The sequence below is a fragment of the Eurosta solidaginis genome, chromosome 2 (assembly GCF_040869045.1).
Source record: "Eurosta solidaginis isolate ZX-2024a chromosome 2, ASM4086904v1, whole genome shotgun sequence".
Lineage (NCBI taxonomy): Eukaryota > Metazoa > Arthropoda > Insecta > Diptera > Tephritidae > Eurosta > Eurosta solidaginis.
The window spans coordinates 58,287,652-58,534,789 of record NC_090320.1 but is presented as its reverse complement, the minus strand read 5'-3'; the positions used below and the strand labels follow the sequence as shown (position 1 = coordinate 58,534,789).

The 247,138-nt window shown below is 38.3% G+C and overlaps 5 protein-coding genes and 1 non-coding gene across 10 annotated transcripts; 1 reads left to right on the top strand and 5 right to left on the bottom strand.

The window, feature by feature from the left end:
• Positions 1–44,762: 44,762 nt before the first annotated feature.
• Positions 44,763–120,141, bottom strand: Schip1 (Schwannomin interacting protein 1). 2 transcript variants are annotated; one of them, XM_067765493.1, is made up of 10 exons: positions 119,852–120,141; positions 100,548–101,030; positions 100,167–100,482; positions 94,759–95,849; positions 93,775–94,522; positions 92,681–92,769; positions 54,403–54,517; positions 53,959–54,329; positions 50,733–51,007; positions 44,763–48,065 (listed from the first exon to the last, which is right to left on the bottom strand). In XM_067765493.1, exons 2-10 carry the CDS (start codon positions 101,016–101,018, stop codon positions 48,008–48,010), a joined length of 3,534 nt encoding a protein of 1,177 aa, XP_067621594.1. In that variant the 5' UTR covers positions 101,019–101,030; positions 119,852–120,141; the 3' UTR covers positions 44,763–48,007. The 2 variants fall into 2 exon arrangements, with proteins under 2 accessions (XP_067621594.1, XP_067621593.1); XM_067765492.1 differs by having other exon boundaries at positions 119,915–120,141.
• LOC137242948 (U6 spliceosomal RNA) lies at positions 60,730–60,836 on the bottom strand. Its single transcript, XR_010950418.1, has one exon. It is a non-coding gene; the product is annotated as a U6 spliceosomal RNA (small nuclear RNA).
• A 4,647-nt stretch (positions 120,142–124,788) lies between the features above and the next one.
• On the bottom strand, positions 124,789–125,768 carry LOC137242145 (active regulator of SIRT1-like). 2 transcript variants are annotated; one of them, XR_010950097.1, is made up of 4 exons: positions 125,561–125,768; positions 125,272–125,497; positions 125,080–125,213; positions 124,789–124,878 (listed from the first exon to the last, which is right to left on the bottom strand). XR_010950097.1 is itself a non-coding variant. In XM_067769510.1 (4 exons), exons 1-3 carry the CDS (start codon positions 125,622–125,624, stop codon positions 125,094–125,096), a joined length of 405 nt encoding a protein of 134 aa, XP_067625611.1. In that variant the 5' UTR covers positions 125,625–125,765; the 3' UTR covers positions 124,789–124,878; positions 125,080–125,093. The 2 variants fall into 2 exon arrangements, 1 of the variants encoding a protein (XP_067625611.1); XM_067769510.1 differs by having other exon boundaries at positions 125,277–125,497; positions 125,561–125,765.
• Positions 125,769–135,250: 9,482 nt separating this feature from the next.
• da (daughterless) lies at positions 135,251–142,805 on the top strand. Of its 2 annotated transcripts, XR_010949481.1 has the most exons (3): positions 135,251–135,955; positions 137,094–139,685; positions 142,233–142,805. XR_010949481.1 is itself a non-coding variant. In XM_067765479.1 (2 exons), the coding sequence occupies exon 2, from the start codon at positions 137,118–137,120 to the stop codon at positions 139,239–139,241; it is 2,124 nt and encodes a 707-aa protein (XP_067621580.1). In that variant the 5' UTR covers positions 135,251–135,955; positions 137,094–137,117; the 3' UTR covers positions 139,242–140,168. The 2 variants fall into 2 exon arrangements, 1 of the variants encoding a protein (XP_067621580.1); XM_067765479.1 differs by lacking the exon at positions 142,233–142,805 and having other exon boundaries at positions 137,094–140,168.
• Positions 142,806–159,765: 16,960 nt separating this feature from the next.
• l(2)41Ab (lethal (2) 41Ab) lies at positions 159,766–197,655 on the bottom strand. Its single transcript, XM_067765471.1, has 6 exons — positions 197,061–197,655; positions 194,243–194,385; positions 193,618–194,177; positions 163,550–163,694; positions 160,896–161,104; positions 159,766–160,836 (listed from the first exon to the last, which is right to left on the bottom strand). The coding sequence occupies exons 1-6, from the start codon at positions 197,537–197,539 to the stop codon at positions 160,036–160,038; spliced, it is 2,337 nt and encodes a 778-aa protein (XP_067621572.1). The 5' UTR covers positions 197,540–197,655; the 3' UTR covers positions 159,766–160,035.
• A 4,789-nt stretch (positions 197,656–202,444) lies between these two features.
• LOC137239797 (mitochondrial basic amino acids transporter) lies at positions 202,445–237,056 on the bottom strand. Of its 2 annotated transcripts, XM_067765473.1 has the most exons (4): positions 236,526–237,056; positions 215,390–215,486; positions 206,142–206,603; positions 202,445–204,792 (listed from the first exon to the last, which is right to left on the bottom strand). In XM_067765473.1, exons 2-4 carry the CDS (start codon positions 215,421–215,423, stop codon positions 204,167–204,169), a joined length of 1,122 nt encoding a protein of 373 aa, XP_067621574.1. In that variant the 5' UTR covers positions 215,424–215,486; positions 236,526–237,056; the 3' UTR covers positions 202,445–204,166. The 2 variants fall into 2 exon arrangements, with proteins under 2 accessions (XP_067621574.1, XP_067621573.1); XM_067765472.1 differs by lacking the exons at positions 215,390–215,486; positions 236,526–237,056 and adding an exon at positions 210,019–212,842.
• Positions 237,057–247,138: the final 10,082 nt, after the last annotated feature.

Genomic DNA, 247,138 nt, shown 5'->3' with positions numbered 1-247,138 from the left:
TCCATATCGCAAGAAATGAAAAGTGGCACACAAAAAAACGCCCAAGAAAAATTTCGTTTGCCAAGTAATATGCACCTCTCAAGAAAACTCGAAACACTTTCTGCTACTATTTTCTAAAGATTTTTTTTTTGCAAAACTCGTACGCGCGAGATGGTGCGACAAATTTTGTATTTCAGCAAAAGTTACTCATACGCCACGTACGTAGTTAAGTGCAGAATAAAAAGTTAAAGCGATTGCATTGAGTGATTTAAAAGTTTTTATTAAATTTAAGCATTCCTTTGTAAAATTGAATTGTGTGTGACAAAATAAAATTTGAAAAATAAAGCAAAGAATGATAAATAAGACGACTGAGGGATCAAGAAAAGGAGGGAGAGAGGTAGAGGGTGTAAAAAAAGAAGAGGGAGAGATAAGGAAATTATAAAGGGTAAGAATGGGAAAAACTGGGAGACACATTTTGAAGAAGATCAATAAAATCTTATATACTGATTGCTTGACTTTGAGTAACGGGAAGGAATGCGTTAAAGTACACCTTCTTATTTAGATTAGTATCGGGCCAACCCGAGCAACGCCGGGTACCCTGCTAGTTATTATTATTATTTGAAGTTAAATTTTAGATTATTTTTAAGAAAATGGAATTTGAGTTTCTGGCGTATTGTTTGCTTAGAACATAACTGGAAATAATGCAATAGTGTTGAACCCCCAGCGGGTTAGGGGGTTAGAATATACCCGCGGTCGGTATGCCTGTTGTAAGAGGCAACTAAAATACCAAATAGATTCAAGGGGTTGTATAGCGCAACCCTTTCAGGTTGCCAGCGCAATATATAGCTTCTCCAAACACAATTGCCAACCTCACCTATCCAATGGCGAATCCTGTTTCATTAACAGGCGAGACTCTGCTGACCCCCAACTCCTCATGGATCTAGGGGAGCGGAGGGCGGGATGGCCTAGAAGGTCGCATGTGGTCATAACAAATCGTTCCCGAGATGGTCGGGCTTGGTACCGGAACGTACCGGCAAAGGACCATCAACATCGATAACACTCCCCAAAGCCTTGGGGGAGTCTCCTTATCGCTACAACAACAAGCAAATAACCTTGCTGGTGGACGCCATTCTGAAAAACGTGACTTCCCCCTCTCCCTATTATTACTTTACATTTCCTTTAAGTTATCAATTTAAGTACTTAGTTTGCTCAAGAGTCGTGGTAGTACCTAAACGTACTTGTGCTCCAACATACTGGGTTCATATCCGATAAAGGTCGCTCAAAAGCCCTCGGGAAGTGTTTTGTCGCCTATCACACAAACAATAAACAATAATGGTAATAGTACAAACCTTTTTCAGCCTAGTGTGGCTCATCGACCCTGCTACCCCTTTTCTACATACGCCCGGGATCACTGAACTAAAAATGTACCATCCGCACATAAATATGTTTGTGCACATAAGATTGCATTGTCTTTTTGTAAGACCCTACGCATACACGTAGATATGTATGTACATCTGTGCAAATATTTAATTCCTATAGACCGACCCGCTTAAATAAAAGCCTACGAAACAATCAATTGATTTGTGTTGATTATTTTCTCAAATGACCGAGAGTAGCCAATGGAAGTGATAAGCGCACAAATAAGTCTTTGACATCGCCAAAGAAGCAGTAGCAAAACCCAAGGAAAGTCAGTGAAAACCATACAAAATAAAGTATAACATTTTTGATAATTCAGTGCAATGGAATTTGCAAATTTCAAGACAAAACATTATTTTTATGTAGGCAGGTAGTTGATCCAGTTGTCTATTTCATTACTTTGGCGTACAATTCTGGTGTGACAGTCTTTTGATATAGGAAGGAATCCAATACCCTTATGATTCTTATGTACCTTTCTTCTTCTTCTTATTCTTTTACCATTGCTTTGGCCGATTCAATAGGAACAGTTTCAATAAGTCTGGACCAAAGACACAAGGGTGTTAGACGCGTTGGTTCCACATTGCAGTAAGAGTTTAACTTTTACAGTATCCAGATCGAAGTTCAGCCAGAGTGACATGCGTCTTCCTGGAAAGTAAGCTTTCCTCAATTGCGACTTTCAGTTATTGGACTCTGAGAACGAAGTTCGCCAGGGATTTATCGGCTTGGGGCTTTGCCGACTTATCATGGATATAGCTGAGAGCTTATCAGGTTCAAACGCCGAGTTCTGTATGCGGCCACTTTTGTTCTTCGTTTTCTTTAGTAATATACCCTTCATGTCCTATGTGTTCGCATTGCCCAGCAAATCATGCTAGTTAAGTGAAGTAGGGTCTGTGGTATACTGTGTTGATCCGGAAATAAATAGATCCTGCAGGTTGCCGGATTACTGTAGCATTTTCCAAGCGGAAATATTAGCCCTAACCAAAGCAGTAGAAACCCTGGAAGAGAATAGCTTAAGCTGCAACCGTGTTAACTTTTATATTGACAGTCAAGCAGCAATTAAGGCAATAATCTCGCATAGCACAGCATCTAATTATGTGTTAGAGTGTAAGCAGTCCCTGGAGAGAATCGGGACAGGGAAAAGCATACATCTATATTGGGTACGAGGGCATATGGGAATAGATGTGATTGAAAAAGCGGATGAAATAGCTAACAAGGGCGCATCCCTTGAAGCTTGCTCCGTAGACGTCCCAATTAGATTGGGCGAGATTAAGCGAAGGCGGAGGTGCACATGATCGACCAAGCAGGAAAAGCATGGGTTCAAGCGTGGGGCTGTAAAGTGTCGAAGATTATATGTAGGTCTTACAACCTTAGACTAACAAAGTTGCTTCTATCATTAAAAAGAGAGGACTGTAGACACATTACGTGGATTCTGGCTGGACATTGCCTTCTGGCGTCACATGCCTTTAAATTAGGCCTGGTCAGTTATAGTAGATGTAGGAAGTGCGGGTTGGAGGAGGAAACGATCTAGCACGTTCTGTGCTCGTGCCCTGCGCTTGCCAGGCTAAGACTCCAACTATAAGGAGTGATAAAGCTGTCAGATCTAGAAGCAGCAAGTTGCTTAAGTCCTAGGCAGCTTCTAGTATTTGCCAAGAGGACGGAGTTATTTTATAACATAGGTCCTGATTTTTGATAGGGTTTTTCAGTATGGTGGCTAAAACAAACTTCTGACAACACTACGGACTCATTCTGTCTATGTGAGGTCCTCATGGACCGGCCAGTTCAACCTAACCTATCTTAGTTGTGTACATCCATCTAATAACTTTAAGTACGTGGTGCAGCACTTTTAATGCTGCCTGGATGTTAGTAAATCTTCCAGTTTTGTTACAGCCACAAGCCGTTTTCCAGCTCCTGAAATCAAAGATTCATAGATAATCTAACCACACCCACCCGTGGCGAATTTAGCAGGCGCTTCGCTGGCGACCCTTAGTTCCCCATGGAAGGAGAAGTTTGGCTGACCCAAAATGCTCAACGTGGTCATATCAAATCGTACCCTAGATGGTGGGACTAGTGCCTTATTGGTGCTATTTTCCGAACCTACTGGATCAGTATACGGCAAAGGACCACCAACATTGATAAAACTCCCCAAAATAATCGGGGAGTGTCCATATCGCTACAAGAAAGAGAAGAAGATACGGTGGTAGATTAACTGACGTAACAATTGTTTACTCTTCTTGAATTCATCTAGCAGCTGCAGATAGACACTGCTACCCAAATTGCTTCGGTCTTAATGCTATGTGTGCCGTCGCACTATGGCGCCTTCTGAGTTTTTTCTTTTCAAAAATCATAACTTTGGAACTAATGAAGATATTTTAAAGATTTATACTGCGCCCGAAAGCTAATTATTTAAACTTTGGACAGTTTAAAACACAGAGTGCCAGAGTAACAGGGTGCTTCACAATAATTCGTCAAAATTGAAAAATTGTAGAAAAATAAAAAAATACAAAAATTGTTAAAAACTGAAGGAAAAACTTTGAAATTTTTTTTATGAGAATGTATTTGAATATGAAATCAGATAAACTTATGATTTGTATGAAGGAACGTGGCTCTACCCACTTATTATTAAAAGTTTTGTCTTAGTAGCAAGGTTATCAATCTCCACCAAACTTGATGGACGCATTACTTCTTTTAAGATGTTATACTCTTATAAAAGTGAAATGTGTACGCTAGGGGATAACTATATAAACATTGCTTGAAAATTCATTGTATAAATTTACTTACATATTTTTAAAAAATTCAAAAACCAAATATTTTATTAATACTTAACTAAATTATTAAAAGTGGTCCAATAAATCTAATCTAAATCTAAATATTATTGAATTTGAGCCAAAGATGAACAACTAATAAATATTTGAGCACTGCCCACTTATGACAAACAGTTTTATCTTAATAACCGCTTTATCAATTTTATTGATTTCTTTAAAAATGTATTACTCTTCTGATAGCCAAAGCCTAAGCTTTAAAATTAATATACATAAAAGGTACTTCAAAACTCATCTTAAAATTTGATAAATTTTAAAAAGATGTAAAAACGAAAATTATATGATTATAATTACTAAATGAAATAACTGTATTATTTATAATAAATAATAAACTTGTATTTATTGATTTCTTTTTTTTTCAATAAAATAACAAAACTAAGTACTAAATAATTTTTTGTTGTAATAGAAAAAGGTGGATCATTTATTTTATCTTAACGTAGTCTTCGCCACTTGAAAATATATCTAACAAGTAAACCATTTCTGAGCTATAGGTGTATGTAAGATCCCTTTGAGATCTTACATGCCTCATGGATGATATGACTGGATCAGAAGAGATGGCCAACGTGTTGAAAAGATCTTCGTTTTGTCAAACTCGTGAGATTTTGCAAGCGTTAGGACTTCTATATCTTTTGTTGCCCTTGTTTTTATATTCTTAAGCTTCTTCAAACAATTTTCATAATGGTAAACACTGGTATTCTATTAAATTGAAGCAGCAGCTCTGCAGTTTTCGATGCATATTCTCCAAATTTAGGTCCATCAACTTTTTCATGGCAATTTAAAAGATTTAAAATTACTCCCAATCGTTTGACAATATCTCTATCGACTCCAGTAATGCGAGCAGTCATTTCATCGTGTTCATAAAATCTTCTTGAGGAGTTTCCATCATTTGTGTTTCCGTATCCATACTTTGGGCAGTCAACTCTCAGGCCAAGCTTTTTATAGAATGCATCTTGAATTATTATACTCAGTTGAGCTGAGCTCACAGAGTATATTAACTTTGATTGCATAACGGTTGGTTATACAGGTATAAAGGAATCGAGATAGATATAGACTTCCATATATCAAAATCATCAGTATCGAAAAAAAATTCGATTGAGCCATGTCCGTCCGTTCGTCTGTCCGTTAACACGATAACTTGATTAAATTTTGAGGTATCTTGATGAAATTTGGTATGTAGGTTCCTGGGTACTCATCTCAGATCGCTATTTAAAATGAACGATATCGGACTATAACCACGCCCACTTTTTCGATATCGAAAATTTCGAAAAATCGAAAAAGTGCGATAATTCATTACCAAATACGCATTAAGCGATGAAACTTGGTAGGTGAGTTGAGCTTATGACGCAGAATAGAAAACTAGTAAACTTTTGGACAATGGGCGTGGCACCGCCCACTTTTAAATGAAGGTAATTTAGAAGTTTTGCAAGCTGTAATTTGGCAGTCGTTGAAGATATCATGATGAAATTTGGCAGGAACGTTACTCTTATTACTTTATGTCTGCTTAATAAAAATTAGCAAAATCGGAGAACGACCACGCCCACTTTTTAAAAAAATTTTTTTTTTAATTCAAATTTTAAAAGAAAAGTTAATATCTTTACAGTAAATTATGCCAACATTCAACTCAAGTAATGATATGGTGCAAAAAAATACAAAAATAAAAGAAAATTTCAAAATGGGCGTGGCTTCGCCCTTTTTCATTTAATTTGTCTAGGATGCTTTTAATGCCATAAGTCGAACAAAAATTAACCAATCTTTGTGAAATTTGGTAGAGGCTTAGCTCCTAGGACGATAACTGTTTTCTGTGAAAAAGGGCGAAATTGGTTGAAGCCACGCCCAGTTTTTATACACAGTCGGCCGTCTGTCCTTCCGCTCGGCCGTTAATACGATAACTTGAGCAAAAATCGATATATCTTTACTAAACTCAGTTCACGTACTTATCTGAATTCACTTTATATTGGTGTAAAAAATGGCCGAAATCCGACTATGACCACGCCCACTTTTTCGATATCGAAAATTACGAAAAATGAAAAAAATGCCATAATTATATACCAAATACGAAAAAAGGAATCAAACATGGTAATTGTATTGGTCTATTGACGCAAAATATAACTTTAGAAAAAAACTTTGTAAAATGGGTGTGACACTTACCATATTGAGTAGAAGAAAATGAAAAAGTTTTGCAGGGCGAAATCAAAAGCCCTTGGAATCTTGGAAGGAATACTGTACGTGGTATTACATATATAAATAAATTAGCGGTACTCGACAGATGATGTTCTGGATCACCCTGGTCCACATTTTCGTAGATATCTCGAAAACACCTTCACATATACAACTAAGGGCCACTCCTTTTTAAAACCCTCATTAATACCTTTAATTTGATACCCATATCGTACAAACACATTCTAGAGTCACCCCTGGTCCACGTTTATGGCGATATCTCGAAAAGGTGTCCACATATAGAACTAAGGCCCACTCCTTTTTAAAATACTCATTAACACCTTTCATTTGATACCCATATCGTACATTCTAGAGTCAACCCTGGTCCACCTTCATGTCGATATCTCGAAAAGGCGTCCACCTATAGAACTAAGGCCCACGCCTTTTTAAAATACTCATTAACACCTTTCGTTTGATACCCATATCGTACAAAAAAAATCTAGAGTCACCCCTGGCCCACCTTTATGGCGATATCTCGAAAAGGCATCCACCTTTAGAACTAAGGCCCACTCCATTTTAAAATACTCATTAACACCTTTTATTTGATACCCATATCGTATAAACAAATTCTAGAGTCACCCCTGGTCCACCTTTATGTCGATATCTCGAAAAGGCGTCCACCTATAGGACTAAGGCCCACACCCTTTTAAAATACTCATTAACACCTTTCATTTGATACCCATATCGTACAAAAAAAATCTAGAGTCACCCCTGGCCCACCTTTATGGCGATATCTCGAAAAGGCATCCACCTTTAGAACTAAGGCCCACTCCCTTTTAAAATACTCATTAACACCTTTCATTTGATACCCATATCGTATAAACAAATTCTAGAGTCACCCCTGGTCCACCTTTATGTCGATATCTCGAAAAGGCGTCCACCTATAGAACTAAGGCCCACGCCCTTTTAAAATACTCATTAACACCTTTTATTTGATACCCATATCGTATAAACAAATTCTAGAGTCACCCCTGGTGCATCTTTATGTCGATATCTCGAAAAGGCGTCCACCTATAGAACTAAGGCCCACGCCCTTTTAAAACACTCATTAACACCTTTCATTTGATACCCATATCGTACAAACGAATTCTAGAGTCACCCCTGGTCCACCTTTATGGCGATATCTCGAAAAGGCATCCACCTATAGAACTAAGACCCACGCCCTTTTAAAATACTCATTAACACCTTTCATTTGATACCCATATCGTACAAATAAATTCTAGTGGCACCCCTGGTCCACCTTTATGGCGATATCTCGAAAAGGCGTCCACCTATAGAACTAAGGCCCACACCCTTTTAAAATACTCATTAGCACCTTTCATTTGATACCCATATTGTACAAACGCATTCTAGAGTCAACCCAGGTCCACTTTTATAACGATATTCCGAAATGCGTCCACCTATAGAACTTAGGCCCACTCCCTTTTAAAACACTTATTACACTTTTCGTTTGACACCCATATTGTACAATTGCTTTCTAGAGTCAACCCAGGTCCACTTTTATAACGATATTCCGAAATGCGTCCACCTATAGAACTTAGGCCCACTCCCTTTTAAAATACTCATTAACACCTTTCATTTGATACCCATATAGTACAAAAAAATTCTAGAGTCACCCCTGGTCCATCTTTATGGCGATATCTCGAAAAGGCGTACATCTATAGAACTTAGGCCCACACCCTTTTAAAATACTCATTAGCACCTTTCATTTGATACCCATATCATAGAAACAAATTCTCGAGTCAGGCCTGGTCCACCTTTATGGCGATATCCCTAAATGGTGTCCATCTATAGATCTATGGCCCACTTCCTCTTAATATACTCTTTATTACCTTCCATTTGATACACATATCATACAAACAAATTCCAGGGTTGCCCTAGGTCCTTTTTACAACATGGTGATTTCCCTTACTTTGTCTCCAGAGCTCTCAACTGAGTATGTAATGTTCGGTTACACCCGAACTTAGCCTTCCTTACTTGTTTTTTTTTTTCTAATGTTTTGTTTTTCCTTAGATGTTGCATTGTCGTCGAAAACTTCTCCTTGCTGTGGTAGTGTATAAGCCAGTTTCAAAACGAATTCCATGCACCTTATCCTCGCATGCAAAGGAGATATTCCATGCTCATAATTTAGTTCGTCAATAATTGAATAATCAAGGTTTTCAAAGCCTTTTTGACTCTTCTTACAGATTGGATATTTCAATGCAGATGATGTGTTTGTTAGTAAGTTTAAAATGTTTCCATCGACTATTGTTAGAAGAAAATCATGCTTTATGGTAATAACATGTCCGTCTTCGATTTAATTAATGTTGGTTCTAATTTGGCAATTTGATTTTTTATATCACTCACTGTAGCTTTTATGAGTTCCGAAGACTCCTTCTAATATTTAAATAATATCGGCCGGCACAATTTAACTGATGACGGCCGTGGATTTTGCCAATATTCTGAAGCTTCATCTTTTAAACGGAGGGGAACAATAGAAGCCATAAACATATTACCATCTGTAATTGTTCCACGTCTACATTTATTCTTTCTCCTGATGATCCAGGTGCAGTGTTATAAAGCCATAGGCAATAAAGCCATATGGCCTTATATCTCAATGAAACGAGAAATTAAACCATATGGCTTTATTGCATACACCCAACTGCAATATCACCATAACCGTAGAGGGACCAAAGTGGAAATAACGCTATAACGAGCTGATGTTACCTTATAACTCTTATGTTTATTGTTATGTTAGCCGATCCAACACCGGCTGCGCCATGCACAGTAATTCTGCGTAGAACACCTTTCTGCATAGGCGGCCTTCGGCCGCGCTTATAAAAAATAACCCTGGGCTACTCCATGCCAATTCCGGGTGTGTGGTATAACCGTGGCTACCGCCACGGTGATGTTTTTCTGCGTAGTACACCCTTCTGCGTAGAAGGACATCACCGTGGCGGTAGCCACTGTTATACCACACACCCGGACTTGGCATGGCGTAGCCCAGGGTTATTTTTTATAAGCGCGGCCGAAGGCCGCCTATGCAGAAAGGGAAAGGCAAATACTGTTTGATCTGGTGCAGTGTTATAAAGCCATAGGCAATAAAGTCATATGGCCTTATCTCTCAATGGAGTGTGAAATAAGGCCATATGATTTTATTTCCTTGTAAGGAGTGAAATAAAACCATTATGGTGTTATTTCACATTAAATTTTTTTTAAATAAATCATATTTATTTGATTTCTTTTATTTGCAATTTATAAAGTTTAGTTCAGTTTTAATAATTAACAATATATAAATGTGGCATTCTTGATAATGGCACGACAAATTGGGCACAATATTTGTGTTCATTTTTTCTCAGCACTTTCTTTTAGTTGGTAACTTGCCCTACAAGAAAAGCTGATAGCTTTACTAATACACTCACACTTGTAATTGACAATGCTGATCCTGCGATATCGTAAACATTGATACTCAAATTTATGTATGTTCCTTTGATCGCTCACGCATGTCCGCATGTTCCCAACGACAGCCTATAATCATGAAAAAGGACTCAAACTGGGAAAGCTTCGGACACCTGATACAGAACAAAAGAACATACAGCAGATACCATTATGCATGTGGGACAGATATATAATTCTCAACGGAATTTTATGTATGCGAGAACAGTTTATCCGATTTAATCATGGTTAAATTCCGCCATTTTCAACCGACGAAAACCATATAAAAAATAAGTTTAAAAAATGAAAAAGAGAGCATTTCAAAGCTTCATGCTAAAAGAAAATAATATTAAAAAATACCAAAAGCTGTCTGAATGTATGGGGCGCACTAAAAAAATTGATACGCGAAAAATAATAGTGGTTAGTGGTGATTCATTTTTAAATGTGTTTCCGCATGAGGAAAGCGCTTCTCTGTTGTTTTGTTATTTTCTGAATTTAAATTGAACATTCTGAACTCGAATTCTTATAAAACTATTTATTTTAAACAAATAAGAAACACGTATGCTTTTATCATGTACAAAATTAAAAACGTAATGAAATAAAGAAAATAAAAAGCAAAAAGCATTGTTTCATTTTTGGCGGAATATAACAATGGTCATTTATGATAGTATAATAGTCAAACCTGATATCTACAGTAAACTATCATTTATGACACTTTTTGATAGTTAGAGTGTCAGCACTGATCCAGGAAACGGAATGAGAGTGAGCAGTACAGCTATATACTTAATCAGTAGGCGATGTTGGTGTATAAGAAGGAGACAAAAACTCACACGTACACAGTTGTTTACATCACATTTGCGCAAGTCCCCTTAAGTTTGTGATAGAAAGTTTGTATGAGGCGCTGATAGTTAGGTTGGCATTGCTGACAATCAGATGATAGTCATATGATAGTCAGTATTCTTGTAGGGTGGTTGACAAAGTTTGAAATGTTTGCATGGATTTCTTCAGAAAAACTTTTCAAGAGTCGCATAGACGTATGATCCACTAGGTTTTGGAGCTCAACTTCAGCTGATACTTCGATTATTTTGGCTCTTGGAGGAACTGCTTCTTTCTTGGTTTGAGTGATTTGTTTGTATCCAGGGAAAATATCGGCATTATGTTGCAATAATTACTCACGCAATATATCATATTTATCCTTCGATAACCCGAAATCTATAAACAAAGACTCTGTACCGTAGTACTTAGCCGCAAATATAATTTCATTTTTTTTTTCCACTTTAATTTATAGCTGCTTTTATTTTTTTTGTTATTGTTTCCCCTTTTTTTTTGCTTGGCCACCACTGTTCCAACTTCAATATTCTACATCTGTTAATGTCAAAAAAAAAAAACATATGTTTTTGAACTGAGTTCTCGACACATATGGGAAACTCGAGGGTCTAATATAACTTCCTGAAGCAACCATCATTCCTTTCCTGTGGATATCTGATAGAATCAACATCGTGGTCGTGGTAAAGTTTATTTAGTAAATCGGAGTGAATTTATGAATAGACTTATAAAAGTCTAAATATTTAATAAAAGTGAAGTTGTGTAATATATATAAATACCCACTAAGTTTTATTAGATATAAAAGCTGACATTTTTGTGTTCGATTGAATCGATAAATTCGGCAAGCACGTACGACTTAATACACATTTTTTAATTATACTAACGTTCCTGTCGTCAGCATATCAAAGCTACCTTGAGCAGGAGTACATACATATCTGTGGTAAGTCTTTATGCTTTTTCTTTAAAGAATTAAACCCTTTTATCCCTTGTTTGATATTAAATTGTGTGGTGTTGAAAGTGAAAGTAAAATTTCTAATAGAGCGGTATCGGTTTCTTCCGCAGATTCTTTCTACACGAAAACAAACACCACATTTTTCCGAAAATCTACTTGCCAGCATATTTTTGCATCATATGCATGTGGGTTGCTTGTGCGAATCGCAAGCAACCCTCCTCTTTACTTCACCCGCATTCCGCTTCCACGGTGATAAGCATCAAGTCATCACCAGTTCCTGAAAATCTACATGCCCCTGACTTTCACCTAGGCCGTACATAAAATCTTGTTTTAACATACGTTCCATCATCGTCGGAGTCTTCAAAACCCCAAATCATATAAGGAAATGTAAATTATTCAACGACAATGTAAAAATTAGATTTTTAATATACATACACATAACATATATATAATGTAAATTTGTTTAAGAGTTCCAACTCAAACTCGAAGAAACGAGTTCTTCTTCTTCGTTAGTTTAGGTTTAGAAACATAAAATTTGGATAGATAAAATGTTGCAGAGAAATTGGAATTAATTTTATAAAATTTAATGAAATAACTAGTATTGTTATACTAGCAGCTGTACTTAAAGAAAGCCTTAAGAAGATTTGGGCCCTTTATTTTTACGATCCACTATAGCTTAAGTTAGCCAACTTCGAAAAGTTGGTCAAAATGCATTACTTACCAAAGTGTAGTTAGCTAAACGCAAAATATAATATTTTTTTTGTTTTTGTTGCACAGCAGACTCTCCAGCATTTTACGATCAAACACATGTTAGTGAAGTGGACATGTTTGAGAGAGCTGTATGATGCAATATTAACAAAGGTTATATGACATAATTCGAAGCAAACATTTATTATAAATATTTTTCCTAACTGAGCTCTCTTCATAATACTTTAATATTTAACATGACTGCCAACATTTGCGGTTGGCTAATATTATTAAGTCATTTTCTTTTAACCATTTAAACAATTATATTTTGCAATTGGCGTAGGAAATGTTTTAATTCTTATTTAAGGAATGGAAACACATCTCTCCAAGCAAGAAGATCTTCCACGCTAGGTAGAAATGCTATATATATATGTGAAGATGAAATTATTTGTGATTACCTAATGCCCCATATACCTAATGTAAATTTACCAATTTATTAATATTGTATTTTTGATTATATATGCATATATACATTTACGCACACGCCTGTACATACATATGCATGTACATTTGTACATGAATAGATATTAATATATCAAATGAAGTTTCCTTTTCTTCAAACATACAAGCTTAGTATGAAATACATCTTTTTATTTTTTTTCTTGCATATGCGTAATGATATGCGCGCATACATTTTTACATACATATGTATATTCATTTTTGATGGTAAGATACAATTCAGTGTTCAGATTATTGTTCTACCATTTAATTTTTTTTATACTTTCTTTCATATTACTTTCTACTGTTTAAAATCAAAACCTATTTTGTGAATTAAATTCAGGTCAGCTAGGCTAAAACTAAACCAACTTGTATAATGCATTGATTTTGTGAATAATAACTAATAATGTGTACATAAGTTTGTTTTCCTTTGGTTTGTGACATGGGAGGTTAGTGGTAAATAACGGGGCCTCAATAACATCCATGAGGCTAATGGTAGGGCGGGTACAGGGGCAGCCACCCATCGTTGCAACAATGAGCTGCCATGCATAAAGGTGAGTATACGGTGTGTCATATGGATGAAGTGTGGCATGCAAGTGCGTTTGTCGTTTTCTTATTCTTCTTGTGGTAGGGTATCCCAGTGTGCAAAACAATTTATTCTGTTGGACCATTGACTGGGGAGAGTAGTGCTGTGCCGTGATCACGTTTAAAGAATCCACGAAGCTGAAGCTCCGGGCCTACACGCCAGTGCACACGCCGTGGTCATTGCACTTTGCCACAAGCACTGCTGCTCTTTTGTCGCTGAATGTGCCTATCGCACACTCAGTCGATGGATATCATAACAGATAAAATGGCGCCCAACATGTAGCCCGATAGAGGAAAGCAACTTTTGTGTGCTTTTGGTAAATATTGGCTCCACATACATGATTCACTCCCTGAATCAAATAGTCTGTCTGCTTTTGGAATATTTTTTTTATTAGATTAACATTTTATAAATTTTTGAATTTTTTTTCGATTATTGCTGTGTTCAAACGGTTTTGTATGGATGCGAAGAATTTTTGCTGGAATTGACCATCTTATAGGCTAGATGCCTTGAGATGCGTACCGCGTTAAGACTTCGTATTTAGGGAACTGTTTAAGCATGACACTTCTTTTAGTTTTGTGCAAAAATACGCGATGCACTTTCTGGAATTTTCGTCATTAAGGCTAAATGCCAATTGATTTACCAGGTGTTCACGTTTGCTACAATGCAGAAGAAAATATATGCAAGTTTTAAAATAGTAAGTACATCTCAAACTCATTGTCGAGATGCCACCTCAATTTAATAAATTTTTTTTAATTTTCGTTTAGCATCTGAGAAAGAATATATATATTTATATTGAATATTTCGGAAATTGTGATTGTATATCAAATAAATCACAACCGATATTTCTTTCTCAAAACGTTGCATGCCACAACATACTATGATATTATGCCCTTGCTTACACCTTTGTGCCACATTACCACTACAGAGACTACCATGATATCAAACAAAGTTTCTTTTGATGATTTTTGTTCTTTGATAAATAACCTTTTCGCGTTTAATTACAAGCGGAAAAGATATAATTATGTTGATTTTTGTTGGGTTTTATTTAAACGAAAGTTTTTTTTGCGTTTAAAGACATAACAAGCGGATAAGTTTCTAATATTTTTGGTGATTTTTTTTTATTGGTTTTCTTAAAAAAAAATCTGTTTGAGGTAAAATATTTTTTTTAACACTGCGTTAAAAGGTCATATCTTTTTTTTGCGAGTGCAAATACACATATACTTTTTTTCTTTTTTTTGGGAACATGCCATTGCGTCAAGCGACGAACACGCTCCTTTGCAGGCTGGATGTTTCCTATGTAGGAAAGCTTTTACGAATGGGGATAATATACTAACTACCGCGTGTGACCACCGCTTCCACCGAAACTGCCTATTGCCGTGGCTTAAGAACAATTCTTCTTTTCGACTCTGTAGAGCTCTTTGCCGCAGTAGGGAATTTAATCAGAATATATATAACACTAGATTGTTGAAGACGATGTCTCAGGGCACCGCAGGTAATACCAGTGGCCGTGGGAATCTGCATAAGTCCCATAGGGAAGAGCAACAAGAGCTGCAACAAGGAGCAGCAAATGGTAGTAGTTTGTCAGCTGAAGGAGCGTATGGCGGGGACATACCACCAGTAAATGACGATGAAGCGCGCATCAGAAACATGGTCTCAGCAATTGTGTCTGCGAGGTCAGCAACGGTTTTTGAGGGTTTGGAAAATCGCGTAGCCCAAATACCCTAGATGAGGAAGCAATAGCGCAAAGCGAATTTGCGCAAGTAGAAGCTGTTTCTCAGCCAGCTACCAAATTAAAACCTGGTTGCTGGAACTGCAACAAAGAGGGGCATAGATACTACGATTACCTTGAGGAGCATACGGTGTTTTGCTATGGCTGTGGTGCACCAAACACGTATCGTCCAAAATGCCCAAAGTGTAGTCCGGGAAACTGCAAAGCGAGCGAGGAATCTCGACAGCGGAGCGCAAGTCTCTTGCTTAGGAGGTTTGTTAGCAAAAGATATCTCTAAAAAACAATTGCGAAAACACCAAGTTCCAATTTGTACAGCTGATGACAAAAGCCAAGTAGTTTTCGGTACAATAGATCTTAGTGTCCAATATAAAGGCAAAACCGAAACGATAACGTTCTTTGTTGTTCCCAGTATGTCCCAGGATAAAATTTTAGGAATTGACTTTTGGCATAAGTTCCGAATTGCGCCGGATATTATTTCGGAAATTTCACTTGATGGAAATTATAAAGACGAAAACTCGCTTTCGTTGAATGTTGAGCAATAGCATTAGTTAAGTTTAGTTAAAAATCGATTTCCAAGCTTCGAAAAAGAAGGCTTAGGAAAGACTTCTTTATTGGAGTACGATATCCAGCTCGAGCCCAATGTCCGTCCGATAAAGCAGCGTTATTTCCCAATTTCACCAGCTGTCGAGAAACTCGTACATGCCGAAATTGATGAAATGATAAAGTTAGGTGTAATCGAGGAAGCTCCAAATAGTCCATGGTCCAGTCCGGTTGTGTTAGTGAAAAAGCCAGGTAAAGTCCGTCTGTGTCTTGATTCAAGAAAAGTAAATAGCGTTACCGTGAAGGACGCTTACCCCCTTCCTCATATTGATGGGATTCTTAGCAGAATACTTAAGGCAAAATTTATAAGTTCACTAGACTTAAGGCGTGCCTTTTGCAAATTCCCCTAGCCGAACAATCCCGAGATTACACCTGTTTTACCGCCCCTAATCGTCCGCTTTACCGATACCGTGTCATGCCCTTCGGTCTTTGCAATGCCCAACAAGCACTTTGTCGCTTGATGGATCGCGTTATTCCACCCTACTTAAGAGATCAAGTTTTCGTCTATTTAGACGGTTTATTAATTGTGTCAGAAGATTTTGACACACATATGTCCGGCCTTGCTGAAGTTGCTCTACATTTAAGGAAAGCGGGGTTGACCATAAACGTCAACAAAACTAAATTTTGCATAAAGGATGTGAAATATCTGGGGTATATCGTGGGCAACGGAACTATTCGTACCGACCCCGAAAAGATTTCGGCTGTTACGCAATATCCAGTTCCAACAAACGTCAAGCAAGTTAGACGGTTTTTGGGAATGGCGGGCTCGTATCGCCGATTCGTTGACAATTTCGCTGCATTGACAAGTCCTCTTACTAACTTACTAAAGAAGTCCAAAAGTTTTGAATGGAACGACGACGCCCAACTAGCTTTCGAAACACTGAAAGAAAAACTCTGTACAGCACCAGTACTGGCTAGTCCAGACTACACAAAACCTTTCGTCATACAATGTGATGCGAGCAAGTTAGGAGTTGGTGCGGTGTTGGCCCAAAAGAATGCCGACGATGTTGAGGTTCCTATAGCCTATTTTTCGCAAAAGCTGAACAAAGCGCAAAGTAACTATAGCGTGACAGAGCTCGAGTGCTTAGCAGCTCTGTTAAGTTTAAAGAAATTTAGAGCTTATGTCGAGGGGCAGGAGTTCACAATAGTTACTGACCACGCTAGCTTGCAGTGGCTTATGCGACAAACTGACTTATCCAGCCGACTAGCGCGTTGGTCTCTCAAACTGCAAGGTATTAAATTTAATATTGAGCATAGAAAAGGTTCACTCAATTTGGTACCTGATTGTCTGTCGCGACAAAATTTCGAGGAAGTAGGTGAAGTCCGTGAAATTGAGATCCGTCCGTTAGTTGATTTACAGTCGTCCGAGTTTTTGTCCGAAGATTATCAAAAATTGATGTCATGTCCGTGAGAATGAAAGCAGATTGCCTGACCTACAGGTAATCGACAACCTCCTTTATAAAAGGACCGAACATGCTGATGGCAATCCGGAAAGGGAATCGTTTAATTGGAAGCTTTGGATTCCCAAATCTCTAGTTCCGAGTGTCATAGAAAACGCCCAATGTCCGCCAAATAAATGCCATGGTGGTATCGCAAAAACATTGGAGCGATTGCGAAATAATTTGTATTGGCCAAATATGACAGTTGATGTCAAGAATTTCGTCAGCCGATGTGAAACTTGCAAACAAAGCAAATCGCCCAATGTAACGCTAAGACCACCAATGTCCGCCCAATACACGGTACAAAGACACTTTCAGAAATTGTGTGTAGACTTTCTTGGACCTTACCCTACATCCAAGCAAGGTAACATAGGAATATTCATTGTATTAGACCATTTGACAAAGTTTCCCCTTTTAAAATCTGTTAAAAAGTTCAATACTTCCTCTATTTGCGACTATTTGCGTGACAATGTTTTCAATATTTTCGGAACTCCCGAAATTATAATTAGTGACAATGGATAACAGTTCAGATCCTCGCAATTTAACACGTTGTTGTCGGCCCGTGGAATTAGACATGTTTATACCGCTTTGTACAGTCCGCAAGCCAATGCAAGCGAACGTGTCAACCGTTCAATAACCGCTGGTATCAGAACTTACCTGAAGAAGGATCAGTTACACTGGGACAGGAATATCTCCGAAATCGCTGAAGCCCTAAGGAGTTCGTATTAGAGGTTTACGCCGATCACTTTATCGGCGGCGGCGTAGGCGGCGCGCCGGCGTACGCCGGTGTTCTTACTTTAAAATCTTGATTTTTCTATTTAGATAAATAATATTTAGGAAGGGTTTTATTTATATGTATTTAAGGACATCAACGTGTTGGCCATTTCGGAAAGATCCGGCGTTTTTGCATCAAAAGACCGTTCAAAATTTTTCAGGAGTAGCTCCTTGCGAAGGGATTGTCCCTCGTTCGATTGCTCTAGAGAGGCTTTGAACCTAACCCCGGTCTATGGAATTGGTACTGCTGCGTCTGCTGAAAAGAAATAGAGATACATAAAATAGTCACACTTTTGCCTGTATATCTCGTGCAAAGCGTAGTAGTTTCACCTAGGGTTAACTCCTAATAATCGTTGCGAACACAATTTCTTTAAATCATTTGTCGCTCCTTGGCGGTCACGCATAAAGGCGACTTAGGGTTGCTACTAATGGTCTATTAATACTCATGACTCTCGTGGCACAGGGTGCCTCCATTTTTTTCGGCTGTTTTTAAGAGCTATAATTCCCGATGTGCGAACAGTAGGGATCCCTACCACCAGTCGCTACCACGGCTCCTGAGCCTCACACCATATGCCAGCACAGAAGCTATAGCACTGCGGGTTCGAACTCATACCTTCGTCGACGTCACTTTCCTAGAATCCCAAGGCGTAGCTCCGAAGACTTTCCAACGGATGCTTTTGTCGAGCTATGCTTCCGAGCTACACTACAGAAGGACCTTGAAACGTTGGGGAGTGACTATTCAGCCAAGGATGCCGCCCTCGTCTAAGTGTATGTCATTGCGGAATGGGTGAAAATCGTATAATCGTATTACAAGGACCCTGGATAAAATTTTTAAAATGTAGACCAAAGATTGCAGACGTTTGTGTTCACAACATTGACTTCAATAGTCTTCGTTAAATCAAATTTAGAATGAAAGTCGACGGATTTTAAGTTGAAAGTTGTTAACTACTGTTTTCCGGCCTTACGATATAGGAGCTTATTATAGATGACCACGTAGCTTCAGTTTTCAGACAAGTTCGACTGTCCACTACGTTAGGGTCATTAGTTCCTCTGTCTTGGGAAAGCTTTTGCTTCACCACTTTGAGTGTTCTTGCGAAGGACAAAGCCTCACCTGGTAGATATATGTGCCTACGTATTGACATTTGTAAAAGGAACCGTAACGTGTAGGTGATATTTAAACTTGGTTGATATGCTATAATCAATGCGATTCACTCCAAGGGACTAGTTTTGGATAGGGCCTCCAACTTTAGGAAATGTCAAACCGGGAGGCTTGGGTGTTGAAGGATGAAGTGTGAAAATCAAAATTAACATTTCAGACGCTATTGTATAGTTTCGCAAATAAACAAGAGATGTTTGAATGCAAGACTAATGACTTTTCAAACCCTTCTCATAAGTACATATATCCTCAACTTAAGTATGAGGTAAGAATAATTTCAAAGGAGTGTTTATGCCCCTAGAACCTGCTAAAGGATTTTGCATCACTGATTTCGCTTATTCTTGAGGACAACCCTTCTCATAAGTACATATATCCTCAACTTAAGTATGAGGTAAGAATAATTTCAAAGGAGTGTTTATGCCCCTAGAACCCGCTAAAGGATTTTGCATCACTGATTTCGCTTATTCTTGAGGACAATTTAAAAACATGTTCGCCTTGGGTCATTTTATTTGAATTAATTCTTCATTATTAATTTTTTCAAAAATGTAAAGTGAGCATATAAATTTATTATATAACTTTCCTTGTAGTATTTTGTTTTAATAACTTGCTGAATTGGGTGATGCAAAGTCCGTGTTAAGCTGACATCGAAAGCGCCTGTTATTTTAAATAACTTTTGAATAGTTATAAAGAGTTAAGTTTCGCAATTAGTATCTTATAACTGGCAGTGATGCGCATCCGTTTATACCACTTTCGACCATATCAGACCAATTTTCGACATGAACAATAAATGGCCTAAACAGTGTTAAACGAGTAGAAAATATAGTAACGCGCCGGACGACGCGCCGACGCGCCGATATTTTTGACATTCGGCGGCGGCGTGCGAAAAACGACCAAAATCGGCGGCGGCGGCGGCGTTTATCGGCGGCGTATATCTCTAGTTCGTATCATCAGACGATCGGAGCATCTCCGTACTTTGCATTATTTGGACAGCAAATGATTTCTCATGCTGGTGACTATGAACTCCTAAGGAAGCTCAAAACATTGGATGATACCGTACTCGACAGAAGCGACACTCTGAAACTAATAAGACGAAATATTACCGAAAATATCACCAAAGCTTTTGAAAACTCGTCAAAGCGTTACAATCTTCGTAGCACTGATAAACGCTTTGAAATTGGTGATTTTGTTTTTCGTCGTAACTTTGTCTTAAGCGATGCCTCAAAGAAATTTTCCGCAAAACTAGCGCCAAAGTTCGTTAAATGTAGGGTGGTTTCCATAAAAGGCAAATGCATGTACGAGTTGGAAGACGTGGATACAGGCAAAAAAGAAGTTTATCACAGAAAAGACATCCAACATATCACTTAGATCACACCGTACCAACTCTCTAGGTTGGGGGATGTGTACCGTAGTACTTAGCCGCAAATATAATTTCATTTTTTTTTTTCCACTTTAATTTATAGCTGCTTTTAGTTTTTATTGATATTGTTTCCCCCTTTTTTTTTTTGCTTGGCCACCACTGTTCCAACTTCAATATTCTACCTCTGTTAATGTCAAAAAAAAAACATATGTATTTGAACTGAGTTATCGACACATATGGGAAACTCGAGGGTCTAATATAACTTCCTGAAGCAACCATCGTTCCTTTCCTGTGGATATCTGATAGAATCAACATCGTGGTCGTGGTAAAGTTTATTTAGTAAATCGGAGTGAATTTATGAATAGACTTAGAAAAGTCTAAATATTTAATAAAAGTGAAGTTGTGTGATATATATAAATATCCACTAAGTTTTATTAGATATAAAAGCTGACATTTTTGTGTTCGATTGAATCGATAAATTCGGCAAGTCCGTACGACTTAATACACATTTTTTAATTATACTAACGTTCCTGTCGTCAGCATACCAAAGCCACCTTGAGCAGGAGTACATACATATCTGTGGTAAGACTTTATGCTTTTTCTTTAAAGAATTAAACCCTTTTATCCCTTGTTTGATATTAAATTCTGTGGTGTTGAAAGTGAAAGTAAAATTTCTAATAGAGCGGTATCGGTTTCTTCCGCAGATTCTTTCTACACGAAAACAAACACCACATTTTTCCGAAAATCTACTTGCCAGCATATTTTTGCATCATATGCATGTGGGTTGCTTCTGCGAGTCGCAAGCAACCCTCCCCTTTAATTCACCCGCATTCCGCTTCCACGGTGATAAGCATCAAGTCATCACCAGTTCCTGAAAATCTACACGCCCCTGACCTTCACCTAGGCCGTACATAAAATCTTGTTTTGACATGCGTTTCATCATCGTTGGAGTCTTCAAACCCCCAAATCATATAAGGAAATGTAAATTATTCAACGACAATGTAAAAATTAGATTTTTAATATACATACACATAACATATATATACTGTAAATTTGTTTAAGAGTTCCAACTCAAACTCCAAGAAACGAGTTCTTCTTCTTCGTTAGTTTAGGTTTAGAAACATAAAATTTGGATACATAAAATTTTGCAGAGAAATTGGAATTAATTTTATAAAATTTAATGAAATAACTAGTATTGTTATACTAGCAGCTATACTTAAAGAAAGCCTTAAGAAGATTTGGGCCCTTTATTTTTACGATCCACTATAGCTTAAGTTAGCCAACTTCGAAAAGTTGGTCAAAATGCATTACTTACCAAAGTGTAGTTAACTCAGGCATGCTTAACGAACGAAACGATATCATTTCGTTACGATAATCAACGTTAATAAACGAAACGAAGTCATTTCGTTTCGTTTATTAACGTTAAGAACGACAAATTAACGTTAATTTGACGATCTTAACGTTAATAAACGAAACGAAGTGACTTCGCTTCGTTTATTAGCGTTGATTATCGTAACGAAATGATATCGTTTCGTTTGTTAAGCATGCCTGAGTTAGCTAAACGCAAAATATAATATTTTTTTTGTTTTTGTTGCACAGCAGACTCTCCTGCATTTTACGATCAAACACATGTTAGTGAAGTGGACATGTTTGAGAGAGCTGTATGATGCCATATTAACAAAGCTTATATGACATCATTCGAAGCAAACATTTATTAGGGGGACTCATGATAGCATATAAACTTATAAGGTGTAAAATTATATCCATTTACACACGCGGTTATATGAACGCACCTAGTAATACTCTTGATAAACTTGATTGTTTTTCAGCTGTATTATTTCCAAAAAAATGTTTTTGATTGTTATACAAATTAAAAAATACCAAGATTAAGTGAAAAATCAAAACTAAAACGCCTTTACTTGCTGATGTTGGAGATTTTTGATGAAAATGCCGTCTGTAATGTCTGCAAGGTTGCATTCCTTTGAGTTTACCGCGTTTACACAATGAAATGTGCGCGTAAATTTATACAAATTGTGTAAATGATTTTTCATACAAAATTTGACAGCTCGTGCGTAAACTAGATAAATTTATACGTTTACACACTTTATAAGGCATTTATACGGTTACATGAGTCCCCCTATTATAAATATTTTTCCTAACTGAGCTCTCTTCATAATCTAATATATATTATAAATGGGAAAGTTTGGATGTTAAGATGTTTGGATGTTTGGATGTTTAGATGTTTGGATGTTTGGATGTTTGGATGTTTGTCCAGACGTTTGTCTTTGTGACTCAATAACGCAAGAACGGCTGGACCGATTTGGATGAAATTTTGCACACATATAGACAATAGTCTAGAAGGATCTACTAGCTATATATTTTTCAAAAGGGGCGTGGTCCCCGCCCCCTAGGAACAGTTATAATTTAATTATTATATTTTTTCGTCTTTGCGACTGAATCACGCCAGAATGGCTACACGGATTTTGATGAAATTTGGGACACAGACAGTAGTCTACTAGCGAAATTTTTTTCGAACATGGAAAGAGGGGTGGGGGTCCCACGACCCTTCGAGAAATTATTTTTCATAATTTTTACACATTATAACTTTACGTATACTGGCCTTCACCAATATCACAGACTCAAGGGGTCAAATAAGTCGAGGGCTTACAAAGTAAGCAGTGACACCCTCCGCCCACCCCCTTTATCTCCCCCTCTGGTGTAAAATCCATAAATTGTTATAACTCAATCTAAATTTTCTCCTAAATCAATAGTTTTTGGTATCTGGTACATACAGAACGAGATCTAGACAATTTTGGAGGAACGATCAGTGGTCCTCTCCTCTACTCCCGCCATCCGCCCTCAATCAATTGTTTTTATTAGCACGCTTTTATTAGCTTTACCTGTATGTTTCTATCTAACTTTTTATTCGCTCCAATGCGCCTGCTGCCTTATTAACATGGTTTTATAATTAGCTTCACCTTATTTGTAATCCCGTAAGGGTCATATCGAGACCCTTCCGGGATCATTTCTGGATGGTTTTCGAGATCGGTCCGGGATTACGCCGGGGTAATTTCGGGACTTTTTCGGGACTATTTCGGGATCATTTTGGGACCCTTCCGGGATAATTTCTGTATAGTTTACGGGATCCGTCCGGGATCCCGTCGGGGTTATTTTGGAACATTTGCGGGACTATTCCGGAATCATTTCGGGACTATTTCGCGATCATTTGTGGACCCTTCCGGCATCATTTCTGGATGGTTTTCGGGATCCGTGCGGGATCTCGTCGGGGTCATATGGGGACTTTTTCGGGATCATTTAAGGGCTCTTCTGGCATCATTTCTGGATGGTTTTCGGGATCCGTCCGGGATATCGTCGGGGTCATTTGGGGCTTTTTCTAGATCATTTGGGGGCTCCTCCGGCATCATTTCTGGATGGTTTTCGGGATCCGTTCGGGATTTCGTCGGGGTCATTTGGGGACTTTTTCGGGATCATTTTGGGGCTCATCCGGCATCATTTCTGGATGGTTTTCGGGATCCGTCCGGGATCCCGTCGGGGTCATTTCGGGACTTTTTCGCGACTAATACGGGATCATTTGGGAACCCTTTCGGCATCATTTCTGGATGGTTTTTGGGATTCGACCGGGATCCCGTCGTGGTCCTTTCGGGACTTTTTTTCGACTAATACGGGATCATTTGCGGACCCTTTCGGCATCATTTCTGGATAGTTGTCGGGATCCCGTCACGGTCATTTCGGGACTATTAGGGGATCATTTGAGGACCTTTCCGGCATCATTTCTGTATTATTTTCGGAATCCTTTCGGGATCCCGTCAGGGTCATTTTGGGACTTTTTTGGGGCTAATACGGGATCATTTGGGGATCCTCTAGGGGTCGTTTCGTGACTTTTTCTGTTTTATTTCGGGATCATTTGGGGACCCTTCCGGCATAATTTCTTGATGGTTTGCCGGATCCATCAGGGTCATTTCGGGACCATTTTGGGATCATTTGGGGACCCTTCCGAGATCATTTCTGGATCCGTCCGGGATGCCGTAGGAGCCATTTCGGGATTTTTTGTTACTTTTCCGGGATAGTTTTTGGACCCTTCCGGGATCATTTCTGGATCTGTGCGGGATCCCATCTGGGTCATTTCCGGACTATTTCGGGATCATTTTGGGATCCTTCCGGAATCATTTCTGTATGGTTTTCGCGATCCGTCGTTGATTCCCTCGGAGCCATTTCGGAACCTTTTCTGGAGTATGTCGGGGTAATTTGGGGACTTTTTCGGGATCATTTGGGGCTCTTCCAGCATCATCTCTGGATGGTTTTCGGGATCCGTGCGGGATCTCGTCGGGGTCATTTGGGGACTTTTTCGGGATCGTTTGGGGGCTCTTCCGGCATCATTTCTGGATAGTTTTCGGGATCCGTCCGGGATATCGTCGGGGTCATTTGGGGACTTTTTCGGGATCATTTGGGAGATCTTCCGGCATCATTTCTGGATGGTTTTCGGGATCCGTCCGGGATCCCATCAGGGTAATTTCGGGACTATTAGGGGATCATTTGTGGACCTTTCCGGCATCATTTCTGGATAATTTTCGGTATCCGTCCGGGATGCCGACGAGGTCATTTCGGGATTATTTCGGGATCATTTGGGATACCTACCGGCATCATTTCTGGATGGTTTTTGGGATTCGTCCGGGATCCCGTCGGGGTAATTTCGGGACTTTTTCTCGACTAATACGGGATCATTTGCGGACCCTTTCGGCATAATTTCTGGATAGTTGTCGGGATCCGTTCGGGATCCCGTCACGGTCATTTCGGAACTATTAGGGGATCATTTGAGGACCTTTCCGGCATCATTTCTGGATAGTTTTTGGAATCCTTTCGGGATCCCGTCAGGGTCATTTCGGGGCTTTTTCGGGATCATTTAAGGATGGCTTTTAGGATTCGTCCGGGAACCCGTCAGGGTAATTTCTGGACTTTTCCGAGACTATTTCGGGATCATTTTGGGACCTTCCCAAGATCATTTCTGGATGGATTTCGGGATTTGTCCGGGATGCCCTCAGGGTCATTTTGGGACTATTAGGTGAGCATTTGAGGACCGTTCCGGCATCACTTCTGGATGGTTTTCGGTATCCGTTCAGATTCCCGTCGGAATAATTGCGGGACATTTTCGGGATCATTGGGGTCCCTTCCAAAATCATTTCTGGATGGTTTTTGGGATTCGTCCGGCATCCCGTCGGGGTCATTTCGGGACTTTTTCTCGACTAATACGGGATCATTTGCGGACCCTTTCGGTATCATTTCTGGATAGTTGTCGGGATCCGTTCGGGATCCCGTCAGGGTCTTTTCGGAACTATTAGGTGTTCATTTGAGGATATTTCCGGCATCATTTCTGAATAGTTTTCGGGATCCTTTCGGGGTCCAGTCAGGGTAATTTCGGGACTTTTTCGGGATCATTTAGAGATGGCTTTCAGGATTCGTCCGGGAACCCGTCAGGGTAATTTCTGAACTTTTCCGAGACTATTTCGGGATAATTTTGGGACCTTCCCAAGATCATTTCTGGATGGATTTCGGGATTTGTCCGGGATGCCCTCAGGGTCATTTTGGGACTATTAGGTGAGCATTTGAGGACCGTTCCGGCATCACTTCTGGATGGTTTTCGGTATCCGTTCAGATTCCCGTCGGAATAATTGCGGGACATTTTCGGGATCATTGGGGTCCCTTCCAAAATCATTTCTGGATGGTTTTTGGGATTCGTCCGGGATCCCGTCGGGGTAATTTCGGGACTTTTTCTCGACTAATACGGGATCATTTGCGGGCCCTTTCGGCATCATTTCTAGATAGTTGTCGGGATCCGTTCGGGATGCCGTCAGGGTCTTTTCGGAACTATTAGGTGTTCATTTGAGGACATTTCCGGCATCATTTCTGAATAGTTTTCGGGATCCTTTCGGGGTCCAGTCAGGGTAATTTCGGGACTTTTTCGGGATCATTTAGAGATGGCTTTCAGGATTCGTCCGGGAACCCGTCAGGGTAATTTCTGAACTTTTCCGAGACTATTTCGGGATAATTTTGGGACCTTCCCAAGATCATTTCTGGATGGATTTTGGGATCAGTCCGGGATGCCGTCAGGGTCATTTTGGTATTAGGTGATCATTTGAGGACCTTTCCGGCATCACTTCTGGATGGTTATCGGTATCCGATCAGGATCCCATCGGAATCATTGCGGGACTTTTTCGGGATCATTTGGGGTCCCTCCCAAGATCATTTCTGGATGGATTTCGGGATCTGTCCGGGATCCCGTCAGGGTCATTTAGGGGTGCGTTCGAGATCCCGTCAGGGTCATTTCGGGACTTCTTCGGGAATATATCGGGATCATTTCTGGATGGTTTATGGGATCCGTCCATGACCCCTTAAGGGTCATTTCGGGACTATTAGGTGATCATTTGAGGACCTTTCCGGCATCACTTCTGGATGATTTTCGGTATCCGTTCGGGATCCCGTCGGAATCAATGCGGGACTTTTACGGAATCATTTGGGATTCCTTCCGGCATCATTTCTGGATGGTTTTCGGGATTTGTCCGGGATCCCGTCGGGGTTATTTCGGGACCTTTTCGGGGCTAATACGGGATCATTTGGGGATCCTCCAGGGGTCGTTTCGTGACTTTTTCTGTATTATTTCGGGATCATTTTGGGACCCTTTCGGCATAATTTCTTGATGGTTTGCCGGATCCATCAGGGTCATTTCGGGACCATTTTGGGATCATTTGGGGACCCTTCCGAGATCATTTCTGGATTCGTCCGGGATGCCGTAGGAGCCATTTCGGGATTTTTTGTTACTTTTCCGGGATAGTTTTTGCACCCTTCCGGGATCATTTCTGGATCTGTGCGGGATCCCATCTGGGTCAATTCCGGACTATTTCGGAATCATTTAGGAATCCTTCCGGAATCATTTCTGTATAGTTTTCGCAATCCATCGTGGATCCCCTCGGAGCCATTTCGGAACTTTTTCTGGAGTTAGTCGGGATAATTTAGGGACCCTTCCTGGATATTTTCTGGATGGTTTCTGAGATCCGTCGGGGAGCCCGTCATGGTAATTTCGGAACTTTTCGGGACTATTTCGGGATCAATTTGGTACCCTTCAGGCATCATTTCTGTGTGGTTATCTGGATAAGTCTAGAATCGTGTCGTTGTCATTTCGGGTTTTTTTGGGACTACTTCGGGAACTTTTGGAAACACTTCCGGGGCGTTTCTGGATGGTTTTCGGGATCCGTCCGCGATAGCGTCGGTGTCATTTCGTGGCTTTTTCTGGATAACTTCGGGATCATTTGGGGATCATATCAGGTTATCAGCTCATAAAGTTCTTTTTTTTACTCAATTACAAAAATAAAATGCATTAGACAGAAAAACAATTTTAAACAGATAACTTTATAAGCAGGCTAACGTGAATAGCCCACATATTTCATTTTCTCCTTGCGGACGGGGCCGCGGGTAAAGGCTAGTACTTTAATATTTAACATGATTGCCAACATTTGCGGTTGGCTAATATTATTAAGTCATTTTCTTTTAACCATTTAAACAATTATATTTTGTAATTGGCGTAGGAAATGTTTTAATTCTTATTTAAGGAATGGAAACACATCTCTCCAAGCAAGAAGATCTTCCACGCTAGGTAGAAATGATATATATATATATGAAGATGAAATTATTTGTGATTACCTAATGCCCCATATACCTAATGTAAATTTATCAATTTATTAATATTGTATTTTTGATTATATATGCATATATACATTTACGCACACGCCTGTACATACATATGCATGTACATTTGTACATGAACAGATATTAATATATCAAATGAAGTTTCCTTTTCTTCAAACATACAAGCTTAGTATGAAATACATCTTTTTATTTTTTTTCTTGCATATGCGTAATGATATGCGCGCATACATTTTTACATACATATGTATGTATATTCATTTTTGATGGTAAGATACAATTCAGTGTTCAGATTATTGTTCTACCATTTAATTTTTTTTATACTTTCTTTCATATTACTTTCTACTGTTTAAAATCAAAACCTATTTTGTTAATTAAATTCAGGTCAGTTAGGATAAAACTAAACCAGCTTGTATAATGCATTGATTTTGTGAATAATAACTAATAATGTGAACATAAGTTTGTTTTCCTTTGGTTTGTGACATTGGAGGTTAGTGGTAAAATAACGGGGCCTCAATAACATCCATGAGGCCAATGGTAGGGCGGGTACAGGGGCAGCCACCCATCGTTGCAACAATGAGCTGCCATGCATAAAGGTGAGTATACGGTGTGTCATATGGCTGAAGTGTGGCATGCAAGTGCGCTTGTCGTTTTCTTATTCTTCTTATGGTAGGGTATCCCAGTGTGCAAAACAATTTATTCTGTTGGACCATTGACTGGGGAGAGTAGTGCTGTGCCGTGATCACGTTTAAAGAATCCACGAAGCTGAAGCTCCGGGCCTACACGCCAGTGCACACGCCGTGGTCATTGCACTTTGCCACAAGCACTGCTGCTCTTTTGTCCCTGAATGTGCCTATCGCACACTCAGGCGATGGATATCATAACAACTCTTCAGGAGTATATCTCCTAGGTAGTACATTTGGGAGTGTGGGAATGCTGTTTCTGATCCTTCTCAATAGCACTGGACATGCTAACGCAAGTGCTCCTATGATATGAGACCTGGTGTTTTCTTCGTCCTTTTTATATTTAATAACCAATGCTTCTGAAAGATGAGTCGTGGCGATATTTCTAGTATAATCTGACAGCTTTCTTTTCCTTGTGTAGGTCGAACAGTCTTCTATGGGTTTTGTTGGTCTTCCTCTAGTTCGATTTGGTCAATGTGCTAGGCATTTCTTCGTCCAAATAACTTTTACTAGCTAACCAGCTTTCATGCTTACTTACAAACCTTGAAGTAGAACGACCGACTACTCGCCATTTTCTTTGTATTGGAATGTAGAGGAAGCCAATTTTTTCTTTCAAGTCTTCGTCTTGTTTGTTGCATGCTTTATTTGGTAATTCTGTCATAATAGCCTCAACGAACTCCGCTTTTGTCTTTGAAGCCTTGAACACCTCAAATAGTTTGGAGTTTTCTAGAACCATATTAAAATTTGCCATCGAGTATATCTTACTAAACAAATATGTGAGCTATATTTATGTTTATTTTAATAAACAGAATACTTTAATCTATAGACTCCAAAAAACGACTAATTTTGGGCGTTATATTAAACATTGATTTATATACTCAAATTATGGAAATGAGTTCCAGGTATATTATGCAGCATGTAACCGAAAAATTTGGTTTTATTAAAAAATTGCAACAACAAAAGTGACCGTACTAAATTCGCCTTCTTCTTACCTATACCTGCTCAGGCGCGTATTTATACCCAAGGTTTCTTCACTTTATTTGATGTAAAAAGTAAATTGGTGGCTGGACGCAGGTAGACCTTATGAATTCGGGTAACTGAATATTTAGTAAATCTCCATTGTATATTTCACGGAGACCTTTTTTTTATTTTCCATCAAAGTTCGAAAACGTTCCTAAAAATAGGATTTTCGAAAAACAGGTAGATCTGACAACTTTTATAAAAAAGACAAATTTTATGTTTTGCTTCAACCTAGAATTAAATATCCTTTCGTTATAATACAAGAAAGCAGGAGGCCGTTTCTTTTAGAGACAAAACAATTTTTAATACAACAAAAAAGGACAAAAACCACAAATTTGTCTAAGTGTTAAAAATCAATCAACTTTGAGCGTCTCTACCTCCTAAAGTATAATTTTCTGTTTAATAAGAGTTATATATTCGTAATCCCTGGAAAATTCTTTATTAAATAAATGTATTAGATGGGAGTGCCACAAAATCCCCGAAAAAAAAGCCCCAAGGAAAAAAATCCCCAAATAAGTAATCCCCAAAATCAAAATCCCCAAAGTAATAATCCCCAAAATCAAAATACCCAAAATCAAAATCCCAGTGCTATGATAAACTTCATGACCGTGTAAAAAATAGCATATCTCTTTCCTCTTTCATTCATATTTATGTATGTATAACTATATATTCACGTTTTGGCAATGCATATTTTTACGTATCCATATATAGGACTGCTAGTCGCTCTAATTCGAACAAGCTAACAGAAGCGTGTACTACGCAGAAGGACATCACCGTGCCGGTAGCCACGGTTATACCACACACCCGGACTTGGCATGGCATAGCCCAGGGTTATTTATAATAAGCGCGGCCGAAGGCCGCCTATGCAGAAAGTTGGTATGGATTATTAGCCTTTTTCGGTCGCGGCGATTTTAAACCTAATTTGAATTTATTTCACATATAAAATGGGGATTTTGTGTTGGGGATTATGATTTTGGGGATTTTGATTTTTGGGATTTTGATTTGGAGATTTTGTTTTGGGGATAACGTGGTAGCCCCGTATTAGGTTTATCGAATGCTTTCATGAAATTTTTGATTTTTGCCAGGTTTTCAGGCAGAGGCGCCATAGTGCATCGTAAAAGGCAGCACAGGTCTCACAACCATCTTAAACAACCACAGCAACATCTTCAGCGTGAAAGCGTAGAAAGCGCTTTCCAATTGAACTTACATTTGATTGTTATTCTGAGATATTTGGTGCTAGGTGATGAAGTTAGTTCTGCCAATTTAGCTGTGGTGTTCAAAAATTACTACTCCGGCATATCCGGATAAAACCAAAGGCCACATTCCCATGCCCGCCGATCTTTTCATGATTTCACTCAAAACAGAAGGGAGGGTATAGTAGTTCTACAGCACCACACCTTGAGGTTCCCGCTTATTACTTACTTACTTACAATTGCGACCACCTACCTCAGCTGATGCCTCGCGATTAAGTACGGACAAGATCTATGGCCCATGCTCTAACGAAACTGAGTTCTATCGCTTCAGCTACCACGATGCTGAAAATGACTTCCATATCAACAAACTCAGCTAGAGTAAATTGTTTCTGCAGGACGGACTCCTCAACTTATCGCCTCACCTGATAAGGCGTAATATATGTGGGTGCTCAACAAGAATCTCCGTAGTAATCCCTCGAATGTTTACTAAACAAAACACGCGTGAATTGTAGCGCTGAAATCTTTGGCGGGCTCGCGTACCTTCTGCGGAATTTGGCATGAAAATTGTGCTTGTTTCTTTCCAGTGTAGCTTGTTTTTATATCTTTACGCAAAGATTTTTCGAAAAAGATCTTGGTGCCACACTAGAGGTGGATGCTTGGTGCCAGGTTGCGAAAATGGTAGAATATCAGGTCACGTATATACCGATGGTTGCAAGTTAATGGAATAGGTAAGGTCTGGTGTATGCTGTGTCTATCCAGAAAATAGTAGATCGTAGGTAGGTGAAATGGCTGCGACCCTGGTCGCCCAAGCAGCTATTTAAAGCCGTTTTGATGCCATGTAACTCGTGTAAAAACCTACGGAATGTTACGGTCAGAGTTGTTGATAAAATTAAGAATATTCGGGATTGCTATCACGGATAAGCCTCTGAGGTCTTCTAGAAACGGGGTTCCAAGAAACCTTAGTCGGCCTCTAGCTAGAGCCGGGCATTTACACATAAAGTGTTCTACTGTCTCCCTGGCATTTGGATATTTGCAGCTTCTGTAGTAGTCATTATACGGAATGCCCATCTTTTCCTCATGCGTACCTACTGCCCAATGACCGGTGAAAACTGCTATCAGGTTGCGTGTGTTGGCCCTGGATTGGTTCAGAAGACTTCTCGTCCTCTTTCCATCATATTTTGGCCAAATGGATTTTGATATTGCACAGGTGGTAATGTTATTCCACTTTGTTTCTGCTTTCTTCAAGTAGAAGCTTTGGATATTCCCCTTGGCTACTGCTAAGGGTATGCCTACTTCGACACTGGTTATTTCCTCGTTCATCTCCGATGAGCTCCTGCGTACCAGATCGTCGGCCTTCTCGTTACCCTCTATCCCCCTATGACCCGGGACCCAGATAACGCGTAGTCCTACATTGGTGGATAACTGGGATATGAGTCGCTTATAAGCCCATACTGATTTTGAGTTAATGTGAGGCGAGGAAAGCACTTTTATCGCTGCTTGGCTATCCGACAGGATGCAAACTTTACCAGCTACATTCAAGCCTTCCAATGATTTGCAGACTTGCCAAATCGCGAGGATTTCTGCTTGAAACACGTTGCAGTGCAATGGGAGTCTGAATGATGCAGACAAATCTAGGAACTCAGAGTAGACTCCAGCCCCACTTCCGATTCCATCTTGTAGCCGTCAGTGTATATTTGGATGTCGTCGACCCTTATGCCCGGGTTTCTCTTCCACTCGTTCCTGCTTGGAATGGCGGTATTACAACCGTACTCAAACTTCAGTTTGTCTCGGTACTACATATACCATGCGGAAGTTTCTTTAGGATACTACTATGCCCTTGCTAAGTATCCTTCAAGCTACCAGTTCCTTGTGGTATCTTTCAGGCGGAAATTGTAGCCGTGAAGAAAACAGCTAAAACTCCTCACATAGAAATTTATAGCGATATGTCCTGGAGTGCCACAAAGCAGTAGGAAGCATTCGATAAGGCCGGTACGTACATCCATACTGGGTTCACAGTCCTCAGGCGATAAAAAGTAAATAAAAAGCCGATAAGTTGGTAAAGGAGGGTGCGGCACTTGTTGAATTTATTGTGAATTCTCAATCCGTGTGTGGCTGCATAACCGTGTGCAATTCTTACGGGTTTAGAATCACAAAGTTTCTCATATCTGTAAATATAGAAGATTTGAGGCCCATTGTGGTCGTAATAACAGGTCACTGCTATCTGGCGTCGGTAAGAGCAGATGTAGGAAATGCTTTAGGAAGAAATGGTTGAGAACTTGTTACCCGTGCCCGTGTCCATGTCCTGCGCTCCCGGCTCCAGCTATTATGGGCGACAGAGTTGGCAGATCTCGTAACAGCAACTAAGCTGGGTGCTGGTAAACTTCGAATATTTGCGAAAGAGATGAAGTTATTTTATAAAACAGTCTTGATACCTTATTGTGTTTTCCTATGGACACACACAGTATCAAGTTCAACCTAACCTACATCAACTAAAGGATTCTAAGTTTTCTGGGAAGCCGTCATCTACCCCGAAGAATACTCGTTTAGTATAATTCTTTTTGCAACCGCCAGGTTATTTCTTATATGCCGTTACTGCTCTTTCTGCTGTCTCTACGCCGCCGTTGGGAAACTGTGCTTCAATAACGATTTCAAGGGACTCAGCTGAGATTAGAGCTTGGGTAGCTAAAGTTTCTTTCTTACCATGGATAGGAGGATCTTATGAGTAGTGAATGAGAAGTTATCTATAACTTACACTTCAAAGTTTCTTTTAAATATCTACATATACACATATTGATACCTAAGTCGTGGATGGTATTATTTTATGATTGTGGTTTTTTCGACAGTGGAGACCTTATTATACATATCATACCCATAATTCAATCACAAGAGATTTGCTCGACAGACAAATTTTTTGACAACTGCAGCCATTTTGCTTCCAAATCGAATTGACATCCGTTAACTGTGTTGTTTCTTTGCGATTTTTCGAAAAATATAGTAGTAGAAATAGGAAGCAATCAGTTTACTAATACCCGATAAGTACTGCACTGCATGATTCCTTAGAACATTTATTTTAATTTTATGATGAATTTATTAACTATGCCATGATCTATTAATGTGGCTGGACATAGGTTTTATGAAAAGTACTGACACCAAGGAATCGTGACTTTCGTAAACCTATGAACGAAAACCTAAACCTAAACCAATTCAAAATTTATTGTTCAACGTCAAAAACTCAACTAGTAAATCGATACACGTAAAAACGTCATTACTAGTATCAAACGAACGTGTTCCGAATATTCTAAATTAACGGTTTATCCGGAACACTTCCATGAATACTTAATTTCAGAATAAAAAGGTGAATAATCCCTGTGTAGCAGGACCGCATAAAAGCTTAACTCTTCTGTGAAAGTCAATACCGGAATATAAAGTTCTAAGAAAATAAGCCATTTTTTTTTTTGTCAGTTCATTGCAGCTGCTGAGTAGAGTATAACCACATGTCGGCTGCCTGTTCAAAATCGTCCTATCTCAAAATATGTTTTAAAAATTTCCCGTTTCAGGATTTGTCACAAAAACGCCCTATATTAGAATTATATTGAAGAACGCCCTATATCAGAATGCTTTTGATTAACTCCTCTTATGTCAAAATGCATTGAACTTATGTTCATATAAGGAGTTTTGGAAACAAATTTTGATATAGTGTATTTTTGAATAAAATTATAAACCAATATAGCTCTTTATTAATTCAAGAAATCTTTAGTAGAAAATTAATTATTTCCTCCAACACCTGTTGGCATTTTCAAAGTTATTATCACTACTAATATACTACTAAAGGTACTTTTCTACTACAATTTTCGCAAAAGAAGGGGATTGAATTATTACCCGTTTTCCTTACTCCGTAAAAGCAACCCGTCCAGATTTTTCAATTTGGGAGTGTCAAAGCTCTGTCATCATTGAAGAACAAACCTCTAGTAATTGAATCGTATTACGTGTTACGATCCGTGATCGAAACTCATTTTTTAAATCACAATAGCTCTGAAATGGTGGATCGGATTAATGACATATTTGAACTAGTGACAAATAGTACTCGTTAGGTCCATAACTTATTATAACTTTTAGGAAAAGTTTGACAGTTGCATAGTTATCGCTTGAGTGAAAAGGATTTTCAGTCACTGATCGTAACACGTAATACAGGGCCTGATGTGTGGATCGTATTTTTTTCTTTTTTTTTACAACTGTCAATATTCTTATTCATTTGAATGTTTGGAAAACATTGAGTATCTAAGGGGGTATAATGTGAACTTAAGGCCGGTATGGACATGGCGAGGAAATTGGGTGAAGACGCTCTGACCAAGAAAGTATTCCTAACGCCCTTATTTGGAAGTAGAGGAAATGGAGATATCCACTGAATTGAGAGAAACGTCAACTGACCTCAGTTATAGCGAAACAGGAATGGCTGGCGTGACTTGGTACGCAACCGCCAAAATAACCGAGCCGGTTATGCGCCAATTGATGATGATGGTGATGATTACCATAACCACAAATCTGTATATCTGTATCCTTATCCATTAATCTTGTAAAATAAAGTCGCTGAACACCGTTGAAATTCCATAACTTCAAACGGGATGCTCCGATTTTAAAATGGTTTTTGCATTTGAAAGCTTAGCTACGTGAGATGTACATTTTCAACATAATTTGAAGGTATATATTATAGGAGCGTGGGAAATTACCAAAATGCAGCAAAAAATCATAAAATTTTTGTTTACACAGCTATGAATCAAAGACAGATGGATCGATCGGAATATTTCTTTTTTGCGGTCAAACTTTCAAATATTTACCTTCGTTTTGCATAAAAAAATTGATTTCTTTCCAATATGAGCAAAATTGGTTCAACAAAAGTTAAACTTTTTCCAAAAATGCACTTCGTCTGTTTGTTCGCTGTGAACTGTACGAGCCAAACTCGCTTTGACATGTTGCATTAGAACGAATGGTGAAAAAGCCAGCAATGGCTAGCATTAGTTAACGTCGGGAGTACTTTTATAAGTATGTATGGATGTACATATGTATGTATTTTCTTACATATTTATGCGTATTGCCCACATACGCCCCGAATCTAATGTGGTAACAACAATTTTAAAAGGGAGTGGGCCTTAGTTCTATAGGTGCACGTCGTTTCGAAATATCGCCATAAAGGTGGACCAGGGGTGACTCTAGAATGTGTTTGTACGATATGGGTATCAAATTAAAGGTATTCATGAGGGTTCTAAAAGGGAGTGGTGGTTGTTGTATAGGTGGTCGCATTTTCGAGATATCGTCATAAAGGTGGACCAGGGGTCACTCTAGAATGCGTTTGTACGATATGGGTATCAAATGAAAGGTGTTAATGAGTATTTTAAAAGGGAGTAATCCTTAGTTACATAGGTGGACGCCGTTTCGAGATATCGCCACAAAGGTGGACCAGGGGTGACCCTAGAATTTGTTTGTACAATATGGGCATCAAACGAATGGTGTTAATGAGTATTTTAAAAGGGAGTGGGCCTTAGTTCTATAGGTGGATGCCGTTTCGAAATATCGCCATAAAGGTGGACCAGTGGTGACTCTAGAATGTGTTTGTACGATATGGGTATCAAATTAAAGGTATTAATGAGGGTTTTAAAAGGGAGTGGTGGTTGTTGTATAGGTGGTCGCATTTTCGAGATATCGCCATAAAGGTGGGCCAGGGGTCACTCTAGAATGCGTTTGTACGATATGGGTATCAAATGAAAGGTGTTAATGAGTATTTTAAAAGGGAGTAATCCTTAGTTCCATAGGTGGACGCCGTTTCGAGATATCGCCATAAAGGTGGGCCAGGGGTGACCCTAGAATTTGTTTGTACAATATGGGCATCAAACGAAAGGTGTTAATGAATATTTTAAAAGGGAGTGGGCCTTAGTTCTATAGGTGGACGCCGTTTCAAAATATCGCCATAAAGGTGGACCAGGGGTGACTCTAGAATGTGTTTGTACGATATGGGTATCAAATTAAAGGTATTAATGAGGGTTCTAAAAGGGAGTGGTGGTTGTTGTATAGGTGGTCGCATTTTCGAGATATCGCCATAAAGGTGGACCAGGGGTGACCCTAGAATTTGTTTGTACAATATGGCTATCAAAAGAAAGGTGTTAATGAGTATTTTAAAAGGGAGTAATCCTTAGTTCCATAGGTGGACGCCGTTTCGAGATATCGCCATAAAGGTGGAGCAGGGGTGGCCCTAGAATTTGTTTGTACAATATGAGTATCAAAATAAAGGTGTTAATGAGTATTTTAACAGGGAGTAATTTTTAGTTCCATAGGTGGACGCCGTTTCGAGATATCGCCATAAAGGTGGGCCAGGGGTGACTCTAGAATGAGTTTGTACGATATGGGTATCAAATTGAAGGTATTAATGAGAGTTTTAAAAGGGAGTGGTGTGAAGGCGTTTTCCAGATATCGACCAAAATGTGGACCAGGGTGACCCAGAACATCATCTGTTGGATACCGCTAATTTATTTATATATGTAATACCTGCCAAGACTTTAAGGGTTTTTTATTTCGCTCTGCAGAACTTTTTCATTTTCTTCTACTTAATGTGGTAGGTGTCACAACCATTTTATAAAGTTTTTTCTAAAGTTATATTTCGCGTCAATACAACAATCCAATTACCTTACCATGTTTCATCCTTTTTTTCGTATTTGGTATAGAGTTATGGCATTTTTTTAATTTTTCGTAATTTTCGATATCGAAAAAGTGGGCGTGGTCATAGTCGGATTTCGTTCATTTTTCATACCAAGATAAAATGAGTTCAAGTAAGCACGTGAACTAAGTTCATTAAAGATATGTCGATTTTTGCTCAAGTTATCGTGTTAACGGCCATGCGGAAGGACAGACGGACGACTGTGTATAAAAACTGGGCGTGGCATCAACCGATTTCGCCCATTTTCACAGAAAACAGTTAGCGTCATAAAATCTATGCCCCTACCAAATTTCAAAAGGATTGGTTAATTTTTGTTCGACTTATGGCGTTAAAAGTATCCTATACAAATTAAATGAAAAAGGGCGGAGCCACGCCCATTTGGAATTTTCTTTTATTTTTGTATTTTGTTGCACCATATCATTACTGGAGTTGAATGTTGACATAATTTACTTATATACTGTAAAGATATTAAATTTTTTGTTAAAATTTTACTTTAAAAAAATTTTTTTTTGAAAAGTGGGCGTGGTCCTTCTCCGATTTTGCTAATTTTTATTAAGCGTACATATAGTAATAGGAGTAACGTTCCTGCCAAATTTCATCATGATATCTTCAACAACTGCCAAATTACAGCTTGCAAAAGTTTTAAATTACCTTCTTTTAAAAGTGGGCAGTGCCACGCCCATTGTCCAAAATTTTACTAATTTTCTATTCTGCGTCATAAGTTCACCAAGTTTCGTCGCTTTAGCTGTCTTTTGAAATGAATTATCGCACTTTTTCGGTTTTTCGAAATTTTCGATATCGAAAAAGTGGGCGTGGTTATAGTCCGATATCGTTCATTTTAAATAGCGATCTGAGATGAGTGCTCAGGAACCTACATACCAAATTTCATCAAGATACCTCAAAATTTACTCAAGTTATCGTGTTAACGGACGGACGGACGGACGGACATGGCTCAATCAAATTTTTTTTCAATCCTGATTATTTTGATATATGGAAGTCTATATCTATCTCGATTCCTTTATATATGTACAACCAACCGTAATCCAATCAAACTTAATATACTCTGTGAGCTCTGCTCAACTGAGTATAAAAAGTGTTGCCTCTTGCTATACATATTTGTTTACATTAGCTGTATCATGAGCCAGATAAATCCAGATAGAAGTCTGGTTCAATTTGTGAGCCAGATAATTTTTTAATTACTTCTTTTTAGGTTGGCAACGCGGCCTTTAATATACCTACTTTTTCAAAAATAGATGTCGCTGCTTAGCCTTTCGCCGTATGAGTTAAGCTGGAGACATTGGTGCTTTATCGGTAACCGTATCGGTAACCTTTTAACAGCTGATTCGACCAACCTTATGAGAATCAATGCAATCGATTATTGGTGCCGCTAAGGTCGTAACCGTATCGTAGCCAACCAATTGGGGTTTGGTTGACCGTCGTAACGATAAACAGCTGATTACGTTAGGGATACGGATACAGCGATACGACATATGGCACCAATGACTCCGGCTTTAAATGAAAAAGAGCAGCGACATCTGCCTATCACATTTCACGTGTGCGAAAATTTCACGACATCTGCTTCTCACGTCTCTCAAGGATCCAGAGCATTCCCGTGAGAATTGAGCGTGAGCCGGAGCTGTAAAACTCACTGAAAGACGGAAATTATGTACTTTCACAGAATAAATTACAATATACCTATGTAGAAACTTATCATGCATAATATGCATATACATACACATCGTCCCATTTCTTCGTTGACCTCGTATCTACAAGTGAGACATTTTCGGTAAAGCGAACACGGTTGCCACACCATGTTTACATTTGGGACCAAAATTCATCGAAAACAAGTAAGGAAGGCTAAGTTCGGGTGTAACCGAACATAACATACTCAGTTGAGAGCTATGGAGACAAAATAAGGGAAAATCACCATGTAGGAAAATGAACCTCGGGTATCCCTGGAATGTGTTTGTATGACATGCGTATCAAATGGCAGGTATTAAAGAGTATTTTAAGAGGGAGTGGGCCATAGTTCTATAGGTGGACACCTTTTCGAGATATCGCCATAAAGGTGGACCAGGGGTGACTCTAGAATTTGTTTGTACGATATGGGTATCAAATGAAAGGTGTTAATGAGTATTTTAAAAGGGAGTGGGACTTAGTTCTATAGGTGGACGCCTTTTCGGGATATCTTTATAAAGGTGGACCAGGGTGAGTCTAGAATTAGTTTGTACGATATGGGTACCAAATAAAAGGTGTTAATGAGTATTTTAAAAGGGAGTGGGCCTTAGTTCTATGGGTGGACGCCTTTTCGGGATATCGTTATAAAGGTGGACCAGGGGTGACTCTAGAATTAGTTTGTACGATATGGGTACCAAATAAAAGGTGCTGATGAGTATTTTAAAAGGGAGTGGACCTTAGTTCTATGGGTGGACGCCTTTTCGAGATATTGCCATAAAGGTGGACCAGGGGTGACTGTAGAATTAATTTGTACGATATGAGTATCAAATGAAAGGTGTTAATGAGTATTTTAAAAGTGGGTGGGCCTTAGTTCTATGGGTGGATGCCTTTTCGGGATATCGTTATAAAGGTGGACCAGGGGTGACTCTAGAATTAGTTTGTACGATATGGGTACAAATAAAAGGTGCTAATGAGTATTTTAAAAGGGAGTGGACCTTAGTTCTATGGGTGGACGCCTTTTCGAGATATTGCCATAAAGGTGGACCAGGGGTGACTGTAGAATTAATTTGTACGATATGAGTATCAAAAGAAAGGTGTTAATGAGTATTTTAAAAGGGAGTGGGCCTTAGTTCGATAGGTGGACGCCCTTTCGAGATATCGCCAAAAAAGTGGACCAGGGGTGACTCTAGAATTAATGTTTACGATATGGGTATCAAATGAAAGGTGTTAATGAGTATTTTAAAAGTGGGTGGGCCTTAGTTCTATGGGTGGACGCCTTTTCGAGATATCGGCTTAAAGGTGGACCAGGGATGACTCTAGAATTTGTTTGTACGATATGGGTATCAAATGAAAGGTGTTAATGAGTATTTTAAAAGGGAGTGGGCCTTAGTTCTATAGGTGGACGCCTTTTCGAGATATCGCCATAAAGGTGGACCAGGGGTGACTTTAGAATTTTTTACGATACGGGTATCAAATGAAAGGTGTTAACGAGTATTTTAAAAGGGAGTGGGCCTTAATTCTATAGGTGGACGCCTTTTAGGGATATCGTTATAAAGGTGGACCAGGGTTGACTCTAGAATGCGTTTGTACATTATGGGTATCAAACGAAAGGTGATAATGAGTATTTTAAAATGGTGTTGGCCTTAGTTCTATAGGTGGACGCCTTTTCGATATATCGCCATTAAGGTGGACCAGGGGTGACTCTATAATGTGTTTGTACAATATGGGTAAAGGTATTAATAAAAATTTTAAAAGGGAGTGGTGGTAGTTTTATATGTGAAGGCGTTTTCGAGATATCGACCAAAATGTGGACCAGGGTGACCCAGAACATCATCTGTCGGGTACCGCTAATTTATTTATATATGTAATACCACGAACAGTATTCCTGCCATGATTCCAAGGGCATTTGATTTCGCCTTGCAAAACTTTTTCATTTTCTTTTACTTAATATGGTAGGTGTCACACCTATTTTACAAAGTTTTTTTCTAAGGTTATATTTTGCGTCAATAAACCAATCCAATTACCATGTTTCAACCCTTTTTTCGTATTTGGTATAGAATTATGGCACTTTTTTCATTTTTCGTAATTTTCGATATCGAAAAAGTGGGCGTGGTCATAGTCAGATTTCGGCCATTTTTTATACCAATAGAAAGCGAGTTCAGATAATTATGTGAACTGAGTTTAGTAAAGATATATCGATTTTTGCTCAAGTTATCGTGTTAATGGCCGAGCGGAAGGACAGACGGTCGACTGAGTATAAAAACTGGGCGTGGCTTCAACTGATTTCGCCCTTTTTCACAGGAAACAGTTATCGTCCTAGAATCTAAACCGCTACCAAATTTCACAAGGAGTGGTAAATTTTTTTCGACTTATGGCATTAAATGTATCCTAGACAAATCAAATTAAAAAGGGCGGAGCCACGCCCATTTTGAAATTTTCTTTTATTTTTGTATTTTGTTGCACCATATCATTACTGGAGTTGAATGATGACATAATTTACTTATATACTGTAAAGATATTAAATTTTTTGTAAAAATTTCACTTAAAAAAAAAATATATTTTTAAAAGTGGGCGTGGTCGTTCTCCGATTTTGCTAATTTTTATTAAGCATGCATATAAAAATAGGAGTAACGTTCCTGCCAAATTTCATCATGATATCTTCAACGACTGCCAAATTACAGCTTGCAAAACTTCTAAATTATCTTCTTTTAAAAGTGGGCGGTGCCACGCCCATTGTCCAAAATTTTACTTATTTTCTATTCTGCGTCATAAGTTCAATGCACCTACCAAGTTTCATCGCTTTATCCCTCTTTGGTAATGAATTATCGCAATTTTTCAATTTTTCGAAATTTTCGATATCGACAAAGTGGGCGTGGTTATAGTCCGATATCGTTCATTTTAAATAGCGATCTGAGATGTGCACCCAGGAATCTACATACCAAATTTCGTCAAGATATCTCAAAATTTACTCAAGTTATCGTGTTAACGGGCAGACGGACGGACGGGCATGGCTTAATCAAATTTTTTTTCGATACTGATGATTTTGATATATGGAAGTCTATATCTATCTCGATTCCTTTATACCTGTACAACCAACCGTTATCCAATCAAAGTTAATATACTCTGTGAGCTCTGCTCAACTTAGTATAAACCGACCAAATTTTTGTTTTATTTTATTAGTACAAAATACAAAATTTTATGATGTTTCTATATAAAATTTTACTAAACATAGTGAAGACTTTCCTTTAATTCAAGCTGAGCAAACAAATATATTGACATGCAACCAAAAATGGTACTATATTTTGACATAGGATAAGTCTATGTCTTTCACCAATCAAACGTTGTGAACCTAGTTTTGGTCACAAAGCTCTTGGTTCGAGAATTATGTTGTTGATTGCAATGAAATAAAATATATAGTGCAGTTAGGTTTTAGTAAGAAACGGTTCAAAATTTGCGTTCTGGTGTGGCCGAACTATGTATGTGGAAAACTCAGTAAATCATAAATGAAACTAGGCAATTTTGTTAGCGCTATTTTTATAGATGCTTACTTTTTCCCTTAATGTTTAAACTTCATATCAGAGCCTAGGTTCAGTAAGTGTGAGTTTTGATCCCAGGCCTCAGGGGTTCTGCTAGCATGTATAGGAATAATTTTGTACAAAACATTTGTTCCGAAATCAAATCTATTTTGCATTTGCTTCTTTCTGTATTCGAGTTAAAATATTTCTTGTGCCAAGATACATAATTTTCAATTACTTTGCGTGGCTTAACACCACAATAGTCCTGAAATTCCTTGAACTAATTGAGCTGGGTGAGAAAGATTTAAATATCAACGTGCCAAACGAGAAGTAATGCATAGAATTTCCTTGTATAAGTTTTGAAAGTGTTAGGCTCACGGCAGAGTGCTCGCTATAAGCTATGCTAGGCGAGAAGCAATTTTTATTTTCATATATTTTACATAGTGTTGTATAACCGATCGAAATATCTAGACGTTATTAATATTATAAAACAAGAGTTTTTTTTTTTATTAGTCGGTTATTTCATCAACAATTAACGACAATGTGTTTGCCACCATTTTTCTTTTTATAGCCTGGCATAAATTATATCCTAGGTGAAATGTTATTTTTCTGGTACATTTTATTGACTGAGCAATTTTTTTTTAATGGGGGCTAACGAAAGCGAGGCGAATTTTTCGGCAATATTGTGATTTTTACCTGAGTGAAAAAGAAAGAAAAGTACCAATCGTGTATATTGCATAAAAAGGACAAAATTGAAGAAAAGGGACCAGCGGACCAAATGGGGTTGGAAGGGACCGTGAAAGCGAAGAAAACTACCTTTCCAATTTCTCCACAGACACTGGTAAGTTTTTCGGTGATGACAGCGTTACCACTTGGGCCAGATTCGCGGATAAAAGAACTGGTAACGATATTCGGTTACATAATGTTCTGCGTACTATTTTACCGGTAACGCTCAGAATCGGGGCGATAATGTAACATAAATGGTTACAAATGCATACATCTCTTGAAAAATATTCTTTCGTTAAAAAATTTAAACATTTCGCTAGAATTCTTAAACAAAGGTTCTATACTCTGACGGGGTTGTATGTATATCCTAGTGTTTGTGCACTAAGGAGATTTAATCTTCTTCCATCTATCTTCTTCTTCTATTTACCTATATAACTCTTACCTATGTAAGAAGTTTATGGATTCCGAAAACACTCCGCTGATTTTGTGCAAATTTGCAGGATAGCTTGACAGCAACGCAGAGAGTGTTCGTGTAAAGTTTTTTTCCGGGAAGTGGACCAGGAACGGATCTATTCGAACAAATGCAATGTTTGGTTCGATTTGATTGAAATTTGGTATTTAGGTAGCCCTGTGCCTAGATAAGTATTTATGTACGACATTTTTTCTCGGGAAATGGACCAAGAACTGACTAAGACTGAGACTGGCGCTGGGGCTAGGACTGGGACTAGGGCTTTAATTTGGGCTGGAAATGTAACTGTAACTGGGACAGGGACTGGGAATAAGTTATGGAGAAGAATAAAAAGAACTACAGAGAAGAGGGATGGAGAAAGAGACTGAGAAAGAAAGAGAGATAGGAATAGATGGAGCGGAAAAAAGGGAGGGTGAAGGCGTGGAGAGAGAAAAGACTCAGAGTAAGTGAAAGGCAGAGGGAGGAGTGAATAAAAGAATAAGGAAAAGGGGGAGGGAGAGCAAGAGTTGAACACTTGCTACAAGTTATGCAGATAGGCCAACGTTAGGGCTGAACAACGTCCGCCGGGTCTGCTAGTGACCTTATAAAATAAATAAACTTCTCTTCAAATTTATTTAAGTATCTAGTTTTATTTATGTATGCTTGCTATTGTTTTGATCCATGTAGTTGTGACTTTTTGTGAAGTATGTATGTATGTATTTAAGCTTATATAACGTTAATGCAGTTTTTGTTTCAATATAGATTTGTATGTAATCCTTTCCTAGTGTTGATAATTTTGTATTTAATTTTTTATGTTGTTCCAACGGTAAATTCTACATAGTTTTTGAGAAATTCCTTTAAGTTTAAATAACAAGAAGATATTAAAGATATGTAATATATTTATATAAGTATGTAGTTTTTTTAGTTACTTTAATACATAACCGCTTTAAATATTGTTTTAAATTTTTTATAATGGTTTACGATTAAGAATTGTGTAAAGTACTGAAAATAATTTAAAATTTGTTTGTATTTCAACTAATGGTTGTTTCCCTTCATTTGTCAGTGATTGTATGTTCTGTGTGTACATATGTATTGGTTTATGCAAATACGCATATGTGCATATGTATGTATAAATACCCTGCAAAAGATCCGATTAGTTTAGGAGAAGTCTGGGACGAGGCGCAAAAATGCAACTGTGCCCCGTTTAATGTCTTTAGATGGGTTGAACTGCTCTCTTTTGTTTGAGCATGTCCTATAGAGAGACTGCTTGTGCCTGCTCTTTATAGTTTTGTCACAATTCCGACCATTATTTTGATACTATCTCAGGGTATCGCCTATCACTGCCGTGTTTTTTGTTCTTATTAGCCCTCCATATCGACCACTACATTTAAGCTTCACTTATACTCATTTCACACAGAAACTTAATGGAACACAATATTGTTCAGTGAAATCACTCATTTTCCTTTTCACACAGTCCGACTTACTTCATTAACGAACATGCGTTAGCAGCCCCAAAAAAATATTACGCAATTTACAAAAAATAGTTAAAATGGATAGCAGCAGACAATCAAAATAAATTGTTAGGGCAACGAATTTGCTTCATACCAATCGGGACAATTGCGATGCCTCAAGGTTCCTATGGCCGGTTTGGAAAGAAACAGAACGAACTTTCGTCTCAAACTAAATAAACCTGCGTTGGTAGTAATTAGGAGCGTCATCACACCGTTGCTTCGACAATGTCGCATACCAACAAATTCCCACTTCATAAGCTATTCGGAGGATGAGAAAAAGAAGTCGATTCATAATTTACTTTGTCGATGTACAGGAAACATTTATAAGATTTCTGCTGATTTTGAGGCTAAGTATGTGGATCCTTTGCTTTGGCTCATATTCATACGGGGTAAGCAAGTGGTTTGATGTTTACCGTGAGTCCAAGGAAACTAGCTTTTTCAACAAAGTTGGACCATAGGGATGCTGCTGTTAGATGCGTAGATTCCCACATTAAAACTGAAAAGATGGTTGGTGTAATGGGGGGACACATCGCAGGAAGAGCATACATCACGTATGTCGGGATTAATTTTGGACAAGTAACAGTTTGACCTGTTGCAATATCCAGAGCGAAGTTGAGCCAGAGTGACTTGTTTCTTTTTAGGTAGTCTGCTATCCTCTTATGCAAGGGTTGGGTAATGTACATTTATAAGGGGGCTCACCGGGCGCGACCCAGCGAAGGGATATACCGACTCAGTGTGGATAAAGCTTCGAATATCCTTATGTTTATCTGGATCAGACGGCTCAGTTGTTAGGTTACGGATCTCATCAAATTCCTGATGGAAATTTCGGGTTGTCCTGTTTTTTCGTTTTGTTTGTTCGAGAGACAAGTTCTTCGAAAGATTTATGGACCTCAACGCGTTGCAGGTGGTCTCAAGAGCTTCGGAAGTCTATTCGGTCTTTATCTATGTACATGTCGCGTGATCGCATCGGCTTAGATTCAGCAAAGCATTGTGCCAATTTTTGCTTGTACTTCAAGCAGTAAACATTCCTTGCGTTAATTCCATGCACAATCTTTCGTTTTGCCATTCTCAGAGGCCCTATTCAGTAATTATGAGTTTTGAAATGTACATTTTTCTTTCATACAAATTATATGAAGAAAAAGTGTACATTTTAAAACTCACAGTTACTGAATAGGGCCCCTGTCTACTATTTACAGTAGTGCACTCGAGAGTTTCGTAGACCTGCGTAAAACTATTCGGCGTTCGTCTACATGTCGTGTGAGCACAGCACAGAGATTCAGTACAGCAAGCAGTCAATAGGCCTGATTACGTTAAATTACGGTAGCTACAAACCACAACCACAGCAAAGCAAAGCCAGACGACAACCGTAGACAAGCATATGCTTATCTACTTTGAACGCGGCAGCAAACAGTAGTGAAAAATTTATAAAAAAAATATTAATTATAAATTAAAAACATACATAATGAATAATTTAATTTTAACATTTACTTCTATTTTCGATTTTTGGTATGGCTGGCCAAAAGTAGAATAAGTTTTAATCTGGCAACAGCGGCATTCGTGATTGATTTTCGTGCTCTTCTGCAGCGGCGAATATAAAAACTCTCATAAGAACATGTTAAACATAATTTGACAGATGGCTTTGTAGCCGTCGTCGTGAATGTAATTAGGCCTTAACAGTTTTAGCTTTTAATTCATGAAGTTAACATCTCATGCGTGAATTCTATGCTCAAACATTCTCCATTTAAACACATACTACTACAAAAGAAGTAGCGTTTGTGTTCGAAGCTCTATTGGCGTTGTGCACCACTGGTGTACTACTACTACAAAAACGCCGATTTGTTACCGAAGCTCTGCTTGTGTTGTGCTACTCTAATGTGCACGGTTGTTAAATACTATGCTGTGCTATGAAATTAGAAAGGATCGTTTGCTACTGGTTATAGAGCGCTTCAAAAGTCTTTGGCCTACATTGGAAATTTTTCTGTATAGTATATGTGTTGTGTTTAGGTATGAATTGTTTTAAATTCAAATATCAACCCGTGAACTACGAACGCTTGCGACTTTTCTAAATTTTGTTTTACTGTTTTTTTTTTTTGCAAATATTGTTTTAAATATTTTACAATATAATTTTGAAACAATTTTTTTTAATCCTTTAAAGCATGTTAGTATGTATGAAATGTATTTTGGTATGCGTGTGTGCAGGTATACTATATTTATAAATATGTAATTAAAGATAACTGTTATATTATAATATAAGTTATTATTATACTTCTTAACTCTCATCATAAGTGTTATTCGAGTTTATAATTTAAGTACATAGTTTATATGATAGTAGGCATGTTTGTATGTATGTGTGTATGTATGGCTTTATTTGTGATTGTATGGATTGTGGTTTTTATACCGTGCAAGATGCTCATTCGCTCCACTGCAATGAAAAACAAGAAAATAAATCAAAATTTAATATATCATAAATTAGTTAAGTTCCGATATTATACAAATATACCCCGCGTTCCAATGGACAGTAATCCAGATACAGATAAAAATTTAACATGGAAATGCAAAAACATATCGATCCATATGGATCACATTGTTGTTGCATTTGCATGTTATATTTCTAAAGCGATCTGTATCACTGTCCATTGGAACGCGGGGATGGTTCCGACAGCAACAATAACGCAAGGACAAAATCACTTTTCTAGGTGTTTGACGAAACAACCCTGCAAAAATCGTTGGATCATGTGGTCCATTGGAGTACTTACCATTATACTCCACTGTAATGCAGCAATGGACCAACTAATGTTTCTACACGAACACATTGTAAGCCGATCATTGCTCGTTTTTAACGATTGTAATCACTACACGATGTTTATTGGACTGTGGGTACTCCATGGATTACTCTGATGTAATTCGAAGCTGGAGTATATGGTCCAGTCCTAGGACATCGCAATGTTAATTGGACAATATCTTTTGTATGAATTGTGGTACTCCAAAACTCGGTTGGTCCATAGCGATTTTTGCAGGGAAATTTGTTTGTAGACAAAGGAAAACGTGATTTTCCCTTTGCTCGAAGTTAAGGGCCAATTAAACTTCCTTAACCCTAACGCCATAGTCATAACCATAATTTTACTTATCCATATCATCTTGGCATCTGTTACTGGTGCCTTAACGTGAAAATCATGAAAATTTCATAAAAATGAAGAAAACGCAAAAAATTACAAACATATACCACAAAAAATAAGTCTCTTAGTCAAAACGTATCCAAAACAATAAATAAAATCTACAAAAAGTTAATAAGCTATCCAACTCAAATATTTTTAGGTTATGGATATGGCGAAAAACCAATTGGTTGGCTATGATGAGGTTATGGCTTTAGCGTTATGGTATGGCCCCATTAATCGATTACATTGATATCCATTAGGTTGTTTTATATGGTTACGGATAAGTCACCATTAATTGTCCCTTTAGCATCAAATCCATACATAAATATTGGTTTTCGAAGTTCGAAATTGGACCCACCGTTTTATTTTACTTAAAAATTTTAAAAAGTGATAATGTAGGTAGGATCTGTCTTTTTTATTATTTCAACTATATAAGTACATTTGTTTCTTTTCAAGCTTATGTAAGAATGTTAGGAACAGGTAAGCTGAGATATTTGAAAAAATTTTAGGCGATAAACAACACAGCTACATAAAAAAATGTTCGCAGATCTGGTAATGCGACACGTGTACCCGCCGCGCTGAACTGGAATCCGTTGTGACGATTTTGTTTTACAATACCGGTTCTGTCATAACCTTAAAAAAAAAAAAAAACGCTCAAACGCGATATTTTTTTTTTTCGATTTTAAGGCTGAACAACGATAGCAGATTCATACTTTTTAATTCATACCCACTCAGCATTTAGGTGATTAAATTTTGAAATTCCCTACATATCAGTACAATTTGATTACTCTTTTTGACTAAATAACGAGTTATCATACAATTGAACAAAAGAAATATTCAAATATGAATACTTTTGATGATCAAAACATGCACATTTTGAAATCATATTTGAATCAAATGTGTTTACTTTAGGTGATCAACAATTTTTAATCATTTTTCATTCAGCTTTCTGACTCTTTTCTGACTATCTTTGTTGACTGAATAATAAATTTTATACTTGTTAAAATCTTACTTTTCATTGAATATCTTATTTTTTTTACATACACACATTTTTTCAATCATGAAGTTCAGAAAAAATATATTAACATTTTATTCTTCAAGACAAGAAGTAATGTAAATACTGCTCGTAACCGAAGATGTCCCTAACCATTTCTCCACTTTCGGCTTCCCAGAAAATACAGATCCAACCATTAGACAATACAAAAGCTGTGAACTATTTGAACCCCAGGTAAGTGCAACTCTCCTGACATATGTATGTATGTACCTGGATATGAGTTCAACATCCCTACCATATCGTATTTTAAGATGTTGACGATCATAGCTGATGTTGGATGTTGTATTCGCAGGTGTATATGGGTCAAGTTTGTTTGCGAATTACCTTTGGTTCAAATAGCTCACTTTCACATGCTTTCTTCCGTTGATGAAATAAGATTATAATGTAGTATCTTATTTTGTATGAGATATGAAGAATAAATGCATGATAATCGTATTCGAAAATCATTCAAATTTCTTTACCAAAACGATTGAAATATGTTCACGAATACGATCAGAAAATGACTATGAAAAGCAGTCAAATATTACTCTAAAACAATTAAAGCTCAATTTTACAATGATATCAATTATGAAGAAAAAACGTTTCGAAATATGAATCATAAATGATTATTCAAGAATAATGACATTTAAGGTACATTTTTCTCCCGACGATACATTAATTTTCGAATAGAATATACTTTTAAATTTGAACGTTTTTAATCATCTTGGAGTATGATATTTGAATATTTTTTGATCAAAATTTTCAAAAAATGCTGGCTGGGATAAAACAAATTAAACAGAAAAAATTAGGGTGGGTCCAATTTCGAACCTCGAAAAAATTTAGTTCAATACCCAGCTGAGTGCTGTTTATTCTAATAATTTGTAAATAATCACACACTCACATATATCTCGTCAGCTCTTCGATATCAACCAACATTGAATCCTGTGTCACATGCATATCATCACGTTCCATCAAATTATGCACCAGTGACTCATTCAAATCTTCAATATGTGTGTGCAAACTATTGACGAGCACTTGCAACTGTGCAACATTCATTTCGGTGAGCATTTGTCGTGAAAGTCGTCGTTTATCTGCCGACATTTGTACTCCAACTTTTTCCAGCGAGACCCGTATGATATCCGTAATGGGTGATGTTCGTCGATTTTGACGTTCAATCTGCAAATAGAAATAAATAAGTTTAACAAGTGCTACGACATCACATCAACTTTGTGACTGTAAAAACATATTTTGACTGATGTTATTGTGATACGACCTAACTATCTTTCCGACTCAGACACACAGCCCTTTGGAGAATGGTTCTTGGTAGTTATGACGGGGAAAGTAGCGGAAGATAGCTTAGTCACCAGTTTGTGATGGAGGTTTGATCATACGTAAAATCGTGTTTACAATGTGCGAGCTGCCGGATGAATCGATAGACTGGTGGCGAATGCTAAACGGCCGATAATAGCAATAAACTCCGAGCTACTTCAAGGTTGCCCTAAAATTACCGATGGAATAGGTGAACGATGATGCGGAGAGTAGGTAGCTGGTATTTAGCCAGGCGGGATTTATAACAGCGGAAAAGGTGGCTGGAGGATGGTTATAGATGCCCAAGGAGCAGGTGGGATTGGTGATGTGAGGGTCGAATATAATAAATATATGAATCGGCGAACGGTGCATCGATCTCATAAAGCCCATGTAAAATAATCGATAAATCGGTTAATGTGTGTCCAAATATCCTGTGCATCTGGCGCTGATGCGCCAATGCCAACAGAAGTGGTGCATCAATGCCAAATAAACAGATCTGGAATTTTTACGGTGGCTTACGTCCATATTTATGGTGGCGGGCGGACACAATAGTATTTTGGAGGAGTCCCCGGACCCACCAAAAATTGTTGAAATCAACCCAATAAGTGATTATCTGAAGTAGGGCGCTTGTGCAGGATAAAGCTTGGGATCTTTTCACACCTACCTTATCGAAAACAACCGCGATTTCGATACCTGTGTTAGGTACAAATATTTGTTCTTAAGTAAAAGTCAAGATAACACGTGGTGGGTGAATGAAATGCTTGCAAGTATTCACTTGCGTTGTGTCTTGTTTCCTTCATTCACTTGTTGATTGCTGACTGTTTGATGATGCTTTTGACGCTATAGAGTGGCAAGGGTTATAAATACTTGTGATACCATAGTCCGTGTTCATATACGGATACAAATTTCCAGGAACAAATTTCTTCAAGTCAAAAACGACCTTCAATTCCGTCAAGGTCAGCGTCACGCTCTATGAAGGCAGGGACTGAACAGGCGCCATGGGATCAAACAACGTGCAAAATACTAGAGGGATCAAACAATGATGAAGGCAAACAGCCAGCTACCGCAATGAAATATGATATTTTTATGGTTCGTTTTCGTGTAGCATTAATCTATGGAAAGCTTCATGTTGTATAGAATGCAGCTCTGGTGGTAGTAGTTTTATATCCACTACCTACATCGACATAACCAGGAAAAGCTGAAGACTGGAGACTTGCAAACAAAACTTTTCAGAGGCTGCTGAGAAGTATTTCACCCTTCAGCTCCTAATTTCAAAACGTATATGCCTGCAACAAATTAGAGACGCGACGTAGAAAGCACACTTATCCGTTCTTGGCTCATTCACAAAGAGCTGCGATCGTCATGGGTTTCTGAATATATATAGTATTGATTGCCTTGACCTATCAAAAGCCGGCGACATCGTAAACATGTGACGTGTCTGGAAAACATTAAAAGCTCTCAGTTCAAATCTCAATTTAAAAGTATATGATATTAAAATCATGCAGGTAGACTTTGAAGCCAAAATAGGCCACGAAGGGGTTTTTGGTCCTACATTCAGAAAATTCAATATCAGGTTCCAACATAAAAAGATACACAAAGCTACTTGGTTGCCTCCTGATCGAAGAACACGACACCAAATCGATCCCATCGTAATCGACGGCAGACACAGTTCCAGCGTCTTGGATGTGCAGACTATACGAGGTCTAAATATCGGCTCGGACCACTACCTTGTAGCAGCCAAGATACATGCACGCCTAAGTACAGCAAAGAAAGTGCGCGCAGTGACGCAAGGAAAGTTTGCCATCGCAAAGCTGCTCACGAAAAAGACAGCTGATGATAACTCCAGTCGCCTCTCAAGCCTGCTCACTGAGAGCAATCTTCGATCTGACGATGTGGCCGAGCATATTTTTCTCTCGTTAAGTTCTCTCTCGAAGAAAAAAAATCATACCTACCATGACGGCTCTTGGAGTGTTCGTGAGAAAAGTTCTCCGGAAGATATATGGCGCTGTTCGTGATGCCGTCGGCAAGTATCGAAGGAGGTATAATGATAAACTGTATGAACTTTATGCAGATATTAAAAAAGTATTTCAGTCGACAACGCAGCCTGGAAGCAGAGGGAGGGAGAGACCCCCAATGAGTTCGGGGAAGAGTTGATCGCCATTGGCGCTCCCAATTGGCGTCAGCTATCGCGATACACGCATTGTTGGCATGACTTTTTGCCGATTACAAGGCAACTCTAAAAGAACATCCCATAACCATACAAACCTAAGAGGATGTGTCAACTGATCTTGAGCCACTTCGAAGACTTTATCAGAATTGCGAAAGACCTCTCCGAGCTGTTCGAGACAAACAAATTTTTAATGCGAGGCTACGCCCTGGCAAGTGATTTATTTAACCTAATTCTGGATCTTCGATCATCAAAACTAATCAGCTGAGGTGTGATGAGGATTCTGATATTATCGGCCTAGTTCTGCCTTCTATGGATTAGAAAGTGGATCTAATGGTAAAAGAAGACAACGCAAAGTATTTGCTGCCATGAAGTCTTTGCTCTTGCTGAAAGTACTCCTGGCTTTCACATCTGGCGAAGAGGAAATGAGAGATTCCGAACTAATAATCAAGTGGAGAAAACGTTGTTGTTGTATTAATGATAAAGACACTCCCCGAAGGCTTTGGGGGAGTGTTATCGATGTTGATGGTCCTTCGCCGGATATAGATCCGGTACGTTTCGGTAACAAAGCACCATTAAGATACTAGCCCGACCATCTCGGTAACTATTTATATGACCACATTAAACCTTTACTTCTGTCATTTTATCTTACCTCCATTTGCATGTGCGCAATCTCTTTAGCTTGCGCCAACGCCATACGCGCTTCAATTTGTAATTTGGCTTGCTTTGTAAAGAAATCACATTCCATATCTTCGCTACTTATCGCTAATTGAGTATTTTCGCAATTTTGTTGACTTTGTTGTAGTTTCATATTTGTTTGTGATTTGGAACACTTTGACGATAATGGGGCACGTGCACTACCAGCATATGGATAGGTGGGGTTTTCAGCCAACGATACATTAAGGGCACATGCGTTATTGGTTTTTGCTTTGCTTTTGTTGGAAAGCTTCGGGCATGTTTCAGAGTCTGAACTATGACTTTCGGTATCAGAAGCGGGATCATTAAGGCGGCCTAGCTGTGCATCTGAAATTGTGAACAATCAAAAGCAAATTTATCTCTCTTCATTCATAAAACCTCAGTACAGCTTTGATCTTACTTTCAACTCTTGATTGTATACCCGTCTTCCAAACGGCGCGATCGTTGGACTGTTGACTATTTTCGTCTACACCCATGGCTAAACGCCGACGGATTTCTTCGCGATCACTGCGACGCTGTAAGATAAATGAAAATATTGTTTAAAATAACTATATACTATAAACTAAAATGTTATATCAACTTTTTTTTCTAATAGGCTGTGCCCACTCCTTCGTCATGACTTCGAATCCGATATTTGGGTATACCCGTTTGGGGTACTTAAAGGATGTGAATGTATATTAATTAGAAACCTGTGATACTTTTGTTGGGCTATCATTTCCCTGATGTACCGGTTGCATAGTAAGCTCTTTCTGCACCGACTTCTATTTTTCGCTCTGTAGAAATGCCAACTGGAGTCGGCTGGTAATTATTTCAAGCCCAACAAACTTCCTAACTCGGACGGCACTACACAAATAGGTGCCGAATACTTTTAGGTAATTAGACTTCCTTCGCCTCTCATCCAGTTAAGCGATGGCAGCCTAGCAGCCGTCTTGTCTTCACGATCTCTTCCCTTCAACTCTGGACCCAGCTGTGAATCGATGCATAACCACATAAGAGTTGCTCCTGGGCTTTCAAAATTCCCTCCATTGCAGTACGCGGATCGTTCTACTATGTTCCTGCTGCAACTGCTCAGACTGAATGATGTATCCCACTCCTGGGAAACTGCCATGTCGTTTTCCCATCAGAGGCGGTTAAGATCAGGCATATGTACCCAAGAACTTCATGCTTATTAGCTTAACGTAATTTCGGCTCAAAATGTTTGAGATAAAATAAATTAATGGAAGGCGCAATAACCTCCGAAGGGTTTTTGGGTTGAGCTTCTCTTCCAATTTGCGTCGTGCTCCTTTTTATTTTTCCTACAAATTGGCGAGAAAAGTATGTCTCTGTTTTATGCGGACTCCGAACGGTATCTGCAAGGCAGACGAGTTTTCACTGAGAAGCTTTTCATGGCAGAAATTCACTCGGAGTGCTTGCCAAATATTGCCGACTGTCGGCAAATTTTTGAGATGCTGAAGCAGAAAAACTGTTCTCCTTAACACTGCATGCTTACACCGAAGGCAAGTCGGTGGCTACGGCACTGCATAGGGAGTTGATGAGCACAGGGATACAAGAAGTGTGGCCAAGGAGTCGCCTGTAAACGGACGATCATGTATGTCTTAAGTACATTGAAGTACAACCAGCCTTAACTGATCCTTCCAGTTGCATTCTAAATTGATAAGATTACTTTTCAATGGGAGCTGTATTAGGACGGGAAATCAGTGGACGGGGCACGCCAATAAGACGGGCTATTATCATCTATGCCGTGGACGCTGGTAGCTCGATGAGGTATCCGTTAAACTTACGGCGGACGCAGATTGTATTGCAGTTGTAATAAATGGAACATGTCTTTACACAATTAGATCTTTGATGGACCGGGCAGTTCGGGCATATAGTATCAGGTTGGTCGCCAACGCGGCGAAGACGGATCAGATCTTGTTTACTAATAGGTATAAGGTCACGAAATGGGCTAGATCTTAACTAGGAGGGGTGACACTACAGGGGAAAAATGTGCAAAGTATTCAGGAATTAGTATAGACAGCAAGTTGTCGTGGAAGCTCAACGTGAAGTAGCGAGTAATGCATGCCCTTACGGTACTTTTCGCATGTAATTTAATGCTGGCATGTACATGGGCCCTAACAAATCTCGCTCTCATTGGGTACTTAGAGCGATTATGAAGCTAGGATAGACTATAGGGTCCTCGATTAGTTGACAGCCGCACAAATAAGAACCTACCACAAGAAATCAGAAGAGGTAAAACAACCACGACGGCTGCACACTATGTCACAAATACAAAAAGTGTCATCAAATAGTGGGCCATAATATTACCTGTTCCTGAACCTGCGCTTCGATAAGAATATAAGAGCCACACTAGAAATGGAAGGTTGACGCAAGTTCGCAGAAACGGCGGACGAGGCGATTTATGGTGGAAATGAAAAAGCGAATGAGCTTGCTAAAAAGAGGTGAAAACCTGAAAACTTGTGCCGTAGAATCCACATCAAATACGGCGAGATACAAAAAGTAAAAGTTGCACTTGAACGACCAAGCAGGAATGGCTTGAAACCAATCGCAAGGCGGCGAACTCAGATTAACCCAGCTAAGCGCAGGGACTTTGGGTTATACTGACGTGGCACTGCCTTTTGGACTCACATCGTTATGAATTATACCTCGTCGGTGATAAAAGATATAGGAAATCCGGGTGGTAGAAGGAAAGGATTAAGCACGCTTTGTGCTCGTTTCTTGCGCTCGCAATGCCAAGCTGTCTGCAATTAGTAGTGTCGCAGAGTGTTTCTATTATTTATTGCCAAGAGGATGGAGTTATTTTATAACATTTTTGCTAGGATTATAAGTTTTGTCGTCGAAAAAAACTCTGGTAACACTATGGACACGTTCAGAGCCGGAGCGTTGGCTCAAGGGTGCAGAAGTGACAGAACTTTCTGTACATGTGTATACACAATGCTCTAAATTGACGGAAGGGGTAGGATTTGCTGTTTACTGTGTCGATCCAGAAATAAGGAGATCCTACCGATCACTGCAGTGTCTTTCAGGCGGAAGTTGTAGCCGTAAAGAAAGCAGCAGAAGTTCTAGATGTAGCGTGCTTAACCTGCAATCGCCTCAATAAATATATTGTATCTCAGGAGGCGATTAAGGCAATAATCTTACACAGTACTTCATCAAGAAGTGTCCTGGAAGGCAAGGAAGCATTGCAGAGACTCCACTCCTGCCGGACCATACATCTATAATGGGTTTCAGGTTATAGAGTGATAGTGATCCGTTGGGATCCATCAAGCAGGAAAGGTAGAGACAGAAGCGCGGTGCTGCAAAGTTTCTTATATCTTACGCAAATTCTATGATGTTGACTCACAAAGTTGCTCATATCTCTAAAGAGACAAGACTTAAGGCTAATAATGGGCATACTACCTGGACACTGCCTTCTGACATCACATGCTTATAAATTAGTCCTCGTCAGCAACAGTAGATGTAGGAAGAAACGGTTGCGCATCTTCTGTGTTCATGTCCTGCGCACGAGAGTTGCCAGATCTCGACGCAGCAATTAAGATACAACCTAGAAAACTTCTAGTATTTGCCAAGAAATAGGAGTTAATCTATAACATAACTCTTGGCGCCTAATTTGGTATTTTCCGGTTGGTATTTAAACGAATTCTGGTAGCACTATGGGCACGTACAGTCTACGTGAGGTCTTTATTGACCGGCCAGTTCAACCTTAACCTAAAATGGACGCACTCCGTGTATGTGAGGTCCTCACGGATCGGCCTCTTTAACCTAACCCAACTACTCCGTCCTCTATTGATGCAATTTCCACCTACCATACAACTATGGAGATGTTGGAGTTTTTTTGCATCCGTTGACTTCAACCCGTTTAGTTATCGCGGCCTCTCTTACCCAATAGTGTGCTCTCCTTTATTTGAGGCTGCACCGTATCCGTGGCTCTGCTGTTGCTAAATTGATTTTGATCGCTAGCTGCGCTGAAACCTTCGCTAAGTACTATCTCTCAGCTAAGAACTAACTGTTGCTATTGCTGCTTTGATACCATCCTCCACTTACTACGAGCCGCTTGTTACGGGAAACATGCCCATAACGATAATACTCTCCAAAATGTTCGGGGAGTATCTTCATCTTATTTAAAGCAACAACAACACCAGCCGCTGCTACCCCCACTTGATCTACTGCTTCCACCCTTCACTCTACCATAGAAGGAATTTTCTATACCATCTATCCCCAACAAATTCGCCGGTCGGAGTGACGTAACAAATTAAAAGGGGTTACACTGAAATGACAGCCCTTGGTCGGATAAAAAAATACAGAATCGCCCGGTACATAGAACCGGTCATATACATACCTATACATCAAACCTCCTCTCCTTCGGCTACCCTACGACCTTGCCATTTTTCTGCCTTTCACCCTCGGTTGACTTACCGTCAAAACTTCATATAAATATTTAGAAAAAAAATGTTTTTTTCAAGCAAAAGTCTCGATATAGTATCGTATTGACCACCAGCTTATCAATCGCCCTCATGGATATCAAATAAAAGGCGCTAGAGAGGATTATGATATAAGGTAGTCTCCACATCGATATCAAATACCGGATATATTTTCCTTATTTTTATTTAACCTACACCATATCGTTTTCTTTCAGCTATATTAGGATCAGTTACTCTCACAAATTTATCCAACACATCAATCAAATATTCCGGCTCTATATCTGTATTCAATAAAGATAATTCAATGAATTTTGTTGCTGTTGTTGTGGTAGGCCTATAAACTCGCGGAAACATCCATGCCGCACCATCGACTACATCATTATCGATTTGGGAGCATTTATGGTATTTCTTTAAGACACCAAATTTACTTTTCAGATTAATTAATATTTTATCAAACATTTTTAAAAACAAAATACACAAAATCAAAACAAATAACAAAGCACGCAAAACTTATTTATTAGTACCGCTAAGGATCTTGCGGGTGTTCGCGCGTTCACTCACTCAAATACTGAATTTTTCTTTAGCACATGCCGTTGGTGCAGACCCCCTGCCTTTAGAAGATATGTGTGTATATTCGATATGTGTACATATGTCCAGGTACTTGATGTAAGTGCTACGCACAAGAAGGAAGAGAGAAATCTCTTAAAGGCGCTTCTGAAATCTACCCTGATCCTGCATTCTAAAGTAAAAGTGTATACATACACACACCTATGATATACCTAAGGATGTTTGTAGGTAAGTAGCTACACTAAACTGATATTCATGGCAGATGAAACAAATGCCTCGTTAACAGATAAAAATAAGTAAGCACGAGACTGTCTTCGACTGTGTCAAACACCCCTCATACCTTTCATGAATGGAGCTGGACAAGAATCTGATGAAATTTTAAAAACTCATAAAGTCTCAACAATCAGTTGTATGGGATATATATTATATAAGTATATGACCTATCTTGATGATTTATTCAGACGTCTATGCGTCACAAGTAACCATCCTGTAAAATTTTTAAGTTTCTAGCTTATAAAATTAGGAAGAAATGGCCAGAACCCTCTTATACGAAAAAGGATTGCGTGGCAGATATATGCTGTAGTTGTCCGATCCCGTCGGTTCCGACAAATGAATAATAAATGAACCTGGTCACCGAATTTCATCAAGACATCTCAAAAATTGTGGGACTAGCTTGCATTCAGACGGCAGACAGAGACAGACAGATGGACATAGCTAAATCAACTCAGCTTGTCATGCTGATTATTTCGTTATGCTTTTTGGTGGGTATATCTTGCAATTTTGGAGATTCTGACTAAATTTCATATACATTTTAATTTTCGTGAAGGGTATAAAGTATTGCATACATGACAGGCGAGCTAGAAGACTCAAGTTCTTTCGATAGGGTATGTCGGAATAGCTCACAACAATAAGCTAAAATACACCTACCCTCAGAAGCTCCTTTGTTTTGCGGGAGGGCTGAAAAATGCCTGATGGAATATAATTGCTGCCGACCTAGCAACCGTGTGTCCGTAGACTAAAAAACAGCCCCACTTTTTGAACCGTCGCCTACCCCGGTACCACTTTCGTATTACTTCAGGGTGGCGTTCCATATTTCTTACTTTTTAAGAGCCTACTGTTGTCCCTGCGTCCAGGTCCCACTATTTTCTCTGAGTGTCGATTTAATCGCCACTGCTTAGCCTGCGCATTTCTCTGCGCTCCCTTTCAGCATCCATCAGGCGTGTCATGACTATAAATGCCATTTTGCTCACTGCAGTCTAGCATTCATTTCTGTTGCACATTTGTGATACTAAATTTATCGTGGTAGGTTCCTCTCCAAAAAATCTATGCAAGGTGAGTCTTTCCTCGTAAAAATGGTGGCAGTGGAACAAGACGTATTCTGCGTTTTCTAACTCCGTGGTACACCTTGGGCAAAGAGGATCTTCACATATCATACGCTTCCATAAATATTCTTTGAAACCCCCATGCCCACTCAGTATCTGTGTGAGATGGTAGTTCAGTTCGCCGTGCCTCCGCTCATTCCACTGAGCTACGTTCCAAACTAACGTGAAGGTTCAAAGCTCTTTACTCGAGGCCTTCCACCGTTCTTGCCACATAGATATTGTTTGTGTCCTTGCTCTTTTCTTAACGTCTTTAGATGGTTGCTCGATATCAGTGTTATATAGATTGGCAATTTCTACGGCGTAATTACATAATGCTTGAAGCAGGTCCAGTTTCTTGGCCACTACTACTGCTACAATATCATCAACATATCCGGGGACACGATTGTGCGTGTCATCCTTGCTCAGAGGCCATGCTATTCTTCTCTGTATCGTTCCAATTTTAGTATATGTTCTGCCGAAGCAAAAACCCACAGAACCTCCTGCGCGAGTGAATTTACTATCAGTTAGCTATTACCGAGAGATATACTAGCATCATAGCTTCAACAAAAACACTTGGCACAGTTTCCCTTTAGAGTTTTCGAAGCTCCAATCGCAGTCAGTATCGGGATACATAATGAATGCACCCCTGGAGTAAGCAGGCCAAATATGTAAATCGAGGACATGGGTGAAAACTCATTGTAGCAGGCAGTTTCATTCTGTTTCGTGAATGCGCTGGACAGTCGCACAGTAGGTGGTCCACTGTTTCCTCCGCCTACGAAAAATTTCGGCTGCGACACGAGTTATTTTGTTTCAATCCCATACTTTGTATTTATATTTCTTCTAGAAACTAAACAGTGGTACAGGGGTCTCCTTTGATTATGTAACGATAATCGGATATCGGTCATTTCGTTTCCCTCCATGTAACGAAGTATCGGTTTACACAGTAGAGAAACCCTATGTAAACTCATCATAGCTCGTACCCTTGGCTATCAGTGAAAGGGGAACACTGTTAGCGATACTATTTGTATCCAGTACATGCTCCTCGAATCTGGGAGACGAGTATACATGAACTAGGGCGGAGGTGCTGCGAAAATTTCGACTACCACTTTACAGGCGATTGCGGATCAGTACGAGTTGTCGAATAACGTGTAGCTGAAGCGACATCTTTAGAAAAATTTGTTTCGTGCTGACACTGATATGATTGAAAGCCTTTACATAGAAATCGGTGCAGCTGCTGTAATTTTGTCTCAAGTCAATTAAAGCATATGCCTACTACACTACAAGATCTTCCTACAGGGTATGCTTCGTTTGGGGGTGTGTCACAAACAGATGTTGTCAGACTTGGCTGACTACGGGCATCCGTTCAATCAAGATCATGCAGCGGTTAATTTTCTTTTATCTTTGAATGTGGTAGCTACAAGATTTTCGGCGGAAATCGCACTGAGAGGGGAAACAATTTCCTTGAAAAAAGTAAATTTTGTATTCAGCGGATGGTCGCAGAATGAAATGAGCGCAGTAGATTTAGGTACTCCACCGAAATGATTTTACGAAAAACTCATGCTACTGATTGCCTGAAGAGACAAAGTTCTATTCAAGTGAAAGACTGTTGCCACTACTTAAATCTGGAAAATCAGCGAACCAATGAGATTCATAACATCCTATGTCTCTTCTGTCGCCAGTAGCAGAGAATCCAGTAGCAGGAAACCGCTATGCTCCCTTACTTTACCCCAAATCTATGGCTTACCAGTCAGCAACATGGCTTCCGATAATTGCATAGCAGCACCATCGTCTATACACAAATAAATTGTGGGCCAAATCAAGAACCACCTCATCACAGAAGGGAACACAGATTATTATTGCGTTAGATCTCTCAAAAGCTTATGAAACACTCAACCAAGCCACATTACAGCAAGACAAGCCTCTACCCTTCCATGCAGCCATAAAAGGTGGACCGCGGATTACTTGACTATATATTCTAAAGCTTCCTTCTTCACCAGAAGTAGTCAGCATTTTTATACTCAGTTGAGCAGAGCTCACAGAGTATAATAACTTTGATTGGATAACGGTTGGCTGTACAGGTATACACGAGTCGAGATAGATAAAGACTTCCATATATCAAAATCATCAGTATTGAAAAAAAATTTGATTAAGCCATGTCCGTCCGTCCGTCCGTCCGTCCGTCCGTTAACACGATAACTTGAGTAAATTTTTAGGTATCTTGATGAAATTTGGTATGTAGGTTCCTAGGCAATCATCTCAGATCGCTATTTAAAATGAACGAAATCGGACTATAACCACGCCCACTTTTTCGATATCGAAAATTTCGAAAAACACAAAAATGCGATAATTCATTAATTTCATAATTCAGATAAAGCGATGAAACTTGGTAGGTGAGTTGAACTTATGACGCAGAATAGAAAATTAGTAAAGTTTTGGACAATGGGCGTGGCACCGCCTACTTTTAAAAGAAGGTAATTTAAAAGTTTTGCAAGCTGTTATTTGACAGTCGTTGAAGATATCATGATGAAATTTGGCAGTAACGTTACTCCTATTACTATATGTATGCTTAATAAAAATTAGTAAAATCGGAGAACGACCACGCCCACTTTAAAAAAAATTATTTTTAAGTCAAATTTTAACAAAAAATTTTATATCTTTACAGTATATAAGTAAATTATGTCAACATTCAACTCCAGTAATGATATGGTGCAACAAAATACAAAAATAAAAGAAAATTTCAAAATGGGCGTGGTTCCGCCCTTTTTCATTTAATTTGTCTATAATACTTTTAATGCCATAAGTCGAACAAAAATTTACCAATCCTTGTGAAATTTGGTAGGAGCTTAGATTCTAGGACGGTAACTGTTTTCTGTGAAAAAGGGCGGAATCGGTTGAAGCCACGTCCAGTTTTTATATACAGTCGACCGTCTGTCCTTCCGCTTGGCCGTTAACACGATAACTTGAGCAAAAATCGATATATCTTTACTAATTTCAGTTCACGTACTTATCTGAACTCACTTTGTATTGGTGTAGAAAGTGGCCGAAATCCAACTATGACCACGCCCATTTTTTCAATTTCGAAAATCACGCAAAATTAAAAAAATGCCATAATTCTATACCAAATACGAAAAAAGGGATGAAACATGGTATTTGGATTAGTTTATTGACGCAAAATATAACTTTAGAAAAAAACTTTGTAAAATGGGTGTGACACCTACCATATTAAGTAGAATAAAATGAAAAGTTCTGCAGGGCGAAATTAAAAGCCCTTGGAATCATGGCAGGAATACTGTTCGTGGTATTACATATATAAATAAATTAGCGGTACCCGAAAGATAATGTTCTGGGTCACCCTGGTCCACATATTGGTCGATATTTCGAAAACGCCTTCACATATACAACTGCCACCACTCCCTTTCAATATACTCATTAATACCTTTCATTTGATACCCATATCGTACAAACACATTCTAGAGTCACCCCTGGTCCACCTTTATGGCGATATCTGGAAAAGATGTCCACCTATAGAACTAAGGCCCACTCCCTTTTAAAATACTCATTATCACCTTTCATTTGATATCCATATCGTACAAACAAATTCCAGAGTCACCCCTGGTCCACCTTTATGGCGATATCTCGAAAAGGCGTCCACCCATAGAACTAAGGCCACTCCCTTTTAAAATACTCATTAACACCTTTCGTTTGATACCAATATTGTACAAACGCATTCTAGAGTCACACCTGGTCCACCTTTATGGCGATATCCCTAAATGGCGTCCACCTATAGAACTATGGCCCACTCCCTCTTAAAATACTCTTTAATACCTTCTATTTGATACACATGTCATACAAACACATTCCAAGGTTACCCTAAGCTCATTTTCCTTCATGGTGATTTTCCCTTATTTTGTCTCCATATCTCTCAACTGAGTATGTAATGTTCGGTTACACCCGAACTTAGCCTTCCTTACTTGTTTCCTATGTAGATGACAGCACGATAATAGCAACGGACTCTGGTCTTCCATTGATAAGTTATGCTTTAAAATCAATGATTATATCCATAGTCTTTCCAGTTATTTCACCTCGCGGAACTTGACATTATAACCGAACAAGTCTGCAGAGACCTTATTCCCGACGTGGGCAAAGCTGATGGCACTACTATTGGACATCCATATAGTCGACATTAGGCAACCGACGTTCAAAATAAAACTTTCTTTTAATCAATACTTGGCGCGATTTACCTTTGAGAATATTTTGACCGAGCTTCTTTTCTAATTGGCATTGTGCTCCTTTTACGGACGGACGGGACCTGTATGTTTTATGCCGACTACGCCATCTGCAAGGCAGATGAGTTTTCACTGAAAAGCTTTTCATGGCAGAAATATACTCATAATGTTTGCTCAATACCTACCGAGGGGCGATCACACTTAGAGACACTTTTTTTCTAATTGAAAAAAAAACAACGTTTTTCAACATTTTTTACGTTACTTTGTCGGGTGTTGAACTCAGGGCTTTCGGCGTGGTGGGCGGAGCACGCAGCTGGCCAATATAAAGCGATTGGCCAGCCGCTTCTACTTCTTATAGTGATAAAGACACTACTCGAGGGTGTGTTATAGAGTTGTGCAAGAGTTTAATATGATCATATGGAATCATATCTGATTTCTAGAGACGCATAGCACAGGGCGGCTGGCCAATATGTGCATCTCCCGTATGGTGCTCGGGCTTCAAGAAAACAAATTGGAGGAAGCTGAGAGCCTGCTAAGACACTTCGTTAAGAACTTCCACGGTATATCCCCTATGGTACCTGAACATCATTTCCACAGTTGGACGGCAATAACACTAAATACGTGCGTCTGAATGTATTCTTGTGTTGAACCTAAAGCGGTTACCACTGCTAATCAAGTGAAAGGAGGAGTTCATCTCTCCATGGCAGTAATTTGTAATTCCTAACTGATTACTAAACTTTCTAAATCCAATATGTATATGTGTATTGTGATTTATATGTACTTTCTCCTTATTTCTTCAGAGTAATTGAAAGGAGTGTCTCAATATTTTGTGAAATTGCGGTGAGACCAAAAGGTTTAATGAACGCTCATAAGAGCTCCTAAACTTAATTAACTGACAAGTGTGATTGATCACATATAAGTTTCCAAGATATTTTGTATATGGATGGCTACCTAGTATATGAATTAGCTTTTCCTTAGCATTGATATTTGATTTTCCTCATCACCTTCGTCAAAAATATCGAATTGCATACGGTAGTAAATATGTACATATATGTATGTATGTACGTTAGGGTGAGGCGATTTGTATGAAAAAAAAAAAGAAAAATATTTTTTTTTCAAGAAACTGTTATCGACAACGTTTTTAGCGGACATTTTTGGCTCGGACAGAGTATACATGAAAATTTTACAATCAAATGAAAATTTGTTAGTAGGTCATGAAAAAAACCTTAAAAATCAAAGTCGAAAAAAGTCAAAAAAATGAAATTTCGCAGGCTCGAAAATTATTTTTTTGGGTATGCGTAGTGGAGCCCAAATCCTATCGAAAAATCGATGGCGCGATATCGGTTAATAAATCGACTCACCTTAATGTACGTACAAAAATATCTTATGCAGTATAAGGGTGTCTCATTTTAATACAATTATGCTGATGTGTGCATAAAGCTCGTTCAGCTCGTCATTAAATCTCCTTTGGTACTCGCCGTCGTCAACGCGTAGAGGTCCGTAAATCTTTCGAAGAACTTTTCGTTGTTTATGTTAATATTGGTTCCTAAATAAATGAAGTATTTTACAATTTCGAAGTTATGGCTGCCAACACTGACTTTTAGCTTGATGACAGCAGGTACTTCGTTTTGTCCGCATTCACCATCGAACCCATCTTTTCCGCATCTTTTTCCAGTTTGGAGTGAGCAGAACTTACGACGCAGGCCTTGAGGCCGATGGCTTTAATGTCGTCGGCATACTATAGCGTTATTTATTTGTTTTTATACCCAGCTGTACTTGTATACAGCGTATTATAACTTTGATTGGTTAACGGTTGGTTGTACAGATATAAAGGAATCGAGATAGGTATAATGACTTCCATATATGTTGTTGTTGTTGTTGTTGTAGCGATAAAGACACTCCCCGAAGGCCTTGAGGAGTATTATCGAGTTGATGGTCCTTTGCCGCATGCAGATCCGGTACGTTCCGGTAACAAGCCCCACCATCTCGGGAACGATTTGTTATGACCACGTGCGACCTTCTAGGCCATTCTGCCCTCCCACTCCCTAGATCCATGGGGAGTTCGGGGTCGCAAGAGCCTCCGCTTTTAATGAAACAGGATTCGCCACGGATAGGTGAGGTTGACTTCCATATATCAAAACCATCAGTATCGAAAAAAATCCGACTGTACGTCCGTTAACACGATAACTTGAGCAAATATTGAGATATTTTCACCAAATTTGGTATACGGGCTCACCTCGCCCCAGAATAGATTGGTATTGAAAATGAGTGAAATCGGACGGCGCCCACTTTTTCGATATCGAAAATTTAGAAAAATGAAAAAGTGAGATAATTCAAAACCGAATTCCGCTAAGATTTTGTAGGTGGATTGGTTTTATGACGTAAAACATACATTCCAAAAAATGTTGCAATATGGGCGTGGCACCACCCACATTTCGAAGAAGAAAATTTGGAAATTTAACAAGCCGTAAATCAATAGCAATTAAAGATGCTACATTGAAATTTGACAGGGACACTATCCTTGTCAAATTATATAGACTGAGTGAAGATAATTAAAATCGCTTAAAGAAAACGCCCACTTTTCCTAAAGGTCTAACTTTAACAAAGTTTGCAATAACTCTATGGTATTCAACTACATTTGACTAATATTGCACAACAGTAGTGATATGGCTGAGCTAAGAACAAAACTTAAACAAATTTTGAAAAGGGGCCAAAATACTTTTAATGCCATGATTCGAACAAAAATCTCCCAATCCGAACGAAATTTGGCATACACATTTTTTTATAGCTACAACTGTTAAACTGCATTTCTATCCGCTGAAGTTCATCGGTGGCAGCCTCTGTATCCTTTTTGCTTCTTTTTAACGAAAATGAGTTCAGAAAAGGGCCATATATATATGTACTATTGCACAGCCTTATAACACTATTAACCACACAAAGCAAACAACAACAGCGTTGCAAGTGCACAGCTGGGTATGTAATGTTCCGTTTCACCCGAACTTGGACTTTCTTACTTGTTCCACTTTGCATTTTATACAAGAGCTTCCCACCATACTTAGCACAATTTTCGGCTTGAGACCTCATTTCTTTCAGAAAATCGCCATGCAGACGTAGAAATATATGCAGGCTTTTCATACCCGTTCCTCGATGCACGCTTCCCATTAGAGTTTAACATGGATTTTTAATCCCACATATTTGGTATTCTGGTAATTAAAAAGTGGGTAGTTTGTACTTCCTCGTGAAGAGTAGCAGATCCGTCCTCTCGGGATTTGGCCTAAGGCTACATCCCTGTGCCCATTTACTTAGTTTTGCCAACGTTCTTTCCATGACTTCACTCAACTCTGAAGGATATGGGCCCGAAATCAGGATTGCCCCATTGTCAGCATACGCCACAATCTTCACATCATTTGTGTCGAGTTTTCCTATAATAAAAGAAATCACACAATAAGGGGTCACCCTGTTTGAAACCTCGTTTAGTTTCAAACGGCTCGGAGAGGTCCTTTCCAATTCTGACCGAGTTGATGATGTTGCGCAACGTCATTTGGCACAACCGTATAAGTTGTACGAGGAAACCAAATTCAGACATAGCGGCAAATAGGCAGCTCCTTTTCGTGCTGTCGAAGGCGACTTTAAAATCGACGAAGAATTGATGTGTCTCGATTATTTTTTTCGGGGGTTTTAGCAAGATTTGGCGCAAAGTGAAAATATGGTCGATGGTAGATTTACCAGGTCTGAAGCCGCAGAAGGCTGATTTCGCCATTGTTGGCGCAGTTTGTAGGTTCCGTTTTCTTGTGGAGTGGGGGCAAAGTACCCTTAGATTGCAATTGTCAGTCGAGCAAATTTCCGACCATATTTTGCAAAGAAGCTGATGTATGCGCCTTACCAACTCCTCGCCGCCGTATTTGAATAGCTCCGCAGCCAATCCATCAACGCCCGCGACCTTGTTGTTTTTTAATCTGGTGATTTCTATTCTGACTTCGCCATAATCGGGTGGGCGGATATCAATTCCATCAGTATCGATTGCGAGTTCGGGTTCAGCATTCCTTCACGGTGCATCGCTGTCTTTATTGAGAAGAGCAGAGAAGTGTTCCCTCTATAATTCAAGTACTCTCTGAACATCGGTTACAAGGTCGTCGCTTTCGATCTTACAGGAGTTTGTCCCGGACTTGAAACCTTACGTCTGTTGCCGAATTTTTGGTAAAGTCTGTGTGAATATTTTTTAAAAAATGGTGCATTTTGGAAATCGACATTCGGCTGGCTAAATTAATGAAATACCTCAAAGTGGATCGGCCCCTTCAAATTTGAAAACGGCTGGACCAAATTGGATGCTTTCTTGTTACGCATATTTTTAAGACAAAAAAAAGTCGAAAATACATAGGGCGAGTGCCAATACCAGCTCAATTTTCCAAACTGAATATCCATGGAAGTGGTTGGGAGCGAGAAATTGGTATGGAGATATACGATATTAACACGTTATTCATGGGGAAAAATGGGGTTATTGGAAATTGAGACGTGGTGTCCGCCAGAACAACCGAATTTCGCTGCTTTCGAATTGCATTTCCTTTCGGATCGAGTTACAGAATAAGGCCCAAGTAAAAAATATATACCAGACAAATTCCAGAAAACAATGTCGCCCTTAAAATTAAACACCCTATTGTACTTACGATGCAATAAACATCCACACTAGCTAGTAACAAAAAAAATCGTTCAGCATGACTTACCGTCACTAAACCAAACCAATCCAAAAAAAATTATTACTAATGAAAGTTTAGATTTTTATTGCAATTTGGAACGTGTGCATATTTTAGAAATACATATAACCGAAAGATAGAAAAACAAATTTTTATAGAAGTGAAATTTATTAGGTATAGTGAATGGTTTCTTTTTTGGCTTGATTGACGCCATATACAGCAATGCCCGGTTAAGCATTGTGCCGGAATTTATTTGGCATATTTATAAAAAAAAAAAATGTATGTAAGGCGCGATAACCTCCGAAGAGATCTAAGGCCGAGCTTCTCTTCCAATTTGCGTCGTGCTCCTCTTGACTTTCCTTACAAATTGGCCGGACGGGACGTACATGTTTTATGCCGACTCCGAACGGCATCTGCAAGGCAGATGAGTTTTCACTGAGAGCCTTTCATGGCAGAAATACACTCGGAGCACTTGCCAAACACTGCCGAGGGGCGACCCCGCTTCGAAACACTTTCTTCTAATAACAATAATTTTCATATAGTTTACAAGCTTTAAACGTTTCAGGCACTATGACACCTTTTACAATTTTCCGTAAAAACCATTTTCATAGCGCTCTATCTTTATATTGTGGTGAATGTTGACATCACTAGGCTGTTAGTAAATAATCACGCAGCAACAAAAAAATGAAGCAGCCAATCTTATATACATGTCCACGTTAAATCTAGCAACACTTATGTAGAAAGCGATGAAGAGATATCTCACACACACACACATGTAGTCATCAGTCGAAGTAGTTACTCAGGCATACACACGCATATGGCTATAAACTACAAATATACACGTTGGCAACCAAGCAGAAGATTCTAGAAGGTGAAACGTCTAGACCTTTGGAGAAATATGCGAACGAAGCAACAGAGAGTATAAAAGCAGCGCAAGCTGAGTATTCAGTAATCAGTTTGATTTAAAGACGCTGTTGTGAAGTACGTGATACTGAAATATAATTGTACTACTCCCAAGTGAGTAAATAAAGACCATATTGCAATACTGAATATTGAAGTAATTTATTCAACAGTTTAGCGATTCGAACGTTAGCAGAAGGTTTGGAATAAGCGGAATATCCCAAAATTCGCTACAATATTAAAGCAATGCTTTTCGCTTCCACTCGTCAGCCTAAGACGCCGGGTATTAGGGTGGCTGAGTTTTCAGACCTCAAAAAACTTCTGTAAAACAGTCCCTTTAATGGTTTTATTGACCGACCATTTCAACCTTGGCCTTTTTTCTCCACATCAAAGTAGATAACGGACCTACGCAGTTGTATAAACTTCAGTCCAACCAGAACATTGTCTTCGGTAAAGTCTTTGAACAAACTTAGTTAGCAGTTACTTACCTAATAAAATTTTTTATGACCCGCCTGCCTTCTCATTAACAAAAATTCTAAAATTGTAAAGAGTAAATTAGTTGTCATACAAATAAAGAAAATGCGTGAATGTTAAGTACTCAAGAGATTCGATATGTAAATATACAGCGGACTTCTAGGAAAGTAATGTTTTTAAGTTAACTAGAGCTCATCCCAGGGGTTGAAGTTAACCCACAGCAGAGTTAACTTTACCAGAAATAAATAGTATCATGATTTTTGAGAAAAGCTTTGTCGGCTTTTAATTGATAACAACCCATATGGTTTTATAATCGGTTTATTATCGAAAACGAACAGCAATCGTCGACTTACCGGTTTGTAATCGGCTTCTTATTGGTTTCTCATAAGGTTTTCATAGAAAGGCTACACATTCGTCTTCGATTTTATATTAAAGTTTTGAAGGTATCTGCATCATAACATACCGAATAGTCCTATCAAATCGAGAACATGCCGATAACACACTGGTAACACTACGATAAGAAATGGCTACCTTTTCGATAGCAAATCGATGTAATTTTAATAATGAAACTTTTCCATAACACGCCGCTAACAAATTGGTAACACTCCGTTAACGAATATATAGGTTTCCTGAAACAAATTGATATCCTTTGTATAATGTATCGATAACTTTTAGTTAAGTTAAAGTTTACGATAATACTTCGATAAGAAATTTGCAACAATCCGATAACATATTTATAACATTTTGGATAACAAACGCATAACTCATCGATTTAATTTAATTTAATTTTATTTTATTTTTTATAAAAGCTGTACTTGTACACAGGGTATTATAACTTTGATTGGATAATGGTTGGTTGTACAGGTTATATACATAGACTTCCATATATCCAAATCATCAGTATCGAAAAAAAAAAGTTGATTAAAACATGTCCGTCCGTCCGTCCGCCCGTCCCTCTGTCTACCCGTTAACACGATAAGTTTAGCAAATATTTCGATATCTTCACCTTCGGTATACGGGCTTACCTGGAGCCAGAATAGATTGGTATTGAAAATGAGCGAAATCGCATAATAACCGCGCTCACTTTTTCGATATCAAAATTTAAAAAAATGAAAAAATGAGATAATTCAAATACAAATACTGCTAAACTAATGAAATTTGGTAGGTGGATTGTGATTGTTTTATGACGTAAAACATAAATTCCTAAATATTTTGTAATATGGGCATGGCCCCACCCACAGAAGACAAATTGGAAGTTTAACAAGTCGTATATCAAAAGCCGTTAAAGATATGATATTGAAATTTGGCAGAGAAACTATTCCTGCGAAATTATATAGACTGAGTGAAGATAATCAAAATCGCTTTAAGACCACACCCAATTTTCTTAAAGGTCTAACTTTAACAACGTTTGCAATAACTCTATGGCATTTTACTGATATTCTAACTCAGTAGTGGTATGGTTGAGCTAAGAACAAAACTTAAACAAATTTTGAAAATGGGCGTGACCATCCCCTTTTTTGTTACACTTTCTAAAATACTTCTAATGCCATAAGTCGGAGAAAAATCTCCCAATCCGAACGAAATTTGGCAACTGTTAAACTGCATCTCTACCCGCTCAAGTTCATTAGTGGTAGCCTCTGTATCCATCTTGCTTTTTTTTGAACGAAAATGACTTCAGAAAAGAACCATATATGTATTATTGTGCAGGATTAAAATACTATTAACCACACAAAGCAAACAACAACAGCGTTTCAAATGCATAGCTGGGTATGTAATGGTCGGTTTCACCCGAATTTAGACTTGCTTACTTTTTTTAATTTTATTTAATTTTATTTTATTCGATTTAATTTAATTTAATTTTAATAATTTAATTTTTTTCCTTGTTTGCTGTTTTACTTCATGTTAATCTAACCAAATAAAATACAAAGATTTGCAACAAACAAAGCCTTAAAAAGAAACTAATTTCAACTTAAACCTGAACATCTAACCACGTTGTTGTTGTTGTTGTAGCAATGTTTCGCCACACCTAATAGCCGCGACCGATCACAAATTGTCATCAATATCCTCTAACGGGAGTCCAAGGAACTTGCTGTTTCGACAGGGGTGAACCATAATGAAAGGGGTGTCAGAGGCTTTGGTTCCACATTACAATTAAAGAGATGGTTGGTGTCATGTGGGAACACATTGCAAGCGGGGCATACATTTTGTATGTCGGGCTTGATTCTGGATATGTAAGAGTTTAACCTGTTACAGTATCCAGAACGAAGTTGAGCCAGAGTGACTCGCGTTTCCCTGGGGAGTATGCGTTCCTCTTCCGCAAGCTTTGGGTACTGTTCCCCGAGTACTGGATTCACCGGGCAATTCCCGGCATAAAGGTCCGACACCTGTTTGTGGAGTTCACCAAGGACCTGCTTGCGTTTTTTTACTTCATACGGCTGAGTTATCTGGTGCCGTATTTCCTCAAAATGCTTACGGAGATGACTCCTTAAGTCCCTAGGCGGTGTTGGCTCATCATTCAGATGTCTGTTGGGATGCCCAGGTTTCTGGGTATTCACCAGGAACTGTTTGGTTAGCATCTCATTTCTCTCCCTGATGGGGAGTATTCTCGCCTCATTATGTAGATGGCGTTCTGGGGACATAAGAAGACAGCCCGTGGCGGTTCTGAGCGCAGTATTTTGGCAGGCCTGTAGCTTCTTCCAGTGGGTAGTTCTTATGCTTGGCGACCATATAGGGGACGCGTAGCACGCAAACGGCTGGCCAATTGCTTTGTATGTGGTAATGAGCGTTTCTTTGTCTTTTCCCCAAGTACTGCCAGCAAGGGATTTGAGGATTTTATTACGGCTCTGGATTTTCAGAACAATTGCGGTTGCGTGCTCACCAAAATGTAGATCCTGATCAAACGTCACACTCAAGATTTTGGGGTCTAGGATAGTCGGTAGCGTAGTGCCATCGACGTGGATATTCAAAATGGTCGACATTTGGGACGTCCAGGTTGTAAATAGGGTCGCGGATGATTTAGTCGGTGAGAATGCCAGGTTTCACCAGGCAAAAAAACTGGAGAGATCGGGGAGGTAGCCATTTATTTTGTTGCAAAGCTCATCGATCTCTGGGCCCGGGCCTGTGGCCATTATTGTGCAGTCATCGGCGTAAGAAACGATAGTAGCTCCTTCTGGTGGCGAAGGTAGTTTTGATATGTAAAAATTAAACAAAAGTGGGGATAGGACACCACCCTGAGGCACCCCTTGTTTAATTCTTCTTGGCCTTGATATTTCGTTTCTGAATTGCACCGATGCCTGCCGACCACCCAGATAATTTGCGGTCCACCTTTTAAGACATGGGGGAAGGCTAGACCCTTCCAAGTCTTGCAGTAACGTGCCATGGTTGACCGTATCAAAAGCTTTTGATAGGTCTGGCGTCTGGCCATTTTCCATTTTTCCGGTATGACAAAGGTGGAAAGAGACAGGTTGAAGACATGTGCTAAATATTTGAAACCCTCTTTCCCTAGGCTTTTAAGCATCGGCATGGCTATGCCGTCTGGGCCCACTGCTTTGGATGGTTTAGCATGACCGACGGCATCCTCAACCTCTTTGGCGGTGATGGTAATTGGTGACGCGCTGAACTTATGTTTACGTGCCTGTTGGCCCTCTGTCTATTTTTGTCGACCGTAGAATGCATTATGTATTGTCGGCAGAAAGCGCTCGCGCATTTTTTCGCATCCGACAGCACTTTGTCGCCAAAGGCGATGGAAACTTTGTCATTGTGCCTAGACGGATTCGTGCTTTGTTTTTGTCAACATTTTGTGTAATACAAATCAGGCATTTGCTCATGTTAAATCTGGCTTTTTGCTTCCAACGAAACAGCAGTGTATACATCTGTTCGAGCACTTAAATGCACAAAAATTGTGTATATAAATACACTTCGTGGTGGTATTGATGTGTTATCGATATTGATGGCCTTTTGCCGGATATAGATCCGGTACGTTCCGGTAAAAAGGCATCATTAAGGTACAAGCCCGACATGTGACATGTTTATCTTATCAACTCAACCACATACCTTGCTTCCATATTACGCTACAGTGTGGTGACTATAATTACGTTCTCATTCTTTATAACTGCATACAGCTTACCAATATTACATATTACGCCTTTGCTAACACATTCTTTTGAACACCATACAGTACACATACCAATGTTTCACACAGGGCCACATTAACAAGTAGGCAGAATAGGCAGTTGCTGGGCCCCCTATTTTAGGGGGCCCCGAAAATTAAAAAAAATTCTAAAATTCTTACAAACCTAAAATTCTAGAGAGTGAAAGAAAAATATAATCAGAACTGAAGATAAATTTTACTGAAATAAATAAAATTCAATTGACCGCATTCAAAACGCGACGACCGCCAAAGTAGACAAGGTTCCAAGAAACAACCTTTCCGTCTCATTTGACAAATTGTATGAGCGTGCAAAGAAGTGTATCGAAGTGAAACGAGAGTATATTGAATAATAAAAGAGGTTTATAACTTTTCTTCAGTTGGAAGGTTATACTGGTGAAAGTCTAGCGAATCAAATTTTAAAGTTTCTTACTGAAGACTGTGGTTTAGATATTCAAAATTGTAGAGGACAATAATATGACAACGCACTAAACATCTCCGGAAACATTGTTTACTATATAGTTTGGCAGCTTAAATTGAGGTTATGTTGCGAATAGAGTAACGATTATCTCACTTTAAAATTTGAGCAAAATAATCTAAAGTTTATTTTGAAACTGAGTCGAGAACTGTTCGTGTGAATGTGCAAATTTCACCGATCAGCTGTTAGTCGCGCTACTTGGTAAGATTTACAATTTCCGGAAAGTATAAAGGTGTGCAAGCAAGAATATTGAGCTTGAATGAGAATGCGGTCTATGTTCCCTATTCCGCGCTTTCCCTTAATTTGGTTGGAGAGCATGCTGTGAAGTGTTGTTTTTATGCAGTATATTTTTTCGCCATTATGCAGACATTATATAATTTTTTTCCGCACCTATTGTTGGGGCGTATTCAAAAATAAAATAAACAATGAGAAAACTTTGAAGACGTTGTCAACTAAACGCCGGGAAGCACATTCGAATGCAGTTTACGATTCATTTTATATCACATTAGAGGCACTAGAAATCATTGCTGATGATGAATCACAAAATATTGATACTCGTTATGAGGCGACGTGTATCGCGAATAAAATGCAAAAATTCGAATTTAGTTTTATGTTGATTTTATGGAACTCTATTTTGATTGCTATGCGTTCAGTGAGTAAGTCATTGCAAAGTGAAAAAGCAGATTTGAAAACGTGTGGTTTTTTGTGCGGATTGTTAGAAGAGAGTTTAGTTTCATTCCGTGAAAAGTTCAATGACTTCGAGACAAAAACAACACAAGTATTACCTGGTGTAGGTTATACAAAAATCGTAAAACGTACTCGTCGTAGAAAAAACCAACCTAATGACTGAAATGCTCCAGAAGTCCAGAAGTAGAATTTTCGACTCGCGATGATTTTAGGACAAAAGGTTTCCTCGAAATCATCGACAATCTTCACGGTGAAATCAAACGACGTGCCAAAGTGTATATGGAAGTTTCAGAGAGATTTGCATTTCTCATCAACTTTTCTCTAAGTGATGGAGAGCTATAAATAACTTAGTTTTTTTTTATTCTAGAGATTTGGAAGAATTTTTCATTGAAATGAAACAATTCCAAAGTTACGTGAACTCCAAATACACTGATGCACAAAAAACTCATAGTCATTTGTATAAGATTCTAATGGAAGATCAATTAGTCGATGTATTTCCTAACACAGAAATAGCTCTTCGGATTTTTTTAAGATTAATGATCACAAATTGTTATGCTGAACGATCCTTCTCGCAATTAAAAAGAATCAAAGCTGCTGAAAGAGCTACGACGCGCAAGAGCGACTCGAGATGTTAGGTATACTTTACATTGAGTCAGATTTATTGAACAAAATCGATATTGACGATATAATTGATGAATTTGCGGAAAACAAATGTAGAAAACGAAATGTTTAAAATGTACATTGTGACAATAAAATTTTTATGAAAGATATGTTTGTATTTTTTTTTGTCGAAAAAAGAAGGGAACGGACGTGAAAAAGCGCTCCAGATTGATGGTTGCCTAGGGCCCCGTCGAGGGTTAATCGGGCCCTGATTACACACTACGACTGCATTTACATTCTACATGTATCCCCCATATAGAATACATTCAATATTTCCCCATACCATGAGCAAAGATGTTTACACATCAAAAAAAATGCTGTAACAATGCTTGCAAGTTTTTAAAACTATAAGTTTTTTAAGAATTACATAAATACTCATCGGAACAAGAGCATATTTTGATGGTTTTCTAAACCCTATTTAAAGATTAAATTTAAAATATTTAGATTGATTGAAGGATTTTACAACAGTAATATCCACATTGTGTCCAAATTTATAAGAAAAAAGGTTGTCTTTCTCATGGAAAAGGTAAAATAATTGTCCAATATTATGATTCTCTCTAACTCTTTTTTGGCTTCGAATACTTGCTGGGTAAATTCGATCAAGCATCATTGAATTGTAACTATTTTTACAATAAACTAACAAAAGACACGGCTACGCATTTGCTACTTCATTGCAAATATGCAACATCAAATAGCGTAGTATATTTTTACTTCCTTTAAGTATATTCAAAACTTAATAGCAAATCAGCCATTGTCAATAAAAAACATGTAAGGAAGGTTAAGTTCGGGTGTAACCGAACATTAGATACTCAGTTGAGAGCTATAGTGGCAACATAAGGGAAAATAACCATGTAGGAAAATGAACCGAGGGTAACCATGGAATGTGTTTGAATGACATGTGTATCAAATGAAAGGTATTAAAGAGTATTTTAAGAGGGAGTTGGCCATAGTTCAATAGGTGGACGCCATTTAGGGCCTTTTCGAGATATCGCCATAAAGGTGGACCAGGGGTGACTCTAGAATGTGTTTGTACAATATGGGTATCAAACGAAAGGTGTTAATGACTATTTTAAAAGGGCGTGGGGCTTAGTCCTATAGGTGGACGCCTTTTCGAGATATCGCCATAAAGGTGGACCAGGGGTGACTCTAGAATGTGTTTGTACAATATGGCTATCAAACGAAAGGTGTTAATGAGTATTTTAAAAGGGCGTGGGGCTTAGTTCTATAGGTGGACGCCTTTTCGAGATATTGGCATTAAGGTGGACCAGGGGTGACTCTAGAATGCGTTTGTACAATATGGGTATCAAATGAAAGGTGTTAATGAGTCCTTTAAAAGGGAGTGGGCCTTAGTTATATAGGTGGACGCCTTTTCGAGATATCGCCATAAAGGTGGACCAGGGGTGACTCTAGAATGTGTTTGTACGATATGGGTATCAAATTAAAGGTATTAATGAGTATTTTAAAACGGCGTGGGGCTTAGTTCTATAGGTGGACGCCTTTTCGAGATATTGGCATAAAGGTGGACCAGGGGTGACTCTAGAATGCGTTTGTACAATATGGGTATCAAACGAAAGGTGTTAATGAGTCTTTTAAAAGGGAGTGGGCCTTAGTTCTATAGGTGGACGCCTTTTCGAGATATCGCCATAAAGGTGGACCAGGGGTGACTCTAGAATGTGTTTGTACGATATGGGTATCAAATGAAAGGTGTTAATGAGTATTTTAAAAGGGAGTGATCCTTAGTTCCATAGGTGAACGCCGTTTCGAGACACCGCCATAAAGGTGTACCAGGGGTGACCCTAGAATTTGTTTGTACGATATGGGTATCAAATGAAAGGGTTTAATGAGCATTTTAAAAGGGAGTGGGCCTTAGCTCTATAGGTGAACGCCTTTTCGGTATATCGCCATAAAGGTGGACCAGCGGTGACTCTAGAATGCGTTTGTACAATATGGGTATCAAATGAAAGGTGTTAGTTAGTATTTTAAACGGGGCGTGGGACTTAGTTCTATAGGTGGACGCCTTTTCGATATATCGCCATAAAGGTGGACCAGGGGTGACTCTAGAATGTGTTTATACGATATGGGTATCAAATGAAAGGTGTTAATGAGTATTTTAAAAGGGAGCGATCCTTAGTTCCATAGGTGGACGCCGTTTCGAGACACCGCCATAAAGGTGTACCAGGGGGAATTTGTTTGTACGATATGGGTATCAAATGAAAGGGACTCTAGAATGTGTTTGTACGATATGGGTATCAAATGAAAGGTGTTAATGAGTATTTTAAAAGGGAGTGATCCTTAGTTCCATAGGTGGACGCCGTTTCGAGACACCGCCATAAAGGTGTACCAGGGGTGACCCTAGAATTTGTTTGTACGATATGGGTATCAAATGAAAGGGTTTAATGAGCATTTTAAAAGGGAGTGGGCCTTAGCTCTATAGGTGAACGCCTTTTCGGTATATCGCCATAAAGGTGGACCAGCGGTGACTCTAGAATGCGTTTGTACAATATGGGTATCAAATGAAAGGTGTTAGTTAGTATTTTAAACGGGGCGTGGGACTTAGTTCTATAGGTGGACGCCTTTTCGATATATCGCCATAAAGGTGGACCAGGGGTGACTCTAGAATGTGTTTATACGATATGGGTATCAAATGAAAGGTGTTAATGAGTATTTTAAAAGGGAGCGATCCTTAGTTCCATAGGTGGACGCCGTTTCGAGACACCGCCATAAAGGTGTACCAGGGGTGACCCTAGAATTTGTTTGTACGATATGGGTATCAAATGAAAGGGGTTAATGAGCATTTTAAAAGGGAGTGGGCCTTAGTTCTATAGGTGAACGCCTTTTCGATATATCGCCATAAAGGTGGACCAGCGGTGACTCTAGAATGCGTTTGTACAATATGGGTATCAAATGAAAGGTGTTAGTGAGTATTTTAAAAGGGCGTGGGACTTAGTTCTATAGGTGGACGCCTTTTCGAGATATCGCCATAAAGGTGGCCCAGGGGTGACTCTAGAATGTTTTTGTACGATATGGGTATCAACTGAAAGGTGTTAATGAGTATTTTAAAAGGGCGTGGGGCTTAGTTCAATAGGTGGACGCATTTTCGAGATATCGCCATAAAAGTGGACCAGGGGTGACTCTAGAATGTGTTTGTACGATATGGGTATCAAATTAAAGGTATTAATGAGGCTTTCAAAGGGAGTGGTGGTAGTTGTATATGTGAAGGCGTTTTCCAGATATCGACCAAAATGTGGACCAGGGTGAGCCAGAACATCATCTGTTGGATACCGCTAATTAATTTATATATATAATACCACGAACAGTATTCCTGCCAAAATTTCAAGAGTTTTTTATTTCGCCCTGCAGAACTTTTTCATTTCATTCTACTTAATATGGTAGGTGTCACACCCATTTTACAAAGTTGTTTTCTAAAGTTGTATTTTACGTCAATAAACTAATCCAAATACCATGTTTCATCCCTTTTTTCGTATTTGGTATAGACTTATGGCATTTTTCTCGTTTTTCGTAATTTTCGATATCGAAAAAGTGGTCGTGGTCATAGTCCGATTTCGGCCAGTTTTTATACCAATACAAAGTGAGTTCAGATAAGTACGTGAACTGAGTTTAGTAAAGATATATCGACTTTTGCTCAAGTTATCTTGTTAACGGCCGAGCGGAAGGACAGACGGTCGACTGTGTATAAAAACTGGGCGTGGCTTCAACCGATTTCGCCCTTTTTTACAGAAATAACGTACCGTACAAGGATTGGTAAATTTTTGTTCGACTTATGGCATTAAAAGTATCCTAGACAAATTAAATTAAAAAGGGCGGAGCCACGCCCATTTTGAAATTTTCTTTTATTTTTGCATTTTGTTGCTCCATATCATTACTGGAGTTGAATGTTGACATACTTTACTTATATACTGTAAAGATATTAAATTTTTTGTTAAAATTTGACTTTTAAAAAAATTTTTTTTTAAAGTGGTCGTGGTCGTTCTCCGATTTTGCTAATTTTTATTAAGCATACATATAGTAATAGGAGTAACGTTCCTTCCAAATTTCATCATGATATCTTCAACGATTGCCAAATTACAGCTTGCAAAATTTTAAACTACCTTTTTTTAAAAGTGGGCGGTGCCACGCTCATTGTCCAAAATTTTACTAGTTTTCTATTCTGCGTCATAAGGTCAACGCACCTACCAAGTTTCATCGCTTTATCCGTCTTTGGTAATGAATTATCGCTCTTTTTCGGTTTTTCGATATCGAAAAAGTGGGCGTGGTTGTTGTCCGATATTGTTCATTTTAAATAGCGATCTGAGATGAGTGCTCAGGAACCTACATACCAAATTTCATCAAGATATCTCAAAATTTACTCAAGTTATCGTGTTAACGGACGGACGGACATGGCTCAATCAAATTTTTTTCGATCCTGATGATTTTGTTATATGGAAGTCTATATCTATCTCGATTCCTTTATACCTGTACAACCAACCGTTATCCAATCAAAGTTAATATACTCTGTGAGCTATGCTCAACTGAGTATAATAAAATGTGCAAAAAATGCACTTTCCCATGGATCCTTACCAAAGCAAAGTTAGAACAGGGATTACTATGAGCATTTTTGCTCCATATTAGAATTCTTTACTCTTTTTTGGTTCAAATGCCTGTTGGTAATTTCTTACATTGATCAAGCGTCATTGCATTGCAAACTTGTATTAAATATTTCTACAATAAACTAACAAAATACACGGCTACGCATTTGCTACGTCATTGCAAATATCCAATATCAAATACCATAGCATATATTTGCTTCTTTTAAGCAAAAAAATGCACTTTCCCATGGATCCTTACCAAAGCAAAGTTAGAACAGGGATTACTATGAGCATTATTGCTCCATATTAGAATTCTTTACTCTTTTTTGGTTCAAATGCCTGTTGGTAATTTCTTACATTGATCAAGCGTCATTGCATTGCAAACTTGTATTAAATATTTCTACAATAAACTAACAAAATACACGGCTACGCATTTGCTACGTCATTGCAAATATCCAATATCAAATACCATAGCATATATTTGCTTCTTTTAAGTATACCTATTCAAAACTGAATCGGAAATCAACCAGAAATGTCTGAAAAAATTCAAAATTAAAAAAGTTGTCCGCGATGTGTAGCTTATATTTGCCAGAGCAACGTTTCCAACATTAAACCAACACAAAACCCTTATTTTTTAACTTGTTAACATTTTTCTAGTCTAATTGTTTATTTTGCTGTTTAGCATTGTTTTTTCTATTTGTAATTATTTTACATTTGTTAACACCTTTTGTTGGTTTTTTCGCCTTTAGTTTGTAAAAATGTTTGTAAATTGTCGAGCTCGAGGCCATACAATATCTGGTACATCCAACGATTCCTGAAGATGACTTCTAATTGAAGTCGAAATACCGATAAATAAAAAAACAAAAAAACGACAATATATAAATATACAAATAAAAAGTTGTCTTTGTTTGTTATTTAATATTGTATGGCCTCGAGCTCGACAATTTACAAACATTTTGTTAACACATTTGTTTCAATTTTCGTATTGTCTGTGCACGATTTTGTTTCATACCTTCTCAGACCAATTATCCGCAGCTATATTATTAACAATGGATGTGAATAACTCCACTGTGTCGACACTTTCGTTTTCATCATAACACAAAGTATACAAATCGAATACGAAACGTGAATCCTTTTTGTAGTGTCGACGCTTCTGGAGTGTTGACAGTGAACTGAAGTCATTTTCATCTTCTAAATTCATATTTGAAGAAGGAGAGATTAAGGTAATATTTTATTTGGTTTCATAAATTAGTTTTTTGGCTATTGTTTTATACTTTTTACAGGAGCGAAGAACTTTTTGATGTTTGAATGCGCGTTATTTTAATTTTTACGCAATTTCAAAATAATCTGTTTTGTGATTTCACTTTTCCTTGCACTATATTTAAAAGAGTCGTAAATTGTTTAAGAGCCTAGTATTTATGTTTTTTTATATTTTTTAATTGTTACTTCCACACTTAAAACGCAGCGCACACGTATTACTCACGCGATCATCGTAGCCAAACTGTCTGACTTTGAGTTAAGGTGTTTGTGCAAAGCGTCAAGAGCACGCGACCCACTGAGCCAAAGTTATGAACCCTGCATGTGCGACTCAACATTCGAGTTGAGGTTGTGAAAGATTTTTTATGTAGGTAGCTTTGCCGCAATCATATCGGGGCCAACAACAACGGTCTTAGGAATCAACTATTGCAGCCACAAATATTAGCAGAAGCAACGTAGCAGCCCAACTAACGACTGAATCAGTTGGCGCCACTACTAATTTTTATTATTTTTATGTTCATTAGAGTGTACCATTTGCAGGTTGTATTTTTCATTACAAAAAATGTTGAAAAACTTAGCACGACTCTTGCGACTTTACGACTATGGCTTCTTCTAGAAAAATAAAATAATTAACAAAAATTTTTAAGTTAAACGGTTTTATTGGAAACAATACTCTCCCATCAATCTAGGGCGTTGATAAGACAATTAAATTAAAGCGTTGGGCGCGTGAAGTTTCTAACATGTGAGGCGTAGCATAACCTGATTAATGTTCAGTTGGTCTTACTTATGACCAGGGCCGTAGAGAGAAAATCCGGGCCCGGGACTAAACAATTTACGGGCCCCCTATAAAAAATTCACTAATACATTTGATTAATTTGAATTAATGACATCTCATTCATGAATCATTATTGAGGGATTATATTAAAAAAAAATTTTTCCACATCAACTAAATGATTTTTGGACTAAGAGCTGAAAATAAAATTAACACAGAATATTTACTATTTATACTTTTTTATTGTAACGTAGAAATAAAATTCTTTTTTAACAGCCACATATGGTTAAAAAACAATTATTTGGTAACATTTGAATACATTTTTGATAAATTTAATGATAATTATAAATTTTAATTATTCAATATAGAAAGTTCGGATATCAAAGAGTGGCTTTTCTTGCTTTTTTCGCTGCAAAATTTTTTATCATAATATCAAAATTTAACTGTCTTGCCAAAACGGATTCAACACAAAGCGTGGCAAGTCCTGAAATTCGCTCTTGAGATGAACACGATCTATGAAAGTTTTTGATTCTTGAAAGGACGCTGAAGGAACGTTCTGCACTAGCTACAGTGACAGGTATAGTGAAAAAATTAAAGAAAAAAAAACTTTTTTAAAAATAAGCTTTTATTATTTTGGTTAATAAAATTAACTAAAAAGTAAACAATAAATTGACTCTAAAGAAATATAACACTTTATAAGTTCATTGTAAGCTTAAACGATAATTAGGCTTTTTCGTCTGCGACAAAAAAATTCTATATTGTACATAATTATATATTTTTAACATTAAAACTTTACACCTAAATTATTAAATCTTACAGTTTATATCACAGTCCAAATTGTTCTAATAAAAAACGTGTTAAATTTTGATGGTATAATTAAGAACATTTAGGATCTCATTTTCTTGTTATCGCAATGTAACACGCTTTTATTAGAACAATTAGGACTGTGATATAAACTGTAAGATTTAATAATTTAGGTGTAAAGTTTTAATGTTAAAAATATATAATTATGTACAATATAGAATTTTTTTGTCGCAGACGAAAAAGCCTAATTATCGTTTAAGCTTACAATGAACTTATAAAGTGTTATATTTCTTTAGAGTCAATTTATTGTTTACTTTTTAGTTAATTTTATTAACCAAAATAATAAAAGCTTATTTTTAAAAAAGTTTTTTTTTCTTTAATTTTATTTTTTACTTTTTAGTTCGTTTTATTAACAAGTAATAGAAGCTTGTTCTTAGAAAAGCCTTTTTCTTAAATTTAATTTAAATATGAATTTTTTTTTAATTTTTAGTAGGGTAAATTATTATGGCTTTGGCCGTGTAAATTATTATGGTGTATTTGTATATTTTAGATTTAATGCACAATTAATATGTGTGTGTTTGAGCGGCCAAATAATAACAGTAGTATTGCTAAATTGCTGCTTAGTTGATGGAATGTCGCTAATTTCCTAGCGATGATCAGCAGATTGTCAATATTTCGTTCAACGGACGCGCGAAATTGCCACATCTGCTCAAATTTTCCAAGATTTTCCATTCTTGATTTAACTTAAGCTGTTATGCCAATATTTTTCAGCCAGCTTTTTTCAAATAGGTAATTTTTCCAAAAGCAAAATAAATTACAGAAAAGATTACAGAGTTAAACCCCCTTAAAAATTCAGCTATGTTGGTTATACACAGAAATACAACAGAGGGTTGTGTATCCGCCTTTCGCAAGCGTTGAGATTCACCACGCGTGACACGCGTGATTCACCACGTCCAAATATCACAATCCACGGATAGGTACCGGCGGGTTTGTATGGGACTTAGGCTGTTATGCCAAAGTAAATACAAATCTTTACCGATAACTGCGTTATCGATTAATTTATCGAATTCTAACAAAGTAATATTGCATTGTCATCGGAGTTATATATGTGTGCAAAATTTCAGCTCAATCGGACACCGGGAAGTGTATCAAATTTAACTTGCAAGATTCCATTACAGACAACAAAAGTGAAACTAAATAAAAGCTTATAAATATAAATTATAATATAAAAAGATAGGTAAAGCAACACCAATGTTGGGGAAAATCGTATACAGATTTTGAACATGTGTATATGGCATTTAGCAATTCTAATGGTGACAGACCTTTATCGTAAATGTGTTTCAAGTGAATTATATCGCATTCTAAGCTTTGAGAAATGTCCGACTTGTATTTTCGACAAATTTTGCTGTGCTCGCCCGAACCGTAGTTTCATCCATGTCTTCAAATTGCCACAAAAAGGAAAACGTCTCGCTCAAATTTCTCATAGCTGCAAATCGTTCAGTAATGCCAGTGATTACCGAATCAAAGATCACCAGGAATGTATTGTTTTTAAAATCAGACTCTAAATCATCCGTAATCATCTCATTTAAATTATCTTCAGAACGTCTTTTAGGTTTTCTCTTTCGAATGTCCGGAAACTTTGGCGAGATGTTCAATTGAATAGCAACTGTTTTGCATTCGTTTAAAATTGTTTCCCATTGGTTCCTGATCAACTTCAAATCAGCTAGTAAGGCATCTAGATGTCGGACCTCAACATCTATGGTGGCGTCTCTAGCTTGAGGACCACGTTTCTTTCATTAATGGTAGTCAGTATTTTGAACCAAATTGAGGACAGCAAGATACATTCGAACTTGTTGATGTACTTGAAAATGCCGGTAACATCTCTGTATGCTTGCGCAGTCAAATTTAGCTTAAGTAATGCGTTTATTGCTTGTGTTAATCCTGGAACGTGGTTTGCGGATGGTCTGATTGCCTCAATTCTAGCCGACCACCCAGTGTATGAAAGACTGTGAAGAGAGCTCAGTACATTGTTTTTTGAAGATTTCCCATCGTTGTGTGCTGCTGAAAATAGTAAAACATTTTTGTACAACTCCGAAGAAAGTAATTGCAGCCGCACAACATTCTGCAGCATCAAGACCACATGAATTTAGACTGTGGGTTGCACAAGGCGAGTAATCAGCATTCGAGTTTTTGTCGAGAATGTGACGTTGTGCTCCGTTGTAAGCTTCCTTCATATTGGCGCCGTTATTGTACCCTTGTGCAAGACAACCTTTTAATGGGATTTCATGTTTACCTAGAGTATGGCAAATTAGATCAGCGATTTTCTGACCAGTTTTTTGGTTACAATCCACGAAAGCCGAAAACCGATCTTGAATTGTAAAATTTGTTCCTTTCGAATTGGAATGGAGTTAGCGCAAAACGAACGTAATCAACGGGACATGCATCAGGCATAGCACCAACGATAATAGCAAAATACTTGGATTTCTTGCCTTGATCTAATATAGTTTCCCTCACGTGCTTTGTACAAATTTTTATAAACTCGTTCTGAATGTCTGGGGAAAGATTGTGAACTTGTAAACGTTTGTGCTGCTGTTGTGAAATCCGAACTTTCTCCACATGATCTCTAAGTATTGGATCATAATGGCTTATGGGATCTTAGATGCCCAAAAAATGTCCATTGTTTCGTTCACCAAGATATATACTTTCGCCTTTGAAAGCTAGGCCTCTTTCACCCAAAAATAAAATAGTGTCCAAAATTTTATATAAAATTTCTCTCCACTTTGGGTTTCAGTGATTAGCTGTTCATTGATAAGTTTATCAATTGTAGCCTCCTTTTGAATTAGATTTTGTAAAGATCGCCATTGAATATAACATTTAATGTGATCTTGAGTATTTTCGTGTGATGGCAGTTTATCGTATAGCTTCTTCCATACCTGGAATTACGAATATCCGCGCCAGAACAACAAATTTTAGGTCGATTTAAAGTATTGGTGCTTAACAGACGACATTGTAGGCAATAAAAAGGATTGCTACTGGCACTCCGCACTAACCAGTCACGCTCCACTTTCTCTCCATTTGGCAAGATTCTGTTTAACAACGCGCTAGGAAATCCCTAGTCATGACAATCACGTTGAAAAATAACAGGACACTTTTGATGACCTCGACGAACTATTTCGTTGACTTCTTCAGATCGCAAAAACTCATTATTCACGGTATCGATATCGACTTTGATACAGAGTTGGTGGTATTGTTGGAAGACTGTTTGAGGATGAACCTTCATCAGTGTCACCACGAAAACTTTACGATTTCGGATTCATGTAAATATACATTTTTGTTTGATGTTTTTATTGTCTCTTCACTGTTCGAAGGCCCAGGCAAAAAAATCATTATCAATATTCGTTGCTTTTGAAATTCAGCTTAAAATTTGCCCATGGAACAACTAAAGACTCTCCTGAATTAAAAAAATGTCTTAGTACCTCTAAATCGCGGACCCTCTGAGAAACCCCGGGCCCGGGGGATATCCCCCCATTCACACCCCCTCTCGTGTGGCCTGCTTATGACTATCAAAGAAATTTGACGGGTGCAACGCTTTTATTTAATTGTCTGATCAACGCCCTAGATTGATGAGGAGTGCTATGATTAGTACCTAGGACCTACCTAATTATTTTCTAGCTTTTAGTATTATTATTATTTCATGTAAGTATTGTTTTCAATAAAATCGTTTAACTTAAAATTTTTTTGAATTATTTTATTTTCAAGTTTTTAGTCTTTATTTAATTGCCTATTATTTCTTATTCTATTTAGTTCATTTAGTGACTCATTATTACAAGGAATCTTTCCTGACAATTTGATACAATCTAAGTCCTCAATCCATAATCCTTCCAAAGACTTTACTCGACTGAGCTCCACGTATACTTGTCCCTCCTTGAACTCCAAAGTATTTTGATGTCACATCTACCGGACTGTATGTAATATTTGTTCCAAATACGGGCCAAATCGGACCACAAATACGATTTTTTTGAATATCTCGATTCTTGCGTCACCTAGAGGCGATTTTTTATAGGTCGCTTTCATTCATGTATGTATTATATGTTCCAAATATGAACCAAATCTATCCATGCGCCGCCTATCGGAGTTTTATTTCTTTCTTATAATTGCCTTGTCATCGGGTTCTGAACTATATTCCAAGTTTCAAGTTTGTAGCTTATCGGGAAGTTACTTAAATTTTAATTGCAAAATTCGTAAACAAATTCGATACACAGAGTCAAGCTAAATAAAACCACTTAAAAAGGCGTGGCTACCAAGTACACGAGAAGTTCGTTGTGTAAACATAGTGGTGTACATCTGGTAAAATAATGCTTTTTAATTAACCAGAGCTCACCCAGTTTCGATCTTTTAGATAAGAGCTTCGACGGCTTCTTGTTTTATTATCGGTTCATTATCGCTTCATTATCGGTAGCGAGTTATTATCTTCGATATTTCGATTTGTCATCAGCTTGTGATTGCCTACTTATAGGTTTCATAACAGCGTGCAATCGAAGGGTTACCTGTGTGTCATCGATTTTATATTGAAGTCTGTTCAGTGAGTTTTACCAAAGAGGATAAATATAATAAGAGCCGTCACTCGTTATTTTTTAGGCATTTACTCGATGTAAACTATGAGGTAGTCGCTACTTTTTTTTTGGCCGAGATGTTTATAAATGTCTTCTATACATTTTCATGGGGTATTTGTGTTTATTTTTCCGACTGTATTTAATTAATTATTTAATTCTCCTTCCAAAAAACACGTTTGCATAAAGTGACAACACCGCATGGATAAATGGAAGGCAATTCAAAAATGTTCCTCATAAAACAAAAGTAGCGACTACCTCACAGTTTACATCGAGTAAATGCCTAAAAAATAACGAGTGACGGCTCTTATTATATTTATCCTCTTTGGTTTTACAGCTCCGGCTCACGCTCAATTCTCACGGGAATGCTCTGGATCATTGAGAGACTTGAGAATGATAGCTTGTGTATCATAACAAACCGATAATTTGACGACTTTTCGATCAAAAATTGATACTTTTTTCATAACAAAATCGACAACACGCCGATAACAAATTTCTAACACTCAATGACAAATGGATAACTCGCCGATTAAATTGATTTAATTAAATTTAATTTGATTTAATTTACTTTAATTTAATTTTATTTTATTCTTTTCTACTCTATTCTATTTTATTTTATTCAATTTAATTTAATTTAATTTAATTTATTTTGATATAATATTAATTTAGTTTACTTTAATTAAACGTAATTACTTTTTATTTTATTTGATTTAGTTTAATTTAATGAGGCTAGGGTCACCCCAAGTTCCTCATGGAACTAGAAGATAAGGAGGCGGGATGGCCTAGAAGGCTTAATGCCATCACATTAAATCGTTCCCGAGATGCTAGGGCTTGCACCTACTATTTCCATAAATAACCCGGCCTACATCCAGCAAAGGACCATTAATAATGATTACACCCCTCAAAATCCTCCGCAAGTGTATTTATCACAACAACAACAATTAATTAAGAAGCAAGAGAGCGTAACCTCATTGGCGGCGGCCTTCAGAGAACTATGCTGTTGCTAAAGCAATAGAACGCGATTAAGAGCGGTGCTATTGATCTACCAAAAGACTTAACAATTTCGACATACATATGGTATAACAGTTGAAGAAATAAAGAATTGTTCAACAAAGATTTGCTTAGCCTTTTTAAAATCAGTTTACAGTTGAGGTTTGCTGAGGTGACGGCATAGACCCAATATTTATCATAAAACAGCAAACTCTAATGTATATACAGGTGTATATATGATTAACTGTTTAAGCTAATGATGGCAGTGAATCGTTACGAATGGTTTAGTTGATTGTTTGCTATTTTTTACTCTTTCTAACTGTTTGGGAGATCGACTACCCAACTGATAGACTATATTTCTGAGCGCCAGATCGTCTAATTTACTCACTAGTTAGTAACTAGGTATAACGTACTGGCTTAGTAACGTACAACTATTCAGCAGCGCTACAAATGAAAGCAAATCATTTGCACAAGCCAATCCGAGATAAAAAACGGAAATATGAACTGGTAAATCGTTATTGAACAATTACAAATTATATGGATGCACCGTTCGATTGTATATATAAATGTATACACTAAGAAAACCAATAGCCCACATAAGACGGTCGGCCATCTTTTCTTTCATCAGTAGGACCCTCGCGAAAGGCTTAGATGAAATATTGAGGAACACTGAATTTGTGTTATTTAAAGTATCGAAACTTGCTATCCAAATCAGGCAGCTAGAGACGCGAACACGCCAATTAATGTAGACTCATAAGCTTCTAATCTTGTATATTGAAGAATCTGGGCAAACTTTAAGATATCTATATTACATCAGTAATCGAAGGCGCAAAATTCGTATATAAAATACTAATATTACTCAAGAGCCTTTCATAGACTCATTGGCACCATAGAAAGATCACAAATATACAATCAATATATGTACTCTAGAAGTCTTCTCTAGAAACCAACGCAATTGTCAAATCCCTTCGCATAGGTTCGATGAAAGTAGCCCATCAGATAAGGGGTACACTGCAAGGTGTATTACTTTATTCGAAGTAAGACATTGACGACGCTTAGAGCGATAGTGTGGTGGGTGAATACAGTGTGTAACCTCTGTAGGCATAAAAGGAGTACTTAAGTGGTACCCATGCGCTCAGTGTTATGCTGGACAGACGAATTACTACGAAAATAATTTTAAAGTGAGGTAACCCTAGTGAAGGAAATGGAAAAGTGACCACTGATGACCTGATATGAAACATGGCGGAACGATACAAGGTGGCAGCATGGTGACATACCTACAAACATAAATATGCTGCCACCTTGTATCCTTCTGCCATGATATGAAACTTCTCGCTCTCTGAGAGCACGTAAAAATGTGCATTTTTTATAACGTTGGCCATAGATGCCATGATACTCAAAATCAAATTTGGGTATTTCATAAAAACTTTGGGGTATTTTAGATGGTGAATGTTTAATTTATGATTTTCACCGAAAATTTACTCAAGATTGTCAAATGGAATATCAAAAAACTCGATTTTTTGTCAGTATTACAAATCCGAAGAAAAAAATAACTCTTTTTCACCCGTGGAAAATTTATCAGTGACAACATCTTTCAGCGAAGGGCTGCACACGAAACAGGTTTTGGTAGCAACTTTCGATTGGTGAAAAAGTCAGCTTCTTAGTCTTCGCATTGATGTAAATGGATGCATAAAGGCCATGTTTTTGAGGAGCGTTGCGACATTCCATTTTTGACAGCTGAGATAAATTGCAGGTATACGTATAGGTTAACGCAACATGTTTAATTAACAGCCTTTTGCGGACGACAACGCAGATACTTCACCAAGTGATATAATTTCGTAATTTCTTATACATTTTTTTTTCGTTTTTTATTGTATGTGGATATACATATGTATGCACATAAACGTTTTGGTCGCATCAAAGTGAACAGACAGCTGATTTCAAGCCCCTTTCCTGGAAACAAATTGAGAGAGAATGAAAGTTTCGTATCAGGTCATCAGTGAAAGTGACATATTATGTAAGGAGGGAGAAAAGTTCACTCTACGTCGATTAGTTCTAAACATTGTTTACTATTTAAATTTACAGTGGTTCTAAATAAGCTGCCGAGTCGGAGCAGAGGTTTTCATCGAGCAACGTACGGTCACTTTATCCTCCCGCCAACTATATTTGAGCAAGTGGAAATACTAGGAACAGAACATATATGCAGGTTCTTGTTGTAATAAGTTAGTACACAGATGCGATAATGGCAATACATTTCTACCAACATCCTCCGTAGACCTCAATGAATATAAATTTATCAATATTTTAGACGTAGAAGCCAAAAATTACTCTGCTCATCTGTGTACATGACTACAGAAATATTGACGGTAATGAGAAATCGAAAGAATTAGACCCTGGAAAATGATAGTCTGGTAATTGTTGTAAGTCCGCAAGTGAACGTGGTTCGATTACGTCAGAAAGAAAACAGGGAGCATTTTTAGTAGATCAAGTAGATCGCTGTTGTAGTAGCAATAAAGATACTTCAGTACGTTTTAGGAAGTGTAATCAATATTGTTAGATATATTCCGAATAAACATTCGGTATACTACGGCACTAGCAGCAGAATTTACTAGACTGATCTCGGGAATGGAGTATCCTTAAACGATGTATACAAGAGCTGTAAAGAAACGGGGATGTAAAGAAACGGGCACACATTTACCACTGCCTACCTCTAGCCTTTATCGTGCAAAGAACTTTGGAAGAAGAAGCTTCAATGTAGTCACATTAAATCTTTCCCGTGCTTGCTACCAGTACGTACCGGATCTATGTATATCTGGCAAAGAACCATCAACACCGATAACACTGCCCAAAACCTTGGGAAGGATCCTTTGAGCTCCAACAACAACAACGTAGCCCGGAGAGTGACATTCGGATTTTCCGAAGGTATAGCATAGGGAAACCATATATGGTTTAGTTAATTCTTGTTGCCTTTGAACTTAAAGTTTTGGTGAGTGTTTTTACAAACCTTTTGAGAAGTATAATATAGAACACCATAGTTTAAGGGTACTTACTTTTTTCTCAATTTCTTTAGCTAATTTTAAATGCTTCTGTAACGTTTCCTTATCGCAGTCGCCGCCAAGCTTGTATGCATCAAACAACTCTGTTGATAAATAAATACGAAAGTTTACTTATAAAACTACAAAGACAAATATCCAATGGTACAATTACGAACTTAAGTATGCATATCGATGGATAAATCTCAAGAGAAATAAATAAGTTAAATAAATTTAATTTAAATTGCCAGCTGATGTTACACATTCACAAGTTAAACGTGAAAACTAGTATCCAAATCGGAGGAGCTCCTTTCGGCAATAAAGAGGTCCGTTACGATGTCACATAAAACAACACTTACTACCTTCGCTTCGGCTCAGACCTACTTCGAGCTGGTACGAGTGCTACAGAGATCCGAGGCCGCTGTCAGCGTCCTTTCAAATCTAGACGGTTAAGCAAGGGGTACATGCATGAGTACCCACCTAGTAATATTTCATGAATAAGCATCACACACTGAAGCTATATCACCTAGGGGGACGGTCCTCTATAAGCTTCCCTAATTCAAAACAGAGCTGTCCGATTTACAGATTGCAACTTTTCCGATGTACTAGCCCCTACAAGAGCGTTCTAACAAACGAAAGTCGTATTTCGGCTTGGCCACAATCAATGGAATACCCTTAGAGAGGATCAGCTCTTTCATTTCATAACATAATCCCGCAATATTTGATTTGATCCAGATATGATGAAATCCCGATCAATCATATCCATTCAATATCCAGACACTATAAAATTCCTATCATACAAAGAGAAGTACAGCAAAACGAACCAATTCAGTAAACCACGAAATCATAAAGCTTATTACACCATTTTAGGAAAGAATCAGCTGACTTGATTAAAATTTAAAGTTTTCGGCTTGGATTTTTCTTTGATAATCATCACCAGCCGCTCCAAATAAATTCTGACCAATTTTAATGGAACAGTTAAGTATGACATGAAATTTTCGAAATTATTAAACTAAAGAGGCTCTTTTAAATAAAAAAGTTTCAAAAGAAATTAAATATCAAAATAAAAACAAGGTTGGCAACACTGCTTCACATCAACCCCCACAACTTACCTAAAGCGCTTGGCGAAGCCAACTCTTTACTCGCATACTTTCCACCATGATTTTTCGCCGTACTCGTACTCTTTACGTGTTGTGACCAACCAGACATTTTCGCATAACGACTATTGCGCGATATTTGCTCTTTATTGCTTATCAACTCTTGGTATTGATGAATTTCCGCTTCCTCACGACTACGATTACTATCAGCTGATTTGTCGGTTAATCTCGAACCAACACTACCAACATTACTACGTCGTGACGAATTGAAAAATCGGTTAGCAAAATTTGTTTTCGAATGATTTCGTACAATTTTGCTGCCACCCGCTATCTTGGTAGCTTTTTCACTTCTTTCATTATTTTGTCCAGGCGATTTACGTGGGTTGCGGGTTACGATTTGTTGACAGCGCTTATATTCAATAGCCACCGGTGGTAACTGTCTCTCATCATATGATGGTTTCTGATATTTGGGTCGGATTTGTGCGCTATTTGTATTGCTTACGGTGCTCATATCGGTTATATCATCTACTTTTTGGTCACTCCTATCTCTTGTTTGACTTGAATGTATCGCTTCTGAGTCGCCACAACGTCCATATGACCAATCAACAGCATTATTGTCCTCCATGAAGTCCATCATGTTTATGGTAGATTGAGTCTTCCTCCCCACTTTAGGAGTGGCTACTTCTTTGCTTTGTTTCAATGCATTAACATACTTGTTGGAATCTATAAGGTCTTTAGCGCTCGAAAGCATTGCATCAGATACCTGAAAAAGGGTCGGGATTTTCGCTTAATCAGTAAATAACTGTAGATTGTAGGATTCCCATTATTGTTGAGGATAAGTGTTAAAAATCTTAGTTGGGCATGCCTTAAAGGACAAAAAGGTTAAATACCTACCCCTATCTCTATCCCTATCCTTATCTTTATCCCTATCCCTATACTCATCCCTGTCCCTATCTCTATCGCTATATATGTGAATGTATTTAAAATATTTCTATTTACCTTCTCAATCGCTTTTGGCTCCACCACTGCATTTTCATTGTCATTTGTATCATCGTTCGGTTCCACCAAACGTCTGTATCCACTCACAAGCAGACCGAATTCGCGTTCCACCTCTTGTTCAAAGTTACCAATTATATCGACGGGTGTTATGCCACAGCCCGCACCATCATCTCTACCGATGTCATTCAAAAGTACTGGCGTTGTAGCCCTGCTATTAACTTCATTAACTGTAAGTGTATTTTGCTTCAATCCCCTTTCTTGTTGGCCCAGAATGGAATCCTTGCTGACAAACACATTTTCCTCATTCCCCGTTTCGACATGTTTCCGTAGAGGTTGTGGACTTACACCACGCAGTAAATCAGGACGATTTTCTTTTTTTGATTGTTGTGACGGACGTAAATTGCAATTCTTTAACAAAATATCGGGTGTTGTGCCATAAACCTGTGGGGTTTCACCATCAATTTGCGCTACCAGTCGACACTTTTGATCATAACGGAATGGAAAATTATCCGCTGAGTTAATGATATAGGCATCTGTATAATTATCTGGTACATTCAAGGTAAGTAGTTGGCGTAAGTTATCGTGCAACTCATTTGCTATGAGTGCTCCTAATTTGCTGTGCTTTTGCTGTTGATGTGATTGTAGTTGATATTGTTGTTGTTCTTGGTCTTCGCTAGTTTCGTTATTGCTGTTGACGGCGCTATTACTGTTAGCGTCCTTGTATGATTGTTGTAGTTGTTGGTTCTGTTGTGCATTGATTGACAATTCAGGGCTTGCACATCTCGACTCTCTCTTATGACTATCATTGCTGCTGCTATTGTTGTTGTAAATGTTCATTTTAACATTCAACTCACTCTGGAGCTCGTCATTGGACAAATCATCACAACTATCGCCACTTAATTCCATTTCACACTCGGACATATCACTGTCATAGGAATCGGATGGTGTACAACCAATGAAATGTTCAGAGAGCGTGTGCGCTAAATGTTGAAATCCGGGATAGTTTGGATTGACAATACCACGTGGAAAATACGAACGATGTGGCGCAGTTACGGAGATGCTTGATGATGTGGGCGACGTTAGATAATCATCTGAAATTATACAAGAAAAGAAAAATGTGTCATTGGCGTTCTGGTATGCCTATCGTAAGAGGCGACTAAAATACCGCACTCAAGGGGTTAGTGTAGTGCAGCTTTTTCAGGTTGCCAGCGCAATACATAGCTTCTCCAAACCCAATTGTCAACCTCACCTATCCGTGGCGAACCCTGTTTCAGTAACAGCCGAGGCTCTGGCGACCCCGAACTCCTCATGGATCTAGGGAGTGGGAAGGCGGGATGGCCTAGAAGGTCGCATGTGGTCATAACAAATCGTTCCCGGTGAATGTAGTCATATGCCCAGCCATCAGACTCAGGAGTCTAGATTCGGCAAGTGTATACCTTTCATCCACAATGATGTTTGACAAAAGCTTTGAGGTGAGGTTTCGCTCGAGAAAGAAACGGAAAGGCAATATACCATGTAAGGAGAGCATCATATCACTCTACACAGATTAATTCAAAATGGACTGCGGTGGCGGAGCAAGCGTCTATTGCGAACAGCGAAAAATGTCCACTCACCAGAGGTACTAGGAGTAGAGATGGTTTGTTTGTTTTTCCTTTTGGAAGTTTGGGACAATAGCCCACTTACAGCAGTAAAAAGAGGCTTGTCTAACAGATACAAGAAGCTGTGGTAGTGGCGTGCAGAATATTACTTTCCAGAGTAGAACAGGGAGTTTCCCAAGTAGGACCCGCATGCTGAAAAAATAGGAAACTCTTCCATAATGGGTTTAGGAGTTGCGGCCAAGAGGGTTGCAAAGACATTTATGCTATTTTGCTCTGCCCGACTTGAGGGTGGTATCGATATGCTCCACAAAAGGGCATTCTCGGGTATATTTTGAGTAGGTAATAAATAGACGTTGTTGATTCAATTGATTAATAAATAACTGGATCCAAGAGAAAGAGCTTTGTACGCTTGTTGAGTCCGGTTTCCCCGGCCGGAAAACTAGCATCCTACCAGCTATGCCCACAGTACCATAGATGGATTTATGCAACATGTATTCTTCAACGTCTTCTTTAACCCATAAGCTTTCCAGATCAGTATTGGAGTTCTATCACTTTTATAAAGACATTCGTCAAATCGATTTTCGTTAATGATCAGCTTTTGTCGCTAAATAATTGAAGAATATTTAAGGTTTTTTAACGTCATCCGACCTAGTTTACATATAACACGCCTCACGAGAGCATTAAGGTACGGGGGAGGACTGTCTCCCCGACAGCATGATTTACGGTAAGGGTACTCTACCATAGATGTCATAGCAGAAACGGCAAACCGATAGTCTCGGTGGTCGCGTTGGACGTCAAAAACGCCTTAAACTTAGCCATGTGGAAGAACATGCTTGATACAATAAAAAGCACTTTCAGGGTACTGCAATATTTGCTAGGAATATTAGGGGACAGGTGTCTAATATAAGAAACCACTCACGGTCAAAGAAAGGTAAAAATAACAGCCGGAGCAGTCGAGGGGTCAGTACTAGTTCCTGATCCCTCAAATGTTTCTTACGACAGTCAACTTTGATTGAACATGGCAGAAAGCACCTTCCCCGTCGCTTTTGCAGACGACGTGGCAGCTGTGATAACAACACAAGCTGCGAGCTGGCACAGCTAAAACTAAACCAGGTCATGCATAGTGTAAATAAGTAAATGGGTGATCACGGTCTCCAGCTAGCAACAGCAAAAACGGATATCGTCATCCCCACAAAGCGAATTTTAGTATATTAATGCCAAAAACACATGGGCGGTCCAAAAACATGTACAAGGAAGCTGCTTGCATAAGCCTCAGATTCTATACTCTTATACGTTGCAGAAATTTCGGCGGACGCAAAGAAATATCGAAAGAACCAAATCACCCTCAACTCTTACCACATGGTCTCGGTTGAAGCCATCTTAGTCGTTGCGGGAACCATACCGATATATCTTCTCGCTGAGAAAAGAAAATTAATAAACAACAGCGGATAGGAAGCGAGTAGAGCTGCTATTGTCGTACAGGCGCGAGAAGAATCGATTCGAGACAGAGCACCGTCGGGAACTAATTCCTGAACTAAACCCATGGTTGAGGCGACATTTACCTAATTACCTGACCCAGTTTCTAACCGTACACGGTTACTTCCGAAAATGAATAGAATGGGGAAGGTTGAAAACCCGAACTGAATGTACAGTGGAAAAATAGACGATGTACGCCACGCCTTCTTCGAATGTGAGCACTTTGCTGAACAGCGAAGGAAGGTAGAAGAGAACAGCGAACGAGGGTAGTATAGTGTCATCAATAACATGACCTGCCGAAGGGACAGATGGAATACGGTCAGCACATATGTGAGGCATATTCTTCTCAGCAAACGAGAAGATGGATGCCTAGCCCATTAGCGCGAGAGTAGCCATAATGGTGAGTAGCGCGCATCCGTACCCAAAGTAATGCGAAACGCGGTCGCAGATTTCATGGAAGTAGGGAGTCCTCACTCGGAGAGTCGAGCAGTGAGGCTTAAGTATCCTGTGCAGTGCGTAAAGCATTTCCTCCTTGCATGAAACTTACAAACCAAAAAATGCTCAACTCCTAATCGGTAATTAAATAATTAGATTTTCCATACACATTTTTCGCTTTAAAAATCGGTAATAATGAACAAATTTCATAGACGCCAATTTCTTCTTCCTGACCAAGAATCATCTTTATGGTGTAATCTCTAAATGGAAGTACGAAACCAGAAACTTTTCCAGCTAATCATCTAGTTCCTAGGAATTAGAGATATTGTGGCGAATTTTGACATCACTAGGCTGTTAGTAAATAATCACGCAAGAACAAAAACATGAAGCCGCCACTCTTATGTACATGTAACATTAAAGCAAGCTACAATCGTGTACATGAATACATCTATCATCATTTATACACATACATAGAAGGCGAAGAAGAGATAACTCACAAACACATGTAATCATCAGCCGAAGTAGTCACTCACACACGTCTAGATCTTTGGAGAAATATGCGAACCAGGCAACAGAGAGTATAAGAGCAGTGCAAGCTGAGTAATAACTAATCAGTTTGATTTAAACACGCTATCAGTTGCGAGGTGAAGTTTAATTGTGAAGTATAATTGTACTACTCCTAAAGTAGTCTAATAAAGACCATATTGCAATACAGAATATTGGAGAGATTTATTCAACAGTTTATTGATTCGAACGTTAGCAGAAGGCTGCAAATAAGCGGAATTTCCCAAAATTCGTCACAATATGTAAGCGCGTAGATTACTGAGGATTTATTGTGGTTTAGTGCATGTGTAAATGTGGTCTAGTTTAAGTTGACTAGAGTTAATCTTGCCACTTTGTTTGATAACATAAAATCTTGCTGCTCATCTCAGCTTAAACGGCCGAAGTGGCAGCGTTAAACTTTAGTTAACTTTTACTGCTATTAAAACGAAGATCGACAAGCTAATAGAAAACGCGAACAAAGAGGGACTTAAAATAAACGTAAAGAAAACTAACCAAATGTGGCTCCAAACATAAAACACGCATAATCTGACAGTTCTGCTCGACGATACAACCGAAAATGTTTCTCAGTTCTGTTATCTCGGAAGCATAATAGCTAGTGCTGGCGGAGCTGAAATTGATGTAAGCTCAGGAATAGCTAAGGCCTGGGTGGCGTTTCAAAAACTGAGAAAAGTGTGGCGATCTAGCACACTCAGCCACAGCACTAAACTTAAATATTCAACAGCAACGTGAAGTCGGTGCTATTATACGGCTCTGAAACGTGGAAAGTGACGGAACTCATCAGCAGTAAACTGCAGGTGTTCGTAAACAAATGCTTGCGCACAATATGCCGTATATTCTGGCCCAATATTATTTCAATTTAAGACTGACGAACACTGAGCTGATTAAAACCACCATAAAGAGAAGAAAATGGCGATGGATCGGCCATATACTAAGAAAATCATGTATAGAAAAAAAGGCGCTTGACTGGAACCCACAAGGAACACGGCGGAGGGAGCAACCCCGGACGACATGGATTAGAACTGCTCACGCCGAATGTCGGTCGGAAGGGTCGGGGAGAGAGGTAAAGAGACTAGCCCATAACAGAACTCGTTTTTGCCCTATGTTCCTAAAGGAGCGATATCTGTTTTCGTAATTTACTTAACAGAAATGTTAAAGATAGGTATCAAGGAAATAAAAAAAAAAACTGGACTTTAAACTCGCACCGAAAAATCGGACATTATCCATTTTTCTTCCATTTATGTAAATCCAATAAAATTGTCATCACTTTAGCGATGTCGAAACTGAGTTAGTGAATAGCACAATCGATTTTTTTATTTTTTATGATTATCACCTCACCTAATTCATCATTGTGTTGTTCTATGGCCGATTTGTTATCTGTGTCATTGCATAACTCCAGCATAGAGTGATCATTATAATCATGTTCTGGATCTCTTGTATATTCTGCTGTAGTGACTTTGTTCACGAATTGTTGCTGATGATTTGAATTAAGCTCATGACGAGTATCTCCTACAACTATTTTCGTATCATTATAAGCATATTGGTAATCAGCTGATCTTATGCCACTTGAAACGCATGGGCTATGAGTCTCGTATTGTTGGTGTTGTTCTTCAGTGTTGTAATCAGAGCCGTTATTACCAAATTTTGCTGAGCGCTGTAAATAAAGTTATTTATTATTTATGTAAAATTTATTAAACTTTTTTTTAGTGTTAAACTAACATTATTTTTTTCGTAATCATCCAAAGCTATTGCCGCTCTATTCACATATACCTCCTGAAATCCTTTATAGGCACTATTGCTATTGCTACCGTAATTCTCTAAATAGTTTCGAGTTTGTGAGTTGCTTTGATAATATTCTCCATATCCGTGAGCTTCGGATAATGTAGAATTATTATATTCATATGGTACAGCTATAGAGGAGCTTAAGGCTCTTTGGACAAACTCGTCCGCCGAAGTGGTATAAGCAGAGGAGTTGCTATATGGACCAGTTGGTAGAAAACTGAAACGACCGGTTGTTGTGGTTTGAAATTGGCGCGTTGTCCAATTATCATTTTTATTTAACTCATTCCCAATCGTGTACTCCCCTGCTCCTCCCGTGAACGTCGTTGATTGTGACTGTTCTGGTAAATTGTTGATGTGCGTAAAATGAGCAGCGTTTCCAGCTGTTAACGTGATGTCGGGAACTCGCATACCGCTTTAGATCTGTGAAATAAAAAATAATAATAATTCAATTGTAGAAAATCCTTTTAAGGGAAACTGCGGTAATGATTTTGTCACAACATGAACTGATCTGCCCACAAACTCGAACCTGCGCTAACGCTCAAATTCCATCGCCAAAAATAACTAAAATAGTATCAAGTGCGCAGAAAAGCATCAACTTTCAATACCATATGGTCACTAGGAAAACAGCCTTACTCCTATACTTTACATAAGACTTAGGTGGTTGTTCTTTATCGCGGCATGGTACTAAATGCACGCTTTTCTGCGCACTTTATAATGTTTCAGAGATTTTTGACGTAGGAGGTTTAGCGTAAGCGAGGTTAAAATCGGTGCCTTCCGGGATTTCACAAAGATCTGTAAATATCTCGATCCCTGCTCCATTTAGTATATTTTTTTTATCTGAAGTATTGCATTTTATTAGAACTGCCACCGGATGAAAGTACGCTACCTACAGGGCTATGTTTAAATCGAAAGTAACGAGAAGAGTTGATACGGAAAGGCATGAATGCGAGGAGCACGCAAATTCTAACAAAAAATTCGGCGACGGAAGGCATTAAGCCCGGGGCAAACTACTGTAAAAACAAAAACGGCGACCCGGTAAGCGATGGTTAGATTATTGAGAGAATACTTCTCTGTAAAAAAGCAATGAAACTCCCAGGGAAGATGTTGAATCCTAGCCGGCAATCGATTATGATGGAATAAATGTTACCCAACTGTGAGGAAATAAAGATAGCGATAATCACATTAAAAAAAACAAGGTCGCGGGCGTTATGGGTTGCCTGTGGAGCCATTCAAATACGGCGGCGAGGAGTAAAGCGTATGCATCAACTTCTATGCAAAATATGATCAAATGAGTGCATACCCGATTATTGGAATCTTAGTGTTCTTTGACCAGTCCACAAGAAGGAGGATCCTGCAAACTGTGCCAACTATCGTAGAATTAGCCTTCCAAGTATCTCATAGTGAATAGTATCAGTGCGGTTCGTAAATCTACCATCGACCAGATTTTCACTATGTGTCAAATCTTGGAAAAAAAAACCATGAAGAAATACACAATCGATAGCACGAAAAGGAGCTACCTATATACCGCTATGTCTGAATTCGGTTTCCTAGTAAAACTTATACTGGAACAATATTCTTTAAAAGCGTTAATTTACTGGCGATATAGATAACATCGGCAAGAACACTCGCGCTGTAAGTTCTGCTTACTCCAAGCTGGAAAAAGAAGCGGAAAATATGAGTTTTATGATGAATGAGGACAAAACGAAGTACCTGTTCTCAACAAGCAAAGAATCAGCGCGATTTGTGCCTTGGAAACCATGCCACTGCTGGCAGTCATAATTTCGAAATAGAAAAAGACATAGTTTATTTAGAAACCACCATTAACACAAACAAAGTCAGTTTTGAAATCTAGCGGTGAAGGGATGCCGAATGCTAATAAATACTGCTTTGGACTAGGTACGCAATAGAAAAGTAAAGTCCTCTCTTCGCAAACGAAAATCTCTCATCGTACCCGTCCTTATCAGAACATGCCTAAGGAAGTAAAGGAAGAGCGCGGCCCCACTCTTCTGGAAGAACCAGGTGGAAAACGATTTAAATTTCTTTAATGTTACCAATTAGCGACAATGAACACAGCGAAGAAAGATAGCCATAATCCCACCCCATCGGGTTAGTGGGCTATAATATACCCGCGGTAGGTATGCCTATCGTAACAGGCGACTAAAATACCAAACAGATTCAAAGGGTTGTGTAGCGCAATACATAGCTTCTCCAACCCAATTGTCAGCCTCACCAAGCCGTGGCAAATCCCCTGTAGGGGTGCGAAAAATCGTTACCGATATCTTCGGGCTTGGTACCGGAACGTACCGAATCTGCATCCGGCAAAGGACCATCAAGATCGATAACACTTCCCAAGGCCTTCGGGGAGTGTCCTTATCGCTACAACAACACCAACAGCAACAAACAACAACCGTAACCATTTAAACGTTTAAGGGGCAATTAAGTAAGTAAACCAAGTTGACACAACCATATCTATGTATATATACATATATGACGTATTGCCCAATTATGAATTAAGAAGTGCACTGTCATTAATATTCATATTTTATTATATACCTTTTCGTCTACTATTCGTATATATATACACCTACAAGATATATTTATTTACGTATGTAAATAATTTTGTGTCTATGTATGCGTGTATATACGGAATATATGTATATACTGAATAACTTTTTATAGCTTTTCGTTTATTTTTAGACACGAAGTCAGTGAGTAATTTGAAACCTTTAGCTTTTTAGTCCTGACTATACATACGCAAATAAATGCATATGTGCATACCATAGATGGGCAGTTTGCAATATAGACGGCGCATCTGCGCTGAATTTAAATGATTCAATTTCTTGAAATTATATCAAGAAGAATTTCCGAGCTCTAGGCCACACATATATATGAGTAATAAAAATGCAATGAATTATACCATATATGTTGTATTTATTTTGTCGATATTTCGATTTCATTTAGAAATCATCTTCAAGGCTAATTGAAATCGAAATATCGACAAAATAAATAAATACAACATATATGGTATAATTCATTGCATTTTTATTACTCATATGTATATATGTGTGGCCTAGAGCTCGGAAATTCTTCTTGATATAACTTTTGAAAGGCCGAAAATCAAAATAAAAACAACAACAATTTCTTGAAATTCTAAAATAGTGTAACTAATTTTTTGGAAATTCCTCATTATTTCGCACCTTCTCTTGTAGTTCGAATCTCTGAACTGTCAAATAAAAAACTCAAATATTCAGTATAGCAAATTTTCCTTATTGACAACACTACTTTGTTAGTAGTGCTTCACAACTAACCCACTCAGCATTTAGGTGATTAAATTTTGAATTTCCCTACATATAAATATGTCGGTACATTCAACTACTGCGTTAGAATCTACTTTGCATATTTGGTATTGCGTCATTGAATTAAATTTGCAACATAGCATGCGGTGAAAGGCACATGTCATCTTTCCTTTTTTACTGAGATATTATCTTGCTAGAAGCAAGGTAGAGCAATATTGCTCTATCGAATGTGGCCCTGAGTGATGTGCAAAAGAGAGTTTTATGATGAAAGCACTTGTTGAAATTGCAAAGAGTATATGATGAAAATATATGATTCAGATATGTGGAGTTAGTTGAAATACGTGATTGAGATTTTTGAAGAGTTAGTTTTTATATTGGCAGCAATATATAATACGCTTGATAAAACAAATATTAATCGTGACGCCTTCATAACATAATCGTGTCAGCGAAACGGAATCAAATGAAAACGTCGAGGTAACTCCGACATCAGAAGTAGGATGGACTTCGCCTAAAGAAAATGAAAGCGACCATTGGCGTGCACTATTGAAGACCCAACACCGTAACTTCCTTGTGCTGGTTAAGGCCTTGAAAATGCAGAAATCATCAACTCAAGAGGGCAAAATAATTGCACTACCAAAATTCATTCCTGAATGCCCTGGCGCTGATGCAATGTCCTGGTTTTCAACAGTGGACATGATTATGGAAGTGCATCGCAATGGTTATCGTTCACCGGCATATCGTGGGATCAATTCAATGAACATTTTTTGCAACGTTTTTTGGGTGTTAAAACACCAGCTGCTACTTTGATTAATATTATGAATGGTTATCCAAGAGATGGGGAATGTCTTTCACTGTATGGGAGTCGTTTGGTTATACCTTTGCTATCACGGTAGAAGTCAATTAGCACTGAAGAAATTGCGATATCTGTGGTTTTTGCGCACACTGCAAATTTAGACCAGCGTTTACATCGTCCAATATTTACAACGAACATCAAAAGCATAAATGAGCTACAGCTGGAATTGAAAGCCTTTTCATTCGGTAAGCGTAGGGTCCAGGAAGACAAGTTTATGGTGGTACTGAGAACAAGAAACTAAAGCTGCCTGCCTACGTCAGGTGTCTTTTTTGTGGAAAAATTGGCCATAAAATCGCTGACTGTCGTCTTAAAAACACCAAAGTGAAATCAATCAACAATCAGGTACAGCGCGTTTACAGGTAGGGATCTGAAATCATTAACTTGTTTTAAATGTGGTGAAGTTGGACACATTGCAACTACATGCCTCAAGAGGAGCAGTTCGTCTTGAGCTGAAAAAAAGAAAATATGTCAGAAAAACGGGTGAACGTGTATTCAGTGGTTGAACCAAATGGAGATCTTCTTCAATATGGTGATTCTGAGTCATATAAGTTTTGTTTTGATTCTGGAGCTGAATGTTCTCTTTTAAAGAAACCCATTTCGGCTAAATTTAATGGAAAGCGAATTAACAATGTTGTAGTATTAAAAGGTATCGGTAATAGTGCAGCATGTGGTACGTTACAAGTGTTATCTAAAGTTGTAATAGGTGGCCATATTTTACGAATTTTGTTTCATGTTATTTCGGATTTTTATTTAAGTCAGGGTTTCGGTGTTATAATGACGTCTGACAAATTTGATATTTTTATCAAGAAATCAAAATTTAAATGCGTGCTCAGTTACAGTGAATATTGAGGATTTTGTTAGTAATGATAAAGAATTAGATATGTGTTCTCTCCAGTTTTTTCGCCTCGCGAAACCTGGCATTGTCACCGACTAAATCTTCCGCGACCTTATTTACAACATAGACGCCCCAAATGTCGACCATATTGAACATCCGCGTCGATGGCACTACGCTACCGACTGTCCTACACCCCAAAATCTTGGGTGTGACGTTTGATCAGGATCTACATTTTGGTGCGCACGCAACCGCAATTGTTCCGAGAATTCAGAGCCGTAATAAAATCCTCAAATCGCTTGCTGGCAGTACCTGGGGAAAAGATAAAGAAACGCTCATGACCACATACAAAGCAATTAGCCAGCCGATTACGTGCTACGCGTCACCCATATGGTCGCCAAGCCTAAAAACTACCCACTGGAAGAAACTACAGGCCTGCCAAAATACTGCTCTCAGAATCACCACGGGCTGTCTTCTTACGTCCCCAGAACACCATCTGCATAATGAGTCGAGAATACTCCCCATCAGGGAGAGAAATGAGATGCTGACCAAACAGTTTCTGTTGAATACCCAGAAACCTGGGCATCCCAACAGACATCTGATTGACGAACCAGCACCGCCTAGGGGCCTAAGGAGTCATCTCCGTAAACATTTTGAGGAAATACGGCACCTGAGAACCCAGCCGTATGAAGCGAAAAAACACAAGCAGGTCCTTGGTGAACTCCATAGACAGGCGTCGGACCTTTATGTCGGGAATTGCCCGGTGAATCCAGTACTTGAAGAAAAATATCCAGAACTCGCGGAAGAGGAACGCATACTCCCCAGGGAACCGCGTGTCACTCTTGCTCAACTTCGTTCTGGATACTGTAACAGGTTAAACTCTTACCTATCCAGAATCAACCCCGACATACAAAATGTATGCCCCGCTTGCAATGTGTCCCCACATGACACCAACCATCTCTTTAATTGTAATGTGGAACCAACGCCTCTAACACCCCTTTCCTTATGGTCCACCCCTTTTGAAACGGCAAGTTTCCTTGGACTCCCGTTAGAGGATATTGACGACAATTTGTGATCGGTCGCGGCTATTAGGTGGGGCGAGCATTGCTACAACAACAACAACAACATTAGATATGTGTGATTAAAAACGGTTACTACAGTTGTTAAAAGAATATTCTAATTTGTAAGATTGATGGTATTCCACAACCGCGTGTCAACTCTGCTCGGCTAGATATACGTTTCATTGACCAAATAAAACGGTACAGAGGCGACCTTACAGAGTTAGTTCAGAGGAAAGAGAAGAGTTAGAGTTAAATATCATTCGTCCAAGCTCTTCCCCTTTTGCCAGCCCAATTCTTTTAGTCAAAAAGAAAAATGGCTCTGACCGTCTTTGCGTTGACTATAAATTCCAACACTATCTCTGACAAATACCCACTTCCTCTCATATCTGACCAGATATCTAGACTGCGTGGAGCAAAATACTTTTCTAGTCTTAATGTGGCAAGTGGATTTTATCAAATCCCCGTACATCCCGATTCTGTAGAACGTACAGCTTTCGTTACACCAGAGGGACAGTATGAATTTTTGGCTATGCCTCTCGGTCTCAAAAATGCTCCTTCAGTTTTTCAGCGGTCTGTTTTGTCAGCTTTGGGTGATATTGCTCATTCTTTTATAATAGTCTATAAGGATGATATTATGGTAGTTGCGACCACTAAGGAGAAAGCGTTTGAATGGCTAAAAACTGTTATAGACATTATTAATAAAACAGGGTAGATGTTTCGCTAGTAAAGATTTTCGTGATTTTTGTACCTCGCAAAAAATGGATTTACATTTAATAGCTACCGGTGCAAGTCGCGCTACTGTTCAAGTTGACCGTGTTATGAGCACCTTAAAGAATCTGCTAACTGCAGTTGAAATTGGTAATCGATCTTGGCAAGATGCACTATACGAAATACAATTGGCTTTAAATTCCACGGCCAATCGGGTAACTAAGACCAGTCCATTAGAACTACTTATAGGGAAATTGGCCCACTAGGCCTCATTCCAATTACTGATGAAGAAGATACTGTAGATATATCATTTGTAAGATCGCTTGCATCGGAAAATATGCAACGCAATGCTTGTTACGAAAAATGCAGATTTGATAAAGACAAAGCTAAAATTGTTAAACATAATGCAGGCGATTACGTTTTACTTAAAAATGAAGAAAGACATCAGACTAAGTTAGATCCTAAGTTCAGAGGTCCATTTTTAGTGACAGAGGTTTTAGACGGTGACAGGTATATGTTGAAATCATTAGCAAGTAAAAGAAAGTATAAGTACTCACATGAGTATTTGAGAAAACTGCCAGAAGGACAAGTTCCCACAGAGTTGGATATGATGCAGTTAGCGAAAAATAAGATGAGAACATTGAAGACGTTGAAAAAGACGTCGATCAGGCTTATAGCTGTAGACCGCACCACATTCATTTTATGCAAGCGCAAGTGCAAATATATTGTTTGACCATGGCGTGTGGGGTATTTAAAGATGTGGCGGGGGTCTGTGTGGTGGTCGTGTCGACCGTTTTATTGTTATATATGGTAACAAAAGCCTTATGGAAATATTGAGTAAATTGTGGGAGCTGTTGGCCTAAGCAATTGTTTTGTAATTTTAATCAATGATTTCGCCTATCAACATGTTACTAGAAATGGATCCCTGAACATAAAAAAAACCTGAACATAAAAAACAAAAAAAAATAATAAGTAATCTTGTTTTTCACTACAGACTCATTAGTCTATGTGAGGTGCTCATGGACCGGCTAGTTCAACATAATCTTGTTTTTGTTTATGTTAAATACACCCGAGGGCGTGTGATAGTCAGGAAGGCCGTGTCTGTACATTCAACTACTGTGTTAGAATCTACTTTGCATATTTGGTATTGCGTCATTGAATTAAATTTGCAACATAGTATGCGGTGAAAGGCACATGTGATCTTTCCTTTTTTACTGAGATATTATTTTGCTAGAAGCAAGGTAGAGCAATATTGCTCTATCGAATGTGGCCCTGAGTGATGTGTAAAAGAGAGTTTTATGATGAAAGCACTTGTTGAAATTGCAAAGAGTATATGATGAAAATATATGATTCAGATATGTGGAGTTAGTTGAAATACATGATTGAGATTTTTGAAGAGTTAGTTTTTATATTGGCAGCAATATATAATACGCTTCATAAAACAAATATTAATCGTGACGCCTTCATAACATAATCGTGTCAGCGAAACGGAATCAAATGAAAACGTCGAGGTAACTCCGACAAATACAATTTGATTACTCTTTCTGACTAAATAATGAGTTATCATACAATTGAACAAAAGAAATTATCAAATATTAATATTTTTGATGATCAAAAACTGAATATAGATTTTCAATCACATTTTGGAATCATATTTGAATCAAATGTGTTTACTTAAGGTGATCAAAAATTTTAATCATTTTTCATTCAGCTTTCTGAATATTTTCTGACAATCTTTGTTGATTGAATAATGAATTTTATACTTGTTAAAATTTTACTTTTCATTGAAGATCTTATTTTTTTCACATACACACATTTTTTCAATCATGAAGTTCAGAAAAAATATATTAAAATTGTATTCTTCAAGACACGAAATAATGTATATACTGCTCCTAACAAAAGATGCCCCAACCATTTCTCCACCATCGGCTTCCCAGAAAATACAAATTACACCATTAGACAATACAAAGGTTGTGAACTATTTGAACCCCAGGTAGGTGAAACTCTCTTGACATATGTACCTGGATATGGCTTCAACATCCCGTACCATATCGTAGTTTAAGATGTTGACGACCATAGCTGATGCTGGATGTTGTAGTCGCAGTTGTATATTGGTCTAGTTTGTTTGCGAATTACCTTTCGTTCAGTAGCTCACTTCCGCATGCTTTCTCCCCCTGATGAAATAAGATTACTATGTAGTATCTTATTTTGTATGAGATATGAAGAATAAATGTATGATAATCGCATTCCAAAAAATATTCAAAAATCTCAACCAAAATGATTGAAATATGTTCACGAATATTATCAGAAAATGACTGAAAAACATTCAAATATTACTCTAAAACAAATAAAGCCAAATTTTACAATGATATCAAATATGAACAAAAAGCGTTTCGAAATATGAATTATAAATGATTATTCAAGAATAATCACATTTATAATACATTTTTCTCCCGACGTTACGTTAATTTTTGAACAGAAAATGCTTTTAAATTTGAACGTTTTTAATCATCTTGGGGTATGATATTTGAATATTTTTTGAATTTTCAAAAAATGCTGGCTGGGAATTTACTCGCGCATTTCGCTATAGCGTGCTAAAATCAAATTGATTGATTAATCCTCAGCTCGCCAGTGCGAGCTTTTATACTCTCTGTTGCCTCGTTCGTCTATTTCTCCTAGGATCTAGACTTTTCGCTAAGAGACTTCTAGAACAGGTGCTTATTTATTTCTCCTTTATGTATCTGATATTCACGTTTGTCTGCTAGTTATATGCGTGTGCATATGTGTGTGTTCTGCTCTTAGGTTATGCCTACATGTGTGTATGAGAGGTCAAAGTAAGCGTCGCCAAGCCTATTTTTTAAATCAGCTAAATAACTTTTTAAAGTCATCCTTACGAGATTGTACTTCTTAAATATTAGAATTTGGCTTTATATTTATGTACATATATTATTCAAATGTGTCTCAGCGTATTTTTATATACAAAGTAGGCGTGATTATTTTTTTGTCCTGGATAAGGGAAAAAGCATTCAAAAATAGTAATTTTGCCCAAAACCGTTCAAAAGGTATAGCTACCAAAAGCTGTCAAAAAGCTGCTTTCATAAAAAGGGGTAATTTTTTTTTTTAATTTTTGGCATATTTCGTAAGTTAACCCCGTGAAAATTTTTTAGATAATAGCTCATTTGAATTTTGAAATATTGAAGAATTTTATTTATAGGAAATATTTGATATATAAAAAGGGTGGGTGGTTATATACCGATTATGTTTATTTTTAGTAAAAGCCTTGTTCGTTCTAGAAAAAAGTATGTTGAATTTCATTTCATATCGTTTTTTGAACGAAAGTTATTGCAAAAAAAACATGTAGCGATGAGCCTTCGGAGAGAAAGGCTGACGGATAGATGGTTAAACAATAGAAGCATACATATATTTTTTCGAAAGGCAGAGACTACCACCCTTTTTCTCTTTCACTGCAGAGGCGAAGGAGATAACTCTTTATGTTGACCCACAGCTCATTTATAGAAAAGTCCGGATCGGTTAGTTTTAGTGTACAGTCGTCTGCGTAGGATGCTCTTCTGGTGGAAACGGATGTGTGGTTACGTAAAAATTAAACTCCCACTTCTTTAAAATTAAAGAAAAAAAAACTTTTAAAAATAAGCTTTTATTATTGGTTAATAAAATTAACTAAAAAGTAAAAAATAAATTGACTTGATCTTGACTTTGATGAACTTTAATAATCATGTTGACTTCATCATTGCAATGTCCTACTCAGTACTTGGTTTCCGTCGGAATTCCACTAAGTTTTCTGACCCTTACACTCTGAAAATGTTATATATAACATTTGTACGCTCGCGTCTTGAGTACGCAGTTTTCATATGGAGGCCCTATAGCCAAGTTTCTATTAAAAGAATAGAACGTATTCAAAAGGTGTTTCTTAAATTCGTTCTAAGAATCTTAAAATTCGACGATCCTGTCCCTCCGTATGCTTCGCGTCTCATGCTTATTGACCTACAATCTTTGGATAGTCGTAGGTCTATGTTGTCGATGACTTTTATATTCAATATTATTCAGGGGATGCTTGATTGCCCTTCTCTCATGGAAAGGATTACTTTTAATGTTCCTAGGCGTAACCTCCGAGTCACTTACCCTTTTTACTGCAAAGGGGTTAAAACTAATTTCGCCAGCAATGCTCCTCTTGCAAGATCTATGCGAGAATTTAATATTTTGTCTCAAACAATCGTCATTGATTTTTCAATGACCACTGAAGCTTTCGTAAATCTTTTTCGCTCATTATCTATAGATATTTAAACTTCTTTTAAATGCTTAGCATATTAATTTCTTAAGTTTAGTATGTAACATACTTGTATTCTTTAGATAAAAATGTATGTACTTGTTGTTAGTAGTCTGTAAGAAACTTTGTTTCATTGACGGTATTGCAATAAATACAATAAAAAACAAGTAAGGAAGGCTAAGTTCGGGTGTAACCGAACATTACATACTCAGTTGAGAGCTGTGGAGACAAAGTAAGGGAAAATCACCATGTTGTAAAATGAACCTAGGGTAACCCTGGTATGTGTTTGTATGACATGTGTATCAAATGGAAGGTATTAAAGAGTATTTTAAGAGGAAGTGGGCCACAGTTCTATAGATGGACGCCATTTAGGGATATCGCCATAAAGGTGGACCAGGCCTGACTCTAGAATTTGTTTGTACGATATGGGTATCAAATGAAATGTATTAATGATAATTTTAAAAGGGAGGGGACTCTAGAATTTATTTTGTACGATATGGGTATCAAATGAAAGGTATTAATGAGTATTTTAAAAGGGGTTGGGCCTAAGTTCTATAGATGGACGCCGTTTCGAGATATCGCCATAAAGATGGACCAGGGGTGACTCTAGAATTTGTTTGTACGATATGAGTATCAAATGAAAGGTGTTAATAAGTATTTTAGGAGGGCGTGGGCCTTAGTTCTATATGTGGACGCCTTTTCGAGATATCGCCATAAAGGTGGACCAGGGGTGACTCTAGAATTTGTTTGTACTATATGGGTATCAAATGAAAGGTGTTAATGAGTATTTTGAAAGGGAGTGGGCCGTAGTTCTATAGGTGGACGCCTTTTCGGAATATCGTTATAAAAGTGGACCAGGGCTGACTCTAGAATGCGTTTGTACAATATGGGTATCAAACGAAAGGTGTTAATAAGTGTTTTAAAAGGGAGTGGGCCTTAGTTCTATAGGTGGACGCCTTTTCGGAATATCGTTATAAAAGTGGACCAGGGGTGACTCTAGAATGCGTTTGTACAATATGGGTATCAAATGAAAGGTGTTAATGAGTATTTTAAAAGGGCGTGGGCCTTAGTTCTATAGGTGGACGCCTTTTCGAAATATCGCCATAAAGGTGGACCAGGGGTGACTCTAGAATTTGTTTGTACGATATGGGTATCAAATGAAAGGCGGTAATGAGTATTTTAAGAGGGCGTGGGCCTTAGTTCTATATGTGGACGCCTTTTCGAGATATCGTCATAAAGGTGGACCAGGGGTGACTCTAGAATTTGTTTGTACTATATGGGTATCAAATGAAAGGTGTTAATGAGTATTTTGAAAGGGAGTGGGCCTTAGTTCTATAGGTGGACGCCTTTTCAAAATATCGCCATAAGGGTGGACCAGGGGTGACTCTAGAATTTGTTTGTACGATATGGGTATCAAATGAAAGGTGTTAATGAGTATTTTGAAAAGGAGTGGGCCTTAGTTCTATATGTGGACGCCTTTTCGAGATATCGCCATAAACGTGGACCAGGGGTGACTCTAGAATTTGTTTGTACTGTATGGGTATCACATGAAAGGTGTTAATGAGTATTTTAAAAGGGCGTGGGCCTTAGTTCTATAAGTGGACGCCTTTTCGGAATATCGTTATAAAAGTGGACCAGGGGTGACTCTAGAATGCGTTTGTACAATATGGGTATCAAACGAAAGGTGTTAATGAGTATTTTAAAAGGGTGTGGGCCTTAGTTCTATTTTCGGAATATCGTTATAAAAGTGGACCAGGGTTGACTGTAGAATGCGTTTGTACAATATGGGTATTAAACGAAAGGTGTTAATGAGTATTTTAAAAGGGAGTGGGCCTTAGTTCTATAGGTGGATGCCTTTCGAGATATCGCCATAAACGTGGACCAGGGGTGACTCTGGAATTTGTTTGTACGATATGGGTATCAAATGAAAGGTGTTAATGAGTATTTTGAAAAGGGGTGGGCCTTAGTTCTATATGTGGACGCCTTTTCGAGATATCGCCATAAACGTGGACCAGGGGTGACTCTAGAATTTGTTTGTACGATATGGGTATCAAATGAAAGGTGTTAATGAGTATTTTGAAAAGAAGTGGGCCTTAGTTCTATATGTGGACGCCTTTTCGAGATATCGCCATAAACGTGGACCAGAGGTGACTCTAGAATTTGTTTGTACGATATGGGTATCAAATGAAAGGTGTTAATGAGTATTTTAAAAAGGAGTGGGCCTTAGTTCTATGTATGGACGCCTTTTCGAGATATCGCCATAAACGTGGACCAGGGGTGACTCTAGAATTTGTTTGTACTATATGGGTATCAAATGAAAGGTGCTAATGAGTATTTTAAAAGGGAGTGGGCTTTAGTTCTATAGGTGGACGCCTTTTCGGAATATCGTTATAAAAGTGGACCAGGGTTGACTCTAGAATGCGTTTGTACAATATGGGTATCAAACGAAAGGTGTTAATAAGTGGCCTTTTCGAAATATCGCCATAAAGGTGGAGCAGGGGTGACTCTAGAATTTGTTTGTGCGATATGGGTCTCAAATGAAAGGTGTTAATGAGTATTTTAAAAGGGCGTGGGCCTTAGTTCTATAGGTGGACGCCTTTTCGAAATATCGACATAAAGGTGGGCCAGGGGTGACTCTAGAATTTTTTTTGGACGATATGGGTATCAAATGAAAGTTGTTAATGAGCATTTTAAAAAGGAGTGGGCCTTAGTTTTATATGTGGACGCCTTTTCGAGATATCGCCATAAACGTGGACCAGGGGTGACTTTAGAATGTGTTTGTACGATATGGGTATCAAATTAAAGGTATTAATGAGGGTTTTAAAAGGGAGTTGTATATGTGAAGGCGTTTTCGAGATATCGACCAAAATGTGGACCAGGGTGATCCAGAACATCATCTGTCGGGTACCGCTAATTTATTTATATATGTAATACCAGGAACAGTATTCCTTCCAAGATTCCAAGGGCTTTTGATTTCGCCCTGCAAAACTTTTTCATTTTCTTCTACTTAATATGGTGGGTGTCACACCCATTTTACCAAGTTTTTTTCTAAAGTTATATTTTGCCTCAATAGACCAATACAATTACCATGTTTCATCCCTTTTGTCGTATTTGGTATATAATTATGGCATTTTTTTTCATTTTTCGTAATTTTCGATATCGAAAAAGTGGGCGTGGTCATAGTCGGATTTCGGCCATTTTTTACACCAATACAAATTGAGTTCAGATAAGTACGTGAACTGAGTTTAGTAAAGATATATCGATTTTTGCTCAAGTTATCGTGTTAACGGCCGAGCGAAAGGACAGACGGTCGACTGTGTATAAAAACTGGGCGTGGCTTCAACCGATTTCGCCTTTTTCACAGAAAACAGTTACCTTCCTAGAATCTAAGTCTCTACCAAATTTCACAAGGATTGGTAAATTTTTGTTCGACTTATGGCATTAAAATTATCCTAGACAAATTAAATTAAAAAGGGCGGAGCCACACCCATTTTGAAATTTTCTTTTATTTTTGTATTTTGTTGCACCATATCATTACTGGAGTTGATTGTTGACATAATTTACTTATATACTGTAAAGATATTAATTTTTCTTTTAAAATTTGAATTTAAAAAAATTTTTTTTTTAAAAGTGGGCGTGCTCGTTCTCCGATTTTTCTAATTTTTATTAAGCAGACATATAGTAATAAGAGTAACTTTCCTGCCAAATTTCATCATGATATCTTCAACGACTGCCAAATTACAGCTTGCAAAACTTCTAAATTACCTTCTTTTAAAAGTGGGCGGTGCCACGCCCGTTGTCCAAAATTTTACTAGTTTTCTATTCTGCGTCATAAGTTCAACTCACCTACTAAGTTTCATCGCTTAATCCATATTTGGTAATGAATTATCGCACTTTTTCGATTTTTCGAAATTTTCGATATCGAAAAAGTGGGCGTGGTTATTGTCCGATATCGTTCATTTTAAATAGCGATCTGAGATGAGTGCCCAGGAACCTACATACCAAATTTCATCAAGATACCTCAAAATTTACTCAAGTTATCGTGTTAACGGACAGACGGATGGACGGACGGACGGACATGGCTCAATCGAATTTTTTTTCGATACTGATGCTTTTGATATATGGAAGTCTATATCTATCTCGATTCCTTTATACCTGTACAACCAACCGTTATCCAATCAAAGTTAATATACTCTGTGAGCTCTGCTCAACTGAGTATAAATATAACACTTTATAAGTTCATTGTAACCTGATAATTAAGCTTTTTCGTCTGCGAGAAAAAAGATCAATATTGTACATAATTATATATTTTTAACATTAAAACTTTACACCTAAATTATTAAATCTTACAGTTTATATCACAGTCCTAATTGTTCTAATAAAAAGTGATGGTATAATTAAGAACTTCCTTTTCTCGCTATCACAATGTAACACGCTTTTATTAGAACAATTAGGACTGTGATATAAACTGTAAGATTTAATAATTTAGGTGTAACGTTTTAATGTTAAAAATATATAATTATGTACAATATGGAATTTTTTTGTCGCAGACGAAAAAGCCTAATTATCGTTAAAGGTTACAAAGAACTTATAAAGTGTTATATTTCTTTACAGTCAATTTATTTTTTACTTTTTAGTTAATTTTATTAACCAATAATAAAAGCTTATTTTTAAAAAAGTTTTTGTTTCTTTAATTTTGTTTTTTACTTTTTAGTTCGTTTTATTAACAAGTAATAGAAGCTTGTTCTTAGAAAAGCTTTTTTCTTAAATTTAATTTAAATATGAATTTTTTTAAATTTTTAGTAGGGTAAAGTATTGTTTAAATTAGTTATGTAATCTTTATTAATTTATTTGTAACGTTTCTCATCATATCCATTTCTTTTAATGCATCAACATTACAAGGTTTCTTCGAAGTGAACTTTGAACAGACAATTTCTTCGATTCGAGTGTTAACTAACTTAAAATCATATTTTATTGTGACTTTGCCTATGTCGCGTTCAGTTTACAACTACTAATTGCAGATCTCTGCTCTGTTACATCGCCAAAAATATGCAAAACAAAATCAAGTGCGCAGAAAAGTATGCAACAAAAAGTATGCAACATTTAGCGATAACAGCCTAACTTCTGCGTTTGTTGCGTACACAAACAAAGCGAAGTTACCTGCGTTCTTGAGGACTTAGGCTTTTATTCCCTTGTGAATACAAATCATTATCGATAACTATGTTATCGATTAATTTATCGAATTCTCGCAAAGTAGTATTGCATTGTCATCGGAGTTATATATGTGTGCAAAATTTCAGCTCAACCGGACACCGGGAAGTGTATCAAATTTAACTTGCAAGATTTGATTACAGACAACAGCCAAGTGAAAGTAAATAAAAGCTTATAAAAAATCAATTGTACGACAATGCGCCTGAGTTTTTAAAACAATAAGTAATTTTTGAAATAAATACTCAGTGGAGCAAGAGCGTATTTTGATGATTTTCTGAACCCTTTGTGTAATTCCATTCTTAATTGTATATAGTGCAAAGCATGATACAAAAAAATGGAGATAGTTCAACCTGCCGTGACGTTAGCCACTGACTTTTGCGGGGACAATGACAATTTCATCAAAATTGTGTTACTAGATTGAAAAATATTCAATTTTTTGTGATTTCGGTGGATTTAGAAATAACAAATACTAGCCAAATATTTTAATTGTTATTTTAAATAAACGGGAAAAAATTAGCTGTGTGCATTAAAAATGTGCAAATACAAAATACCAGTGTAAAAAAGAAGGTATTACGTCTTTCAAACACCCAGTTTCGGTTGTGAAAGAAAAAATGGCTCGAAGCATGCGATGTAAGGCAAGAAACCCTTCCCAAATGTTCTTACGTTTGCTCCGAATATTTTGCTCCAACGGACATTAGCAATAGTGGGAATAGAACTGTGTTCTCAAAAGGTGCAGTACCTCGAAATGGGCGGTCACGAAAACCTTCCGTTGCGGTTTGAAACGTTAGGTACTAAATAATTGATGAATCCTTTTCCAGTCAAGGATTTGGCGAAGTCTTGGAACAGGAAAAATACTTAGATAAGTAAATTGAATTTTTGGAAGGGTAAGTCTTAAAACAGTTTCAATTATATAAAAGACCGGAAGATGGTATTATTCTACTAACAATTCTCAATTAAATTAATTGAAATATACGTACACATGTATTAATCTTTGCATGGATATTTCAAGACAAAGCAAGGCAACGACACACTAACAGTGTATGATAACATTTTTATTGATATTAGGGAAAAATTGCAAAGTTTACAAACGGCGATGGTTACTAGGACATTTATATATTAACTTTTCAGAGTGGTGGTTTTTAATGTACTACAAAAGATAAACAATCCAATTTAAGTCACCATCGAACAAAGATGGGCTTGTTTTCAATCGAGCAAGTTTTCTGTATGCATTCGAGTGTATGTGAAGAACTTAAACCGCGAGCTCCGACGTATTTTTGAAGTAACTCAATGAAATAATATTGTGTTATCCTGAAAAAAAAATCTTTACTCTTCAATCGAGTTTGGTATTAGCTACAAACTCTAGTACTAACGGGCCTTTCACAGAATCCCCTATAGAAAATGTCTGTCGATAAGCAACTTAAGGGACCGTTTACTACTACGTGTGCATTGCTTTGTCCTTTTTTACAAATCCCTGAATTCTTTTGCCCCTAGATATGATTTTCGAACGGGAGCTGGCATCTATGTGCCGAACCTCAAAAAATCGATACCAATGGGATGCTACCCCACCATATTTCAGGCAGAAATTCATGCAATAGAAGTCTGTGGTAGACAATGTCTGCGGAGAGGCTCAACATCGAAGAGCATCTACCATCATCAGCCAGGCGGCCCTGCGTGCTTTGCAATCCTACACAGTTACGTCTAAGCTAGTGGATGTATGCACTGAAATCCTTAATGCCCTGGGAGCCAAAAACAAGGATCTGTTATGATGGTTTCCCGGACATCAGGGACGTTCATTCACATCTCAGCGAATGTGTCGCTCTAGCTAGGCAGAGACTATCCCATCTAGGTGGTGGGACTCTTAATCCCTATGTCATATAGAGTAAAAAGCCTGAAGAGGTACTTAGATACATCAAAAGCCTCCAAATACAAAATTAAACTGAAAGGTCTTAGACAATAGATCTGCACATAGGTCGCAGTGCTTCCAGATCTATAAATAACAAATAAATAACGATTGTCCTTCATCCATCTCGCTTATTCGCTACATGATTTCATGTTTGCATCTACTCTAAGAATATATTATTATTTCGTTCTTTGACTTGCGTCATGCTAAACTACAATTACATGTTTCATTGTATCTTCGACATATATATATGCAGATAAATCGTGCTAAAGCATATTAGGGGGACTCATGTAACCGTATAAATGCCTTATAAAGTGTGTAAACGTATAATTTTATCTAGTGCGTAAACGAGCTGTCAAATTTTGTATGAAAAATCATTTACACAATCTGTATAAATTTACGCGCACATTTCATTGTGTAAACGCGGTAAACTCAAAGGAATGCAACCTTGCAGACATTACAGCCGGCATTTTCATCAGAAATCTCCAACATCAGCAAGTAAAGGCGTTTTAGTTTTGATTTTTCACTTAATCTTGGTATTTTTTAATTTGTATAACAATCAAAAAAAATTTCTTGGCAATAGTACAGCTGAAAAACAATCAAGTTTATCAAGAGTATTACTAGGTGCGTTCATATAACCGCGTGTGTAAATGGATATAATTTTACACCTTATAAGTTTATATGCTATCATGAGTCCCCCTATTATTATTGTCTCAGTTCACTATTTCCCATCCCGAAATACCGCAATTGTGCTTCAAACAGTAACGGTATGGCAACGCTGCTAGCAAAACAACAGACTATGAAACTTCAAAAGTCCCCAAATACGTCAACAAATTGTTGAGTTTAACTACCTTCTTTTTTATACCAGGGTGCAAACTGCCCATCTATGGTACGGATATGTATGTGTGTACTGCATTTAATGCAAAAAAGGCCCTTGTAAATCGATTTTGCTTGTAATGCTAATGCGTTCCACGCTCACTAAATTCGCAAAAAAATGCAAACAGAGAATTTACAACTCAAAAATTCTACTCAATAAATATTTATACGCCCGCAAGTAAAATTCGTAATGATGTTAGCAAAAAAAAAAATCAATACCTATAAATCACTTCGCCCTTCCTTCAGTTTTGCATTTTTTTCAACCGTTTCAATTACACATACCCTTTTCTCTTCAAAGTAGCACTTTTAATAAACGCTTTGCGTTCACAATTTTTTTTATGAAGTTTGAATTTATTAAACATTTAAATTTCACATTATGCACGTTTTATTTGCATTACAATTGAGTTTATATTTTCTTTTCCAAACTCGCACCCGTTTCTTATATGTACAGAATTGATTTTACTTTCGTTTTCCATCGCAGAACTAAATTACAAGCGATTCGACCATCATCCCAGTCTTTGGTAAGCCTTCTCAGGGATATTCGTTGAATGACACTAGTAGGTACTTGAATTCAACCCCTAGGTTACTGAAATATGCACTGCGCATGTGCCCCCAATTGACACATGTCAAAATTTTGTCGAATTTCGTTATTGAATCACGATGATTAAATATGTTCTAAAACTCTGATTCACCCATTCACAGGTGTGGTTTAAATTAGAAATCATTTGAACTAATCATTCGTTAGTTGAAACGGAGTAAGTTTCGTGTCCCCACCTGGCGCTTACTTATAGCAATATCCTGCTTCAAAAGCAATAAAACACGGCTTCATCTTTGTCTTGTAGTGTTAAGGACACCCCTCGAGGGTTTTGGATAGTTTTATCGCTATCGATGGACTTTTGCCGGATATTTATCCGGTACGTTGCGGAAAATAGCACTATCTACTAAGTACTAAACCCCAGGGGGTTAGGGGGTTTAGAAAATACCCGCGGCAGTTATGCCTGTCGTAAGAGGCGACTAAAATACGAAATCGATTGAAGGGGTTGTGTAGCGCAACCCTTTCTAGAGATTTCCAGCGCAATATATAGCTTCGCCAACCCAATTGTCAGCCTCACCTACCCGTAGTCAACCCTGTTTCTTTAACAGTCTAGGCTCTGGCGACCCCAAGTCCCTCATGCATCTAGGGGGTCGGAGGGCGGTATGGCCTAGTAGGATTCATGTGGTCATACCAAATCGTTACCTAGATGGTCGGACTAGTACCTTAATGATGCTTTTTACCGGAACGTACCCCATCTGCATCAGGCAAAGGACCATCAACATCGATAGCACTCCCCAAGGCCTTCCGTAAGTGTCCTTATCGCTACAGCAACAACAACAACATCAAAGTACTAAGTAGTCCAACCATTCGATTTGATATGACCACATTGAATCGTCTAGTTCATCCAACTCACTCCCTACGTGGGAAATTTTAAGTCGCCAGAGCCTTGCCTACTAGATAAACTGGATTTGCTACGTGTAGGCGTAGTTGATAATTTTTTTTGGGGATGCTATGAGTATGAAGAGTTGGTAAATATATATGGTATATCAACGTACATAAACTACTCACTAGCTCGGCAGAAGAACGAACTTTGACCTTATACCTGTATAGTGTGACGGATCTAAACCATTATTTCAAGAGCTATCCCAAAGTTTTTTTTTTTTTTTTTTTTTTTTTTTTTTTACTTGGAAGCGAAGAACATAACGTTAACAACTGCAACCAGGCTCAGTGCCTCGGGGCAGCTTGAGCGCCGACCATACGGTCATAGTGGCGTGGGTTCAAGCGCGGGGCTGTAAAGTGTCGAAGATTATATGTATGCCTTACATCCTTAGACTAACAAAGTTGCTTCTATCATTAAAAAGAGAGGACTGTAGACTCATGACGGGTATTCTGTCTGGACACTGCCTTATGGCGTCACATGCCTTTAAACTAGGCTTGGTGAGGGACAGCAGATCTAGGAAGTGCGGGTTGTAAGATGAAACGATCGAGCATGTTTTTTGCGCGTGCCCTGCGCTTGCCAGGCTAAGACTCCAGCTATTAGGAGTGATACAATTGGCAGATCTAGAAGCAGCAAGTGGCTTAAGTCCTAGGAAGCTTCTAGTATTTGCCAAGAGGACGGAGGTTTTTTGTAACATAAGTCCTGGTTTTTGATAGGGTTTTTCAGTTTGGTCGTTAAAATAAACTTCTGGTAGCATTACGGACTCATTCAGGCTGAGTTCCTCATGTATGGCCAGTTCAACCTAACCTAACCTCTATTAACTGTGAGATCGCTATGCGGTATGCATTTTCCATATTGCCGAACGCTTGCCTGCGCTCAATTCTTAAGAATAACAAAAGATACCAGCGACAGGTTGAAAACATTTGTTCGAAATCTCTCTCTTTCTTCGCCAAGATTTTTAAACGCCTGGGTTTAACCAATTGGATGACTCTTGGACTCTGTGGCGGGGATGGTAATGAGCTCAACATTATCTTAAAGTTTTAACGCACGGGTTGTGGCTCATTACCTGTCCTTGCGAAGCTCACATGCATATTTAAGGCGAAAAGCGATTAACAAAAACCTCATGGTTTATTAGAGCTTATCTGCACCATGCTCCTCCTATTTCAGTCCTGTTTGTTGGTATATAAGTCGTCTGGATTCCAAACTAAGCTAAAACTTTAACATTTTTTGTACCGTTGTGTTACTACAAGCTCTAACGGTGAGACTGAGTTCGAGTAAATTAGCGAATCGCTGCGTGGCATTAATAAAGCTACGAATAAGGCACACATATATACCTTAGATATTTCCGCCGAACGTTGAATACGTGCCGACCGAGATATTTACACCTCGTCCTCACAAAGCCGGGACAGCTGAGCAAATAGTGTCTGTATGATTCCACTTCGCCATTTTCTATACAGTAAATACAGTTTGAGCAGTGCCTTGTTAACACTTCAATAACCATGGATAGACGAGTATTTGCCCCCAGCGGGTTAGGGGGTCAGAATATTCCCGCGGTAGAGGCGACTAAAATACCAGATTCAAGGGGCTGTGTAGCGCAACCCTTCAGGTTGCCAGCGCAATATATAGCTTCTCCTAACCCAAATGTCAACCTCACCTATCCGCGGGGAATCCTGTTTCACTAACAGGCGAGGCTCTGGCGACCTCAATCTCCTCATGGAACTTGGTGGGTAGGGAGGGAGATGGCCTGAAAGTTTAATGTGGCCACATAAATCGTTCCCGAGATGGTCGGGCTAGCACCTTAATGGTGCTGTGGTACCGGAGCGTACCGGATCTGTATCCGGCAAAGGACCATTACATCGATAAGACTCCCCAAAGCCTTCGGGGAGCAACCTTATCGCTACAACAACAACAACGAGTATCTGCAAACCCTAATAGCTCCGCAGAGCGCTTGAGTCAATAACTAGCCAGAAATATCTTGACACACGACTGTCGCTTTTGCTTACCTGACTCAAAGTCCCCTATTCACAATACGAGAGTAAGCGGCCAGCGAAATTTTAAAGCCTCCACTGACAAACACGTCCGTTCCGCCCGTGAGTGCACATGCCATCGAAGAGAATCCGCTTGGTCACCATATCGCCAACAGTCAATATCCACCCTCGGTAGCAGTACACGGCAACCAAAGTTCCTAGACCTGCCCGTGCATTAAGCTTCTATAACAGCTTGTTGTCAAGAATAGTGTCAAGAACGAGCTCCATTTTGATAGGGTTGACAGCTTATCCAAATGAATCGGAACACCTGTTGACGAGACATATCTAGCCCTGTTAAATGTTCCTCAGCATACTAATAAAGTCATCGGCATAAGCCACCATTTGACATGTCGTTTATTAGCACAACCCAAAGCTAAGCCGTTGCTTCCTTCATTCCGCCGTTACAGTTCTGCTCACTTAGCAGTCTGCCGATGAATTCGACCACAAGTCATTTAGAAGGACCCTTCAGTGTCCGCTGGTACGACATTGTTGATGGCTCCTTCGATATCAAGAAAGGCACGGAGGGCAAATTCTTTGGTTTCGAACAACCTCTATATCGGTTTGACGACCGAATAAAGAGCCGTTTCGATAGATCTTCCCTACAGACGAATTGTTGAGATGACGAGAACCGATCTCGAGGAATCCTGCGAAGAGAGTACCTTAATGAAAAATCTGAAGAGGCAACCGGGCCCGTAGGTGTTAAACGGCTCAATCTGACAAAAGGTCCGCCTATACTCGTAACAATCAATAAACCCTCGTGGAGTGATGTACGGTTGAAACAACAACAATACTTTGCCAAAATATATAACCGTAATCGCAGCCAGAAACTATCGAGAGCTGCCCCATCTAAACCAAATTTTTATGAAACACCTCCCCTACCCTAAAAAAATAAAATAAAAAATAAAAATACCAAAAGAGGCATAGAAACCGGGTGTATCCTAAGATTCCTGTTAGATAACCTCTATTCCAGTCCATATTGCTTCTTTTGTTTAATGTTGCCGCATTGAGTCATTCAGGTGTTTAATCGCCTCTTACAACAGGCATACCTCGGAGCCTATATTCTTAGCCCTCTAGCCCGCTGCTTGGTTGCTTCGCGTCTCCGATATGGTTGCCGAACTTAGAAGAAAAACACACCGGAGGAACCTGTAGGCCTGTGGAAACGCCGCACTCAGAACTGTCATGGGATATCTTCTTATATTACCACATCATCCACATAGTAAGGCGAAAATACTCTCCATGAAGGAAACGAAATGCTAGGAAACATCCTAAAGCAGACTTCCCAGGAAAACCCGCGTCATTTTGGCACAAGTTCGATCTGGATACTGTAAGATGTTTAACTCTTACTTATCCAGAACCAACCCCGATACACGCAATGCATGCCCACCACCACCAACCTTCTTTTCAATTACAATGTGTAACTAACGCCTCTAACACACATATTTCTTTGGTCCAACTTTGTTAAAACTTCATGTTTCCTTTGACATTCGTTAGAGAATACTGATAACAATTTGTGAGTAATCGCATCTGGACAAAGCGAAGCACTGCTATAACAAGAACAATAGATCGACTATCTGGGAGCAATATGTCAAGGCCACTTTATTGGTCCTTCTCTTTTCGTCACTCTTGTAGCAGTCACAGAGGTTTTACAAACAAAAACTACTTTACCATACAAAACTATTGATTTTTTATTTAAACATATAATTTATAATTTTTTATTAAATTATAGTAAACAAAGTATCTAGGTAACCTAATGTCATGGCGCAACGATACAAGGTGGCAGCATGGAACAGCTGATTATAAACTTTTTTATTTGATTTGATGTATCAACTTCCGGCGCAGTACGATTTTGACATTTGTCCATCGAATTTACAAAAACAAAGTACATGGAATTTTTATTTATGTTTGTAGGTATGTCACCATGCTGCCACCTTGTATCGTTCCGCTATGCCTAATGTTTTAATTCTATGTGACAAAATATTCTCTTTCAAAGGCCAAGAAATCCTCTTCTGTGAAAATCGATTTTGGCTCCTTCGCTTTCTTAGGTTTCTTAAACGTTTTACCTTTATTGTTGCGATTTAAAATCTGAAATATATTACACTAAATGCATAATTCAAATCATTATTTGCTTTATCTTTAATACTCTACTTTCTCCGCATCATTTGCAGTTACGGTATTCTGTGAAAGCGCTAGCAATCGCTTAAGATTTATATTTGATTTCTTTTTATCGGGGAGCATTTCTTTACGTAGATCTTCGATATTCCTTTTTTGCTTAAATCTTCGATTGATTGTGAGGTCTTTAAAATCGGTATACTTATTTTTACCACCCGACTTCCTATCTCTGCTTAGATTGGCTTTACTTCGTGTAGCTGGAAAGATGTAATACGAATGTTGCTTGGAGCTGTTCAATGCATTCCTACGACCATACAAACCTTGATTTTCTTTAGGTGTCTCGTCTAATATGTCCAAACTTTGCTTTAACAATTTAAGTGACATTTTGTGAACTTCCCAAAAATATTTCTATAACAATTTTATAAACATCCCTTTTGTTTATTTAATTGTACCACTTTCCTCGTGTTCCAAGGAAACGTGAACCAGATACGGATAGAGATTTAAAGGCCAATTAATAGTGACTTATAACCATAAAATTATAACCCATAAAACAGCTGATCAAACCTACCTTAAGCTGTAGTCATCGGTGCCGTTTGTAGTATCGCTGTAGTCGTATCCCTAACGTAATCAGCTGTTTATCGACGGTAAAGCTGGAGACATTGGTGCTTTATCGGTAACCGTATCGGTAACCTTATAACAGCTGATTCGACCAACCTTATGAGAACCAATGCAATCGATTATTGGTGCCGCTAAGGTCGTAACCGTATCGTAGCCAACCAATTGGGTTTTGGTTTACCGTCGTAACGATAAACAGCTGATTACGTTAGGGATACGCATACAGCGATACGACATACGGCACCAATGACTCCGGCTTAAACCAAAACCCAATTGGTTGGCTACGATACGGTTACGACCTTAAGCGCCAAATACACGACACGATCATTTCCGCGAACATTCCGCAATCTTGTTCGCAGCTTTGGCTATACACCATACGAACTTTTGGCCGATCATTAGTTCCCTTTCAAACAGCGATGAATACGGACAACAATTGTGCTGCGATTAAAGCCGCATAATCATTATTCTTTTTAATTCTATTACAATAATCTTTGCTTCTTACTTGCCACAATAATGGCAAAGATTTATACATTTCAATAAATTCACTGAGACATTTTTTATTGTCCATTTTACTTTTCAGCGCACGTCTGTTCCGTTCAGAAATTACTACGATTATGAGCTATTTCGCCATACACGCACGAAGAGTTCGCGCAAATGTTCGCCAAAAATTAAAACACCACCATACGCGACAGAAAAGGTCGCAGAAACATGACATAACGGAAATGTTCGTGTCGTGTATTTGGCGCTTTAGCGGCACCAATAATCGATTGCATTGATTCTCATAAGGTTGGTCGAATCAGCTGTTATAAGGTTACCGACGCCGGTTACCGATAAAGCACCAATGTCTCCAGCTTTATGGAAATCAATGTAATCGATTAATGGTGCCATACCATAATGCTAACGCCATAACCATACCATAGCCAACCAATTGGTTTTTGGCTTCTCGCCATATCCATAACCTAAAAATATTTGAGTTGGTGAATTTAATAACTTTTTGTAAATTTTATTCATTGTTTTGGATACGTTATGACTAATAGACTTATTTTTTGTGGAAAATGTTTGTAATTTTTTGCGTTTTCTTCATTTTTATGAAATTTTTACGATAGGTTAAGGCACCATTAATCGATCACATTGGAGGTGGTTATGGATATGGCTATGTTTACGACTATAGCGTTAGGGTTAAGGAAGTCTAATTGTGCCTTTATTAACATGCATGTTAAATCTCTATTGCTGGCTGGCAACAGCACAAGAAAATGATGCTGGTAACCATAGCAACGGGTGGTTGTGTGCGTATCGAGTAATTGTCGCTTGCCCCATTGTGAATGATAACTAAGTGTGATATCTTCTGCATAGACGTCAAAATTCCAAAATGATTGGATCACCTGATTCGTAATTGACTATCGCTATCTCATTCTGCATCTCTTTCTCTCAACCGCTGAATATATGCGCCGCCATATTGAACACCCTGTCAAAACGCTAAAAAGTAGCCATATTGAACATCCTGTCAGGCAGTTGACAGATAAGGTATCACACTTAGTTATCATTCGCAATGGCTTGCCCGGCCAACACACAAGGAGAAAGCATCAAGCGCCATTTGTGTGATATCTTATCTGTCAAATGCCTGACAGGGTGTTCAATATGGCGGCTCCTATCTTCAGCGGGTGATAGAAAGAGATACAGCGATAGTCAAATACAAATCAGGTGATCCAATTACTTTGGAATTTTGACGTCTATGAAGACACTTACTTATCATTCACAATGTTCGTAACATTGTGAATGATAACTAAGTGTTATATCTTATCCGTCAAATGCCTGACAGGATGTTCAGTATGGCAACTTTTTAGCGTTTTGACAGGGTGTTCAATATGGCGGCGCCTATCTTCAGCGGATGATAGAAAGAGATACAGAATGAGACAGCGATAGTCAAATTCAAATCAGGTGATCCAATCACTTTGGAATTTTGACGTCTATGCAGAAGATATCACACTTAATTATCATTCACAATGGTTCGTAGGTTGCAGACGTAAACATATCATCGGATGACGCTTTTTTATTGCTTGTAAATTTTTCGAATTTTCATAAAAATTTTTGAACTTTTTTCTAAGTATTTTTAGAATTTTTTCGAGTATGCAGTTTTGTAACTTATTCAATTTTAATATAATAAGATGATAAGATTAAGCCACTAAGAAAATTACGTGATTTTTAGCAATTTTTTTTTCATCCGACCTTTGCATTCGTAGGTTTCAATAAACCGCAACGTAAAATCTTTTTCTTCCGCGAAATTGCTCATTTCACGTTCTCACATAACTAACACACACAATGCTTGTCAATCACGTTGGCCACGATCAAATAGACCAGCTGTCAAGCGAAAAAATTAAAAAATTTTGATTTTCATCAACGCGAAGCCGACAACAAGTACGTATGAGCACGACTACCGCCGATCACGCAGATTGGTATGGTAACCTCCCGTTGCTATGGTTACCAGCAGCATTTTTGGTCTGTTGCCAGCCAGCATATCCTAAAAATCACATACAGAAGATTGCGCATTCACGAGTTCAAAATTGCTTGGCTCTACGCATGTACGTCACAGTTCACTGCTTGATGCGGCAGTTACTCACGAACGTACGTACCAAAAACGTGTCAGCTGACACGACCTATCTTATGAGTGTGCAATGTAAACGAAAACTCACCGACGTGCAACGCCCGTACGTACGTAGCCGGAACGTAGAAATCAAAACAATTTTGATTTTTTCCGTAAGAACGTGTCAGCTGATCGCCCTTTCACTAGACAGAGTTGCCTAGTAAACTTTTGTGCGCTAATTTTTGACCGTTTGCACTTTTATGCAAAAACACCTAATTAAAGTTTGAAAAATTGTGAAATTCGAAATAATTATGTAAAAGTGCAGATTATAAATATGTAATATATTTATACTTATTTAATATTTATTCCGGCCTTTTACAATATCAAAAATTAAATTGGAAAAAGTTGATGTTTCCATAAGCATGCATGCAAACTGGCCAATGGCAACAGTGCTTTGTTGTAAACAATACACACACAAATATGTTATGTACATGTACACAGACGCACACATTGATTCCTACGGGTTTGAAAATTTGGTCAAACGTGCTTCGTACGACAAACGTCCGTACGTACGGCACACGACATATGAATTTCCCATAAAAAACAGCTGATATTTTGTTTACATGCGTAATGCGCAATCTTCTGAATGTGATATGTGAGCATATCCATATCTGGTTCATGTTTCATTGGAACACGAGGTTTAACAGATGATGACATCAAGGTGCATAGTGTACAAGTACAAGTGTGTTGACTTATCTGTCAAGCATTCTGACAGGCACTCGCTGGATTCGGAATGACAGCGAATTCAAAATGGATACCATTACCGAATGCTCCGAATGATTGAAAAATTGAAAAAGTCGAGACGATTGGTAGACAAAAATGTTGTCGTTGAGACCAAAAATGCGACTCTAGACCTGAGATTTCCATCAGGTGAGCGAGGCTGTTTGTAGTTTTGACGTTTATCGCTTAGTGAACACACTTGGTATAGGTACACTATGTCAAGGTGCCGTCAAATCCATTGTGTACAATACCAAGTGTGTCAACTAAAGCGCCCATTACTAATACTTAGCATAGACTTGTCTTGACTTGAGAACTGTCACTTACAGTTCTGTTAAATGAACATTGCATGTTACTTATTACTCAAAACTTAGCAACACTTAACTTGACCTTGAAGTCTGTTGAATTTCGATTTTCTATGTAAGTTCTAAGTGACGTTTACATTTTGAGATGACATTTGTTTGTTTCCATTTTTGACATTTTTTCATACAAATTGACATTTATTTAAAAATAAATTTCAAAGCTGATTATGATGCCAGATTGTATGCTCTAAGTGGAGTATAATCGTGGCTAAGTTTTCAAGTTTACGCCAAGTCAAGTCAAGTCTATGCTAAGTATCAGTAATGGGCCCTTAAGCCATAAATGTCAAAATTACAAACAGCCTCGCTCACTTGATGCAAATCCCAGGTCTGGAGTTGCATTTTTGGTACGTAAGAGTACTTTAAACTGAGTTGCATTTGATAGTTTAATAAAACTTTGTAGTATTTACAGATGAAATAGTTGCATATATTTTCACGAAAATATAAATAATAGAAGACTTGTAACCTCCAACAATGCGGAAACATACGGAAAGCAAAATTTATTTAAATTAGAGTCAACAAAATCTAGAGAAACTTAACAAAATATAAAGCGCCACACGTGTAACATTGTTGTTTTTTCATTTAAAAATGCTGTTACCATATTCTTGTATTACCTCATGTAATAAATTAAATTTATAATGAAAATCAATAACTCTGAACTGAACAATTTTTGCCATGATCAAAAATTAAAATGATGTGTAACAGGTGCAAAACTTTTGTGACTACATAAACCCTATTTCAATCTTTCCCGTCCAAACACATAACCCTAATTGACCGTTTTCAACCGAAACGACAATGGCAACCCAAATTTTCCCGTTATGCTATCTTAAGCGAGTGCTTGTCAGAAAGAGGTCAACACACTTGTACTTATCCACAACGGTCAAATCGTTTGTAAATATAAGGCAAGGTGCACACGAGGCTACGCGTCATAGACGGTGCAGGCGAAATTGGTACGCTTTGATGCCGAACACATGTATTTGAATGGGGAGCTGCATACGAGGCGTCAGCTGCATGAAAGCGACAAAGCATGCAATTTTCGTGTAGCTAAGCGTACAGCATTCGCTGCAAAAATTGTTGGATTACGTGTTCCATTTTCTTCATGTTGGAGTACTCTAACAATACTCCTTTGCAATGCGTTTGCGGACCACCATCAGCCGATCATTGCTCGTTTTTTAACGACAGTTATCACGACACGATGACGATCGAACAGAGTTGCGAAAAGTAAAATATTGCATACAAATAACTGATAATAAAATTTTACTATGGCAACTCTGATAAAATGCAACCGCGCACTGGTTTTATGTATACATACCATAGTATAGAGAAATATCAGTTTCTTTACTCACGCAAATGCTAAATAACATAAGTATATTCGTAGTATAAAATATAAAAGTTGTATTGCCCCTCTTCATTTACTTTCATTTTAAATTTAATTCACTTCGATAATTCTTTCCGACACAATTCCTCTTTAGTACTTTGGCATATGTACCTTTGTGGGTGCTCCATGGAGTACTACAGTGAAAGTACTTTGGAAAGTACTCTCACGTATGTACTCTATGGAATACTCACAAACAAAACGAGAGTGGGATCACCTACTCCTCTCCTGGGACATCGCAATGTTAATTGGAGCACATTTTTTGTATGAATACAGATCAGGCATGCTTAACCAACGAAACGATATCATTTCGTTACGATAATCAACGTTAATAAACGAAACGAAGTCATTTCGTTTCGTTTATTAACGTTAAGATCGTCAAATTTCATATCCGCTACATTAACCCCACCTGGGAGGTAATCAATTAAATCATTGAGATACAGGGAGAAGAGCACCGGGCTTAGTAAACATCCTAATCATCGTTTCAAAGTTTCGGTTGCTGACTTATACTTTGATAAAGTGCTGGATTCTTCATTTTGGCCGGTTCATTCTGTGGTGCACCTGTATACCAAGAAGCCGAGCAGCCACCCTGTTAAGGATTCAAAAAACTTACATTCCAAAGCCGTAGTAGTGTCACAATGAGTAATGCTGCTGTTCGTAATTTAAACTTTAACACTATCTCTTCTTTAATGAGGAATACTCTAAATATTTTTTATCAGAACGTTAGGGGGTTAAACACCAAACTAGCAGACACGTTCCTTCAAAGCCATGATTGTCTTAATGATGTTCTGGTTTTCACTGAAATTTGGTTGAAACCGACTGTTTTTAATTCTGAAATTTTATCTGATTCTTTTGAGATTTTCAGAAAAGACCGGCTGGGTAGAATTGGTGGGAGAGTCTTGATTGCTGTTCACACTAGGTTTTCTGCGGAGGTGGTGCATTTCGCCAACTCTGACGATGTCGAGTTGCTTTGCGTGCGTGTTAATCTGTCTTCAATGTATATATACCTTGTAACAAGTTACATTCCACCACAATCTGATATTTCCTTATATTTGAAGCATTCGTCCATAGTTCAATCAGTGGTTTCTATGACCAGGTCCTCGGATTCTGTGGTGTTGCTTGGTGACTTTAATCTGCCTTGGGTGTCTTGGAGTCGCATTGATGGTTTTCTGGTTCTCGCATCTTCCCGTGCTATCTTTTATGATTTTTTAAACGATCTAGCTGATGCCGGACTTTATCAATTGAACAATGTTCACAACAAATTTGGTAAATGTTTGGACTTGATATTTGTAGATGACACTTCGAGGTGTTCTGTAAATAGATGTAATCCGTTTGCTTTGCCTGAAGATGTCTATCATCCTGCTCTTATTTTGTATTTTGAATCTCACGACCTTCCTGAGCATATTCAGGAAAGCCAATTGGTCCGAGCTAATCAGCAAGATTTCAAAAATAGCATGGCCTGAGTACGACGGGGATGTTGAAGTGAGCGTATCTCACTTTAACAATGTGCTTCGTGATATTTTTCATAAATGCATACCTTTATCGGATACCTCGACAGCTTCATCAACTGCTTGGTGCACTAAAGAACTAAAACATCTGAAAAACCAAAAGACGCCTTTGTTCAAGCGATACAAACTGTCTGGTACGAGAACTGCCTATGCTGCTTACTCTATATTACGTCATAAATATAACACTCTAAACGGCAGTTGCTATAAAGAGTATATTAGTAGGATTAGGAGTCAAATTTTTTGTAACCCTAAGGCGTTTTACAGTTTTGTTAACTCGAAAAGAAAGGATTTCCTTCCACAACGAAGCTTAACGATCATACTTCGAGCGATAATGCCATAATTGCTAATATGTTTGCTGATTATTTCAAATCTAGCTATTTGAATTCATCCGATTCGGTGCCGTCAGATTATACATTTAGTTTGTCCCTACTGAATTCAGCATTAGTTCCTTTTATTAGTGCTGAGGATGTTCTTTGGTATCTGGAAAATCTGAAAATATCTTACATTGCTGGACCTGATCAAATTCCGCCGGTTGTGCTAAAAACTTGTGCACAATACCTATATCGACCTCTAGCTTGTTAATTTAATGCCTCCCTGAAGCAAGGGATGTTTCCTATGAGTGGAAAGAGTAATTTATAAGTCCTCTCCATAAGAGTGGCAGCAGATCTTGTGTCACAAATTACAGAGGAATAGCTAAACTCAATGCCATTCCCAAGCTGTTCGAAGCCATTATCACAAAGCAGCTGGCGTTCAGTCTATCTTCGGTTATTGACTTATCACAGCACGGATTTTGTAAGGGAAAGTCAACAGTGTCTAACCTTCTAGAGTTCACGACCCTTGTATCCAATAGCTTTAAATCTAACTGCGAAATGGATGTTATTTACACAAATTTTAGTAAGGCTTTTGATAAAGTATCCCATTCTCTGCTCTTACACAAACTCGACCGGTTAGGCTTTCCTCCTTTACTTCTCTCTTGGGTTTCTTCTTATTTGAATAAATGTAAATTCATCAATGTAACTTCTGGTGTTCCACAAGGTAGTCGCCTTGGGCCTGTGTTATTTCTACTATTCATTAACGACCTACCAAGTGTTTTGAAGCACTGTAAGCCGTTGATGTATTCGGATTACGTGAAACTTATTATGCCTATCCGCTCACCAGAGGATAGATGACTTCTTCAGTTGGATCTGAACAGCCTAGTTGTATGGTGTAATGCTAACCTCATGTCACTAAACCTTCCGAAGTGTAAGTTCATGTGTTTTACACGAAAACCCTTTAATTCCCATGAGTATGTGATTGGAGATTATGTTATTAAGCAAGTTACCAAGTTCACTGACCTAGGTGTTACAATGGACCCTAAGCTTGACTTTAGGTTACATATAGAATCTTGCGTTAATAGGGCTAAAGGTACTTTGGCGTTCGTGAAAAGGTGGTCTAAGGAATTTAATGACCCGTACGTTACTAAAACTCTTTTTACATCATTGGTGAGGCCAATATTGGAATATGCTTCGATAATCTGAAGCCCACGTTATCAAATTCACTGCGACAAACTGGAATCGGTCCAAAAACAGTTTTTGCTTTTTGCTTTGAAACAATTGCCACCGTACTGCAGCCGGTTAAAACTATTACAGTTGCCTCCATTACAGAGCCGTAGGGAGATGCTTAATGTCTTATTTATAGTAAAACTCTTAAGAGGGATGATAGCTAGCCCATTTCTGCTTATCGAAATTAAGTTCAACGTGCCAGTCAGACCGTCTAGATATTTTCAACAACTGCATATAAGTACATGCAGAACGAACTTTGAAATGCATGACCCACTTCGTGGTATTTGTCATGATTTCAGTAATCACTGCAACAATTTAGATACATGCGATCCGATTTTCAGGATTAAAAAGTACCTACTTACTACCTTAAATATGTAAGGTTTAACCCCCTATACCTCTGTGTGTCTTTGCATTCGAATGATTTAATACATAATTATACAGTATATTTTTGTAATTATCATATATTTAAGTTGACAAGCCTTTTGTTTGTTTTTTATACTTTACTTTCTTTAGTCTGATTAATTGTTAAATTTTTAGACTAATAAATAAATAAATAAACTCTGTGGAGTACATATTTTTGTGGAAAGCTTTCCAGTATACCATACTTGACTCGTAGTATCCCCATATATAAGGCGTACTATTTCAATCAAATGACTCGACAGACCATATGAGGCCAGCTTACAGCAAAGCGAGCTACGAGGGACAGTATCAAAGGCACATGATAACTCTACAAAAAATACAAAAGATTTCCTCTTTGTGGTGTTATACTATACTCATATTTGAGATTGAACAAATCTCAACAGCTAAAGTTTGCTGTAGAGGCATAAATTAATTTTCGATTTGAGGTTATATTGAAAAATTACCTGCCACTTGTTTTAACGAGTCTATACTAACATAAACTGTGGTTGTGAAACAGAAGATCAATTGCAAATAATCAACACAATACCCCGACACAAAACCAAATTCATCATAAAAATGCGTAGATACAATTTTTCAATACCTAGCTAATAGGAAATTAGACGTGAATTTCGCATGAAATGCAAACTGTGGCCTCTTTTAACAAAAAGCCATTCAGCAAGCGTCGGAAAAAACGCCCGGTGCGGCTACGCTTCTAACTGTAAAAGGAGATCGGTGATGTCCGTTTTACCTACAATTGTTTATACGATAGGGTATTCTTTGCAGGTATTATGGCAACTCTACACACCATGGCATGAATCAAGCATATACCAACTGAACGAAAGAAAACTCGAAAATTAAAGCAATGAACTCGAGTAAACTGAACGAAGTGAACAAATACGCCGCCATTTTCTCTTGTGCATTTCTATTGTCAATAGTTTACTAATCTAAAAATTTAGTGGGGTTCTGTTGGGGTAAATTGCACATTTTAAACGATATAATTAAAAATTTTTTATTTGAAATAGTGAAAAAAGTGTAATGTAATAACGAAAAAATGTTCGTACGCTACCTACATTATGTAATGACGCATTCAACGGCCCAATAAAGCCATTGAATAAGAGTAAAGAATCGTGCGTGTGAGCGAGCCGAGCTGTGGCAAACGGCAACAGCAGCAGCATCAACATTCATTCAAAACGCTAAATAAACTACATCAGCAACATTGTTTTGACATATTAAAGGAAAATAATCGGAATATTAATCAGAACTAATTTAAAGTGGGGCTTCTACCTCATTGTGCAGCCTGTGCTGCCTTATTTGAAAGCTTTCCGAGCCCCCGTGCTACCATCAAGAAAGAATATACCATTAAGTTGTTTGTGTTTCCGTGTGTAGTACGTTCAAAGACCGAGGAAACTTCCTCGAACTTTACTCTTGCGAACTAAGCTCGCTTATACCTGTTCAAAGTTACAAAAGAGGTGTAGAAGGGGCAAGAAAACTACTACGAAGACAATAGGAAAGTAAATCAACAAAGGCAGGAGCCAAAAAGTTGTAAATCTGAAATCAAAAGTGAGTATATGCAATTGTTTGTGTGTAGTTTAGAAGGTGGCTGTCCCCAGCAGTTGAATATGAAAGCTAATAAATAATTTATGAAATGGAAATGCACATACTCGCGGGTGTGTGATGCATTCTTTATTGGCCACGTATCCTTTAACGATTTGAAAAGAATATAATTAGTGTGCAATTTGAAAAAAGTTAAAATCGGGTAATGTTTTACATATGGTGCACTACTTAACTCATCAAAAATTATTAAATACGCGTTTCGACCGTCAATTTTAGAATCCTAAAGTGGAAATTCAAAATTTTATTTCTGGCGAAAGACATTTGAAAATAACGAGAATATGACCCCGTGAGGGTCCGAAATAAGGACAGAACTTCTTTCTGCATTGGCCGCCTTCGTCAGCGGTTTGGGATCAAAATTATATCGGCGCTCTCTAGCTCAACTTCGATCTGGATACTGTAACATGTTAAACTCTTACCTGTCCGGAACCAACACCGACATACCAAATGTATGCCCTGCTTGCAATGTACCCACATGACGCTAAACATATCTTCAATTGTAATATGGAACTTACGCCTCGTAACACCCCTCTCATTATGGTCCACCCCTGTTGAAACAGCAAGTTTTCTTGGACTTTCGTTAGAGGATATTGATGACAAATTGTGATCCGTCACACCTGTTGGATGGGGCGAAGCACTGCTACAACAACAACCATTCTGCATTTGTATGTGTGAACAACAAATCTAGAAAAATAAAATAGCCACATGAAAGTTTATACCGATGATTTGCTTATATCTCACAAAAAAATTTTTTTAATTATCGCGTTCGAATTCTAATATCTGTAGTCGAGACGCGCCTTTGATGTCCCTTTAATAATTTTTGAATAAAAATTAGTTGGTGGACCGTCTTGTGAAATATTATCAAGTCTTGTATGTTATTGAACTTGCATTGCAATGAAAAAAAAGTTTTTAGAATAATTTTTATGAAAAAAATTATAAAACATAAAATTAATTACCATTGCTTCTGAAATACTCGCAAAAAAAACCGTAAGTGAAAGTCCTGTTAAAAAAAAAAAACACTAAGGGATATGCCATTTTTATATCAATTTCAAGTTAAGACAGGGTTTTAAACAAACATTTTTTACAGAAAAAAGTGCCCCTAATCTTTGCAATGGCAACCAGTGACGATGAACCTATGCACCTATATGAGGTATTTCAAAACTGTTTCAACAAAATTGCTAACAAACAGCCGTCTTCAAGTGGCGCCGAAAGAAATGGTGGCTACCAATCACCTTACGGCGGTCTTGGCATGGAAAATGGTATGTACCCAAACGATGATTTCAATCCAATGCACGACACAGCGGCAGGTAGTAATCGTTTTGGAGATGGAGGGGCTGGAGTAAATCAGTATTTCGACACCAATCTCGGTAATGGTGGTGGTGTATCTGCAGGTGGACCCGGTGGTGGCTGGTATTCGTCACCCGTTAGTGGCTATGGTAATCAGAATTCATATCAAAACAATGGATCTTTGGATCCACATCATATAGCAACACAACAACATCATAACGCCGAAGCGCAACATCATGGAATGTCAGGTCCAAGTGGTATGGCTGGTGGACTTCCAATTGATAGTGTTGGTATGCATAGTCCTGTACCTACGTCACTACCACCGATGAGTTCATTTCGTAGTGGAGGTAATAATTTACAACAAATAAGTGGTCCAACGGCACATTCCCCTGCAGCGCTGTATAATTCACCACAACATAATACCCAACACAATGCGCTAGCAACGGCTAATGCACATTCTCACCATCCGCTATCGCATGCACATCATAGCCAACAACATAGTCCAGCTGTACAAGCGGATGCCTTTAGTGTAGGGGTCGGCGTTGGTGGTATTGGACTTGGACCAAAAGGACCAACTGCTACGGCAGGGAATGCGACAGCCTCATTGCGCCAACACATGTATATGACTGCGGCAGCAGCAGCAGCTGCAGATCAGAGTATTAGCAGTTTTAGTTCAAACCCTTCAACTCCAGTAAATTCTCCACCACCATTAACACAATCATTGCTTGATAAATCGGTTGTTAGTGGTACAGGACCTGGAACACCATGGGGAGCTGTTTTGAATGGTGGTGGGAGCAGTGTGAACTCCGTTGGTGGTGGTGGGATGGGTGTAGGTGTGGGTGGTAGTTATGCCAATGATGTTGGACCTGCCGGTTTACACACAATGGCAGCGGTCTTCCAGGGTGCACGTATGGAGGAGCGTCTTGATGACGCGTTAAATGTGTTACGCAATCATTGTGAGCCTGAGCTGCTGGGCGGCGTAGGCGCAGCACTATCTGCTATGGACAATATGGATGGCTTGCCTAATTTTGTGCCAACATCTCCACCGTCACATATGGTAGGTGGCGTAGGAAGCACAAGTGGTGTCTCTGCACTGCATTCACCTCATGATGTTTTAGGAGGTTCAGGCCCCTCCGTTGATACGGTAGGTGGAATGGGCGGAACACCTTCAACGGTTACACAAATAAAAATGGAACGTACATCCGCTTCAACATCAAACGCTTCTGGAACAACGACGAAATCTAAGAAACGAAAAGAGTCTGCTGCTGCCGCCGCCACAATAGCCATGTCATCCGCATCACTTAACTCTGGCGGTGGCGCTTCGACTTCATCTATGAGTGGGGCCATGGGCGGTGTAGTTGATGCACCCGATACGAAGCCAACGAGCTCTATGGAGGCTACACAACATAACCAACAAGGGGCTAGCGGAAAAGGTGCAAAACGACCACGCCGATATTGTTCATCAGCAGATGATGATGATGATGTAGAACCTGCGGTTAAAGCGATGCGAGAAAAAGAACGTCGACAAGCAAATAATGCAAGAGAACGTATACGTATACGTGATATTAACGAAGCGCTGAAAGAACTGGGGCGCATGTGTATGACACATCTAAAATCTGATAAGCCACAAACAAAACTCGGCATACTAAATATGGCCGTAGAGGTGATAATGACATTGGAACAGCAAGTGCGTGAACGTAATCTGAACCCAAAGGCAGCATGCCTGAAGCGTCGTGAAGAAGAAAAAGCTGAAGATGGCCCCAAATTAGCAGCACAACATCATATGTTGCCACAACCACCTGGTAGTGGTGTCTACGGACAACCACCATTGTCACAGGTTTCGGTGCCACCCGGTGCCGGTCTGCCAGTACCACCGTCACAAGGAAGTGGAGTGCAATTGCCTCCACATCTGCAACAGCACAATCAACCCCAACATCCGCAACAATAACAGGCGGCAGCTTTAGCAGCAGCTACTGCTCTTATGACTGATCCTCCCTCTTCCCAACTATTGTTTAGCACCCAGCATGACCAACAACAACAGGAGGCAATCAACCATAATAACACCAATACAGCCAGCGCAATTGAATTGGAGCAACAAATATTAAACAACCTTTTCAGGCGGAGACATCCACCGCCTCCACATTTACAACATTCTGGTGGAAACAATGCGCATGCGCAATTGCAAACCCAGCATACACAACATCAGCTGTAGAGAAAAAATGCATTAATATGAAGAAAGAACAAAACGATTGCAATTTTCTTATTGAATGATTGTAATGTTGCTTGTTTGGTCGGTTATGTTCGTCAGAAAACTTATACACGCACGTCCCATACACACAAAAAAACATGCACGCACATGAAAGCGTCACAATTGTATATAATTGATAATTGAGTAAGAAAAAAAAAGTACATACTTATATATACATATATATATATATATATATTGTATGTTTTTATTTTTGTAGTAGATCATTTTCATTTACACTGCTAATACTTTGCGATTGAATTCGTGGTATACACGTATAGGATGTTATGTTGTCATCGCAATTTAATTAATATCGTAATGTTTTTGTCTTTTGTCTTGTTTTATAGCATTTTTTGTTTATTGCTTTATGTTTTATCTTTTATATACATGCATACTTTGCCGATATGTTTTAGATTTTTAGCAAGCTACTATTTCTTTCTATATATTTTTTTAAATTTCATTCTCTTGTCGTACAACAACAAATCATGTATCTACATACGACAGCCATATTTTTCTAAACCCTTTTTATAGATTAAGTAGTATAATATTCATAAATAGTTTTTTTATCGCTTCGTTTGTCGTTTACTCACCATAGATGTGCATTGATAACATTTTTTTATCGTAAATAAAATTATTAACAATTGTTTTTGTTTTTATCGGCCTATTGATAAATCATTCAAGGTTCGAATCGAGCTCAAGGCCAGAACAATAATTTTTTTCTAATGATAATTATTGTTATTTTTTAATTTTTCTAAATTTGAAAAATTGTATTTTGTTTTTGGAATAGTAAGTAGAAAATTTTTCAGACAACCTGCCATAGCTGCGCAGATAGATCCATTTCGAAGGGTGCTAAGCCTTCATCATCAGTACGCTTTAGGCATGCTGCGCTAACCATTTAGCTATACAGCGGTGGTTTGTTTGACTGGCAAATTTGCTACTTCTATTCCTTTTTACCAACTACATTTATTCAGTGTTGCGCCATCTGGTGCAAATCACTGATAATGCTGGATTTTTGTTTATTGTCAATTACTTTGTTTGACATTCCCAAGTGCTCATGGTTTGTTAACAATTGTTTTTGTTTTTATCGGCCTATTGATAAATCATTCAAGGTTCGAATCGAGCTCAAGGCCAGAACAATAATTTTTTTTCTAATGATAATTATTGTTATTTTTTAATTTTTCTAAATTTGAAAAATTGTATTTTGTTTTTGGAATAGTAAGTAGAAAATTTTTCAGACAACCTGCCATAGCTGCGCAGATAGATCCATTTCGAAGGGTGCTAAGCCTTCATCATCAGTACGCTTTAGGCATGCTGCGCTAACCATTTAGCTATACAGCGGTGGTTTGTTTGACTGGCAAATTTGCTACTTCTATTCCTTTTTACCAACTACATTTATTCAGTGTTGCGCCATCTGGTGCAAATCACTGATAATGCTGGATTTTTGTTTATTGTCAATTACTTTGTTTGACATTCCCAAGTGCTCATGGTTTGTTAACAATTGTTTTTGTTTTTATCGGCCTATTGATAAATCATTCAAGGTTCGAATCGAGCTCAAGGCCAGAACAATAATTTTTTTTAATGATAATTATTGTTATTTTTTAATTTTTCTAAATTTGAAAAATTGTATTTTGTTTTTGGATCTATCTGCGCAGCTATGGCAGGTTGTCTGAAAAATTTTCTACTTACTATTCCAAAAACAAAATACAATTTTTCAAATTTAGAAAAATTAAAAAATAACAATAATTATCATTAGAAAAAGATTATTGTTCTGGCCTTGAGCTCGATTCGAACCTTGAATGATTTATCAATAGGCCGATAAAAACAAAAACAATTGTTAACAAACCATGAGCACTTGGGAATGTCAAACAAAGTAATTGACAATAAACAAAAATCCAGCATTATCAGTGATTTGCACCAGATGGCGCAACACTGAATAAATGTAGTTGGTAAAAAGGAATAGAAGTAGCAAATTTGCCAGTCAAACAAACCACCGCTGTATAGCTAAATGGTTAGCGCAGCATGCCTAAAGCGTACTGATGATGAAGGCTTAGCACCCTTCGAAATGGATCTATCTGCGCAGCTATGGCAGGTTGTCTGAAAAATTTTCTACTTACTATTCCAAAAACAAAATACAATTTTTCAAATTTAGAAAAATTAAAAAATAACAATAATTATCATTAGAAAAAAATTATTGTTCTGGCCTTGAGCTCGATTCGAACCTTGAATGATTTATCAATAGGCCGATAAAAACAAAAACAATTGTTAACAAACCATGAGCACTTGGGAATGTCAAACAAAGTAATTGACAATAAACAAAAATCCAGCATTATCAGTGATTTGCACCAGATGGCGCAACACTGAATAAATGTAGTTGGTAAAAAGGAATAGAAGTAGCAAATTTGCCAGTCAAACAAACCACCGCTGTATAGCTAAATGGTTAGCGCAGCATGCCTAAAGCATACTGATGATGAAGGCTTAGCACCCTTCGAAATGGATCTATCTGCGCAGCTATGGCAGGTTGTCTGAAAAATTTTCTACTTACTATTCCAAAAACAAAATACAATTTTTCAAATTTAGAAAAATTAAAAAATAACAATAATTATCATTAGAAAAAAATTATTGTTCTGGCCTTGAGCTCGATTCGAACCTTGAAATAAAATTATTGTCATAATTTTGTTTTCTGTTTTTGTTTAGATAATACAAAATCAATGTTAGTAAAGCAAACGGAATACTAAAAAGTTCAATACCCACACTCCATACCACCTTATATTTTATTTGATAAGTGGTAAAGTTAGTAATTAAACTGTTAAAAGGCTTATCGCTCGTTGGTCAATAAACCAGTAACAAAAATGCTACAAGAATATTTTGTAGATTTATTTGAGATTGTAATGGGCTGACATCTTTTTCTTTACAGTTATCCGTACATATTTTTACACGATTTATGTGTGGAAAATTGTATTCCTCTCATATAATTGTCCATCAGTGGTAGGCAAATTGCGGACTAAATATTTTATATTTGCAGTAGCGCCGAGCAAACACTGTATTAGATTGCACAGCTTTGTAGTAGATTTATTTAAACTGTATACAGAAGAACAATAGCGTGTTTAGCGAAACGAAGAGATAACGGGAATACAATAAATAATTTGAAAAGCTGGCTGCACGCGTATTTATTTAACTTGTTATCCAAACATTGAAATAAATAAATATCTACTTGGCCCAATTTAACTCCGAGGAGATTTAGGCCAAGCTTTTCTTCCAATTTGCATTGTGCTCTTTTATGATGGCATAAATTTAGTTGGAGTGTTTGCCAAACCACTGTCGAGGGTCGACCTCGCTTGGAAAATTTTGAAATGAAAAAACCTCTTTGTAAATTATTAATATCCAAATATTATTATGGAATACTGAAGCAATATATCTTGAAAATTTTTGAAAAACATTGCAATGGACTAGGCCTTGCAGAAATGAAATAGATCTAAATCAATTGCAATGAAGGCCGATTCGTGCTTCTGTCCTGCTGTTGTAAGCGGAACGCTTTCACCGAATGTTGAGTGTCAATTCTTTGCTGGGTATGATAGGAGATACTAGCCCGACTGTCTCGGCAACGATTTGGCCCGTTCCGGTCTGTGGATTTTATCCCCAGATCTTCAGCCGCTTTAAAGCTAACTCGTTCCTGTATTCATTCAATTTATCGAACAAACCTACATAATATAATATAATAAAAATTGTATAAGTTGTTAGCCAGCGAGCAATGAGTTGCGTTATAAACAAAAGAAAATAAAATAATAGAACTTTTTTGTAATATAAAAACTATAAATACACAAAAAATGGCGCGAATGAAGCGAATAAGGCACGGATATGGGCTTAGCTAAAAATGCAAAAACAAAAAAAAATTTATAAAGTTACATATATTCATAGATTAATAATACTTAAATATTAGCTGCGTATACATATATATATAATAATTAGGTACATAAAATCATATGTAATAATTATGTATATTAAATGCAAAAAATGGTTTAAATTTAATGATATATCTAGCCTACATACAAATAAGCGTCCGCACAAATAATAATGAAAATAATTCCAGTTGAATGTTTATCATAAAGCCATTAACGATTTAGACCATTGAAATGTAACTAATGATGTATGATAACTGTTGGAAGTATTAATTAGCACAGGAAAAGCGTAACTGTTAAGTAAATCAACAAAATAATAAAAAAGAACAAAGCGAAAAGAGCTTGTTTTGGTGAGGTTGTGAATTCCACATAAACTATTTGATCAAACTACACTATTTTTTTTTTTTTACTGAACACTACGTACTCAATCAGTCTATGTGAGGTCCTCATGGACCGGTCAGTTCAACCAACACTTTTTGCTGGTTTACTTCGAAATAATCAATTGTAATTTAGAAACTATTAGATGAATTTTAGATTAAAATGCATTTACTACGCCTCTGTGGGATGAATGCACATACTTGGTATACAAAAGTCTCAAATTCGAAGTTCGTAAGCTGGTCTAAGTCCTACCCACACTTACTAATTATCATTTTTTTGGTCCCTTGCTGCATTTATGTTACTACGATTCAAGCCCACAAACAAACTTCTGGTAACACTACGCACTCATTCAGTTTATGTTAGGTACTCACGAGCCGGCCGCTCGAAGGTGGGGTTGACAATTGGGTTTGGAGAAGCTTTATATTGCGCTGACAACCTGAAAAGGTTGCGCCACACAACCCCTTGAATCTGGTACTTCAGTCGCCTCTTACGACAGACATACCTACCGCGGGTATATTCTAACCTCCTAACCCACTGGGGGGTTTTGACCCTTGTGAGACCACTGTATAAATTTCCATATTTTTGCAATTATTTCCACCTGTTCACGATTTTCTTGAACTTGATTGAGCGTGCGTTTGAAACGTTGATAATAGCTTTTTCTACTTTCTAATAAAATAACACGAAATTTAAAATAACTTGACGTGAGAGATACTTTTTGTCCACCTAGAATATTCATCCTTCCCACTGTGCGCCTTATGGGAGCTCAGGATCTTACGCAAATGGTATGGCGTCATTGCATTTACAACCTATGCAGCAAAATTTGCAATGTACAAAGATGACCATCAACAAGATAAGACTCACCAAAACCTTCGGATAGTCTCTTTCGCTACAACAACAACAACAACAACATACATTAATTTCGTATATTCAAGCTGAAAAGCATGTGATATACATTGATCAATTTAGTCGCTTTAAAAAGTTTACGCTCGTTCAAATATTGTCACTGCACGAATAGAAAATATTTTGTCTAAAATAAAAACTTCGAATTGTTTGAGTTAAAAACAAGTATTGCAATTCCAGCTACACTTGGCTTGCAAAGGCTTTCCTACTGGGATGAAAAGATTGGCAGTGATGAAAGTTGTTGGAGAATGTAGCAGTGCAATTCAGCATACCTCCCCATGTTGTTTGTTGTTGTTGTGAGAAGTCTATCTTTAACCATGTAGTTTTAGGTCTATTATTTCTGTTATTGAGAAGAGTCATTAGCATTTTAACTCTTTCTCGGAAAGTTTTTTAGAAGTTAATTTTGCAAATGAATTGTAATACTACGTTAATTAGTTTATATCTATCCTCCCTATTGCGAGTGTCGATCTCTGAAAAAAGTCAACCGCTGAGCGATTATCGATTATTTTTATATTAGGTACAACGTATTTGAATACATTGAGCAGTAAAAAAAATAGCAAAATCTGTTTCGAATATACTCCCTGTTTATAAAGGGCCAAAGATTTGGCTATTAATCTTCACAGCAATAAAGTTTATTGGAAATGATTCGATTGACAAATAGTCGATTCTATTCCGATCAACACTCGAAACAGGGGCTATAGGTACTTAGTCAGAGAATCCTATGCAAATTTTAAAGGCACTCGCATAATAGCAGCTGGAATGTTTTTTTTTTGAACCCGTTAGCTTTTCTGGAAAATAGTGCTTTTAAACTTTTTAACTTTTACTACGTGCCGATTTTTTATTTAATTTTTTCAATAACACCTTTTGGGATTTGTAGCAACTTTACCAAAACGATAAACTTACGCTTAACACATTAAATGGCCTTTAACATTTATTTGAATAAAAAAATTTTGTAAATATGGATTTTTGCCCGCTTAAAAGAAACATTTTTATAACAAAGTGCCAAAGGTTTTGAAATCATAGCAGAATTCACAAAATTATTCATTTTTCACGCAGCGTCAGATGCTGAAAAAAAAACTAAATAACTATTGAAAGCCATTTTCTTGATTATTTTCCATACTCAACGTCAAGGCGAATTCAGTACCAGGTGTTATCACATCAGCTGATTGCTTCTTCTTGATAATTTTCCATACAAAGCCTTGTACTACAATATGTCAGTTAATCGAAATCAAAGCAAATTTTCTTTTGTCTTGACATTCTTCTGCACGGCGAATTGGTTGAATTCGCTTTGCCGGCAACTTGTATAGATTCGCCTTAAGAGCACGAATTAATTGAAAGAGATTAATAGTGTGTAACAAAAACTTTGTTACCAAATTTAAAAATGTTTTCGAGAAAAACCTAAAATTTCCTAGTATATTTAGGATGGTGGTATGGCCAAATCTAATGTCGCTACAAGGCAGAACTGCATCCTACATCCTTGCCGCATTACAAATCGACTGGATAAGCTCATATAGGTGTAATAGGTGGAGGTGCAGCATAAAATCTAGAGAATTTGTGAGAGTTTTCTGACTATTTTTGAATTTGCCGCTTTTTAGCTTAATCAGTTTTAGTCTAATAAATTGCAACAAGGTCTTTCAAAATTCGCAACGATTTTTGACAATTTCTTTCCAAAGGCTGTTTTAGATTTTCTTACATATAAAAAGTTTAGCCTTGTTATGAAAGTAAGGATAAAACAAACTTCGGAATTAAAGTTGTCAAAAATGGATACGAACTTTGAGTGACCTATAACATGTACATACCATGTTAGACTAAAATTAATTGGGCTACAAAACTGCACACTCAAACCAATTCAGAAAACTCTAAATAAAAATTTTTTTTATGAAATTTTCGTAAAATTTTCTCGAATTTACAATTTTTCGAGAACGTTTTTGAGATTGAGTTTTATAATGTCAGTAACAAAATTAATGGAGGTTTTTCTTAAACAATCGAAAACGAAATGAATTTATTTGACGAAATTTGAAAAAAAAAATGTGCCACTGATGTATACATATGTATATTAGGGTGTGTCGATTTATTAACCGATATCGCGCCATCGATTTTTCGATAGGATTTGTGTTCAGGAAAAAAAGTTCCACTACGCGTACCCAAAAAAATTATTTTCGAGCCTGCGAAATTTCATTTTCATTACACATTATTTGAAAAAAATATTTAAAACATTTTCACCACGAATAAATACATAAAAAATGATTTGAAGCCTTCAAAATGAATACATGTATGCTGAAAAAACCGTAAAAAAAGTTACGAAATGGTAAATTTTTCGACCAAAACACCCCAAAATCCAAAAAATGTTTCGCAGGCTCGAAAATATTTTTTTTTGGTATGCGTAGTGGAACCTTTTTTTCTGAGCCCAAATCCTATCGAAAAATCGATGGCGCGGTATCGGTAACTTTCGTCCATAAAAATCGACCCAGGTTAATGTATATACTTAATTAAGTGTGAACATACATAGTATAAGACGATATGCACTTTTTATCGCGCGTTTGCATGAAAATATATATCACGGTTATCTAAGTAGCTTATTATTCTTTGGTTGAATAAAGTGTTGGTTTTTTGGTTTTTTCATCTTAAAAATTAACAAACATCAATTTTCAAACGATTTTCTTTATGTATTTTATACACAAAATTTGCCTTCCTGCCTATACAAACACGCATCTACATTTTATTACCAGGTGTATTATGGTTAGCAATTTGGTGAGAAGATAATATTTTTCATCTTTGTAAACACTCATAGTTACATTACAGAAAGCCGAAGACTAATTAGAAGATCGCTCAACCTATGAAAATGTCTGTATTTCCAAAAACCTCTCAAAATTCGAATGAATCACTCCTTATCTCATAATCATAATTCGCTTGAAGAATGCCTTATCAGCTTAAGAATATATTGAATCTACGTTGCAATAATGGCTTAAACAGATAAAATGCGGCACCTGGCGGACAAGAAAAAAAACTAACCGAAAAGTTGGCTGTGTTTATTTTAGTAGTAAACGCCAGATAGGCTACGCATCAGTCGTCACATCCCTTATAATTAGCCAAATTTCTACTTTTGACATACCTCAACCACGTCACATATGTGTTACTTCATTTTTGCCATTTATAGTGGAAAATGGCGTGCGTCGCGACGTTGATGGATTGTATCTGCCTAAGCCATAAGCCGTTTTTGAAATTTATTCCAAAATAGGGCATTCTTAACATATGCAAACATTTTTAAACCAATTAGTTATCTACATACATACTAAAGATATACGCCGCCGATTTTGGTCGTTTTTCGCACGCCGCCGCCGAATGTCAAAAATATCGGCGTGGGGGCGCGGCGTCCGGCGCGTTACTATATTTTCTACTCGTTTAAGACTGTTTAGGCCATTTATTGTTCATGTCGAAAATTGGTCGGATATGGTCGAAAGTGGTATCAACGGATGCGCATCACTGCCAGTTATAAGAAACTAATTGCGAAATTTAACTATTTATAACTATTCAAAAGTTATTTAAAATAACAGGCGCTTTCGATGTCAGCTTAACACGGACTTTCCATAACCCAATTCAGCAAGTTATTAAAACAAAATACTAAAAGAAAAGTTATATAATAAATTTTATATGCTCACTTTGCATTTTTGAAAAAATTAATAATGAACAATTAATTCAAATAAAATGACCCAAGGCGAACATGTTTTTAAACTGTCCTCAAGAATAAGCGAAATCAGTGATGCAAAATCCTTTAGTAGGTTCTAGGGGCATAAACACTCCTTTGAAATTATTCTTACCTCATACTTAAGTTGAGGATATATGTACATATGAGAAGGGTTTGAAAAATCGCTTGGGCTTAAATTCAAACATCTCTTGTTTATTTGCGAAACTATACAATAGCGTCTGAAATGTTAATTTTGATTTTCACACTTCATCCTTCAACACCCAAGTCTCCCGGTTTGACATTTCCTAAAGTTGGCGGCCCTATCCAAAACTAGTCCCTTGGAGTGAATCACATTGATTATAGCCTATCAACCAAGTTTAAATATCACCTACACGTTACGGCTCCTTTTAAAATTGTGAATACGTAGGCACATATATCTACCAGGTGAGGCTTTGTCCTTCGCAAGAACACTCAAAGTGGTGAAGCAAAAGCTTTCCCAAGACAGTGGAACTAATGACCGTGTGTGATACTACCCTAACGCAGTGGACAGTTGAACTTGTCTGAAAACTGAAGCTACGCGGTCATCCATAATGAGCTCCTATATCGTAAGGCCGGAAAACAGTAGTTAACAACTTTCAACTTAAAATCCGTCCACTTTCATTCTAAATTTGATTTAACGAAGACTATTGAAATCAATGTTGTGAACTTAAACGTCTGCAATCTTTGGCCTACATTTTAAAAATTTTATCCAGGGTCCTTGTAAAATTTTAATTATGTCGATGCGCCGAGGATTATACGGATTTTCACCCATGACGCAATCACATCCACTTAGACTGCTTATGATTTCGAGGGCGGCATCTTTGGCCGAATAGTCACTCCTAACGTTGCAAAGTGTAGCTCGGCAGCATAGCACAACAAAATCATCCGTTGGAAAGTCTTCGGAGCTACACCTAGAGCTTCTAGGAAAGTGACGACGAAGGTATGAGTTCGAAGTCGCAGTCGTATAGCTTCTGTACTGGCATATGGTGTGAGGCTCAGGAGGCGTGGTAGCGACTGGTGGTAGGGATTCCTGCTGTTCGCACATCGAAAATTTTAGCTCTTAAAAACAGCCGAAAAAACTGGAGGCGCCCTGTGCCACGATAGTCATGAGTATTAATAAACCATTCATAGCAACCCTAAGTCGCCTTTATGCGTGACCGCCAAGGAGCGACAAATGATTTAAAGAAATTGTGTTCGCGACGATTATTAGGAGTTAACCCTAGGTGAAACTACGCTTTGCACGAGATATACAGGCAAAAGTGTGACTATTTCATGTATCTCTATTTCTTTTCAGCAGACGCAGCAGTACCAATTCCAAAGACCGGGGTTAGGTTCGAAGCCTCTCTCGAGCCTGCGAACGACGGTCAATCCCTTCGCAAGGAGCTACTCCTGAAAATTTTTGAACGGTCTGCGAGATTTTGATGCAAAAACCCCGGATCTTTCCGAAATGGCCAACACGTTGATTTCCTTAAATACATACAAACAAAAGCTTTCCTAAATATTATTTTTTTAAATAGAAAAATCAAGCTTTTAAAGTAAGAACACCGGCGTACGCCGGCGCGCCGCCGATAAAGTGATCGGCGTAAACCTCTAATACATACTACGTTAGACTGGGTCGATTTACTAACCGATACCGCGGCATCGATTTTTCGATAGGATTTGTGTTCAGGAAAAAAATTTGCAGTACGCATACCCAAAAAAATAATCTTCGAGCCTGCGAAATTTCATTTTTTGTGACTTTTTTCGACTTGGATTTTTAAAGTTTTTTTATGTACTACTAATAAATTTTTCATTTGATTGTAAAATTTTCATGTATACCCTGTCCGACCCAAAAATGTCCGCTAAAAACGTTTTCGATAACAGTTTTTTAGAAATTTGTTTAGTAGGTCATGTAAAAAAACCTTAAAAATCAGAGTCGAAAAAAAGTTAAAAAAAATGAAATTTCGCAGGCTCGAAAATTATTTTTTTGGGTATGCGTAGTGGAACTTTTTTTCCTGAGCGCAAATCCTAGCGAAAAATTGATGGCGCGATATCGGTTAACTTTCGCCCATACAAATCGACCCACCCTACATTGTGCATTGTACGTTTTTGTTATTGTTGTAGCGATAAGGTTGCTCCCCGAAGGCTTTGGGGAGTGTTATCGATGTGATGGTCCTTTGCCGGATACAGATCCGGTACGCTCCGGTACCACATCACCATTAAGGTGCTAGCCCGATCATCTCGGGAACGATTTATGTGGACACATTAAACCTTCAGGCCATCCCCTCCCTCCCCACCCCCAAGTTCCATGAGGAGTTTGGGATCGCCAGAGCCTCGTCTGTTATTGAAACGGGATTCGCCGCGGATAGGTGAGGTTGACAATTGGGTTTGGAGAAGCTATATATTGCGCTGGCAACCTGAAGGGTTGCGTTACGCACCCCTTGAATCTGGTATTTTAGTAGCCCCTTACGACAGGCGTACCTACCGCGGGTATATTCTGACCCCCTTACCCGCTGGGGACCCTAATGTACGTTCTTCAAGCTCTCTCTGAGATAAGGCGTTCAATATGATTTTGAGAAAGCACCTTTCATTATTACAATTATTAAGATATAGACACATTTCACAACAAATTTTAGAAACCATGTTTTCGAAACGACAGCCAAGATAGGGCTGATCTTCTACTAAGCCATCGGAACAGAAAATAAGATTTGATAGCCACATTTATGTATAAGCAAATTTTTTTTTTATAAACCATAGTTAATTTTTTTGTTATTTTATAATAATGATTTTAAGTACGTATAATGTTTTTATATTTGTTTTTTGAAATTATTGCAAACAAAAAAATATTAATTACTTAATAATCAATTTAGAATAAGTTTTATATAAAATTAATTATTTCTTAGACCACATTAAAAAATACATACAAACACATTTATGAAAATGAGTATTTTAATCGAGTTACATCCAATTGTTCAACTTCATACATATTGATTATAAGCATCATTCACAGTTTATATCTATGATAAATTTTATTTTTATATTTTTTACATTGATTTAAATTTTATTTTGTGGATTTGCAAAAGGACACGCGTTAATGCGTACATGAACGAGAGAGAGAAAGAGAGAGATGTATATGTACAGCAAACGAAATTGGATGCTGAACTAAGGAAATTCTATGTATTATTAATACTATTAAAATGATAAAAATATATCACATGTGTATATTATATGTACTTAATTTTTCAATGTTGTTGTTGGTTTTATTTTTATTTAGTTGGATATCGGATATTCCTAAGTCAAACCAACTCCGGTAAGTACGAAAACGGCGACCTTGTAACCGATGTCCAGATAGTCCTTAGATTATGGCGTTAAAACTTCTCTGCTCCCCTCAATAAAGACAGCGATGTACTGCACAGGGATGTTCCTCCATCCAATTATGCCGCAGTCAGAATAGCAATAACCACTTAAAAAACAAGGCCGCAGGCGCTGATAGATTGCCTGCGGAGCTATTCAAATACAACGGCCAGGAATTGGTAAGGCGCATGCATCAGCTCCTTTGCATAAGATTACGAGTGCATTCTCGACGATTGGAATCTAAGAGTTCTTTTCTCAGTCCACAAAATCCTCCAAACTGCGCCAACTACCGCGGTATCAGCCCTAATGTCGCATATAAATCCTGTCTTGCGCGAAGGATTGAAGCCTACCGTAAATCGTTTGATGATGGACCATATCTCAGTGCGGCTTCAGACTTGGTGAATCTACCATCGACCCAATTTTCACAATGCACTAAATCTTGGAAAAATCCCGCCAAAAATGAATTGACGCACATCACCTCTTCGTCGATTATAAAGCCGCCTTCGACAGTACGAAAAGGAGCTGCCAATATGCCGCTTTGTCTGAATTTGGTTTTCCCGCAAAACTTGTACGGCTGTGCAAAATGACGTTGAGCAACACTATCAGCTCGGTCAGAATTCAGATGTATCTCTTCGAGCCGTTCGAAACTTAACGAAGTTTCAAAAAGGTAGGGGGTCAATTTAAACGCTCTGGAATAATATAAGATCATGCAATTACTCCCGTATGCTGACGACATTGATGTCATCGGCCTGAACACCGGCGTCGTAGGTACTGTCACAAACTGGAAAAAGAAGCGAAAAAGATGGGTTTGATGTCGAATGAGGACAAAATTAAAAGCCTTCTGTCAAAGAGTCAACGCATTTGCGCCTTGGCAACCACGCCACTGTTGGCAGCCATAATTTGCCACTTTGTTCGATATTTTGCTGCCCAGGTTTCAGGGATTTAACTCTAGTAAACTTTAACTAGAGTTTAAACTCGTACTGAAGAACCGGACCTTATTGATTGCTTCATGATCCCGCTGATCAAATCATAATTAATTTTACATCTCTCTATGTTAAAGAATCCAGTTCATTTGGAATATATGTCCTCAAGAAATTTTTTCACCCTGTGGATCAATAGCGCAGTCTTGTTTCAGCGGATCTCGATATTGTAACGATTTTAGTGCAATTCCGCTTATTTGCAACCTTCTGCTAACGTTCGAATCACTAAACTGTTGAATAAATAACTCCAATATTCGATAATGCAAAATGGTCTTTATTAGACTACTTTCAAAATAACACTTCTATTGCTCGCCAGATAGCATCTTAAATCAAACTGATTGTCGTGCCTCTACTGTTGCTGCCTTTTATACTCTGTGATTTCTCGTTCGCATACTTCTAGGCGCTTCCATTTCTAGAATTTACTAGTTAGCTATCAGCTATAAAATTACTACGCTTATAGCTTCTCATATGCAGATGTGTGTAGATGTGACTGATACTTGCACAATTATAATTGCCTACGTTTGGGAGCATCTCAGATAATATATATGCATGTGTTAGCGCGTCTCTTCTCCGCTGCGTGTACGTACATATATGTAGACATAATGGCTGATTTATTGATGTGCATACAAGTCACTGGTTAGCATCGGCTTAGAGATGATAGTATCCCTTAGTGTTGCTAATATTCGTCACACTGCCCTCCACCTAAGTCTGATCATCCCGATCAGACAAATCTCGCGATCTTAAAGCTGCCAGCCTTTCCAAATCAACCACGTGTCATGTTGGTTCGTGGTTTGCCAATGGTTTGTATGCGGTACACTACATTGTTGATCCGTTTTACAACTTTGTATGGGCCTTTCCAATTACACTGCAATTTCGGAGACAAACATTTTTTTCGTTGTGGGTTGTATAACAGCACCAAATCTCCTTCCTGAATCCCTTCCGAATTAATTGCTTTATAGTATCTGGCATTCATCTTGTCACTCATAATCTTTGCTCGTTGCCTTACCAAATCGTGTATCTCTCTCAGCTCTTCTTGCAAGACACCAGTGGATTTCTTGACATTTCTCTCCGCATCGGCATCTATCCCATACTTCAAATCAGCTGGCAGTCCAAAGTCATTGCCAAAAATTACCTTTGCGGGAGTTTGGCCCGTTGTCTCATGTACTGCCGATCGGTAAGCCATCAAGAATAATGATATGTGTGTATCCCACTCCTTATGTTACTTGTTTACTACTTTCCTTAAATGCTCCTTCAATGTTCTATTGAAACGTTCCACCATACCATCGGACTGAGGATGCAATGCAGTTGTCCGTGTTTTTCGAATGCCCAACTTCTTACACATTTCTTGGAACACAGCTGATTCAAAATTCCTGCTTTGGTCAGAATGTAACTCCATTGGTACACTATACCTTGCAACCCAATCGTTTGTAACCACTTCCGCTACTGTTCCGCTTCTTGGTTCGGGATTGGGTATACCTCTGGCCATTTACTGAAATAATCCATAACCACCAGTACGTATTTGTTTCCGCGGTTGCTAGTAGGAAATGGACCTGCGACATCCATGACGACCCATTCAAATGGTGCACCTGAAAGATACTGCTTCATCTGGCCATGACTTCGTGTTTTGGGCCCTTTCGCTCTGTTGCAAACCTCGCAGTTGGAAATCCACTCGGTGACCGACTGACGGAAACCAACCCAATAGAATCTCTGTTTAATCTTCTCGAGCGTCTTCGTGATTCCAAGATGACCTCCACTTCGACCATTATGCAGCTCGCTGAGCACATCAGGAATCATCTTTCTGGGAACAACTATCAGTTTCTTCTTGCATTGACCATCCTCACTCTCCCATACTCGATGCAAGCAACCGGATATCAATTCTAAACTGTTCCTCTGTGCCCAATATGACTTCGCAATGGGACTCTCTGCTGACATCTCTACTCTGTTTGGTCTTTCGTTTCGTTCGAGCCCTGCATAACATGTGACAGATCTGTATCTTCTAGCTGACACTTTCTTAGTTGTTCCTTGTCCCATTCATCCGTACACGTTATAGTCATTAGCCGGACATCTATAATGTCTTCTTTAGCCTCGGCCTTTGAACAGTGCTTGCATTCCAAACTACATGGTCTTCGTGACATTGCATCAGCATTTCCATGGGTACTACCTTTTCGATGATCAATGGAAAAGTCATAGCTTTGTAGTCGCTCGATCCACCGTGCCAATTGTCTTTCCGGATCACGGAACTGCAGAAGCCATTTCAACGCTGCGTGATCTGTCCTGACGCGGAATCGCTCGCCGTAGAGGTATTTGTGAAAATGTTTAATGCACTCTACCAATGCCAACAGCTCTCTCCGTGTAACGCAATAGTTCCTCTCTGGTTTTCCAATCGAACGGCTATAATATGCAACTACCTTCTCCTGTCCATCGACCAGTTGTGATAAAACGCCTCCTTTAGCATATCCACTCGCATCTGTATCTAGAATAAATGTTGCTCCTGGAATCGGGTATGCCAACATTGGGGCAGTGCACAAACGCTCCTTCAATGTTTGGAAAGCCACTTCTTGCTCCTTCTTCCATTCAAAAGCTTTACTTTTTTTTGTGAGCTCATGGAAGCTATGGGCTACGCTGGAAAAGGGTGGTAATATGTGCACAGCCCAAAGAAACTTCTTAAATCATGCAAGTTCTGTGGTACTGGCCAATCCTTTACTGCCTCTATCTTTTCATTCGCTGTACAGATGCCTTCTGTTGTTACCTTGTGACCCAAATAATTTACTTCCTTTTTAAACAGCGAACACTTTTTGGGACTTAGCTTCAGACCAGCGCCAGCTATTCTCTGGAAAACTTCCTCCAAGTTCTTAAGATGTTCATAAAAGTTCTGGCCCAATACGATGATGTCGTCCAGGTACACCAAGCATGTTTTCCAATGTAGTCCTTTCAGTACCTGGACCATGAGTCTCTCAAAAGTAGCTGGTGCATTACAAAGTCCAAAAGGCATCACTGTAAATTTCCAAAGACCATCACCGACACTGAAAGCTGTTTTCTCTTTATCTTCCTCCTTCACCTTAACTTGCCAGTAGCCGCTTTTCAAGTCCAGTGTGGAAAACCATTTCGTACCAGATAGCGAGTTCAGAGTATCGTCAATTCTCGGCAATGGGTAGCTATCCTTTTTCGTGACGTCGTTCAACTTGCGGTAGTCCACGAAAAACCTCATTTTCCCATCCTTCTTCTTCACAAGTACCACCGCTGAGCTCCATGGACTAGCTGATGGTTCGATGACGCCGCTGTCGCTCGTTTCTTGTAAGATTTGACTCACAACTTCCCGCTTCGCCAGTGGAACACTACGAGGAGCTTGACGTATCGGCCTCGCATCTCCAGTGTCAATTTGATGTTTCACAACCTTGGTGCGGCCTGGTTTGTAACTATCCTGCTCAAATATGTTTGCGTACTTTAGGAGCAGTTGCTTTGCCTTACTCTGATAATGTTGATCTAGTCCCTCCGTCAATGCCGTGATGTCATTTGAAATATCAGTCTTGCTAGTTGAAACGTGTTCCTGGAGCTGTTCACAGTTAATAACTATTTCAGCCTCTTCGCATACCCAATATAGCTCCTTTTGTCAGTTTGAATGGTGAATTGAACTCATTGAGTACTCTTACCGGAATACATCCATCCTGTTTTGTCATAGCCAGGATTTTGGTGGTATTTGCTGACTCTCTTCCACCAGCACTCGTTTACTGCTGTAGCCTCTCTCGTAGCCGAAATTAAGTGGCACATCCATGTTCTTATATCGCATCGTCTCGCTTTGCATATCGATCTTGATGCCTTGGTCGATTAAGAAGTCCCGACTCTAATTATGATTTCATTAACAATCTCCGCCACTATAAAATTGTGTAGTACCGTGACGTTCCCAATTGCTACTTCACATGCTCCTGCAATTACCTGGGTGTCCTCTCCCGTGGCTGTACGTAATCTTGCTCCAAGCAATGGTCTTATCTTCTTGTTAACTAAATCGAATCGAATGATGGAATGCACCCGTATCTACAGTCAGGAAACGTTCCTTTCCATCCACATGTCCTCCGACAGTAAGATCGCTTGACCTTCTTCCAATTTGCGAGATAGAGATTATGAGGCATTCAATTGAGGGAGCCAGCTGTCGCCCCTTGCTGCTGACTCGCTTTAGTTTAACGATTGATTGGATTTGGAGATTTGCTCATCTCCTTCAGCTCTGCGTTTACGGCCACCCACATTGCTGGAACTGTTAGGATTGGTACTGCAGTAACGTGCAATGTGCCCTGGCTTTCCACATTTAAAGCATTTTACGGCACCATCGTTTTTCTGCTGCGTTCCTTTTAATGCTTCCAAAATTGTGTCTACCCAGTCTGGCCTTTCCACTTCCACGCGATGAGCTTTGTATGCGGGCTTACTCAAAAGTGACGCTGTTTCCTGAGTCAGTGCATGGGATACCATTTATTCGAATGTGGGTTTTGGGTTTGCATATGTCGCTCGCTTCGTTTCTACGTCCCGTATGCCATTTATAAAACTCTGAATTTTTACCCTCTCGGTGTACTCCACGGGTGCGTCCGAATTTGCCAAATGAGCCAACCTTTCAACATCCGAAGCAAACTCTTGCAAAGTTTCATTAGCTTTTTGGTAACGGTTTGGCACTTCTATTTGATATATCTGTTTCCTGTGTTCGCTTCCGTACCTTCGTTCTACAGCAGTCATCAATGCGTCATAACTGTTCCGTTCATACTCTGGAATAGTCTGTAAGATTTCCGCGGCAGGCCCTTTCAATACCACGAACAGAGCTGCAACTTTATCTTCAGCATTCCAGTTGTTCACTGCTGCGGTCTTCTCAAACTGTAGCTTAAAGACCTGAAAAGGAACAGAACCGTCAAAGGATGGTGACTTTACCTTTGGATTACTCGCTGAAACTGCTTGCCGATTTATTTGTAACTCCTGTATACGACCTCTAAAAGCTTCTATCTCGGCATCCATTTTGTCCTCGAGCTGTACAATTTTTGTATTATGTGCTTCTAACTGCGAAGACGTTTGTGCCACCTGCAATGACAAGCGCTCCTCTTGTGCTTCCATCTTGGATGTAATCTGTGCTTTCAACTGCTGAGCCAACTTAGATGTCATATATGTCTTCTGTTCTTCAAGTTGATTTTCCATCTTAGATTTTATACGGTTCTCCTGGGATTCTAGTTGGGATGCCAATTGCGACGACATTGATGCTACTGTCGATGTTTGTGCAGATATTGCAGCCAATATCATGTTCAAGTCTGTGCTGGTAACTGTCTGCGATGTTTCGTTTTTCTCTTAAATTTTTGTTGTATCCTCGCCATCAAGATGAAAGACATACTCTTCCACGTTAATTCCCTCTAATTCCATTGCCTCTCGTAGTCGTGCCTGAAGTTCGAGTTTATTGCCGGTTGTATTCAGTCCACTGCTCCCCAACTCCTTCTTCAGTTGCTGGATCTTCAATTCGCTCCAATTTGCCATGTCCAAGTTGTATTCGCAATCTTCGGAATTTATTCAACAATTCCTCTTCTGACTCCAATTGTAACGATTTTAGTGCAATTCCGCTTATTTGCAACCTTCTGCTAACGTTCGAATCACTAAACTGTTGAATAAATAACTCCAATATTCGATAATGCAAAATGGGCTTTATTAGACTACCTTCAAAATAACACTTCTATTGCTCCCCAGATAGCGTCTTAAATCAAACTGATTGTCGTGCCTCTACCGTTGCTGCCTTTTATACTCTGTGATTTCTCGTTGGCATACTTCTAAGCGCTTCCATTTCTAGAATTTACTAGTTAGTTATCAGCTATAAAATTACTACGTTTATAGCTTCTCATATGCGCGTCTGATACTTGCACAATTATAATTACCTACGTTTGGGAGCATCTCAGATAAGATATATGCATGTGTTTGTGCGACTGTTCTCCGCTGCGTGTACGTACATATATGTAGATATAATGATTGATTTATTGATGTGCATACAAGTCACTGCTTAGCATCGGCTTAGAGATGATAGTATCCCTTAGTGTTGCTAATATTCGTCACAATATGTTAAGCGCTGACAGCCTCCATATGGGAGAAAATTTGTCTGAACTCCCACGGCTTTTCGTGATAACTTTTGCTAACTTTTGGCATACAGACTACGCCCTTTTCGATTCAGACGAATAAGATTCATCTGAATATAGATCATGAAGGTAGAGAAGAACGCAATATATCTACGAAGACTTCGTTAAATTCGCACAACAATATACTGTAATAGCTTTCAGTCCGACCTTACCGGACTGAATCTTACATATTTGTGCGTGACATCAGCCATCTGTGTGCTCCGTAACAAATACTTGCCTTGAATCTAAGTCACCGATAATATTGGAACGTCATCTTATGGTAAATTGCTAATACAACATCTACCGTTCTTCAGGAAGGTTTGTTAAACTACGTAGTCGGTCAACAGAAACTTCACATAAGATTGAATGTGTCCATAGTGTTACTACCATATCGAAAACCACAATTAGGTATCAGAACCTACGTTAAAAATGTCTTCAACCTCTTGGAAAATACTAGAAGTTTTATAGCTTCCACGCCCCTGCAGAAGACGCTTTTCATGAGCTTCAAGTCCATTGTTTACTATACTCAAGTCTTCTATCAAAGATATGAGCAACTTGTTTTATTCTAATATGGTAAGACTTGCACATGATATTCGAAACTTTGTAATCGGACGCTTACCTAAGATCAGAAGTGGAAGAGTGTTCAAGAGATCACTAGACTATCTAGTAAATTGAAGAGGACGAAGAAAATACAAATGAAATATAATCGCAACATAGACATTTGTGGCTTATGATGACCGAAATAGCATCCGCGTACTTCGTGGGTTCTACAATGAAATCGCAACATAGGCATTTGTCGCGTATGATGACTGAAATGGCATCTGCGTACTTCGTGGGTTCTACAATGAAAACATGAAGGTGCATGTTGAAATGTTTTCTGAATGATGCGACTTTTCATAGGTATCAATGGGAAATTATGATAGGCACCGCTTTTGACTTCTAAAATATTCCGTAACTGCTGCTCATTACAACAGAGATCACACACATACTTAAAAGCTCAGGACGCTGAATATTTCATATGCATTTGAGGTTAGAAATAAAGTTTTTTTATTTAATGTTTACGAAGCCAAAAATATATTTTTGAAAAGAAGTTAGCAAGGATCTGCATACAAAATATATATAAAAATAATTTGACCTCAATTTTCAATCACTGCGCATCAATCAATCTCTTAGAACTTGCGTTATTTTTGCAAAGAATTTTTTCCGCTCTGGAAATTCGGTAGTCATAATCTGTACAACATCCAAAAGATTATCATTGGTTTCCATTTGCTTCTCCAACAATGGACCCAACGTTGTTTCCGGACGTATTTTGGGCATAGTTGTGCCTGCCCCTAAACGACGATATGATTTTGCACGATTTTGCTTACGAACAATACGCTCTAAATTGTAATGTTTCAACAACATGCCCTCGTCGATCTTTTGACGCAGTATTTCACCTTGCTCCTTTTCATGATTAATGTCTTCATGCAAACGATTGAGATCGGCGCGTATACGTTCGTTTTCGCTTGTTACTTTCGTCAACTGTTCATCGCTTATGGTGCTTATTTCATTTTGAATCTTTTTCAATCGATTACGTAAGTCAACAACTTTCTGTTGGGATGATATGCCAGTTTTCATGCGTTGAGCCTTAACTTCGGCTAACTTTTTAGCTGAAGCGGCTACATAAATATGCTCACGGTGTGTCACACCATGCTGCAAGTCTTGAGCGAGTTTCTCTTGAGCTCGTGTTAGCTGCTGAAAACGTATACGCATGCGATGTATTTCATTCTTCATGGTACCAATTTCGCTATTGTGGCTCATTTCCTCCTTACGCCAACGTAAAGTCTCTTCAACGAGTTTATATTTGGTTTCCCACGAAAGTGATTCACGATGTTTTTCTAATACCAAATCTTTGTAATGTTCGATTTCGTCTTGTAGCTCATCGATTTCGGCTTCCGTATTTAAAACATTCATTTCATGATCCTGAAAAAGTTCAATGGAAAGACTTACCATACATATGAGAAGGTTTTTTTTTAACTCACCTTTAGTTTTAGTACGAGTTCAGCGTGCTCTAGTTGACATTCGCCCTCTTCCACATCATGTTGCTGTCGTGCTTTACCCAACTTTGTATTCAATAGTTCTAGTTTAGTCAAGAACGTTTGTATGTCACGCTCGAGTTCTTTAGTGATTTCCTCTTGCTTTTCCAAATCTACATCGATTTTCAGTGACTTTTGCTTTATTATACCGAATTCTGAAAATAATCATTAAAAAATATGAATTTTCTGTAAAATTCAACTTTCGCCTTAGAAATTCTCTTTCGCTCTGGACTACCTAATCTTTTGTTGAGGGATTACGGAGTTCCGCTGCTCTGTGGTCTGCTCCAGTAGACAGGAGCTGCGAGTCAGCAAAGTTAACGCTGGGCCGGCGCTAGCTCTGAGCGGTAGTAGCTTTTAGCGGTCGGCCGAGTTCATTGGGTGCACCAAGCTGCTATGACCCTTCACTGTCCAATGGGAGCCCATGTGTTTTGTGTTAATATCCCGGAAACCCTTTATGATGCTGCTGCGTGGAGGATGACGAGGTGGAATTATCGAATTTGGCTAACTTATTGCCAGATGTAGGCGATATTATTTCGGCATAGTTTCACTCGAACCCCCGGAGAGTTGGAACATCGTTGCAATTCCTCCGCAGTGGCTTATATAACAAATAAATATACGATAACTTTGAAAGATTGAGACCACGTGTGGCATGTTTTGTATGCCGATTCCGAACGGCATCTGCTAACACAGATTCGAGAAAATTTTACGAAAAATTTTAACTTTTAATTGAAGTTTTGTGGATATGCAGTTTAAATCTAACAAATGCTAAAATGCAGGCTTTCGTAGATCGAGTAACTGCGAAACTAATAAGGTTAGGTTGGGTTTTATGAGGTTGATTGGAAGGAACAGAGAAAATATTTGACCTGAAGAGCGCATCAGACTGAAACTTAGCCATGTCGTTAGTGAACAAATCAAGTAACCCAAAACAAAAAAAAAAACTAAGTGTGTCTAAATTCGGGTGGAACCGAACATTATATACTCAGCGTGAGATTCGATTGTACAGTTCATTCCAGATAAATTACTTTTAAGGGATTTATTTTTTTTTTTTTTGAAGCTCCAGAAATGTTTTGTAATGCTGGATCGGAATGGGGTCGTCCCACATCCCAAAAAAATGTCTCCCAATTTCCTCTTACAAATAAAATAAGTGAAATATCATTGATACAAAGCTATTTTACTTAAGATATAGCCTATTATTCTAGACTACCACCCTTTTGAACATATTTAATATACAAGTGGGCGTGGTTCTTAATCGATGCCGGCAATTTCTACTAGAAATATTTCCAGCTGTAAGGAAAATATGTGCACCCAATCTTATTAAGATCCGGTTTTTTCTTCGAGTTATGGCTCCCGAAACATAGAAAATTACTTGGTCAAAAGATGGGCGGTGCCGCGCCCATTTTCAAAAATTTTGTATTTTTTAATTTTTCTTGATATAATTCCAATTCGGAAATGAAACACCATTGATATAAAGCTCTTTTTTGCAAAGATATAGTTATTTTTTATTCATTTATGACACTTCTAAAAAACTTTTATATAAAAGTGCGCGTGGTTTTAACCCATTTCGTTAATTTATCTTCGAAGCATTCTTTATAGTTAAGCGAATCTCTGCCGAATTTTGTTATGACTAATAATATTTGTAAAATTGATTTTATCACAACTGGCCGGTCCTACGCCCATTTTCAAAAAGCTTTCGACATTCTAGGTGTTTTCCTAAATGTTATATATGTAAAAAGTGGGAGCGGTTATCATCCGATTTCGCTCATTTTAAATAGCGATGGGAGATGAGTGCCAAGGAATCCATATTTACTCAAGTTATCATGTGCACAGACTGACGAACAGACAGACGGACGAACGGACATGGCTAAATCATATATGTAATACTCCTATATTGCTAATAGTAAATGCTCGCAATGTGTTTTGAATTCGAAATCAAAACAAGACAGCCTATACAATTTTTGTGATTGTAGCAGCATAAGTGTGACAAGAAAAAATTAAAATTTTGGTACATTCGATTATTGAATACAAAAACAAAAACGTTTAAACAGCAATAAATCGGCACTCTGATGTTTGGGAATGTACCTAGCCTCTTGTAGCAATATAGGAGTATTACATATATGGGCTAAATCAATTCTTTTTTTCATCCTGAGTATTTTGATATATGGAAGTCTATATTTATCTCGATTCGTTTATGCCATTACCGATCAATTAAAGTTTAAAAAAAGTCTTAAAATCAATCCACCCACCGAATTTCATTACCTTAGCGGTATTCGTTTTTGAACTATCGCAATTTTCCATTTTTCTAAATTTTCGATATCGAAAAAGTGGGCGTGGTTATCGTCAAATTGCGCACATTTTCAATACCAATCTATTCTGGTTCCAGATAAGCCCGTAGACAGAATTTGGTGAAGATATTTCAATATTTGCTCAAGTTATCGTGTTAACGGACCGACAGACGGACAGGGTTAAACAAATTGTTTTCGATACTGCTGATTTTTATATATGGAAGTCTATATAAGTACGCCGTTACCCAATCAAAGTTAATATACTCTATGTGTAAAGCAAGCAAATGCAAGTATAAAAAAACAATACATAGTACTCACGTTTCTGTGTCACCTGTATTTCGGTAAGTTGATTATTGCGCTTCTCCGACAAGTTAACATAATGATTCTGCATCATCAACCAAAATTGCTGTAGCTCCCGTATCTGTTGTTCCATGGCTTGTATAGATCTTTCCAATAGTTTTATCTACATAAGTAATAAACGGCCTTATGAATATTTATTTCGACGGTATATATCGTTTAAAAAAAAAAAAAAAATAAATGTAAGGCGCGATAACCTCCGAAGAGATCTAAGGCCGAGCTTCTCTTCCAATTTGCGTCGTGCTCCTCTTGCTTTTCCCTACAAATTGGCCGGACGGGACCTACATGTTTTATGCCGACTACGAACGGCATCTGCAAGGCAGATGAGTTTTCACTGAGAGCTTTTCATGGCAGAAATACACCCGGAGCGCTTGCCAAACACTGCCGAGGGGCGACCCCGTTAGAAAAATTTTCTTCTAATTGAAAAACCTTATTTCTAAAATTTTGATGTTGCTTTGCCCGGGGTGTGAACCCAGGGCATACGGTGTGGTAGGCGGAGCACGCTACCATCACACCACGGTGGCAGCCGATATATATCGTTTACTGTAGCGTAAATGACGCTATCTCAACTGCCGGTTGGAAGCGTTTGAAGAGCACCCTATTTCAGAGTTTGAAGAACGATCGATTTTGTAATTTAGTGCAACCGCCTTTTCTCAGAATTCGCTTGAAATAAAACCCAATTCGAAGCCTAATTCTTTAACTTAATTCATGAGAAAATGCGATTCGAAAGCTGTTAAATCGAATCCACTTATGTACATAATAAGTCCCCAGACTTTTTGTTTTATAGACGCAGTATCTTCATATATACATATATGTCGTCTGTACGTGTGTTTGTGACTGAACTCTTAAACGACTGAACCAATTTTAATAAAATTTTGTGTGTGTGCTCATGGGGAGATATTTTAGATTCACAATCGGTCCGTTTTCGGTAACGTTTTACAAGACGGTGCACCACCTAATTTTTGTCAAAAATTATCAAGGGTGGTATCAAAAGATTCGTTTCGATTAAAATTTTTATTTCTGTCAAATGATATAAGCAAAAAATGGGTTCATATTTCATGTGGTTGTTGTATTTTGCCGTGTTTGTTGTACACGCAATTTTGATCCCAAAACCGGTGTTGGACCCACCCAGGGTTATTTTTTTAAATCACGTGCGAAGGCCGCCAGCGCAGAAAGCTGTTCTGTGCTCAAAAACTATGGATCGGCCCCATATTTCGGACCCTCTCGGGGTCATTTTGTGTTTCTTGTAAATATCTTTCGACAGAAATAAAATTTTTAATTTCCGCTTTCGGATTTTAAAAATGGAGGCCATAACGCGTCGTTTGATACCACTTTTGTTAATTTTTGATAAAAATTAGGTGGTGCACTGTCTTCTAAAACATTACCCAGTTTTCTTTATTATCTTTCCGGGAAGTGCGGGAGGGGAAGATCTGTTCTAAAAATAATTTATTTATGGTGCGATTTCCTTGAAATTGTGTACAGAGTTATCGCTTTGACTGAGTTAATATTTGAGAAACGTTTCTTCCTGGGAAGAGGACCAGGGACAGACCTATTCCGAAAAATCTAATTTATGATGCGATTTGCATGAGATTTGGTTGGTACGTATTTATCAAGTTTAATATTTTAGTACAGGGCTCCTCATCGACAAGCTTAATATTTGGGACCTTTCTATTCGTAAATTGGACCAAGATGGTGCGATTTATTTGGAATTATTTAGGCAGCGTTTCGAATAGGTTAATCTTATAAACATATGTATGTATAAAAACGAATGCAAATCTGTTGGTAGCATTGTCTCAAGAATCGACTGTCTAATTTTAAAATTCATAGCTGCGCCAGTTTCGTAAAGATCCGTACATGGTTTCTAAGTGGATTTAAGTTCCATATGCGGACCCACCTCTGAGATATAGACCAAAATGTGGACCAGGACTATCAAAAGGGATGGGATGGGGGAGTGGTTAAACCAGGGGTGGTGGCTAAGAAGAGCGAAAGGCGACTTATACAAAAAGCCATAGGCTGAAAAAGAGAAAAAAGAAAATAAGAGATAGGAATGGAAATTGGAGACGGGGGTAAAGAGAAGGGAAGACAATTGAGAGAGGGTGAGAGAGAGGGAGAGTAAAGAAGTGGGAAGAGAAAATGAAGATAAAAATAGAGAAAGTGCGAGGAAGGATAAGGAAGAAGAAGCTAGAAAGTGAGAAGGTGAAAAAATAGAGGGAGGTTGAGGGAGCTGAATTAAGTGAGAGTAGAGAGAGAAAAATCAAGAAAGTGAAAGGGGAAGATACAACGGAGAGACAGGTCTCAAAAGGGGAGGGGGTAGGGGGTGAGAAACAAGAATTTAATAAAATTTCTTTTGCAGAAGCTAAAGTATGACAAATTCATCTGTTTACTGAGCAAGTAGATACATCACAGGGATTAATATTAACGGCCAGGTGAACGTCTCTCTTTTATGTAAAATGAAGGTTACTTTAAAAATTGTGGCTGTGTTAGTGTCATATATTTTTGCAGGCCGTAGAGAGAAAATCCGAGCCCGGGACTAAACAATTTATGGACCCCATATAAAAATCCACTAAACCATTTCATTAATATGAATTAATGACGTCTCATTCATGAATCATTATTGATGGATTACATCAAAAAAATTGTTTGCCACATCAACTAAATGCTTTTTGGACTAAGAGCTGAAAATAAAATTAACACAGAATATTTACTATTTATACTGTTTTGTTGTAGCGTAGAAATAAAATTCTCTTTTAACAGCCACATATTGATTGAAATAATCTTTTCTAGTTATGTGGTAACATTTTAGTACAATTCTGATAAATGATGATTATAAATCTATATATTAATACGCTAACAAAATTTCCATACAATCAATTGACAGGCTGTTTCGCATACTTAGCATACGTAAAATCATATAAAAGTTTTATGAATCGATTCGTATTGATCAGCCGCAGTGCATAGGCCTATTTTTGTTAACAAATATTACTCTATTTGTTTATAATTAATAGAAAAAGTTTTTTGTAAATTCGAAAATCTGTGCAACTATCGAAATTGCTTTAATAATTTGGGAAAAATTTAAACAACGTGACATCAGGACGAACAAGGCGACGGCTGTTTCGATTATCTATATCTATATCTTCTATAAATCTTATAAAATAAAATCGCTAAATGCCATGTATGCACATAACTTTACACAGAATGCTCCGATTTTAAAATGGTTTTTTGCATTTGAAAGCTTAGCTGCGTGAGATGGTACAGTTAATATAATATGAAGGTATATATTATTGGGGCGTGGCAAATTGCCAAAATGTAGTCAAAAATCATAAAATTTTTGTTTACACAGCTATAACTCATAAACGGATAGATGGATTTAAAAAATTCTACTTTTCAGTAAAACTTTGAAATATTTGCCTTCGATCTGCATCAAAAAAAATACTCGATTCCTTTCTTATATCAGCCAAATGGTTTAAACAAAAGTAACATTTTTATCAAAAAATGCGTATGTGTGTTTGTTCGCTGTGAACTGTCCGCGCTAATTGCTTTTGAGTGAGGCTTGATGCGACACATAGATACGTACATATATGTATAGTATTCGCTGCGTTATTTAACTTCGGGCGTAGGTTTATAGGTATGTATGGATGTACATCACTACATAGTATAAAACAAAGTCGCTTTTTCTGTCCCTATGTCCCTTTGAATGCTTAAACCTTTAAAAATACGCATCAGATTTTGATGCGCTTTTTTTAATAGATAAAGAGTGATTGAAGAGGAAGTAACGGATGAACATATTTGGCTGAAAATTGGTGGAGGGGTAGCCTAGAACCAGGAGACAGACATAGGATAATTTTTATCCCGTTCTGGATAGGGTCTTGAGATGAAAACGTGGACCTGGGTAATCCTGGGATATGTTTGTACAATATGGGTATCGAATGTAAGCTGTTTATGAGTACTTTGATACGGGGTATTTTTCGTACCCGCGGGTAACTAGGGTATCGAGATATAAGCGAAAACGTGGACGCGGGTACCCCTAGAATGTGTTTATAGAATATGGATAAGAAATGAAAGCTGTTGATGAGTGCTTTAGTACAGGGTAGTTTTCATACCTATTTGTGAAGAATCTCGAGATATAGGCCAAAACGTGCATCAGGGTAACACTCGGATGTGTTTTTACATTATGAGTATCAAATTGAAGCTGTTGATGAGTGCTTTAGTACAGAGTAATTTTTATACCGCTGGGTGACTAGGGTCTCAAGATATGGGCAAAACCTGGACCCGGATACCCCTACAATGTGTGTGTAATATGGATATCAAATGAAAGTTGGTGCTGAGAGATTTAAAGTAATTTTCATTGTGATATTCGATTTAGTTGCATTAACTTGGCAAAACTGATAAATGTGAATGCGAAGCCGAAATAAAGACATGAATTAATAATACCCACATAACTATTTACATACGTCCTATTCGATTTGCCTGGCAATAAGGGATGAAGAAGAATGGGAAAAACTTTAGAGAAGAGAAAAGAGGGAAGGAGAAGGAGACTGAGAAAGAGATAGAGTGAGACGAAAATAGATATAGATGAAGCGAAAAGACGGAGGGAGGAGGGAATAAAAGGATTAAGAAAAAGTGAGGAGGGGGGGGGGGGCAGAGTTAGATGGAAAAAGCTTATTAAAATGTATGGGGATAGACCAAATTTAGGTCAGAAAAACGTCTGAGGGGTCTGCTAGTACATATATAAAAAGAAGTGTACATTTTGATTGTCACTCCATAACTCGAGAACTGATAGAAAGATTGCCATGACATTTTTACGATAACTTAGTAGGAACCCGGAGAGTGTTTGTGAAAAGTTTTTTTTTTCGGGAAGTGGACCAGGGACCGATTTATGCTAAACTATCGTATATATGGCTCGATTTGTCTAAAATTTGATGTGTAGGTAGCGTTATATCTAGAATACAATGTCGGATAATTGTTCTTTCGGGAAGTGGATCAGGGACCGATTTATTCTAAGCTATTGTATATATGGCTCGATTTGCTTGAAATCTGATATGTAAGTAGCGTTATGCCTGGATTAAAATAACAATAATTTTTCTTCCGGGAACTAGACCCGGGACCGACCTATTCTAAACAATAATTTTTCTTCTGGGAAGTGAACCAAAAACCGGGTTATTCTAAAATATAATATTCGTAATGCGATTTAGTTAAGTTTTGTAAATTAGTAGCATTTTGTCTTAATTAAAATATAGCATAATTTTTATAGAATAGAGGTCCTAACAAATGTATACTAACTATTGTTTTTCGCACATGCATAATTTGCTTCCCCTATATTCCTATACAAATATCATTTCACAACATTCATGAATAGAATACCTACACAGAAAAAGGTTTTTTACCCGAGTAGAAAAGGGTTTGAAAGTTTAAATTTTGAAGCTGGAAATTGCTTCCACTAATATACTATTAGACTTTATTTGAAGGGTTTAGGTATTCTCTCTCACTAGGGTAGGCACCTTGTCGTTGGTGTGAGGGCTTAGCCGAACTCCATAGCGCCCGACTATGAGGCGGAGCTGTTTAGGACTGACATCTACGCCGTTTCGCCTCATAGGAGGGCGGCGGGATGTCGGTGACCAAGAACTGCCAACCCCCTAATCCAGGGTGTTATGCGGACCGTGCCTATTGGACGATTTGCAGCCAGGGGATAAATTCGGCTGTATTCGAACGGAGCCTTCGCGATACCGGGCCATCTCGGGAAGAAGTTATGGCCTTACCGCAGTAAGGGGCGTTGCTGTGGCGGACGGTTCTTTCCCCGTATATAATACTGGACCGCTGAGCCCGCCTTGTCGGGCAGGTGGTCGTACGACCAAGATGAACAACTCATTACCTGAATGTAATAAGGAGGATGTAAAGAGGAGGACTGAGTCGCAATCCAAGGACGACAAATACGAATTAAGCGATGCGTCGGACTCGGGGAGCGAGAGTAGTGCTGATTCAATGAACTCCGTGTTGGAGAAGCACACAAATGAAAACGGAGTAGAAGAGTGGAGAAGGGTACGGAGCAGAGGAAGTAAAAGAGCTCTCTCGCAGTACCGTGCACCACTAAGATTTGTACAACGCTTGGGAGCAGTGGTCGACCCAACAGAAGTGGAGATCGAGCGCTTGGAATGGGCCCATGAAGCGGTAGAAGTAGGTCGAAGGCAGTTCAAAAGGTTTGCTGCGAGAAACCCTCGGTTCTGCAACCGGTACGAGGAGGAAGAAGCGTCGAATGGCAGAATGAAGAGGCAACGTTCGGCAGAAGGCGACAAGCCTGCTTTCAAGAGGCAGAAAGGACCCAGTCCTAGAGCCGCGAGGCAGGGCAGTCGCATAGACAAGACAAGTAGGCCCAAAGCTGTAAGACAGATGGGTTCCAATAGCGAGGTAGCAACTACCTCGAAAGCTGCCAGTCAGAGGGAAGTTCCAACTACGGAAGTAGGAGATAAGCCAAAGGGAGATAACGCTAAGACTCCGGCTTTCTCGGAGGCGCTAAAGGGAGTTAACGCGAAGACTCCGGTGTTCTCGGAGGTTCCAAAGGGAGATAACACTAAGACTCCTGCTTTTCCCGAGAAGATGAGTGATGTGGCAAAGCAGTCACTGACTGTGGCGCTGGTTGATCGTAGCAGTCCGTTCGGACAAATGACTACTGAAAGGTGGAGATCTGTGGAAAGGGAGCTTATTAGCTTAATGCTTAAGATGATGCGGGAACAACCAAGTAAGCCCCTTCCAACCTTTGATTCGGGGGGATGGTATAATGGTGTGAAGATGATAGCGTGCGACAACATCGCGAGCTTGCGGTGGCTGGAGGAAGTCGTTCCAAACCTCCAAAGGCAAGGCACGAATGCGCGGTTTGAGGTGGTGGATAAAGCGCAAATCCCCACGGTACCAAAAGTTAAGGTATGGATACCATGCGTGATGAAGTCGGAGGATACACTGCGAATCCGAACATACCGACACAGGATTGGAAGGTACTTACTGTATCTCGGCCTACCGAGGATGGTCAGTTCTACATCTTCCAAATAAACAAGCAGGCGGAGGATATTTTGTACACGCAGCTTGGCAAAATGTCCTTTGGCACTGGCAAAATTTACATGCGACTCAGGAAAAGAAGTCCTGAGGATAAAAATCCTAACACGCTGGAAGTGGGCGAAGTCGAAAAGGACCTCAGAAGCCTAAGGGAAAAAAGACAGGTGGAGGTCCCCGACGTCACCACGAACGTGATAGAAGAGGACCAACCGCTAAATGGTGCTGTGACTCGCACAGAGGAACACACGGCACAACATTCACGAGGGGCTGAAGGGGGCCTCGAATACTCTAAACCAAAAGGGCAAGAGGAGGACGACGACGTCAAGACGAAGGTGCTGGAGGGGGACAAACAGCTCAATGGTGCTGCGAGTCCTACAGATAAACCTCCAACACAGTAAAGTGGCGTCGAGCGAACTCCTCCCTACCCTTGAGGAGGGTTCGTTTGACGTGGCGCTTATCCAGGAGCCGTGGCTCTCATCGGGAGGAAAGGTTTCTGGACTTAGCGCGCGCGGGTTTGGCGTTTACTACGCACAAACGGAAGGACGGGTGCGAGCTGTAGTAATGGTAAGGAAACAGCTGCATTCATATATGCTGCCTAATTACACCACCGAGGATCTCGTAGCGGTGGCCGTTGAGCAAAAGAATAAGCAGGCATTTATCCTGGCGTCCTGCTACATGGCCCATGCTGCGGAGGTTCCACCGATGGAGTGCAAAAGGCTAGTACAGGAGGAAGGGCGCAAAGGGCGGTTGGTCATAGGCGCAGATGCAAATGCGCACCACAATGCGTGTGGAGGAACAGATACGAACGAGAGAGGCGAATCTCTATTTTGTTACATCCTGCAAACCAATTTGCAGATAGCCAACAGGGGAAATGTTCCTACATACATTGGTCCAACATCCAGCAATGTTCTGGATATTACATTGAGCTCCGAGCGTGATATATCAAGGTATGATTGGATGGTTCTCGATAGACCATCCTTCTCCGACCATGCGTATATAAGCTTCAGCATCCCACTAAAGAGGGTAGAGAAGGGAGGAACCTTTAGAAACCCTAGGGCAACGAATTGGACTAAATTCCAGAAACATGTAGAAACGAAACTGGTACAACCCAAAGAGGTTGCTAATATAGAGGAACTGGAGGAGTCGAATGAATTCCTAACAAGGACGCTTATGACTGCGTATAAAAAAGCTTGCCCTCTAAGAAGATTCAGAGGAAAAGCAAAGCCGCCATGGTGGAGCAATGAGCTGAGTCTTCTAAGAAGACAGGTAAAAGAAATGTTTAAACTCGCAAAGACCGCGGAAAGCGAAGCGTGTCGGGACGAGTACAGGGATCTACTGAGGATCTACAAGCGTGAAATTACCAGGGCGAAGAGAAACTCATGGAAAAGTTTCTGTACGGACATAGAGTGCTCCAGTGAAACAGCACGGTTGAAAAAAGTCCTAGCAAAGGGAAACATAGTCCAGGGACTAATAAAGAAAGAGAACGGGGAATGGTCACGTGATAGTGAGGAATCCCTTGAGGTGCTTCTCGATACACATTTCCCATCGGGAGACGGTTTAGAAGAACCAGCAGACATCACTCACACTTCGATCACGGAGCTAGTGGTGCCGGGCTTGGTGACCGATACCAAGATCGAGTGGGCAGTGAAGACGTTTTCTAAGTTTAAATCGCCGGGCCCAGATGGTATATTCCCGGCCATGCTACAAGTCTCAAGTAGGGCGGTCGTGGAATGGCTTAAAATAATATTCGATGGGTGCATAAGACTGAATCATGTACCGCACTCTTGGAGAACTGCTCGTGTAGCTTTTCTACCAAAGGCGGGGAAGATCGGTCACGTGTATCCCAAAGACTATAGACCCATTAGCTTAACATCATTTCTGCTCAAAACCTTTGAGAGGCTGATAGATGTGTACATAAAGTCCAACGTGGATGAAAAGCTGCTCTCCACAACACAGCATGCGTACACCAAAGGCAAGTCGGTAGACACCGCATTGCATAGGGTGGTAATAAGCATAGAGAAATCCCTGGAATATAAGGAGTATGCTCTAGGAGTCTTCTTGGACATTGCCGGGGCTTTCAATAATGTTGCAAAATGGGCGATTATGGATGGTCTTAATTACATTAAAGTACATCCTGCCTTAATCAGATGGATCGGCTGCATGTTAAATTGCAGAAAGATTACATCACAATGGGGATTGTACGAGGCCACGAAATCAGTGGACAGGGGCACGCCGCAGGGAGGGGTGCTATCACCTCTGCTGTGGACACTGGTCATCAACCAACTGCTCAGGCAATTCGATGAGGGACCCGTAAAACTTACGGCTTACGCAGATGACGTTGCAATTGTCATAAGTGGAAAATGCCTTCCAACGATTAGTTCTTTGATGGATCGGGCGCTTCGGGATATTCATACCTGAGCATCTAATATCGGGCTGAAAGTCAATGCGGAGAAGACGGATATGGTCTTGTTTACAAAGAGGTACAAGGTCCCAAATTGGACCAGGCCTAAGTTAGGAGCGGTGACCTTACAGGAGAAACCTTGCACAAAATATCTAGGAATCATCCTAGACAGTAAGCTGTCATGGAAGCTCAACTTGGAGGAGAGGGTCAAGAAGGCCTCAACGGCACTCTATGCATGTAAAAGAATGCTGGGGTGTACGTGGGGCCTATCGCCCTCTCTTTCTCATTGGGTTTATTTATTTTTATTTATTTATTTATTATTTAAAGTCGACGACAAACTATGGTCGACTGCATAATATAAAAGATATATAAATATACAACTCAAAAGATAAAATTTAAGATATATCGAGCTTTCAACAATGTTATATTACAAACAAAGAAATATTAATGAACATTACTATTTAATTTCAGAATATAATAATAATAAGAAATATGAGCAGAAATAAGATCTTATGCCGAAATCGTATACTGGCGGAATGCATCAGATTCCGCTCAGCATGATTTCGGAATGCAGTGGATTCCAATCTCCCTGTTGGAATGCAACAAGATTCCAATCAGCATGTCATGGGAATCCGGCAGTGCTAAGAGTAGTGTCATGAGGATACGCCATCACAAGGCATAAAAAAGTAACATGACCTGTGTTGTTGGAATGCACCGGATTCCAATCAGCTCGATGCCTTACCCATAAGATTATACTGCCGGAATGCATACGATTCCGGTCAGTGACTCATGAAAAAGCATGTTTTTTAAGTTGTTGGAATGCACCAGATTCCAATCAACACAGTACTGTCTTGTTCCTTCTTAATGATACATGTTGATAAATGTTCCTCCATCCTTAAGCGAGATAGTTCCTGTTTTTTATCGAAGGAATAAAATGCCGGCAAATTAAATTAACTTGTATCTCTTAAATTAGATAGGCAAGTATTGCATTACGTATAGTGGCAAAAGTACATTCAAGACTGATGCAGCTATACAAGTCATTGTAGTGCGCGCACCAGATAAGAAGAGGATTATTTTTAGCAAAGTTTCGTCGACAAAGGGGTAAATAGAAAGGAACGTAGTGTCTGGATACTCTAGGGGGAACCGCAAAAAACAAGCGGCTGAGGAGGTCCGCGGAATCAATTTCTCCAATAATGAGCTTATGGATGAACAATACCCCCAGTAATATTCTCCGATTTTCCAGAGTGGGTAAGTTAATAAGAAGAAGTCTACTTCTGTATGGAGGAAGGTGGAGACTTGAGTCCCAATCAAGGCCGCGCAATGCAAATATCAAAAATTGCTTTTGAACTGACTCAAGACGCTTTATATGCTTTTGAGAAACAGGGGACCAAACGCATGAGCAATACTCGAGTATTGGACGAACCAGCGATGTGTAAAGAACCTTAGTGAGGTACGGATCATCGAACTCTTTAGCCCATCTTTTAACAAATCCAAGTAAACCCAACGCTTTGTTGGCTATAGATGAAATATGCATGCTAAAATTCAATTTCGGATCAAAAAGGACACCTAGATCATTTGCAATAGATATACGCTCCAAAGGCGTACCATCTATTACATAAGATTTCAATGCTGGCTTCACTCGGTGAAATGTCATATGCTTACATTTAGAGCAATTTAAAGCTAGTAAATTTGTTGTGCACCAACATTGGAACGAGTCCAAGTCGGCCTGAAGAAGATCCAAGGAACTCAAATCGGTAGGACAGTAAGTGTAGCAAAGTTTTACATCATCCGCATACATTATAGTATGGGAATATAATATTGTCTGTGGCAAGTCATTAATGAAAATGGCAAAGAGCAAAGGGCCTAGATGACTTCCCTGGGGTACGCCGGAGGAAACTCCGAACGATTCCGACAGATTGCACTTGAACAGGACTTTTTGGGTCCGGTTAGAAAGATAGCTTTTCAGCCACATTAATAGGTGAAACGGAAAGCCCAGTAAATCAAGCTTATGAATAAGCAACTCGTGGTTGACGGTATCAAATGCTTTGCTGAAGTCCGTGTAGATGACATCCGTTTGCTTGTTCGCTAAAAATCCTTCCATAACTATAGAGGTGAATACAAGCAAATTTGTAGTGGTAGACCTTTGATGAATAAAACCGTGTTGACATGGAGATAAAAGACTAGAACACTGATATTGCAGTTGATTGGTGACAATCTGTTCAAAGACTTTAGGAATGACTGAAAGTTTAGCAATACCCCTGTAGTTTTCAACTTTTGACCTACTACCTTTTTTATGCAGGGGTATAATAAAAGACTGTTTCCAAAGTGCCGGGAATGACGCAGATCCCAGAGATAGCTCAAATAATTTTAAAATAGGCTCATACATGTTTTCGGCGCAGTACCTAAGCACGCAACTAGGAACACCGTCCGGTCCCGGAGAAAAGGTGGGCTTCAAAGATTGAAGACTCTGAAGAACAATATTACCATCAATAGCAGGATTCCTAATGTAATTCGAGCTATCTAAGCGATAGGGATATTGACCAGAATGAAAACCACTGGATGAATACGTGGACTTAAAGAACTCAGAAAATAGTTCAGCAACGTCGTCATCAGTGCAAGCTTTTTTACCTCCAAAGGTTAATGAGGAAGGATACCCAGAAGTTTTCCGCTTTGAATTTACGAAACTGTAAAACTTTTTTGGATTTCTAAAAAATTGGGCTTTACAACAACTCAAGTAATTTTTATAACAAAGCTGATTAAGACGGTGAAATTTAGAACGAGCTATTAGATATTTAGAGAGGTCTGCAGATGCTCCAGATTTCTTGAACCTCTTATAAAGCCTAGATTTGATGTTATTAAGTCTGATAAGTTGCCTTGAAAACCAAGGGGGCTTATTCGAACATAGGGTATAGCGAGTAGGAATGCAGGTATCAAAGAAGCTATCAAGCGTACTGTAAAATATAGAGATAGCCGAATCGACATCAGTGCAAGCATAGAGATCCGACCAATCATGGGAAGCCAACAGATCATTGAGCATAATGAAATTCGCTTTGTAGAAGCATCTAGATCGGGGACGAGACTGTACTTGAATCCTACGGGGTAGGCTGATATCAAGTGATATCTCTAGCGTAGGGTGAAGAGGGTCTTCTGGAAGGGATAAAGGTGGTATTTGCGTAAGGGCAGTACCCACCGAGCCATCCACGAATACTAAATCCAGCATTTTATTTCCACTATTTGGAACATTGTTAATCTGTAAAAGAGATGAGTCTAACAAGCAATTGAGAAACTCATGTTGAGCAGTGGGAGTTAAAAAGTTTGAATCACTTATATTAACCCAACTAACTGTTGGCCGAGCTATGACTAGCATAAACATCCATATCCGAACGAGGTGGTATATACGAACAGCAAACAATTACGCTATAGCTACCGAATGAAAGCCTAACTGCTATGAATTCGATATGAGAGATATTGTCCAGCGAAATCAACTCAGACGATAGGTTAGATTCAACAGCAATAAGGACACCTCCCGCTCTAGAGATGCAGGGATGCACCTTAACGTTAAGCTAATCGTTTATCAAAAAATTTCCACCGTTTCCGTTGAAACACTTCGAAATATTATCGATAAAGAAATTATCAAAATAAATTGTATCTCGTTTTTAACTGAAACGAAAAGCTTTCGTTAACGTTAAAAACGCTAACAAAAACGTGATACTTTATATTTGAATTGTGCTGGCAATGCTATAGCAATGGTGAAGCCGTAAGGTGGCAACAACGAGCGCACATACACACACAAACTCTATGTAATTTGTTTGTGTAATTCGTTGGTGGTAATGTCAAAAATACTTTGAGAAATGTTCGTACTGTCAAAATTCATGAGAAAAGTTGCAATCAGCTTGGCTAATGCTTTCACCTTTAATGACTCCGCCATCAATCAGCTTTGCCAGCATAGTTTGAAATTAATAATCAACATAAACGATTTGATTTCGTTTTGATATGGCAGAAAACGAAACGAAATCATTTCGTTAATTTGACGATCTTAACGTTAATAAACGAAACGAAATGACTTCGTTTCGTTTATTAACGTTGATTATCGTAACGAAATGATATCGTTTCGTTGGTTAAGCATGCCTGTAGAGATGCGATCACGCCGATAAACAGCATATTTATTTGAAAAAACCTCAGAATTGTAATTATCAGGCTTTAGCCAGGTCTCCGTAAAAGCTACAACTTGTGCAGAAAAGTTGAAAGAATTAAGGAAGAATGGAACAAGTTTTGATCGTAAACCACGAACATTTTGATAATTAATGAGAAGACGGGACAGATCAGCAATTACCTTTGTGTTGTTATTACTGGGTTCGTCATACCGTTTTTTGGCTGTAATAAAACAGGTTCGGCCCTCGCCTTTCTCGTGAACAAGTGAACCACAGTATGCTTGGGCCAAAAAGAGGAATCAAGTACCTTATCGAAATATTCATCTGAAAGGGATATTTTAAATGAGGAGATGTCTCTCTCATATTTAAAGTTAAATTTATACACATTGATGTTACTAGTGGGTGCAACACCAAGTTTAGAGCAAACGTAATGAGCAATGTCATTTTCGGTAAGCGAGGCGTGTAATCGGGACACAAATACAGCCCTACGAGGTGGCACGGCAGTCACCTGCAAAGGAGTAGCGGATAGCGCACCAGAGAGCTGGGAAGGTGCGGCCGTTATAGCGTTGGTTATCGAGCCCGTACTATTTTTTTCAGGTACACTTGTATCGCTAGCAACAACCCCAGTATCGGTAACTGTTATTGTTGGAGCTAAAGATACCGGTGGAGGTGTAGGATGAATTGGGGAGTCCAGCGAAATCAACATTGGTGACGTAGAACAAACAGCCGCAAAAGTACCACTATTAGTTCGTGCATCGTTTAATTTGCCATAGATCGTCTCACTGGAAGTCTCGACACAACCTTGTGTAGATTCTTGTGGAGACTCCTGAGCTGCATTGTTCATAACGTCTTTGGTTAGCCTGTTCGTATTAGTCAACGCGGTTGAAGGGACATTCGTAGGAGGACAGCTTTGCCCCTGACTCGAAGACAAGTTGGAGTCATTGTTGGGCATACATTTCTTTCGTTTTGGGGATTCAGATATCACTTTCAATTTTTTAAAGTGAGCCTCCATCGTTTTGAATCTTTCGTTAAGGTCACGAAACCCAATAAAAATGTTGTTGAACTCTTTCTGAGTTTGCCTCATAAAAGCTCGCATGTCATTTTCTACCGAACGACAATCATGAAATGTCCAGTTCAGTCCAATTTTGCTGGATATTAGGTCAACCACCCGACCACCTATGTGAGAGAAACCGGCACAGATAACATGAGCCATATTATCACAGAGCCAACAACAAACATAAGTATCACCACGGGAAATTTTCTTTTGATTGGTGCACTTCTTGACACAGCAATCCAACATAATTGCAAAGTTAAACAAACCCAAAAGAAAAATAGGTAAAAGAAACCATAAGTATAAGATAAATTGAACAGCTGTTCAAAAATTATGGGCAAGAGTTATTTTGGAGCACTGGATGCAAATCGCAAGACAGCGTATAGCTAGCAGCGAACACAACACAAAGCAAAAAGGGCACACAATGACTTGATAATAGCAGCTACCAACAAAAAGGTATGCAGTTATCACAAATTTTCGTGAAAATCTATGATATATGAACACACAGACTGAATGTTTAAATTGCACAAAAAGCCACTATGTATATTGCACTGTGTAAAGATTTAATACGAAATTAAACTTATAAACTGTTTTCTATTATATGAATAAATATTTATAAAAGACAAAACTTGTTTACAAAGTAAAAAGAATAACAATTCGAAGAGCCATCAAAAACACGTCCGCGCACGGCAAGGTTACCAGATTACAGCGATTGTAAGCCCTATTCTATACTATGGAGTTCTTGTTTGGTGGAAAGCCACACAAAAAACAACATACCTCAAAAAATTAGAGGGGGTATGCAGACTATCGATGCTTTGCATTACGGGAGCCCTGAAAACAACCCCGACGGCTGCACTGTATGCCATTCTGCACATTCCACCTGTAGACCTGGTAGCAAAGAACAAAGCGTTAACGACCGCAACCAGGCTCGATGCTTCGGGGCAGCTTGAGCGCCGACCATATGGCCATAGTAGTATAGCGTCCTCAGTCACAAGACGAACAGACTACATGATTCCCTACCTGCACTTTGAGGGAGATCTTAAGGCCACAATAGAGGTGGACGGTTGGCGCGCAAATGGCGGACGAGGCGATACATGTGTACACCGATGGTTCCAAAATAGTGGAAGGAGTAGGGTCTGCGGTATACTGCGCTGATCCGGAATTAAGCAGATCCTACAGGCTGCCGGATTACTGTAGCGTTTTCCAAGCGGAAATATTAGCCGTAACCAAAGCAGTAGAAACCCTGGAAGAGAATAGCTTAAGCTGCAACCGTGTTAACTTTTATATTGACAGTCAAGCAGCAATTAAGGCAATAATCTCGCATAGCACAGCACCTAAATGCGTGTTAGAGTGTAAGCAGTCTCTGGAGAGAATCGGGACAGGGAGAAGCATACATCTATATTGGGTCCCAGGGCATATGGGAATAGATGGGAATGAAAAAGCGGACGAATTAGCTAAAAAGGGCGCATCCCTTGAAGCTTGCTCCGTAGACGTCCCAATTAGATTGGGCGAGATTAAGCGAATGCGAGAGGTGCACATGATCGACCAAGCAGAAAAGGCGTGGGTTCAAGCGCGGGGCTGTAAAGTGTCGAAGATTATGTGTAGGTCTTACAACCTTAGACTAACACAGTTGCTTCTATCATTAAAAAGAGAGGACTGTAGACTCATGACGGGTATTCTGACTGGACACTGCCTTCTGGCGTCACATGCCTTTAAATTAGGCTTGGTCAGTGATAGCAGGTGTAGGAAGTGCGGGTTGGAGGGGGAAACGATCGAGCACGTTCTGTGCTCGTGCCCTGCACTTGCCAGGCTAAGACTCCAGCTATTAGGAGTGATACAGCTGTCAGATCTAGAAGCAGCAAGTGGCTTAAGTCCTAGGAAGCTTCTAGTATTTGCCAAGAGGACGGAGTTATTTTATAACATAGGTCCTGGTTTTTGATAGGGTTTTTCAGTTTGGTCGTTAAAACAAACTTCTGGTAACACTACGGACTCAATCAGTCTATGTGAGGTCCTCATGGACCGGCCAGTTCAACCTACCTACCTACAATATAATATTTACCTAAATAATGATCTTACCCTTGGGATTTTCCTAAATACATATACATACGTTCGTATGATAAGTACCTGCGGAGAGTATATAAAGTCGCACAACTAATACATTATCTCATAACAAATCAAGACGCTGCACAAACGGTAGTGAATACGAATACGAAATATTATTATTGACATAAATTTAATATATATAAAAAGAAGTGTACATTTTGATTGTCACTCCATAACTCGAGAACGCATAGAAAGATTGCCATGAAATTTTTAGGAAAGATACAGGAAGGAGAGATGATGGTTAGTTGATTTTGAAATCCCAAATCGGTTTAGCCATAAGAATATAAAAATTAAATTCTGTGTATGTTCGCTATGAAAACGTATTTCCCACACTTCAATCATCACCAAATTTTGGTTATAGGTTTTTTCGATCAACGGGAAGGTTTAGGCTAAAAAAAATTTCGATATATAAAAGGGGCGTGGCACCTCCCATACAAATGGTATCTTTGGTACTGCATAACTTTGAAGGTATACATGCCAGAACATTGAAATTCAGTAAGGAGTTATATGAGGTTAATCCCTAACACCACCAAGAAAATTTGGGATTGGGAAAACGGGGCGTGGCACCTCCCATACAAATGGAATATATCATACTGCATATCTCTTGATGTAGTAATGGTAGGATAATGAAAAGTGGTAAGGAGCTATATGACGTAAATCCTAACACCTCCAGTAAAATGTGGAATGGGGAAAAAGGGGCGTGGCACCTTCCCTACAATTGGGATTTTTCAGAACTATGGCTGCCGTACAAACTTAAGTTATTTTAACACCTGCATTGTTGAGGTTGGCTGTAGGTTCCTTCGATCAAGACGATAGTTTTTCATATTTCAGAATTAAGAATTTTAAATTTAAATGTTTTTGTTTTTTGGCTATGCGAACGAACTATCTTCGCTCCAAAAAATGATCATGTTAACAAAATCAATGATCGCATTCAAAACCAATTTCCTGGTGAAGCGACGAAATATAAATCGATCGACACAGTTACAGATGAAGATAAAATTGTGAATTATCCAATTGAATTTCTAAACTCTTTAGAACCACCTGGAATGCCTGCGCATATATCAAATTTGAAAATTGGCTCACCCATCATACTTCTTCGGAATTTAAACCCACCAAAATTGTACAAATGGACTTTGCGTTTAGAAATTAATACCGAATTTAATCGAAGCAACATTCATCAGCGGTAAAAGCAAAGGGGAAGATGTAATCATACCACGGATCCCAATCATTCCTACAGATTTGCCATTAAATTTTAACCGCTTACAGTTTCCTGTACGCCTTGCTTTTGCAAGCACAAGGACAATAGCTTACTATTGCATGCTTAAATTTAGAGTCCGTGCTTTTCCCATGACCAGCTATATGTTGCTTGCTCTAGAGTTGGAAAACGAAAAAATTTGCTCATCTTTGCACCGAACGAAAAAACCAAAAATATTATGTACCCACTTGCATTACAATAAGATACAATAATAAAATGTTTTAAACGAAAATTTCACCAAATATGCGTATAAAATTCAATTCAATTTACAGAACAATAAATTAAATTATCAGAAAAAATAACGCAACATTCATTCTATCTCGGGCGTTACAACGTACGCCTGGTAAAGCTAGTACCTTGTAAATCTCTTCAAAGCCTTTTCTCCCGGGAGTGAGAGTCGAACCCGCACTGAAATGGTTATAAACGCATTCAGCTACGTCATGCCATAGTTGCCCTATGTAGGACGCATTATGTTTACAAACCCCCCTGAGTAAAAAGCTCCAAATGCTGAATTGTCGCGTTGCTCAAATGTTTCATGTCTACATATGTATATATTTGTACAAATAAAAATATGGAGGGTGGGCCGTGTGTAGAAGTCCGCGAAAGTGGGGAAAGCTTCTGACCGCCATTCACCTGGGAATGGCCAGAGCGATTCTTTTATATGCGGTTCAAGCAGCTCACTACTGCCGGTCGCTTGCGGCCAAGTATCCTCTGGGTAGCCGCTAAACATCCGTTTAGCGGTGAGCTAATGTGAGAAGGCGACAACCTGGCTAGGCCACTCTGACATAATCGGTTTAAGGGCTAGCCGGGGGAGATATCATCGGCAGCGTCTGTACACCTCTAGGTGCGGCTGCAAGCGGGCGTCTGTCTTGGAGCAAGCGGCTCGCTATATAAACGTGCCAAGTAATATTTTCACCTCCGCTGAGCGGGTTGTGCGCTGGGCTTGGGACCCGCCACGTAAAACCATACTCCAATGAAATATAACAACAAGCCTCGGATAAATACACTCTCTATGGATGACGACCATGGCAAACGTTTGAAGGACAATGAATTGAGGGCATGCACCTGGAACGTCCGCTCCCTGAATGGGATTGGTGCAGATGCCCGGCTGGTTGATGCCTTCGTCAAAGCAAAATCTGACATCACCGCCATCCAAGAAATGCGTTGGACGAAGCAAGGAAGAAAGAAGATCAAAAATTATGACATATATTGGAGTGGCCATACGAATAAGCGCAGTTTCGGCGTCGGATTCGTGGTGGGAGAGACTTTGTCGCCAAGTGCTGGCGTTCACGCCTGTGGACGAGCGTCTCGCCGCTATCCGAATAAAAGCAAAATTTTTTAATATATCATTCATCTTCGCCCATGCGCCGACAGAGGAGAAAGACGATGAGGTGAAAGACACTTTATGAACAATTAGAACGCACATAGGAGCGCTGCCCCCGTCATGATATAAAAGTCGTGCTTGGCGAGTTTAACGCCAGGGTGGGCAAAGAAGGTGTTTTTGGCCCTACAGTCGGAAAGTTAAGCCTACACAATGAAACTTCTCCTAACGGACTGAGGCTGATTGACTTTGCCGGTGCTCGAAACATGGTCATATCCAGCACGAGGTTCATGCATAAAAAGATACATCAAGCTACATGGCTGTCTCCTGATCGAAATACTCGCAATCAGATCGATCACGTTGTGATAGACGGACGGCATGCCTCCAGTGTTTTAGATGTGCGCACGATCCGGGGACCTAACATCGACTCGGACCATTATCTCGTTGCAGCCAAAATATGCACCCGCCTCAACGCGGCTAAAACCAAGGAACAAAAACACAAAGAAAGCTAGACGTCGAAAAGCTTCAATCACAACAGACTGCCAATGATTCCGCAACTCGACTCTCACACCTGCTCTCTGAGAGCACAACTCATCCTGAAGGAATACAGGAGCAGTGGGAGCATATCTCCCAAGCACTTCGTACTGCCGCCGAGGAAAAAATTGGTTATCGGCGGCCACGAAAAAACAACTGGTACGATAAAGAATGCCGCGCTGCAACCGAAAGAAAAGACGCTGCGTACAGGGCTACGTTAAAAGCGAGCGCGACAAGAGGAGTGTGTGAACGCTATCGTGAGTTGAAAAGGGAAGCGAGACGCCTTTTCAGGAAGAAAAAAGCAGAAGCAGAAAGGCGTGAGTGCGAGGAGCTTGAGCTGCTAGCCACCAGGAATAACGCCCGAAAATTCTTCCAAAAAATACGGCGACAGACGGAAAGTTTTAAGACCGGGGCAAACTCCTGTAGGAATGAAAACGGCGACCTTGTAACTGATGTCCAGAGAGTGCTTAGATTATGGAGGGAATACTTCTCTGCTTTCCTAAATGGAGGCAGCAATTCACCGCGCAGAGATGAAGAACCCGATCCCGCAAAGAATAGCAATAACCAGATTGAAAAACAACAAGGCCGTGGGCGCTGATGGATTGCCTGCGGAGCTATTCAAGTTCGGCGGCGAGGAGTTGGTAAGGCACATGCAGCAGCTTCTTAGCAAAATATGGACGGACGAAAGCATGCCCGACGGTTGGAATCTAAGTGTTCTTTGCCCAGTCCGAAAAGGGATACTGCAAAATGCACCAACTATCGTGGAATCAGCCTTCTTAATATCGCATATAAGGTCCTTTAAAGTGTATTGTGCGAAAGATTGAAGCCCACCGTGAACCGGCTGATTGGACCTTATCAGTGCGGCTTCAGACCTGGTAAATCTACCATCGACCAGATTTTCACAATGCGCCAAATCTTGGAAAAAACCCGTGAAAAGAGAATCGACACACACCACCTCTTCGTCGACTTTAAAGCCGCCTTCGACAGCACGAAAAAGAGCTGCCTATATGTCGCTATGTCTGAATTTGTTTTTCCCGCAAAACTTATACGGCTGTGCAAAATGACGTTGAGCAACACCATCAGCTCAGTCAGAATTGGGAAGGACCTCTCCGAGCCGTTCGAAACTAAACGAGGTTTCAGACAGGGTGACCCCTATCGTGCGATTTCTTTAATTTGATGCTGGAGAAAATTATACTAGCTGCAGAACTTAACCGCACTGGAACAATATACTATAAAAGCGTGCAATTACTGGCATATGCTGATGCCATTGATATCATCGGCCTAAACACCCGCGCTGTTAGTTCTGCTTACTCCAAACTGGAAAAAGAAGCGGTAAAGATGGGTTTGATGGTGAATGAGGACAAAACGAAGTACCTGCTGTCATCGAGCAAAGAGTCAGCGCATATGCGCCTTGGCAACCACGCTACTGTTGGCAGCCATAATTTCGAAATAGTAAAAGACTTCGTTTATTTGGGAACCAGCATCAACACTAGCAACAACATCAGCACTGAAATCCAGCGAAGAATCAATCTTGTCAATAAATGCTACTTTGGACTAGGTAGGCAATTGAAAAGTAAAGTCCTCTCTCGGCGAACGAAAATCATACTCTACAAGTCACTTATCGTACCCGTCCTGCTATATGGGGCAGAAGCATGGACCATGACAACAGCAGATGAAGCGGCTTTGGTAATGTTCGAGAGAAAAGTTCTTCGAAAGATTTATGGACCTCTACGCGTTGGCGATGGTGAGTACCGAAGAAGATTTAATGATGAGCTGTACGAGCTATACGCAGACATCAACATAGTCCAGCTAATTAAAACGCAGCGGCTACGCTGGCTAGGCCATGTTATGCGAATGAAAGATGATGCTCCGGCCAAGAAAGTGTTTCTATCGGAACCCGCCTATGGAAGCAGGGGTAGAGGGCGGCCCCCACTCCGTTGGAAGGACCAGGTAGAAAAGGATTTAAACTCCCTTGGTGTGACCAATTGGCGCCGGTTGGCGGAGCGAAGGAGCGACTGGCGCGGCTTGTTGGACGGCCATAATCGTTTAGACGGTTAAGCGCCAATTAAGTAAGTAAGAAAGTAAGTAAATTTGCAAGCTGCTGAATGTTGTGCAGAAGTCATCACATTTTTCGGTATTATGCAGAAATTGTATAATATCCTTAGCGCAAGCCCTCAGAGATGGGAAATTCTCAAGGAAAAAACTAATTGCTCCTTGCACAGCATGTCACAAACACGATGGTCTGCTCGTGTGGATAGTGCGAAACCTTTTCAACTCACATTCCCCAAATATTGAATCTGAGTTCAGAAACAGTAACGGATTCGAAAGGTATTGAAGCATATATGGTGAAATTTGAGTGTATCCTCTACTCTTCGGAACATAAATTTAAACTATGACAAGCAAAAGGTACAAATATTGCCAGGGAGTTATTTCTCAGGATATGACTCTGCGCTGCTTAGTAATGACCGCTCATATTACTGCCATTATCATACCCTTGCCTACGGCAGTCATCCAGGGGAATATTGTCCTTTTTTAGAGAGCTGCGAATCAGCTCAGCGATAGCTTCTCCTGTTTTTGCGTTACAATCGACAAACTCTAAGAAGCGTTCAAGGATTTTCCATTTTCCGGAGTCCCTGTCTAATAAAACATAACGCAAAATAAAAAGAGTCTGCTCAATATGCGCCGAATAAGGGGTTGCATCCACTATTACTGTATAATACTTGACGGACTTTCTCTCGCCTTCTATCTTTCTAATTACTTGACTTGCACAGATTTCTATGAACTCATTTTGTATTCCATCAGACAAATAATGTGCTTGGAGACTATTCTTTTTCGTTTGAGATTCCCTCACCTTCTCCAAATGTTCATGCAATAGGGGCTCATAATTGCTGATCAGATCCAAAATACCAAGAAAGTTTCCATTTTTTGGATTTACGATCAATGAATTATCCCCTCTAAATGCCAATCATTTTTCTCCAAGAAATAAAACAACATCAAGAATTCTGCGAAGTATCTCTCTCCAGCGCGCCGCTTCATTTTTAAGGGTTTCCGCTAAGAGAAAATCCACTGAACTTGCATTTCGAATTCTCATTTCATATTGGCGCCACTCTATATAGCAAGTTTTATGATTTTAACTATTTTCATGTTCAGGAATTTTGTCGTGTAACCTCTTTCAACCTTTTTCTTTAGAATAACCTGAAGATTTTGTCAAAGCTGATCGGGTATTTTCGGAAATTTTGCTGAAAAGCCGGCATGGAAAACAAAATACGCTTCTTTTGTTGCACTCCAAAGGAGCCAAGCACGCTTCACTTTTTCTCCGTTTTTTTTAGAGTAGTATGGAGTATGATTTGAAGGAAATGGCGACCACTTAAGTCGTCGGAAAGTCGAAATAAAATGTGATTTTAAGTTAGTTGAAGCATTTTTGACAGATAGCGCTTATAAAATTGTGTCAAAAACGTTAATCTAACTTAAAATCACATTTTATTTCGACTATGACTATGCCCCATAGTATTTGATCGGATGCTTATGATTTTACTTAAGTGAATTTCAATTCTAAAACAATTTTTTGTAGCAACAAAATATGCATGTATCTATGAAATCCTAGTTAGAGTACTGTCAATACTGCTTTGCCTTGCCGGGGCACCAAAAACCTTCCGGGCCCAGGAAAATTGCCCTGTCAAAATCCTTAAAAAATTGTTCTAAAATAATTGTTAGCGCACAAAAAACTTTAAAGAGAAATAATAACTTAACCGGCCTATTTTTTGGACAAATTTTACTTACACGTAAAAGCATAGGCCTTTATTTAACAGATTCTTTGTTTTTCATTTTAGTTGCTTTAAAAAAAATGAAATCAGAAATAATGAGTCAACTTTTGTTCAAACTCACTAAATTTATTTATTTATAACAATTAAACGCAAATTTGACCCAAATGTTTTTTGCATTTCCAGATTTTATGCTCATTTTAGATATAGCACGTCTTATAGTGCACAAAAAATAAATAAATTTGCTACAAAGATATTACATTAAAATTTATATATTGTCTTTTATGCTAATTTATTTTGATATTTCTTATTTTACTTTATTTTTTTTTTTCTTTTATTTTAAATTTGTGTAGAAAACTCTGCTTTATTTTCCATTACATACTTTTTTTTATATTTTTATTTTATTTTTTATGAAGGTATCCTCTATTCTATTCGAAATTTTCGTTTTCGTTTACATATTACATATGTATTTATAATTAATTTAATTAATTTAATTAAAGCCGCAATTGCATACCTAACGGTTGGTGTGAAATAGGTTAAATTCCTTTAGCACATTTCTTCGTTCTTAACTAAAAATTCGTGTTTTTTGAATTATGACGCTATTGAAGTAAATGAGCGATATATGTATCTGTAGTTTATATTGGTGATATAGGCCTACTGGGGAAGCGAGCACCCAAAAACTTCGGTAGCGCGCCAACGGCGTATCTCCCGGGTGGTGTGGAAAAAGCAAATTTTCAATTCCATTTCAAGTAATTTCACCACACTTCTATGTAAATTTCATTTGATTTTACATATTTGTTATATTTTTTTAAGGAGCTCCATACCAAAACTTATAATTACATTTGAAAAGTTTGTAGAAAATTTAAGAAAATGCAATCAAAGATTATAACGCCTTAGGTCAAATTCAAAATTTTAATGAGAACTTTAAGTAAGTTTGCTATATTTCCACCCACTGCTCAACTATTAACGCATTATTGCACTAACCCAACACTGGATGCATAGAGTGAGTTGAAAAAATACAAGTTGGTCGAATTTCGACCACGGGCGATGCTAGTTTTAATTATTCAATATAGAAGGTTCGGATATCAAAGAGTGGCTTTTCGCTGCAAAATTTTCTATAATAATATCAAAATTTAACTGTCTTGCCAAAACGGATTCAACACAAAGCGTGGCAAGTCCTAAAACTCGCTCTTGAGATGAACACAATTTATGAAAGTTTATGATTCTTGCAAGGACGCTGAAATAACGTTCTGCAGTAGCTACAGTGACAGGTATAGTGCAAAAGATACGTAAAGCAACACCAATTTTGGGGAAAATTGTATACAGCTTTTGAACATAGATGGCATTTAGCAATTCCTATGGTCACAGATCTTTATCAAAATTTGCTTCGTAAATGTGTTTCAAGTGAATTATTTCGCATTCTAAGCTTTGAGAAACGTCCGTTCTAAGCTTTGCAGCGCTCGGCCGAACCGTAGTTTCATCCATGTTTTCAAATTATCACAAAAAGGACAACGTCTCGTTCAAATTTCTCATAGCTGCAAATCGCTCAGTAATGCCAGTGATTACCGATTCAAGAATGCATTGTTCTTAAAATCAGACTCTGGATCATCCGTAATCATCTCATTTCCATTATCTTCAAAACGTCTTTTGGGTTTTCTCTTTCGAATGTCCGGAAAATTTTGCCGAGATGTTCAATTGAATAGCAACTGTTTTGCATTCGTTTAAACTTGTTTCCAATTGGTTCCTGATCAACTTCAAATCAGCTAATAAGGCATCTAGATGTTGGACCTCAACATCTATGGTGGCGTCTTTAGCTTGGAGTACGACGTTTCTTTCATTAATGGTAGTCAGTATTTTGGCCAAATTGAGGACAGCAAGATACATTCGAACTTTCTGATGTAATATCTCCGTATGCTTGTGCAGTAAAATTTAGCTTAAGTAATGCGTTTAGTGCTTGTGTTAATCCTGGAACATGGTTTGAGAATGGTCATGATTGCCTCAATTCTAGCCAATCACCTAGTGTCTGAAAGACTGAAGAGAGCTCGGTATATTTTTTTTCAGGATGTCCCATGTTATTGTTGTTCTTGTTATAGCAATAAGGACACTCCCCGAAGGCCTTGGGGAGTGTTATTGAGTAGATGGTCCTTTGTCGGATGCAGATCCGGTACATTCCGGTACCATTTGATTTTGAATATTTTTTAAAAAATTTGACTTTTGGATAAATGTGAATAGTGAATATTGGGCCCAAATTGGCAGCACTTTTTTCTCCTCTTCAGGAACTTCAGAACTTTCTAAAAGCTACTCAGAACACCAATTTTTTTTTTTTTGATTTTGAACATTTTTTAAAAAATTCGACTTTTGGAAAAATGTGAATAGTGATTATTGGGCGTAAATTTACAGAAATTTTTTCTCCTTTTCAGGAACTCCAGAACTTTCTAAAAGCTACTCAGAACACCAATTTTTTTGTTTTGATTTTGAAATTTTTTAAAATTGGTGACTTTAGAAAAATGTGAATATTGGGCGTAATTTTGCAGACATTTTTTTCTCCTTTTCAGGCACTCCAGAACTATTTGAAACCTACTTAGAACAGTTTTTGTTTTTTTGTTTTGCGCGATTGCGTATGCCAAATTCACAGGCATTCCGAAGAAAGTAATTGCAGCCGTACAACATTCTGCAGCATCAACACCACATAAATTGAGACTGTGGGTTGCACAAGGCGAGTAATCAGCATTCGAGTTTTTGTCGAGAATGTGACGTAGTGGTCCATTGTAAGCTCCTTTCATATTGGCGCCGTTATCGTACCCTTGTGCACGACAATCTTTTAATGGGATTTCATGTTTACCTAGAGTATGGCAAATTAGATCAGCGATTTTCTGACCAGTTTTTTGATTACAATCCACGAAAGCCAAAAACCGTTCTTGAATTGTAAAATTTGTTGCTTTCGAATTGAAATGGAGTTAGCGCAAAATGAACGTAGTCAACGTGACTAGCATCAGGCGTAGCATCAATAATAATAGCAGAATACTTGGCTTTCTTGCGTTGATCTAATATAGTTTCCATCACGTGTTTTGCACAAATTTCTATAAACTCGTTCTGAATGTCTGGGGAAAGATGGTGAACTTTTAAACGTTTGTGCTGCTGTTGTGAAATCCTAACTTTCTCCAAATGATCGGATCATAATGGCTTATGAGTTGTAAGATGCCCAAAAAATTTCCATTGTTTCGTGCACGAACAAATGTATATATATATACTTGGCCTCTTTCACCCAAAAATAAAATTCCAGAATTCTATATAAAATTTCTTTCCACTTTTGAGTTTCAGTGATTAGGTGTTCATTGATACATAATAGAGATATACGCCCCCGATAAACGCCGCTGCTGCCGCCGATGTTGGCTATTTTTCGCACGCCGCCGCCGAATGTCAAAAATATCGGCGCGGCGGCGGCGGCGTCCGGCGCGTTACTATATTTTCTCGTTTAAGACTGTTTAGGCCATTTTATTGTTCATGTCGAAAATTGGTCGGATATGGTCGAAAGTGGTATCAACGGATGCGCATCACTGCCAGTTATAAGAAACTAATTGCGAAATTTAACTCTTTCTAGCTGGTCAAAAGTTATTTAAAAAAACAGGCGTTTTCGATGTCAGCTTAACACGGACTTTGCATCGCCAAATTTACCAAGTTATTAAAACAAAACACTGAAAGAAAAGTTCTATAATAAATTTAGCGCGACAAAAACATCCGTTAGAAAGTTTCCGGCGCTACACCTAGAGCTTCTAGGAAAGTGACGTCGAGGAAGGTATGAGTTTGAAGTTGCAGTCCTTTGGCTTCTGTGCTGGCATATGGTGTAAGGGTCAGGAGGCGTGGTAGCGACTGGCGGTCGTGATTGCTACTGTTCGTCCATCGGGAATTGTAGCTCTTACAGCCAAAAAAACTGGAGGCGCCCTGTGCCACAAGAGTCATGAGTATTAATAGACCATTAATAGCAACCGTAAGCCGCCTTTGTGCGTGACCGCCAAGGAGCCACAAATAATTTAAAGAAATTGTGTTCGCCTCAGGTGAAACTACGCTTTGCACGAGATATACAGACAAAAGTGTGACCATTTTATGTATCTCTATTTCTTTTCAGCAGACGCAGCAGTACCAAAGACCGGGGTTAGGTTCGAAGCTTCTCTGGAGTAAGTGAACGAGGGACAATCCCTCCGCAAGGAGGATTCCCCGGATCTTTCCGAAATGGCCAAAACGCTGATTTCCTTAAATACATACAATCAAAACCTTTCCTAAATATTATTTTTTTAAATAGAAAAATTAAGCTTTTTAAAGTAAAAGCACCGGCGTATGCCGGTATATAATAGAGCCTACGCCGCCGCCCCCGACAAAGTGATCGGTGTAAACCTCTAATACATAAGTGTATCAATTGTATCCTCCTTTTGAATTAGATTTTGTAAAGATCGCCATTGAATATAACATTTAATGTGATCTTGAGTATTTTCGTGTGATGGCAGTTTATCGTATAGCTTCTTCCATACCTGGAAATTCGAATATCCACCAGGACAACAAATTTTAGGTCGATTTAAAGTATTGGTGCTTAAGAGATGACATGGTAAGCAATAAAAAGCATTGCTACTGGCCCTCCACACCAACCAGTCATGCTCCACTTTCTCCATTTGGCAAGATTCTGTTTAACAACGAGGTAGGAAATGCCTCGTCATTACAATCACGAGGAAAAATAACAGGATACTTTTGATGACCTCGACTAATTATTTCGTTGACTTCTTCAGATCGCAAAAACTCACCATTGACGGTACCGATGTCGAAGTCGTTTAAATAATCTGGACTTTGATACAGAGTTGGTGGTATTGTTGGAAGACTTTTTGAAGATGAACCTTCATCAGTGTCACCACGAAGCTTTACGATTTCGGATTCATGTAAACATACATTCTTGTTTAATGTTTTCATTTTCTCCTCACTGTTCGAAGGCCCAGGAAGAAATCGTTATCAATAGTCGAATCGGATGCGGAACCTGAATGGTGAACACAATTGTGCGTGATATCAGAATAGTGTGCATTTACACAGCCACTTTAATTTACTTTAATTCATTGATTACAAATAACGGTCATTTTTATTTTCCGCAGTTGTTTTTCGAGTTTTTTTATTTCGCTTGAAAAATAACCTTTAGTTTTCGAGCGAAATTAAAACGAAATGCAGATATTCGTTGCTTTTGTAATTCGGCTTAAAAATTGCACATGGAACAACTAAAAACTCTCCTGAATTAAAAAAAACATTCTTAGTACATCTAAATCGCGGGCCCCCTCAGAAACCCTGGGCCCGGGGGGAATCCCCCCATTCCACCTCCCCTCTCGTCGTGTCTGTATTTTTGTATTGGTTTATAGAAACAAAGATATTGAAATCGGTCGCTCAGGTGAATCATGTATTCCATACTTGTTATATAGATTCCATGTATGAGGAAATGGAGTGAGAGCGGTATAGGGAGTGGGAGTGGGAGTCGTAGTGTTGTGTTAGTAGGTATGGGTGTAGAAGTAGGAATGGGAGTTGAAGTTGAATAAGAGATGGACAAGGATACGCAGAAAAATGGAAGGTAAAGTTGAAAGAGACCTGGAGGGAGAGTGAAGAGTTGAAAAGTGGGCAAACAAATACTCGGTGTACGCTAGTCTCTTTATAAATTCAATAGCTGAGGTAGAACTTTTGAAACAAAATCATGGCCCAACTATAAGCTGGAGACATTGGTGCTTTATCGGTAACCGTATCGGTAACCTTATAACAGCTGATTCGACCAATCTTATGAGAATCAATGCAATCGATTATTGGTGCCGCTAAGGTCGTAACCGTATCGTAGCCAACCAATTGGGTTTTGGTTTACCGTCGTAACGATAAGCAGCTGATTACGTTAGGGATACGGATACAGCGATACGACATACGGCACCAATGACTCCGGCTATATGTTTGGCTCATCTCGTCAGCTGATTTATTTTTTTTCATTTCACTGGAGTATGGATTGTCAAAAGGAGACGGCATGCGCAAAACGAAACCAACACATTGACAACATTTTCTTCCACAAAAACTGCTAAGTTTTATGTTTTCATTCCATTCGCCCAACATCAACACGCAGATTTTGTCAATCTGAACAAAGGTACATATGTTGTTGCTGTAGAGCCAACCATAAAGTTGAGCCATGAAACAAAATTTTGTTTTTAGGTGAATTTTTCAGGAATATTTTTGAAAAAAAAATAATAATTTGATAAAGGCCGTTCTTCACTATACCTGCAGAGCATCGTGGTAATGCTTTTAAAAAAAAAAATGCCGAAATCGAAGTTTTTTCAACTGTTTGTCGTTCTTCAACCGGCAATCGAAATAGATACAAATTTTCACTCAGCTTTGGGTTACATTTACCTTCGCCTTTAATCCACTATAATTATCTTCTTCACCCTCATTAGTTAAACGATTCAAGCGACTCGATAACCGATCTACTTTTTTCATTTTGATATCGATTTGTGTTTCAAGTGTACGAATCTCAGCTGAAATCAGATTTGCTGTTTTGTCGACATCATTCAATTTCTTTGTGAGATCATCTTTTTTTTGATTCAACGTAATCAATACGCCTCTATAGCGTTCAGATTCGAGCAGAGTTTCAGACAATTGACATTGTACTTGAGCCAAATTTAGTTGGATACCTCGTCGTGTCGCTTGTGCATTACGCAATAATTTCAAACGATATTGACTCGCTTTATTTGTGATCAATTGCTCTTGTGCCAATTTCAACATGCTCTCTTCGATTTGATACTTTTTTGCGTAAAGTTGATCGTTTTTCCATTGCAAACGACGTAATTCTATCTCTAGATTTGCTCCCTCACGATTTGCCTCGGTTAAATCTTTTTCATTTTGTTCCAGCCAAAGTGGCAATTCTTCGAGTTTCGATTGTAGAGCGGCTAATGTATCGTTTTGCTTTTGACCTGTTTTTTGGATTTGAGTGAGTTATTACAAAATGAAGATTAAGTTTAGTTATTTTTGTACTTACATTCTCGTCTAAGGTTTCCACAATCATTCAGAAGTCGCGATTTGAACACCTCTAATTTTTCGTTAATTTTGGTTTCCCTTGCTATCTGCTTTTTGATAGCTTCTATACTCATAGTGTTTAGTTTTATGGCCTCTTGTTCTTTTCTACAAAAGCGTAAGTTAAGTCATACATATTACATAGACATTTTTGATGAAGACAACTGGCAGAATCGTTGAATCCGATATGAACAGAGGAGCTTAGGAGCGCTTCCGTAAACTCGGCAAGGAAAGTAGACTCGATCTAACTATCTCAAAGTTCAGCTCTGATAAAATATCTCTTATAATAAAGTTAAGTAATGCCAGACACAGTACAGCTCTACTTAGTAGACATGCCCTTTAATGGAATTATCATTTATATCTGCTAGCGAAGGACTTCCCACATGGTTGGACAATAGTGATGTTGTTGTTAGAAGAGCTTCTTTAGCAAAAATTTAAAATATTGCTTGCCGCATTATAATGCTCAAATGCCGGACTTACTTGAGTATGTAAGGTTTTAGTTTGAATAGGTAAAAAATTAGTCTATTACAATATAAAGATGGTTAAATGACTCGCATCTATCTTGAGACGACGTGCTTCTGGTTGATTACGGCGTTACAATGGTGAGAGTCTACTCAGATCAAGGGGCTATGTGTGGATCTGCCACGTGTAAGAAAGGATAAGCTTGCAGGGTTACGTTGCATTATGTAGTTACGCACGGAGTTTGCGAGCATAAGCTTAAGATGAACAAGAAGATCCGTGCCTTGCTGAGAAGAAGGAACGAGAACCCAGAAGGCGTGCATAGTATGAGTTCCTGCTTAAAGGGAATTATATGCAAGAGTTTTACTAAGACCGGGCTGATGGCAGAATAATGCAATTCCAAGAAACAATTATGCAGTAACAAATAAACGACCTTCTATAATCTATGAAGGCTTGTAACTTACTTAAGACACGCTTAACTATTTATATGGGCTTGGACGTTTCGTTCAGTGGCGCCAATGAAAACACCGACTGAACTCGTCCGCCACTCCTTCCAACAGAGTGGGAGGATCCCTCTTTTCCGTTCTTCTTCTGCTTTAGTGCTGGGCTTTAATTTGCAAAGAGGTTGCCTTAAAAGCAGCAGTTTGTGCACCCCATAGACGATCTACACCGTTTCACCCTTCATGTATGTATGTATTTTCTGGATGGATATAGCGAAATTAGGCAGACAGCAACAGCGCTTTATCGAACAAGTAGGGCAATGCCGTAGCACAATTTTGCTCTCACTAACCTATGCGAAAGGGCGACCACTTTAAGTTTTTGGAGATCCATGATCTAGACCATCGATTTAGTCCCTTTTTCCAGAAACCTGTCCACTTCCGCCCGCAAATTACAAACGGGGACGATTATGGAGTTAACCGGTTTTATAAGTGGACACGACATTTCAATGAATGCGAGCAGATATGAAGCCCAGTGCCAGCTCGGACCGATTCAACAGCTATTTTCATCACCGTGGGTCTCATCAACTGGAAATACGATATCGCGGTTTTAGTCTGGTAATATGACGTTATTATAGTGGCAAAGGACCCCTCGGTTGAGAGTAGGCCTTTGTCATAAATGAATACCGGGACCGACTTGTTTGACGCCTTGAATCTTCTGGTCGAAGGTGAGAACCTTGCTTCGTAGACGAACCATCGAGTAGCACACCACTTTTTTTACACTCAGAGGAAATGCGATGTTGTTGTTGCAGCGATTAAGACACTCCGCGAGGTTTTGGGGAGCAATTTGTGATCGCCAGAGACTCGCCTTCTAAATATATGTATGGATATATTAAAAGTTGTAACATGATTCCCATCGGGTAGGTGAGGTTGACAATTGGGTTACGGAAGCTATAAAGCTTTGTACTGCGCTTATCAACCGCTTGATTCCTTAGAGAAGGCAGCGCAATCCTAACAATCAGTGAGAAAACAAGAACAACAGAATCGGCTCCACTCAAACTCTTGAGCATGCTTGTAGGGACTACGGTTAATCTTAGCAGCCTTGTCAAACTAGACGGAATATATGACTTTGGATACTATGTGGAGTCAGATTCACAGCGATTCCCGAGCTCAATCAGTCAGCAATCTTCAATGAAAGAGACAAAATATCGAGTTAGCAGATCAGTAAGCAAATCAAAAAAAAAAAAAATTTATTGAATACACTTTGGCCTCTCACTTTTCATACGTTCGGGCACTTAAGTTCTAACGAGATCTATTAACATGTGTTGAAATATAACCCTCTCGGCATTTTTCTTCAGGAAACATAAAAATCCCCGCAATCATGGGACGGTGCTCGTGACATATGACTTATCAAGATCAAAAAAGGTATACGCGAGATTAAAAGTGAGATCCTGGAATTAAATTAAGAATAGACAACTTCCGGCGAGCTAAAAAGGGAGCTTTACAAAATTAAATTAAGGAATGAGACTTCGCATTTCCCTCTTCCGACAAAAGTAATCGCTGCCGATGAGTGCTCGATAACCGTAACGGTCAACACAATAGGTAGATAAAGCGGTTATCTCTACTTCTTCACCACTCATAATAACCAGAATGACACTCGCTTAACCCAACTCGAGTGATCGCCTCCACAGACTCTTGTTTGAAGCGGAGGCGCCTTCTTGCGCCTACATGGATACCTTCTGGAACAAGACGATGATTACCACCACTACAGATTTGGATTTGGCTGTGATTTTGGAACTCTGTGAATTCGTTTGCCATAGTATTCCGATGTATATCTGGGTCTTTCTCTCCTCTATTTACTTAACTATGGGGAACTTTTTTACTCACCCCATAGCCTGTTGAGTTTGATAGAGTATTTTGTCACGATGCTGTATGGCTACAATAACATCGCTCCATGCTTGAGTCAAGCGTTTGTGTTCGGTTTGCAACACTTCCAAATCGGTGTTGGCATCATTGAGGCTCGTTTTTAAAACATCCGTTATGCTGCGCATTTCCAATACTTCACTGCGTACTATCTCGATTTCACGCTCTTTTTTCTTCACCTCCATATCCAAATGGTAGAAGAGCATATCGGATTTCTTCTTATCCTCCGATAGCTGCTTCTGCAGTTGGGTCTCACGACTAACGGTACGTTTAGCATTCTTTACTTCATCCTCCACCTCATCGGCCCAATGACGTATGTGACCCTCCAAAGTGTTCATATTTTCCAATTCGACCATACGTTGATTATATTTTTGTTTTTGCTCTTTATTGACTTGTGCACATTCTTCGTATTCTTGCTTAAGTTGAGCAACGACACCCTCCATTTCGATGCGTTTTTGTGTATTTGTTTCTATTTCCTTTACATACTCATCCAATTGTTCATTTTGTCGATTGATATTCTGTTGCAAATCGTATAGCTTTGCACCCTGCTCCTCGCGTGCCGTTTCCTTTAATTTCAGCTGGTATTTAATTTCGGCAATCTCATTTTTGAGTTGCTCCTTTGTGCGTAGCAAATATTCTTTTAACTTCGCTTGGAACTTTTGCAGGAGTGGATGGTCTGGCGGTAAAAGTGCCAGTCGCACTGGTTCCGGTTCGGGTGGTGGCTGCTCAGTTGGTATACGCGCGAATTCACATTCTTCCAATTCATCGTTTGTACGGCCCGGTTCTTCTCCGTTCTTCTCGTCAGGTGTGGCATTTGTCTCGGATGCGGTTGTTTGCATCGTTGACTGAGCGTGTTGTGGTTCATTTTCGGATTGCATCACCATTTCCATATCCGTAAATAAGTGGGGTTTAGAAATTGGTTAATTTTTAAATATTTCCCAAGTTAAAATTCACACAAATCCTTTAATCGGGTATTGAAAAATAGTTTTTCAGTTTTTGAAGACTCTGTCTATTCGTAGGAAAATTTTATGTGTGGTTGCTTTGGAAATTTTATTGGTGGACTATTTTCTACTCATAAACAGTGTTGGGAACCAAGTACAATTTAGTTGCTATAGGAATAATAAATTGATTGGTTTTGATTGTGGGTGGGTGGTACATTAATTTCTCATGTTGTTGTTGTTGTAGCGATAAGGTTACTCCCTGAATGCTTTGGGGTGTGTTATCGATGTGATGGCCCTTTGCCGGATACAGATCCGGTACGCTCCGGTAACACAGCACCATTAAGGTGCTAGCCCGACCATCTCGGGAACGATTTATATAGCCACATTAAACCTTCAGACCATCCCTCCCTCCCCACCCCCAAGTTCCATGAGGAGCTTGGGGTCGCCAGAGCCTCGTCTGTTAGTGAAACGGGATTCGCCGCTCGAAGGTGGGGTTGACAATTGGGTTGGAGAAGGTATATATTGCGCTACACAATCCCTCGAATCCCATTAATTTCTCATCGGACATACCTATACAAGTTTGCAATAATTCCTATTATATACACAGAGAACCCTCTCCTAAAATACATCTCCGCCAGGCGCACAAAATATGTTGACCCCTATAGATAGTAAGTGCAAACCCCTTGTGGAAGGGAGAGCGCAGAAATAACCGCGGCGCTATATGCATGCAAGAGGATGCTAGGATGCACGTGTGGCCTGTCACCAAGGCTCTCTCGTTTGGTGCTTACGGCAATTGTCAAACCCATACTTCAATATGGGGTCCTTGTTTGGTGGACAGCCACAAAAAATAGTACGTTCTCGAATCGAAAATCGACACTGACGATGGCACAACGCCGAAACCGGTTTGTCTCAAAACCAAATTTGACAAGGGATGACGGAAAATCGTTCCAATATACATCATTTATCCACCCTGTCGGAAAATCAACCAAACAAGATAAGTCAGTATGTGTAACATCTTTATTGACCGGCCTGTTTAACTTTACCTAACCTCGGCAGACAACTCCCTTGGCTGGACAGTTTCTCATGCCTTACTCAAGTTTTGAGTACAATTTTTAAAACGAGTTCCCCTCCCTAGCCGGACGCTTATATGCTATTAAATTGGACGAAAATTCAGTACTGAGCGGACACGTATCTCTCATCGGCGAACATTGATATATCTTTTCATAACAAATCAAACAAAAAACACTCTTGGACGGACGCAAACTTCTTGTAAGCGGACAAAGTGTGAGAATATATCACTTTTGGGTAAATGAAAAGTAAGGCGGTGTATGTATGTATATGGGAAAGGTTTTCCGTCATTCCCTCTCAAGTTTAATTTGGAGAAAAACTGACTTTGGCATTGTGCCATCTTCTGTGTCAAATTTGCAAAGGATGATGGAAAATCGTTCAAATATACATCAATTATCCCCCAACAAAATTCTTCACAAGCTCGTGATAATATTCATATCTCATATTGGCCAAAAAATCATGAACCACTGCTCTAAAAACTCCTATGCTCTTATTTGATGCCTTGTAAAATTGAATCAAAGTTTTGCTCCTTAATCATCTCTTGAATTTCAGGGTCTCAGAGTTCTCCAAGGGTAACTTGGGGATGATTTTCGGGACTCCCTCGGAATCCTTCCAGGATAATTTGGGAATGATTTCGTGATGATTATGAACACTCCCTTGGGATCTTTCCGGGGGGGGGGGGGGGTCATTTTGGGATTATTTCGGGACCGCCCTCGGGATACTCCCATGATCATGTGGGGGTTATTTTGGGATGATGTCGGCGACACTCCCGGTGTAATTTGGGGATGATTTGGAGCTATTTAGGGCTCCGTTTGCCTAACTCCGAAGCATTGTTTTTATATGTTTTTTGTACAATTTCTATACGCATATGGAGATGAGTAATGCAAAGATCTTCGGCATAATACTTCTTCCTACTACAAAAAAGGCTTCTATCGAAAATGGGCGTAATCGTTTATTAACCATGGCCAGTTTTTACATCTTAATCGACATTTCAGTAGCCAATAAAGCTATCGTCATAAAATTTAGCTCTTGGGCTTTATATATATAGTTTATTCAATCCGCATTAAAATTTTTAAAAGTGGGCGTGTCATTAGTGGTTTATGGAAGGCTCTTTTTATCAGCATTCGGTAGTGATATCTTTAGAACAGTTAAAGTTATAATATTGTCCACATTGTAAGAAACTAACATTGAACTAAGAAATAAGCCTGGTTGTAATAATGCTTTCAGTTTTTTTTCGTATTTTACACTTCTTGGCGCTTTGGCTCTTAAAAAGTAAATTTGTTCAACCTCTCTAGCCGTCGTTCGACATCTGCCAATATGCAACGTTCATTCTTTTGATAAGTTGGTCTTACCTAAACAGGCTTTGGCACGACCCTTTTTCAAAATTTGCAAATGGGTATTTTAGGTCGCATTTACGAGATTGTAACCCTAAGGCCCGGTTTTTTTGTAGTTTATTAAACTTAGCTTAAACTAAGTTTGCTTGAACACTAGTCAAATTTAAAATCCAGTTAAACTACTGAGCGTTCTTCAGCCACAACCCGCCTTTGGGGTAGGCATTTTGTACGGCAACACTGTTTTTTTATTATCTAGATAATTTGTAGATACGGCAACAGCTGGATTTTGTTTACCCAACAAACATGGAACAATTCTCCAGCGAAATATATACATATGTATCTAGTTCCGGAAGTGATATCCAACATCATTATTTAATTACTCTTAAACCAGATAGCTCTCGAGTTGATATGCAACTTTTGTAAAATTAAAAGTTTTCAAGTTGATCTCCAACTTAAATTAATATTTTCCAATTATTATCAGATTTTTAGAATTGTACAGTTCTCAAATGAATATTCAACACATTTCTCCAGTTGATATCCTACATTGCATATCGAGTTGAGGTCGAGTTGAAAAAAATCTCCAAGGTGGTACCACCAAAACCAACAGCTGTTTATTGTTAGAAATAAACACCTTGTTGATAGCAGTAAGGAAGCGTAATTAATCAAAAAATAAATTATGTAGGCAGCCGCCGTGGTGTGAGGTAGCGTGCTTCAGCCTACCCACACCGAAGATCCTGGGCCCACGCCCCCGGCAAGGCAACATTAAAATTTTAGAAACAAGGTTTTTCAATTAGTAGAAAAATTTTCTAAGCGAGGTCGCCCCTCGGCAGTGTTTGGCAAGCACTCCGAGTGTATTTCTGCCATTAAAAGCTCTCAGTGAAAACTCATCTGCTTTGCAGATGCCGTTCGGAGTCGGAATAAAACAAGTAGATCCCGTTCCGCCAATTTGTAGGAAAATTAAAAGGAGCACGACGCAAATTGAAAGAGAAGCTCGGCCTAAAATCTCTTCGGAGGTTGTCGCACCTCACATTTATTTATTTTTTAAATTATATATATTTCATTTTATTTTCGTGAAAATACTGTAGTATGGAATCTTACATTTGAGTCCAGCTAGAGAACCACCTTTTTTCCTGAGAACGTTATGATTCTCAAGGTGAGTCACTATTTCGAAACAACTGGTGAGATTTTAGAAGTATGCCTAGTTATCAACATGATCTCTAACTGATAGGTTAACTAGAGTTTAACCCTGCCAGATCAGCTTAAACTTCAGTTAAAGAAGACCGAAAAACTGCAGCATAAGTTTAAACGTAGTTTAACTTCAAACTGTGTTGAACTTGTACTGAAAAACAGGGCCAAAAATTTTAGGATGGTAGCTTTTACGCGGGTACCCTCACTAAATTATTTGAAATCTCATAATATAAAGTGATTATCTACCAAGTTACATATGACATAAATTAATAATAAGAGCTGACTATTAAGTTTGAGTTCAATATTTAGGGCTTCATTCTGTATAGCGATCGAAAGCTCTGCCCAACGATTCGCCTCCATACGATTTCGTCTAGCAATGGTATTCTCCATCATTTCCGGGAAGCCGAAAGCAATTGTCAAATAATATCCCAGCAAAAATTGTACCCGTAACATTTCTTAAGAGCATCGGGAACTTTTGTGACCACTCCATTCCGTATCGTACCTATTTATGCGATTGCCCATACTACTCACACATATGGGCAAATGTACACAAACTATAGCACTCTAGTACAACTTTTTTGGGGATTAGTGGAATTTTTTGTTGTTGGCCGACATTTCCATCACTAGATTTTTTCTGGGATGTTGCCATCGTTTAACCTAGTGCAAATACACTAGCGATCCGAGGTGAAATTAACGATCGTTTTGTAATAGAGAATGAGACCCTTAGGTTAATCGAGCCAAATGCTAAAGACGTAATACAGTTTCAAGCAATTTTCATGTTGACTAGTGCAATTAATAATTTTTATTTTTACCCACCTTAACAAAATTGTTACTCCCCTTTAAAAATATAAATGCTTTTTTAAATAAAATCTTAAAAACTTATATAAATTCGAATTTATTATTTAACCTATTTCCTATCTACAGAAGATTTTATGTTCCAGCACTATTTATTTAAATAAATAATTAAGTATACAATATAACAGACTTAAGAAACGTACATATATAATATGTATATGCATATATCAGTGGTCGTCTGCTAGTGAAATAATTATTTGCGCTCACTTCACACATATCATTATTCTCTTTCGTTTAGTCGTCGCTGCCCAAGCAGAGTATCAATATCGGAGGGGCTTATTGTTTAGTTGCGCATTTCCAAAAAGTTATTTTGCAAACAAACGCTCATACGCAGAATGTTTTAATGGTTTGATGTTAACAATATGTTTTGTTTCATTTTTTCGTTAGATTCAAGCAATAAAGTAGTATTTGTATGGTATATTTACGAAAAATTTTTTGATTGTCAACAAACATGCATACATACATCCTACCTCACTGCTTTTTTATCAACGATTGAAACACTACCACTACGACAAAACTAACACAACCACAGTTTCAATCTTGGTGACCACTGATATATATCTATAACAGTGGTCGGCAAAAATTAAAATGTAAGTGTATTAGTGGAGCGAGAGCATTAGCAACCCAGCAGGAAACTAAAGTTAAAATTACAACATGCATGCATCCATTTATACCAAAAATTTTGAAAAATTTCATGTTTGATTCAGAAATAATTTGAAATATATTCAAATCCCTCATATATTATAAAAATAAAGGCGAACACTCGCTTAAAAAATCAAAATTGCAACCGTGGATATAAAAAAATGCTTAAAAAATATTGTAACGAATTTACTGAAATTCCTCTTATTTGTAACCTTCTACTAACGTTCGAATCACAAAACTGTTGAATAAATAACTCCACTATTCAATAATGCAAAATGGCCTTTAGTCAAGTACTTCACAATACTACTACTTCTCGACAGATAGCGTGCTTAAATCAAACTCAATTGCTGATTGCTCAGATTGCGCTCTTTTATTCTCTTCGATTTCCTCGTTCCATATTTCTGGGCGCTTCTATTTCTAGAATTTACTTCTTTGTGATAGAATGTACAAGAGGGCTACTTTTTAGCGTATTGACAGGATGTTCAATATGGCGGCGTATAGGGCGTGTATTAGAAAGAGATACAGAATGAGACCACGGTGATCAATTAAAAGTCAGGTGATCGGTTCTATTTGAAATTTTGACGTCTAAGCAGAAGTTATCACACTTGTCTTATCCACAATGGCACAAAGTTAAATTCATGTCAATTTTTTACTATTTCGCTAAGTTTTTTTTTAAATATTCTATAGTAGTTTTTTTGGTGCAGAAAAAAAGGAGCCCAGTATGAAATTGCTACAACTTTTGTTAAAATAATTAAAAAAAAAACTCATATTGTATTGAAAAGTTATTTAATATAACATACCCAAAAAGTTAAAAACTCAAACCTAAACATGTTTGGAAGATGAGCTTCATATGGAGAGGCCGTGATACCAGTTGAGTTATCCCATCGCATTTCTCACAGCGAACCTTAACAGTTTTGCGACAGCCGCGCGTAGTTTTTATTCGTTGCTGTCTCGCTAACGACTGAGGATGGAAAGTAAGAATATGTGTGAAGAAAGTCTGGCTCATTTGAGCTATGGCGCGCCGACCACTGATCTATAATCACTAATCATTATCATCATTTAATTGTTTCACTTTCAAGCGCTCATCTTCGAAAACATAATACTTAAATTCTTTATCATTTTCTGGAAAAAATTCTTGTACCAAATCTTCAATATCGGAATGACAAACAGCTTCATTGAATGCGCCCAAAGTTTGTAGCATTCTAATCATTTTGGAACGTTTTTCTTTCACTTCGTGCCGCTCCTTTTCATAACTATGCAAATATGAAAGTGGCATCTCTACTGCTCTGGATACACCAGCTATGGCTAATTGATTTGTCTTCTGCAATTCTATAACTGATTGATTTGACAATTCCAAAATCCATGCGACCACATAAAAACAGGCCGCATTTGCGGGGAATGCACGTATTATGGTTGAATTTAGACCACGGAAAAAGAAATGCATACCATCCTTACGATAATTTTTTAACGCACAGTCCCAAGCGCCTTTATATACGGGTGCTGCGCTCAGACCATCTGCTTGTAGTAATGTCTTAACAACATCGATGGGATAACATACAAGCCACGAAGCAATACCCGCTAAACCACCAGCTGTTAGAGCATGAGGCACGCTTGGTTTTTCTTTTAACTGCATAACCCATTCGTAGCTAACAAAATAAGCTGCGAAACCTGTGAATGAGAAGAATGTAGAAAGCTTGTAAATACGAGTCGGACCCGTGCGCATCTTGCGCAACCAACATAAAAGTCTCTTATCAAATATCAACAGAAATGAGCTGTTCTATCAATGAATTCAAATTACAGCTTGCGCTGCCATCTAGCGCGTGGTAGCAACTGCCGGTAATGTAGTGCAAATATTCACAATAGTGCCATAGTACAAATAGATTTCTTTGTGTGCTCGCAATCGTTTGTTTTTAACAAATTATTTTAATAAAATATAGCTAAAAAAAGCACTACGACCAAAATTGCCTAAAGCTCGCTAATAGCCCGAATCTCCATCTTTACAACCAAAACTTCATTTATAGATTTGGATTCCAAATAAGAGCGAAAAAGGGACCCGTACATAAAAACAGCAATTAGAAATTATATATACGAGCCTGACCCGTGCCTATCTTGCGCAACCAATATAAAAGTCTCTTATCAAATATCAACAGAAATCATCTGTTTTATCAGTCAATTAAAACTTAGAGTTTGCGCTGCCATCTAGCGTATAATAGCAACTGCCGGTAATGCAGTGTAATCATTCACAATAGTCCCATAGTACAAATATATTTTTTTGTGTGATCACAATCGTTTATTTTTAACAAATTATTTTAATAAAATAAAGCTAAACAAAAGCACTACGATCAAAATTGCCCAAACCTCGCTAATAGCCCGAATCTCTCTCTTTACAACCAAAACTTTATTTATAGATTTGGATTCCAAATAAGAGCGTAAAAGGGACCCGTACCAGCAATTACAGCAATTAGAAATAATATATATGATGATGATTTTGCTCTTAAAGTTTTATATGTACACTTTAAATTTGGAGCTTATTTTGAGAGGAACACGACAACTTGTATTTCTATTGATAACCACGCCCACTTTTTATATATATATTATTTTGAAAACACAAAAAACCGGATTATTTAGTATGTAATACACCTAAAAAGTTGAAATTTGATGTGTGGATGGATATTGAGACTATTGATAAACATTTGAAAACAAAATTTTGAAAATGGGCGTGGCAACGTCCACTTGTGATAAAATCAACTTTACGAATATTATTAATCATAAATCAAAAACCATTAAGAGAGGTTGCCTTTACCATAAGGAATGCTTCGAGGAAAAATCAACGAAATCGGTTAAGGACCACGCCCACTTTTATATACAAGATTTGTAAAAGAGTCGTATACGAATAAAAAAAGCTATATCTTTGCAAAAAAAGAGCTTAATATGTATGAGGCATATGAAAGTACGAACTAGGTATGTATATGAAAAAGAAATTTCACTTCTTTCTAAATATTTTGTTTATAACTCACCTGGTACATCTCTCATTGCTGTCATGCCCAACCCTCGAAAGGCTCCCTTATAACCTTCATTCTTTATAACATGTCGTATAGATTTAAATGGACTTTTAAACTGTGGTGCTTTTGGATCAAGATGTTGCACTTGCATACGCGTCTTAGCTAATTCCATTGGTGAACAAACTATACTTTGTACGAAGCCCGAAGCGCATCCGGCTACGAAATGTGAATATAACGAATTTGAATCTGTCATTCCACGTTGTATATTTCCATAAACTCCAAAGACAATAGCATTTACAGCACTAATTCCCATCAATGGACTGGACATACCACGATACAAACTTGTGATACCATCTGTGCGAATTAAAGATGACATACAATGGAATGTACCGCGATAAATTGGATTTTTAACATCCTGCATCTGTAAATGAACTTTGACGGTATCGAACGGATGACCAACTAAAACACCAGCACAACCTGTAAGAAAGAAAACAGATGTATGGAATCTCGTATGTCTCGGTGAGACATAATATCATCGGTCCTATGAAAGACCAGCACGTTTCAATTCCCATGGAAAACTAGCACGATTTGTTGTTCGCATGGAAGAATAACACCTTTCACCTGTTCGCGAAAAAGACACGTTTCACATGTTTGCGTGAAAGACTATAACAGTTGTACATGAAAAGCTTAGCAATTATTTTATTCGTGATAAAATATTGTACATTTCTTATTATGGTCATTTTTTTAAACAATAAACTCACACAAAAATATTACGGTTCAAAAGGAAAATTCTTATTATTGGGCACACTTTTTCACGAGGTGGAGGTGGTACGACTTTGAAATAAAATTCAGTTCTGGCAGTTAAGCGACAATTAATGATGATGATATCTCAAAATAAATTGAGGCCGAGACCCCTTTCACTAATTTGTGGTGTGCTGCTTTTTTTGCTGCGGACCGACACGTTTTAAGCAGACTTCCAATGTCGTCGGCTAAGACAAATGCATTATTGTTTTTTTGAAAAGCGGAAATACATCCAAAGATTTTATTTTGTCGTTATACTCATGCATTTTTTCCACTCTCGTTATTGTGCCTTGTTGCTTTTTCTAAATCAAGGATCTAACTGGTGCTTTATGTTTGGTACGATCTCACTGTTTTGCTAGGGATGTTTCCAAATCGGTTGTATTTACTGAACTAAAGTTACGAACTAGTGGAACAATCTCAATCCTAGTGCTAGGCGTTTCGTAACTCGTTCTGTATCGGTTACAAACTAGGTTGAAGTATTGGTAATCGAAGTCATCAACAGAGTTGCCACCGGTTAACACGAAGGCTACGAGAAGTTCAACATCCACTAGACTAGAGAAGTCAGCCCAGTTATCCTGGGGGCCTACTCTGTATTGCGATGCGAAAGGCAGTGCGATGCGAAAATAAATTGCGATGCGAAAGGTAATTGGAACTCTGTAGCGCTATCGCATCGCTAACAATGTCGCTTTTTTATTTTTCGCTAATTTTTTGCTTGAGTATGCATCACTGACCAAACTCAAAGAAAGAGAACAAAAGAAACAAGGCGATTACAATTTCGGCAAACGATTAATTTTTGTTGAACAAATTAAAAAAAGGATTCTGTAGCATTATGGAACGATTTAAATGAAGAAAGGATTGATTTAAATTAAGAAATCCTCCCAGTTCAGAAATTGAACTGGAAGAAGTGAACGTGATAAATATGTGGAAAATCATGGAATGGGAAATATTGCTAGTTGTATCAGAGAACAAATAAAAAATGACATGATTTCAAATAGAAATGCTTTATAAAAAAGTGGTTTCGATTTGTTATTTATTTATGTATTTTAAGTCCACTAGGATTACAAATTGTTGCTTTTGTGTTTGTTTTGTTTTTTGAGTTGTCTTATATATTTTTAAATGAATATAAAGATATCAATTTATAAAATCATCAATTAATACTTACATATTTGAACAATGCGAATGCCTATTACTTGTAGCAAGAAAAATGCGAAAATGAATGCTGTTTGACATTCGCTTTCGCTTTACAGAGTGCCGGCAATGCGAAAAGGGAGAAAAATTGCGAATGGGCAAAATGTGAATGCGAAAGTCAAAATATACATGCGAATGTCAAGATACAGAGTACCGATTTTGCGATTTCGCGTATTTTTTCTTTCGCATCGCAATACAGAGTAGGCCCCCTGAACTTTCGAAAACTATCGGTAGCCAATTCAAAATTATCACCAACTATCCATAGTATTGGCTTTCCTATTAGTGGGCACCCATTTGATATTTGACTTTACAGACACTTTTTCGTAGTGTAGTTTCAGCTAAAGCCCTTGTGTTTTGTTAGCAATAACTGTACCGCGGAATTAAGTATAATATAACTGAACAGATTGAACCGTTTATTAAGAACGATGAACTACGAAAATTACAAGCGCAAAATGATATGACACAAAATAGAGAGAAAAATACTGGTACATATATGTATGTGACAGTGCTGCCATACAGTCAATATAAAATTTCCTTCAGTTGACGGGACGTAACGTTTCATTTGTTTGATGACGTTTGGTAAAGCATTCCAAGGAGTAATTCTAAGCATCCTGCCCGGTCGAGTCGGCGGACTCGAAATCTTCTTGGTCGAAGAGGCGGCACAGTTTCTGGACAGCTCGCTTCATAATTCCACTGGCGCTCTTCAAGGTGACATTGCGTATGGCACCGTCGTCGCCAGGATGGACTTCTGTCACACGAGCCATGCGCCACTGAGTTGGCGGTAGGTTATCGCTCTTAACCACCACAATATCACCGATCTTTATATCTGGGTTGCGCCTTTGCCACTTATTGCGCCTTTGAAGTGTGGTCAGGTACTCCTCACTCCATCGCCGCCAGAACTCTTGGTGCACTTGTCTGACCCATTTCCATTGCTTCAAACGGTTGGTTGGAATATGGCGTACGTCTGGTTCTGGAACAGCCAGAAGTGGAGCGCCGATAAGGAAATCGCCGGGTGTTAATGCAAGTTTGTCGTGAGGATCATCGTAGAGCGGAGTTATCGGACGAGAATTCAGACATGCCTCAATGCGTGCGGCTAAAGTCTGTAATTGACCATACCACAAAGTTTGCGAACCAACACAGCGGACCAAGTGATGTTTAGCGCTCTTGACAGCGGCCTCCCACAGGCCACCTTGATGAGGAGCGCTCGGTGTGATGAAATGCCAATTCGTCCCTGTGCTCGCTAAGGAGTGTTGAGTATAAGCGCCTTGCCATGCCGAAAAATCTTCTTGGAGAAGTCGATTAGCGCCTACGAAGGCAGTGCCGTTGTCGCTGTATAAATCACGACACGGACCACGACGGCTAATGAAGCGGGTGAATGCGTCGATGAAGGCTTGTGCGGACAGGTCGTCAACCACTTCTATGTGAACGGCCTTAGTAGCCATGCATACAAATATTGCCAAATACGTTTTAACGAGAGTGCGAGAGCGTTTCGCACCGATACGCAGAGTTAATGGTCCACAGTAATCTTTTCCAGATGAAACGAATGGTCTTCCAGGCTTAACTATCTTCCCGGGTAACGAAGCCATTTGCTGTTGGAACACTTGACCTGGATGACGACGACATACCAAACATCTGTGTATACAAGTTTTGACGGCCTGTCTAGCATTCAATATCCAATACCTGCGTCGTAAACTATGCAGCATCAGCTGGGTTCCACCATGGAGCGTGGTCTCGTGGTCTTGTCGTATTAGAAGCTGAACTAATGGAGTTGATTTCGGAAGTATTATAGGAAAACGTTGATCATCCTCTACATCAGCCTTAGCGAGCCGACCTCCGACACGTAACATCTGATGCTCATCTATAAATGGATTCAATGAGATTAATTTATTGGAAGATGACAAACCTAAAGCAGTCTTCAACTGATTCATTTCGACTTTGAAGTGTCTCTGTTGCTCAATGCGAATCAAAACATCCAATGCGTCGTCTCTTTCTCTGGCACTTATGACAGGTTGGCGAAGGTGTCGACATCTACCCAACCAACGCAGCATGATGGCCACCGTACCCAATAATCGCTGCATGGAACTGAATCGTTCATCCAATGGTATGACCTGACCATCTAGGCGTCGAGTTGCTAGTGGATAGGCAGAAGGAAGACTAGCCACTCCTGAAACGATGCGCATTTCACTACGATGTACTTCTGATTCGTCTTGACTAAGTAGAATTTCTTGCTCGGCTGACTGAAGTTCTATGAAACCTGGCCCACGCCACCAAAGCCGATGATTCAGCAATTCCTTTGGAGTGATGCCCCTACTCGCGCAATCGGCAGGGTTCTGTGCTGAGCGAACATGGTACTAGCGATCAGGAGATGTTAGCTCTTGAATCTTGCGAACTCTATTTGATACGAATGGTTTAAGTGTTGTTGGGTGCTTCTTCAGCCAGTACAATACGATCGCCGAATCGGACCATAAAATGTACGGAGATGCGTCCAAACGCAAAGCACTTCTCACATTATGCAAAGTCTCAGCCAGAAGAAGCGCAGCCGAAATTTCAAGGCGGGGTATCGTCGCACCTTTCAATGGTGCTACCTTTGTTCGTGCAGTTAGTAATGATAAGCGCACACAATCCGCGTCATTTATTTGGATGTATATAACAGCAGCATATGCTTGTGAACTGGCGTCACAAAACCCGTGTAACGTGGGTTGATTATTCCGAACCATGCCCAACCAGCGATTGAAGCGGATTTCGCTAAGGGCCCCAAAGTATTGAGTCATTCGTCACGGATTCTTCGGGTAACGGCGAGTCACAAGATAGACCCGCAGACCACATCCTCTGGAATGAATAGCTTTCCTGTTATGATTGCTGGTGCTATCAGTCCAACAGGATCGAAAAGACGTGCCACCTCGCTGAGCACATGCCGCTTGGTAGGTATCTGCCTTGCCTGATTAAGATCGACATGGTAGAATAACTGACCGGACACCGAATCCCACCTCAATCCCAATACCGTTGCCACAGATGCCGTGAACGTGTAACTAGAAAGAGACGGGTTATTAGATAAATACAACAAAACCTTACTATCATTGGAATTCCACTTCCTCAGCTTAAATCCACCGTTGGATATAATGGTGTCCACGTTCAACGCTAGATCAACGGCTTGGAAGACATTGTCGCAACTTATTAAAAAATCATCAACGTAGAACGAATGTAGTATCTCTTCGCGCGCGATGATCGCTTTCGTAGCATCAGGAACGGTCGAGTAGTTATCATGTGCGCATTGTTGTAAAGCACGAACAGCGTTGTATGGACTGCACGCCATGCCATATGTCGGAAGGAGACTCTCGCCATATGATTCTCTGATAGTCTCGATGCTCCGGCGCCACCAAAACCTGGCGGAACATCTTCTCAATGTCACCAGTAATTGCCACTTGATAACGCCGGAAATACAACAGGATGTTGATTAGCGAGTCCTGGATTGTTGGACCCATCAGCTGAATGTCGTTGAGCGATAAACCAGTAGTGGTCGGCGCCGAAGCATTAAATACGACTCGACCGCATGATGTGGGATATAATAGCAGCCAGTATGGTCGTACGGTGATTCTACCTTCTCCATATGGCCCAAAGTAGCATACTCTCTCATGATTTTTACCTAGTTTTCTCTCAGTGTAGGGTCTGAAACTAAGCGTCGTTCCAGCCGCTCGAACTGGCGCATGGCCAACGAGAAAGACTCTCCAAGATGTGTAGCGTCGCGCCGCAAGGGCAGGTGTATGACATAACGTCCGTATTGTGTACGGGAGTGTGTGGTATCAAATATCTTACCACACTCATCTTCGCCAGATTCATCCGCCGTTGGAACCTCTTCAATCTTCCAGAACCTGTGCACCAGTTCTTCTAGGCGAACGTCATCTTCGCCAACGACGGTCTTAAATGAAAGCGATGAAATATTGGAAACTGAAGATACTGTTGCAGGGCCAAATACCACTCAACCAAAGTGTGTACGCTGGGCGCAAGGTTCGTCTGGTCGTGCACCGATGACCTCACCCTGTACGATTTGTCCCCATACATCTGCACCGATGAGAACGTCGATTGCTCCTGGCGTACCAAACCAAATATCAGCCAGATCGAGTCCTTTCAGATGTGACCACTGGCTTACGTTAACCTTCACTGCGGGAATCTCAGACGTGATGGACGGTAACACCAGTGCTTCAAGTTGTATGCTGAAATCCTTCGTTGTCGACTTAAGTGTGAGCGTTGCGCTGCCATTTGTTCGGGTGTTTACTGTAGCCCCGACGCCTTCCACATTCACATTATATTTACGACGATAAAGCTGCAAAGAGTTTGCCAAGCGATCAGTTATGAAGCTTACCTGCGATCCCGGATCACATAAAATGCGAGCCACGCGTTGAATTAAGCTTTCTCCAAATGCATATGCACGCGCTGTTGCCAAAAGAGTGATTGCGTGTGATTGCGCAACGCAGCCATTCGCAGGTACGGTTAGTCATGATGTTAATTTTGGCTTCGCTTGATCACTAGCCTCGTCTATCACTGCAGGCAAAGCCGTCTTGTTGGGTTTGTCACGACATAAAAGAGTCTTGTGCTTACGGCCACAGCTTCTACAACCGCCAGAGGGGCACTGACGTGAAGAATGACCACTACGTAGACATATGTAGCATAGCTTTAAAGTTTTGACTGCTTCAAAGCGCGCATCTATCCCCATTGCTGTGATAGCGGGGCACCTTGGCAATGTGCACATTGTCCAACCTTAGTGGATGCCACGTGAGATTTCACTTGTCGTTGTTGTCGCGCAGATTGCCCACTGGATGGTTCTGGAACAATGCTATGAGCGCGTCTCTCCAAAAATTTAAGTAAATCGTATAGAGTTGGTATTTCATGCGTCGAACACTTCATGGACCAATCTCTCTTCGTTAGCGTTGGTAATTTCGATACCACAATTGGCACCGCCAAAGCATCCCAATTTTGAACAGGGATTTCCATTACGCGTAGAGCACGAAGTCTCGTGCACCGTATCAACAATAGCAAGTAATGCCTTAGTCGATTCCTCTGTAGCAACTTTGAGGTTAAGGAAACGTGACACGTGTATCTCCGCAAGTTGCTTCTTTTTGTCGTAGCGCTCCTTAAGAGCCTTCCACACCTCTTCGTAGCCGCCTGAGTAGATTCTTTCGGTTAATGGCACTGCGCTGACACTAAAAGCTTGCCGTAGTTTGCCCAACTTGAATGCTTCTGGGAAGGAAGCCCGATGCACTAATGTTTCGAAGGCATCTTGAAACGCCAACCACTTGCACATGGCACCATCGAATTGTGGAATAGCTAATGGATCAAGTTTTAGATCCAACGAGCAACCTTCTAAGCTTGCAGTAGGGCTGTTACGTGTAAGCCCATTTGATGTGGGCAGTGATTTTTCTTTGCATGCGGCAATGAGGCGATTAAGTTTGCTGCACGCTTCTACATACACCTGCTCGATATCTTCCCACAGGGCTTCATGTGCCGCAACTTCCGCGGTTTCAGCTAATCCAATTAGGTGGTCGTGATTCTCCGTAAATCGCGCAAAATGTGATTCTAGCATTTTCAGCTCCTGTTCCAGCTGAAATACATCCAAATCGTTGACTGTCTCCCTATTTACGCGCTCGAGAATGCGCCTTATTGATTTGACTGCCGTTGAACGCAATTTCAATTCTGCCATTTTGTACTTAACCAAAAAATAGTCCTTACAGGAGGCACCAAAATGTTAGCTATAATTGTACCGCGGAATTAAGTATAATATAACTGAACAGATTGAACCGTTTATTAAGAATGATGAACTACGAAAATTACAAGCGCAAAATGATATGACACACAATAGAGAGAAAAATACTGGTACATATCATGATAAAAAAAATGGAGGTAGTTCCATTTAGTGTGACGTTAGCCACTTGACTTTTGCGGGGACAATGACAATTTCACCAAAAACAAGCTACCAGATTGAAAAATGTTACGAATTTTTCTACTTTTGATGGATTTCATATTAGCGAATACGACTAAATTACTTTCAGTTATTTTAAATAAAAAATAAAAAACAATGAGCCCCATGCCTTGGAAATATTTTAATACGAAATATCAGCCTAGAAAAGAAGATTTTTAATAAGTTTTTCGAGTTCCCGAAAATTATTTTGTTGGATGAAACGTGGATCGAAGTATGCAAAGCAAGGGAATATAGTGCGTACGTTTGCTCAGAACATTTTGACAAAACATACACGTTTGTCAATTGCTTGCTCAAAAGAGGTCCTTATAAACCGACACCGTAATTTCTAGATAAATTGGCTACAGGTCCATATTTTTTATTTTTTTATTTATTGTATAATTCAAGCGTTGCGCTTTAGGAGGGAATTGTTAAACCATTTTTTAGGAGAACATTACCCCGTAGCTCTGCAGGTTAGCCACTAGTTATGAGTATTTTTGCCCGTTGTACCAGGGGTCAACTTGGGACAGCCCCGTTTATACACATTCTGTGTCCTTTTAGCATTGACATAGATGTGCAGACTTTGGAGGTACAAGCTGCCATAAAGATATGAGTCATTAACCAATGTATGAGTAATTATCCACTATTTTTCAATCGATATGTATGCACATAAATCATGCTAAAGCATATTATTATTGTCTCAGATGACCGTTGCGTTTTCATCCTAAAGGAAATTTCCATCTTGAAAACCCACAATTTCGCCTTAAACAGTAACGGTATGGCAACGCTTCTGGCAAAACAACAAACATTATGAAACTTCAAAAAACCCCAAATACGTAAAAAAATTTTGAGTGGAACTACCTATTTTTTTATCATGGGTACATATATGTATGTGACAGTGCTGCCATACAGTCAATATAAAATTTCCTTCAGTTGACGGGACGTAACGTTTCATTTGTTTGATGACGTTTGGTAAAGCATTCCAAGGAGTAATTCTAAACAGGTTTATTAACTTTTGCGAAGAGGACGTTAGCCTCCTCTTCCAGTTCAGGTAAACATGATTAATAAAACTTTGACAACAATACAATATTTTCTGTAACGTAAGAAGTAAGATATCATTTCCTCATATTCTCGGAGATTCTTAGTTTACTTCAACAGAAACACAATTGTCCTACCAGTTTTGTTGTTGTTCCATAGTGTATAGGATTTGATACAAAGATCTGAGTTCCATTCTTTAATAAAACTGGTTGATTTAACAAAAGAGGTACAATCATCATAATGACTTATGTCTTGCGACCACTGTTACATTTTTGCTTATACTTACCACCTAGGCAGCCCGCTACAAAATCCAGCGCCATTCTAACTATTAATTCACTATTTACCGGAACTAGATTATCTAGATGTACGGCTTCTGGTGAGGCCTGGAATAAAAAACGAAAAAAAAAATATTTGCATTAGCATTTTTATATTGTTAGCCTTAGTCATATGAAGCTGCCTTTAGATTAGTCGACTTTCGGAGAAGAGTGGGAGAAATAGTAAATAAACACTCTGACAGTACCGGCAAGGATTAAGAGTTGCCCGGCGCTCGGGGAAGGAAGCGTCCAACCAAATCTGAGAGCGAGTTTTTGGCATGGACCGGCATTCTCCAACAACATCACTGCAGAGAGAAATTCTCAATACTGCCACCAATTTGAGGAAAAAGTTGTTGACGGAAGAAAGAAGGAGCGATCAGCTGAAGGCGCAAACCTGTTTTACAGAGGTGGAAATACCACAGTCCTAGGTCCAAGTGGCAGTCTTGCCCCACATCGTACAGACGTAAACATCCAAAGCTGAAAGACAAAGGGAATCCAATAGCAAGGAGCATAGTAAAGCCTTCAAGAAAAATATAGCACAAACTATCTATTAATTATATTAGAGTGGAAGCTCAGTGTGGAAGAGATCGAAGAAAGCCTCCGCGGCACTGTTTCCATGCAAGAGGATGCTAGAATGCGCGTACGGCTTACCCCCAAACTCTCTCATTGGATATTTACGGCAATTGTCAAACCCATACTTTACTATAGGGGCCTAGTTTGGCGCATAGCCACACAAAATGTACGTATAGTACGTGTACCAATAAAACTTGAAAGGGTATGCAGATAATCAATGATAGGCATAACTGCAGCCCTGAAAACTACCGTGTCTGAGCTTCGAAAGAGATCTTGGGTCCACAATTGAGCCAGAGAGTTGGCGAGAGGGTGCAGAAATGGCAGAACACATTATGCATGTGTAAACCGATGGTTTTAAATTCACGGAAAGGGTAGGATGTGTTGTTTACTGTGTCGATCCAGAAATAAGTATATGCTACAGGCTGCCGGACAACTGCAGCGTCTTTAAGGTGGAAATTAAAGCCGTGAAGAAAGTAGCTGAAGTTCTGGAGAAAGCTTGCCTAAGCTGCAGTCACGTCAATATATATATTGAGCGGCAGGCGGCGATTGAGGCAATGATCTCATACAGTATTTCAGCAAGAAGTGTCCTCAAATGCAAAGACGCATTGGCAAAACTACGCGCAGGCCGGATCATACATTTACACTGGGTTCCCGGTCATAAAGGGATACAAGGTAACAATAATTTCGATGAGTTGGAAAATATGGGTGTAGCACTCGCTGAATCGACGGTAAACGTCCGAATTCGTTTGGGCGAAATCAAAAGGAGACATGACTTACCTAAGATTCATCAAGCAGGAAGGGCTTGGACAGAAGCGCGGGCTGCAAAATTTCTAAGATCACAGGCAAATCCTTCGACGTTAAACTCACAAACTTGATCATATCTCTAAAAAGACAAGGCCTAAGGCTCGCGATGGTCATACTAACTGGACCATTGTAAATTTTACCAAGTAGCGCAACTAACAGCTGATCGGTGAAAATTCGCACATTCACACGCACAGTTCTCGACTCAGTTTCAAAAAAAAAATTTAGGTTATTTAACTCAAATTTTAAAGTGAGATAATCCTTACGAATTTATGTATTTAGAATATATAAGGCGTTTTTGTTGTTATTAAAACAATAGTTTTACTTATATTATAGCTTTTATCATTTTTTTTTTAACTTTGAAAAAACTCCGAACACCATTCCTTCATTATATGACATTCGACTGCCTAGTCCACTGCCTTCCACTCTATTCGCAACGTAACCTCTATTTAAGCTGCCAAACCAGGCATGCTTAACGAACGAAACGATATCATTTCGTTACGATAATCAACGTTAATAAACGAAACGAAGTCATTTCGTTTCGTTTATTAACGTTAAGAACGACAAATTAACGTTAATTTGACGATCTTAACGTTAATAAACGAAACGAAGTGACTTCGTTTCGTTTATTAGCGTTGATTATCGTAACGAAATGATATCGTTTCGTTCGTTAAGCATGCCTGTGCCAAACTATATAGTAAACAATGAACTGGACACTGCCTTCTGGCGTCACATGCTTTTAAGTTAGGCCTCGTCAGATGTAAGAAGAGCGAGCTGCATAAAGTAGCGGTTGAGCACGTGCTGTGTTCGTGTCATTGTTTACTATATAGTTAGAGGTTATGTTGCGAATAGAGTGGAAGGCAGTAAAAGAAGGCAGTCGAATGGAGTGGAATGAAGAACAGCAGGAAGAGTAGAGTTGCATTGCATCAATATGCCTTCAATCTTCGTATCAATATTAAAGATAAATGTAGAAAAAATACCTAAATCATTGAATTGTACCTGGACGACCGAGCTTTGCTCAGCAATCTTCGAGTATACCGCATAACATACTTTGTTCTAAATGTCATCATTAATCAAACTCTACTTTCTTTATATGTACATATATTATATATTTTTATTTACCAATATTTGATTTCCCTAAAAAGAGATTTCAAAAACATATCAAACACTAACCGAAAAATGAACTGGAATGAAAAATTTGAAATGGGTAATTCCAGCCTATAGTATAAGGGATTGTTATGATAATTAGTGAAATCGAGAACTAAGTTATTTAGGTCGAGTATCTGCATGCACCGAATTATTAATTTCAAACATTGTTTTAGTTATACACTATGAAAGTCTCACAATTTTATTACATTCCAAAAACTTGTAAATTTCACGAATGACAACTATCATTTAGTTTAATTAAATGTCAACTTACTTCCCTAAGCTCCATCTGTTGGTAAGTAGTTAAATGGTTAGAGGTCGTTTTCAAATTGAACATATGCCTATGTTCAACGGTAGCAAATTGCCATGGTGAGATATCTTTTTGCTATGGTGAGAAATCTTTCTAATAGTAATCTGTGAGAAATTGCAATTATTCATTTCATATTTGCCAAAAATGTGCATTTAAATATATTTTGCTAGAATTTGCCACGGTGCCTTGATATTGCATTTCAATTTTATTAGCGTGTATGAAATTTATAAAATTAAGTCGAATCATGTGTAAGATTTTTTACGAAGGTTTTTAACTTTAATGTTCTCCTTTAAAGCTTTAATAGAATATGAGTAAGTAGAGTACTATTTCGTCTAACTACCCCAACCCTAAGTGGTATCCCTACTCAAAAATGTCCGTATTTTAATGCGGAGTGAAATACCTTTCGTTTGATAGGCACATCGGCATATCTCATGCATTTTTTTTTTAATTTCGAATAGGTGGCAACCCTAAATGGCAACCCTACCCCTTTTGTAATGCGTAGTGAAATACCTTTCGTTTGATACCCATATCGGCATATCTCATGCAATTTTTTTAAAATTTCGAATAGGTGGCAACCCTAAATGGCAAATCTACTCAAAAATGTCCCTATTGTAATGCGGAGTGAAATACCTTTCGTTTGATAGCCACATCGGCATATCTCATGCAATTTTTTTTAAATTTCGAATAGGTGGCAGCCCTAAATGGCAACCCTACTAAAAATGTCCCTATTGTAACGCGGAGTGAAATAACTTTCGTTTGATACCCATGCCAGCATATCTCATGAAATTTTCTTTTTAATTTCCAGTAGGTGGCAACCCTAAATGGCAACCCTACTCAAAAATGTCCCTATTGTAATGCGGAGTGAAATACCTTTCGTTTGATAGCCACATCGGCATATCTCATGCAATTTTTTTAATTTTGGAGTAGGTGGCAACCCTAAATGGCAACCCTACTCAAAAATGTCCCTATTGTAATGCGGAGTGAAATAACTTTCGTTCGATACCCATATCGGCATATCTCATCCAATTTTTTTTTAATTTCGAATAGGTGGCAACCTTGTGAAACATTCTGAGTGGCAACACCTAGGTAGAAAGTCCTAGAAGGTTATACATTATCTCTGTGGCAAATTTCATTTAAATCGGTTGAGCCGTTCAACTATGGTCTGGCGATCGGGGTTTGCTGGCCAAAAATCATTTTCTAAAGTATCCGATATCAATTTTTTTATACCCTCATAAAAATAATACTTCAGACTAAGAAAGTGCGATCTTAGTTTTTTCTTTAAATATTTGGCAGTAAAGATTTCAGCTGTCAAATTTCGCATTTCAAAAAAAAAAAAAAATTTGTAATAGTTCCTTTTCAGCTTCCTCGTATTTAAAAGTTTAATAATTCCTCAGATAGTGCATATATTTAAAAAAAAGGTGAATGGAGGTCAATACGAAAGGTAAGTATTTGTGGTTAAAGGAAAAATCAATTAATATTGATTGCTGCATAAATAAAATTAAAGAAAAAAAAACTTTTTTAAAAATAAGCTTTTATTATGGTTAATAAAATTAACTAAAAAGTAAACAATAAATTGACTCTAAAGAAATATAACACTTTATAAGTTCATTGTAAGCTTAAACGATAATTAGGCTTTTTCGTCTGCGACAAAAAAATTCTATATTGTACATAATTATATTTTTTTAACATTAAAACTTTACACCTAAATTATTAAAGCTTACAGTTTATATCACAGTCCTAATTGTTCTAATAAAAAACGTGTTAAATTTTGATGGTATAATTAAGAACATTTAGGATCTCATTTTCTTGCTATCGCAATGTAACAACCTTTTATTAGAACAATTAGGACTGTGATATAAACTGTAAGCTTTAATAATTTAGGTGTAAAGTTTTAATGTTAAAAAAATATAATTATGTACAATATAGAATTTTTTTGTCGCAGACGAAAAAGCCTAATTATCGTTTAAGCTTACAATGAACTTATAAAGTGTTATATTTCTTTAGAGTCAATTTATTGTTTACTTTTTAGTTAATTTTATTAACCATAATAAAAGCTTATTTTTAAAAAAGTTTTTTTTTTCTTTAATTTTATATTTTACTTTTTAGTTCGTTTAATTAACAAGTAATAGAAGCTTGTTCTTAGAAAAGCCTTTTTCTTAAATTTAATTTAAATATGAATTTTTTTTTTAATTTTTAGTAGGGTAAAATATTGTTTAAATAAGTTACGTAAACTTTACTTAGTTATTTGTAACGTTTCTCATTCTATCCATTTCTTTTAATGCATCAACATTACAGGGTTTCTTCGAAGTCAACTTTGAACAGTCAAGTTCTTCGATTCGAATACCTGATAAAGACCTAGCTCGGCTTAAAGCCACATAAGCTTGACCAGCAGCAAATAATTTGCAGCCTAGATAAATAACAGCATGATCTACAGTAGTTCCCTGCATTTTGTGCACAGTTGAAGCCCACGACAAGACAATCGGGAGCATTCTTCTTTCAGCTGTGCCGTGATTAAATTTAGAAGGAAATTGAACTGATTTAAGCTGTATTATATGAACGCCATCGTTACCAAAGTCTACGCGAACCGATGGTATATCGTTATGGTACAGTTGAGCACGTCTGTAATATGGCCACATAATTTCAGTAATGTGACCTATTTTTTTTTTTTTTTTTTTTTTTTTTAATGGACGTTGTGGCAGCGCGCTGCCCTCAAGTGGCCCAATGAAACCAGGCTAATCCTGTTCACGCGATCGATTTATACATATATATAATAACTTTTTTTTTTTTTTTTTTTTTTTTTATTTTGCCGAGTCTTTGATGGGCAGCGGTTTGTCAAGCGTCACGATCTGAGACTGCTCAGCTACAGAAGAAATTTCATCAGCCAAGCGTAATACTTAAAGAGAACAGAAGCAAACGTATTATACATTAATTTAGAGAGGTGAGAACAATCTTTTTTATAGAAAAAAGGGAGTCCGAGCTATCAAATGTGTTTGAGTGAGAGTTATAATCTTGGCATAAACGCCGAAAAGGTTCATTTTGTTCGAAATTCGTTCTACATTGTTTCAGCAGAAGAGGTTTGAAGTGTCTCGATGTCCGAGAGGGAACGCAAAAGTTCACTTCATTCAGAAGGAATGGGCTCGAAATTGATCCATTTAAAAGTTTTGTCATAAATATCACACCAAGCATTTCCCTTCGACTAGCAAGAGTTGGAAGATTGATAAGCTTTAATCGATTAGTATAAGGTGGAAGATTAGTTAAAGAGTCCCATTGGAAATTTCTTAAGGCAAATAGTAAAAATTGTTTTTGTATTGATTCGAGACTGTCTGCATGGACTTGATAACGCGGATTCCAAATTATCGAGCCGTATTCTAATATTGGCCTAACTAATGTTGTAAAAAGTGCTTTAGTTATGTAAGGGTCGTTAAATTCTTTTGACCACCGTTTAACAAATGCAAAAACACCTTTACCTTTATTCACTGTAGCATTAATATGAAGATTGAAACTAAGTTTGGAATCCATCATGACTCCCAAGTCAATAAAATTATTTACAGTTTCTAGACTATAGTTGTTAATTGTATATGAAGCTGGTGGCGAAACTCTCCGAGAAAAACACATGAATTTACATTTTTTGAGATTGAGCGGCATATAATTTACATTGCACCAGGTAACCAAGTGATTTAAATCCATTTGAAGCAAGGAATGTTCCTCAGCCGAGGCACATGATTTGAAAAGTTTTACATCGTCTGCGTACATCAAGATTTTTGAGTATTTAATTGTACCAGATATATCGTTTATGAACAACAAGAACAGAATCGGACCAAGATGGCTGCCCTGAGGAACACCAGAAGAAACATTGATGACCCCAGAAAGTGTATTTTTAAAGATTACTTTTTGCGTACGATAACCAAGATACGAAGAAATCCAACATATAAGACGGGGTTGAAAACCGAGTTGACTGAGCTTATGAATAAGTAATGGGTGTGATACTTTGTCGAAAGCTTTACTGAAATCGGTGTAAATTACATCAGTGTGAAGGCCTTTTCTAAATCCATTAGAAACGTGGGTGGTAAATTCTAGTAAATTGGTGATAGGTGATTTGCCCTTACAGAACCCATGCTGCGAGCTTGCAATTATGGGGGAAATAGGGAATGTTAGGTGGTAGGTAACAATAGCCTCAAATAACTTTGGGATAGCGGATAACTTTGCTATGCCCCGGTAGTTTTCTATTGAAGACCTGCTTCCATTTTTATGAAGCGGAATAAGAAAAGATTCCTTCCATATTGTTGGGAAAACGCCATAAATTAAAGATAAATTAAATAAATCTGTTAGCGGCTGATAGATGTTTGCGGCACATTTTTTAAGAAAGTGTGTCGGGATCCTGTCGGGGCCGTATGAATATGATACTTTTAAAGTTTTTAAATAAGATAATACATCTTCTGAAGATATAAATGGAGCTCTGATTGAATAACATGAATCAATATGGTATGGGTATTCATTAGGTGGAACGTTGGTCTCAATAGAGTAATTTGATTTGAAAAATTCCGCAAAGAAGTCGGCGATCTCTTGATCATCGCTGGAAATATTATCTTGGAATTTCATGGATGATGGAAACCCTTTCACCCTGCGTTTAGAGTTTACGAATCCGTAAAATGCCTTCGGGTTGCAAGTTATATTTCTTTTCATTTTACAAAGATAAGCTTTGTAACACTTTTTGTTCAATTGAAAATACTTGCAGCGTAGAATCGAGTACTGTAAGTAATGGTTATGTAAACCCGTCTTTTTGAACAACTTGAAAGATCGAGACTTTTTATTCTTTAAAATTTTCAGCTCTTTAGTGAACCATACTTGGCTTGTATCGGAATGTACACAAATCCGCTTAGGTACGTATTTTTCAAAAAGACAGTAAATGGTATTGTAAAAGTGAGAAACGCTTTGCTCCACATCAGCATTAAATGTTGGCCACACTATTCGAGATAGATCACGATTTAATTTTTTATAATTGGCCTTCGCAAAGTCGAAGCGATAACTGGAGTCGTATCGTTTATTTCCGCTGTTACAAGCATAATTTACAACTTCGTAAACTATTTTGAGGGAAGGGTGGTAAGCATCTTCAGGTTCAATAATGGGTTCGCATCGACTAATGGAATATTTAGATTCATCATCCACAAAGGCTAAATCCAACACTCTTCCGAATTTATTCGACTGGATGTTGATTTGTTGAAGGCACAGCTCAGACATTCCGTCTAGAAATTCATTGTTGGAAGACTTTGACGAAACTGGTACGATATTAAAGTCAGAGATGCACCATGATATGTGTGGCATATTGAAGTCACCCAAGACAATAATGGAATCGGAAGGCTTTAGCATCGAATTAACAGTTCTTAGCAAGGAAATGTGATTCATATAAACGGACAGTTCAGAAGATGGCGGGATATAACAGATGGCCAAATAAATGTGGATATTTGCTAGTTGTGTGCGTATGCACAAGAACTCAGTTGTATCGGTGGCGGTTACGCAAATCTCTTCAGATGGTATTGAAGAGTGTACAGCAAGCAGAACCCCACCTCCAACCCTGCTCAGGCGGTCATTTCGATATATCTGGTAGTCATTACAGAGGATCTCTGAGTTAAAAACATGAGGTTTCAGCCAGGTTTCGGTTAAAGCAATTATATCGTAGCTTGAGTTAAATGATTTTAAAAACAGTTCTGTTAACTTGGTGTTTAAGCCTCTAACATTTTGGTAAAGTATATCTAAAGCAGATTTTTCGTTCAGTTTTTTGACTCAGTGTTATTAACAGGGATCTTTGCCAAGTTTGGAACACTCTTATTCCGCCTATATTCAAATTCCCGCACAAGTGCCCCAGAGGGCCAAAAATCGTTACTCAAGATAGTGTCAAAATGGTCAATAGGTACATCTAATCTAAAGGAAGATACGTTTCTTTCATAACTAAAATTAAATTTCCGAATTGTTACGTCATGGGTTTTCCTTTTTGAGAAGATATACGATTTCAGATCCTCCTCAGTAGTATCCCTGTCGAATCTTGACACGAATATCGATTTTTTAGGAGGGACTACAACCAACTTCCTAGTTCCAGGCTCAGTCGCCTGAGAACGGTTTGCAGGTTCAATATTTTTTCTAGCTGCTAGTTTTGTTGGAGGTGCCTTTGATGTTGAAGGCTCTACTGTAAGAGGACTTGGAGATGCTAAGTTTATTAATTCTATCGTGCTAGGTGTAGGAACGATTGGGTTCTGGATGTTTTGAACGGGGTCTAGGGTCAATACGCCAGCCGAGACATCAGTTCGTTTTCGTTTGCTGTCACGACTGTCGCTGTTAGCATTAGCAGCTGAATCGGTAATACATTTGAAAGTTTTAAACAAGTTTTCATAATACTTGAATTTATCCCCCAATGTAGAAAGTTCCTTACCGATTTCGGAGAATGCGTTTCGGGTATGTTTGAAAAGCTTAAAAAGATCCACTTCGGTGGATCTGCATTTCAAGCACGACCAACGCACACCCTTGTTATCGTTGATCGCATCACACACCCTTGCTGTCAAACTAGCGCACTTCATATGAGCAAGCTCATCACAAAGCCAGCACGACACGAAACGCTCGGTATCACCTTTCAATTGGCAGTTAACAAAATTGCAAGACATTATAAGTTAAAGTAAAATTGATTAAACAGACGGAGGCAGTGAAAATAGTTTGGAGATCACAGTAAGAAAATCACTGTTTGAGCAGTTTGAAGATCACTGTATGTGCAGTTTAAGATCGCTATTAACTGACGCTTAACAACACACAATGCAAACAGCTGTGGCAGTGAAAAGAAAATGAAGTAAATGTGCACGAGCAAATAACAATTGAAAACTGAAAATATGTAAATGCCAATCAAATGCAACAACAAATATGCAAAGTGACTCGGCAAATATGTATGTATGTATGGATATACACACTTTATCAATTATTTTTAAGATACAATTTATTTTAGTAAAGAAAGCAGAACTTTAAATTGCGAATGCAGTACACAACGTGTTTACACTTATTTTTAGCACAATAATTATTTAAACAAACAAATTTATTTATTTAAGACAAAATAAGGCACAGTAGAAATCAAAACACAACTTCACAGCTTGACGTTCGCACTTTACTTATTGCTCCATTTACAAGTCCCTTAGCAACGTCAACGTTAGACCTCAACATAACTTTAGCACCAACAAATATTTCTAGTTCTTTTGGAAGACCTCCTGTTTTGTTAATGTCTGAGTGTATTATATTATTAACATCAATATGATCATTGTTTTTTGTTCCATCAATTAATTGATCTTGGGCTGTTATTTTAAATATTTCTATATTTTTCTTCCTAAAATGTTCGAGAACGGCTGCATTGTGTTTATTGACTTGCTGATTCGTTGGGTAAATTCGTAGAGCGTTTTCAATGGAGAACTCTCCAGAGCTATTTACAAGTAATTTCTGCATAAGATCAGAAAAGTGTTCGGTAGTCATCTCACCTACTCTCAAAGCGTTCAATATATTCACAAACTTATCGCAACCCTTTTGTCTCATGTTCTCTTTTAGCTCTATTAAAGAGAACAGGCGCCATAAATGTGTCGCTGGAACCATTCTTCCTGGTTGATCGAATACTTGGTTTCCTCGTACCGGAGGTAGTTGCATTAGATCGCCGAACAAGAGCACATTAAGACCACCGAACATTTCTTCACTGTTCTTAAGCTGTTTTAATCTGGATTCGATCATGCAAAGCATCTCATACGGCACCATTGATATTTCGTCAATAAATATAAATTGTATATCTTTCCACTGCAACCGCATTAATCTGAGAAAGTTTCCCGTCAGCATAGGCATTTGGGATATTTTTCCATCTTTTTGCACAGGTAACTTTAGTGCAGTATGAAGTGTAGAGCCTCCAATCAAACGCGCTGCGACTCCTGTTAGAGCGCACACTTTAACGACAGTCTTGGCATGGCAACGGTTGGCTTGATTTTTCAGCAATTTAAACAAAAATGTTTTACCAGTTCCCGCGTTCCCTGTAATGAAGAGCCTTAGTCTGTTGTCGTCTCCATGAATCTGCTCTTGAATATTTCGTGTCACAAACCGAAATACTTCTGCCTGATCACCATTCATAGCTCTGCAACACGTACTGAACTCATCATCAGCCATACATTTTTCAGGGGCTTCGATTTCATCAATGGGTTCGTCGTTAGGTTGTAGATTTTCTTCACCGAGAATGTGAAATGCGTGAACTTGGTTAAACGCGTTTTCTAGCTGTCGGTCTCGTTCTCTAAAAAGTTGCATACGCTCGTTGGTTTGGCGGAGGAATTCTTCTTTTGCCAGAAATGCTTCCTGAGCGGAGTCGTATTCTTCCAGTAGCTCACATTCATTACGATGCGGCATGTATTGTAGCAAAAGACTATAATAATAGCTCTCGGGGTCTGTCGCTGCTACAAAGTATGGAACTCGTACTATGGCTGGAATATTTCGAACTACAAGTTTACTATTATCGGGCAATGTGATAAGTCGTCTTCTGGTGGTCTTTTCTTGAGATTGAGGATCATCTACGGATTCATCGTTGTTCACGTTGTAGGTTTTTTTTATGTAATAAGGCTCAAATAACATTGCGAATTCTAGCAAACTCATCTTAATAAAGTCGAATTCTGGGTGTTCGTGTGGACGTATTTCGTACCTGTCAAAGATATTATTGCAATATCCCGTTGCTTGTCCGTCGTCATCAAATTTTAATACTCCGTATCTGACTTCCGGCTTACGAGTGTTTAAGAAAATACATTTCCTTGAGCTATCGCGTAGATTTAGATGACACAGTCTAAATGCGGACTCGCAAGCAGAGATTTGTCGCTCTTGCATAATTCGCATACAAACCTTAAAGAGTTTTCGGGATATGTCACTTTCTTCACGTTGTATGTTTCGCACTGCCTGGGCCAGACTTGAATCTAATGCGTTTGGTTCAGATTTAGAGATATATTTCGCAACATAATATGCTATTGCTTCATTTGAGCCACATGGTTGCAAATCTATATTCCCATTCCAAACCTTTAGTAAAGTTGGATTATAATTATTAACCCATCTATCCTCCAGTCGTCGCCTTAGAATACAAATTCTACCACCATTCCAGAGGTATTCATCAGAAGTTTGATCAATTATCCGAGTTTCGTCGGATTCTTGTCGGGGAAATCCGAACCGGCAAGTATTGGTGTTGTTCTTTTGACAGGTATGGGTATGACGGTGAATTTGATTTTTTTTAACCAATTCATAAAGATCAGTATTTTCTGGTGGCAATTGGCAGGATACAACTTGTTCAAGGAGACGAATGCCTTCTTCAGTTTCAAAAGATGGGTAATTTTCGATCCATATTACCATATGTAAATGTGGGCTCCCGCGATTCTGATATTCAATGCGCCACCAGAAATCTTTCATTTGGCCGCCGAATACCTCGTGAGAATATGTTAAAAACGTTAAAAGTGCATGAACTCTTACCATAAAATGCCGGCTTACAATAACTGGATATGATTCAATCAATTTTTGTACTTCCAATATGTTAAGGCCGGTAGGATCTTCATTTGGTCTCCCGTCAGCAATCAAAAGTGCCTTTCTCACGTCAATCCAATTCAAATCGTTGCAGCTGAAAGTTAGAAAATACGTCGGTGGTCCAAGACACCTGATTTGTGCTACGAGATCATTCAGTGCTGCTCGCCAGTAAGAAGCAAAGCCTCTCAATTTTTTTAAATATAAATGTACATCCTCAACCATACCATTATGTCCTTGAATTTTTTTTCCACAAGCAGCAATCGTAGATTTGATTCTATACAATTCAAACATTGATAAGGCGTAGAACAAATAATCATTCCTCTGAAATCGAGTATCATCGCTAAGAATGCGGTACTGATAGTAATCAAGAGGAGATATTAGAACTTGCCTCGTCTCTTCGTTTAATCCATTGACACTGTAGGGGAATAGGTAAAACCAAGATAATTCTTCTGCTTTCCGTTCGTGGTTTACGTTAACAATGTTGTCTTTCGTTTTGCGTATGATTTTATTGATATTACCAGATACTTCGAGCTCATCTTCAACTTCCGGTTGACGACAATCAATCGGACCCATGAAAGAAGTTTGTACAGGTAGATACGCATCGTTGATTGCGGTGCTATTGGATATATTTTCATTAGTTGTTAATTTTGGTAAATGCGGCGTGCTTATCGGTGCGTGATTTGGACTGATGATGGGTATAGTTGTCACTGCAACATATGTCAAAGTGTATGGGACATTTTTCGATGTAGTAGCTCGTTTACATAAACGAACTAACTCATCGACTGTTGTGCATTCAATCAAGCATGCTTTCCCATCATTAGCTCTAGCCCCTTTTGGGCCACACGAATGAGAATCAGTTAAATAGAACTTTCGATCATAACAAATAATCCCAAATGATTTTCCGGCAGCTATAAATATACCTGTTTTATGCGTCAAGAATAGCCTGCACATAGCATCTTTTAAAGGCAGACCAATATTGTTGCGATTAATCGAATCTCGTAAACTCCCGAACAAAGAACTGTCACTCTCATATTCTAAAGCAAAGGCACGGCCAAATATTTCCAATTTAGCTTTAACTAAATTGAAATGCCTTATTTCTAAATAACCGTCTTCTTGGATTTGGATACCTGCAGGATTTTCAACATTTAATAATCGCAGTTTGACATACAGTGAATCTCCTTCTACCATGTTTTGATCAAGAGTATTTTTGCTCCACTGCTGAGGTGGAGTAATGGATACTCTTATAATATTACTCATTGCCATAGCACAGCATTGCAGGCCAGCATATCCCGATGTAAAAACTTCAACATTTCCTTGATGCCATGATGCCTGTAATATACGAGAAACGTCATTAATTTGTACAAAGTCCTTATTGCAAGGGACCGCGCTTTGAAAAACAGTTTGCGATGTAGAACAAGCGTTTTCGAAAACTAAAATCAGATCGTCGGTCGATAGGTTTGCGTTGTTGTCTATAAGGACATCTTTGTACAAGGGATTATTAGCCACCAACCATGTCAGAGCCTCGAACACATTATCGCGAGAAACTGAGAACTCACGAGTAATATTAAAATTCTCCAAATGCTCTGTAACAATAACAATTCCACATTTATCCACAGATCTAGGCAACATATGTGGAAGTTTTTCGGTAACCTCGAAAAGATCTTGAGCAAAAAGAACTGCCTGGCCACGAAATCCATATTGTCCAAATAAGCCGTCAAGCTTTATAATTTTTAAAAACGGTATTATTCGAGAAATAAGGCGCTTTTCAGTTTGCGACAATCGTAGTATAACTTCTGGAATATGCCCAGGCTCCATGCTGTTCCAGTATGCCCTAGAAGGAGATACGGACGTGTTGCTTTTACTTACGTGATTTTTACATCGGCAACACAGTAACAATTCTTTCTTCTCGCGCAATTCTCGTGGAAGATAAGAAGGAGATGTGGCACTAATTTTATATTTGGTCACTTGTTGGGGATAACATCTCTTCGTGCAAATATTACACACTGTATCGCAAAATGTATTTATCGAGTTATTAAAGTATTCAACGCTACCACGTTGAAAATTTTTTACCATGCGTTCCTCTCCCGTTTGCGTTAACTGACGTACCTACTTGCCTGTTAATTGTGTTCCTTTCGAGTCTGACCAAGTGTTCTTCTTGTAATTCATTTTTCCTTCCCTCCTGATGACGTATTCTATCCGTATCTTGCCTATTTGTGCGTTGTTCTGGTGACTCATTTTCTCTATGCTTTCCGACTGCTAAACTTATCTTTTCTAAGCGTTGCCGCTTGTGGGCATCGCTTTCATTAGCAATCTTCTCCTGCCGCTTAAATTTCCGCTTCTCTAAACGTCGTTTTCTTTGTGTAATAGTTTCTTTCTTTTTGTTCATTTTGTTCCCACGAGTGTAGGACAAAAACGGTCCATCCCCCCAGAGGTCCATTGTAGAGGGATAAGGGCTTCAGTACAACAGGGTTCGCCCTGGTACCCTGAGGCGCAACGTTAGCGATATGAAATTTTTATACACCCTCATATCATTCAGCCCTCGGCACGTGCTCACCTTGGCATTGGGTCATAAATACTAATAATAAATCAGAAAAAATCCACATTCATAACCAACAAATTTTCTCTGTGGCAGAGATCGGCATCAGGTAACTTTTTTGATACTCAAATATATCCGGAGCAATTTGAGTATGAGTACGTATAAAACAACCAAGCGCAGCTAGCCTGATCTATTCGTTGACATACAAAAATTATTGTGTAAGTATAAGCTATGATGCAATGGATACAAGCTAAAACGGTCTCTCACGAACTATTCTCGTGTTTGGTTTGTTTTCGTGTGAAATTTGTCATTGAAATACGAAGCAAAATTGCTGCGGATAAAATGTGTACTAATAAATTTCAATACGCATTATACGCAGATGTAACTGAAATATGTGTTTTTGTTTCACCCCCTACACTAATTCTATGTATTCTATGTGTGTCCACAATTCATCGCAACTGATTTAGCTATATGTTATACACAGGCATACAACAGAGGGTCGTGTCTCCGCTTTTCGGTACACGCTGTAGCTAGTTGTTTAACCACTGCCGCTAGATGGGTCTCGTAAGCATTATGTAAGCGAGGATAGGCGTTTTTTTTCACGCGCAAACGTAAACCTATACGCGTGTATAAAAAAACACGGCTAATATTCCAACTTTCGCTTAGCTAAAATTCCATCGCCAAAAATCTGTAAAACAAAATCAATTGCGCAGAAAAGTATGCAACACTTACCGATAAGAGCCTAACCGCGTTAGCGTTCGTTGTATCACAGAATTTTTACACTTTGAAAATGACGGCTGTTGTTTGCAAGGTTGCATTCCTTTGAGTGTTTGTTTTCACCATCTGGATTAACAAAGTCATGAGCCTGGGCATTCGCGCAATTTTAGTGATGTAAATTGCATGGCGCCAGCGCCAATGCGGTGCCAGCTCAATGGTAGCTCATTGACGAAATTACTCCAAGCGAATTTTTGACGCTTCTTAGTAGTGAGTGCGTAGTACATTTTACTTGCGCTATTGAGTGAAACGACTTTTGTGTGTCAGGCACGAGTTTGGTGTTATTGGCGCCACTGGCAATGATGACACTGAGCTGTTGACGGTAGCGCTGGTAGTTCATATTTTGAATCAGAGAAAGAATTGATGACCCGTGTGAATTATTATGGCTTTGGCCGTGTAAATTATTATGGTGTATTTGTATATTTTACATTTAATGCACAATTAATATTTGTGTGTTTGAGCGGCCAAATAATAACAGTAGTATTGCTAAAGTGCTGCTTAGTTGATGGAATGTCGCTAATTTCTTAGCGATGATCAGCAGATTGTCAATATTTCGTTCAACGGACGCGCGAAATTGCCACATCTGCTCAAATTTTCCAAAGATTTTCCATTCTTGATTTAACTTAAGCTGTTATGCCAATATTTTTCAGCCAGCTTTTTTCAAATAGGTAATTTTTCCAAAAGCAAAATAAATTACCGAAAAGATTACAGGGTTAAACAGCCTTAAAAATTCAGCTATGTTGGTTATACACAGAAATACAACAGAGGGTTGTGTCACCGCTTTTCGCAAGCGTTGAGATTCACCACGCGTGACACGCGTGATTCACCACGTCCAAATATCACAATCCACGGATAGGTACCGGCGGGTTTGTATGGGACTTAGGCTGTTATGCCAAAGTAAATACAAATCTTTACCGATAACTGTGTTATCGATTAATTTATCGAATTCTAACAAAGTAAAATTGCATTGTCATCGGAGTTATACATGTGTGCAAAATTTCAGCTCAATCGGACACCGCGAAGTGTATCAAATTTAACTTGCAAGATTCCATTACAGACAACAAAAGTGAAAGTAAATAAAAGCTTATAAAAATAAAATCCCTTTCAAAAAGGGCTCTTATTTTGATGATAATTCTCTTAGTTAAGGAGGCTATAAAAAAAGTCTGAGGTTGTCTGACCTAAAACTTCTTTGAGCATAAAATGCATTCAATTTTGAGTTTGAGGGCTGACTATTACGTTGCACTTTTTTGCGTTTTTTGAATAAAAGCCCTTTTTCTTACAAAACGTCTACGTGCGTGTTTCCGTGGTTTTCGATGTTTGGAAAGAAGCAGTGAAAAATGATAAGAAAAAAACCGCTGTTTTCAACTTTCTGTTAAAAAACATAATTAAAGAAAATACAACTGAAGAATATGACAGATACCTGAAGGAAATATCAAGATGCCTGCAAATGAGTGAAAGATGGGAGAAATGTTATAGAAAGCCCGAACATTTTTTGAGGAAAAACGCTGAATGGCATCAAACGGAAGCTATAATAAGAAAACCGAAATCATTTTCTTTAACCCCCATATCAAAAATGGGCCGCAAACCACTTGTTTTCAACGAAAAATCAGTCCGATCCCAAAGAAGACAGGCTGCAAAGCTAGCAGAAAGTCAAGAAAACAACCTAGGTTTAATGCTTCGTGCTACTTCTACGGCTGCGGTAAAAAGAGGTAATGTTGATTTAGCTGCTACTTTGAGGGCAGTTTGTCAAAATCCCACAAATGTTTCCAAACTCAGAAAAGTTGTTGAAAATAAATTTAACGAATGATCTCCCATTCCGATATCTGGAAATGAAGCCTTAGCTTTCATTTTAGATAATAACCACACGAAGGAGCAGTATATGAATACGCGCTTGGAAAATAATAGGCGAAATTCTTACATCTACCCACCATATGAAGAGATTTTAAACAAAAAACGCGAGTGCAGACCGGCGATGATCACTGTAACAGAAAATTATGCAAAAGTTTCGTTACACATGTTAATAAGGCATACAAGCGAAAGAATTGTTGAGTTACAAAAGGACGTAATCCTTGCAACCATGGAGTCCAAAAAAGAGGAATTTTTTGTTGCTGATTTAACTATCAGTTACGGGTTTGATAGTAGCACGGGTCATTCTCTTTTTAAACAGAACTTTCCGTCCTCATCAATATCATCGCAATTGAACACTTCGCTCCTTGCTACCACGTTTACACCTTTATGTTTAAAAGATGCAGCTGGAAACATTTTATGGTGCAATCGAACACCACAATCCACTAGATTATGCCGACCACTAAAACTAGAATATATAAAAGAAGCAAGAGAGGTTATCTTGAATGAAGATAGAAATATTAAAAAATAAATCGAAGAAATGGAATCTCTCTTAATTACAATAGATGCTCAGAAAAAACTCCAAATAAATTGCAAGTTTTATTTGACAGCAATTGATGGAAAATTTTTAAATATATTAACTGAAACCAAGTCAACTCAAACTTGTCCGATATGCAGTGCAACTCCAAAAGACTTTTTAAAATTAACAGACCCCTCGTCAGATAAGTTCAAACCAAATCCCGGCAGTTTACGATATGGAATAAGTCCTTTACATTGCTGGATAACGTCTTTTGAATTCGTTGTTCGTCTTAGTTATAAAAAGATGTAAAAAAGTGGCAAATTCGCAATGAAGCAGATAAGCGCATAGTTGAAGAAAACAAAAAGAAAATTCAAGATTTGTTTTGGGAAAAACTTGGGCTGCATGTTGATAAACCAAGAGTTGGAGGGTTTGGAAATACAAACGACGGGAACACATCACGACGCCCTTTTTTGAATAATGAAATATTTGCAGAAATCACTGGTGTTGACAAAGAGCTTATATATAATTTACACCTAATACTGATATGCTTGTCATGCCAACTTCCGCTAGACTTAAACAATGTTGAGCTTTTCTGTTTCCGAACAGCAGAAATCATGTATCAAAAATATCCTTGGTGCCCGATGACATCTACCGTACACAAAGTTCTTACTCACTCGAAACAAATTATTAAGAGCATGATACTTCCAGTTGGATATTTTGGGGAAGATGCATCAGAGAGTAGACACAAACTTTATAAATTCGATAAGCTCCACTATGCTCGCAAAAACAGCAGAGTTAATAACCTTGGGGACGTATTTTGCAGAGCCTTGGATACGTCAGACCCACTAAATTCGAGCGTATGTCTTTCCAGACGGATAAAAAAAAGGCACGTATGCAACTTCCAGCAGAAGTAAGATCCTTGCTGAGCAGTGCGGATTGCTATTTACCAAGTAATGAAGACGAGCAAGACGAAGAGGGGCGCGATCTAAAGAATTTCGATATCGATCCAAGCTTCGATGCACTTTTATATAGCTTAGAGTTAGAAAATGAGATATAGAAACTCATTTAAAATGTTACAGCATTATTTTTGTAACTATACCTATTATTTTTCTATTGTAATATGTTTGTAGTTTTGAATAAATTAAAACAATATTGTGTAAATATAATAAAATAAAAAAAAAATAAATGTAAGGCGCGATAACCTCCGAAGAGATCTAAGGCCGAGCTTCTCTTCCAATTTGCGTCGTGCTCCTCTTGATTTTCCCTAAAAATTGGCCGGACAGGACCTACATGTTATATGCCGACTCCGAACGGCATCTGCAAGGCAGATGAGTTTTCACTGAGAGCTTTTCATGGCAAAAATACACCCGGAGCGCTTGCCAGACACTGCCGAGGAGCGACCCCGCTTAGAAAAATTGTCTTCTAATTGAAAAACCTTATTTCTAAAATTTTGATGTTGCTTTGCCCGGGGTGCGAACCCAGGGCATACGGTGTGATAGGCGGAGCACGCTACCATCACACCACGGTGGCCGCCATGTAAATATAATCCAAATACAAATAATCTCAAAATTTATGTCTAACCAAACAAGTTTTATTTGAGACACATCTGATAATATTTAATTTTTTCATAATTTTCGCAATCTTTTGATCTCAAAACTGAGTATTTGAACTTTTCAAAACTGTATAAGATAGTGTTATTATTGTTACTAGGAAACTAATGGCTGTACTTAAAATGACTTAAGTTAATGGTTAACAGAAAACATGGAAAACATCAGGTTGGTTCCTTTTATCGTTCTGTGTTCTTTGAAAATAACTTGTAAATTAAAAAAAAAAAAATCGAATCACCCTAATGTAGTTGGGTGAAAGGTGAAATTCTGACATCATACTAGTGATCAGAGACTTCGAAAACCCTGGCTTTATACAACATTTTGAATAAAACGGATATATTAATAAAATTGGTTGCCATATTGGATCCGCCATTTTGAATTTTAAAATTCTGACATCAGATTCGAAAATAAAAAGCCTCGAAACCCCACGTATACCAATTTTCAAAACAATGGGATAACTTTCTCGAGTTTTGGCCAGCAAACAGTGCTCGCCAGACCATAGTGCGTTCCCGAGATCGTTCGGCTATACAAACAAGAATTGCTCGTTTAAAGTTATAAGATAAGCAAACATTTTGTATTAACTACTGCAAATAAGGTGTCCTAAATGCTACATATATATTGCAAAATTATCACAGTTTATATCTATTTAAAAGTTTAGCTTGCGCTTCCTTATAGATTCATGTAATATGGCCATTCGTGATGTTTGTGTGTGTGTGCTAATTTTGAGCTATCAGCTTTTAGTTACGCTACCTGTGAAAGGGCCAATTAATGGTGACTTGTCCATAACCAGATAAAACAGCTGATCGAACTAACCCTATGTAAATCATTGTAACCGATTAATGGCGCCATTCCATAACGCTAACGCAATAACCATATCATAGCCAACCCATTGGTTTTTGATTTTTCGCCCTTCCATAACCTAAAAATATTTGAGTTCGGGAATTTATTAACTTTTTGTAGATTTGATTTATTGTTTTGAATACGTTTTGACTAAGAAACTTATTTTTTGTGGTACATGTTTGCAATTTTTCCGTTTTCTTCATTTTTATGAAATTTTCACGATTTTTAGGTTAAGGCACCAACAACTGATGCCATGGATAAGTAAAAATATGGTTACGACTATGGTGTTAGGGTTAAGGAAGTTTAACTGGCCCTTAATGTTTACAATGGTTCGTGTCGTGTGCTCGTGAGGTTAAGGGTCCAGCTATTAGGGGCGGCAGAGTTTGCAAGATCTTGAAACAAAAGAACTGGTGCCTAATTGGGGTTTTTCCGGTTTGTCGTTAAACAAATTCCGATAACACTATAGGCACATTTAGTCTATGTGAGGTCTTTATTGACCGGTCAGTACAACCTAAACTATGCATTGGTTTAAGCAGCAAGTTAGAGCAAACATACACAAATACTTTCATAAATATACATATTTAGTAGATGCAGCATTTACCTTTAAGTACTCACAAAAGCTATTTTTTACTCGGCAAAGTCTCGATTATAATACTTTTAAATTATCTAGTAAATCTTATAAGTTATAGCAATTTGGTTTTATTTAATTTATTTATTTTATTTTTGATTTTCCACTTTATATATAAACTTTTGAAGATTTCCTTGTGTATATCAACAATGAGTATCATAGTAAATTTACAATTTTTAAAACTTTTCTCTTTCAAAGCTAAATATCGAATGTTCTCACAAACCGGTATAGGTGAACCAATTTTGTTAAACCGACTCCCTGCTACAGGCGTATTAACACTAAGTCACGTTGTTTACGCATAAAAATGATGAGAGCATGAGAATTTATAATATTTAAAGTCGAAAATATTATTGTTTCTAAATTGGTTAAAGAACTTGTCGGTTTATATGTTTCCAGAATACTTTCGTCAGTCAAGTCAGTTTCAATTTCGGCCTCTGCCCATTTCTACGATTTATAGTTTTTTATTGTGCACAAATGTTCAAGAAATCTGAGCGTCAGCCTAGACTAAAATCAATTAACTAACAGTCAATTTTTGAGCTTTAAACGAAGATAGATGCTGCGCATATATAATTTGTTCTTACATTCACGATTTACTGATAAGAAAATTAATCGTGAGAAATCATCGACAAAATTATTGGCTTAAAAAGAATTTTAACATAAGTTTGTATATATATGTATAACTAGAGTCCCCGACAGACTATGTTCAGCCCGAAAATTGATTTGCCTACATTTAAAAAGTGGGCCTCGCTTTCCCTTTTCACCCTCTATCCCATTCTTTTCTAATTTTTCTTGTCAACCTCTTACAAATTCCACTCCAACTACAAATCCCACTTCCACTCTAACTTCCAGTCGCACTCTTATTCCTATTCCTTCCCATTACCATGCTCATTTCCACTCCATACTAAACGTTGAATACCTGCTTCACCTGACCGACCGACTTCGGTATCGTTCTTTGTATAAAAAAAAAAAAATAAATGTAAGGCGCATTAACCTCCGAAGAGATATTAGGCCGAACTTCTCTTCCAATATTTGTCATGCTTTTATTTAATTTTTCCTACAAATTGGCAGGACTTCGAACGGCATCTGCAAGGCAGATGAGTTTTCACTGAGAAGCTTTTCATGGCAGAAATACATGCTTGCCAAATCACTGCCGAGGGGCGACTCCGCTTAGACAAAATTTCTTCTAATTGAAAAAAATTGTTTCTAAAATTTTGTTGTTGCCTTGCCGGGGCGTGAACCCAGCATCTTCGATGTGGTAGGCGGAGCACGCTACCATAAACGTTTATATTTCTACATGAAAGAAATGCAGGAAAAATTTTTTATTTGCAATCATTTTTGTATATAAGATATACATAGATATTGTGGTGAATATTAGCATCACTATGCTGTTAGTAAATAATCACAACAACAAAAACAACAAGCAGACACACTTATGTACAAGGCAACGAAGAATATTCCATACACATAACGAGCAGCTTGAAGCAGACAGATTATTTCACTTACATATATGTAGCCGGCAGCTAAGAGCAGAAGTTGTTACTCGCACATACACACGCATATGTCTAGAAGAAAAGCATAAACTACAGATGTACATGTATATAGCTAAATAACCTAGCATGAGATACAACTGTTCTAGAAGGCATGTTGGTGAAACGTCTAGACCTTAGGAGAAATGGGCGAAAGACGTAACCGAGAGTATAAAAGCAGCGCAAGCTGAGGAACCAGTAATCACTTTGATTTAAATACGCTTATAGTGAAGTATAATAATAATTGTGAAGTACTCCTGAAGTAGTCTAAATAAAGACCATTTTGCAATACTGAATATTGGAGTTATTTATTCGACAGTTCGAACGTTAGCAGAAGGTGCATAGTAATCATAATCTCCCTAAATTCATGACAATATATAGTTGAAACGTTTCCCTGCATAACCATATTCCTCCCAGTAAATAGAGGTATTTGTCACATTGGGAATTCTGCAAAAAAAAAAAAATTGTTGTATTTTCTTGCCTGTCCCTCCTCCTCTCAAAGTTTGATCCCTTATTCGTTTATTGCCCCTGTCGTTTCCCCGATTTTTTTTCTTCTACTCCCACTTTCTTCCCCCTTCTTTTTCTTCATCTCTGTCCATTCGCTGGTTTCCTCTGCTTCATATTTTTCCTTCGTACTTTCTCCAGTTTTATCTCCGTTTCCTACTCCTTCTTTCTTTCCTTTCCCTCGCCCTCTCTCTGCTTATCTTACTCTCCTCCTTCTCTTTCTCCAGAATGCGATTTATCACAATGGTTTTTTTTCAATTAATAACCTTGTCAAGAAAGTACTAAATTTCAAGCACACCATACACTATTTTTATTTGAAATAGGTCGGCCCCTTGAATGAAAAATGTCTCCAATATTTTCTTGGTCAAAGGGTACCGAATTTCGTGCGGATCGCAACATAACTAGATATTTTGGAATGGTTTGGTCCCCCAATTTATGAGCCTAAAGCATCCTCAACATACAAACAAAATTTCATCAATATCTATCTAGTCGCTTTGGAGGAGTTCAGTCTCAAACACACGTACAGAAGAAATATATATATTAAAATTAAAGGAACTTGAGGGGTTATCAGTAGATAACTTACGTAAAAAAATTATCTACTTTGTAAAACATATTATAATTACATTTTTGTTTTAGCGAACATTCTCTTACTAAGCTTAGATAACATAGTTACCTAATAAAGTAAGGATTTTGGGTAAGAAAGTGCGCTAAATAAATTTTAAAATTATTTTGGAATAACAGTATAGTTTTCTGCTACGTATTTGAAGGAACACAAACAAAAAATTCAAAACCATTCAAGTAAATTTTTTTCAGTGTAGACATTTTCATCAGCACGTTCCATTCACTTGATTGCTATTTGCAGTCACGTGCACGGTTGCCAAACCATGTTTTCATTTGGGGCCAAAATTCATCGAAAAAGAAGGACCAAATTTTTGAAGTTTTAATTGGCTTACAAACAATTCGGTAATCCACGAATGTGTCGAATTCTTTGTAAAATCTTTAATTTCAGATTGTGGTAAATTACAAAGTCACATACACTTTCATTCTAACAAAAAGCTTTATATAAATAATTGTTTTAACAAAAAACCTTAGAGGAAAAACCGTGCCGCAAACCAAACTGAACAGAGCTTATTTACATAAAAATCTTATTTTTAAACCAAATTTCTCCAGAGCTCGGTTGTATCAATTTTATTATAAAATCAGTCTAAAAGTTAAAAAAAGAATTGTTTCCAAAGCTGGGTGCTTCAATTTTTTATTCACGCTTAAATTTTTTTATTTGTGGCCTAGATTCAGTAAGAGCGAGTTTTGAAATGTACATTTTTTCCATATAATTTGTGTTAGAGAAAAATGTACATTTCAAAACTTACATTAATTGAATCTAGCCACAGTCCTCAGATTTACTATTGAAAAGCCTTAAAAGTTTAATCGGTGTAGTAATGGTCGGAATCCCATTTAACGAGGTACGAGAAATTAGTTATTATTAACAATGTAATTATTAAAGTTTCTGGGGTTCTGTTCTCCAACGGGAATAATTTCGCACAAGGCGTTTTATCAGATCTACGTTGAGCATTTGTTAAGTTATCGCTTTCCAAAAATGTTCCTGCCTTACTTCCAAAAAAAATATTTCTTGGGTTTAAGATACTTAGTATTCTAAATTATGTACACTGACATTTTTTAAATATCCAATATTTTGATATAATCATTGTACCTAAAGTTACTCAAAATTGGCTTCATATTAGTGGTATAATATCGACAGACAAACTTTTTTTTGAACTCTTTAGCGCAGGTCGAAAATATATAGAAACTGTTAATTCTGTAACTGATATTGAATTTGTCAGTTGTATAGCAGAAATGCTATTATGAAAAATAGAAACAATAGCCGCATCACAGTGTGAAAAATAATTAAAAATTTTAAAATCGATATCCCAAACGAAAAGTAACACTTTCAAAATTTTTAAATAGGATTTCTTTGTAAACATTTTTTAGCGGCCACTTTTTGTTTGGCATGTCGATATATTGTTTCACAAACTCTCATTACCTATCAATAAGCTTGCACGCATAACTTGAACATAAAACAGTGGAAAGTGCACTTAATATAAAACAAATTAGTCTCATTCTTTTATTAAGTTTTCAATACAAGAATGTCTTCATCAGTGGACAACTCCGTCAAATTTCTTTGAGATGCACGGCATTTGCAACAACTTTTTTTTGAACTCAAACAGTGACAAAAGTCTATCACGAAAAGTGTTTGATAACCGATCTAAATATCTAGCCACTAAAACAAGATTTTCTGATTGACCGCTTGTTTCATCAACAATTAACGAAGTGAAGTGCCATTATTCTGTTATATTTTAATGACAGCAATTTTTTTGTAAGAAATCCATTGAGGTAAATTATGAATTATATAAGGGTTAATGAAGGTGTGGAAAATTTTGTAGGCAGCCTAAAAAGGACCAAAATTGGAAAAAAGTGACCAGCGGATCAAATGGGGTTGGAAAGGACCATTTTTATTCCAAATGGACGAAAGTGGCAACCGTGGTCACGTGTAACGACACTGATCTTCATTATTTTTACATAAATTGATAGTGGAAAATAACAATTGCTGAAGTGAGTGTGCAAGTGTTTGCCAGTGCAGTCCACAAACACAAATGTTGCATACATATATAAAACGCAATCTTTTGTAGCCTATGTATCAAAAACTTACTTAAGATGAATGCCATTGGCTTAATCAAATCAGCTGGTCATCCTGATCATTTCGGTATACTTATTGGTACATATATCTCTCCTCCTTTATATAACTTACGAGAATTATGGAGGGAACATCTTTATCTGTGCTCCTAAATGGAGAGAGCGATGAAACCCCCAGGGAAGATGACGAGGCCGGGTTTTTCAGTGCGACTTTAAATTACAGTTAATAACCTTGCCAATTTCTTCGGTAACTTAAAATTTTGCTGCTCATCTCAGCTTAAGCGGCCGTAGTGGCTGGGTTAAACTCCAGTCAACTTTAACTAGAGTTTACACTCACACTGAAAAACTAGACCTTAGTGTCAAACAACTGATGCTTACTTACTTAATTGGCGCTTAGCCTTTTAAACGGTTATGGCCGCCCAGCAAGGCGCCCCAGTCGCTTCCTCTTTGTGTTAACTGGCTCCAATTGGTCAATCCAGGGAAATATAAATCGTTTTCTACCTGATATTTTCGGGTGCTGCCCTCTGGCTCCATTGGCGGGTTCAAAAAAAAAAAAATACTTTCTTAGCCGGACCGTCATCTTTCATTCGCATAACATGGCCTAGCCAGCATAGCGGCTGTGTTTTAATTCGCTGGACTCTGTTGATGTCTGCGTTAAGCTCGTACAGCTCATCATTAAATCTTCTTCGGTACTCGCCGTCGCCAACGCGTTGAGGTCCGTAAATTTTTCACTCGAGCACTCCCAAAGCCGCTTCATATTATGGCTGTCCTTTTCAATACGTCTGCACCATATATCAGGACGGGTACGATAAGTGACTTGTAGCGCATGATTTTCGTTTCCCTAGAGAGGACTTTAATTTTCAATTGGCTACCTAGTCCAAAGCAGCAAGGTGAGGTAGTATATTTACGTGTCCAATTGATCGTTTGTCGGAACCTACCGGAACGGGCCACTATAGCATATATCCCCTATACAACCGATTCATTGAAAAAACAATTTTTTTTTGTCATTTATTACTCATTTTAACAGCTGGAGGATTGAAATTTCAGAGGATGATTACATAAGAGGCATGCATTCTTGTCTGAAAAAATGTTCAAGAATGGTCATATATATATATATATATAACATATATATCATACAACCGATTGTTCGGATAAGAGGTTTAACGTAATTTCTTCCTCATTTTAACAACTAGAAACATGAAATTTCACAGGATGTTTACATATAAGGTATGCATTGTTGTCTGAAAAAATCACAAAGATCGGCTATATATATAATATATATCCCAGACAACGGATTTTTCAGATTTTATGAATTTTTGAAATCCCGGCACATTATTATTTAGTTCCATACACTGAAGGTATAAGCCGAAGACAGTACCGGCCTCACTTGTTTTTTTATTATAAATGTTTTGTCATATCCTCACGATGGATTATATTAATTGTTTGCGTTCAATGGCTCAAAATTAAAATTGCTTGCTTGACAAAATAATATTGACGTATCATACTTTACAATCGGACTAAAAATTAGGGGTATTTCCAGAATCCATAAAAAACGTAGACAGTTTTACATTTTGCTGTGAAAAGTTTTCTACACGCAACAACAAAATACATTTGTTAAACACTTTCTACAGTTTGTACGTTTTCTATACTCTAACCTATGGCTGTTAAAAAATGTTTATATTGAAGTGCAAAATTATACACTTGAACTTTTTTAAATTAAAAAAAAAAATTTAATTATTTTAAATGTTTAAAGAATTTTGATGGTCCCCCTATACCCATATGACACTACTTTATTTTGTCTTGTTTTTTATGCACAAAATTTTCAAACTCAAAACAAAATCTTCATTTGTGAGAAAAAATAAAGAAAAAACGGCCGAGTGTCAAAAAAACCTATCGAAATACAAACAAAATATTTGTTCCATGTTTCTTGGGTAAACAAAATCCAGCTGTTGCCGTATCTACAAATTATGTAGATAATACAAAAAAAACAGTGTGGCCATACAAAAAAGCCTACCCTAAAGGCGGCCTTAAAATCCCGGCTGCCGTTTCGATATTCATCTCAGCAATCAATTTAAAATAACAAAAAAAAGAAACACGAATTATGTTTTGCGACCCTCTCAATATACGCTTCAAATTTATAAGCGTTCTTTTGAAAACATTTTTTCCGGCCCAGTCTAAAGTGCATGTATAATAGAAAATTTTATAATTAATTTGATAAGAGAAATTAATGTGGACTTTCTTATTGAATAGGTTTATACAAATTTATAGATTGTTTTGTGATAACCTTTAGGAGCATCTAAAATTTGCACAAACACTTTTGACAGAAAAATTCATTTATTTGAAAATACAGTGAAATATCGAAAAAGTTAACCGAAATTTCCCAAGGAAACTTAACCTTTCCGCATATTTACTTTGCAAGCAATTTTCAAATTGGAAAAAATACAGTATGACCACTATATACAGAGTTGGAGCTTTACGGCCGGTAATTATAAGGCAAAACTTATATTTTCCTTTTTCCTTCCCTGAAGAGGATGCAGAAGTATCGAAACGCATAGGAGGAAAAGGAAAATTTAAACTTTTCCGTTTAGCTACCTTAAAGCTAGTTTAAAAAAATAATTTAAAAAAATTGTTAAGTTAAACGGTTTTATTGAAAACAATACTTACTTTAAGTAGTAATAATACTAAAAGATAGAAAATAATTAGGTAAGTCCTAGGTACTAGTCATCACACTCCTCATCAATCTAGGGCGTTGATCAGACAATTAAATAAAAGCATTGGACGCGTCAAATTTCTATTGGTAGTCATAAGTAAGACCAACTGAACCTTAATCAGGTTATGCTACGCCTCACATTTTCAGAAATTTCGCGCGCCAAATGCTTTTATTTAATTGTCTGATCAACGCCCTAGATTGATGAGGAGTGTGATGACTAGTACCTAGGACCTACCTAATTATTTTCTATCTTTTAGTATTATTACTACTTAATGTAAGTATTGTTTTCAATAAAACCGTTTAACTTAAAATTTTTTTTTTATTTATTTTATTATACTGAAATTTCACTAGCAAAATTTGAATTTATGTGCTCCAAAGTATTTTGACGTCACTTCTACCGGGAAATGAATTTTTTACAGAAATTTCACTAACAAAATTTGAACTTATGTGCTCCAAAGTATTTTGATGTCACTTCTACCGGGACTGTATATAATATTTGTTCAAAAAGCCAAATCGGACAGACAAGTACGAGTTTTTTGAATATCTCAATTTTTGCGACACCTAGCGTGAATTTTTTTTACTAAAGCGGTTTCTCTTTCTGTATGTCAAATATAATTTCCAAATATGAGCCAAATCGGACCACAAATACGATTTTTGTGAATATCTCGATCCTTGCGCCACCTAGCGGCGATTTATTTATAGGTCGCTTTCTATTCATGTATATATTATGTGTTCCAAATATGTTTCATTTAGGTTGAAAAAAGTTTAAATTGAGTTGAAAAAAGTTTCATTTGATTTAAAATAGTTTCATTTGTTCTGACAAAACTTTCATTTAATTTGAAAAAAAGTTTCATTTGTTGTGAAAAAAGTTTCATTTAATTTGAAAAAAAGTTTCATTTGTTGTAACAAAAGTTTCATTCAGGTTGAAAAAAGATTAAATTGATTTGAAAAAAGTTTCATTTGATTTAAAAAAGTTTCAACTGAAGTGACAAAAGTTTAATTTGAGTTGAAAAATGGTGTTATTTCATTTGAAAAAAGCTTCATTTAATTTGAAAAAAAGTTTCATTTGTTGTAACAAAATTTTCATTTAGGTTGAAAAAAGATTGTGACGAAAGTTTCATTTGAGTTGAAGAATGGTGATATTTCATTTGAAAAAAAGTTTCATTTGTTGTGACAAAAGTTTCATTTAGTTTGAAAAAAGTTTCAATTGAGTTGAAAAAAGCTTCATTTGATTTAAACAAATTTTCATTTGTTGTGACAAAAGTTTCATTTAGTTTGAAAAAAGATTAAATTGAGTTGAAAAAAGTTTAATTTGATTTGAAAAATATTCAGTTGTTGTGAAAAAGTTTCACTAAGTTTGAAAAATTTCATTCCACCTGAAAATGCTATAAGCTCAGAAAAGATAAAGCGCTAATTCGGGTAACTTAGACCAGCGAAAAACTTTCTCGAGAGCTTACATATGCAGCGTTTTACTGTATACATACGTTGATGCATATTTCATATATGTATAAGGTAAAATGTGAAATGCGACTTAAACCTTGAAGCATTCGATGACCGTTGAAAAAATTCCTGCTTTTTTTTATTCAAGAACTCAAAAGACTTTTCGGCAATATTAGAATAGCATTTACTTATTGAAATCGCAACCGAAGTGGATGATAACGAAGCAGCACATTTGCCCAAAGGACTTTACAACATTTGAGAAAGCTTCCTGACAGGTAGTCTGTTTCTAAACACACTGAGACTTTATAATAGGCTGTCAGACTATTTAGGCCGAAGGAAGTTGAATCAATGAGCCGTAGTCATATCTTCTTAGTCTTTATTGAGTCGGTACTCGAAGCTAGCAATATTTTTTTGACATAATTTTTATTGGGTTATCTGTACACCAAAGTTGCAACTACCCTGCAGTCAGACCAACTAGTTGAAAAGCATTCCAACCCACTGTGAATCCAGAGCCCACTTGTCAGCCTGATATTTTTAACATAGCGATGTAGTAATAAATGTCAGTTGTATGGTTTCGAATGGAATAAATACTAGTCAAGTTCAATTATGGTGCTTGAAAATAACATGAATTCCAGTGTAGATAAGTACCAAGGCGAATTCAGTACCAGGTGTTGTTATCCCAATAGCTGATTGCTTCTTCTTGACTACTTTCCATACAGCGCTTTGTACTTTGATATGTCAGTTAAATCAAATCAATTAAAAATTTCTTTTGACTTGACATTCTTCTGCATGGCGAATTGGTTGAATTCGCTTTGCCACCACCTGGTATGGATTCGCCTTGATAAGTACTTACATGTTCGGCTCACATGGAAGACGTCATAGTTTCGAGCACTGCTGTCGGTGATAGCATAATTTAAATAAACAAAATTGAGTCGCATTCGACAGTACTCGCCCTAATAACTTGAAGTGTTGCTTCTAGATTTCCTTTCATTGATTTTTTCAGTACCATAATAGAACACGACATTCTTTATCATGAAAATGAAATAACGAACAGGAAAATAACGCCTGCGGTTTGTACTTCCTCTCATATGCGTGCATTATTTTCATTTGTATTCATTTCCCGGACAATATTTAATTGCACCAGATTACGGATATGAAAATTGTTTAGTCAATGGAACTGAATAGCTGGGTCTTCAGAGTATCACAATGACCACAACTGAGGAATATGGAAACAGACCATTGGCGCCATCGAGTTGACTGAAAATCTGAAACATCATGATCTCAGATGCTTCTAGTATTAAAACCCGGGATTGAAGATGAACAGTCTCACGACCCAACAACTATATTCAAAGATTTACTCAATAAATTTTCGATGTGCAACTGTTTACAACTTGGCACACTGAATATCGTCAAAAACTTAGACCCGAGGAGGAAATTTTTGAATTTTTAAAGGAAATAGGGAATAACGAGACCTGAAGAATTAATTCAAGTGGGTATGTAGCACAACCCTTTCAAAGAGATGTCAGCTTATTTTATCCTGTTTATTTGACATGCAAAGCTCTGGCGGCAAGCTCCTCACAGAAGGAGGGGGTTGGATGACTTAGAAGTTTCAACATTGCCATGTCAAATCGTTCCCGAGATGATCAGGAGAGATGGTCGGGCTAGTACCATGTTGTTTTCCAGGACGTACCGGATCAATTTCCGGCAAAGGACCATTA

What these genes read in the sequence shown, in the direction of transcription:
- Schip1 (XM_067765493.1), bottom strand. Translation starts at nt 101,018, where the DNA reads ATGCGAGTTCCCGACATCACGTTAACAGCTGGAAACGCTGCTCATTTT. An exon ending in ACAACACAATGATGAATTAG is followed by an intron (nt 95,850 to 100,166) that starts GTGAGGTGATAA and finishes GTATAATTTCAG; the next exon opens with ATGATTATCTAACGTCGCCC. An exon ending in TATACAATCAAGAGTTGAAA is followed by an intron (nt 54,330 to 54,402) that starts GTAAGATCAAAG and finishes TCACAATTTCAG; the next exon opens with ATGCACAGCTAGGCCGCCTT.
- LOC137242145 (XM_067769510.1), bottom strand. Translation starts at nt 125,624, where the DNA reads ATGTCACTTAAATTGTTAAAGCAAAGTTTGGACATATTAGACGAGACA. An exon ending in GACACCTAAAGAAAATCAAG is followed by an intron (nt 125,498 to 125,560) that starts GTTTGTATGGTC and finishes ACATCTTTCCAG; the next exon opens with CTACACGAAGTAAAGCCAAT. An exon ending in CTGCAAATGATGCGGAGAAA is followed by an intron (nt 125,214 to 125,276) that starts GTAGAGTATTAA and finishes AATATATTTCAG; the next exon opens with ATTTTAAATCGCAACAATAA.
- da (XM_067765479.1), top strand. Translation starts at nt 137,118, where the DNA reads ATGGCAACCAGTGACGATGAACCTATGCACCTATATGAGGTATTTCAA.
- LOC137239797 (XM_067765472.1), bottom strand. Translation starts at nt 210,295, where the DNA reads ATGCGCATCGTTTCAGGAGTGGCTAGTCTTCCTTCTGCCTATCCACTA. An exon ending in TCAGTTGAAGACTGCTTTAG is followed by an intron (nt 206,604 to 210,018) that starts GTTTGTCATCTT and finishes TCTTTCTTACAG; the next exon opens with GTTGTGCTGGTGTTTTAGTT. An exon ending in AGCAATGAGAGATGTACCAG is followed by an intron (nt 204,793 to 206,141) that starts GTGAGTTATAAA and finishes TCTCATTCACAG; the next exon opens with GTTTCGCAGCTTATTTTGTT.